At 40.5% G+C, this 288,358-nt stretch overlaps 1 protein-coding gene and 1 pseudogene across 6 annotated transcripts; one reads left to right on the forward strand and one right to left on the reverse strand.

Moving 5' to 3' along the window:
- Positions 1–47,551: 47,551 nt before the first annotated feature.
- Positions 47,552–174,242, reverse strand: LOC118902789 (annotated as a pseudogene).
- A 79,511-nt stretch (positions 174,243–253,753) lies between these two features.
- CPSF6 (cleavage and polyadenylation specific factor 6) lies at positions 253,754–283,027 on the forward strand. Of its 6 annotated transcripts, XR_005021417.1 has the most exons (12): positions 253,754–253,901; positions 261,725–261,934; positions 263,561–263,664; positions 268,060–268,205; positions 269,115–269,288; positions 269,418–269,528; positions 269,998–270,502; positions 272,618–272,733; positions 273,227–273,380; positions 275,773–275,965; positions 276,046–276,121; positions 276,511–280,931. XR_005021417.1 is itself a non-coding variant. In XM_036864819.1 (11 exons), the coding sequence occupies exons 1-10, from the start codon at positions 253,842–253,844 to the stop codon at positions 275,960–275,962; spliced, it is 1,770 nt and encodes a 589-aa protein (XP_036720714.1). In that variant the 5' UTR covers positions 253,754–253,841; the 3' UTR covers positions 275,963–275,965; positions 282,600–283,027. The 6 variants fall into 6 exon arrangements, 5 of the variants coding, with proteins under 5 accessions (XP_036720714.1, XP_036720715.1, XP_036720716.1 ...); XM_036864819.1 differs by lacking the exons at positions 276,046–276,121; positions 276,511–280,931 and adding an exon at positions 282,600–283,027; XM_036864820.1 differs by having other exon boundaries at positions 276,046–280,931.
- The last annotated feature ends 5,331 nt before the right edge of the window (positions 283,028–288,358 follow it).

Below are 288,358 nucleotides of genomic sequence, written 5' to 3' on the forward strand. Positions count from 1 at the left end.
CAACCACTTGTAGAGGATGCATGCATGTGACAATGTACGCCAGACACGTGAACTAACTTACGTGATTGGACACGCGAACGCACGTTCGCATCTTTGAAGGTTCGCAACTTGAACGTTCTTATGTAGGGGACTTACTATGTAGGACATTCTAGAAAAGTCAAAACTATGGAGACAATGAAAAGATCACTGGTTGCCAGGGTAGGGTTGAAAGGGTGGGGGATGACTAGACAGAGCACATAGAATTTTAGGGCAGTGAAAATACTCTGTATATTATAATGATGGATAAATGTCATTACACATTTGTTCAAACCCATAGGATTTACAACACCAAGGGTGAACCCTTAGGTAAACTACAGATGATTGGGCGTTTATGATGTGTCAATGTAAGCTCATCCTTGGTGGAAAATTTACTATTCTTGTGAATGATGTTGATAATGGGGAGGCTATGCACATATAGGGGCAGAGAGTATATGGGAAATCTCTCTACCTCCTTCTCAATTTTGTTGTAAACCTAAAACTGCTCTTAAAAACGTCGCCTTTAAAAAAGACAAGTTTTCTTGAAATTTCACCTGTAGAATATGATGCCTCATACTAATGCCACTCAATGACTCCACTGCCTGCTGCTTCCCATATAGCTGAGAGGGGTATTTACTGTAAGCCTGACTCTCCCCCCTCAGCCCTACACCTACCTCCTGCAAACTAGCTCCCCCAAATCAGATCTCTACCTCCACCAAAACGGAATCTGTTAGTTCTTGATAAAAATAAGAGAAGAAAGTGACTTTACAGTGTTGGAGGATGGAAAGATTACTATTTTTAGTCAGGGGTATGAAAGCTGTTAGTGAAAAGCGAGATGGTTTCCAGTAAGGTCCAAGATTCTGTCCTTCTCCTAGACGACCACAGAGTGATATCTAAACAGTGGGACCCAGAAATTTAAAGAACACAGTTCAACTCAAGCACTCTGTTTGAAACAAGAACTCTGTAGTCTGTCCTGTATCTTTTTTTCTTTTTGGTTGGGCTCCTTTATTTTTTAGAACTGTACATCTCTTTAATAAGCATTTCTCTAGGGATGGTGATTGTGTTTTTTATTTGTTATGCAAGCTTCTATTGAAATCCAAGCAGAATCGTTCTTTTATCTTGGCTGTGCAGCTGGAAATATGTTAGCATTCCTTTGGGAGATTTATAAAGGATTGTGTACACATCTGTGTTCATGATAAACTTCTGAATTCTAGAATTTTTGATAGCATACAGAAAGAAAGAGCTGAAAAATGCTAAGTCATCAAAAAGCACAACGTAGGTCCTGGAAGGGTATAACAATAGAGAGCAGTGACTACAAAAGCATCCACCATTATCACTCTCCCCATGGTCCCTCTTCAGTGCTGCATGCATCACTGTGGGAGTAACACTATTTGTTGCTCTGGCCCACCCTTTCTTCCCTCCTTCCTTTCTTCCTTCCTCCCTCTCTCTCATTCATTCATTCTTTTCGTTATCAATTATTTATTGCTTACCTGTGCCAGGCACTGTGCTATCTCCTAGGGAGTACAACTGTGAACAAGACAGGCCAAATCCCTGCCCTTATGTAGCTTACATTCTAGAATCAAAATTCTCCGCTAAAGAAGCTCACATGTTCGAAGAAACCTGTGATCTTTCTTGGGAGCTGGCTTGACATTACTTTCTGCCTCTTATGTATTATCTTCAGGGGTTTGGACCACATTCTACATTGCAAAGCATGACCTTCTTGGCTCAACATTTTATCTATCTACTGACAGTGGAGCAAAATGAAAGTTTAATCAGATCAAAGCTTAGATCTGACCCTCCAGGGTGTCCTAACACACACCGGTTGAGAACCACTGTCAGGGAAAATCTAAACAAGTGTGGTATGTATTTAATTTAGGTCAGGAAGGTACCCCAACTAGAGTGAGTTGGGTTCCACAGCATCTAGGTCAGTGCTTAGTATATGCTTGCTGATTTATAAATGTTACTCTAGGAAGAAGAGAGCCTCAATATATTTTTACATATTAAGCAATATAGTAAATTGCTCAAAACTAAGTCCGTGGAGCCCGATCACCCAAGTTTAAACCCTGGCTCTGCCACTTACTGTTTGGCTTTGAGCATGTTACTTAACCTCTCTGTGTTTTCATGGCTTTATCTGTAAAATGGGGTTAATCATGGTATCAATCTTATAAGTTTGTAGGGATCTTATAGGGTTGCACATATTAAATGAGTTATTATATGCAAAGACCTTATAACAAACAGCAACTGGCATATTGTAAATTCTTCATAAGCCCCAGACTGGAGCTATTGTTGTTATCATTATTATTACCACCTAGGGAAAATGAGCAAGACAGAAAGGAACAAAAGATATAGTAGATTGCTTCTGTTTCTCTTTTATTTCTACATCCCAGCTTCTTCCAATATATTCCCAATAGTGGAATAGATCTTAATCAATCATGATAATCTACTGTTAGGGAGCAATTGTTAGAAGTGACTTTTTCTCTTAAAAGCTTGGTCTTTGAGTGCAAAAATAATTCTCACTTTTTCTGCTATACTTTATATGATAGATTTGAGAGAAAGCTTCCTGGGCCAAATAAGGCAAATTTCCAAAGCCAAGATGATAACATTTAGCAGCATTTAATTGGGTCACTGGATTATGTAGCTATCAAACCATCTGCCATAAGAGCAGATGATAAATGTACTCATGCCTGTTTAGGAAACAGTATAATCACTGAATTCCATTTTCTTCTCTAGCTTTGTTTTAAATGTTGAGAAATTAATATCTTTTGGCTCATTAAAAAAAAAAAAAACCTGTGTATTTGAGAAATGGTTCTCCAACTTTGTTAATATCCCATACCTGCCACGAAAAGAAAAGGGGTGAGGGCAGGGAGAAAGAAAGAAAAAGATGTATATGTACCAGAATGACAGACTATTTGCATATAGTTGATACTTGTAAGTTCATCTAATTATTTACTTTTCAATGATCCTTTTGAAAATAGCCCAAATCATGTCCATTCAACAATGACCTCCACAAAATCAAATTATAAATATACTTAGACAACATGCAAAACAAATTCTCGTCTCCTCATGATTGCTTGATTGATTCATTCATTCAGCCTGTCAATAATTATTTATTGACCATCTAATAATATACTAAGCACTGTGAATACCATGGTGGAAAGGAGAAACATAGCCTTCATGCTAATAGAGTTCATATTCGATTGGGGAAGTCACAGAGATCAAGAAACACTCAGTGGCCATTTTGATGTGTATCACAAATAAGGAAATTACAGGATATTATGAGACAGACTAACAGAAGGAACTAATCAGGTTGGGGTGGGCATGAGTGGAGGTCAGAGAAGGCTTCTTCAAGATGTGTCTCTTTAAGCTGAAACCTAAAGGATGGAGAAAGGGAGGGTCCAGACAGAGAGAATAGTGTGTTTTATTTTATATGCTCATGTAGTTTTCATTACATTTTTCACACCCATTAGAAACAATATTGAGAAGAGCCATTCCATTTTTTATACATTTATACTGTCATATTTTCTATCCATTTCCAACATCCCGACTTTCCAAACAACTCTAATAGATGTTTCTCATCTAAAAGCATCTGAACACCTGATTTCAATGTGGGGACATGGGGTTCCCCCCCCACCAAAAAGCAGTTCTCTGGACACAAACTGGGTGTCTTACAATTCAACTCAATTCTGACACTACTGAAAACTAATAAACAGAAAACATTTAAAATGAAATGGGAAGGCCAGAAGAAGGAGCTCTCAGGCCCTACCACTCAACTTCATTTGCATTACTAACAGCAAGAGACATATCTTGCATCTCCAACAGGAAGAAAGCTACTACTTTACTACCCAGCAGGAGGAAGGAAGGCTTTCTCCTTGCCCGGCAACTGCCCTGCCAATGAGACTGTCACAACTCAGCCAATAAAAAGCCAGTACACTTCAAACTCCTGTTTCCACCAATGGACTCTTTGTTTATAACAGCTCTTCCAAACTCCCCCTTCTCCTTTATAAAAGAACGGTCCTCTCCTTTGTTCTCTGGACTTGCCTGTGGTTCTCCATAAATTGCAATTGTACTGAATTGCAATTCTTTGCTGTTTCTTGAATAAACTCATTTTGATGGTAAAACAACTGGCTGTTTTATTGTTTTAAGTCAACACTATCTACACAGAGATAGTATCAGATTCCACAGGTTACGCGTTCAGTCCTACAAGACTGGTCCCTCGTCCTCCTATCCGCCCACCCACCTTCAGGTGAGAATCACAAATCCAGGTTATCACCTGAGCTTCTGAGCAACCGGCTATAGGTTGGAGGTTTCCACAACCCCCATCCCCTTGGGGTCAATTAATTTGCTGGAATGGCTCACAAGACTCAGAAAAACATTTTACTTACTAGAGCACCAGTTTCCTATAAAAGGATATAGCTCAGGAACAGCCAGATGGAAGAGATGCACAGAGCAGGGCATGTGGGAAGGACTCTGAGCTTCCATGCTCTCCAGGTGAGCACCAAATCTCCACCAACCCAGAAGCTCTTTGAGCCCCCTCCTTTGGGGCTTTATGGATGCTTCATTACAAAAGCACGATTGATTAAATCATTGGCCATTGGCAATTGATTCTCTCTCCCTCCCTGACCCAGGGGGTAGGACTGAAAGTTCCAACTCTCTAATCATAGTTGGTTCTCCTGGCAACCAGTTCCTATCCTTAGGTGCAAAAGTCATCTCATTTTTATATAGCAAGAAACACCTTTAAGCTCTCATCACTTAGGACATTCTAGGGGTTTTAGGAGCTCTGTGCCAGAAACTTGATGAAGACAAAATATATATTTCTTATTATAAGTCACAATATCACAGTATCTGAAAGCAAATTCTCAAGGCCCCAAATAGAATCTAACAAACAAACAAATAGGACCCAAACATTTAAGGGTTCTGTGCTTTTGCTGGGTTAGGCCTTTATTTAACTCCTATTGGGAGTTATCTTCAGACTATGGAGGAGTCATTTCAGTTTCACCTTTCCAGAATCAACAGAACTATTTTTTTTATAATTTAATTAATTAATTAATTAATTAATTAATTTATGGCTGTGTTGGGTCTTTGTTTCCGTGCGAGGGCTTTCTCTAGTTGTGGTGAGTGGGGGCCCCTCTTCATCGCGGTGCGTGGGCCTCTCACTATCGCGGCCTCTCTTGTTGCGGAACACAGGCTCCAGACGCGCAGGCTCAGTAATTGTGGCTCACGGGCCTAGTTGCTCCGCGGCATGTGGGATCTTCCCAGACCAGGGCTCGAACCCGTGTCCCCTGCACTGGCAGGCAGATTCCCAACCACTGCGCCACCAGGGAAGCCCCTCAACAGAACTATTGAAACTTAAGTTTTATAATTGTCCCCTTGATCTGTTCCCCCAAATAGCCCAGGTTTCATTATTTACCTATAATAGCTGGGATATGGGTATCAGAAAAATACTGCTAACAATTTATTTTCTGGAGTTTTCAGTGGAAGTGTGAAACTACCTGTTTTATGATCTTAAATGGTCGTTCTCTGAGGAAGATGGAAGAGGGGTGGTGAGTGGCCTTGTGCATCTGCTCACTTCTGAAGTGAAGGTGGAGACAGCTGCTCCTAAACCAGATGGACCTAGAGAGTAGAAGAAAGTCTGGCTCCTCAGAGGGAAACTGAGGCACATACACTAGAAGAAAGTGAATAGTGCACGGAAAGACAAGTGCCTGTTACAACCCTCTAGATTTTCACAATTCCAAATTCCTGATTGCAATGCTGTGAGGAGAGGTTCCTCTTTGATTAAATCAAGCGTGAACACATTCCATTCTGGAAAACATATAGAACTACCTTGGGAGAGCCACTCAGCCAGGATAGCCACTCCAAGTACAGTTTAGGGGGGGGTGTCCCAGAAAAACTAGACATGAGATTAGATAGCTGATGTAGGCAAGCCCACTCCCCACTTCAGAATTATGGGAAGCAATTGGCACGAAAATAATTATTGAGGTCATTAACATACTGCATAATATTGTATAGTATATTAATGTTATAAATATTGGATTTCAGGAAAATGGAAATCTTTTTTAACTTGTAACAGAAAAGCAACTAAGAGAGGGAGTGAAGTAGATTTACATTGTGGCAAGTAAACTAAGCTGGAACTGTGTTTCCCAGAATTCCTTTCCCTGCATAGTTCTGGGTTGCTATGGTCACAAGAGATGTTTTGCCAAGATTTGGAAGGTGGGAGTGAAGCATCTATTCTTATTATGCCCAGAAGATCAGGGCAGAGGCTCAGAGCTGTTGCAGCTCAGGCTTCTCTGTTGGCTCACCTGGTGATGGAGAGCAGCTGGGCCCACAGCTCTTCCAGATCCTCCCAGATCTCCTCCTTCAGCTTCCATGATCCCTGGGCCAGGTGTGTGTTTACCTCTGACAAAGGTGCTTACTGTTCATGGAAGTCTTTCTCGCATGGAAGTTGGAGGCTTGAGGCGGGAGGGGTGGAGGGGTACCAGTGTGGGTTCCAGTCTGTCCTGGAGGATTCTAGCTGGTCCCCGCAGGCTCCTGTTTGTCCTTGTTCTCTCCCACTTCATGTCCATCTTTCCTTCCTGACTACTTGCCCTGCAGACTGCAGGCCCCAGCACCAGACGCAGAAGCAGCAGCCTTAGGTGGACCATTTAACAAGCTCCAACAATTGTCCATTTAAGACCAATCCTTAAAACAAATCCCTCACTCTGTATCATTCTTAGTGGTGCTACTTCTCTGATTGAACTCCGACCGACACAGGGCGTTCACAATACAGACTAAAGTCTGACAGTATGATGGCACCACTTCCAACTGTGTGATCTTGGGCAACTTAATCTCTCTGATTAAGAGAGAGATCTTAATTACTTTCCCCATCTGTTAAGTGGGAACACTAATCCTTTCCTTCTAATATTGTCACGAGATAATAAATGAAAATCACTTAACAGTGTCTGGCCGTCAACAATGTTCAACAATGTGTGTGTGTGTGTGTGTGTGTGTGTGTGTGTGTGGTCGAGGGGAGAAGGCTGCCAAGTCTGGGGAACACGATGGAGAACAGGCAAGCTCGTCCCTTTTCTGATCTTGCTTGGTGTTCAGCGGGGATGCAGACAAGCTTGCAAGAATTATTAAGTGCAGTGGGATACATATTGCTATTAAGGGAGGAAAGAGGAGGATGGGAGGACCTGCTTAGTCCTGGTGGTGAGCAGGGGTGGGGTATGTCCCGGAAGGATTCCCAGAGCAGGGGCCATCTAACCTGAGACGTGAAGGCAGTTAGAAGCCCTTGAGCCTTCTAAAAAGAGGGCACTGCATGAGCAGCTCCGAGAGGTAAGAGAGGGCCTGATAATTGTCATCGCTGTCAGAGTTTGTATCGTATGTGCTGAATGTTGGCCCTGCCAGCTCCCACCACCAGTGGATCTTGTGTCCAGAGCAGAGGAGAGGGATGGCCACCTGGAGGTGGGTAGAGCCCAGGAGAGCCGAGCCCCACCAGGAACCAGGAGGCCCACTCAGAAGCCAGCTGGTCTGGCTGTGAGCGTGCCTCTAGACTGGCAAAATACAAAGCAATTTTAGGGCTGTGTTCTAGCAGGTGTATATGACTTTCTTTTTTTTTAATTAAAAAAATTTTAAATTGAAATACAGTTGATGTAAGATATTATATTAGTTTCAGATGTACTACATAGGGATTTGACGTTTGCATACATTACGAAATGATCACCACAAGTCTAGTAAGCATCTGCCCCTCTACAAAGTTATTACAATATTGTTGACCATGTTCCTTATGTTGTATATTAACTCCCTGTGACTTATTTATCATATAACTGGAAGTTTGTATCTCTTAACCCCCTTCACCTACTTTCCCCACTTCCCCAACCCACTCCTTTCTAGCAATCACCATTTGTTCTCTGTATCTATGAGTCTGTTTTAATTTTGTTTTGTCTGCTTCTTTGGTTTTTAAATTTCCATCTATAGGTGAGATCATGCGGTATTTGTCTCTCTCTGTCTGACTTACTTCACCTGGCATAATACCCTCTAGATCCATCCATGCTGTTGCAAATGTGACTTTCTTTATAACAAGAAGAAAAGGAAGAATGGCAGAAAAAAGGAGGCAGACACAATGAGTTCCATAATGTGAAGGCCACGGGGGAGCCACGTGCGGAGAGGGAGGAAGCTGGAGTCCGTGAGTGGGTGCTGACTGAACTGGACCTTTGCTTCTCCTCCCCTAGACACGTGCATCCCCTATTGCCACAGCACTGGAGGTGACTTGGGGGGCCAGAGGCCTTCATATCCAGATCATCAAGAGGGTGTATCTCCTTGAAGTGTCAGTCTTACTTAAAGATTATTTCTGGGGGGAAAGACTGTCTTTTTTTTTTTAATTATTTATTTATTTATTTATTTTTGGCTGCGTTGGGCCTTCGTTGCTGCGCACGGGCTTTTCTCTAGTTGCGGCGAGCGGGGGCTACTCTTCGTTGCAGTGTGCGGGCTTCTCATCGCGGTGGCTTCTCTTGTTGCAGAGCACGGGCTCTAGGCGTGCGGGCTTCAGTAGTTGTGGCTCACGGGCTCAGTAGTTGTGGCTTGTGGGCTCTAGAGCGCAGGCTCAGTAGTTGTGGCGCATGGGCTTAGTTGCTCTGTGGCATGTGGGATCTTCCCAGACCAGGGCTTGAACCTGTGTCCCCTGCATTGGCAGGCAGATTCTTAACCACTGCATCACCAGAGAAGTTCCAAGCCTGTCTTATTTAAAAAATGTATCCAACAGATAGATATGCAACAGAATGCAAATATCACTTTTTTTTTTTTAGGATGAAAATGAGCCTTCAAAGAAATGTCACAGTTGAAGAGAGCTTTTTTCTGCTCTTCCCTCAGACCCAGATCCGTGAGTCCAAGGCCCCTCTGTTCTGACATTGGGAGGACTTGGCAGGAGAAAGAACTTGATCAGAAACTGGTCAAGAAGCACCAGTTTAAGGCCCAGGTGAGAGTCAGGCCTGAGCTTGCTTTTCCCTGAAGGCTGCTTTTTGCCAGCTCCCACCTCCAGGATGGGCTACACAGTCTGTGGGGCTCAGGGCAACATAAAGACGTGAGGTCCCGTGTTCAAAAATTATTAAGAATTTTGAGACAGTGAGAACACGGCGTTAAAACCAAGGGCCCTGAGACACGGTGCAGGTCTCACAGCTGTGCAGCTGGCTCTGCCCCCTTCTCTCCCCTCTTCCAAACACATACCTGGGACATTCTGAGGCAGAGCACCAGCTGAAGAGAGACTTTTCCCCAGTTTGTCCTATTTATAATCTTTTCACAATCCCAGTGTCTTTGCCTTCTCCAAATTGTTGGGAGGAGGACAGACCAGGCAAGATTCCACAGGAGTTGCATCTTGGCAGTACGCCCTGCAGGTGTCCTGATACCTGCCTGTTTCCCCACGAAAGCAAGTAGGGAGGAAACCCACTTGTGGTTGACCCTATACACCTCTGCTGTGCTTACAGGTGGGTCAGAAGAACGTAGGGCTTGAGCTCTGCTATCTGTGTTACATCCTGGCTGAGCTTGGATGGTTGATTATCTTCATCCAAAATTTACAGGTGATCTAACCCAAACTGCTGTTTCTCAAGAAGATATGGTCAGGCTGGGAAGGTAGGTACCAGTTCCTAGAAAACAGCTTTCTCTACCAGTTATCATTGTGGGACCCAGCCCAGGACATTGATGCAAATTGCCTCTCAGAATATTTGGCTCGATATTAGATAATGAGCTCAAAGCAGTACGCTTCTCGTGATTGGGTAATGAAGAGCCTTTGCCACCATGTATATACTTTCTCTTTTCTTTTCTCTTTAAAGGATCTCCATTTGTGGTTAAAAAATCTTACAGAAACAGTTCTTTCTTGTTTCCATGCCTGGAATATCCCTCCTTCTAACTCTACCTGTTAGGATTCTATCTAGCCTTCAAGACCTATTTCAGAAGCCACAATCTTTCCAAGAATTTTTTCTGACAGTTCTAGCCCTATATTCCTTTGTTCTTTTTTCCTACTTATTTTGTAATGTATACTAAGATATCTGTCCAATAAATATTTATTGAACACCTACTATGTATCAGATATACTTTTCTTTCTCTACTCTGAATTCATTTATTTATTCACAAATACTGGCCTGTATTGGCTTGGGCACTGCTCTGGTCTGAATGTTTGTGTCCCTCCAAAATTCATATGTTGAAAACCTAACGTCCAAGGTGATGGTATTAAGCGGTGGAGTTTTTGGGAGGTACTTATGTCATGAGTGTGGAGCCCTCATGAATGGGATTAGGGCTCTTCTGAAAGAGACCCCACAGAGCTCCCCAGCCCCTTCAGCCGCGTGAGGACACAGCAAGGAGATGGCTGTCTATTTACCAGGAAGCCCTTGTCAAACACCAAATCTGCCAGAGCCATAATCCTCAACTTCTCGGTCTCCAGAACTGGGAGAAATAAATTTCTGTTGTTTACAAGCCACCGAGTCCATGGCACTTTGTTACAGCAGCCCAAACAGAGGAAGACAAGTGCCTTTTGCATCTGTGTGTTGGGTTACAGCGGTAATCCAGAGAGACTTAGTCCCTGCCCCTGTGGTGCTGGCGGCCAGGTGGGAGGGAGAGTTCTTGTTAGATTTTGAAGGCAGGGACCACTTGTGACTCATCTTTGTGTCTCCTTCCCCAGCAATACAGTCCCTTCCCTTTACTAGCTGCTCAATAAAAATATTTGCCAAGGGCTTCCCTGGTGGCACAGTGGTTGAGAATCTGCCTGCCAATGCAGGGGACACGGGTTCAAGCCCTGGTCTGGGAAGATCCCACATGCCGCGGAGCAGCTGGGCCCGTGAGCCACAATTACTGAGCCTGCGCGTCTGGAGCCTGTGCTCCGCAACAAGAGAGGCCGCGATAATGAGAGGCCCTCGCACCACGATGAAGAGTGGCCCCCACTTGCCGCAACTAGAGAAAGCCCTCACACAGAAACGAAGACCCAACGCAGCCATAAATAAATAATAAATAAATAAATAAAAATTAAAAAAAAAATTTGCCAAATTAAATGGAGTATGATATGACACTTGACACTTTGTGACAAGTGTAATAAAAGTCTGTCAAAATTCCAGACCAATGTTTTGCTAGTTGTGGGAATTGCTATAATACGAATGCCTTAACCATGGAAGTCAATACTCTAGGTTTATGGTAGCTTCATTGTTAGCATTATAACATAGAAATTCATCAGGCATGAGTGATTCCCAGTCACGTTTTCTATTTTTGTTAGACTTTTTACAAGTGCTTTTATTAGTTATCCCTTCATGATGTCTTAGAGAGCTACCCCATAAAATTATTAATGCTGGTTGCTTAGGAGTTCCTTCATGGATTTCAAGATTTATGGGCTATGTAGGTGGCAATGAAAACGTCACAGCACTTTTTTTTTTTTTGGCTGTGTGTTTTCTGTGTGCCACACAGTTTAGAAAAATAAAAAAACCTTTGAGGAAACATCACGTGCTCCTAGACCAGCACAGCTTTGGTGGTATTGCCCAACCTGAAAGAATATAACATATACTTCTTTGGTTTCCCTCACTCTGTTTCCATCGCTCTGAAACTGCCTTGTCAAGGTTGCCAAAGACCTCCAATGACCACACATCTGTCTGCCTCTTATGCAGCCTCTTATCAGCATCCAGCACATTTCACACTCCCTCTCCATGAAACACACCCTCTCTTGGCTTCTGAGACACACATAGTCCAGATTTTTATCCTTCCCAGTGGCTCCTTGGCTAACTTCTCTGCTTATCCTCTAAGTGGTGGCATTCTCTATGTGTGTGTGTGTTTAATAAGTATAGTTGCTGTACAATATTATATGTTACAGGCATACAATATAGTGATTCGCAATTTTTAAAGGTTATACTCCATTTATAGTTATAAAATATTGGCTATATTCCCTGTATTGTACAATATATACTTGTAGCTTATTTTATACCTAATAGTTTGTACTTCTTACTCTCCTACACCTATCTTTCCCCTATCCTCTTCCCTCTCCCCATGGGTAAACACTAGTTCTCTAGATTTGTGAATCTGCTTCTTTTTGGTTATATTCACTAGTTTGTTGTGTTTTTTTAGGCAGTGGCATTCTTGACTCTTCATCTTCTTCATTTACCCTCCCTCCTTAGATAATCTCATCCTACCCCATGGCTTTGCGTTACATTTATATGCCAATGACTCTCAAATTTAAAATTTTATCCCTGACCTCTCCTCTGTGCTCCAGACTTAACACATCCAAATGCTCACCTGACAATTCTACTTAGATGTTTAATAGACATTGCAAACTCAATATTTTCTAAAAACATAACTCTTGATTTCCCTCTCAGAACCTGTTCCACCAAACTCCCCCCTCCACCCAGGTTTTCCATCTCAGAAAATGACACCACCATACATTCAGTTATTTAATGATGTGCAATACATCATTAAGTTCTCTTGACTCTGTCTCCAAGTTATATACTGACTCTGCTGCTGACACCTCCACTGGTGCCATCCTCCCCAAGCCACCATCAGCTCTGACCTAATTGCCCTCCCTGCTTCCTCTCTGACACCTATAGTCTAGTCACAATGCAAATGCCAGAGGGGTTGTTCGAAAACATAAGCAGAACATATCATCCCCCTGCTTAAAATGCTCCAGTGGCTTCTAATCACACTCAGAATCAAACCCAAAGCCTCTTCCTGGCCTCTAAGACCCCACATGAACTGGCCCCTGCAAAGCTCTCCCCCCGACCCACACTTCCCTTTGTCATCCTACATTCTAGCCACAACAATCTTGAACACACAGAGCTGCCTCTCATCTTAGGGCTTCTGCACTAGCTCCACCCATGTGCCAGATACGTTCTTTTTCTAGACTATCCCATGTGTGGTCCCTTCTTATCATTAGGGTCTCAACATTAATGTCATCTCCCCAGAGAGTCCTTCTTTGACCATTCAGCTATAGCCCTTATCTCATGTCTTTTAGTAGTCTCTTCTTTTCACATCACCAGGTTTTATTTTCATCATAGCACTTATTATTACCAAATATGTTATTATTTGTCCATAGGTTCCCTCCCCACATGCCTAGAATGTAAGCTCCATGAGAGTAGGGACCTGGTCACCATGTTCCATGATGTATGTCCTGGCACAGTCTACGTAAGTCCTCAGTGCATGTTTGATGATCAAATAAAGAAACGAATAAATATCTTTTAGAAAGAGTCAGTCTTGTCTAAAGGCTGCCACCTAATAAATTATGACTCAGAGGTGTTTCAAAATCCCAATTGCCAAGCCAGAATTTCAACCTTTAGAATCATTCCATGAGCCACTGTCTTGAAATATCATTGTTATTATAAAAAATACTACCTAGGGCTTCCCTGGTGGCGCAGTGGTTAAGAATCTGCCTGCCAGTGCGGGGGACATGGGTTCGAGCCCTGGTCCCAGAAGATCCCACATGCCGCGGAGCAACTAAGCCTGTGCGCCACAACTACTGAGCCTGCGCTCTAGAGACAGCGAACCACAACTACTGAAGCCCACACGCCTAGATCCCGTGCTCCGCAACAAGAGAAGCCACCACAATGAGAAGCCTGCGCACTGTAACGAAGAGTAGCACCCGCTCGCCGCAGCTAGAGAAAGCCCACGCGCAGCAACGAAGACACAACACAGCCAAAGATAAAATCAAATAAATTAATTTAAAAAAATACTACCTAAAGGAGAAGTTTCATGCTACCTTGTTAAAACACGAATTCATTGAAACATGAGCCTGAGTTAGTAATCAGATTATGTTCGTTTTGGGAATCAGAGGGAATGGGACCAAAGACAAGTAAATTATACAGGAAGCATGAAAGACAGAATGTGATGTGCTGGCTACCTGGGGACGCTACCCAATCAGGACAGATATGGGTGAAAAATTAGCAGGAGGGAGGAAGTTGATCCCCTAGAGGCCAAAATTGGAAAGAAGGTAAAGAGAAGTTTCGCTCAGTACTTTCCATGTGTGAGCATTGTGTTAAGTGTCTGATGGATAACAAAGAAGTGAAACACAAACTTTGGATCTCATTGCCTTCTGGGAAAGCTGACTCTATGGTGCTTTCTGGTGAGAAAGGATGATCAGGTTTAATGTACTGTAATGCACAAACATTTCATTCTGCAATATCCCTGGTCTTCTCTCCCAACATCAGTTAATATCTCTATAAGCTAAAGTCAGTTAGCCTCAGGATCTATAAAATTCACTAAAACATGCAAATGTAAACATAAATGTTGCTCTGCTGATTTGGAATGGATTCCGGCAATAGGTCTCAGATACAGATACATACATTCTTTGTTCATTTCCATGAACAGCCCTTTTATGGCTTTGGAGACCTAGTCCAAATCAGTAAATGTAAGAATTTGTGTTTCTGATAGGTGTTGGCCTTGTAACACTAGAAAAAAGAAGTCACATTTTCTCTAACATATGAATGCACAAGTGATTCATTCTTGGCTCAGGATGGAAACATTCATTTTTGGCATTCTTGGATACTTCTTTCTGCATTAGCTTCACAGATTTTTCTCAATAAGATGTAGACACCGGATGGATTTCATTCACAAGGAAACAGCAAGATAAATGGAGTGACTAACGTTCATCAGTTTGAAACTTATAACTATTTATGAGAAAATTATATCCGTCTTTGTGAGGATTTCTGTTGGAATCTCGATGTAACTATTATGTGCTCTAGCCTCTCTTTAAATTGTGGATTCTAGCATTAGTATTGCAATGCTACATGGCAAAACTAGTATGAAAATTTTGTATAAAATGGCTACATTGAATCTTGAATAAAAGGGGCATTCTTCTTCTATACTCATATGACCCTTCCCCCAGCTGAGCATCACATTTTGGAATCAGTGACCTAAGTCTTGGACCAGCTAGATAATCTGTGGGACCCAGTGCAAAATAAAAATGCGGGGCCCCTTGCAAAAAAATTATTAAGCGTTTCAAGATGGCAAGAGAAGAGCATTAAACCCAGCATGAGACCTTTCTAAGCATGAGGCCCTATGTGGCTGCAGAGGTCTTGAGCCCAGAAAGCTGGCCCTGCATAAGTTTTTATTTTAGATCCTCTAAGCATGACTTGTTCAAGTGAACTTGCCATTTTGAACCTACATTTCCCTAATTGCACGATAGGTAAGAGGAAGAACACAGTTTCAATTAAGCATGCTGATTGCCTATAATATCTGAGGGAGGAAATCAAGTTGTTTTTGTAATTGTGATCTTTAAGTAAGAAAAAATAAAAATTTAAAACAAATCTTGCAGTATAAGGGTTTCTCCTGGCAAGGGTCTTCTAATTTAAACTTGGAACTCTTTTGTAAGAGCTTCAAAATCCTTGAGAATATTAGTCCCCAATATTTACTAGCCCAGGCAAATATTTTAATGCTTTCCCTACCATCTAGTGGTTACCAGGCCTGGCTGATCATCATAAATATTTGGAGACCATTTAAAAAGTACAGATTCCCACTGCAAACCTATGCAGAATCTCTTGGGCCTAAGTTCCCTGTGAGAAAGCAGATAGAAAAAAATAGTAAATAGAACATCCTTTTGGGCCTATTTATCTTGACTTTTTACTATACTCAGTCAGGCAGATGAAAGGCCATTTGAGGGACTCCACAACTGAGTGTTGGGAACTGCCATCCTCGGTAATAATTAGGAAAGTTTGTTAATTTTAACATACTGGGTTGATACAGTAGAATTAATGGAAAGTTCAGCCAAGAAGGACTTGACTTTGAAGAACATTTTTCTTGCCAATATGACTTCACGGAGAAATGAAGTTCATCAAGTTCGTGTAAACTCAGCTGGAACCTTTATATACATGTGGTAGAGTTAAGGAACTCCACGAACTTTCCATAACATCCAAATATGCTGTTATGGTGCTTGCAGCCTTCCAATCAGCTCCCTTGCTTCCCTTTCCCTCCATCTCCTCCTCTTTGATTAGAGATACATGCAGCTTCCATCTTGTATGAGGCTTATGCTTGCCTTGTATAAAGGAAATAAGTAAGACCTCTTCTGTATGGAACAGGTCCTGCCCTAAATAAGAAGAGCAGGTGGTGGCCAAGAAGCACATGAAAAGCTGCTCAACATCACTAATTATTAGAGAAATGCAAATCAAAACTACAATGGGGTATCACCTCACACTAGTTAGAATGGGCATCATCAGAAAATCTACAAACCACAAATGCTGGAGAGGGTGTGGAGGAAAGGGAACCCTCTTGCACTGTTGGTGGGAATGTAAATTGATACAGCCACTATGGAGAACAGTATGGAGGTTCCTTAAAAAACTAAAAATAGAATTACCATATGACCCAGCAATTCCACTTCTGGGCATATACCCAGAGAAAACCATAATTCCAAAAGACACATACACCCCAATGTTCATTGCAGCACTATTTACAATAGCCAGGTCATGGAAGCAACCTAAATGCCCATCGACAGACGAATGGATAAAAAAAGATGTGGTACATATATACAATAGAATATTACTCAGCCATAAAAAGTCATGAAATTGGGTCATTTGTAGTGGCGTGGATGGACATAGAGACTGTCATACCTAGTGAAGTAAGTCAGAAAGAGAAAAACAAATATTGTATATTAACGCATATATGTGGAATCTAGAAAAATGGTACAGATGAACTGGTTTGCAAGGCAGAAATAGAGACACGGATGTAGAGAACAAATGTGTGGACGCCACGGGGGGCGGGGGTGGTGGTGGTGGGATGAATTGGGCGATTGGGATTGACATGTATACACTAATATGTATAAAATGGATGATTAATATGAACCTGCTGTATTTAAAAAAAAACAAAAAAGAAGAGCAGGTGGGGTTCATTGAGGGTAGAAGGACAAGGAAGAATGAGTGAGGAAGCCTCAGAAGAAAGATCCACACAAAGCATGTCAAAGATTTAAGGTAAGTGAACAGATGTATCTTCATGTTTAAGTTGATAAATTGGACCAAAGAGAGATTACCAAAGGAACTGGCAGAAGTTGAAGGCATAGAATGGGAAGACATGGGACACATAATCAGCTTTCTGCTTCTATTTCTTGAACTTAGCTAACTGGGACATGGATTTGCTCCCATGAGTCTACAGGGCAATGTGGAAAAGTTGATTTAAAATACACTGAATAGAGAAACTCCCTTTCTCTACTCAGCTCCCCGGATCTGATAATTTGCCAGACCTTATCCTCCAGGTAGGAGATAGGAACACTCTCCTCTGGAAAATTTCTGACCAGCTCAAGGGGAAATACTTGAAAATACTAATATGGAGGGTAGAGGGTGAGGAGGAGGAGAGTCAGCAAGTAATCCACCCATATCACCCTGGACCTAGAGTGAAGATCAAAGCCTTCTTTTTGAACTTCCAATTAGTCTTCTCTTGTTAACTGAGGGGGTTAATAAGCAAAATAGACAGAAGTACTGTTCTCTATGAGTTGACATACTAATTGGGGAGGGGAGCAGAAAACAAGTGGGTAAAATATATAGCATTTTAGTGGCAATAAATGCTTTGTATAAAAATTGGGTGGTAGTGGTTATGAAATGGCATTTCCAGAGGGTATTGCAATAGTAGATTCAGTTCGGGTTGAGGAGGAAAATCACAGACTTCTATTCAATCTGCCATCTTCATCTGGAAGCTTCGCTTCTGAACGACTTGAGTTCCTGAATCTTGCCTGTGTTAATGCCCAGGCTTTGCTGTATTCTGTTCCTTCAATCTGGAACGCTGGACTCCTCCGTTCCACTTTGTGTGCTGACTTCGGAGGAAGAATGAGATTTGGGGTTGTGCTTAAAAGTAATTGGTTTAACTTTACCCATTTATTTTTATTTGCATAATCTGCACAGGAGGAAAAAGCTTCAGATGTCTTCCGCCAAGAAAAACCAGTCTTTTATCCTGGTTGAGTTCCTTATAACAGCATCATTGAGATCTTACTAGTAATTATCACAAGGCTGGTGAGCTAGTTTAACCTCCCATGACACTTTACAACCTCAAGTGAAGAAACATGGTTCTCTGCAACAACATCCTAACATGTAGAATGTAGTTCTGCAGTACAAATATCCATAGTCTCCATGTTATGAAGCAACAGTCCCTACAACTAAAGAACATGTCTTAATATTACAGGAACACTCTTTGCCCTTCTCAGTAAACAGAGAGAAGGAAACCTAACTTTACCATTACAAGGTAAAGAATCATTACAGATTGAACTTAAATTTAATGGAAACAGGTGTGTAAACGTTCTCTAACCTCCTTTTGTATTTTTTAAGAGAGGGTAATGACCAATCCAGTGTTATGTGAAGTTAGAAGCACTTCTCAGCACTTCTCACAACTCAAAGTTTCTCATTAAGCACTATTGAAATGCCTATGATCACAAGTACAACTTTAAATGAGGATGAGTCAAAAAAATTTGAACTTGCAATAATTTTATTTCACCCTTGGTAACTCAGTATGGCCATCATTCCTTCCGGAAGCCTTCCCTGATCCTCCAAGAAGGGAATTGCAATCTGTACCCCCCTCCCCTTATATACTTATCACATTCTGATTGCCTTTGCCTATTCCCTTTGCCTGAACACCCCAGTAGACTGGACATTTTTGAGAGCAAGAATGAAGTTTGTCTTTTTCTCAGTTTATACGTATTTCTAACTATATAAATGAAAAGTTAAACATCATAATAGGGCATTAAATAGTTTCTATATTTTTAATCTCAGCAGTTGTCTATTATTTATTAAGATGTTCATTTAGATTTAAAATAACATTTAAAATGCCAGATTAAGAAATTAAATATTGAACTCTGTTCAGATGTTGCCTTCTCAGCGATGCCTTCCCTAACCATCCTATCTAACATTGCACCTGAGTCACTTGCATTCCCTTTAAGCTCCTTCTTGTCACGCTGCTTATAGAACCACTGATGCTATACATCTGTCTTCCGTTCTATGGGAGCTCTATGAGAGTATGGATCTCAGTATTACCACTGTATCCTCAATGCCTAGAACAATACCTAGCATTTGGTAGCAGCAAATGAATAACCTCCTTCAAAACAAATTTAAGTTATTAAGCAGAAATAGAGTTACAGATGTAGAAAATAAATGTATGGTTACCAGGGGGTAAGCGGGGGGAGGGATAAATTGGAAGATTGCGATTAACATATACACACTACTATATATAAAATGGATAACTAATAAGGACCTACAGTATAGCACAGGGAACTCTACTCAGCTCTCTGTAATGGCCTATATGGGAGAAGAATCTAAAAAAGGGTGGATATATGTGTATATATATATATATATATATATATATATATATATATATATATATACACACACACACACATATATATGTATAACAGATTCACTTTGCTGTACAGCTGAAACTAACACAACACTGTAAATCAACTATACTCCAATAAAAATTAAAACACTTAAAAAAATTTAAAAAATTAAGTTATTAAGGGCTATGTTAATGAGCAGTAATTGTTGGGGTAAGGATATAGTTAATTAAGGATTCTTTCTTAATGAGAAGAACACTGGCTATTACCTACAGTCTTGTGCTTTTATACCTATGTGACCACAGCGCATAGTAGGGATACATTTGACATAGTGACCTGGCACATCATATGAAGTTAACACTAACCTTTATTACATGTGTAGTCTTTTCTTGTTTTTTCCTTTCTTTTCCCTGCCATTCCATTTCATTAAAAAAAAAAAAAAAAAAAAGCCAGTCTGACCCACTTAACTGATTTCATTACCTACTCACAGTTTGAAAAACTCTGATCTAAAGTGCTTTTACTTGACAAAATACCCAACTCATGAAAATAAAATAATGAGTGTCTTCACTATGGCTCTACAAGTATGTCCTGAAAGTTCCACCATAGCTCTTTTGATTGCTGAAAACAGACCAAGAATTAGTTCCAGCTCAGTAAGATTATTTAACTTTTTAGGTCTGTTGGACACAATTTTTTTCTAAACAACTTTATTTATTCAGTGTTGTTCATAGGGGAATTTTGTGCTGTGTAAATAAATTTGTTAAAGTAATGGCCCAACATATTAGTTAAAATTACTTTGGGGGGGCACACTTAGAGGGGGAAAAAGGGGAAATTTAAACGCCATTATGTTAGAAGTATCAAGCATAGATGAAAAATAGCTTTGGCAATGGATGATTATAATAAATTTATAGAGCATATAGGTCCCTAGATGTTGTAAAACTTTTCATTTTATGATGAGGTAGAACTTTATTTTTTCTAATTAATTTTTACTGGAGTATAGTTGCTTTATAATGTTGTGTTAGTTTCTACTGTACAGCAAAATGAATCAGCCCTACATATATAAATATCCCCTCCCTTTTGGACTTCCTTCCCATTCAGGTCACCACAGTGCATGAGGTAGGACTTTAGATGGGAGAAGGTTTTAGACCCTGAGTTTTGATATGGAGTTATGTAATAATATATTCTCTAGAAAATGAAGACTTGGGTCACAGTAAACAAGGACATACTGTAAAGCACAGGGAACTCTACTCACTATTCTGTGATAACTTATAAGAGAAAAGAATCCAAAAAAGAATGAATACATGTATATGTACAACTGAATCACTTTGCTGTACACCTGACACTAACACAACATTGTAAATCAACTATACTCCAATAAAATTAAAATTAAAAAAAAAGAGTTGGGTCAAAGTAATCATCGTGGTGTGAATGTTCATTCTTACTCGAAAGGAAATGGTCCAGGCAGAAAGCATTTGCAACACACAAAAGAGGAACTACAAATGACTAACGTGTGGAAAGTGATTAACCTCAATGGAAATAAAAGAAATACAAATTAAAACAACAGTGAAAAAATTTTAGCCTATCAAAATAGCAAATATATTTAAAATATATTTTAAATTTTGTATCTATTAATTTTTTAAATGAGATGCCTAATATGAGTAAGAGTACAAGGACATGGTCATTCATACATTGCTGGTAGGAATGAAAATTGATGCAACCCTTTCAGAAAATAATTTTATGACATGACCTTAAAAATGTGTATTGTGGTAATTCTATTTCTAGGAACCTATCCTAAGAGCATCATTTGAAATTCGGAAAATTTGTTTTTCATAAAGTTAGTAATCATAATATTATTTATAACAGCAAAAAAAAAATGGAAAAACGGTTTAAGCTAAAGACAAATGGGCTATAACCTTTGTTAACATATTGACACTTATCTGTCCATATGTTTTTTTCTCTCCATATATATTCATATATGGTTATTTTGTTCTTTCAAAATGGGATAATTCTGGACTTTCCTGGTGGCGCAGTGGTTAAGAATCTGCCTGCCAATGCAGGGGACACAGGTTCAATCCCTGGTCCAGGAAGATCCCACATGCCAAGGAGCAACTAAGCTCGTGTGCCACAACTACTGAGCCTGCGTTCTAGAGCCCGAGAGAAGTCCATGTGCCCTAGAGCCCACGTGCCACAACTACCGAACCGACGTGCTGCAACCACTGAAGCCCACATGCTCTAGGACCTGCGTGCTGCAACTACTGAAGCCCCCGCACCTAGAGCCCATGCTCCGCAACAAGAGTAGCCACCACAATGAGAAACCCGGGCACCACAACGAAGAGTAGCCCCTGCTCGCCACAACTGGAGAAAGCCCGCATGCAGCAACAAAGACCCAACACAGCCAAAAAAAATAGGGATAATTCTAGTAGGGTTTTTAGTTACCAATATATTGTCAATATCTTCCCATGCCAATAACTATAGTTCTACCACATTATTTTTAATAGCTGCATGTATTCTGCATTATGACTATACTGTATTTAACCAAATTGGTCATTTTTGATATCTGTAAACCAGTGTTTTTCACACTGCAGCTCATGACCCTTAGTAGGCCATGAAATAGATGTTGGAGGTCATGACTAGCAGTCTTATTTATTGCACTTTAAGTATTATACCTTTATAATATGTTTTGTTAAATAATTGATAAGACAAATCCTTCCTTTATAATATTCTCCTGTTTTTCTAAATTATATTGGTTATTCTTATAAGTTTAGTCTAACAAATTGATGTTTAAAATTATCTTGAATAGGTCCAAAGAAAAATACAGTGGAAAGTTTCACATTAAATTTATAAATGAATTTGGGAATTGGTGCCTTTATAATAATGAATCTTCTCATCCATAAATAAAGTGTGTCTCTTCATGTAATGTCTTTTTTTATGCCTCTGAGTAAACTTGTAGAGGATTCTTCATGTAGGCCTTCATGTTTCTGAAGTTTATTCATTGGTGTTTATTATTTAGTTTTGCTATTGCAAAAATATTTCCACTAGTTTTTTCTCAACTGAACACAGCCATCTGTAGGAAAGATTCCAATGTTTATACACTTATTCTGTAACTGAGCATACTGAATTCTAAAAATATTTTCCCACCCACGTGGAAGTGAAATGAGAATGAGGGCTTCGAAATGTAACTGAAAAGTTTTCCTCCCATCCCTCTTCCTCCCTCAATCACATTTTATTTGAGTCACTTTCATTTCATTAAATATTAGTGCCATGAAACCAAGAATAAGAGCATAAGGACATCCGTACGATCAAATCTGTTTCTGGAAAGAGCCGAGTGAATTTCCAAGTAAACACGGTTAAACAGTGCATAAGAGGACCCACCTGCAGTGGTTTATTCACACCCCCCTCCGCCTTTGTCAGCAGCTGCACATCCTGAAACCATGCTCTCTCTGAACAGGAAGAACATAAAGGGCCCCTCGGACGGGTAAACCCTGTTCCTGCATGTTGATGAAGGTTGTTACCTGTGTATATGTCATGTTGTACTACCATTATCCTCATTTTACAACTGAAAAAACTAGGTCCAGAGAAGCTAAACACTTCATTCACTCATTCAATGAATAAGTACTGGCCTGTGAAGAGATTGTATCATTTTGAGGAAGTGATGACTAAACTTTCTCTGAAGATACTGAATGAAGACTTAGCCTAAGAACCTAAATAGGAGCTTGGAATATGTTTCCCACTTTTGGATACTGGTTGTTTTTTTTTTAATTTATCTTTTTTTCTTGTTGAATTTCTTTTTTATTTTATTTTATTTTATTGGCCACGCCGTGCAGCATGTGGGATCTTAGTTCCATGAGCCCCTTGCAGTGGAAGTGTGGAGTCTTAACCACTGGACCACCAGGGAAGTCTCTGGATACTGGTTTTTAATGAAAGCTATGGACTCTTTTGAGTTGGGAATGGCTTACATGGCATTATGGCTCCTCCACCTGGTATGAGACCACCCATGGGCCCACGCATTGGGCTTCCCCCTGCTTGAGGGACACCCATAGGCAGGTCCCCTCCAGGAATGAGACCCCCTCCACCAGGAGTTAGAGGTCCACCTCCCCCAGGAATGCATCCACTGAGACCCTAGGATACTATTGGTCCTTCTTAGTCACTTTTTTCCCTGCCATGCATCTTGTGAAACTGTATAAAGTGTTTGTGAGCTTTTGTCCCCTCTTTGCTGTGTTAATATTAACTAATAGAGGCCTAGAGCAATTAAGCTGTGAAAAAGTAAGTATTGAGCACCTACTATGCGTTAGGTCCTCTTCTATGGCTGTGAGCTAGAGAAAGTTCTCGCCCTCATGAACGTTACTTTTTAAAGGGGCAGACATGCTTAAATGAAAGTGTACCTTGTCTGAGGTCATACAGCTGAATTGTAAGTCTGGCTGCAGAGACTGTGGGCTTGACCTCTACCCTATGCCACACGGAGAGAACATGGGCCTCGGAGGTTATCTGCCATCTCCTGAAAAGCCTCTGAGCATGACATGACTTGGGTGAGTTGACCATAGTCCAGGGTGTGATCTCATTCTACAGGTTGCACCCAAAGAGACGATATCTGCTCCCAGAGACTGTTGTTTTTGTTTTGTTTTTACCATTTTATGTGTTTACCTTTCCTGACCCCTGAAGCCCACTTACCTACCCAGAGTTCTTGCCTTCACATGTTTGCAAGCTCAAATGCCAACTCAGACAACGTATTAATGATCTGTAAGAGCTAACTTATTTTAGCAGAGCCCCATCATGAGGCTGGTACCAGATTTTCACATACATAGTAGACCAGTGTACAGAGAAATTGTTGAGTGGAGTTAGGCAAAAACTTTCAGTATCTTTCATAATTACCCTTAGAAATAGGGCAGTTGGGTTAGAGGGTTATCACCGGAAGCTACATGGATTAACTTATTAATTTTTTTAACATAAGTTAACTTTTATTTAATAAAATTCCATTTACCAGCCCCTGTTGTTCCTTTGTTAATGAAACTAATGCTCTTCTTGCTTTACACACTGAGATATTGGATACATATAGATCTTTTCTAAATATCCAGAGTTAATCTTCATGTACTACAATAGTTTCAGGATTCACTAGATTTTAATTTTTTATAAAAATAGTTATATTTTTTAACTCCTTTGAAATATTTGGAGTTAAGAAGGCTTTTATTTTAATCCAGGGTTTATTTGAGAACCCTAGAAAGTTTATGTAGGATTTAAGTATCTTCTATTAATCACGGTTGGTAGTTTAAGTACAGAAAAAAAATTTTTCTCCTGCTATTAGTTTGGCTTGATGTCAGATATTGTTATTCCCTTGGAAATAAGCTTCAAATTTTCAGATTTAATTTAAAAATAGGGCTTCCCTGGTGGTGCAGTTGTTAAGAATCCGCCTGCCAATGCAGGAGACCTGAGTTCGAGCCCTGGTCCGGGAAGATCTCACATGCTGCAGAGCAACTAAGCCCATGTGCCACAACTGCTGAGCCTGTGCTCTAGAGCCCGCGAGCCACAACTACTGAGCCCACGTGCCACAACTACTGAAGCCCACGTGCCTAGAGCCCGTGCTCTGCCACAAGAGAAGCCACTGCAATGAGAAGCCCGTGCACCACAATGAAGAGTAACCTCCGCTCGCCACAACTAGAGAAAAGCCCGTGCGCAGCAACAAAGACCCAACACAGCCAAAAATAAATAAATAAATAATAATAATTTGCGGGGTTTTTGTTGTTGTTACTGCTTTTGTTGTTTTGGGATCTGTGAAAGCTAGAGAGGAAAGGGGAAACCAAAGGAAAAACAACCTAACATCCTGCACCCTTTCTGTTAACACTGCCCAGAAGTGCAGTTTATCCCTCTGAATTCTCTGCAATTAAGTGGTTCATGAAAACTTGGTAAGCATACTTGCTATGAAAACTTTACACTCTTTTTTTTTTTTAGGACATCATGTGAAATCCTTGCAAACACAAGAACCTTTTATTCATTGACAAAGAGAACAGTGATTCTAGACAAGCAGCTCCCTTGTCTTTCTCAAAAATAAGAAAGAGAATCTGTTCCATATTTCGGGGCAGAGTCACCAGAATGAAAACTGCATATTGTGTGTTATTTCTCCTTTATTTTGTGACTGCTTTCTAGCCAACAGTGAAAATTATTTATGTAAATGAGAAGTCACTCAGGGTCAAGAGTTACAGTACTGAACAAATTGAACGAAGTATTAACTTACCTGTCTTTGGGAATTTGAGATAAAAGACACTGGTGAAATGATCTTCCTTCTTTCATACATTCCTGGGTGGGCAATAATGTATTCAGCTCGCAACATGGATCAAGTGCCTCTGGGGTGTGTGCTGGGCACATAAAAGAAGACAGGGTCCCTGCCCTGGCACAGCTTACTTTTGGAAGAGAGGAAGGCAGGTAAACAAATAATCCCAAGGCTGGGAGACACAGGCCCTAATCAGGAACACCTGGCAGGAGCAAGGGACCCTCCCCCTACCCGTCACCCTTCCCAGAGACCCAGAGCCAGCAAAGGAAGAGAAGATGCAAATCACAGTGAAATAAAGCAACGATTTAAAATCTTTACTGATTCCAACCAACACTGCACAGACAGCTAGACAGCTACCATTCATTGCCTGTATGCTGGGTGGCTGAAAACCGTAAATGGGGTACTGTTAGGGAGAGTCTGACGTGGGCCACTTCTATTTTAAAACAGGCTTTCCTGGGGAAGTGTTATGTTCCTGTCCTTTTGTCATTTGATCTGAGTCTCGGGATACAGCCAAGGGTCCCTGCCTTCAGAGACCACAGTGGATTCACCCCGAGTCTCCAGTTAATAATAATTTATTGGGTGTCAACTAAGTGTTTTCATCTTTTATGGCACCTCTTCCCAGAGGCCCTCACTGACAGGCAGATTTAAGGTGACTTGTTGGGCCCTTTCTAAGTCCTGGGAGAGACTCTAGTGATCTATTCACCTGCTTATATGTTTTTATAAATGTTGCAAGAGTAAAATATTTTAAGCACAATCAGCAGAAATGAAAAGCTACTCTCTCTTTTTACTCCAAATATCCCACCCTCTTGCTACCTCTGGTCAGGTAGCATTGGAGTGGCTATGGGCATTTTGGGGACCTGACTAAAGGGAAGTTGATTTAAAGATTCATTTCATCTGAGTTTAGGGGAGATATTTAAGTGATTTGTGGTCATTTCCGTGTGTAAGTACATTATTGCTAGATGTCCCCCTGCACAGTAAAGATTTCCTGGAATATTATTATCACTTGCTGCTGACTGCTTATCCTTGTCATATGCAGGCATCTCACTATGAATATGCCCCATGAAACCCAGCAACCAAAGAATGAGGAGTACGGGAGGAGGGTGAGCTTGAAATGTGTGGAGTCAGAAGCCAGTCTGCAGTATACCTTCCCAAAGCTCGTAGCTCACTTACGAAAGGAACTTACTAGAGGCTTTCTCAAACTTGAAAATAATCCTCAAAAGTCACATGATTTTACCAAAGTTCTGAAGCTGAAAGAAACTTTAACAAAATATCACTAATAAAATTTTTTTTTCGTCTACCATTTTATCTTTTAGGGGAAAGATAAAAAATGTTTTTATTCTCTTAACAGAGAGTTTATTATCAAATATCAAATGGAGAGGTAGTCAAAAAATATACCATCAAAATATGGAGGAAAAGGTATTATAGAGGTGTGTCAGGGAGTTAATTAATATAAATATCATGGTTTTTTTTCTGGATTTTGTGATGTTTGAGATATTTATTGGCTTTTATTATTTGTAATTTGTTGTGATTTCTCATTCTGAACAAATCTTCATGTTTGTATTAGTTTTGTATTTATGATTTTATATCCTTTTACTTTAGAAGACACCCCTCCCCAAACTTTAAGCCTCAGGTTCTACAAAATCTGAATCTACCCCTTGTTTCATGGCCACCCAATCTAAAGTAATCACACAGTCTCATGTCACTGAATGTCCATTCTCTCCTGGCACTTATCACTCTCTGACATTTTCCCTTTCGAATATATGTAGAGGGCATTGATGCTTCACCCAGAGCCCCTTTACCAGCGGGTGAGCCTGTAGCCCCCCTCCTGTGAATGGCACAGCTGACAGCCTACACCTGTGACCTTCTCTGCGGACTCGTCCTTGACTGAGGAGCCACTTCAGCTGGGGTGGCCAAGGACTGACAGAGACAGGGCTGCAAAGCTTCATCCCCTTGCTTTAAAGTACAACTGGAAGATACGGTTTGCACACCAGAGCCCCCAGTGATCAGGCCAAAGTGGGCTTTGACCTGAGCTCACTCTTGCTCAGCTTCTTCCCCATCTCCAGCTTGGTCCCCTCACCTTTTACAGGTTTCTTCTGAGTACATCACATGCACCCAAATGGTAGTAGTTCTTTTGAATTCATCAGGCCCAATTCTGTGTTATAGAATTGGGGCTTCAGAGAATCCAGATTAATGATGAACAGCTATATCTGTATAAAGGCTGGGAATATAGGTGACCAGGGTGGATATCAAGGGAAGCAACTGAAAGTTGCTTTGGGAAGCTCTTGCCAGCTAAATCTGGGTGCTGGAAGGGTTCGCTGTACGTGACGGGTGCAAATACACGGCTTGACAGTCTCCGGCTGACAGTGGTTTATCTGCTGATGGTCTGTCTCCTCTCCTCTCTAGAGTGTAAAGTCAAGAGAGTGGGAACTTGATCTGTCTTGCTTGCTGCATACTCCTGTTGCCTGGTGGCATGGAGTAATTACAATAACACAGGGTGAGATGAGTAAACATTGAATGAATATGGAAAGTCCAGTCACTCCACACGTATTTTTTCTAATCCTCGTGACAACCCTGAGAGGTAGATATCGTTTCTTTTCCTCTTACAAATGGGGAAGTGAGACAGCACTTTGGTTAAGTGCCTTCCTCAAAGGAACACCCCTAGGGAGTGCCCCAGCTGAGCCCATTTGTTCCCTGCTGGCACCATCCTCTGACCTTGGGAGGGGACCCAGCATTTCCTTGTATCACTCTGACCAAAACGTGGGCGTGGACCTTCCCTGATCCATTGCAGAATAGGCTGTGTGGATGACGAAAGGACACGTGGCACAGAGAATGATTCAGAGACGCTGCAGAGTCAGGACCTAACCTAAGGCCCTTTTCTCTGCCCACTTCGGCCTCCCTCCCAGGTTACCACTCAGTGACGAGGAGCAGACACCCCCTAACAATAGAAGTGATTCAGGTGGGACTTCCCTGGTGGCGCAGTGGTTAAGAATCTGCCTGCCAATGCAGGGGACACGGGTTCGATCCCTGGTCCGGGAAGATCCCACATGCCGCGGAGCAACTAAGCCCGTGCGCCACAACTACTGAGCCTGCGCTCTAGAGCCCGCGAGCCACAACTACTGAAGCCTGCGTGCCTAGAGCCCGTGCTCCACAACAAGAGAAGCCACCGCAATGAGAAGCCCGCGCACCGCAAAGAAGAGTAGCCCCTGTTCGACACAACTAGAGAAAGCCCGTGCGCAGCAACGAGGACCCAACGCAGACAAAAAAAAAAAAAAAAAAAGAATGGGGAAGCAGACAGGGGTCAGATCAAGTCAGGCCTTTAAAAAAGGAAAAAAGTGCTTCAGGCAATTTCACAACCTGAGACTGGGCCTCGTGTTGCCTTCCTACACCTACCATGCCTGCGCCTCCTCCAAAGTCTGCTCCCCACTCCCAAACCGGCCTCTTTCCAGGGTAGCTGAGGAGCGGTCATTCCCTTCAGGACACCCTCTCCTCCCTGGGAGCAACAAGGTAAGTTTATAATATCTGGCAGTATATTTCCAAAATCTATTTTACTTACTCTTAATTATTCTTAAATTTTTAACTTGAGATATAACTGACATATAATACTGTAAGTTTAAGGTGTACTTGTTGGTTTGATACATGTATATATTGCAATATGATTACCACGGTAGCCTTAGCTCACACCTCTATCACATTATATAATTACTATCTCTTTTTTTTTGTGGTGAGAACAAGTAAGATCTAGTCTCTTAGCAACTTTGAACTTTATAATACAGTACTGTTGACTCTAATCTCTATGCTGTGCATTAGATCTACAGAACTTATTGATCTCTTAGTTGCAAATTTGTACTCTTAAATAACATCTCCCCATTCCCCCCATTCCTAGGCCCTGGTAGCCACCATTGTACTCTCTGTTTTTGTGAGTTTGGCTCTTTTAAGTTCCACATGTAAGTGAGATCATATTGTATTTGCCTTTCTGTGTCTGACTTATTTCACCTAGCATAATGCCTTCAAGGTCCATCCATGTTGTTGCAAATGGCAGGAATTCCTTCTTTCTCATGGCTGAATACTATTTCACTGTGTATGTATACACCACATCTTCTTTATCCATTCATCCATTGACAAACACTTAGGTTGTTTCCATATCTTGACTACTGTGAATAAAACTACAATGAACATGGGTGTGCAGATATCTGTTCAAGATACTAATTTCAATTCCTTTGTATCTCCTTTCAATTCTAGATACTGACCTCAATTCAATTGCTGGATATCCAGCAATACCTAGGAGTGGGATTGCTGAATCATGTGATAGTTCAATTTTTAGTATTTTGAGGCATCGCTATGCTTTCCATAATGGCTGTACCATTTTACATACCCACCAACAATGTAAACGTGTTCCCTTTCCTCCATATCCTTGCCAACATTTGTAATCTCCTGTCTTTTTTGATAATGGTCATTTTAACAGGCATGAGGTAATATCTCATTATGATTTTGATATGCATTTTCCCGGATGATTAGTGATGTTGAGCATCTTTTCATATACCTACTGGCCATTTGTATGTCTTCTTTGAAAAAACATCTATTCAAGTCTTTGCTTATTTTTAATTGGATTATTTGCTTTTTTTTTTTTTTGCTATTGAGTTGTATGAGTTCTTTATATACTTTGATATTAACCCCTTATCAGATACATAATTTGTGAATATTTTCTCCCATTCTGTAGGTTGCCTTTTCAATTTATTGACTGTTTCCTTACCTGTGCAGAAGTTCTTTAGTTTAATGTAGTCCCACTTTATTTTTTATTGCCTGTGCTTTTGTTGTCTTATCCAATAAATTATTGACAAGACCAAGGTCAAGGATGTTTTCCCCTATATTTTCTTCTAGGAGTTTTATGGTTTTAGGTCTTACATTTAAGTCTTTGATCCATTTTGAGTTAACTTTCGTGAGTCGCGTAAGATAGGCGTCCAGGTTTTATTCTTTTGCATGTAGATGTCCAGTTTTCCCAGCACCATTTATTGAAGAGACTGTCTTTCCCCCTGTGTATCCTTGGAATACTTGTCAAAAATTACTGTAGCATATATGCATGGGTTTATGTCTGGACTCTCTATGCTGTGCATTTACTCTTAAAAATCTCTCTCTCTACCCAGCTGTAATGTTTTCAGTTCTCCTTAGAAAGCTTTCATGAAATTTAATGTGTTCTCATCATTGACTACCTTCTTACAGAAGGTAAGCCAAAGTACATGCACTGAGTGTTTTATAGTCTGGTGTTGGGGATGAGGTGAACCCACACGAGACAATTATTGGGTAGTACAAAATTAAATTATAAGTAACACAGAGAATTAAGTTTACACAGAAGGCAAAAATACTTCTGTCTGAGCCTCTCAAAGGAGAGGGCAAGATCATTTGTTGTGGCTGCATTTGTTGGTAAGTTCACACATCACGAAGGTGATAAGGGTGAGCTTAGTGGGGGTCTCCACCAGCCACTGTTGTAGATGGGACTGGAGGAACCCCCCTCCCAGCTTCCTACTCCTGCTTTCTTATCCCTCCTTCAACTTCTGATTCTCTTTCCTATCTTCCCCTTTCTATTGTTCTTCCTTTTCTCCTATTATTCAATGTTGCTCTTCTCCCCTCTTCCTTTAAGATATGAGATTTCATCATATATTCTACTATTTATTTATTCATTCATTCATTCATTCATTTTGGCTGCTCTGAGTCCTGGTTTCCGCACGTGGGATCTTCGTTGTGGCATGAGGACTTCTTAGTTGCGGCATGCATGCGAGATCTAGTTCCCCGACCAGAGATCAGACCCGGGTCCCCTGCATTGGGAGTGCAGATTCTTACCCACTGGACCACCGGGGAAGTCCCATATATTCTACTTTTGAGGATGCAATTTATAGAAGAGAAAGGGGTCCCGAGCCTCACAGACCTGCATGCAAACTCAAATCTGTGCCTTTTGGGCAAGTTATATAACCTCCTGTATGGTTGTTAGCATAACCGACACAATCTTGGGCCCTTACAGTTTCTCCTGTCCTCCTGCTGACCCTACCCAGGAATGTACTGTGCAGTAAATCACTTCTCTATCATCCAGGGCTTTGTAGTTAATAGATATTGTTTAATAATCATTAGGGCCAGGTAGCCTCTATGCTTTGTTAGTCCCCAAACAATGATGAAAACTTTTGCTGATGTATTGCTGGCGCCCACAAGACTAGTTACCCATTCATAAATCTTGACTTAGGAATGCATACCCTGTTTCCAAGAACCTACCTCCATTCCACAGATTAACTATAAATTGTCCCAATGGCCCCTTGGTGGTGCTGAGTGCAACTGCAAATGCTTCTGTATCGTTGTCACCCCATCCCACCCTGTGAGTAAGTGACCCTATAATAAACTCATCCATTGATTATATTGAGCTGCCTGCCTCATTTTTCAGTCTCAAGATACCTTCTTAGTACAGTGGGCACTTTTCATTCTCTCTGTCCTCCAACACCTCTCAAAGATCCATCTCCTTGTCCATAGAACTGGGGACACTAATCTCTCTCATTACATTATTTGGAAGAATAAATAAGATAATATATGTAAAGTGCCTGACACATAGATGGCTCTATGTAGCTGGTTATTTATCCCCTACTTCCTTTTTCCTTATTTTCTTTTTGCAGTACTATGCATGCAGTAGTCATTGAATAGATGCTTATTGAATGAGTATTTACAGTTTAATTTGGTAGACCCTTATATGCTTGGAGTGACTGAGATTAGGAGTGATTTGATAATTATTATTATAAACCATTTATTATTTTATGACAGGCACTGAGGTTGGGGAAGTACTTTTTATATAATATCTGACATGACTCTCCCCAAACATGTAAGATAGGCATTATTTTTATTATTAATGATACAGCCTGTATTGCTCAGGATCCACACTTCATTTTACATATTAGGAAGGTGAAGCTTAGAGGAGTTGAGTAATTTACATGAGGTAAATTATATGAGTAACTTACATGAGCAGAATCTTGACTCTAGAACCCAAACCCTGAACCACTAAGTTAGACTGTAGGTTGCTTGTTATTTAATCCCCAGCAGCCCCATAAGGAGGATAGAACCCCACCACTGGAGGATCATTTGTTTCCTGAGCGCAAAGTGAAATCATCCTTCTTAAAGACAGTATTAAGTAATGTGCAGTTATACAAAATGGAAAGATTTGAGACAGGGCCACATTGTTCCATTGGAAAGGATGAATATTCAGGGGTGGGGGAGATGGAAAATTAGTGGTCTGGGAGGAAAACGTGTTGAGAGAGACTTTGTAGGGCAGCCCAGGGATGGTGGATAACAGAAAGTTCTAATGGGAAGTTTTACTAGATTGTTTGCAGCTTAAGATGCAATATATGCCTTCTCTTTGTCTGCCACAGCACCTCTAGTAAGACTGATGTTGTTCCCTGAAGCTTTGTGTAAACCGAGCCCTATTTTCAAAACTGGAGAAGAGTCGGTTCACAAGGAACCATGACACCTAGGCTACAGATCAATGAAATTCAGACCTTATTTTCCTGTTTTCTTTTCCCACCATTTTCCTTCTCTTCTACATCTACAGCCTTGTCTTCCAGGTTTGTGTCCTTATTAACTCAGCTTCTGTCACAAAAACTATAAAAGGCCTTAGAGACCATCTAGATGTGAATATAACAAGGTTCCCTAGGAATTCACTGGGGTCTCATATATCCTTTGGATGAAGCAGAGTCAGAGTCAGATATGTGTGTGTTCTACTACATAAGTATATATATATAAGGATATTGACATTTTGGTCACTGCAACACCACCAAATTGGTGTTGGACTGTCACTGAATGTGTCCAAATATGCTCCTAACCAAACTGTTTTCTAACAAGCAGGTCACAAATGCAAAAATAAGTTGGCAAAATCCTAATAATGTGCTCTCTCATCTTATTGGGTGGGCCAAAATGTTCGTTCCGTTTTTTCCGTAAGATGGGTCTAGTAGCACTTAGTTGTCTTTAACTTCATTTGAAACAATGCTGTTAGATTGTATGTGACAGCTGACATATCAGCATGCATTTAAGAAAAGACTTATCAAAACTGGTGAATTTTTGTGTAGACATTTTAATATTGAAGATGGAAGAAAAAAGCAACATTTTCAGCATATTATGCTTTATTATTTCAAGAAAGGTAAAAACACAACTGAAATGCACAAAAAGATTTGTGCAGTGTATGGAGAAGGTGCTGTGACTGATCAAACGTGTCAAAAGTGGTTTGGGAAGCTTTGCGCTGGAGATTTCTCGCTGGACAATGCTCCACAGTCGGGTAGACCAGTTGAAGTTGATAGCGACCAAATGGAAACAATAAATTGAGAACAATCGTTATACCACGTGGGAGACAGCCGACATACTCAAAATATCCAAATCAAGCGTTTGAAAATCATTTGCACCAGCTTGGTTATGTGAATCGCTTTGATGTTTGGGTTCCACATAAGCGAAAAAAACCTTCTTGACCATATTTCCACATGCGATTCTCTACTGAAACGTAATGAAAATGTTCCGTTTTTAAAACAAATTGTGACGGGCGATGAAAAGTGGATACTGTACAATAATGTGGAAAGGACGAGATCGTGGGGCAAGTGAAATGAACCACCACCAACACCACCAATGGCCAGTCTTCATCCAAAGAAGGTGATGTTGTGTATATGGTGGGATTGGGAGGGAGTCCTCTATTATGACCTCCTTCCGGAAAAGCAAATGATTAATTCCAACAAGTACTGCTCCCAATTAGACCAACTGAAAGTGGCACTCGACAAAAAAGCATCCGGAATTAGTCAACAGAAAACGCATAATCTTCCATCAGGATAATGCAAGACTGCATGTTTCTTTGATGACCAGGCAAAAACTGTTACAGCTTGGCTGGGAAATTCTGATTCAACCGCCATATTCACCAGACATTGCACCTTCGTATTTCTATTTATTTCAGTCTTTACAAAATTTTCTTAATGGAAAAAATTTCAATTCCCTGGAAGACTGTAAAAGGCACCTGGAACAGTTCTTTGCTCAAAAAGATAAAAAGTTTTGGGAAGATGGAATTATGAAGTTGCCTGAAAAATGGCAGAAGGTAGTGGAACAAAAGGGTGAATACGTTGTTCAATAAAGTTCTTGGTGAAAATGAAAAATGTGTCTTTTATTTTTACTTAAAAAACTGAAGCCACTTTTTGACCCACCCAATACATAGAAACTGATAATAGGTCAGATTGCATATTGTTGGTAGCAAAGTGAAATAGCAGTCAGAGCAATGATTCTGAATCATGTTTAAAATGCCAGGGCTGGGGGGAGGGGATATGGGTGAAGGTGATCAAATGGTACAGACGTCATTATAAGTTATGAATAAATTCTGAAGATCTAATGTACAGCATGGTGACTATAGTTAACAATACTGTAGTGTATATTTGAACGTGGCTAAGAGAGTAGATTTTAAAAGTTCTCGCCACATACAAACACACAATATGTAATTATGTGAGGTGATGGATGTGTAAACTAACCTTATTCTGGTAATTGTTTTGCAATATATACATATATCAAATCATTATGTTTTGTACCTTATACAGTGTTATGTCAATCATATCTCAATAAAGCTGGAAAATAAATAATTTTTTAAAATAGCATCACAACAAATAATAATAAAATGACAGTAATTCCTGCAAAATAGAGACCGACTGATAAGAGGCAGGATATCTTGAACTGTTTGGGGAGGTCTGAGGTACATTGCTCTGGAAAGTTTAGTACAGGCCTCTTGAACTTTAATGTGTAAGTGAATGACCTGGAGAGCTTGCTAAAATGCAGATTCTGATTCAGCAGGTCCGAGTTGCAGCCCAAGAGTTTGCATTTCTAACAAGCTCTCAGGTGATGGCAGTGCTGCTGGTCTGCAGATCACACTAAGAGTAGCAAGCATTTGATGGGCGGTAACTGTTTCCTCTCTTGCATATTCTGCTTGATACCAGAAAAACGAGTTACTGAAGAGGGACACGAGCTGAGCCTGTAGGTAAGAGCTCCCGAATTGACACTTTCTACATTTAGTAAGAGTTCGGGGTAGTTGCACTGCCTTTACTTTACAGATATTTGTTTTTCTGATCCCAAGATTGCTCTATGTACCTGTATAGTCCACGCTTTTAGCAACCCTAGGGTTCACACACGATTTTAAAATAAAGTTTGTTTGTTTAGGTGAACCATGATCTTAGCATATCAAACTCAAAGGGGTTAAAGGACATTAGGGTCGCCTCGCTAGCCATGATGGTGTTGTCATCCTGTTCATCAGTTGGATAAGCCAGACATCTATTCCGGGGAGCTGTCAGTTCAAGTGCAAGTTTGAGAAAGATATTTTCTACCTGAGATTTGAAGAAAGCAGAAATAAGGTGCTGGGGACAAAGGCTGTGTCAGAAGTTATACTGGAATAATTCTTCTTTCAAGAAGTTAGATGGAAATAACATCTTATAGTTGTTTAATGTTTACAATTACAGAACAACTTCATCGGAGCTACGTCATTTAATTGTCAAGAAAACCCAAGGAGGCAGCTTTGCCTTTTCTTTTTTAAACAGATGAAGAAACAAGAGCTGAGAGGTAAAGTGATTTGCTCAAAGTCACCTGCTTGAGTGGAGCTGGGACTAGACCAGAGATCTTCCGTTCTGGTCCTCTTCTCATTACAACATTGACAACTACATCATATGTTTGTTCCCACTAACTTTTCCTGGGCAGACACCAACAGTCTGTCCCAGAATTCTTTTCCACTGAGCTCTTAGCTTCACAACCTTCCCAACTCCATGTCCCAGGAAGCTAGAAAGCCACTACCAAGGAATTGGACCTAGTGTGGGATAAGAAACCTATTTCCCCCGTAGAAGTGCTAACTTTTATTATCCACAGGACTGATTATAAAGAGACTCACTTTCCTTGGAGATCTATAAAAGGATAAGCCCTCATTTTTTCAGGTCTAATTAAAGACTCTGGAGGTCCTTTCTAACCCTGGAATTCCATGAAGTTAACTTCCAAGTTATTATTTTTCCATGGATTTGCTCTGAAGTTACAGTGAGGGGATATCTATGCCAAGATAGGAAGAATTCTAAGATGGGTCCCCTGATTCCCTCCCTAATGTTCACGCCCTATATAATCCCCCTCCTTGAGTTTGGGTGGGACTGGTGGCCTGCTTCTAGCCAACCGAATATGGCAAAGGGGAAGGGATTTTGCAGATCTAATTGAGGTCCCAAATCAGTTGATTTTGAGTTAATTGAAAGGGAGATTTTCCTGGATGGACCTGATTTAATCAGTTAAATGTCCTTAACAGAGGACAAGGCTCTCCCTTCGGTCAGAGATTCTCTCTCCATTGCTGGCTTTGAAGTACAGTACCAAGTTGTGAGAGAGCCTATGGAGAGGCAAATGGCAGGGAGCTGCAGGTGCCTTTAGAGCTGAGAGCAGCCCCTGGCCATAACCGGCTAGTGAACAGGCACCTCAGTTGTACAACCACAAGGAGATGAGTTCTGCCAACAACCTGAAGGAGCCTGGAAGCAGATCCTTCCTCAATTGGGCCTCCAGATGAAAATACAGCCCGGCTAACACCTTGGTTGTAGCATTATGAGACCCTAAGCAGAAGACCCAGCTAAGCCATGTTCAGACTCTTGACCAACAGAACTTGTGGGATAATAAAAGTGTGTTGTGTTAAGTTGCTAAGTTTATGATAATTTGTTATGCAGAAATAGAAAACTAACATGCATGCTTTATATTGCACTTGCCTTAATAAATCTTAATCCTGTTCTGTTTCTCCACTGCACGTCTATTCACCTCTTCAAAGTGCCAGTTAAAGCTCACTTAGGCTCAATTTTGTCCTGAGAACAAGGTAGAGCACAATAGGACACTTAAGGTGGCAGAACTCCTCCCTGGAATAGAAGGAAGACCTCACTCCACACCGCTATATTTATGAATGATATTGCAGTCCAGTCCAGTTGACAATTGGCTGTGAAATCAGCACAAACCTTGGAACAATCCTTACACTTTACTCTGATTTTCCAACTTTTGCCAAGAACCACCACAGCAAAAAGCCACTTAATGATATGCATTCTGGGCAGTCCTGCTTGAAAGTCCTGCTTGAAAGTTCTGTTGGAGAAAGCAGTTAAACTTGACTTAGTTTTCATAATAAGAATATATTCTGAGTTTTCTTTAGTGAGATTTTCCAACACAATGTAGGCTTAGAGATACATCCATTCATTTAATCATTTAGCATTGACTCTGGGCCATGCTTAGTCCTGGGCAGTGAGGATATAAGGGTGATAAAGATAGGGCACTTGCCCTCGAGTTGCTAGAGAAGAAGATAGGCAAGAAAACCAATAATTACAATGCAACATGAATGAAAAAGGCAGTGGGTGAGAATCAGGAGTCCAAAAGAAAAAACTACCCCCCCAAATTACTACATTGAAGTTTATTGTTTGTCTCTCCTAAGAGACTGTGAAGGCTATTCTTTCTATTACTATTCTTTAGATTCTAAATACTTAGCAGTGTCTGCAAATAGTAGTTATTCAATTCTTTATATCACTGAAAGAAAGACAGCACAATTAAGATCATATCATTATTTTATGTCCCATCAAAAAGAAAAAAAATGCTGCTAATTAAACTACAACATGCCAGAGATCATAAACAGATTCTGATTTCAGCCATGTTAAAATATGGGGGAAAATTCTCAACTTAGAATTGATTTATAGCAAGTAATCACTGAACTGTTGTGTTGAATATCTAGAGAGATTATGGGAGTAATAGAGATTTCAGAGTGGATTTCAAAGATATAAGGTATGTTCATAGCATGTCATCCAGCAGTGTACACTGTCAACTCAAGCCAAGTTGTCAGAAGAATGACCTCTTGAGTTCTTGACCCCAAGACAGACAGAGCTGCGTGATGATGTATCTTTAAATAGCTCTAAGAGTTGTAAGGTGCCAAAGCTATGAAAGAATGAAAGATCCCATAAAGTTTAAAATTTTTTAAATAGATAGAAAATACATTTTCTTATCTTAGAATCCCATCTAATTTAAAGGTCTTTAGAGTTAGACCAGAAAAAAAAAAAAAAAGCATCTACTATTTTGGGTTGAACTGTGTCTCCCTACAAATTCTCGTGTTGAAGTCCTAACCCCAGTACCTAAGACTGTGACCTTGGAAATAGGGTCATTGCAGATATAATGTTAAGATGAGGTCAAACTAGAGTAGGGGGTCCCTACTTTAATTTGCCTGGTGTCCTTATAAAAATGAAAAATTTGGACACAGGCACATGGGGAGAATACCATTTGAAGATGAAGGAAGAGATAGGGACGATGCATCCACAAGCCAAGGAATGTGAAAGATTGCCAGCAAACCATCAGAAGCTGGGAGAGAGGCCTGGAACAGATTCTCCCTCACAGCTCTCAGAAGGAACCAACCCTACCAACACCTTGATTTCAGACTTATAGCTTCCAGATCTCTGAGATAATAAATTTCTATTGTTTAAGCAATCCAGTTTGTGGTATTTTGTTATGGCGCCTTAGCAAACAAATACATCTCCATATCCTAAGAGCTAAAGAAACACCACATCTGGTCACATGACCAGTCTGGGTAAAAGTTGCAGACCTCTGTGAGTAGGCAGAATTAAACAGTGTGAGTCAGAAGACCAAAACTCTTTCCACATTTTGAAATCTATGACACAACGTCTGTAAAAAGATGGTCTGACAGTGAGAAGAATTGCTTCAGATATCTGCAGCTCCAGGTCCCACCTCTGACCAAAATCTCTGATCATTAGAATCCTCTAATAATTAGGGTGGTTAATTGTCATCCTTAGTAGCTGGGCAACCATAGTCTGGATGGTAGCACTCTTCCCAGTCTTTCCATCCCAGGAAGATTAAGAATCGGGTACAGAAAAATTTAAAAGAGTCAAAACGAAGATATTAGTATGTTTTATATTAGGAAAGGATCTGTGTACATGTGACATGTTTCAGGTGTCCTTCATCCTCTCATAGAACATTCTACCATCTAGGCTGGAGAGGCACAGAGCTTGTGTTGACCCATGAGAGTGGATCATTACATTTTCAGGAACTTTGCAAGCTATTAATAAGCAATGTTCCAAACCTTGCAACTGCACAAAAATCTAAAACCATGGCTAACACTGTTGCAACCAATAGTGCCCAAGCAGAAATTGGTGCCAATTTAGTGAATATAATTTGTATGAGGGTGAGAAATAGTTTAATAGCAGATGACATATCAAATTTAACGACAATACTTCTATTGGGAATGGGATGCAACTCTGTTAAATCATGGTCGAACTGCAACCACAGTTTGGCTACATATGCAAGAGTTTGACAAAAATCTTCAATGACATTCTGAGGGAATCAGTTGACCATATGGCATTTACAATCAACAGTATTGCAGATTTTATTATTATTTGGAAATTGTGTGCTACATGTATTTACTATCATCCCCCCTCCCCCACAGCCAGTTGTTAAACATTTACCACCACTGGGGAGACAGACCATTAACAGATACTCAGATAATACATAAATAAGATGAATCCAGGTGGTGGGAAGAGCTATGAAGGCATTAAAGCAGAGTGATATGGTGGAGAGTGACCAGTGGTTGGGGAAAGCTCACAGAGGGATGAATGACTAAAAGTAGCTGGCTGTGTGAATATAGGGGGCATGTCCTTCTGGAAGGGCAAGTTCAAAGGCCATGAGGAAGGAAAGAATTTGTGTGTTGCTATTATTGTGTTGTTAGCAGTATCTGCACCTGAGATCCCAAATCCGAAGTCTCCACTTATTCCTTTCTTCCCTGATCTATATCTGGGAACCACCCAGGGTCATTGTCCCTTTGGCCCCATGGAAACACCTGTGGTTGCTGGCTTCTTCCATGAGCCCTCAGAGGTCTGTTCAGTTTAGATAATAATTGTACTATACATTCCTTTCTTGGTTCTCTTCTTTGGTGGAATTCAAAGCCCTGGAACCTATATTTTTCCACTTCCCCTGCTCTTAAGTTAACTTTCTTACAAAGTTTAAACTAGACTGCATCTGAAGCCTCAAGACTACCTCCCCACATTCTCTAACGGTGCAGCTGTGATCCTTCCAAGAACCTTGTTGCAGGGCTTGTTTAATGCCGCCCTTGGTTAAGGGCAAGCTATTCCTCGTCTATGCCTTTTAAAAAATGTTTATTCTTCAATTCGGTTTTGGAAATTGACAGCTCCTAAAGTAAAAGGAGACAGTTTAGGGCAGATGTTTTGATTTCCATACCTTCCATAATCCCACTGATTCAGTCATTCACGGTTCCCGAAATCTGGAGGCCTGCCTGGGCTGTGGGCTCAAAGGATGCTTATTTTTAGTGTCACAGCACTACATTCAACTCTTAAATGCCACGGCCCTAATTCATTTCTTAATGATGGTGCAAATGAGTTGAATATTTCACATTGTCGACTTTTAACTTCCCAAATATCATTAAACAAAACCATTACAGTGATATATTCGCTCCAAAAGATAAGTACTTTGGTTGCAGCATGAAATAGCTAATTAGTAATTTAAAATATGGTGCCTTGTCTTTTTTCCCTTTTAGTTTATAACAAGGGAAACTTTTCTCCTCCCGAGGCTGAGGGGCTGGTTCTTCTCACAGACTGTCTGCAGAGTGCTTCCTTTATTGCCAGCGCTTATAAAGCAGCCTGGAGTGTTTAAGTTAGCTTGTGCAATTACTAACATCAAGTCAGTTGCTGACATTACAGCCAGCTGCTTGAAGTGTCAGCACAGCTGCTTTGTGGGATGAGAACGAAACCTTACCACTGCTCCTTGTTCTAAGGCTAGGCTATAAGAAAATGCTGATTATGAACCAAGGGGCTCATAACATATTCATTTGTGCTCTTTTTACCACCAGCTCAGATTTCTAAGATAGCGAAACCTAAGTTCAGGAATCTGGAAGCAAAAGCAAAAATGTGCCCCTGATTCTGAAACAGTGCTCTATTACTCATGGATTGCAGGATCTGTTTTTTTTTCCATTTTTTGATGGTATGACTCACGGAGTTTTTAAGGAACCACCCATGAGGGCCCCATTCTCTTGGGTAATTAAAGTTCCTCCTGGGTAAGAACAATAGTCCCTACTTCCGGAATGACTGAAGACTTAATAGCTCTGACCATCTAAGCAACTCTGAACACAGGCAAAGCCTTCCTGCCGTGAGGCTTTGCTTCAGCATGTTCTGGTCCAGATGGACCCAGTGACTGGTTTACAAAGAAGCCTAAAATGGAACAAAAGAAAGAATTGAATAGACCTGGACAAGGCCGCCTCACCAAGGCTGGGGCAGAATGGGGCAGAGGGAAGCACTGTGCAAGCCCAAAGATTCTTTCATCCTTTTTATCCCAAGCTCTGACCAGGTTTAGTTTCTTTAACATCCTGTATTAATGCATTCGATGCAAACGTGATTGCCTCTAGGCAAGGGAATATAGATGATTATAAAATGAGTGATTAAAAAAAAATTATGTGAGGGGAGCGACAATTTCCTCTACCCTTCCTCTCCTTGTCCTTCTCTCTCTTCCTTGTGCTAAAAACAAAGGTCAACCCAGTAAATTTGAAGATCTCATTTGCTTTATGAGGGGATTTGTGAAAGGACAGCATCCCATCTAGGAGCTAGAAGGGGGCTCAGAGGAGCGGTACAAAATGGAAGACTTTCATAGAAAGGGGTGGGCGGGGGGAAGGAAGTCATTAGCAAAAAAAAAGAAAAGGTTATTCTGGGCCAGGACATCATCTTTTCTGGGGTGGGGAAAGGCAGGGTTCTTCATCATACAGGTCACTTCAGGTGTTGATCAGGAACCTTCAGATAGACTGTTTTAAAGCTCACATTTCTGGGAGGGGTTGAAACAACAATTAAGTCCTGGTTGGCTGTAGTCAGCGGCATATGACTCCATTTGGGGCTTGTTATTTTTTAACACTTGGTTTTTAAAGATTAAGAAAAAACAAAACAACACTACATTTTGCTGTGGAAGTGTAGTTTCACCAACTCCCTTCCATTCCAGTCTATCCCAGCTGTCAATCAAAGCCAAGCAACCAAAGTTGGCCCTAATTCAAGAGAAGAAAATGTCTTTTATGACACACTTTGACATGTGTTGGATGATTTAGTAAGATCATGGTTTCTCATCTCATTTTCCAAGACTTCCTGAGTTCATCTTTTCCCCATTTGTCATCATTTTCACTGACATTTTCTTCTAATGGTCAAAATATTATCTTTTTCTGCTCTTCACACTTCATTAGTTGCGTGACTCTGGCCAATAAGTCTTCAAATAAGAAAACAGAAAAAAAAATTTAAAGAGAAAGCAGAGCTGTCAACTGAAGAAAACCGCACAACCTCAAAGTTGTGAGTTAAATTTTATTCAGGGACCTTACTGAGGACTCCTGCCTGGGAGATAGCCTCTCAGGTAGATCTGAGGAACTGCTCTGAAGAGGTAAGGGAGAAGCCAGGATATATAGTGGGGATTTTTGCTGGGAAAAAAAACATGTAGTCGAACATCAAAAGATTACTGCAAACAACAAAAGATTACTGCTAATCACAAAAAATAGTCACCTAAAGTTAATGATTTTAGTGCTTTTCTATGTATGGGAAGATGAAAAAAATCTGGGTTCACTGAAATTATTCCTTAGATATGCATCTTAACTGTCTAAGCCAGTACCCAAAACACAGAATGCTTCCTGTTTTTCTCCATCCTGAATTCCCCTCAGGGTGCACCATCAGTGGGGAGCTACAGTGGCTAGTGGCTTGATCCTTGTAGAACTGGGATGGCAGGCAACATTCTTTGTTTACTGGAATGGCAGTTCCTCGTCCACAGAGATATTAGTATGAAAAGTGATGAAGTGCCTACCAAGGCCATGGTTCTCAAGCTGTGCTCCAAGGTGCCCTGGGGTGCTACAGCAAACTCACAGGGATGCCACGGGATATTTGAAAACTTGAAGAGAAGCACAGGATCTATTCAGATGCTACACCAACTGTAAGCTCAAGGTAGTTCACAGGACCAGCATTAAACTGTGCAGCATCCCTTACCATGGCCTATAGTTGTGAAATATTGTGCAAAGTAGTGTAGAACAGGGAATGAGGACGATGATGTCCAGTTATTGAAATAAATTTCTAAGCGCAGAGTGGAGCCACTCCTGAAACCGAGCAGGACCCTGTGAGTCTCCTGGGCAAGGAAGTCTTTCCATGTCCCCCATTTCTTGTCTGTTGGAAATAGACTCCAGCATCCATGACCTACCCTGAGTCCCAAAGGGCAGATTTGAACAGCTGCTAATGAGGGAAGGGAGGGGATGCAGAGTCAAGGGAGGAGCAGTCAAGAAACAGTAGTGCAGCCTTGAGGCAGAGTCCTGGTTCCACCACAAGGGATACACATAACAATATCTTTGAGCTCTTTATAGAACTAAAACCCCCAACAAATGGAAAATGTTAGCATTCTTCGTTCTAGAGAAGACTACCTGAGACCAGATTAAAGGAGTGCAGGCCCTGCACACACCCTAATCTTATCAGCAAACCTGCCCTTGAACCATTGCTATAAAACTCCTCACCAGGGAATTCACTGGCAGTCCAGTGGTTAGGACTCCACGCTTCCACTGCAGGGGCCATGGGTTTGATCCCTGGTCAGGGAACTTAGATATTGCAAGCCATGGCCGAAAAAGAAAAGAAAACAAACAAACAAAATCTCCTCACCAAATCCTCCCAGGTTGGGACACACACAGGTTTTCGAGGCACGAGCTTGCTGTGTCCCCCTTTGCCTGGCAAAGCAATAAAGCTACTCTTTTCTACTTCACCCAAAACTCTGTCTCCAAAATTTAATTCATCACTGGTGCCTGGAGGCCGAGTTTTCGGTCTCACTCCTGCCCTGGGTACCACATCAACTAACCAAAACTTAGGTAATTTTCACGTCCCTGTAAATGCTCTGCTTGACCAGAATCACAGGATATCCATTCAGCCAATCCCCAAACACCAAGCCAGCTCTGGGATGTAGTCTTATTTCCTTGTTCCTTATTCCTTTTTAATTTTTCTTTTCCTGTTCCTTATTCTTTATCCTATAAAAGCTTCCTGCCATCTACCTTATTTTGCACTGAATTGTTCAATAAAGTTTGTTTGTATCACCTAAATTGTCTCTTTTAATCGTTTTTAATAAGTCTGATCACAAGGTTTGAGAAGCTCTCCAGTGCCTAACAGACTACATATCCATTAATAAGTAATTTTGGTTATTTAAGAATGAAAAAAAACTATTATTTTTCTTTCAATTTACATGTACAATTTTTTTTTCAAACAGCTACTAAGTTGTTCAGACATAAATATTTATTAAGTTCTTTAGACCTAATTAATAAATGGAACTATTAGGTATTTCTTTTGTCCTAGGGATACTGAAAAAATTACCAAGACACTAAGAATGCCACAAATGGAGAAAGTTTGAGAACCTTTGTATCAAAGTATCAAAGAAATAAATATGAATGAGAGCGTGAGAAAAACTGGAGGATATAATATAAAACTTATACTGGAGATGAATATACAAGGTATTGGAATTCGAGGGGCATGAGGCAGTAGAATGTAGACATTCCAGCTGATCTTTGAGGTGGTCTCTCCATGGTAGCATTACAATAGTGATATAGGACTCTCAGGCCACCCCATACTTCTGTCCACAAATACTGGCAGGTGCCACCGACCTACGTGGACATACTTCCCTGTTGAGTTTAAACACATCTTCAGAATCCTTCTCAACTCAGTGCTCAGACAGCCAATCATCTGTTGGAGCTGACACCTGAGATGAAACCTACCTGCTCTCCCTGTTATAAATCTAATTCACAGCTGCACAGTCTCAAAAACTCAGAATTTCTCATTTTGTCAGAACTTTTTCAACACCTGTGATTAAAACTGGCCTGTGCACACAGACTCACACTTAAATAAGGAGGGGAACCATTGTAGGAGCTTAAATCTGTCTCTAGAATTTGCCCAGAGCCCCTCATCCACCCCCTGCCTACCTTGATGGGTACTTTTTGCTCTTTTTTTCTCCCATGGCTGCTTGAAACCTCCTTCACTAGGAGTTAGTGTTTCAGCTTCTCCTCTCAGCCCAGTGCATCTGATCATCTCCGGACTCACTTGCTGGTTTTGATCTCAGCAGCCCTCCACAACATGGTTCTTGGCATCTGTGCCCCAGTTTCTCTGGGGTCTTGAGTAGGACCCCACCCCCATCAAGCCACCTTAGGTCCTACCCCTCCTGTGATGGTTAATTTTATGTGTCAACTTGATTGGGCTAAGGGATGCCCTGATAGCTGGTGTGTCTGCAAAGGTGTTTCTGAAATATATTAGCATTTGAAGAAGTAACATAGTAAAACAGATTGCCCTCCCCAATGTGGGTGGTCAGCATCCAATCCATTGACAGTGCCAAATAGAACAAAAAAGGTAGAGAACAGATAAATTAGCTCTCTCTGCTTGAGCTGAGACATCCATTTTCTGCCCTTGGACATTGGTGCTCCTGCTTCTTAGGCTTTTGAACTCAGATCAGGACTCACACCACTAACTCCCTAATTCTTAGGTCTTTGGACTCAGACTGAATTACACCACCAGCATTCCTGTTTCTCCAGCTTGCAGATAGCAGATCGTGGGACTTCTCAGCCTTCATCACCTCATGAACCAGTCCTTATAATAAATCTCCTTTTATGTCTATCTTTCTATCTATACTGTTGGTCTGTTTCTCTGGGGAGTCTGGATTAGACTCTGAGATTCTCAGATGTGGGTGTTGGGAAGGAAGACATCTTTCTCTACCCTTTTAGGTTCTTCTGCCTGGCCTAAGAATTAAATGGCATGAGACAGATTAACAGGAGAAAATCAAACAAAGTTTAATAACATGTATACATGGGAGAGACCCAGAAAAAATGAGTAACTCATCAAAATGGCCGACTTTTACATACCATCTTCAGCTAAGGACAAAAGAGGATATTGAGGGTGGGGAGAGTCAGTTTGGGAGGTTACCAGGAAAAGCACAGTAAACAAGGGTGAGATTTAAGTCTTTGCCTTCTCCATTGATAAGTTTCTTGAGTACTGGTCACCCTACTCTTCCTGGTACAGTGAAGAGGACATCCTTACAAATGGAGATTTCCCTTTATATATGTAAATATTTCTTACAAAAGGGTAACTCCTATTCAGTTTTCAGAGTGTTTCCCATGTCTGCTATTTCTCAAAAAATAACCAGCTTAAAATAATTCATATGCCAAAGAGACATATTTTGGGGTGACAAATTCTGCTTCCCTACATGGGAGAATTTACTAACACTAATTGATCCCACTGTGATGGGTTTATGTGCTGTGCTAAAGTGGATGGATTTTATTGGGTAGATAATTGGAAGTTGATATTGTTACTGAATTGAACTTGGATCTGCTCACCCACCACACAGCAAAGCCAATTTACTGACACCAGGTTGTGGTGAAGGAAAGTACAGTGTTTACTGCAGGGTGCCAAACAAGGAGAATGGGCAGTTCATGCTCAAAAGACCCAAACTTCCAGATGGCTTTCAGGGAAGGGTTTCTAAAGGCAATATTTAGGGTGAGGGTTGTAGCTCACAGACTTTCTTCTGATTGGTTGGTTGTGAGGTAACATGGTGATATTTCAGGAATCTTAATCATCAACCTTCTTGTTCCAACCAGTCTGGGGTCAGCATGTAGTCACCATTCTTTACCTGGGTGGGGGGGTCTTAGTTTCTGTATAACAACCCAACGATATGCATCGGATTGTTATGTATATCCCTTGAGGAGGAACTAAAACTGACTGCTGAACTTGCTTCGTGACTGCTTTTCCTTTGTTTCTACATTCCCTCATTTCCCTAATTAGTAACTGCTTGAGTCTGCTCTTTGGAACTCAAGGAAGGCTTAGGGGACCAAAGCCTTTTTCTACAAAGAAGAAACGGGACACAGAGGGGCTTTTGTACCCAGAAGGGTTCCACAGGTTTCTGCTTGTTATATATATATAAATACACACACACACACACACATTTTCCTGGCTATAGATTTATTTAACAAAAAACAATCTCCTCCAACTTTATTGAGGTAGCTGACCATATCCACAACCGAATTCACCTCTAAACTGGAATCTGGTTGCTGACCCCGCCCCAGCCTTGATTTTCTTGTCCACACCAGGGGGCACAGAGCTTCTCTGTAGGTGTCTCTGTAGGCGTCCCCTCAGGTGAGTCTTGCAGGTCACTCTCTCTCCAGACCCTTGGGCCTTGACCTGTCAGTCTCAAGACGGCTGTGGCTCAGGGGGCAGGTGGAAGTTATCACAGAGATACTGGACACCCTCCTTGGTAAGGTACCAATAGAAACGTCTTCAGGCAAACTGTTCTTTCACATAGCCTTGTCATTTGAGAGAGTGAATGGCCTTCATAATGTGAAGATTGGGCACATTCTTATCTGCCAGCTCCAGGCTATAGGGGAGTAGAATTTGCCACCCTAAAATATGTCTCTTTGGCATGTTAATTGTTTTGAGGTGGTTATTTTCTGAGAAACAGCAGACATGGGAAGGGCTCTGAAAACCTAGTAGGAGTTGCCCTTTTGTAAGGGACATCTCCATTTGTAAGGGTGTCTCCCTCCTTGCTGGAAGAGGAGGATGACCATGATCTCTGCAAACACTTATCAATGGAGAAGGCAATGACTTAAATCTGCATCACACTCACCCTTGTTTACTTGCTTTTCCTGATAACCTCCCATCACTGACTCTCCCCACCCTCAACATCTTCTTTCGTCTTTAGCTGACAGTGGTGTTCAAGATGAGGGCTCTGGCCATTTCGGTGAGTTACTCAGTTTTCCTGGGTTTCTCCCATGTATACATGTTACTAAACTTTGATTTTCTCCTGTTAATTTGTTTCATGTCAATTTAATCCCTAGACCAGGCAAGAGAGCCTAGAAGGGTAGAGGAAAATTTCTTCCTCCCCAACAGGGTGTTTAGGCATGGGATATCCTTCTTGGCCACCATCAGTCCCTCCTTAAAAAGGAGTCAATAAGTGGCAATCTGGTTCTTATTGGGCATCAAGATCTTGCTGCTGTAGCATCCAGGGCTGGAGCTGGAAAACACTCAGGTCTATATTTGAGCAATATTATTTGGGTAGTGAAACCTAGCAGGACCCTGGGGCTCCTGGGCACAGAAGTTTTTCCGTGTCCCCTGTCTCTTGTTTGTAGGGAATAGACTCTATCCTCCATGACCTTCCCTGAGTTCCAAAGGGCAGATTTGAAGTTCCTAATCAGGGAAGGGAGAGGATGCAGAGACAAGGGAGGAGCAGCCAAGAAACAATAGTGCAGCCTTGGGGCAAGGTCCTGGTTCCCCTTGAAGGGATACACATAACAATATCTTTGAGCTCTTTACAGAACTAAAACCCCCAACAAATGGAAGATGTTAGCATTCTTCATTCCAGAGAAGATCACAGTCTGATAACCTAGAGAAGTTTATCAGGAGACCACCTGAGGCCAGATTAATGGAACCAGAAAAGCTCATCAGGAGACCACCTGAGACCAGATTAAAGGAGTGCAGGCCCTGCACACACCCTGATTTTTTATCAGCAACTCCTCTGCCCTTGAACCATTGCTATAAAACTCACCAAATCCTCCCAGGTTGGGACAAACAGTTTTTCAGGGCACGAGCCCACTGTGTCCCCCTTTGCCTGCCAAAGCAATAAAGCTATTCTTTTCTACCTCACCCAAAACTCTCTGAGATTTGATTCAGTACTGATGCACAGAGCCCAAGTTTTCAGCATTAGTAGTACGGTGATGGAAAGATTGAAAAGAGAGAATTCTTGTGAGTAAACACCTGATGTTTTAGTTGCCTGCAATCTTAATTATGAGCCAACCATATAATGGGGTTCTGTGGTTACCCAGCAATCTCACATCAACCTTAGACATTAGAGAAATTTAGCATTCATATCAAGAAAGGACAGAACCCTTCTAGACCATGCACTGATCAGATCATGTCTGTGTTACATTATTCAGTTTCAGCACTCACATTTTTTTTTATGTTATTTTATTTTATTTATTTTTGGCCACTGTGCAGCTTGTGGGATCTTAGTTCCCTGACCAGGGATCAAACCCAGACCCTAACCACAGGACCACCAGGGAATTCCTGCAGCACCCACATTTTAAAACAGGCAATATTGTAACAAAGATTCTCTCCTTAACCAAACTTAGGCTCCTCTAAGACATATTTTCAACTAGGCCTTGAACTTGGCCCATGTTTTATCTTCAGCCTACCTAGCCCAGTTGTAGCAAGAATCCTGCTAAGTCAGTTTACTTAGAATCCTTCTACCCTTGATGTTGCCTCCTAGTAATTTTCCATCCACTGACTCCTCACTCAGCTCAAGGCTATAAATCCCCAACTGTCTTGGCTGTATTTGGAGATGAGCTGAATCTTTCTCCCCTATTACAATACTTCGATTGCAATAGTCTTTTTAAAAAAAATTTTTGTCTGCATTGGGTCTTCGTTGCTGTGCGTGGGCTTTCTCTAGTTGCAGCGAGCAGGGGCTACTCTTCGATGTGGTTTGGGGGCTTCTCGTTACGGTGGCTTCTCTTGTTGCGGAGCACGGGCTCTAGGCACGCGGGCTTCAGTAGTTGTGGCGCAGGGGCTTATTTGCTCTGCTGCATGTGGGATCTTCCCAGACTGGGGATCAAACCCGTGTTCCCTGCATTGGCAGGCGGATTCTTAACCACTGCGCCACCAGGGAAGCCCTGCAATAGTCTTGAATAATGTCTTCCTTAACATTTTAACAAATGTCAGAATAATTTTTTTAACAACTGACACATTATAAAGTGTCCTGAGAGGATGACCCAAGAACTGAAGGGTCTTGAAATCACATTACTTGGGGTACAGTTAAAGGGCCTAGGGCTTAGTTACAGAGATGTGATTTTAAAAATAGCATAGTTTTTGCTCTGCCTGTATTTCAGTTACTGTGCAGCAGGGGTTCCATCTTGAGAGTCTAAGGACTCAGGAGTGGGGTGTGTCTAGAGGTTTGGTAGGAACTTCTGTCCGGGAAAGGATCAAAGGAAGAACCAAGGAGGCCTCTGGGGGAAGTGAAGTCAGGCAGAGAGAGCCATGTTATCAGCCCAGAGGAAAGCAGTGTCTGGGAGGAAGAAATATTTCTCTACCCTTCTAGGTTCTTCTGGTTTAAGAACTAAAATTGACATAAAACAGGTTAACAGGAGAAAATGAAACAAAGTTTAATAACATGTATACATGGCAGAAACACAGAAAAACTGAGTAACTTGCCAAAATGAGCCAAGCTTTTACCTTAAATACCATCCTCAGCTAAAGACAAAAGAGGGGTTGATGGTAGGGAGAGTCAGTTATGGGAGATTACCAGGAAAAGCACAGTAACACAAGGGTGATTGTGATGCAGATTTAAGTCTTTGCCTTCTCCACTGATAACTGTTTCTAGATATTTTGTCATCCTCTTCCTCCAGGCACAGAGAGGGAGACACCCTTACAAATGAAGATTTTCTTTACAAATGTAAAAGTTTCCTACAAAAGAGCAACTCCTACTTGGTTTCCAGAGCTCTTCCCAAGTTTGCTCTTTCTCAGAAAATAACAGCTTAAAACAATTAATATGCCAAAGAGACATATTTCACGGTGGTAATTTCTGTTCCCCTACAGTGGGGACTGTGTTGCTCACCATGGTCTCCTCATCAGGACTGTTGAAAGAGTCCTGAGGAGAGGAGAGATGAAAACAAAAACAGTTCTGTTAGCATCTCTATAAGCTGTTGGAGGAGAATGGCTGCTGTACTGTGGTTCCTCCTCACAGATGAAGCCTCACTATATTCACTCCAGTGAGGCATTCATGTGGGGATTCTCATGCTCTTGTCTGGACCTAATCCCAGTAGAAAGATAGATGGTACAGGGAAAGGGTCTAGAAAGCAACTAGACCCAGGAAGAAGGATTGGAGGCCTCACCTGGTGTCAGTGAAACAGGAGGCAAGGGAGCACAGCACAACCTTTAAAAGAATGACATAGCCATAGGACATGACAAAAACTGGTTAGAACCAACTAGGTCCAAAATGACAGAAGATTTGACTTCCAGTAGACCTTGAGCCTCATTATATTCTCATTGTAATACGTTAGCATAGGATAAATGACACACCCACCAGTGCCATGACAGTTCTGAGGCCAACCATAAAAGGTCAAAGAGTGGACGGTGACCCAATTCCTGGAAATCTCTGTCCCTTCCCCCCATATAGTTGGAATAATCCACCCACTCACTAGCCTATGAAATTACCCAGCCCATAAAAACTAACCATGACATATTTCAGGCCTCTCACCTTCTGAGATGGCCCACACTCTGTCTGTGGAGTGTGTGTCTCTCTAAATAAATCCACTTCTTACCTATCACTTTGTCTCTCACTGAATTCTTTCTGCAACAAGACATCAAGAACCTGAGCTTCATTAAGTCCTGAGACCAGGTGTGTGATTTCAATTAAAAGACCGAGGGTTCAAGTCCCAATCTGAGTTGCATGGTTTTGGTTTCATCAGCTCTACTTTTGCCAGCAAGAGCGGTACTACATGCCAGGATGAGAGGACTCATTGGCCAGCAAAGGTGACACACTGACTTTAATGGAATTTGAGAAGAGTTGGGGTCCCTATGATTGGATAGGTTGGGCAGAACCTAAGAAATACAGCTCTAGGACTGTACTTTTGACAATTTTTATCCCCAGGCTGGTGTTGCCAAGGAAAACATGATTACCTTTGTAAAGATATGGATAATGATTTCTAAGAGCATAGTACCCACCTTTATAATCCTAAAAGTTCCTACCTAGGGCAGTGTCTGGCATATACATATAGGGGCTCAGACATTTGTTGATTTCCGAAAACATTATAGGACAGTCATTTATCTTTAAATCCAATTCAACACAATAATAATAATAACAACAACAGCAGCTAATGTTTGCCAAGCATCTAGGTGCTTTCTGAGCACTGTCTCATTTAATGCTCCAGGCAACCCTGCCTGGTAATTACCAGCTTCATTTGACAAAAGAGAAAACAGTACCCCTGAGAACTGCATAACTAGCTGGTAAGCTCCTCTGTAATCCTAGTGTGTTTGTGTGCATAGATATATGCAGATGCTCCATAGATAGCAGACCTCAGTTGAAAGGGGGAAGCTGAGGTTTGGGGCCAAGTCTAACTGACCATGAAGTGTACACAGTTTCCAACACTCTTTTCAAGAATGAAAACATTTTGTGCTTCCTCGGGCATGCCAAGTCCTGCCTGGTAGAGAAAAGAGGGAGAGAGGTTTCCTTCTCTAGAGGCCCACAGAATCGGACCAAAAAGAGAGGAGAATCCATGCACAGTGTCATAGAGGATAACTTCTGCATAATAGAGGCCACGCAGAGTTCTTGTTCATTTACTCAGCACCATCTGTGTGTCAGGTGCTACTTAATGTACTGGGAACACAGCTGCATGGCCTGGCTTTGGGTCCAGATCCTTAGTTCTTTATTTTTGCAGCTCTGATAAGTGTTTTTAGGATTATTTGATGTGCTTCTGGTCCCCAGACAAGTCAATCTGACTTGCATGCTTCTCACTCATGATTTCCTTACAATTTGGTGGATCGTTGAGGAACCATGAAAAAATAAAAAATATGAGAATGTTATGTATGATGTACCTTTTTTAAGAATTATTTTTGTACTAAATTGGAAAATGATGAAAGTGAACCATTAAAATTAGCTGTAATCCTATCACTGGCAATGTCTACCGTAAAAGCCAGTGTCTTCTTATACACACACACACACACACACACACACACACATTTTTTTCTTTTTTTTTTTAAATAAAACTGGGATCGCTGTCTCATAACTTTTTCTTTCTTGTTTTTAAATAAAAATAGCTTCCCCCCACCTATAAACAAAATCCATGCATATTGTATGGAGACCAGAAACCATAGCAATGTATAATAAGGAAGTATTCCTGTTTTGTCTGTCAGTCTAAAAGGACAGTTCTAAAGGACTGCCCTATTTTGTAGGGTTGACGGAGGGAAGAAGGAATGAAAGAGAAAACTTCATTTCTCTTTCTACTCACAACACTTATGACACCAAACCAGTGGGTTTTCCACACCAAGCTATTCTCCAATTCTCTGCAGACACCAACTGGGTGTCTCATAATTCAATTCAATTCTGACACTATCTGCCTGGAGGTAACATCAGAACCCACAGGGTAAGGGCTCAGTCCCAGAAGATGTCCCCACTTCAGATGCCAATCCCAAGCAGTAGATCCATAGGTTACCCACAGCTCATGTCCTACTTGGCAACAAACTGGAGGTGTCCATGACTCTTTCCTCGTGTTCAATAATTTGCTAAAACAGCTTACAGAACTCGGGGAAACATGTTTATTACTTTATTCTAAAAGATACAACTCACATAAAGAACAAAATCTTACGGTATAGCACAGGGAATTCCCCGGTGGTCCAGTGGTTAAGACTCAGCGCTTTCACTGCCGAGGGCAGGGGTTCAATCCCTGGTCGGGGAACTAAGATCCCACAAGCTGCGTGGTGTGCCCCACCCGCCAAAAATGGGGCTGTTGTGAACTGGATGTTCTAAGCAGGACTAAGGAGGACAATTTAGTTGTGTCCCCTGCATTAAGCAGCACACAGTAGGTGCTCAGTAAACAGTGAAGAAAAATGTAGAGGTGGGACATAAAAGTCAAGGTGGTTGGCAAAGTTGCCCTTAACTTTACAAGTCAATATCTTGTAATAAACTATAATGGAAAAGAATCTGTGAAAGAACTGAATCACTTTGCTGTACACCTGAAACTAAAAAAAGCACTGTAAATCAACTATTAAAAAAATAAAAAAGATACAACCCAGGAACAGCCAAATGGAGGAGCTGCACAAGGCAAGGTGTGTAGGAAGGGGCAGAGAGCTTCCAAGCCTTCTCCAGGCATGCCACCCTCCCAGAATGCGGATGTGTTCACCAACCTGGATGCTCTCCAAACCCCTTTGGAGGCACGATTAGGTAGGCACGATTGACTAAGTCATTGGCCTCTAGTGATTAACTCAATCTCCAGCCCCTCTCCCCTCCCTCGAGCTGGGGAGGTGGAGCTGAAAGTTCCAACCCTCTAATCACATGGTTGGTTTCCCTGGCAAAAAGCCCCCATCCTTAGGGACTTTTCAAAAATCACTTCATTCACATAAACTTATTTCTGGTTGGAAGGGGCTTGTTATGAATAACAAAATATACTCCTTCCACCTTTATTGTTCTAGAGCTATTTCAGAAACTGGGGACAAAAACTAAATACTATAACAAAAGGTGTTCCTTTCACCTCTTATCACTTAGGAAATTACAAGGATTTTAGGAGCTCTGTACCAGAAACTGGGGAGGAAGACCAAATATATATTTCTTATTATATCACAATATCACAAGGACACAGTTGGAGGAAGACATCTTTTGGGATGTGCACAGCTGGAGCGCTGGTTCAGGAAAGACTTCCTTCCTCTCAGGTGTGTGCAGCATCCTGGTAATCCTTAGACCAGAAAGAGGAACTTGGTGGGCAGTCCAGTCAGGACGCTACTTATAAACAGAAAAAGTGGAAAAGCCAGCCAGGAGGAGAGGTGAGACTGACAGGCTTCAGATGGCAGTGTGGAAATTAATGAACAGAAACTTCATTTAAAATGGAGTTGGAAGACCAGAAAGGGGAGCTCTCACGCTTTAGCACTTGACCCCAATTGCAGACCCAACAGGAAAAGATATTCCTTGCAACTCCAACAGGAAGAAGGGTACTATTTTACTCCCCAGCAGGAGGAAGGAAGAATTTCTCCTTGCCTGGCAACAGCTCAGTCAATGAGAGATTATCACAACTCAGCAAATGAAAAGCTACTGCATGTCGAACTCTCAGTTTCCTCGGATGGATTCTTTGTTATAACAGTTCCTCCCAAATCTCCTTTCTCCTCACAATTATATCCTGGTGAAAGGAGGACATATTGGTAAAGAATCTGTATTAGTTCCCTCTTGCTGCTGTAACAAACTACCACAAACTTAGTGGCATAAAATAACACATATTTACTATCTTCTGAAAGTCTTAGGTCTGAAAAGGGGTAAAATAAAGGGGCTGCATTCATTCTGGAAGCTCTAGGAGAGAACACACTTATTTGCCTTTTCCAGCTTCTAGAGGCCACCTGTGTTCCTTGGCTTGCAGCCCTTTACCATGTCTCCAAAGCCAGCAGTGTAGCCTCTTCAAATTTCTTTCTCTCTCACCTTTGATTTAGCTCAAAATAGTCAAACAGACATATAAACAAACATAAAAAAATGAACACATGTCTACAGACCTTTATAATCCAATAATCCCTTCACAGAAATTACTAAATAGTCAGACCATAAATCAAATTCCCAGTCATTGCTCTCACCAGTGGGAAAACACTAATTGGCCATAAACAAATCAGAACACAAAAATAGTAGAGATACAATTAAAATTAGAAAAACAGAGAGTAAGCAAAGTTCAACCAGCTCTGTCAGGTGAATCCACTGGGCATCTCATGAAGACCTTCAAAACTGTTAAGAGGGGACTTCCCTGGTGGCGCAGTGGTTAGGAATCCGCCTGCTAATGCAGGGGACACGGGTTCAAGCCCTGGTCCGGGAAGATCCCACATGCTGCAGAGCAACTAAGGTCATGTGCCACAACTACTGAGCCTGCGAGCCACAACTACTGAGCCCACAGGCCACAACTGCTGAAGCCTGTGCGCTTGGAGCCCATGCTCCGCAACAAGAGAAGCCACCGCAATGAGAAGCCCGCGCACTGCAACGAAGAACAGCCCCCGCTCACCGCAACTAGAGAAAGCCTGTGCACAGCAGCGAAGACCCAACGCAGCCAAAAATAAATTTAAAAAAAAAAAAAAAAAACTGTTGAGGATAATTTTCAAAATGGTAAAATCCTGACTTTCACTCAGATATCAAATGAATACATGGTAAAGATTTTATTTAACTCATTATTTACTGATGGAACCGGGTAGATGTTACAACCAGTTCAAAAGGAGAATCCAAAGAATAGACATATGTATAGATCAGGAATACTGAAATGAATTTACAAGTGTATACAAAACTGACTTTTTCACAGTGGGGTAGTGTTGCTCTTCCACCAGACAGAATTTATTTGCATGTCTATAGTCAAGAATTATTTGCATTGCTATTGCTTTGCTACAACATACAGAGTTGTAAAATAGCCCAGTCACATTCTTGGAGACTCCTGCATTCCGCTGAAAAACTATCCAGTAGTCATTTTTGCTTATCTCAAAGTCTTCAATGTTTCCTTATAGTCTTTTTTTTTTTTTAATTAATTAATTTATTCATTTATTTTTGGCTGTGTTGGGTTTTCGTTTCTGTGCGAGGGCTTTCTCTAGTTGCGGCGAGCGGGGGCCACTCTTCATCGCGGTGCGCGGGCCTCTCACTGTCGCGGCCTCTCTTGTTGCGGAGCACAGGCTCCAGACGCGCAGGCTCAGTAGTCGTGGCTCACGGGCCTAGCTGTTCTGTGGCATGTGGGATCTTCCCAGACCAGGGCTCGAACCCGTGTCCCCTGCATTGGCAGGCGGATTCTCAACCACTGCGCCACCAGGGAAGCCCTTCCTTATAGTCTTATTGACTCAATTCTTCAACACTAGTACATTTTTACAAAATGAGAGACATGTTAAATGTGCAGACTACAGAGTCACACCACCTGGATCTAATGCTGGGGTCCACCATTTTAGCTGTGTGGCCTTGGGAAAGTGATGAAGCCAGGCATCAGCAAACAATGGCTTAATGGTCAAATCCAACCAACTGTCTGTTTTTTTTTTTTTATAAATTTATTTATTTATTTTTGGCTGTGTTGGGTCTTCGTTTCTGTGCGCAGGCTTTCTCTAGTTGCGGCAAGCGGGGGCTACTCTTCATCGCGGTGCGCGGGCTTCTCATTGTCGTGGCTTCTCTCCTTGCGGAGCACAGGCTCTAGATGCGCAGGCTCAGAAGTTGTGGCTCACGGGCTTAGTTGCTCCACGGCATGTGGGATCTTCCCAGACCAGGGCTCGAACCCGCGTCCCCTGCATTGGCAGGCAGACTCCCAACCAGTGCGCCACCAGGGAAGCCCCAACTGCCTGTTTTTGTACAGCCCTTGAGCTCAGAATGGCTTTTATATTTTTAAATGATTAAAAAATCCAAAGAAGAATAATATTTCATGACACATGAAAATTATACAAAATTTAAATTTTGGTGCCCATAAAAGAAGTTTTATTAAAATACCACTATATTCATTTGTTTACATATTGTCTACTGCTGCTTTCACATTTTAAAAAGAAAACCACAGGCCCAGAATGCAGTCACTTATGCTAGGCCACACATTAACCCACACTTTAATACCTAATCTAAGTGAAGCTGCGACATCCCCCAGAAATGTAGTCTTAACCAGTCTGTAAGGAATTTTCTGGTCAGCACCAATAAGGTAACCTTTCTCATGGTATCCCTCTCTATCCCCAAAAGGAAGATGAGCTAACTAAACTAATAAGACTCTTTTTTTCCCAAAGGGAAGATAACCTAACCTGAAATAATTCTTTTTTCTGTTTATGACTTCCTTGTCCTGCCTTTAAAAATCCTTCCTTTTCCATAGCCCTTTGGAGGTCCCCTTTACTTGCTAGGTGGAATGCTGCCTGATTCATGAATATTCAACAAAGCCAATTAGATCTTTAAAGTTTACTTGGTTTAGTTTTTAAAACAGATTTGGTGGCAGCAATGGGATTTGAAGTGAACTTCTGATGACATTTGGGGACAAAAAAAACCCACAGGCATGGTACCCATGAACCCCTTTTTGAGTTCACTATCCTTCTCACCATTTCCAAAGGCTGTGGGTAAGTTTCTCTTGATTCTGAACTCTGCTCTCTTTGTGTCGAGCTCCCAATCTAATTGGCTTTCCAGCCCATTCCCTATTTGTCTAGAATCACTAGTTTCACGATGGGAGCTGTTGGTAGTTTGAGCCACAGTTCCCCATTTGATTGGAAACCCCCAGCCCTCGGTTCTGTTCCCAGATTCCACTTTGGGAACTACTGGCAGTTTGGTCTGCTGTTCCCCATTTGTTTAGAATCCTTCCCCAGATTCCACATTGGGAACCGCTGGTGGCAGCTGCGATTCCCCATTTATCTGAAATCAGTCTGCAGCTTCCATTTGAGGTCTGCTTGTTCAATCCTTTCTTCCAGTCCCAAGTTCCACATTGGGAATTGTTGGTGGTGCACAGAGAGCCTTTTTCTTGGCCAAGCTGCAGTAATTTGTTACTGCTGGAGTGTTAAAGTGCGCATATTTGTTTGTCTTGTTTTGTGTAGATAAAGGCCAGCTAAAAGAGATCGGATCTTTAGTTTCTAAAGAACCAAGCGTGACACCTTCCAGCACACCTGCTTATTTTATGTCCAAGAACTATAATCCTGGAAACTGTAAATATCTATAAAAATGGAAAAATATTACTAAAACAACCTAGAATTACAATGGCCGTTATGGGGAATGTTCCAATTAGACAAAATAATTCATTTAGGAAGTGCATTTGAAAGTAAGGCTTCCTGAATTAAACAGAATGGGATACCTATTTCAATTGGGTTGCAGAAACTTCCAAAAGCCTTCAAATTCCAAAATACCTTCATTAAAAGACTCGTTATAACAGGCTAATAAAAAATTAAAAATACAAGAAGCACCTAAAGCAAAAGACAGTAGGACTGACGTGACACTGCTCCCCTCTATCCTTCTTTACCTCATGTTTTACTGATTCTCTGTGTGAAGTGTCTTTCCACTCTGAAAAGACTATTAAACTGTTACTTTTTAACATAAGAATACCTGAGGTTGCAGACAACCTCCTCAGGTATCTTTCACCCCTTTGTCAAAGACTGACATAGTTAAGAAATTTCCTAAACTATGGAGGATCCCCCCTAATTTTTTTGAAGAGTCATTATTGAGGTCTATGATCCCGGGATGCCAGAACCTTATTAACTTGTGCACGTGTTCATAGGACCTGGTGAAGACCAAAAACGGATGCAGGAAGCAAAATAGCAAAGCCCTGTGAATAATATTCGAGATCTGTGACCAGAAAAACCTCGCAAAATAGCAACTGACCTTTTATAAGCCATTCCTAGAGTCTCCCCTGTCTGCACTGATTGGCCAATTATTCAATCATGCAAACAAAAGAAAGTTGAATCTTCGGCAGACTTTAAGGCCCACCTAGAAGCCCTCTTCCTGTGGCATTCTAGGTTCCACATAAGTAGGGTCACCCAACATGCTCTAGCTACCCTATTTGTAAATGGTTATCTCCTGAGATTAGTGGATTGATAAAAAGGCAGAAAATAGGATGGGGGGCGGGGTGAGGCAACAACCTGACTGAGTTCATGACCACAGCTGAGCGTTTTGAAAGGATCTTAGAGTAAGACCACAAACAAAAATCTGCCAACCTGTTGGCCTTACAGCTATAACAGCTCCAAGACCAGAGACCTAAAATAATACCTCTCAGCCTCTCGTATTACACCCTCCTAGGGGTCCACCACCAAAATGCTGGCCTAAGGACCTTTGTCTTATTTGAAATCAACTGAGACACTGGAAAAAAAGATTGTCCTCCAAGGTCTTATGCAAATGCTTCAACTCGAGTGCCCCATGTCTACTCCCAAGGGAGGGCCCATATGGCTTGTTCCCAGAGTTGACAGGACTCCAAGGGATTCTCCAGTAAACTATTATCAGTAATTTCCTTAAATGACCAAGGGGAAACTGAAATTAAAATTAATGAGAAACCTTGTCAAATTCTAGTTGATATCGGAGCTACTCTCTCTACCTTAAACCATTCTACTTTAAACCATTTTCATAGGCCAACAAATCCCTCAGAGGTTTCCATAGTGGGGGTAGCTAATAAAGTTCAGAGAGAATTTCTATCTCAGCCAGTAGAAATGACTCCAGAATCTTTTACTGAAAAGCATTCTTTTTTGCTATTTGACACAACTCCAGTCAATCTATTAGGCAGAGATCTTATTTCTAGATTAAAAGGGCTAATACGTTTTGCTTCCAATGGAGACCTCACTTTAGAATTTCCTGACCAACCTGAACCTTATCTTCTATGTTCATGCAATCTGTTCTTGATACAGAAGAGGAAGAATTCCAACAAAAGTCCCCTAAATTAATCGAGATGTCCAAAAATCTGTGGGCAATTTCTAGTGCTGACATTGGGAGAATAACAAGTGCAGAGCCTATAAAGATACAGGTAGATATTACTAAACCTCTTCCTAAATTACCTCAATACCCACTGAATCCTGAGGCCATACAGGGCCTCACACTCACATCAGAAGATGTAATCACCCAAAGGTTAGTCATTCCCTCTACCAGCCCCTGCTACACACAGATCCTGCCAGTTTAAAAACCAAATGGATTGGGATGGTGATTTGTTTAGGATTTAAGAGCTATTAACAAGATCATTTTCCCAGTTTCTCAGTTGTCTCAAACCCAAATACCCTTTTGTCACAAGTCCCACCAGACTCAAAATGGTTCACTATTGTAGACCTTTGTTCAGCATTTTGCAACATTCTTAGACCCCCAATAACCAACAACTATTTTCCTTTACTTGGAACAATTGTTACCGAACGGAACTCAGGTCCACTTGCTCGTGAGCAGCAAAGCCAAGCTACTAACACCAGGTTGTGGTGAAGGAAACACAGCGCTTACTGCAGGCAACAAGCAAAGAGAACAGGTGGCTCTTTCTCAAAAGACTCAACTCCCCGGTAGCTTTCAGGGGAGGGTTTTTTAAAGGCAACATTTGGAGTAAGGGTTGCAGCTCATGGACTTTCTTCTGATTGGTTAGTGGTGAGGTAACAGGATGATGTTTTGGGAATCTTAATCATCAACCTTCTGTTTCCAACCAGTCTGGGGTCTATGTGCTTGTGGTCAGCATGAGTCACCATCCTCCATCTGGGCGGGGGTCTTAGTTTCTACAGAACAACTCAGAGGTATGCATCTGATTAGTATATAATTGGATATAGTAATCCGATTAGTATATGGATTGAGGAACTAAGACTCTGTTTTATCACTTAACTCTTGCCTAGCCTATCATTATTTTTCTTGTTCAACTGCTTTTCCTTTGTTTCTGCATTTCCTCACTTCCTTAATTAGTAACTGCTTGAGTCTGCTCTTTGGAACTCAGGGAAGGCCTAGGAGACTAAAGCCTTTTTCTACAAATAAGAACCAGGGGACATGAAGGGGCTTTTGTACCTGGAAGTGCCCGACTCATTTTCAATCCCCCATTTTCTCTGATACTCCTCAATCCTGAGGGAAATAGGGGCAGGACAAGAAAGGCAATAAAGTACCATAAAAAAGAATGAAATAATGCCATTTGCAGCAACATGGATGGACCTAGAGATTATCATATTAAGTGAAGTAAGTCACAGAGAAAGACAAACATCATATGATATCACTTATATGTGGAGTCTAAAAAAATGATACAAATGAACTTATGTACAAATCAGAATAGACCCATAAAAATAGAAAACAAACTTATGGTTACCAAAGGGGAAAGGGGAGGAGGAGGGATAAATTAGGAGTTTGGGATTAACATATACACACTTCTCTATATGAAATAGATAATCAACAAGGACCTACTGTATAGCATAGGGAACTATACTCAATATTTTGTAATAACCTAAAGGGAAAAGAATCTGAAAAAGAATAGATATGGATATGGAGGGATATTATGTATCCCTCCATATCCATATCTATTCTTTTTATATATCCATATATATATAACTGAATCACTTTGCTGTATACTTGAAACTAACACAACATTGTAAATTTACTGTACTTCAATTTAAAAAAAAAAAGAAAGGGAACAAAGTAACTCAGCAGGGTAACTCGAAGTCGGGGAACTCTGTTTCACAATCAGTAATATACCTGGACAGTCATGTCTCAAGGGTTCACTGAGGCCCCTTCTTATTTCTCCCAAGTACTCTCCCAAGTTCTCCCCCAAGATGTAAGCTCCCTTCAGTCCCTGGAAATCAATCCTTTTATGATATGTAGATGACCTTTTACTGTGCTCAGTTACCAAAGAGGTATCCATAAAAGATTAGCTGAAAAGGGACATAAAGTCACTAAGGAAAAATTACAATTATTTCTAGATACCACTCATTACCTAGGTCATAACCTAAGCACTGAAGAAATCCAGCTATCTCGAAAAAGGATTAAGCTAATTTAAGAATTTCCTAGATCCGCAACTACGCGAGTTTCATGGATTAATAAGCTTGGTTGGTTATTGCAGGCTATGGGTTTCTAATTTTTCTCTATTAGTTTCCCCACTCTAGGAACTTGCTAAACTTTCAGTCCTTGAACGCCTTCTTTGGGAAGATAAACATGAGCAGGCTTTTATAAGACAAACAAACTCTGCAAGAACCACTGCCCTAGGGCTGCCTAATGATTCAAAACATTTCACCTCGTTTTGTGCATGAGAGAGAACCAGGCTCTGGAAATGCTCATGCAAGGACACGGTAATAAACACAGACCTGTTGCCTATTATAGCAGGCAACTTGATTCAGTTGCTCCTGCCCGTTAGTGGAAGTTTGTGGAAGCCTCAGCAGACCTAACCCTAGGAAATAATGTTTATTTACAACCTCCTCATGTAGTCCAGAGTTGTCTTAACTCTGAACTGACACATTTCTCTGCAAGCAGGCTAACCTCCTATGAGATTCTTCTGCTTCCACCTCCTAATCTCCATCTTAAATGTTGCAACATTCTTAATCATGCTACTTTACTTCTACCTGATGAAGGTGAGCCCCATGACTATGAGATAAGAATATCTCATTTTGTGACACTGCATCCTGATTTACAAGGTACCCCCTTTTAACCAATCCTGAGTTAATCCTGTTTGTTGATGGGTTATACTGTAGAAATGACAATGGAAATTTCCAAGCTGTTTATGCTATTACAACCCAACATGAATGACTTGAAAGAGAAAACCTCCCACAAACTAAATCAGCTCAATAAGCAGATGCCCTTATCCGATCACGGCAGTTATCTGGGGACAAACTGTTAACATTTACACTTACTGGTGGTATGTCTTGAAGTCATCCATGATTTGGGGATATTATGGAAACAGAAGAATTTTCCTACAGCCTCTGGGACCCCAATCCACAGTGGGCAACAAGTAATATAGATGATCTTCTTAATGCTATTTCCTTCCCTTCTGAAATTGCTGTCTTCAAAACTGAGGCTCACACTAAAAGGACTGAACCTGAGTGAGTATCAGGGGAATGCCCTAGCTGACTTTCATGTGAGAGCAGTAGCAACAAAGTCTATAAAAATTATGGCTCTTGTGAATGAAGTCCATTCTGCCTCTCAGAATGACCCCTTGTTGCCAGACTTTTGTCATCCTGATGTCCTTGTAACATGGCAACAGTCTGCCCCTGAATCAGAGAAATTAAGATAGTCAAACAATGGTTGTAGATTAAATGAACAGTCAGGGCTATGGGAAACCCAAGACAGCCACTTGGTTCTTCCCGACTCCCTGGCAAACCCCATTTTTCAGCTTTTGCATTCCTTCACCCATCATAGTGCATTTAAGATGACTCAATCTATGAACAGACATTGGTGGGGAGACTTTGATAAAATGGCAAAAATAGTAATGTCTGACGTGCCAGGTCCATAATCCTGAAAAAACTATTTAGGCCTCAGACCTCCTCCCTCTGGACCATTTGAGCACCTGTAGCTGCACCTGCAGCTCGACTGCCACTTAACATGTGTGATCAATATGTTGTTATTATATAGATGTTTTCCAGATGGGTTGAAGCCTTCCTCTGCCACAAGGCTGATGCCCTCATGGTGGCAAAGAAACTATTAGAAAATGTGTTTCCCACCTGGGGTAGACCTTCCCCTATCTCCAGTGATTGAGGCACCCAGTTCACAGGACAAATCATACAAGCCTTAATGAAAACCTCGTAAACTTCTTGGAGTTACACTGTCTCTATCACATTTAATCATCGGGCAAGGTCAAGAGAAAACTACTGGATTCCCTTGGCCTAAGGTAATGCCTCTGGCTTTGCTGACTCTATGCAGTACCCCCTGTGGAAAACAAAAGTCATATCTCCACCTGAGACAGTCACCGGTAGACCAGTGTCCATTAGTACACAACTTTCTGCTGATCCCTTGAGCTGATCACATGAGACATACAAGCATGTCTCATGCTTGTATGACCAGCTACTGTAAGTCTTATGCTAAAGTTTATCATCAACAGGTTGAAGAAGTTTTCCCAGATCTCAATTCAAAGGATCCTGTTGGTCACAGTCTGGAGCCTGGTGACTGGGTATTCTGGAAACATCATCAGAGCAAGACAGCCCTCAAGCCCCATTAGAAGGGACCTTACCAAGTGCTCTGACCACTGACACTGCTACAGAACTAGAAGGCATGGAGTCTTGGGTACACATTTCTCTCATGGCTAAAAAAGGCTCCACCTGACACCTGGTCCTGAGACCAGACACTGGAGACCTCCAAATTGAATTGACGAGAAAGAGAAGTAGCTCATTTCGAAGTAGACTGCTTCTACCTAAGATGCTGGATTGAGACTTCATACTTTAACTAAACATGAAACCCTTCCTCCTTCTTTTTCTTCTCTTTACTCTGGGGTTGGCCTGGAAAGGTAACCCCCTCATCCGTATCTCCCAGGTTTCATAGTTAAGGGGGGTAAACTTCCAGATTGCTGGATTTGTCATCAAAGATTTTGATCTATCCATGATGCCAGAGATTTCCTGATCCTCCCTGTGACCAATTTCTCTTCTATTCCCAATGTCACTGCAAACTACAGTCAACCCTCCCAGCCCACCCCAAAGTCTCCTACAGAGTTCAACTTTTATGGCCAGGACTTGGGCCTTGTTTTTTCCTGTCTCTGATCATACCTGTATGTACTCAATTAGACACAATTACCTACGTAAATCTTAGTACATTTGCACCTCTATGTTCCCATGATTATCTGGATCAGATTTGGCCCCATCCACTAAGAGATCTCAATCCCTGAGAATGAATCCATTAAAAGTACCTCCTTAATGAAAATGATTGTGCCCCAACAGGGTTTGTCTTTGTCTGTGCTGGTTATCATTCTTCTTGCGCCAAGAATGCCTAGATGGCTGGCACAGAGCCGGGCAATGCCTCAGGTTATCCAACAGTGCCTCTACATTTTCACAAGCAAACTGAGACCTCATTGGTTGATTCCCCTGGATTTACATTATTGAGTTAGAAAGGACCTAGCGGGGTTTACAATAGCCAGGTCATGGAAGCAACCTAAATGCCCATCAACAGACGAATGGATAAAGAAGATGTGGTACATTTATACAATGGAATATTACCCAGCCATAAAAAGGAACGAAATTGGGTCATTTGTAGAGACATGGATGCATCTAGAGACTGTCATACAGAGTGAAGTAAGTCAGAAAGAGAAAAACAAATATCGTATATTAACGCATATATGTGGAACCTAGAGAAATGGTACAGATGAACTGGTTTGCAGGGCAGAAATAGAGACACAGATGTAGAGAACACACATATGAATACCAAGCGGGGAAAGGGGGGCAGGGGTGGTGGTGGGATGAATTAGGAGATTGGGATTGACATATATACACTAATATGTATAAAATGGATAACTAATAAGAACCTGTTGTATAAAATAAATAAATGAATAAAATTCAAAAATTCCAAAAAATAAAAAAAGAAAGATAAAAGAAAGGACCTAGCAGGAAGCACTTATGACTCAGGATCTTCCTCCTTCGGCAGGGCCATACTTACCTAGCTAGGAGTAAATACAAATGAGGACATGATCAGAAGTTTCTCCTTAACTCTTGAAAATATCGCAGATTCCATCAAGACAATAGCTGCCCAACAAAGATCCTTAGACTCTCTGGCCAAAGTTGCTCTTGGCAATAGGATAACCCTTGATTATCTTTTGGCTAAGCGAGGAGTCTATGCTGTGGTCAATGCCACCCGTGCACTTTTGGGAAAGTTGAAACTCAATTACACAAGATCACTGAGCAAGCCACTTGGCTTAAAAAGGTGACTCCTTCAATGGCCTTTTTCTTTGACTTACTTGATTTTGATTGGTTTGTGTGTCCAGACGTTGGGAATTATCGTGCTTATTAGAATCATTATAATCTCCCTGGTGTGTTGTATTTTCTCAAAAGCTTTAAATACAAGTCCGTAGCCACTAACCACCAAGCAAATGATCTCCATAAGATTGGACCATCAGAAAAGAAATGAAGAGGATGACTGACTGAGGATTGTGAGCCTGAAGCTGTGACCTGTGCATGTCACAGGGATTAAGCAAAAATGTTATAATTTATGGATACCACACAAAGGAACAACGAAAACTGAAAATTTCAGAGCAGTAGATGAGCGTAGTGCTAATGTCTTAAATTTTGATCACCTCTTTCAGTTAAGCTGAGGCAGAATTGTTTAAAAAAAAAAAAAAAAGAAAAGTCACAGACCCAATATGGAGTCACTTATGCTAGGCCATGCCACCAAATCAGGGCTTAATACCTAACCTATGAAGCTTCAACCTCCCCTAGAAAGGTAGTCTTAACTGGTCAGCCAGGAATTTTCTGGTCAGCATCAATGAGGTAATCTGTCACATGGGTCCTCTGCATCCTCCAAAGGAAGATGAGGTAACCCACCTAATAAGGCAATTTTTTCCCAAAAGGGAAATGACCTAATCTGAAATAATTCTTTTTTCTATTTATGACTTCCTTGTCTTGTCTTTCAGTAGCCCTTTGGAGCACTTGCTAGATGGGATACTGCCCAAATTGTGAATTGTTCAGTGAAGCCAATTAGACCTGTAGAATGTACTCAGTTGAATTTTGTTTTTTTAACACACACTACAATACAGAGTTGAGTAGTTGGGTTGCCAACCTCTGTGTCCTTCTGTACTAAACTTTTCTAAGCCTTGGTTTGCTTGTCTGTAAAATGAGGATAAAAATGGCAACTACATCATAGCTGTGGTGAAAATTCATTGAGATAATGTATGGAAACACTTACTATGGTGCCTGTCATAGAGTAAACTCTCAATAGGTCTTAGCTAATCAGAATCCTTCCTCGAAATTGTGTATGCTGAGAAGTTGTTATAGACGCTGGGATATAAATGTTCCCTCTTTCATTTGGGGTCACTAAGTTAGGATGTTATAAGCCTAGAATTGTCTACAGTCATACCTCTCTCCCTGCTTTCTCCATTAAAAACAAAAACAAAAACAAACTGATATAGCTTACATTTATTGAGCACATTTTATGTGTCAGACACCGTGGTGAGTTCCTTACATATACTATCTCATTTAATCTTTACAACAACCTGATAAGGTAAGTATTATTATTGTCCCCATTTTACAGATATAGAAACTGAGGCTCAAAATAGTTAAGTAACTTATTTTAGGTTAAGCGGTGGAGTCACATTCAAGCCTTGGCAGTCTTACTGAGAACCATCAGCCTATCCTGCCCTCCTGCAGGAAGGACACCCAACCACGGTAGAGGGAATGAGGCCACTTTACCGAAGAGGGCTGACTCATGAGATAGAGGAAAGGAAGAGAGCCCTGCTGAGAGCCTACCTCTGTTGGCCAGACATTCTGTCCTGTTTTGTTTGACTTAAACTAATTTGAGTTCATTTTCTGCTGTCAGAGATGGAAATAGACTGAGGAAAATAAAAGATGAAAAAGACATGAGCATTTTCTTCCAATAGCCCAGAAGGTGTAGGAAGAGATAGACAAACAAACAAACAAAAACACAAAGCACTGGGGGCTAAGTAAAGACATGTTTTGTATACTATGAGGGCACAAAGGGAGGGGATTTTTAACAGCATCAATTCAGGAAATCCTCGCTGTGTGCCTTCCACATGTCAGGCACTGAGCTGGATGCTCTTTGGTCGATTTCTTTACAGTTCAAGCATGTTGCAAATCATTGGATTCAGCTTTTGGGTCTTTTGTTTGTACCTTTTCTGTGTTGGCTATAGAATACCTATGTGTTCTGGATAACATCCATGACTGGTCCATCTGTGATGTGGCATTTCTTTACAGTTTTATGATGATTGTACTGTGCCAATGATGCTTCAGTGAGGCCCACAAACAGACTAGGGAAAGCACTTGTTAAAATATAAAAGTGTAATTAAAAAAAAAAAGTCACAGGTGTCTTTCCACTAATCAAATTATACGCTTGCTCAGATTTAAAACACAAACTTATTAAAAGAGGGCCCCAATTATATCTCCCTTTCACAATGCAGGTAGCTCTTTAGTCACAATTATCTGTTGTTACAAAATTGCCCACACAAATAATTGCGCTCACAGTTGTCTAATTGTAGGCTGAAAATGCAGGGCAAGCAGTTAATTATTTCTCAGATGTCTGATGCTGCTTTTCACTAGCTGGTTGTGGCACAAGTAATTGCATAGGTTGCTCTTTGCCTAAGTGACACCGTCCACTGGGCGTGAACTTCAAGAGCAAAACCCTCATCTTACCTCTGCCAGAGAACGCTTTTCTCTGAAGAGACCTTTTATTTTCCCTATCGACCTTTCACGTGGCACTAGCTTACTGACTTTCTGTGCCTTGCTTCTTCATCTGTTCTGATTTCTTCAAGAATCATCTTGTCAACTTTTAGGATGTGTGTGTGCTTTTTACTTTAATTCCATTTTAAATTACTTTCTTCATTTCGCTCTCTCAACTTTTCTCATGTGGAGTAGGACTGGAAAATTTTCCTTTTTATGGGAGAGGTGAACATGGAGAGAAGTATTACTGTCTCAATAGGACCAGTGTGTTCAAATTAGGGAGAAAAAGTGGAAATCTCTAATAATAGAGAGACATATCCTGTAGGAAAAAAAGCAGGGGTCTGAAAATCATGCATATTCCTGAAGCAGAGTCTGAGTAAGGAGTTCTGTTTCTGTGGTGATGTCACTATTACTCACCCACATGACTGTGTGGGAAAATGGAGAGCGGGCATAAATAACAATAAAACCAGCATCCTAATTTGAGCACTTTGTTTTTTCAAGAGTGTAATCATCAACGGGAAGAAAAGGCAGCAGCTCTGAATGAGGTGATGTACTCAGCATCTACGTGGAAAAACTGAGATTAAAATTCTGAATTATTACCTCTAGGTCTAGAGCATTCCCTCTTTCCCTATATGCTCACCTCCATCACCTCCAAGATGTAATTTCCATGATAAACAATCACTTCCATGATAAACAATCTTATTCTTCTGAGTTACTCTCAGGATTTCTGCTCTACAAAGTTACAGTCCTGAAACTTAATTTTCTTTCTTCTCAGAAACATCTCTTTTTCTTTCAGTTGCAATGAAATCAAAGTGTCTGGGAGTGAAGTTCCTACAATTAAATGTGCTATTGTAATTATGGTTTCTCACTCAGAGTCTTTATTTTTTGCATCTAAATTTTGCATCTACTCCTTTGATAATCTCTATTCTATCCCCTTATGATTTATAAATTCCATTAAATCAGTTTTAGAGATATTGGAAGGTTATGGGCAATAACAGCTGGTAGAAAAGACATGATTAGAATTAAGATTTTCTCAGAAAACACTACTCTACCTTTTGAGGAAATATTACTGAGTATAATATAATTGTCTTTACTGAATATATCAGTCAGAGTTCTAGGTTGCAGACAACAGACGTTACTCTAACTGTTGAAGTAGGAAGAGATTTATTAAAGGAACATCAGGCAACTCACAGATCCTCCAAAGTGAACAGAGAACTAGGATTTGATGCTACACAGTCAGCAACAAAGAGGCCAGAAAAAGCACAGTTGGAAAAATGCCTCGACATACCACAGAACCTTTCCAGTGGGACAGCACTTGCAGCCACCTTCAGCCATTCAGCACTGATGATATAAACAATCAGATACCAGAACCCTCCAACAACCTGAGTGGAAGAACGGGATGCCCCACTACTTTACTTACCAGAGAATTTGATCTCCCCACATGTGGCTGCCTCTTGTGAGTCATTTCCACATGCAAATCTGTGTGCATAAATCTGATTTGTGGAAACTGGGTCACTTGCCTACCACCTAGCTGTGAGAGAGTCTGAGAAATACATCTTACAGCTCTTTATCCTCTATCTATAGCAGATGTTGGCAAACATTTTCTTTAAAAGACCAGATAGTAAATATTTGCAGGATTTGCAGGAATATGGACTCTGTCACAACTATTCAGCGTTGCTGCTATAATGCAAAAGCAGCCATAGACAATACAGAAACAAATGAGCCAGGATATATTGCAATAAAACATTCTTTATGGACACTGAAATTTGAATCTCATAAAATCTTCACATGTCACAAAATGTTATTTTTCTTTTGATTTTTTTCCAGACATTTAAAAATATGAATCACCCAGAAAGGAACACTTACATATATGATCGACTTTTTCAATAAGGGTACCAAGACCATTTGATGGGGAAAGGATAGTCTTTTCAACAAATTGTGCTGGAAGAAAGATATCCATATGCAAAGGAATGAAGCTGGACCCTTAACTTACATCACATACAAAAATTAACTCAAAATGGATAAAAACTTTAAACATAAGAACTAAAACTATAAAGCTCTTAGAAGAAAACATAAGGGAAAGTCTTCAAGCATTGGGTTTGGCAATGATTTTCTTGGCTATGACACCAAAAGCACAAGCAACAAAAGTAAAAATAGATGAATTGAACTTCATCAAAATTAAGAATTTTTGTGCAAAAGGACATTGTGAATAGAGTAAAAGGGCAACCCACAGAATAGTAGAAAACTTCACAAGTCACATATCTCATAAGAGATTAATATCCAGAATATATAAAGAATTCCTAAAACTCAAGAACAAACAACCCAATTCAAAAATGGACAAAGGTTGTGAAAAGACATTTCTCCAAAGAAAATATATAAATAGCCAATAAGTACATCACTAGCCATTGGGGAAATGCAAATCAAAACCACAATGAACAATCACCTCATACCTATTAGGATGGCTAGTATAAAAAACAAAAACAAAAAACAGAAAATAATAAGTGTTGGTGAGAATGTAGAGAGGTTAGAACACTTGTGCATTGCTGAGAAAGGAAAACAGTACAGCTGCTATGGAAAATGGTATGGCAGTTCCTCAAAAAGTTAAAAATAGAACTAATTTATGACCCAGCAATCCTACTTTTGGGTATATACTCAAAAGAATTAAAAGCAGGGACTAGAACAGATATTTGTACATCCATATCTACAGCAGTATTATTCACAACAGCCAAAAGGTGGAAGCAACCCAAGTGCCCATTGACAGATGAATGGATAAGCAAAATGTGGTATACACAGACAATGAAATATTATTCAACCTTAAAAAGGAAGGAAATTCTGAGAAATGCAACAACATGGATGAACCTCAAGGACTTTATGCTAAGTCAGTCACAAAGAATAAAAACTGTATAATTCCACTTATATGAGATATTGTACTATTGTGATTTATAATAAAAATATATATATATTTGGCCTTCATCTTCATTTCTGGCACAGAGCTCCTAAAACCCTTGGAATTTCCTAAGTGATGAGAATTATCAAGGTATTTTTTGTTATGTTAATGAGGTTACTTTTGGAACACACCTAAGGAGGGGGTAATTGTTGCCAGGAGAACCTATCGTGTAATTAGAGGGTTGGAACTTTCAGTCCTAACTCCCGACCTCTGGGAAAGGGAGAAGGGCTGGAGGTTGAATCAATTACCAGTGGCCAATGATTTAATCAATTGTGTCTATGCAGTGAAGCCTCCATAAAAACCCAAAAGAACTGGATTCAGAGAGCTTCCAGGTTGGTGAACACATGGAGATTCAGGCAGACTGGTGCACTTGGAGAGGGCGTAGAAACTCCTGCCCTTTCCCCAGATCTTGCCCTATGCACCTCTTCCATCAGGCTGTTCCTGAGTTATATATTCTTTTATAATAAACCAGTAATCTACTAAGTCAAGTGTTTCTCTGAGTTCTGAGCCACTCTAGCAAATTAATCGAAACCAAAGAGGAGTCTTTGGAACTTCCCATCTATAGCTGGTCGGTCAGAAGCACAACAGATGATGGCCTGAGCTTGCAATTGGTGTCTGAAGGAGGTTGTCAGACTTGTAGAACTGAACACTTACCCTGTGGGATCTGACGCTATCTCCATGCAGATGGTGTCAGAATTGCGTTGAACTGTAGGACACCCAACTGATGTCTGAGAATTGCTTGGATGTGTGTGGAACAACCACACACACAGTGGAATTGGGGATCAGACCACTTTAGGAACATAGAGTAGTCAAATTCAAAGAGACGGAACATAGAGTGGTGGTTGCCAGGTGTTGGGGGAAGATGAGAATGGGGAGTTATTGTTGAATAGGTACAGCGTTTCCATTTTTTAAGATGAAAAGAGCCCTGAAGATGAAGGACGGTGATGGTTGCACAACATGTGAATGTACTTAATGTCACTGAAATGTATACTTAAAAATGGTTAAAATGGTAAATTTTATGTTATGTAGATTTTACCACAATTTATAAATGTGAAAACCATTCCTAGCTCACAGGCTATAGAAAAACAGGCAGAAGTGAAACTGAGCAGAACCCTACAGGGCCCTCTTGTGTACAAGCCCCTTCATGTCCCCTGCTTCTTGTTTGTAGAAAAAGCTTTAGTGTCCTAGGCCTTCCCTGAGTTCCAAAGAGCAGCACTTGATTAGAGTAGAGAGATAATGCAGAAACAAAGGAAAGCAGCCAAGCAAGAAAAGTAACAGTAGGTTGAACAATAGTTCAGCAATAAAATAGAGTCACAGGACTCCTAGTTCCTCCTCAAGAGCTATAGATAACAATCTGACAAGCATCCTTGAGTCATTTTTCAGAAACCAGGACCCCCACTGAATGGAAACTGCTGACCACTAGCACGCAGACCCCAGACTGGTTGGAACCAGAAGACTGTTGATTTGAGATTCCCCAAACATCACCCTGTGACCTCACCACCAACCAATCAGAACCACAAGCTGAGATGCACCCTGCAACCCTCACCCCTAATGTTGCCTTTAAAAACCCTTGCCCAAAAGCCATCAGGGAGCTTGAGTCTTTTGAGCATGCACTGCCAGTTCTCCTTACTTGGTGCCTAGGAAATAAACGCTGTACTTTCTTTCACCACAATCCAATGTCAGTAGATTGGCTTTGCTGTGCGATGGGTGAATGAATCCGAGTTCAGTTTGGGGACAGTAAGCTAAATTTGACCTGTAGACTGTATGTGGCTTGCCAACTACTCTTCTGTAGTATAGGAAGATCAGCTAGCCAAGCACTCAAATGAGTGTGCAGACTCATCGTATCTACCGCAATGGGTAAAGGAATATGCTTCCTACTAGTCTGTTATATTTATTTGCTCTTCTGGAAATTAAAGTTTCCCTGCACTTTAAACTTTAAGAACTTCAACTTCCCAGCCCTCAACTTTTCTCTATATTCTTATCTATGATCCTGTTTCCTTTCACCCCAGGCAGAATATCCTTTTGTAAGACTCACCCTAGGTCTTTTTCTCTTGATTCCATCTCCTCGCATCCTTCTCTTAGATTCTTGCTTCATTAATCATCTCTTCCTCTCCAATGCCTTCTTTCTCTTAGCAACAAATCTGCCCTACTTCCTTGAACAGAAAAGAACTTTCATTCAACCTTGCACGCCCCTCAAGCTACTATTTATCGCTTTCATTCTCTAACACTAATTTCTAAAAGCATAGCTTCCACTAGAGTTACTAAGCTAAACTAAAAAGAGAAATACCTTCCCTTCATTCTTTAATTTACTGCGGTCTGATTTCCTGTGAACTGAAACATCTTTCTAAGGTATTTCCTGACTATGAATCCAACAGGCTCTCCTTAGTACTCCCCCATTCGACTTTTCTGCTGCATCCAGTGTGTTACATGCTCCTTCTCAGATCCCTTTCAAATCCATCCACATTTACTGGGCACGTACCACCTGTCAGGCTTGGTAGTGGGTGCTGGGACACACTCTCCACCCTCTCTGTATCTCCGTATTTCCAAGGTTCCCCTGAGGCCCGTCTGTTCTTGCTCTCTATTCCTTCCCCAGGTAATTTATGACTCCCTTGGTGTTGAGAGCTTACTCTACACCAAGCCTAGTTCTAAGTGTTTTACATAGATGAGCTCATTTGATCCTCAAAACCATCCCATGAAATAGGGGCTATTAACACCCCCATTTTACAGATGAGAAAATCGAGGTACAGAAAGATAGTGCACAGTTCTACAGCTAGAAGTTTGCTGATAAGGGATTCAAATCAGGAAGTCTGAATGTAGGACTTGCCCTCTTTACCCTTGACTGCCTCTCCCTCAGCTTCAAATATCCCCTCCATGCTGACTGCCAAACCCATAGTTCCAGCTTTGACATGTCTCCTGGCTAGGTCATCCCCTAACATTGGTGGGGCCCTGACAAAAGAACAAAATTGAGGCCCACGTTCCAAACGCCTGAAACTTTTAAAGTTATAAACGAAGCTATCGACTGTTGAATAAATGCATTCTATCAACCTGCTTTGACAAATACACCTTCTTCACAATCTGTCAAATTTTGAATTCTTGGGATCTATGGAGTTCAGGCTAGAACATGGTGGCACTGAGTGAGCTGGCTCTTAACCCCTGGCCTACCCACTTCGTTTCCTTATCATACGGTGCACACACAGCCTACACATGCTAGTTCTGCCCATAACCCCCCAAACACTCAGGGTCTAGGGCTTCACTCACTGGTAGCACCGTTCACCCTCAGCTGTGTTCCCAGGGAAGAAGCTTGTTTGGTTCCTGGACACAGGCTCAGGGCCTGTGGGGCTGGGATTCTTTGGGTCCTAGGACTGTGCGGTCTGGGTAAGCAGGTTCCCTCTGAGCCATGGATCCCTTATGCCAGACTGTCTCTCTAAAGCAGCCTTCCTCAATCTGTTGAGAAGGATCTAACCCCCTTTTTTCCACTTCCAATCTGTTACAGATCAATACTTCTTTTAGTACAATAAAAATAAGTTACTAGAGAATAAAACAAAAAGGAAGCAGACTCACAGATACAGAGAACAAGTTAGTTACCAGTGGGAAAAGGGAAGGGGGAGGAGCAATACCGGGGTAGGAGGAGAAAAAGGGTTATTATGGAATTACATGAAATCATGTGTGTGAAACTGCTGAAAATTGTAAAGCACTAGAATTTAAAGAATCTTTCATTCAATTAAAAAAATGAATTACTAGAAAAGTGAGATTAAAAATACACACTATATTCGAGTGTACATTTTTTGTTAGATTCATTTATTTATAGATTCTTAGACATAAAATTATATTTCAATAAATATAATCAGAACAAATGTAGAAGATGGGAAAAATTACAAAAATTGAGCATATTGTTCTTGAAAGTGTGTGTATAAATGATTGACCTAGGCAATCACTACTACCTTTATAACTCTTGGTTATTCCATGGTCATAAACAAAAATTTATGAATGAAATAAGATTCCCCCTGTTAGATGCTATATGCCCACTTTAAATAGCACCACTAATATAAACAGTTAAGGGTTTTAATAAAACAAGTGAGCTTGCTTACTAACTCTTCAGTCTTTTTGGGTTGATGATCACACACCACTTGTAGGGAACAAGGTACATCTAAAGGGTTTCCATGCTTTGTTTTAATAGTACTCAGAGTAGGGAAACTAGTCTCACAAGGTTATTTTGACAAAACAGAAGAAGATATTCCAGAGTAATTTGAGCAAACTTAGGTTTCTCATTTAAAGTTTTTATACAAAATAGAGCAAAATTCATCCTTAGTCCTCCATCAATAGCCAGTTCTAATGACTTATCCTCTGAAATCATAATGAAATTTAAATTATCTTCCTATGAAAGAGTTTAGATCCACAAATTTTCTACTTAGTTCAGCTGACTTTTGTAGTGAAACTTTTGAAGGAAGCAGTATGTTGATTTACATTCTGGCACCAGTTCCTTTAATTGGGTAAATAACTCAGAATGCTTTCCAGTCATTGCAGCTGTGCCATCAGAATATAATCCTACACAAAAGCCTAACCCAGACACATTTATGGACAATGTAATCCTTTATAGTTTTATATAGTTCACAGTTATGTTTATTAGTCATGAAGTGAGAAAATAGAAGGACTATTTCTTCCTATCATGGTCATGTTTAAATCATACTTACACTAAAGGATGGCCATTTTAATAGTACTTGTGCATTCATCTAGCTTCAATGAAAGATACTTCACTAGTTTCACTTTTTTTTTTTCTGTGAATTAGCCGTCCATATCATTAATCAGTTCCCAAATATGTTGAACTATAGTTTCACTGGAAGATGGCATTTGAGCTGCCTCCTTTGCCCCCATATCACCCAACATTTCTAAGGCAACATCTTTGTTAGACTTGCATTCATGTCTTGGCAGCTGTATGTATGCCTGGTCTTAGCAACCCCAAACACTGCTTTATAAGAAGACTGCAAAGCTGCTTATATGTGAAATAGTTAACATCTTCCTCTATTTTTTAATTTAATACTCTTTCTTTCAAATAATTCTCTTTTCACTTATTGCTTACATTTGATATGCAAAAGCCACTTACGTTTTGATGGTTTCATTGCTTCATTAGTCAGTACATTTCTACAGATAATATACAGTAGTTTTAGCACTTCATCATCAATTATGGCTACAAACTGAACTCAGTAACAAGAGCTCATACTTCTGAATAAAACTGGTATGAATTCTTTTGGTATTCGTTCTTTCAGAATCACTTCTATTGTTATCATTCGGTTTACTACTACTAACATTTTGAAATGTGTCTTTTCTTGAAAAAGAAGTCTGTAAAACTTGTTTCTTACTGACTTCCTTGGTGGTCCAGTGGTTAAGAATCTGCCTTCCAATGCAGGGGATGCAGGTTCAATCCCTGGTTGGGGAACTAAGATCCCACATGTTGCGGGGCAACTGAGCCCTTGTGCCACAACTAGAGAGAAGCCTGCATGGGATGTAGAGCCCACGCACCACAACAAAGACCTGACGCAGCCAAAAATAAATGAATGTAAAAAAAAAAAACCAAAAAAACTTGTTCCCTAATCAGTAAATTAGGGTTAAAAAATAAATGATATAAAGTTTACTTCCTTAGAATTAATATGTTAAAATGGCCATACTACCCCAAGCAATCTACAGATTTAATGTGATTCTTATCAAGTTACCCATGACATTTTCCCCAGAATTAGAACAAATAATCCTAAAATTTATATGGAACATAAAAGACCCAGAAGTGTCAAAGCTATTCTGAAGAAAAACAACAAAGCAGGAGTCATAACCCTCCCAAACTTCAGACAATACTACAAAGCTACAGTAATCAAAACAGCATGGTACTGGCACAAAAACAGACATATGGATCAATGAAGCAGAATAGAGAACCCAGAAATAAACCCACACACCTATGGTCAATTAATCTTTAACAAGGGAGGCAAGAATATACAATGGGAGAAAGACAGTCTCTTCAGCAAGTGGTGTTGGGAAAGTTGGACAGCTGCATGTAAATCAATGAAGTTAGAACATACTCTCTAACCATAAACAAAAATAAACTCAAAATGGCTTAAAGGCTTAAACATAAGACATGACACCATAAAATTCCTAGAAGAGATAATAGTCAAAACATTCTCTAACATAAATCATAGCAATGTTTTCTTAGGTCAGTTTCCAAAGGCAATAGAAATAAAAGCAAAAATAAACAAGTGGGACCTAATCAAACTTACAAGCTTTTGCACAGCAAAGGAAACCAAAACAAACAAACAAACAAACAAACCCAAAATGAAAAGACAACTTACAGATTAGAAGAAAATATTTGCAAACAATGTGACCTACAGGGCTTAATTTCCAAAATATACAAACAGCTCACACAACTCAACAACAAAAAAACAAACAACCCAATCAAAAAATGAGCAGAAGACCTAAATAGACATTTCTCCAAAGAAGACATACAGATGGCCAATAGGCACATGAAAAGATGCTCAGCATTGCTAATTATTAGAGAAATGCAAATCAAAACTGCAGTGAAGTACCACCTCACACCAGTCAGAATGGCCACATTAAAAACTCTACAGATAACAAATGCTGGAGAGGATGTGGAGAAAAGGGAACCGTACTACCCTGTTGGTGGGAATGTAAGTTGGTACAGCCACTGTGGAAAACAGTATGCAGGCTCCTCAGAAAACTAAAAGTAGAATTACCATATGATCCAGCAATCCCATTCGTGGGCATACATCCAAACAAAACTCTAATCCAAAAAGATATATGCACCCCAATGTTCATAGCAGCACTACTTACAATAGCCAAGACATGGAAACAAACTAAATGTCCATCAACAGATGAATGGATAAAGAAGATGTGGTACATATATACAATGGAATACTACTCAGCCATAAAAAGAACAAAATAATGCCAATTGTAGCAACATGGATGCAACTAGAGATTATCATACTAAGTGAAGTAAGTCAGAAAGAGAAAGACAAATACCATATGATATCACTTATATGTGGAATCTAAAATATGACACAAATGAACCTATCTATGAAACAGAAACAGACTCACAGACATAGAGAACAGGCTTGTGGTTGCCAAGGGGCAGGGGGTTAGGAAAGGGATGGAGTGGGAGGTTGGGGTCAGCAGATGTAAGCTATCATATATGGAATGGATAAACAACAAGGTCCTACTCTATAGCACAGAGAACTATTCAGTATCCTATGATAAATCATAATGGAAAAGAATATTAAGAAAAGAATGTATATATATGTATAACTGAATCACTATGCTGTACAGCAGAAATTAACACAACATTGTAAATCAACTATAATTAAATTTAAAAACAGTTCATATCCTTACTTTAGCTATTGGGTTAAAAATATACTTTTTAATTTTAAAATATTTAAATATATTATATGCATATTTATTATATATTATGTATTTATATAGATAAAACTGATTTGATTAAAATGAAAATGATAATAAAAATAACATAAAAATAAAGAAATGCTTTCATTTACTTATATTTTACTCACTTTTGGGTTATAGGTGACTAATCTTAAAATATCATATGTTGAAACTAGTGAATATAACAAAAAAGAAGTAGACTCAACTGATATAGAGAGCAAACTAGTGGTTACCAGTGGGGAGAGGGAAGAGGGGAGGGGCAATAAAGGGGTAGGGAAGTAAGAGGAACAAAGTATTAGGTATAGAAGTGAGAGAGTGGCATGGACATATATACACTACCAAATGTAAAATAGATAGCTAGTGGGAAGAAGCTGCATAGAACAGGGAGATCAGCTCGGTGCTTTGTGACCACCTAGAGGGGTGGGATAGGGAGGGTGGGAGGGAGATGCAAGAGGGAGGGGTTATGGGGATATGTGTATACGTATAGCTGATTCACTTTGTTATACAGCAGAAACTAACACAACATTGTAAAGCAATTATACTCCAATAAAGACGTTAAAAAAATGTATTAGGTATAAAATAAGCTACAAGGATATACTGTACAACATGGGGAATATAGCTAATATTTTATAATGACTATAAATGGAGTATAACCCTTAAAAATTGTAAATCACTATATTGTACACCTGTAACTTATACAAAATTTTACAACTATACTTCAATAAAAAATTTTTTTAAATATATGTTGAAAAGTGGTCCTGCTGTCCTTGATGTCTGCAGTCTACACCACATGTGACTCACCACTCAATTTCAAACTGGTCTCTACCCTGTTTAATGATATGATGTACCAATATCAAATTGGTTCAGAAGTTTCTAAATGCTTCCTCTCAATTTCTGTACTTATCCCATGTGGCCCAGTAGCAGTTTGTGGACTGACTAGTCCCCGGACCACCTCATGAAGAGCCCTGCTCTGAAACCCAGGCCCAGGACACGCCCCCTCTTGCCTGGGTCTCAGGGGTGCACTACTCCTGAATTAAAAGCTTGAATTTTTAGCTGTCTCCTGAATATATTTGTATGGGTAATGATAATAGTAAAGTATTATTAAGCTATCATTAAAACTACGTAGTACTGAAAACTTAGCATGTGCCAGGAATATGATAGTAAGGAAGAGGTTTCTAGCTTCACTGACTTTAAATTCTAGTGAGAGAAATGGATATTTAATTCTCACATCTCTTTGAAAGGTTGTCTTATCCTCATTTTACAGATAAGGAAATTGAAGCTTATAGAGGTTAGTTAATATATCCAAGGTCTCAGAGCTAGTGAGAGGTGCATCAGGGACTCAGAACCAGGTCTTACTGGCCATGGGTTTGACCTGCAGTGTCGCTGGCAGTAGCCTCTATGTCTTTAGTCTCTTACTTCCCGAGGCTTCACCCAGCTAAGAGTTTATTCCTAAAACATGAGTCATGGTAAATTATCTCCCTTCTTAGTAAACTTGTACTTCATAAAGTGGATCATAATATACAGACGAGCTCTCACCAAGTAGTCACTGTGATCTGGTAGCATTTTCTATTTGGAAAGTTGACCATAAATGTCTCCTTTAGAAAAAAAAAACAAAAAAACAAACAAACAAAAAACCCAAGCACTTATTTGACAAGCATCTATCTCAGAGCTGTAGATAGTTTCTACTTGTAGAAAGTTGTGCAAATGTGGTGCATAAGAAATTAAGTTATACAAGAGTATGACCAGCAGTACTTTTCCTGCTGTGGTGTGAGCATGCATGATAAAATTATACCAGTTTTGTTTCATCTTCATCAATTTGTATTCTGATTATAATTTCATCTGATTGATTTAATTACTACTGAATGCAACATTAAACATTAAGCTAGAGCGATGACGTAATGTAGCAGAGACTGGCTAGTTGTTCTCCATGCTCCTTCTGTTTTCCTCCTGGGTCCAGCAGATGCTCTTTCAGGGAGGTGAGGCCGTGCGGCTAAGTTCTAGCCAATAGGAAGCAGGCAGAAATCAGGAAGCCCGCTTCTAGGTGTAGCCCATAATACCTTTCCCAGAATTCTCCACGCTCTCTTCCTGCCCCCTTCTGCTGGCCAGAACACAGAGGATTCAACCGAGGACTCCGGATGTAAGAAACTCGGGTCCTCGAGTGACAGTGAGGAGGAGAAACCCAACCCCTCCCCAGCCTACACTGGACCATGCTGTGACATGATTGCAAATTAAACTTATACTGTATTAAGCTACTGATTGTTCTGGGTAAAAGTAGTAACGAACCTGCATAAAAAAGTAGATGAATAAAATGAATAGGTACATTAAATACATAAAATGTGCACTTTCTAATGAAACCAGTCTGTGGCGAAAAAACAGAACGTTCTGTACTCTAAATAGTGACCTGGATTTTCTAATAACAGCCTAGAGGACTTTCCTGTTTAGATTTAGCCAGGCTCAGGTAACAGGGTTATAAATTTATGTGGCTAAATATTTAGCAGTGTTGACAAAAATGTGTTTCTGGTAATAGATGGTGCATTAGAATTAAACATTGTTTCTTCCTTACTCTTTAGTTCCATGTTTACAGTTCTGCTAGATGATACACCCTGGTTAAGTGGTCTTAATTAGTGACCATTTAACTAGCGTTTCAGTCATTTCCTTTATCTGTAATTGCGTTATGTACCCAAAACTATTTGGGCTTAGACCTTCTCCATAAAATTGTATTTAATTCCACAGTTTCACTGATATGGCTTTTTGTTTCACTATTTTCAGTCCTCTAAAAGTTTTCTTTTTGTCTTTGCTTTTTGTTATTAGCACGATTTTATTTGTGACCAAAAGAACGACCCTCAAGACGAGCCGAATTAAATTAAATGACTTTTATATCTTAGGAGAACCAAAGAAATGCATAGTTAAAATTTTAGTGGAGTTACAGACTTCTGATCATTGAGGGAAGAATTAGGTTAAGATATGATTTAAACTCAGGAACAGGCTCTAACACCTGCTCTTTTTGAAAGTTATGGAACCATGTTACGACCACTATTAGGGTTCAGGCTCCATGTGACCCACAGGTTTAAGAAAAAGAATAAGTCCTGTGACCTGGAAAGAAGTTTTCTTGGTGCAATAGGAAACGTCAGTGCACTAGGACAAAACACCACTGGGGTTTGAGCTGATATAATTATTTCCTCATTGGAAATGATGAAGTAAATAAAACCCAAATTATTTATACTCTAATGTTTAGAATAATCTGTATATATTTGGTATTTTAAGTATTACTTGGAGACTTTAAGAATTTGGTATATTAAGGTATCTGGCAAGTTGTGATTCCAATTTAGAAAAAGTTAATTGACTTAATTGATTTAGACCTCAGAGCGATAAGATAAATTTTCTTGGATTATAAGCAATAATTGGATAATTAAAAGAACTTAATTTTAACCATTTTTGTAAATTTAATTTAGTAGACATATGAGAATTGTATAAGATAGGATAATGTTTGTTTGATAACCAGTTAAAGCACAAAAATTAAATATATTTAAATTATAGATACAATTTTAAATGCTTAAAATGTTATTTAATTAAGTTGTATAAACTCTATTAAAAGTGATTATTGACCTCTTCTGGATTTGTAAATGCAATAATAAGATTTATAAGTTGAAATCTTAAGAAAGAACAAATCTTTTTAGATTGTAATTCAAAATTTAAAGGAAAACAGAAAGGGTCTTGAACAATCTTTTCAGGGCATGAAAGTCACCTCTAAGAATACTGTAAAACTCCCATGATCATTTTTCTTTTTTTCTATTGTCCTGCAGCTGCCCTTGGCACCAATATCTTCTTTTTCTTCTCCTAGTGTGAAAATACTATGCCTTTTAAAATTAAATGCAAAGGTGATACTAAGTAATAATTTGTAAAATGTTTTGTAAATTGAAAATGAAATTTTGCTTTTTTCTAAAAACTCTTGCGTGGTCATTTACTGGTCTTATGGACATTTGCCTGTACACATGCAGAAGCCGCCTTCTCATGCCATAAAGGTAACAGCAGTAACAATGACCCACGAAAATAGCACTAAAACTGTATAGCATTCACTCTTCTGCATGAGAGGGGCAGAAGAACAATAAACATGTGGAAGAATGATTCTTTTTAATCCTTGGATCCTTGAGGTTGTTTTGTCCTTGAGATAATGGTGTTCAATCTCTTTTATAAACTTTGCAAGTGACAGAAGATGATCTTTCCTAATCCAAGCGTCCTTGACATTGAAATGTCTAATGTGAGGTTTCTGAGTCCATCTGGGGAAGTGAGTCTCTAACAGGTCTCTGCAAGCCCTCAAGCTTCTGCAGACCCTCCGAGGGGATAGCCTGGGGCTCCCTTCTTCAGCCGGAGCGGCTTCACTTCTATTTCTTTTATATACTGGGAGTCTGGTCAGACTTCATTTGGAGAGTGACTTCCACAGCTTTGCTGGTTTTGAAAATCGCTGGGCCACAATGTGCTTTTTTCCATAAGCAGTGGCAGCACTGTGTAAGTGAGCACACATTATCCTAAAGATGGCAAGGCCCAGCAGGAAAAATATAAGTTGCCCAAGGAGATGGTTGTGGGACCGTCGATCTGTTTTTCTAAAAAGTGGAGAACTTCACAAACACTGACTTGGGGAGGTTACTGGACCTTTAGCCAAACTGTGGGGCAACCACCTTACCTTTAACTTATTTCATTTGGAAATGGGATAGTTTTTGTTTGCTTGTTTAATTTAAGACTCTCCCATGCTTCTAATTCAGAAATCTCTCATTTTATTTGGCACTGAGGATGCGCTCTATGACCGTGAACCTGTGGGTTAGTAAAGGTTACTAACGTGACAGAACAAGTCTTTTTATGCCTTCTGTTCTAGGACTCAGCTACTACTGAGGCTAAAAGCTTTTAAAAATTTAACTCAAGACTGGGAAGGAGACAGAAACTCAGAATAAGACACTGGCAAACTCCTAGCAGGAGGTTTTTGTTTTGCTTGTGTTTTCTTACAGTGCAAAAGTTCTGATTGCTTTTTAGATACCTTATTCTGTGGCCCTGCAGTCAGATGACTATGGGGGTCTCTGATACTATCCTGCTCTACCCTCAAAGGTATGAAGGACCTCCCGCCCCCCATACCCCGCACTGCACCTTACCCATAGGTGGAGCCTGTAATGGCTGAGAATGACCTGCAGCTCAAGCCAGAGGTTGGGTATAAAAGGAGGCAAGGCAGGGAGTGAAATAGAAAAGGTTAAAGATGACTAAGGGCAGGTGTTTGGTGGGGAAGAAGACATGATGGAGAGGGTCGTGGGGTACTATGTGGTGATCTGAGTCATGGGACGTACCTAGACCTCTAGGACCATGACCCTGTCCTTGTGGCTAAGAATTTCCAGAACCTCCACCTCCTTAACTGGAACAAGGTTGGACCCTTCAGCAAGGAACTGAGTGAACATTCTTCAGGATTCCAAGTGTGTGCCTGACTTACTGCTTAACAGTCAAATGGTATTTTGGGGGAAATTTGAACCATTATCTTAAGATCTGGCAGAAATAAAGGCATGATTCCGCTCTCTGGGCTCTTATTTCATTTTTTTTTTTTAAATCACAGCAGCATGGAAGTTTAGGGACACTAAGAGTCCAGCTGAAAGGATTTTGTGGTCTCTTATTTTCCTTTTGAAATTCGAGGCTTAGAAATATTCAAATCTTACCCCCACTGCTTGCAGCCCTGGCCTGAAAATGGGACTTTTCACTTGACTGAATCCATCTGGGCTTTAAGCTGACACTACCCTCTAGAGCAGCATGCTCCAAGAGAACTTTCTGTAATGATTGCATATTTAGTGGAAATATTGCATATTTGCACTATCCAATATGGTAGCCACTAGACACATATGGTTATTGAACACTAGAAATGTGGCTAGTGCAACTAAGGAACTGAATTTTTAATTTTGTTCAACCAACTTAAATGTAAATGCCTTGTGTTCTAGTAGTCAATGTCTAGATTCCTAGCAGACAAGACAGGGAGGACTCATGCGTTACAGGTGAGCCCAGTGGGCCTGGTGGGCTACAGTTCCTAAGGGGGAGGTATTCTGAACATTTTAATACTTTCTTTAAGAGAATAAATTACAAGCCCTTGGCGACAGTCACACATAATTTTCCTATCTCATTTGGGACACTGAAGGGCAAGTTTCAACACAGCTCTAATAGAAATGTAAAACAGCAAGCAGGCATTATCTCTAACTAAGAAGACTTTGAACAATATGGAGCCTGTCCCTGGGAAGAGGCACCCAGAGAACTTAATGCTTTGCTTAAGAACCGCAACTAATAGTCCAGTCTCTTAATTCTACCTGCTTCCTATGAGAAGGAAACATTGTCACCTGGTGATATCCTATGTCTCAGAACCTGTAGGGGAGAATTTCCTGAGGTCCTCTATCAAAACTGCCTCTCGCTGTAATGTTGAGAACTGGTGCTGGAGAAAATGATAACCTTCTCTGGCTAGGAGAGCACTCCATTAGAATCCAGTTATTGGACGGTATAACTGTGATTTTTGAGCACAAAATTTATCGGGCATCTCTTATGTGTCAAGTACAAGAATTATCTCCTATAATCTTTACAACAACGAGATAAATACCATTATCCTCCAACTATAACTGAGGAAACTGAGGTTTAGAAAGGTTGATTAACTTGCCCAAGGTTAAAGTGAGTGGTACAGCAGGCAGGTAAAGCCATGTACGTCTGAGGTCACTGCCCATGCTCAAATTGCCTGCTAATAATCATCTTCCTGGTATATATATAGTTGGAAAACATGGGCTTTCTGCTGCACTTTTTTCTTTTTTTTTTCTTTTTTTTACATCTTTGAGTATAATTGCTTTACAATGTTATGCTAGTTTCTGCTGTATAACAAAGTGAATCAGCTATATGTATACATATATCCCCATATCCCCTCCCTCTTGCGTCTCCCTCCCACCCTCCCTATCCCACCCCTCTAGGTGGTCACAAAGCACCGAGCTGATCTCCCTGTGCTATGCAGCTGCTTCCCACTAGCTATCTATTTTACATTTGGTAGTGTATATATGTCAATGAGGCACTTATTTCTTACTTTGTTCATGGACTCTTATTTCCTTCCCCTTTTCCTAAGTAAGTGTCATGGGAAATGAAGCATAAAGCGTCTGAACAGCCAGGAAAAGGCAGTATTCAGGGTTCAATTCCAGAATGTCTGCCCCTTCCAGACCCACACACCCTCAAGTCGGCCGTGCTTGCTCGGCTTATGGGCCTCCCCCATCCAGCTTCCCGGACCCTGAAGAAAGCCTCCACTCACTCACTGAGCACCTGTACGGAGCCGACAGTGGGTGGCTGCTGTCAGCACCCATACCCATTGCTTGGTATTCATTCCAAATGGCACCTCACTTCTGGCAAAACCCATACCGCCTGCCCACATGTCTGGGTGTCTTGATGGTAAACATATTTTTTTAAACAAAGACGTGAGCATCGTTTTGTTTTCTTTCATTTGCTGTCTTATGTTGCAGTCATAGCAGGTGGCATAATGGTGGCACCTAGTTCAAAAATAATGCTGTTGTCTTTTTTTCTCTTTGAGGCTGTTATGTATTTACCTTGAAGGTGACTTGCTAAGGAGGGTATTGTTGAAAAACAAAGACTTTCAAGTCAGGCAGACATGGCTCTGAATTCCAGCTTTATCATTCACTCATTCGAAAATACTCATGAAGGCTCCATTATGTGCCAGGAACTGTTTTAAGTGCTGGGATAAAGCAGTGAATAAAACAAGGATCCCTGCCCTCACGGAGCTTATGTTCAAGGGGAATGAGATAGACGTTAAAGAAGATAAATGAGAAAAAAACACAGTGTGTTAGTTGCTAAAAAGTGCTAAGGAGACAAAGCAGGGGAGGGGGTAGAAAATGTTAAAACTAACTAGTGGTTGGGGGGGGAGGGATGGATTGGGAGTTTGGAATTAGCAAATGCAATCTATTATATATATGTATAACTGAATCACTTTGTTGTACACCAGAAACAAACAGTGTAAATCAACTATACGTCAATAAAATAAATTTTTAAAAAGCTGGCTAGTCAGGAAAGGTCTATCTGAGAAAATGTCATTTGAGACGAGATTTGAAGGAGGTGAAGCATTGGACGTGCATGCGTTAGTTTGTGTGATATTAGGTAAAAGTTACCTAAATTTCTAGATACTTGATTTCCTCAACTCTGAAATGGGAACAAAAGCCACCTTGCTGATTTGTTCTGAGGATCTGTCCCAGGCATTAAATAGGAGCATGACAACGGCTATTATTACTGTATTCATCATCACCATCCCCAGTAACAGCAGCACGGCCATTATAAATAGCCGCTTGCTGGAACTGGAGATAGGTTATTTATACATTTATTACCCCCAAATGACCCTGTTAAGGAAACTCAGGTAATAGCTTAATTCTGAAGACTGAATGAAGTACTCTAGCCTTGGAAGAAGGTCATGTGGGTTAAATATTTCTATCAATAGAGGCTTGGCAGGAAACAAAAGCCCCCTTAAAGTGGGTAGAGGGCAAGAGAGCCCGGGAAGCAGTGCATTGGGCCAGCCTCCCAGGGAACACAGCAGGTGGAGAAGGGTGAGGGGGGAGCGGGAGGGGCCTCAGAAGATCCCCAGGATAAGACTGAAGGGAAAGTTAATCCTAATTCCCAGGTTCCACTGGGGGCCGCGTACTCACTCACCTCCTTTGTATTGAGAGAGAGCAACCTGAGTTCTTTCCTTCTTCAGATGTCCCTTTAGTCACATTTGTTGTTCTCCTCCTACTTCTTGTAAAGTCCAAGATTTGGTTGGGGATTTTGAAAGAAAACCAGATTAAATTGAAAATAAAACCCAGTTGTGTGTAAAGCCGGAGACCATAAGGCAACCCAGCCAATCTCTACCCAGGGCGGGGCGCTGCTGACAAGGATGAAACACTCAGCTTGTCACTCACCAACATGAAAAAGGCCAGACCAGAGGGCTACTGACCAAGAGCACAGCAGTGTCACCATTTTATCTTTTAAATGAAGTTTAAGCTATGACATTAAGTAGGAAAGTCAGATATGAAACCATATGCATAATACAATGTCAGCCACGTAAAAAATATGCATATGCATTGAAACAAGACTAAGAAGAAACAAACTATTTCCACTATCTTTGAACTATAGATTATGGTGATTTTTTTCCTTAACCTTTTCCATATTTTTCTAAGTTTCATTAATGAACATGTATTCCTTTTAAAATAAAAAGAAATCAATGAATTACTTTTTTAAATAAAGGAAAAATTGGTTCCTGTGATTCACATCTCTGTTTAAAACTACAGTAATAGTTATAACTTTCATTTTTGGAAAACTTTAATCTGGGACCATTTAAAAAAGACTCACTAGACCGATTATTTTCCATTTTTAAGAAAATTATTTTACAGATAAGTTTTAGAAAGAGAATGCTAGACAATTTAAAGGATATTGGCTTACTTTTGATTCGTGCTTAAATCTAACATTAAAGGTATGCTTTGAGAGCTTCCGTCCATGGGTGTCAAATTCATTCTCATCAACTACGAAAATTCTTAGACTGGAAGTAGATAATTATAAAACATTAAATATAATTTAATTTAATTAATAATCATTTTCTTATATTGCATTAACCACAAAGTGGATCCAGAGAGATCACTGGTTCAATTTTTTTTCTTCATTTCACACTAAGACTAATTCTGTTCAGGTCAACAAACTGTTTCTAAGCACACAGCAATGTACCTGGCACCAGGTTAGGTGCTGGGGATACAGAGAAGAATGAGACAAGCCGCCTGCCCTTAAAGAGACGTAGCAGCAGAGACAGACATGCAAGGAGATGATTTCAATCCAGCATGGTAAGTGCAAATAAAGCTAACTGTAGGGGAATGGGAAAGCCCAAACAAGGGGCTTAAAGGAAGAGCTACTCAATTTGAAACCCCAAAAATGAAAAACCTACCTGCTACTGAGCTGGCTGACTCTTTTCGTAACAGGAACTCTTTGTTTTTGATTTTTTACTGGGCTGATCAGGATGGAGACCACTGCAACCGGGCTTGTGGTGATGAGTGACATCTCAGCAGGCTTGATTCTGCTCAGCTGTCCCCACCTGCCATTACTCTCTGATAAGTGGGGACAGCCACATACCTCAAAAAATGAAAGCAATGACTCACTGAGGCCAGATGTTGTTCAAGACAACATCTGTTATGTGGAGCTGTGCTCTGCCTGCTAAGGGGATCACGTTCTTGTGAGTTGCCAAGAAGTTGCAAGTTGCCTTTGGTAGTGGAATGGAGAAGGTAGACAGCAAACAATAAGACTATCCTAAAGAATTTGGGTTACATTTTGGAAAACGTGGAATACTCTGGATGGTGGACTGTTTTGGTGTGGGCTGAGGAACAACTGCAGGTGATGAGTGAGAGCGGGTGCATGGGATGCAGATGGAGCTGGTACTCAGGCGGGACGTACTGGTTCAGTCACAAGGCAGATCATAGTGGGATGTGCTCTACTTGGTGGGAGCCTGTGCTGCACCAGTTATTAAGTATTTTTACTATCATCCCTTCAGGGAAGATTTATGTACCCTGAATGTGAGGGGACAGATACCTATTTCAGTTTTCTCTTAAAACTGTTTATGTTTAGGCAGTGAGGCATAAATTCTTATCATAATGGAATAATGTCATAATTTTTAGTCCAGATATGACTTACTTTGGGGGCTTAATATGACTCAGTTTAGATTTGGGATATATGATTGTACTAGAATAGTTCAACAAGTAGACCATCTTCTTTCAAATAGTCTTCTGGAAAATTTTGGTAAATTTTACCTGGATTGTATAACTTGATTTTAATGTTTCTGACACAATTAAATCATTCTCCCTAAACCTGTATATTCTTTTAAAAACTTTAATCTTTTATAATTATATGAAGCTTGGCTTAAGAGGCCTTATATCATTGCTTGTAATTAGAGCCCCTAAATATTTTAAAAGCTTCCTTGTCAGGTAAAATGGAAAGTCAGGATTCCAAGCCTATGAAAACTCTGCCACGCTGTCCAGCTGTCCCGGCCACTCTTTTAGCTAAAATCCTAAAAGCTGTCCGCGATCTGGAGGAGATCTAGAACAACGGGGGGCGCAAGTGCCGTGGAAATCACAGATTGGCCACACTTGACTCTGGTTTCATCCTGTCACAATTACTCTAAACCATCTATTTCAGCCCAAGGCTAAAGTCTCAGCTGACTTACCACAGACGCAAACCGTAGTAATGACTTTTTCTGCCAATTCTCCATCCCAAACTAATAAGTGAGAAATTTTCGGGCTCCTGCGGTAGTATTTTCTACTTAGGAGTGAAAACGCCTTTTTATATGTCACCTCTGCCTTGTCTTTCCCCACCCCACCCCCATTCCTCTCTCCCTGGAACAAAGATTTAGACCACCAGGATTGCAATACTAGTTAAACTATCAATACTGATAAGAAATTTAATTAGCAGAAGGAAAAATGTAGTAGCAAAGATGAAAGGAAAGAACTCCAAGCTTTGGAAATGTTTAGGTAATAGCTAATATTTGTAAAATCATCTACAGTTCACTCAGCTGTTTGACATACATAACCACCTTATTTAATCCTTGCACCAGACCTGACAGGTAGTTGCTTGTCTCATCTTTACAGGTGGGGTGAAATGAGCAGTTAAATCCAGCCAATGGCAGCCGTTGTCCTCTCAGACCCAGCTCCCTTGATCATGACACACTTTATGTGGAACCACAACTGCCTCTTGGACCATGGGCACCATGACGAAGCTGACCCAGCTTCAGCCGAAGGAGGAAAGTCTGACCAGACAGGTAGAGCATGGAATGTGCTGTGAAGAGGTGGGAGAGCGTGTGGGCTGATGGGGTCTGGAAATGCTCACCATCACTGAAGTCTGTGTCCTGGCAGCTGACACACAGCACACTCGTTAGCCAGTACCCCTACTAGGGTTAAGCATGGTGATGCATTCTGTGACTAGTATTAGTGGGAAGTCACTGATACTATGGGCCCTGAAGGGACAAGAGAAGGAGCAGTTATCAGACCCTAGTGAGAGCTGTGGCTGGCGGATTGGGGCCACCTAACAGGTCCTCTGATTTGGGTACTGGCATTCATGAAACCATACCCTGTACTTTACACACTCAAGGCCTATAAGGTAGAAACAAAACAGAAACAAAATGATACTTCAAGAACACCAAGCTTGTTTTGCAGAGTTCCATGGAAACCACAGACATGGAAACAACTTGCTGGCAGCCCGACAGTCGCAGGCACATTGAGGGACTAGGAAAACTGATAGTTAACCTTAGACACCACAGGTCGAATATCCAGCCCACGTTACATACGGACCCTCTTCAGATTTGCACATGCCACCCATGAAGAGGCATGAAGAACAATCACACCTCTGCAGAGAACTCTTGAAACTTACAAATTACTTTCCACCAATCACTTTCCAGCCTACCTCTCTCTTCCAACATAAAAATCCCACTCAAGAGCTGATGGGGAGACAAATCTGAGTATTGCCTCCTGTCTCCTTGCTTGGCTACCCTGCAATAAAGCCTTTTTCTCTCTGCAAAACACCTTTGCCTTGGCACTTGGTCTTTCTGTTGTGCAGCAGGCAACGAGCCCACTTGCCCACTTACATTAGATAGAGAAAGTAGTAGCTATAGCTGAACCACAGAAGAAACCTGGGGGACAAATAATCTGACACTCTCTCCTTGCCAAAGCCTAACCAGAAGTCAGAGGGCACAAGAACTCAGGTGGAGCCATCTCTAGAGGTCAGCTTCTCATGGCACAAAGCAGGGTGGCATGAGTGGAAAGTGGACCTGAGGGCAGACAGGAGAAATGGAGAATATCTAAGACAGAGGCAGTTTTAAGACTCACGTCATATCCTGCCCTTGGAGACTCCATTTCCTGGTGGGGACTTGAAAGAGGTGTGTGGGACTTCACGATTCTTCTCTCTTCTTTTCCTCACTAAACCCCCTTCCTTATCTCAAACAATTGACTCCCTGGAAATTGCTAGATGCTTTGGGAGATGGGACAGAAAAGTAGATGCAAATTGCTTGTAGTCTAGTAGAAGAAATACACATTATGATGATATTGTAGACTGGCATTGAAATCCATCCCACTTATTTTCAAGTGTGCCTTTTTATACTACAAAACCTGGAAAGTTAAACAAATAAAAGCAAAAGCAAAAACTGCATTTCCCAGATTCTATTGCCGCTACACTCTGGATGTGAACCTAACATATGTTCTTAGGTTCAACCATGCATATGCACTTGAGGGAAATTAAGAAAACACAAGCAAACTAGAAGCCATAACATCTTCTCCTTATACTCTTTCTGCCCGTGACCAGGGTCACTGAGTTTTTGGTTGTGGTTGTTCAGAGATGGAGTTCATGGCATCTATTCTGCTGGTGCAGATTGCAGCCGAAATGGTGTGGTTCTGGGGTTGGGATAGCCACCAGATTTTGGTGACTTCCTGATCATGGTGGCTTTCCGATCATGGCAGTGGTGATATAATTGAAGAGTCAGTGGTTTTTTGATCACAGAGGGGGCAGCAGCAAACTTAGTGGCTTGGCTCTGCTGTGTGGTTCAGTCTAAATTCTTTTTCTTTCATCCTCCCAACAATTTGGCAAGTCACTTAATATCCTACAAAAGGTTTCTTCCTGCTTAAACTACATTCTGTCTTTGCAATTAACTTTGATTGCTACAGAAATAAACTAAAATGCAAAGTAGAAGGGGGTAAGCACTGCTAGAGATACAGATTAGGTACTATGCAAATCTTGAAAGAACTAGATATTAGGCTTATGTTATAGGAGATATAGAGAAAAATTCCCCTTCATGGAATCTGAGACCTCTTGACAGTCTCATGTAATGAGTTTTCCTTTTCCAGGGAAGCAGATGGGATTAACAGACACTGTGACTATTGTCTATTGTATTTAAGAAAGCACACAAGTCTGTGTATCTATTCCCAGAGATGGGCTCCAAGTCTGTAATGAGGAAAGAGAAATACTACATTTGCAAATCTCCTGGCAATAGTTCCTTTTAATTTTAGAAATCATACTTGCTTGCTTTTTAAGTTTCCGTTAAAAAATTAATTAAAAAATGTGTCTATCAGAAACTTCAGTAATGCTATAGAAATGCAGTTTCTTCCCTGAGGAAAACAATAAAAGGAATCGGGGCATTTCATTGTCTACCTCTGTTGCTGTTACCTATTGTTGCATGACAAACTACCCCCAAACTCAGTGACTTAAAATAACAATCATTCCATTACATATCATGATTATATTGGTCATAAATTTGAACTGGGCTCAGCTAGGTGATTTTTCTGTTCAAATGACATTGATGGAGGTGACCTGGTAATATTCGGCTGGTGGAATGATTGGTTTCGAGGGTACAAAATGGCACCTGGTAGGGATAACTGGAAAGCTGAGCTGTCTACTGGAGCACCTACACTTGGCTCAACGTAGTCAAAATTCCTACATAGTGGCTTAGGGCTCCAAGAGCAGTCTTCCAGTAAATAAGGGGAAGCTGCATGGCCTTTAATGATCTAGCCTCAGAAGTTACACAGCAACAGTTCTGTCATACTTTATCGCTCAGAGTAGTCACATACCCACCCATATTCAAAGACTGGGGACCGAGATGCCACTTTTAGACGGGGGGAATGTCAAAACATTTCCAGCAATGCTTTAGAAACATCCCAGTGCCCCTACATCACTCGCCTTTACCTGTGTCTGGGTAAAGCCCTTATTGCTAAGTGAGCCATGACAAGAACGGTTTAGCCACTTGAAGAAGCTCACCTTTAAGTCAAGGACTAGAAGCAAAACAGGTATGGGTGTTCTTAACATCGTGCTTAATAGGGAATTAAGAGTGAAATTTTTTGGCTAGCTTCTTGATGTCTTGCAATTTTCGTTACATTAAGAAAGAGAAGAATCTCACTTTTCATAGTCCTTGGGACAGCATGTATCAAAACAGAAACTTGGACACACGAGAGTAAAGTGGATATAGTGCTGAGTTGAGGATATGTTCCCAAGATCAAGACCAAAACCCAGGTCCTATAACTAGGCCATAATTTCAAAGCAGATTGAGACTCAATATCCCTTTGATTCTGTGTTACCTGAGTAAGATTATCTTCATACCCTCCTGGGTAACTGTGGTTGGTCTCAGAACCCAACCAGGCTAAGCCTGGTGCTGAGTGCTAAGTTATGGCTCAGGAAAGGGGGTTGTTCAACAAGCTGTTGATTCTCAATAACTAACCTGCAAGAGTTCAAGTCTAATGAAGCAGACAGATGAGTAAACAAATAACCACAATACCATGTGATAAAATAGTATAATTTAATTAAGTGCTGTTTTAGGAGCACAGAGGAGGGAGTGACCGGTTTTAAAGGTGACCTTTGAGATAAGATTTTTTAGGTTGAGAAGGTAGGAAGAGCCCCTTGGATAGAAGAAACACCCTGTCAGCAGTGTGGACTATGTTATAGTACATGTTATTTACAGGGAATTGTGGGTAGTCCTGTGAGATTGGAGTGTAGATCCTAGAGATGGGGAGTGGAGCGGTGGGACATAAAGCTGGAAGGAGAATTCTGGCTGGATTGTCAAGGTCTTTGTGTTTCCGGCTAAGGAGTTGGAAGTTTTACCCATAGAAAATAGTGAAGGATGCAAAAGGGTAAAAAATGTGGAAAGACACAAATGCTATACTAGCTGTTTTTAATCAGGGAAGCCAAAATTTGTTCCACTCCTCAGAGTTTTGTCATCTTTGATATTTTGGCAAATCTCCACTGGAGCCAGACTCCAAATGCAAATTTTAGACTTTCTCTTGTGTTTCTATGTTTTAAGTTTAAAATTTTATATTGCTGCTTTGTTCCATCCATTTAAGACAAGATTACCTACCCAAAATAATCTGAAAGGCAAAGAGCATGGCTTAGCCGGTTTCCCTGGCATGTCCTTCACTGCAAAGTAAAGGGTAGGTCAACAAACATACAAAATGCTTTTTGTTCTGGGCAGAAGAATTAATGGTCAGCTTTGTGTGTGTTGATGGAATTGTTTTTTCTGCATGTAGTACAAACCATCTCCCAGAGGCAAATTATTTAAATCACCTCTTGAAACCACACGTACATATTTCTGCAGCCAGAAGTGGGAGGTGTAAGTGGCAGGGGATTACAGGTGACTCAGTATGTCTGGCGTCTGGATCAGAAATTTCTCTCAACTGATGGCAGAGTTTTTGCCGCCATAATAGGCGTTGCACATGAACTGCCACCAAATCATCATGTGTTCTGTGTGCTGTATGAGGCAATTACAGATCTGTTTTGTGGTTAGTCAACCTGTAAGATGATGCAAGTTTTTAAATTTTTTCCAGCTCATTTAGCTTGGATGGCCTTCAGGACTTGTTCTCCTGCTAGCTTCTTAGATGTCTGACTCCTGGTTAGTTATAGTAAGTCTATCTTGGAGTTTAGATCTTCCCAATATTGACATAAACCACTGCATGCTTTGAAATTTTTAAGTAGTTCAACCACATGCGTAGCAAGATACCCAACGAAGGAGAACATTAATTTTCCTTCCCCACCCCGTTTAAATGAAACTGCCACGCAGATGTAAACAATGGGCACTATTTTAATGAATATTGTGTCTTTCTAGCTGGGGCTATATCCAGTTGCCTTGCACAGGTCTTCTTTTTCTGGGGAAGCTCTACCTGCTTGACCCCTATTAGTAAGGGACTCAGACATTGCTGGGAACAAATGGACAAACTGGTATAAGGGCCAAGGAAATTCAAAGCAGAGGGATAGGAACACCAATCCCCTTTCCTTAATGTTAACATTACACCTCTATAGGATTAAACTGGTCACATTTCAAGGCCACCAAGCAGGAGGGCACTCAACCCTGAAGAGAAGCTTACCAGTGGAGAGGGCAGATGATCTAGTGGTCCAGTTTTTCCCCAGGGCTTGGATTGTCATGGGAGAGAGTTCCACCTGTGGCTGAGGTTGGAGACCCTCCTCTCCCAGCCACTCTGTCACTGTTGGTGGCCTTGGGGAAATGACAGAGAGTGTGTGCAAGCTGAAAGAGTTATGTAACTAAGAGCTATAATATGGAAATCAGGCCCGCTTCTTCATTTTGCATTCATCTCCAGGCTCCCTTCAAAGAAACTACTACCTATGCCTTTATCATCAAAGCAGAGGCTCTGGACAGAGTACTGGACCACTTCTTTTTCTTGGGCGTGGGGGGATGGGGGCTTTATTATTTATTTATCTACCTACCTACCTAGCTATGTATTTAGTTATTTATTTTTCAGTACTCTTACAGAGATCTTTATCATATATGTTCTTAAACACTTCTCTACATGCATTACAGAATGTCCATCACACTGGACCACCTCTTTTTGTAGGAACCTCAGCAATAGTCGTGGAGGATGTGGAATTCCAGTGAGCCAAGCAGATTCTCTGTGAGGCAACAGAATAGGTATTAGATTGAATAACCCCTGGGGGCTTTTGCCTTATAAAGGAAAAATTCTACAAGGAAAGAAATCATTCCTGTAATAGGTGAGGCTTTGAGTTATTAATCTGAAGAGTAGAGTACACTCTTATGATGGTGATAGCAAGATGCATTGGTTATTATATAAAACTACTTAAAACAAACCATAAGAAACATTGTAGGATTCATGTTCCAGAGAGCGCTGTTCTCAGCTCTGAATTCCTCCTTAGTGAGAATCTGCCTGCATAACTTTCACCCTTTCCCTTTCTCCTGCATGAAGTATTGGGTGTGGTGAGGGAGAAAAATGGAAAAGTATATGAATACATGTGTTATTAATATTTTTCCTGTTACATTTATCCAAACTAAAAGAGAATAATAATAAATGACCTTTATGATGTCTTGTGTTAAAAAGAAAAAAAAAGAAAGAAACATTGTAGGATTCAAATGAAAGGAAATGAGATTATTGGAACAAAGATTGTGAAACTCCATGTTCTTGAGGGCAGAGGTCTTAAGCATGGATTCTTTCTAAGATGTTGAACAGTGCAAATTCAGGAGTTGTATGGATGGTCTGTTCTCTAAGGAATGTATATTTTTATATATTATCCTTTACCTCTTAGACTAATCAGTGGATTTTCCCTACTGGTGGCCAAGGGGATAAAGATGGCTTTCAACAGGGTGATTACCTCATATATACTTAACAACCTCATGGAGATCAAAGGGGCTAAATGTATCTCAAATATTTATTAATGTGTTAAATCCAACTGAGATGCTCAAATCCACTTCTTTTTCTTCATGTAAGTGAAAGGACGTCTATTTATTTAGCATTTATTTAGCACTTACTATATGTCCAGCACTATGCTAAGGACTTTTCATGGGCTATCTCACTTAGTCCTTTGTTAGACTTGACTTTCTAGACTTAAAAAGTTAGTCCCCTAATAGATCAATTGTTGCCAATTTTTTAAAAAAGTGAAACAATGACAAAAAAATCCACAAGTCTCCTGAATTATAGAAAGGTCTTTACAAATGCAACAAGATATTAAAATGGAACTATTTCAGACTCATTTTTTGGCTGAGGTCCCATAATTATGGGTACCAAATACTCCCCCATTTTGAAGTGAGACTCCAGCCTAGTTATGCAGGACTTGCAAAGGAGTTGCCCCAGAATTGGGTAAGTGTTGATGTGGCCAGAAACCTGGAAATTAGAAGGATTCTTTCAGAAAGAGGATTTAAGTGTGAGTCCCACAGCCCCCCTCTCCCCTCACTGGGAGGTATTGAGAGAGAGGGGCTTCAAGGAGAGATTGATGTTTGGGGCACATAATGGACCAGGGTCTGTTTCCCACTTGAGGAATATTGAGGGCAATAGGCTCACCCAAGTAGCACCTGGAAGTAGAATAGGGGCTATGGTGTAAGTAGTGATTGTATTCCTGAGACAGAGGGTCCTAGTGGACCAGGAGGTAGAGCCAGAGAGCTGCTATGTTAGATTCTGCCGTGAAGTGCTGAGGAGACACTGCTTAGCAGAGAGATCCTGAAGGTATACCGTCCACAGCCACAGGCCAAGTGAGGAGTCCTATGTAGCCAGCTGGCAAGTACAGTGCCCATAGCTAGAAACCACACATGAGAGATCCCTGGTGATTGGGGGTGGAGGTGGGTCTCTGAAGAACCCATGAAAGTACTCCCAAGAGAGCCAGCTTTAAATACCATTCAAGGCTGACAAAACCCAGCATCGTATGGGTGCCATTCAAGTAAAATATTCCCTGACCCATCTCCTGTTTCCCCACTGGCAGAGTTGACTAATGGGCAAGGTGGAGTCACAGAGAGTAAGGAGGGAAACCACCTACCAGCCCCCTTTCCACGGATGCCTCCTGCCTGCAGCAGGTCTAGCTGGGGGAGAAGAGAGCCTTTAAATTTAAGTGATGCTTGGAGGGTTTTGTTTGTCTGTTGACTTGCTTTAAGCACAGTTTCCTAGTACAGTAATACTAAATTACCAAACAGAGGCTGTTTTTGATGGAAATGAAGAGATCTATTAATTAAGAATAACCAGAAAAGTTATACATCCTGTCCTAGATTTTATCCAAGGGGTAAGGAAGAGCTAACCCACAGGTTTGCAGGGGCAGTAATAATAATCTTTAAAGTTAGTTTATTAGAGTGGGTAAGTCCCCCCTTTTTACCCAATAGTTACACACATAATAGGTATTGATATTTACAACTAAAGTCTATAATGGTTTGTTTCTTTCAGGTTGCAAGGAGGAGGCCTGCTGAGATACCCTTAGGTCACTGGACTTATTGTAACAGTACACATAGAATTAAGGAAGCCCATGGAACTATCTGAGCAGGCATATAGTCATTTAGAACTGCAACATTAGAATGTAGCACAGGCTCAAAGAATCAGAAATAGTGGCTTCTAATTGTTTGGGTCAGAGTGGTAGCTCCAGATATCCCAGACACCATGTCTCACTCTAGGATTGACTGCCTGGCACTCTTCTCTTCTCTGTGGGCATCTTGCATCTGATAGGCTACGTGTGTTACCATTCAATATGGGGCACCCCAGTGGGCATTGTTTCCTAGGCACTTGACCTAACCTTCCCTTGCTCAAGACCTAACCCTTTGTCCAAACATTTGGGACTAGAGTAGAGAATTCTGCGGCACAGGCATGGCAGATACACGAAGACAGAACTGCTTGTAAGTCACTTCATGAGATGCGGTCTGCGGGCACAGCGGGTTTCATGTACTATCTGATGGAGTTTTTCACTAAACACCTTCTCCCCTTAACCAAATTCCCACAAACAGTAGTTGGATGGCAAAACAATTATTCTTTTGTACACTTTCCTAATTGTTTTTTTTTTTAATGCTGCTGTGTGTGCTACCATTTCTGTGCACCAATTTTTATCAATAAACATTTATTGAGCATCAATTATATACGTCATTATTACCCTAGAACCTTTTTCTTTGAGATTCTTTGTTCTTTTTCTCTTGCCTTTCCTTTTTATAAGGTCCTGCAAACAAAACTGGAACTGCAGATGCCTTCAATTTTCCTGGCCACATAATTCCAAAAACCTTTTGCTCTGGTGCATTCAGGGCCGGAGTGTGGCTCTATCTCTTTCCCACAATACTTCCTGGATCTTTTCTGCTGCAGAACTCTTTATGAGCCTTCATCTTTGATTTGCCATGTAAAGTTCTTTATAGGAGGGCTATAATTTTGTTCTAATCCTCATTAGTCACCCTTAGAACCCAGTGTTTTATTTTATTGCTTGATGTTTGAATTCTTTTGAATTACTAAAATAGCTCCTTTCATTTAAGCTGTTTGCATTTACTCAGGCATCTATAGATTCAGACAGTATCTGACATCTTTAGATTCAGAACAATTATGAGTTTTTCTTATTGAAAAGATCCTTCAAATACTTCAGGATAATAATTTCCAAATTCTAATTTAAAAGCATACCTAGTCAACTGCCTTCCTTTTTTTACATGTAGGGAAATTACATGTAAGGAATTGGAAAAGATATCTGATTTTTTTCAACAAACATTTGTAGAAAGCCTTGCATGTGTCAGGCCTCTATCCTGTCCTAGGATTAAGTGATTATAATCATGTCATTGCCTTTCTCAAAAACTTTCAGTGATGAGCCAATATCTAAAAAATTGAACATCCCAACTGGATATTCAAGGCCCAAATATCAGGCTCCAAACTGCTTTTCCAGATTTTTTTCCCCAGCATTATTGAGATATAATTGACATACAACATTGTGTAAGTTTAAGGTGTACAATGTGATACTTGATACACTTATGTATTATGAAATGATACCACAGTAAGCTTAGTTAACACCTTCATTACGTCACATAATTACCATTTCTTTCTTTTTTTTTTTTCTTTTTGGTGAGAACATTTGAGTTCTACTCTTAGCAACATTTATATAATACAATGTTGTTAACTATAGTTACCATGCTATACATTAGATCTCCAGAACTCTGATTGGTGGGGACTGGATCACATGACTGCACCCAGGGTCACATGACAGGCCATGGCTGCAAGGGATGCTGGGAAACCAGTGTGTGGTTTCCACCTTGGGACAGTGAGACTCACAGTGAGACTCATAGTGAGTGGACTCACTATGTCCACATAGTTAGGGAGTACACAAAGACAGTCAGAGAATGCAAGATGTCCAGGGCAGCTTCTTCCGGAGCCTGAACACTGGCCAACCAGACCCACGGGGCCCTCCCTCTGCACCTCATCATGCACAGTTCCCTCCTCAGCCCAGCCACACCGGTGCCTTCTGTCCTCTCACACACCAGACCCACTCCCACCTCAGGATCTTGAACATTCTCCTCCCACTTCTCCAGCCAGGCCTCAGCCTAAATGCAACCCCCTAAGGTGGCACCTCCCACCCCCAGTCTTTCTACCACCCCCAAACCCAAGACCCAAAGCACCGAGAACCCTGCAAAGATGATTCACCACTGCCCTTACCCCGTCTAAATACAATACAAGATTATAAACTTCTTTCCAGGTTCAGCAGGGCAACTATTCACTTACCCAGATGCCGTGACCCCAGCGGATCCCAGCCGTGGCTGTTCCAAGGCATCTTCCAAACAGACACAGGGCTCCTCCCTGAAGGAACATTCTGGGGTACAACTGACCACTTTGTTGAATATATCTGTGGCGTGTAAGCCACTGTGTGGGCTGTGTGTGCAGCTCCTTCAGAGAGTCTTTCTCTCACAGCCTGGCCAGAGTTCTCCTGGACCCCAGCATTTAAAAAGCATCAGGGCTTCCCTGGTGGCGCAGTGGTTAAGAATCCGCCTGCCAATGCAGGAGACACATGCAGGGGACACGGGTTCGATCCCTGGTCTGGGAAGATCCCACATGCTGTGGAGCAACTAAGCCCGTGCACCACAACTACTGAGCCTGCGCTCTAGAGCCCGCGAGCTATAACTACTGAGCCTGTGTGCCTAGAGCCTGTGCTCCGCAACAAGAGAAGCCACCGCAATGACAAGCCCATGCACAACAAAGAGTAGCCCCCGTTCGCCGCAACTGGTGAAAGCCCGCGCACAGCAACGAAGACCCAACGCAGTCAAAAATAAATAAAATTTTAAAAATAAACAAGTAAAAACATCAGATGTCAGCAGTACAACACTGAATTTTACAGGCATTTTTAAAGGGCCTGACCCTCGACCAACTTAGATGCTGGTAGCAATGCCGATGCCAAGTGTGGGGAGGACACCCCAGGACTGCGATGTCTGCCTGTCTCTCTCGGGTTAGACACCTTCTGGGTGAACTCTGGGGAGAGGCCTGCAGAAAGGTGAAGAAAGTGCTGTTTCACATTTTCGCAGTGAATCATTTCCCCACACTCAAGAACTGAGCCCAGCTCTTCAGGGAAGGAAGACAGATACCAGCCCCCTTGAATGTGTACAGCCCCTCAGCTGCAGTGTGTTGTCTGAGTACCCGTGGTGCTTACAGGCTGGGCACTTGGGAGGCCAGTGCCACAGCCTCTCTCAGGAACAGTAAAGCCATCCCCTGAAGTCTCCTGGGTGAACTGGCCATGGTCTAGCCGTTCTGTCCCTAGTAAGGGCACTGTGGCTCTGGCAGGACGTATCCAGTGGGCATGGAGGCCCCCCCTCCCCGTGTGTGAGAGGAGTGGACCAGACGTGAATAGCGTGGAGAATGGAACCTGGGGCACGGGGAACACCTAGGGCAGTGCCCACGGCCAAGGGGCTCCTCAGTACTCCCTGCATTTATCCACTCCACTGCTTGCTCCCTCACTGGGGATGTTTAAAGTGGGCCGTGTCTCAGGAACATGGAGGATGGAACAGGTTGGGGTGGTGAGAGAGAAGAGTGAGCCCACAGCCTTACCCAGGTGAATGGAAAGTAAGATTGGCATCAGGTGGGAGCACAGGCAATGGAAGCCAGGGAGGGAGGAAAAGGAGAAGGTGAGGGCAGAGCTGTCAGGATGATGGAGTCAGAGGTCAACCAGTGTTGAGCTTGAAGGGGGTGAGCATCAAAGCATAAAAGAAAAATCTCGGGCTTCCCTGGTGGCGCAGTGGTTAAGAATCCGCCTGCCAATGCAGGGCACACGGGTTCGAGCCCTGGTCCTGGAAGATCCCACATGCTGCGGAGCAACTAAGCCCGTGCGGCACAACTACTGAGCCTGCGTTCTAGAGCCCGCAAGCCACAACTACTGAAGCCCGTGTGCCTAGAGCCCGTGCTTCACAACAAGAGAAGCCACAGGAATGAGAAGCCTGCTCGCAGCAACGAAGACCCAACGCAGACAAAAAAAAAAAAAAAAAATCTCAGCTCCCAAAAGTGAGGCTTTCTTTCTCTTTTCTGCCTATGAGTTTTGTATTGATTGGTTGATCAACTGAATAAAGTTAGGTAAAGTGGAGAATCATGATAAAAATAAGACCCATAACTTTTGAAAATATTATTTCAACATAAAGCATGTAAATATACAATTGTTTGCTGATACTTTGAATACAGATTTGACAACTGAGATTCACTTACTTCCCATTACATCTACCACAGCCATAGTATAGTTCTTAGGAGTTATAGTTTCAGGGGTTTTGGGTGGTTGTTTTTTGTTTGTTTTTCAATGAAACAACTAAACCTACAATCAATTTCAGTACAAAATCCTTCAGGGTTTTTACCCAGGTCTCTACAGTTGCTTCAGCCACACTTGTTTAGAAAGAATTTTTTTTAACCATCTCTATTAAGTGAACCTCAGGCTTTCAAGTCAAGTTTCATAGAAAGAACAACCCTATTTTGCCCTCATATCACATTGACTTATGACGATTTATTAAAGCAGCAAAATTCAATAACAGGTACAAATAGCATGAGCAGGTTTGGGCACAGACATGCTGATTCCTGGTGAGCCAGCACCCCACTCCCAGCAGAGCAGATGTGGCTGGGATAGGAGAGTGGCCGACCCAGCACGTGGTCAGCACATGCAGAGGGAACAGGAAGCCAATGCGGGGAGTTCACTATGAGGATACTGATCAAAGATCCTTCTTCTAAGTTATGATATGGTACACAGTGGGATCCTGGCTCACACTTATCTAAGTATTAGATCCAGATATGCACACTCAGCAACAGGGAGAGGGAGAAGGAAGGGGGAGAGGGAGAACTATTTAAACCATTTGCATAATTCCTGTTAAGGAGTCCAAGCCCAAATGTAGAGGAGTTGGGGGGGTGGGGAGGATGGGGATCTGCTGTCCCCTCATCTGTCTTCCAGGTGTGACCATCTGGAAAAAAAAAAAAGCAGAGCAGTATTCCCCCACCACCCAGCCCTCCTTGGCAACTACCATTCTACTCTCTCTATGAGCTCAGCTTTTTTAGATTCCACATGGAAGTGATACATTATTTGTCTTATTATTCTCTAACTTATTCCACTTAGCATAATGCCCTCAAGGTCTGTCCATGTTATGACAAACAGCGAGAGGCAGGATTTTCTTCTTTCTCATGCCTGAATAATAATTCCACTATATACATATAGTCTCACATCTTCTCCTCTATCCATTCATCTGTTGACAAATATTTGCTTGTTTCCATCTTTGCTATCGTGAATAATGCTGCAATGAACATGGTGAGTGCAGGTATCTCTTTGAGATCCTGTTCTCATTCCCTGTGGATACATACCCAGAAATGGGAATTGCTGGATCATATGGTGGTTCTATTTTTAGTTTTTTGAAGAACAAGCATACTGTTTTCCATAATGGCTGTACCATTTTACATGCCCATCAACAGTGTATACGTATTCCCTTTTCTCCCCATCTTCCCCAACACTTGTTATCTCGTCTTTTTGACAAGAGTCATTCTAACAGGAATGAGGTGATATCTCATTCCGATTTTGATGAGCATCTTTTCATATACCCATTAGCCATTTGTATGTCCTCTTTGGAAAACTGTCTATTCGGTTCCTCTGCTCATTTATTAATTGGATTGTTTGGGGGTTTTTTTTACTGTTGAGTTGCATGAATCCCTTATATATTTTGGATATTTACTCCTTATCAGATACATGGTTTGCAAATATTTTCTCCAATTCTCTAGGTTCCTTTTTCATTTCGTTGTTTCTTTTGTTGTGCAGAAGACTTTTTCTTTTTTTTACTCACTGTGTGCAGAAACCTTTCAGTTTGACATAGTCCCATTCATTTTTATTTGCTTTTGTTGCTTGGGCTTTTGGTGTCATATCCAAAAAAATTATTTCCAAGACCAATGTCAAGGAGGTTTTTCCCCATGTTTTCTTCCAGGAATTTTATGTTTTCAGGCCTTTTGTTTAAGTCTTTAATCCATTTTTAGTTAATTTTTGTGAATGGCATAAGATAGGGGTACAATTTTGTCCTTCTTGTGGTTATCTAGATTTCCCAACATTTATTGAAGAGACTATCCTTTTCCCATGAGTATTCTTGGACCCTTTGTCAAATACTAGTTGACTATCCATGGGAGGGTTTATTTCTGAGCTCTAAATTCTGCTGCATCTGTCTACATGTCAGTACTTTACTGTTTTATTATAGTTTTGTACAGTCTAAAATCAGAAAGTGTGATGCCTCCAGCTTTACTCTTTTTTTCTCAAGATTACTTTGGCTATTTGGCATCTCTTGTAGTTCCATATGAATTTTAAGATTGTTTCTCCTATTTCTGTGAAAAAATGCCATAGAAATTTTGATAGGGATTGCATTGAATCTATACGTGGCTTTAGGTAGTAGGGACATTTTAACAATATTAATTTTTCTGACGAATGAACATGGAATATATTTTCTTTTATTTGTTTTCTTCAATTTCTTTCATCAGAGTCTTAAAGTTTTCAATGTACAGATTTTTCACCTCCTTGGTTAAATTTATTCCTAAGTATTTTATTGTTTTGGTGCAATATGAGTGGGATCGTTTTCTTGATTTCTTTGTCAAATATTTCATTTTTAGCATATAGAAAAAACTTATTTCTGTCTGTTGATTTTGTGTTCTGTAGCTTTATTGAATTTGTTGATTAGTTCTAACAGTTTTTTTTCTGGAGTCTATAGGAATATATATATATTCATATACATACACATACATATGTGATAACATCATCTGCAAAGAGAGACAATTTTACTTTATCCTCTTCAATTTATTTATTATTATTATTATTTTTTACTTACATTCACCAGTTTGTTGTAAAAAGGTGATAAAGGATACAGATGAACCTCCTGATAGAAGAGATGTGTAGGGCAAGGTATGTGAGAAGAGGTGGGGAGCTTCCATGCCCTCTCCGGGTGCACCGCTCTCCTCAGATGTCCATGTGTTTAACAACCCAGAAGCTCTCAGAAGTCTATCCTCTTGGGCTTCTATGGAGGTTTCATTACATAGGCATGATTGATTAAATCATTGGCCATTGGTGACGGATTCAATCTCTAGTCCCTCTTCCCCCGTGAGGGTGGGTGTTGGAACTGAACGTTCCAACCCTCCAATCACATGGTTGGTTCTCCTGGCAACCAGCCCCCATCCTTAGGTGCAGTCCAAAGGTCACCTCATTAACATAACAAGAGACTCCTTTGTCTCTTCAGCACCTAGGAAATTCCAAGGGTTTTATTTCTATTTTTTTTTAAATTTATTTATTTTTTCACTATCAAAAATTTTTTTTCTTATTAGTCATCCATTTTATACACATCAGTGTATACATGTCAATCCCAATCTCCCAGTTCATCACACCACAACGCCACCCCCCGCCGCTTTCCCCCCTTGGTGTCCATATGTTTTTTCTCTACTTCTGTGTCTCAATTTCTGCTCAGCAAACCGGTTCATCTGTACAATTTCTAGGTTCCACATATATGCGTTAATATATGATATTTGTTTTTCTTTTCCTGACTTACTTCACTCTGTATGACAGTCTCTAGATCCATCCACGTCTCTACAAATGACCCAATTTCGTTCCTTTTTATGGCTGAGTAATATTCCATTGTATATATGTAACACATCTTCTTTATCCATTTGTCTGTCGATGGGCATTTAGGTTGCTTCCATGACCTGGTTATTGTAAATAGTGCTGCAATGAACATTGGGGTGCATGTGTCTTTTTGAATTATGGTTTTCTCTGGATATATGCCCAGTAGTGGGATTGCTGGGTCATATGTTAATTCTGTTTTTAGTTCTTTAAGGAACCTCCGTACTGTTCTCCATAGTGGCTGTATCAATTTACATTCCCACCAACAGTGCAAGAGGGTTCCCTTTCCTCCACACCCTCTCCAGCATTTGTGGTTTGTAGATTTTCTGATGATACCCATTCTAACCGGTGATACCTCATTGTAGTTTTGATTTGCATTTCTCTAATAATTAGTGATGTTGAGCAGCTTTTCATGTGCTTCTTGGCCATCTCTATGTCTTCTTTGGAGAAATGTCTATTTAGGTCTTCTGCCCAGTTTTGGATTGGGTTGTTTCTTTTTTTAATATTGAGCTGCATGAGCTGTTTATATATTTTGGAGATTAATCCTTTGTCCATTGATTCATTTGCAAATATTTTCTCCCATTCTGAGGGTTGTCTTTTTGTCTTATTTATGGTTTCCTTTGCTGTGCAAAAGCTTTGAAGTTTCATTAGGTCCCATTTGTTGATTTTTGTTTTTATTTCCATTACTCTAGGAGGTGGATCAAAAAAGATCTTGCTGTGATTTATGTCAAAGAGTGTTCTTCCTATGTTTTCCTCTAAGAGTTTTATAGTGTCTGGCCTTACATTTAGGTCTCTAATCCATTTTGAGTTTATTTTTGTGTATGGTGTTAGGGAGTGTTCTAATTTCATTCTTTTACATGTAGCTGTCCAGTTTTCCCATCACCACTTATTGAAGAGACTGTCTTTTCTCCATTGTATATCCTTGCTTCCTTTGTCAAAGATTAGTTGACCATAGGTGTGTGGGTTTGTCTCTGGGCTTTCTATCCTGTTCCATTGATCTATATTTCTGTTTTTGTGCCAGTACCATATTATCTTGATTACTGTAGCTTTATAGTATAGTCTGAAGTCAGGGAGTCTGATTCCTCCAGCTCCGTTTTTCTCCCTCAAGACTGCTTTGGCTATTCAGGGTCTTTTGTGTTTCCATACAAATTTTAAGACATTTTGTTCTAGTTCTGTAAAAAATGTCATTGGTAATTTGATAGGGATTGCATTGAATCTGTAGATTGCTTTGGGTAGTATAGTCATTTTCACAATACTGATTCTTCCAATCCAAGAACATGGTATATCTCTCCATCTGTTGGTGTCATCTTTAATTTCTTTCATTAGTGTCATAGTTTTCTGCGTACAGGTCTTTTGTCTCCCTAGGTAGGTTTATTCATAGGTATTTTATTCCTTTTGTTGCAATGGTAAATGGGAGAGTTTCCTTAATTTCTCTTTCTGATTTTTCATCATTAGTGTATAGGAATTCAAGAGATTTCTGTGCATTAATTCTGTATCCTGCAACATGACCAAATTCATTGATTAGCTCTAGTAGTTTTCTGGTAGCATCTTTAGGATTCTCTATGTATAGTATCATGTCATCTGCAAACAGTGACAGTTTTACTTCTTCTTTTCCAATTTGGATTCCTTTTATTTCTTTTTCTTCTCTGATTGCCCTGGCTAGGACTTCCAAAACTATGTTGAATACTAGTGGTGAGAGTGGACATCCTTGTCTTGTTCCTGATCTTAGAGGAAATGCTTTCAGTTTTTCACCATTGAGAATGATGTTTGCTGTGGGTTTGTCATATATGGCCTTTATTTTGTTGAAGTAGGTTCCCTCTATGCCCACTTTCTGGAGAGTTTTTATCATAAATGGATGTTGAATTTGTCAAAATTTAAATGCCTTTTATTTTTCTTACCTAATTGCTCTGGCTAAAATTTCCAGTACTGTGTTGAATAGGAGTGGTAGGAGTGGGCACCCTTGTCTTGTTCCTGATCTTAGAGGAAAAGCTTTCAATCTTGCTCTGTTGAGTATGATTTTAGCTGTGGGCTTGTAATATATGGACTCTATTATGTTGAGGTAGTTTCCTTCTCTGCCCAATTGTTTGAGCATTTTTATCATGAAAGGATCTTGTATTTTCTCAAATGCTTTTTCAGCAACAATTGAGATGAGTATGTGATTTTTATCTTTTATTCTATTAATGTGGTATATCACAGTTATTGATTTGCATGTTTACCATCCTTGAATCCCAGGGACAAACTCCACTTGATCATGCTATATGATCCTTATAATATGCTGTTGAATTCAGTTTGCTAATATTGTTTGAGAATTTTTACATCTATATTCATCAGGGATATTGGCCTGTAGTTTTCTTTTCTTGTAGTGTTCTTCTCTGGCTTTGGTATCAGGGTAATGCTGGCCTCATAATATGACTTTGAGAGTATTCCCTCCTCTTCAGATTTTTGGAAGAGTTTGTCTACTTCCCTCTTCGGATGTGTTAGTAGTTGCTTAATATATTTAGGTGCTCTGATGTTGGTTCCTTATATATATATTTATGATTTTTTTAATGAATTGACCTCTTCATCATTATATAATGACCTTGTCTCTTGTTACAGAGTTTGAGTAAATGTTTATTTTGTTTGATATAAGTAGAGCTATTTCTGCTCTCTTTGGTTTCTACTTGCATGGAATACATTTTTCCATTCCTTCACTTTGCGCCTATGTGTTGAAGAGAGTCTTAGTAGGCAGCATTTAACTGGGTCTTGTTTTTTATTCATTCATCTACTCTATGCCTTTTGACTGGAGAATTTAATCCATTTACATTTAGAGTGATTATTGATAGGTAAGAATTTACTAATTTCATCTTATTGTTTTCTGGCTTTTTTGTAGTTCCTTTGTTCCTTTCCTCTTCTCTTTTTTCTGCCTCCCTTTGTGAATTAATGAGTTTCTGTACTGGTTGCTTTGATCCTTTTATCTTTTGTGTATCTATGGTAACAACTAGTACTTGTAGCAACTCTGTCATTGCTCTACCCAGATCCTTTTGGATCCCTTTTATGGGTTCTGTATACCTCTAGTTCGGCTTCTGCATATCTTTACTTCTAAATGACCTGCATCTGTAACTCACTTTGAGAACTGCCCTTGGCTACCAGAGCTGTTTACCCATACACAGTAAAGTGTCCAAGTGCCTAGGAGTTTATATCTGCCTGGGTGACCAATGGATGATTGATATGGGCTTATGAAAGACCAACTACTGGCCTCCAGTTAGGATGAACTCTGGAGTTAAGCTGCTTTCCTGCAGGATCAAGCAGAACTTTACCTGAAATTGCACTTTTGCTTAGATTCTTCCCTTCCCCGTCCTGCTTCTCTTATCCACTTCATGGCCTTCTTGTGGTGACACTTTCTCAGTACATCACTTGCACATGAATCATCACCTCAGAGTCTATTTCTGGGGAAACTGAACTAAAACCTGTGTTATGTGGAAGGCAATAGAAGGCTAAGCAAGATTTAATCATTGGTCACAAAGACCAGAATCACATGGAAAGTCTCATCTATGGAGAGTTTGCTTTCCTAGGAGGTTCTTTTTGGCTCACAATCAGAAACATCCAAAGTTCAAAATGCACGGTCTATATAACTGTACATGCTAAGGACTAAGGTTTTTTTAAGTCTAACATTAATGTAGTATTACATTTCGTTTCATCTGCTGGCTTATTGATTGTCCAAATCCTCAGGTATGAAAGGTGTTTGAGAATACCTGTCACCATGGAGAGTGCCTATCACTTGTTTACTGAATAACATTTGATTCTGTTTAGTTTCCCAAAGTGAAAAACTCTATCACTGCAGCAAAGGCAGTGTTTGAAGAGCAAAATGTGTATTGAAAACTTTGGAGACAATTGGTCATTATTTCCTATTTGCCAGCTTCCATGTTCAGAGGCTGGGTGACTAACATTGCCCAGTCATAAAGAGATGGGGAAAGGGGGCAGAGAGGGCTGCACTCAAAGGTGCAATGCTCTTTCTGAGTGGTCCCTCTTATGTGATCCTTTGGCACTTAACACTCACACAATTGCTGTTTAAGTACCCACTTCCCTCTCTTAAACTATGAGACCTCTGAGGGCAAAAATGTGTATGTTTTATTCATGGCTATTTTCCCAGAACCTAGCATTAAGTAAGTGCTCAATAAATATATCCTGACCATACATGGGAGCCCTGTGAATATGAGGTTAGGTCTCTGGAGGGTGATTATGTTAGGTTCAACTTCTCGGGGCTAAATACAGATTAAAGGATTCTGGAGTTTAGGCTGTTCCCACTTCCGGCACAATGGTCACATACCACAGAAACTGGCTGCTCCAGTTCACTCTTGTGCTGTTTTCACCTGTTTTTCCAGATAAGTGCTGGTAAGAAGCCTCAGGGAGAACCTGAGGGAGGTACAATTTCTTCAGACCTGAGAAGTCCAGTGGAAAACTCATCAGTCAGCCTTAGAGTTTCTTAGCTTAAAAAAAAAAAAAAAGGTCTGAAATCACTGTTCTGAAAACTACAGGATTTTGAATGGTAGGCTAGTTTAGCAGTCTTGTTTTAATAGAGATTAGCCCCTGGTCAGGAGAAAGGAGACCAGACTTTGGAAGGAGAAGAGAGAGTTCTAGGAAGTTGTCTCTTCCTTTGATTCATCTTTGCCCTCCAACTGTCCATAAAGTAATTTTATCAAATGTCACTTGAGTTAGATGCCTCTGAGAGCCAGATTTTCTTCTCCCTATGCCCATGACCATGTTTGTGATTCAACCACATTGTTGTGGGGTAGACCAGAAGGACCTGTTTCTTTCTCTGGTACCCAAGGAGGGTTCACAGAACCCTAATGGCAGCTGTCAAAAATAACAATTCTCCATCAGAGTCAAGTATTCGGAAAATGATGCCAAGAGCAAAAGAAGAAAACTAGAGCTGTCTGTTTTCATTTATGTTTCAAGATAATGGTCTGTGAAAACTATTTACTATTTTTAATATTCTCCCTTACTCCATCTCATACCTTGAAAGTTTAAGCAATCTTTGGCTGACACAGAGTAATTAGAAGCAGTCTGTTTCCTCCACTGCCCAGTTTTCCCAGATGTTGGGAGAGTGGAATGTTGGCTAAAGTGAAGACTGGGCAGTATTTTATATTTTAATTTATTGCTACAGAATTGATACATTATTTAACAGGTTCTATAAGTGAATTCTATTCTCTGATTTCCCTTCCAAATGCCTTGAACGGAGCCATAAAATTTAAATCATTCTGTGTTTCTTAGAACTGCTGCCCACCAAACTTCCTTAATATGCTTAATCATTTGTCCAATAACATACAGAGTAAAGCCTATACTCCTGAGCCAAATTTTGGAGAGAAGCCTGCTTTTAGATTTAGTTTTAGTTTTTCAGTTTGTTTACATTTGGCACCAGAATCACAAAAAATTTACATGAGCCAGTGCTCAAAAAACACTGCCATAAGCTTGTCACTAGAAACTGCTTTTAGCCCTAGATTGCCAAGAGGAAAGAAGCCAAACATAGATTTCCTGTTGAGGTCGTTGAGCAATATTAATTTCTGCTAAATGTACATTTTGGGGATTAACTTTTTTTAAAAAATAGCCATCAGCTAGAGAATGTTGGGTGTATTTTAAAACAACTCTGAATATAACAAAGTTATCAATGAGCTTGTCTGTTACCACACTTCATCAGTCCTTGATCCAATAAATATTTATTGAGCACCTATTATCTGCCAGGAACTACATGCTGATTTAAGATAAATTTGAGTTTACTGTTACCTTCCAAACAGTAATTACAGAAACATAAACAAACACTAGGTTTCAAGATAATCACCTCTTTATATTTTTATTCCAATAGTTCTCAAGTTGACTGGTTCTATTAGGAAAAAAAAAGATTTTGATTTAGAATTATGCAAAGTCAAGCCTTTTGTTTTTAATATTTATATTCTTAAATTTTCTTCCTCAATAATCAATGAAATAGACAAGAGATGAAAATAAGGAAGTAAGAAGATCTGATAACATACAGCTCTCTGCATTATACACACATTCTAAAGAAATTTTACTCAGTAGGATATTTTCTGACAGGCAAATAACAAAAATTCTATAACATAGCAGGGTAGCCTCAAGGGTGGTGGCCATTTAAGAATTGTGAACATCAGTATCAATCTCACTTTATATTCTCAAAAGTATTCACATCACTCAAGAAGGCATTTCATTTTTGGATAAGGACTTAATGTCCATAAAAACATACATGGGGGCTTCCCTGGTGGCTCAGTGGTTGAGAATCTGCCTGCCAATGCAGGGGACACGGGTTCGAGCCCTGGTCTGGGAGGATCCCACATGCCGCAGAGCAACTAGGCCCGTGAGCCACAACTACTGAGCCTGCACGTCTGGAGCCTGTGCTCTGCAACAAGAGAGGCTGCGATAGTGAGAGGCCCACGCACCGCGATGAAGAGTGGCCCCCGCTTGCCGCAACTAGAGGAAGCCCTCGCACAGAAACGAAGACCCAACACAGCCAAAAATAAATAAATAAATAAATAAAATAAAATAAAATAAAATAAAATAAGCAAGGAACATGACTTTAAAAAACAAAAAACAAAAAACACACAAACAAAAAAAAAAACATACATGGGCTCTTATCCCCTCTGTGTTGTAATTCAGAGTTTGTGGTGCCATGAATACAAGTTTTTTTTTCCCTCTAAAATATCTATTAAGCATCACAAATATGCCCTGTTGTCATCTCATTCAGGAATAGAGTTAACCCCATCTTTCGCTTTCAGTTTGTTTTTTAGAAGCACAAATGAAGTCATTTAAACTAGGTGTAAAGTAAGAATTTACATAAAAACACTTAAAATTTGTCCACTAACAGTTGAGTAGCTCTGTATTAAAGCACTGTTTGGTGCTGCATTTAATAAAGGTGAATAGGACATTGATTCTGCCTTCCAGGAACTTGCTGTCCAGTGAAGCTGACAAACTCATACAAGAATAACAGTGTACTAAGCAAGTTTGTACAGGGAAGAGAGAATTACCCATGTTTGGGATAGAGGAAAGGAAGGAGGTTAACACACAAGAAGTGACTTCTGGTTCTGGGAAGTTGAGTAAGTCTTAGAAAGATTAGATGAGAGGGAGGTAAAGAAGAAAATCAAGAAGTCATCATAGAAAATATAGATGTGTTTATGTAAAATTAACTCATATCATAAAGGAAATAATGAACAGAATTAATAAGAAACTTTTATATCTAGACTAATGTTTTGATGCAAGTAATGGTTAAAAAATTAATGTTAGCAGTATTTTATACAAATATTTATTTTAAATTTGCTAGCAAAAGATCTTTTCTAGAGTAATCAAGTAACAGCCACTAAAAATGTCTACATACTTTGATGTATAATCTTATTCTTGGGAATCTAGCCTATGGAAATAAAAAATTAAAAATGCATAAAATTATAAATTCAAAGATATTTATTACACTATCTTTCTTGGTAGCAGAACTCTGGAAACAATGTGAATATCCATCAACAGGGGAATGGCCAAGTAAATTACAGGACAACTCATACCACGGAATAGTATGAAGCTATTAAAAACACTGAATTACAGCTGTACAAGTTGACTTAAAGGGAGTTCTACCAGAAAAATGCTGGGTGAGGGAAGCATGATATAGAAAAGTGCATGCAGTATGATCCCATCTTTGTTTAAAAAAAAAAGACAAAAAAAAAAAAAGACATGCAAGCTGTATAAAACATATGTGCATAGACATGTGTGTGTGTATATATTTATTTAAATAGGCTTATATGAGCATTGATAAAACTATAGAAGGATACAGTCATGAAACAACATGGTTTCTTTTAGAGGGTGGCTCACGTGAGAAGAAGAGGAGGGGAGAAGGGTGATCCAAGAAAAAAGAGAAAAAAAAATATAGTAAAAAAGACATGATTACATTTATGCATATGTGTGTGTGCATATATATGTACAATATATATATGTGTACACAGTGTTTATATTATTTATAAATCAGTGTGTCTTACGACAATTTATAAATCTATCTTATGATGTCTATATGGAGAGAGAAAGAGAAAGAGAGAGGGGGAGATAATGTTTTATAAGAAAAAAAAAAAAGGGAAGTACAAATTGAGGGGCATTCCAGGCAGATTGTGTACCTTATGTGAAACCACCAGCAGCTGGGGGATTACAAAGAGTTGCAGCATAGGGTGCGTTGAGACCCATCTTTTACTTCTTTGGTACCTGATACTCCTATTAAATATCACTGATAAATGTAGGTGAAATAGATGATTTTTCTTTTCAAGCTGACTGACGTTTCTTTTTTTTTTTTTAATTTATTTATTAATTTATTTATTTTTGGCTGTGTTGGGTCTTTGTTGCTGCGCGCGGGCTTTCTCTGGTTGCGGTGAGTGGGGGCTACTCTTCATTGCGGTGCGCGGGCTTCTCATTGCAGTGGCTTCTCTTGTTGCGGAGCACAGGCTCTAGGCGTGCGCGCTTCAGTAGTTGTAGCATGCGGGCTCAGTAGTTGTGGCTCACGGGCTCTAGAGCACAGGCTCAGTAGCTGTGGCAGAGGCTTGGTAGTTGTGGTACATGGGCTTAGTTGCTCTGCAGCATGTGAGATCTTCCTGGACCAGGGCTTGAACCCGTGTCCCCTGAATTGGCAGGCGGATTCTTAACCACTGTGCCACCAGGGAAGCCCGTTAAAGTCTTTTCTTGTCTACTTGAGTAATGGAAATACCTTTCATGGGTGTTGAGATATGTTTATTAAATCAGTTCTATTTATTTTCTTCTGAATGTCACACCTGCCATCGTCACAATAATTAAATATAACTGCAATTAAAATATAGACTAAGCATTGTCAGCCTGAAAATTGGGCTGAGAGGCAGGAAAGATGACTGGGCCGCTCTGAGCCACCTTGATTTCACAGGGCAAGAGGACCTAAAACCACATCCAGACAAGGGCGGAAGACAAATGCTTTAAACAGATGAAAATGGATAAAGAAGAAAAGAGAATAGGGAGTAGGAAGGAAAGATTTGTACAAAGCTGTAGACATAACCCAGAAGCCACCTCAGTAATTGGGGTTGACCCTTTCTACTAAGTCTGCTTTGCTGTTAATGAAAATTAAGGGGCCTGTTATGGGAGATCTCAGTCAGGACTGCGGGAGGAGGTGGGAAATGATGATGTAACGCTTTAGGACATGGTCTCTAGAGCCAGGCTATGCTTTCAGTTCTGCCATGTACTTGTCATAAATTACTTAACTTCTCTGTACCTCAGTTTCTTCATCTGCATAGTGGAGATAACGATGATGCTTAAGATGATGACATGATCTACAACAGCAGCTATTACGAAGATAAAGTGAATAAACAGGCATAAAGCATTTACTACACTGCTAGCCCCACAGTAAATGCTATATAACTGCTAGCCATCATTAGTCCCTTTCTTTCAGAAGAAGAGAGAAGTAAGCAGTTTACACTAGGATCTGTGAATCCTTTCCCCTAAAGGTAGATAAAATATTTAAACATTTGGGGACTTCCCTGGTGGTCCAGTGGTTAAGAATCCATCTTGCAATGCAGGGGATGCTGGTTCAATCCCTGGTCAGGGAACTAAGATCCCACATGCTGCAGGGCAACTAAGCCTGCGTGCTGCAACTACTGAGCCCACGTGTTCTGGAGCCCAAGTTCCACAACTAGAGAGAAGCCCACGCGCCACAACGAAAGATCCTGCGTGCAACAACTAAGACCCAACACATCCAAAAGATAAATAAATAAATAAATATTTTTTAAAAAAAGTATTTGGAACAATAAGGTAAAAACATGTCATGTCTGCCAAATTTCTCTGAAAAGTCCCTTCTTGTCCAGAAGGTTTGTTTGTTTGCCATTTAATGTTTTTATTAGAGAACAGTGAGTGTCTTGAACACGAAAAGAAAATTGGTACTGATCCTGCCTGAAAAAAAGAAAAAAAGAAAGGGGCTATGCTTGGATATCTGCTCAGTCTACTGTTTCTGACCCAGGCGAGGTCACGAAAGGTCTCAGGATCACTCTTTGTCCAAGTGAACTGCATAAGCTCAGAAGACCTGGGCTGCTCAGATATTTAAAGTAATGTCACGTTGGCAGCGAGCTGCGAGAATGGCAATGTTGTTTCGCTCTGTCTTGAGGAGGAAATAAAGGGACAAGAAAAACCCTTTGACTAGATTCTTTCTCTTCCTATCTGAAACTCCCATCTGCTGGTATCTGAACTCTCTGTCTCCTTATGATTAAAGTAATCAAGTTGAGGCACAGATCAAAGAAGGAGGTGAGTTTTAAATGGTGAACCTAAAACAGGGCCAACACTTATAAGTAGAATTGAACATTAAAACCACCTTTCTGGAGTGAATTACATAATATGTAACAAATCCCTTTCAAATATTTATACTCTTCCATCCAGCAATTCTTTTTCTAAGAATTTATCCTAAAGAAACAGATATCCCAATTATTTAAGTACTATTCACAGATGTTCATTCTGGTATTATTTTTAATGGTAAAAACTTGGAAGCAATTCACATGTCCAAAAATAGGAGGATAGCAAGGGGGGGAAGGAAGGGTGGGATGAATTGGGAAATTGGGATTGACATATATATGCTACTATGTATAAAATAGGTAACTACTGTATAGCACAGGGAACTCTACTCAATGCTCTGTGGTGACCTAAATGGGAAGGAAATCTAAAAAGGAGAGGATATATGTATACGTAAAACGGATTCACTTTGCTGTACAGCAGAAACTAACACAACATTGTAAAGCAACTATACTCCAATAAAAATTTTTTTTAATTTTTAAATTAAAAAAACAAAAATAGGAGGATAATTAAATAAATTCTGACTCGTATTTGTGAGCGCTTATGGAAGGACTAAAAATCAAGCTGTAGAAGAATGTTTAGCGATGTGGGAAAATGTTCACAATTTATTGGCAAGTAAATTTTGCAGAAAGTCTCAGTGATAGCTAGTGGTATCCAAGACTAACTAATTCCTCCCCAACCCATGCATTTAAGCCTATAGAAAGGAGTGCTTTTAATGCTGAAAAGCAAAGAAGCCTATTTACTAGGTGTAGTGGATTGGACAGAAAAGGGACAGCTTGAATCCCAAACTGGATGCTGTCATATTTCAGGCATTCTCTCCCAGCACAGATATGGCTAGAGATGCCCATGTTGCAATTTCCCTCTTATAGACTACCCTGGGCTCCACGTGCCAAGGTCGCCCCATGGGAGAAGCAGAATCATATAGCACAACAATCCTACCCTTGACCAGAGCTCAATCATGCCTCGTGTCCCCCACCCCCTGCACACTTGTTGCCTCACTGCTCTCCATCTGAAGTAGTGCCCAAAGGACCAGAAATATATATATACAATGTGTTAATAGTGGTTATCCCTGGGTGGTGGAATTTTGGGTAACGTTTATATTCTTCTTTAAACATCTGATCTATTTTTCATATTTTGTATAGCAAGTGTATATTGCTCTTGTAATCAAGGGGAAACCCTGTGAATGTAAATCTATGCCATGAGCTGGAAGATCTTAGAGCAAGATAATTGCCCAAAGAAAAGAAAGGATCCTGATTTTGCTTCTAACCTTTTGTATGACCTTGGGCAAGTCATTCATTTTACGTTCTGTGTCATTCATTTTATGTTCCGAGCTCATCCGTAAAATTTTATGTTCTGAGCTCATCTGTAAGCCATTTGAACCAAATAATTCATGAGTACCTTCTAGCTTTGGCAGACTATGCCTCAAAAGTTTGCTTTTGAAGGGTGAAGAACAGGAGGGTGGTTATAAGAGATCCAGAGAAGATCCAAGGCTCCCAGGTGGTATGTAGGGGAAAAAAAATTTTAAGGCAATCACATAAAAAGCTAGTTGCAGTGTCTAAAACTTCTATTGTTATTTTTCCTTTAGGTTACAGCACAAATTACATTTACAGGAAAAATCTTGTCTCTTATTTGGGAAATGGGAATGACATAAGTAGGAGCTCTATATCTAGCAGGTACTTGTGAGTGCTCATCCAGAAATTCCTGCAAAGGTGGTGATTAAAAGAGATTTTAGATTCATTTGCACATTGCTGTGAAGGAATCCACTTGTCTATTCGGTGAAGCACATACCTGTGATTTGTTCTAAGTCAAAGTTCTGAGGTGGGAAGGTGCCCATATTGTTTTGTCCTCAGAGACATCACGGGGTTATTATATAGTATTTAACCAGGTTCTCTCTTTTAAATAGAATTCCCCAAATTCTTGTACAAACATAACATCTCAACATAAAGATTCTCAGTCATTGGATTGATGATAGTGTGTTTATATTATCAAAAACAATACTTAAGAGATTTACAGAAATGTCAAGTCTTAAAAACATCTTGTACCAAGTGAAACAAATCATCAGCCTGAAATTACGACAATAGAGAATTCAGTTTACCTATGTGGTCATTTTTCTGCAGATGTTTTTAAAAGGATGAAATTTCCTCTTTGTTAGTATTTCTAAATATACTTCACATTGTTATAATAACGTTCACTAAAAATTTAAAAACCACTCATTATCCCACCACTTCAACCAATTATTTATTTTTCTGTATTACTTTCCAGGCTCCCTCTGTATATGTATATAATTTTTATGTAGTTGTATCTCACATATATGTTTTGGGCTCCTGCTTTTTACATATCACATTATATCTGGGAGTTTTCCCTGATGTTGCCTCAAAGTCTTCCTGAATGAACATTCATAATGACTGCATAATATTCCATTAAGTAGATACATTCATGTGATTTTTAAAAATGTACTTTACAATACTTTCCCAGGACAGCCTAATCCTCAGTTACTGACCTTTGTGATTTACAGGCTCTGAGAAAACCCCAAACCTTCATCTGCTACTAAAATTCACCCAACAGTGATTCAATCCTTTGTGCAAAGCCTTCCTTGCCTCTTCTTTAGGATAAAGATAGTTTGGGGAAAGTTGATATTATGAAAGAAGGGAATGCTACAGGGAAAGAGAAATGGGAGAAAAAGAACTTCACAGATGACTGTAAGCACCAAAGAAAAATTCTGCCTGCTTTAAAAGGTTTTTGGTGTTACTTCTGAGTACCTGTGATAATTGTCTGCATTTTTGGATGAGAAATGGGAGTCACTGAGGTTAAGTGACCAGCCAAAGGTCAAAATGCCAGCCTCTGGTGGAGTCAGCCCAAGAATTCCCATCTGTTGGCACATTGCACTGAAGTGATGTTTCTCATCAGGACACTCACAGCCATTCAGGCAGAGCCACCTCGACTGCCACGGTTGGGTAACCTCCATAAAGCAGGCCAAGAAAATTTCCAAGGGGTCAGGCCACTGGCAGTTTCCAAGACTGTACTTTGCTGCTGTTCCCAATCACTACCCATGCCACCACACCTGAAAACCAGGCTACTCCAAAGGTATTAGGGCATCTGTCGACTCATCCTTCCCCTTACACCCATCCCCAAGTCCAGCCAGTGGGAAAGAATGAATATTTGTGACCATTATGGGACCCTTTGAGGTAGGAAAATGTGCTTGGCAAGGCAGTATAGCATGAAGCACGTAGGATCTGGAATCAGCTTAATGGGTTTGATTGTAGGTTCTATTTTCAGGGCAGTAGCTAGCCCATACTATGCCTTTGTTTATATTAGGAAAGGGTGTGCCCTCTGGGTAGGCGCTGCCCTGCTGGTGTGTGGCTTACCAAGTGGATCACAAGGTTAGGTGCAGTGAATGACTTACTCAACTGTATGTGGGTGCCCTATCCTCCTTTACTATTGGGTGACTTGAGCAAGTTACTTGGCCTTTCAGAGCCTTGGTTTCCCCACCTATAAAATAGGCAAAATAATAGTACCTACATCAAAAGTTGTTAGGAGGTTAAATGAGATACAACTTGTAAACCACCTGGTGTGGTGCCTGTCCCGTAGTCCGCAGGCATTAAATAAAATGGTAGTTGTTATTACTAGCTGTTTAAGTTGTGACTTGGCTTTATAAAACAAGAAAAGCCTACCATTTTTCCTACTCTCTTGAGAAGCTTGATTTGCCTAGAAACGTATTTGGTAAATGGAGGACAATTATGAAAAAGGGAGGCAAGATTCATAATAGATTATCATTTTAATATAAATATTATTGTTATCATTCTTTCTGGGCACCGCCTGCAGTTGGCAGATCTGATATGGATTGTCTAATTAAACATTTAGTTCAAGAGAGGGTAATTTATAAGTCCACACCCTGACACACCTACGCCTCTGGAGAATACTTCTCATTTTGTTGGATATCTTGGGCATTGGGACAGACAACCTCATTCAAGTTGTTATTCAGTGAATTCTTGTTCTATGCCTGTGTGGTAGAGTGAGCGATACAAGTGAGTAATTCAGGGGCCAGCACTGAGGAATGTCTCATTTACATAGGCGCGGAAATCAGCTTCCTAGGCTAGGCTGAAGAAAGAAAAAGGAGCTGTCGAGCAGTTCCTAGGACAGGTAAGGTCCCAGTATGCTCAGTCAGCAGCTCTGATGTCCACCCCTAGGACAAGATATACATACCATCTTCCTTTATTTAATCACATTTGTTGGAAGAGGACATTTGTAATTTAGCTCTGGGAGCTTTAAAAAAATTCCTGGCAACTAATAAATATAGTAGTGGTGCTTGTGTGTATGTTACAGCCACCGGAGGGCAGGGATGAATTCTCAGCTTACCTACAAGTAGAACACTTGCCTTTTCTAGATGAACTCGCATTACCTTGCAGGGAGTACATCTTTCATAATTTAGCATAACTGCTTTGAAAGAAAGTCTATAATCCTTAAATAACTCAGTGGTTCTCTTTGCCTGGAGTCTTCCTTTCAACTTTTTTAAAGGTATATTTAAAATCAAGTATTTACATTGATTTTAAAACAAGCAACTAGAAAAATATCACTCAAGGACGCACTTAAGGTTTTGAAATGGGGAGCCCATTTCACTCACAAAACAAAGCAACAATAACAACAAAACCAGCACGATAAAACCTTAACAGAAAGAGGACAATTAAAGACTCAGTGACTCAGTGTTCAAGTGATGGAAAATCAGGTTGTTTCTAATCATTATGGCCCCTTGCTTCCTGTTTCTCGAATCGAGTGAGATGGGAATGAGTCAGGGGATGAGGGTGATAACCTGCACGTATTTGTTTGTGGCAGGACACCCTACCTGAGTCTAGAATCTATTCAGGCTTAACTGTCCGCAGGCTGCTGACTTCTACTTGGGGAAGTGAGTGCTTGAGAGCATTTATTTCTTTGAGAGGAAGAAGAGACGAATTTTGTGTCTGGCTTGGGAGGGAGGTCGGGGAGGGTTGGTGACAAAAATAAAGAAAGAAGGCATAATATCCTCTGTCTCTTTTGGTTCCTCCCACCCCTCACCCAACACCCACACAGGTTCCACGGGCCACAGGGGTTGGTCTAGAGCCAGAAACCAAAGGATGTGATTTCCAAGCATGTGGCTCTAGGAGCCCAGATGACAAGCACAGCATGGCACTGGTGACACAGTCAATCTTCCACCTTCACTTTGCTTCAAATCTCAACCCAGCTTTTGCATCCAGACTCAGGGCAGCCTTATGCTAAGGGCATTATGCTTAAGAAGCATGTGCACTAAACAGGCATTATGCTAAGTGAAACAAATCAGACAGAGAAAGACAAAGACTGTATGCTATCGCCTATATGTAGAGTCTTAAAAAGCTGAACTCATAGAAACAGTAGAATATTGGTTACCAGAGGCTGGGGGTGAGGGAAATGGGGAGATGTTGGTCAATGGTTACAAACTTCCAGTTATAATATGGATAAGTTCTGGGGATCTAATATGTAACATGGTTATTATAATTAATAACACTTTATTATATACTTGAAAGTTACTAAGGGAGTAGATCTTAAATGTTCTCACCACAAGAAAGAAATGGTTTCTGCTTCAGAGGCGAGGAGCCTGACCAGCAACAGCAGTGTTTGTTCGGCCAAGAGTGGGTTTCCAGGACTCGTCGGGAGCCAAGATGCCGTTCCTCACCATGGACCCCTGTGACAGCAGCTGCCCTTTCCACATAACTGTTCACTTCAGACAGTGAAGTTTAGACACCTCCTCATCCCCACTGTGTGCCTCCGCCACACTTTTAAAGTTTTTTTTGACAAACCAGCTGCTTGCGGGATCTTGGTTCCCAGGCTGGAGGTCGGGCCCAAGCTCCTGTGGTGGGAGCTCCGAGTCCAAATTGCTGGACTAATAGAGAACCTCAGATGCCAGGGAATACCAATCAGAGTGAGGCCTCCTGGAGGTCCTCATCTCAGCACCAAGACCCAGCTCTATCCAACTGCCTGCAAACTTCAGTGCTGGACGTCTCAGGCCAAACAACCAGTAAGACAGGAATACAGCACCACCCATCAGAAACAAACAAAAAGAGACGACAAAAAAATATGTTACAGACGAAGGAGTAAGGTAAAAACCTACCAGACCAAATAAATGAAGATGAAATAGGCAACCTACCTGAAAAAGAATTCATAGTAATGATAGTAAAGATGATCCAAAATCTTAGAAATAGAATGGAGAAAATACAAGGAACGTTTAACAAGGAACTAGAAGAACTGAAGAGCAAACAAACAATGATGAACAACACAATGAATGAAATTTAAAATTCTCTACAAGGAATCAATAGCAGAATAACTGAGGCAGAAGAACAGATAAGTGACCTGGAAAATAAAATAGTGGAAATAACTATCACAGAGCAGAATAAAGAAAAAAGAATGAAAATAATTGAGGATAGTTTCAGAGATTTCTGGGACAATATTAAAAGCACCAAAATTCAAATTATAGGGGTCCCAGAAGAAGAAGAGAAAAAGAAAGGGTCTGAGAAAATATTTGAAGAGATTATAGTTGAAAACTTCCCTAACATGGGGAAGGAAATAGTCAATCAAGTCCAGGAAGCACAGAGAGTACCATACAGGATAAACCCAAAGAGAAAAACGTGAAGACACATATTAATCGAACTATCAAAAATTAAATACAAAGGGAAAATATTAAAAGCATGAAGGGAAAAGCAACAAATAACATACCATGGACTCCCCATAAGGTTAACAGCTGATCTTTCAGCAGAAACTCTGCAAGGCAGACGGAAAGATTACTACAAACAAAGATTACTCTACCCAGCAAGGATCTCATTCAGATTCGATGGAGAAATTAAAACCTTTACAGATAAGCAAAAGTTAAGAGGATTCAGCACCATGAAATCAGCTTTACAACAAATGCTAAAGGAACTTCTCTAGGCAGGAAACACAAGAGAAGGAAAAGATCTACAATAACAAACCCAAAACAATTAAGAAAATGGTAATAGGAACCTACATATCAATAATTACCTTAAATGTAAATGGATTAAATGCTCCAAACAAAAGATGTAGACTGGCTGAATGGATACAAGAACGAAACCAGTACATATGCTGTCTACAAGAGACCCACTTCAGACCTAGGGACACATACAGACTGAAAGTGAGGGGATGGAAAAAGATATTCCATGCAAATGGAAATCAAAAGAAAGCTGGAGTAGCAATTCTCATATCAGACAAAATAGTCTTTAAAATAAAGACTATTACAAGAGACAAAGAAGGACACTATATAATGATCAAGGGATCAATCCAGGAAGAAGAAATAATAATTGTAAGTATTTATGCACCCAACATAGGAGCACCTCAATACATAAGGCAAATGCTAACAGCCATAAAAGGGGAAATCAACAATAACACAATCATAGTAGGGGACTTTAAAACCCCACTTTCACCAATGGACAGATCATCCAAAATGAAAATAAATAAGGAAACACAAGCTTTAAATGATACATTAAACAAGATGGACTTATTGTTATTTATAGGACATTCCATCCAAAAACAACAGAATACACTTTCTTCTCCAGTGCTCATGGAACATTCTCCAGGAGAGACCATATCTTTGGTCACAAATCAAGCCTTGGTAAATTTAAGAAAATTGAAATAATATCAAGTATCTTTTCTGACCACAACACTATGAGACTAGATATCAATTACAGGAAAAAAAAACCGTAAAAAAAAAAAAAAAACACAAACAAACACATGGAGACTAAACAATATGCTACTAAATAACCAAGAGATCACTGAGGAAATCAAAGATGAAATCAAAAAATAGCTAGAAACAAATGAAAACACGATGACCCAAAACCGATGGGATGCACCAAAAGCAGTTCTAAGAGGGAAGTTTATACCAATACAATCCTACCGCAAGAAACAAGAAAAATCTCAAATAAACAACCTAACCTTACACCTAAAGCAATTAGAGAAAGAAGAACAAAGAAAACCATTAGCAGAAGGAAAGAAAGTTAGCAGAAGGAAAGAAATTAGCAGAAGGAAAGAAATCATAAAGATCAGATCAGAAATAAATGAAAAAGAAATGAAGGAAACGATAGCAAACATCAATATAACTAAGAGCTGGTTCTTTGAGAAGATAAACAAAATTGATAAACCATTAGCCAGACTCATCAAGAAGAATAGGGAGAAGACTCAAATCAATAGAATTAGAAATGAAAAAGGAGAAGTAACAACTGACACTGCAGAAATACACAGGATCATGAGAGATTACTACAGGCAACTATATGCCAATAAAATGGACAACCTGGAAGAAATGGACAAATTCTTAGAAATGCACAACCTTCCAAGACTGAACCAGGAAGAAATAGAAAATATGAACAGACCAATCACAAGCACTGAAATTGAAACTGTGATTTAAAATCTTCCAACAAACAAAAGCCCAGGACCAGATGGCTTCACAGGCAAATTCTATCAAACATTTAGAGAAGAGCTAACACCTAGCCTTCTCAAACTCTTCCAAAATATAGCAGAGGGAGGAACACTCCCAAACTCATTCTATGAGGCCACCATCACCCTGATGCCAAAACCAGACAAAGATATCACAAAAAAAGAAAACTACAGACCAATATCACTGATGAACATAGATGCAAAAATCCTCAACAAAATACTAGCAAACAGAATCCAACAACACATTAACAGGATCATACACCATGGTCAAGTGGGATTTATCCCAGGGATGCAAGGATTCTTCAATATACACAAATCAATCAATGTGATACACCATATTAACAAACTGAAGGAGAAAAACCATATGATCATCTCAATAGATGCAGAAAAAGCTTTTGACAAAACTCAACACCCATTTATGATAAAACTCTCCAGAAAGCAGGCACAGAGGGAACTTTCCTCAACATAATAAAGGCCATATATGACAAACCCACAGCAAACATCATCCTCAATGGTGAAAAACTGAAAGCATTTCCACTAAGATCAGGAACAAGACAAGGTTGCCCACTCTCACCACTATTATTCAACATAGTTTTGGAAGTGTTAGCCACAGCAATCAGAGAAGAAAAAGAAATAAAAGGAATCCAAATCGGAAAAGAAGAAGTAAAGCTGTCACTGTTTGCATATGACATGATACTATATATAGAGAATCCTAAAGATGCTACCAGAAAACTACTAGAGCTAACCAATGAATCTGGTAGAGTAGCAGGATACAAAATTAATGCACAGAAATCTCTTGCATTCCTATACACTAATGATGAAAAATCTGAAAGAGAAATTAAGGAAACACTCCCATTTACCACTGCAACAATAAGAATAAAATACCTAGGAATAAACCTACCTAAGGAGACAAAAGACCTGTATGCAGAAAACTATAAGACACTGATGAAAGAAATTAAAGATGATACCAACAGATGGAGAGATATACCATGTTCTTAGATTGGAAGAATCAACATTGTGAAAATGACTGTACTACCCAAAGCAATCTACAAATGCAATACAATCCCTATCAAACTACCAATGGCATTTTTCACAGAACTAGAACAAATAATTGCACAATTTGTATGGAAACACAAAAGACCCCGAATAGCAAAAGCAATCTTGAGAAAGAAAAACGGAGCTAGAGGAATCAGGCTCCCAGACTTCAGACTATACTACAAAGCTACAGTAATCAGGACAGTATGGTACTGGCACAAAAACAGAAATATAGATCAATGGAACAGGATAGAAAGCCCAGAGAGAAACCCATGCACATATCGTCACCTTATCTTTGATAAAGGAGGCAGAATATACAATGGAGAAAAGACAGCCTCTTTAATAAGTGGTGCTGGGAAAACTGGATAGCTACATGTAAAAGAATGAAATTAGAACACTTCCTAACACCATACACAAAAATAAACTCAAAATGGATTAAAGACCTAAATGTAAGGCCAGACACTATCAAACTCTTAGAGGAAAACACAGGCAGAACACTCTATGACATAAATCACAGCAAGATCCTTTTTGACCCACCTCCTAGAGAAATGGAAATAAAAACAAAAATAAACAAACAGTACCTAATGAAACTTAAAAGCTTTTGCACAGCAAAGGAAACCATAAAAAAGACGAAAGGACAACACTCAGAATGGGAGAAAATAGTTGCAAATGAAGCAACTGACAAAGGACTAATCTCCAAAGCATACAAGCAGCTCATGCAGCTCAATATCAAAAAAACAAACAACCCAATACAAAAATGGGCAGAAGAACTAAACAGACATTTCTCCAAAGAGGATATACAGATTGCCAACAAACACATGAAAAGATGCTCAACATCACTAATCATTAGAGAAATGCAAATCAAAACTACAATGAGGTATCACCTCACACCGGCCAGAATGGCCATCATCAAAAAATCTACAAACAATAAACGCTGGAGAGGGTGTGGAGAAAAGGGAACCCTCTTGCAGTGTTGGTGGGAATGTAAATTGATACAGCCACTATGCAGAACAGTATGGAGGTTCCTTGAAAAACTAAAAAAGAACTATCGTATGGCCCAGCAATCCCACTACTGGGCATATATCCTGAGAAAACCTGAATTCAAAAAGAGTCATGTACCACAATGTTCATTGCAGCACTATTTACAATAGCCAGGACATGGAAGCAGCCTAAGTGTCCATCAACAGATGAATGGATAAAGAAGATGTGCCACATATATACAATGGAATATTACTCTGCCATAAAAAGAAACGAAATTGAGTTATTCGTAGTGAGATGGATGGACCTAGAGTCTGTCATAAGGAGTGAAGTAAGTCAGAAAATGAAAAACAAATACCGTATGCTAACACATATATATGGAATCTATAAAAAAAAAATGGTTCTGATGAACCTAGGGACAGGACAGGAATAAAGACACAGACGTAGAGAATGGACTTGAGGATATGGGGAGGGGGAAGGGAAAGCTGGGACGAAGTGGAGAGCAACATTGACATTTATACACTACCAAATGTAAAATAGATAGCTAGTGGGAAGCAGCCACATAGCACAGGGAGATCAGCTCGGTGTTCTGCGACCACCTAGAGGGGTGGGATAGGGAGGGTGGGAGGGAGACGCAAGAGGGAGGAGATATGGCGATATATGTATACATATAGCTGATTCACCTTGTTATACAGCAGAAACTAACACCACATTGTACAGCAATTATACTCCAATAAAGATGTTAAAAAAAAAAAAAGAAAAAGAAATGGTAATTATGTGAGGTGATAGAGGTGTAATGGCAGTAATCACTTTATAAGTATATCAAATCAACATGTTGTACATCTTACACAACGTTATATGTCAATTATATCTCAATAAAGCTAGAAAAGAAATAAAACGGGAACCCCTGAAAATCAGAATGTAGGCTATCTCACTGAACTGTTTGGTGGTTCATCTCTGCTCATCTATCAAAATCGTTTGGGAAACATGTTCAAATGACAGAAGCCCAAGCTCAATCTTATTCTTATAGAATCAGAATCTTTGGGGGTAGACCTCTGTTTAAAGTTTTTTCCCAGGTGACTCTGATGTGTACCAACCTTAAGAATCAATCAGTGCACAAAACTCGCCATTGTAGTTAAACCTCAGGGAAACAGAGGCCTATGAAGAAAGCAGGAAATGCCCTCTAGTGGCCAAAGGAGCCATTCTCTATTCCGTTGGGCCCTGGGCCCATGGCAGAATTAGAGAGATGGAAAGACAATTATAGTCCACTAATTCCACCAATATGTCTCTGCAACTTAAACCATAAGACCCATAAGGGCAGGAACCTCTTATTCTTATCTTGCACATGAGGGTGCCTAGTATAGAACTTGGTGTAAGCCCTAAAATCGAGGCTTAACATCATATACTGCCTTGACATGGGTGGTAAAATCAGGAGGGCCTCAAATGGCCTAATTACAATTTCCTACCCTATTCTGCTCTCGTGGATAAGGTCTCCTAGCCAGACAATCCTCCTTATCAAATGCACCAGGCGCAGTTCCGGCTTATCCCTGACTAGGGTGTTCCCTGCCAGCCCATGGAATCATTCAGATGAGTCAATCACAGTACCCTTCAGGAACCAGAGGGCATCTCACCCTCTTGAGACTACAGAGCCTGCCTTCACAGCACCTGGTTGTTTACTCTATTCCTAAGTGAGACCCCTGCGTGGCCCTGCCTGGTCTGTGGTGTCCTTCTTGCCTGGGCTGTGACTATATGTGAATAATAACCTGCTCTCAAGCTCTTGTGTCCAGTGGCGGGTATTGTGTGTTTGGCCATCCCCATAATCCTAAGGCGAGAATCCCTCCCTCACCAATGGAGTAAAGAAGAGGCAATCAAAACATCCATAAATGATATTCAGTAAATATTTGTAAAATGAATAAAGGAATGAGATCAAAGGGCTCTTGATGGGTTTAGATATCTTCATTTTATTGATTTATTGCCTATTTGCATAAACTCTGAAAGTGAACATAGGCACAGATGAACAATTCAGTGAATGTATTTATAGAATGTTAGGGCTGGAAGAGAATTTAGAAGTCCTCAGGATTAATCCTCTCATTTTATGTCTGAATGAACTATTGCCCAGGCAAGATTATGAATTCCTCAAGGAAAGGGACTATGTTTTATTTATATTTATATCCCCTCAGCTTGGAACAGAATTGGTGTATAGTTCATGTTTGATCAATAGGTAAATGAATATACAGAGATTAAGGGAATTTCCTTGGGGCACATGCTAGTTAATGGCACTGAAAGGACTCAATTCCGAGGATTCGATTTAACAGATATTTATCAAATGTCTTGTATGAGATACAGTATCTGGTCAGGTGCCCTGGGGATGAAGGCAGGACTTGCTTGAGGTGGGGCTATAAAGATGAGAAAGACACAGTCCCTGCCCTCAAAGGGCATAAACTCTTATAATGGTGCTGTCCAATATGGTAGCTGCTAGCCACATGTGGTTATTTAAATTTAAATTAATTAAAATTGAAAATTCAGTTCCCCTGTCATACTAGCTATGTTTCAAGTGTTTAATAGCTACATAGTGGTTAATGGCTACCATATTGGATTGCACAGATATAGAATATTTTGATCAATGCAGAAAGTTCTATTGGATAGCACTACTATAGAAAGAAAGATGTAATTAAAACTGAAACCATATGGCGCAGTGGTTGAGAATCTGCCTGCCAATGCAGGGGACACGGGTTCAAGCCCTGGTCTGGGAAGATCCCACATGCCGCGGAGCAACTAGGCCCGTGAGCCACAACTACTGAGCCTGCGCGTCTGGAGCCTACGCTCCGCAACAAGAGAGGCCGTGATAGTGAGACGCCCGCGCACCGCGATGAAGAGTGGCCCCCGCTTGCCACACCTAGAGAAAGCCCTCGCACAGAAACGAAGACCCAACACAGCCAAAAATAAAAATAAAATAAATTAATTTAAAAAAAAAAAAACAAAAAACCTGAAACCATAATATGAAGCAGAAGGTGATAAGAGAGGTAAAAATTGTCATGGGACCAGAGTGAGTGCATTCAGGATCATCTTCCACTAGATTCTAAATCCTCTGAGGACAGGGACTCTTTGACTCCTAGCAGCTAAAATAGTGCCTGACTCATAGAAGAGGCTCAACCCTTGTTTACTGAATGAAGATAAACTACCCACAAAGATAATGGCTTTTTTCCCCTAACATTTCAAAAATAAGAAAGTATACAAAATGTCAATGTATCCACAGCCCAACACTGTAAAATTTTAACATTTTGATATATTTGTTTTAGAGCTTGTATTTGTTTTAGGAAATGAAGTACAGATTTATTTCAGGCTCCTGTATTCTCTACCCAATTTCTCTGTGTACCCTGAATTTGGTGTTTGCCAATCCCATTCATGTTCTTATACTATATATTGATATATATGATTATAAACAGCACAGATGATTGTTTTGCATGCTATTACAAGTTATATAAATAGTATCATACTGTACACATCCTTCTGCAACTTGCTTTTTATAACATTATATTTTAAAGCTGTATCCATGTTGAAACATGCAGAGCTAATGAGTTCATTCATTGCTATATCCTATTGTGTTAAATACCCCACAATTTATTCTACTTTCGATGGAAATTTATCCTGTTTCCAATTTTTACAATTACCAATAAGGCTGTAATGAACATTCTTATAAGTGTTTTCTTACATAAAAATTCATTATTCCTAGAAGTAATTTTGCTAGGTCTGAGGTTATGTATATCTTTAACTATTCTAAATATTGACAAGTTGATTTCCAAGGGGATTGACCAATTTATATTTCCATCAGCATTGTATGAATGTTCTCATTGTTCTACATCCTTGTCAACACTCAGTAGTGTCAGGCTTTTATTCTTTGCCAACCTGATAAGGTGAAATCCTGCAGTGTAGTGTTTCCTAGGAAGACATAAGAACAAGGTAAAAATGCCTACCCTATTATAATCCTGGCAGTGGGGTATGAGAACACCAGAGTTATTGGCTTTTCATGTTGTGATGAGAAAATTGGCACTAAGACCAAGCCATGACTGAACTTCAGGATAAGCATAGTCCTGCAGGAAGATTATAAGACAGTTTTACCATCCTATACCTTTTGCCACTGCTAGGCATAAGGCCAGGAAACTTTTAAATAGGATTTGGAAATCAGTACGTGTGCAACATGTTTTCAGTATGTTATATTTTCTTCCTAACATAAACAGAATTTATTTTGTCATGTGTCTCATTAAATGCATCCCAGGCTTCCTCGATTGCCACTTCTCTTAAGCCAATTTCTGGTAGAAGAAATTACTGGAAAGTGAGGAGCTGTGTAAATTGGATATCTATTGGTGGGAAATCTTAGCAATCAGAAGGACTGTCATTTTAACAAGAGGTAAGGTAATGAGTGTAGATCTTATCTGGAAATATTTGCTCATGGCTAATTCATATAGATCCTTTAAATGCATAAAGCACAGAAAATAATCCCATAATTTAGCAACACATTACTATTTCATTTTGTAGAGATTTTCCAGTATGATTCTAGCTAATACCTAAGGAACTAAAATGAACCTGTTTAGAAGGGCTTTAGAGCCGGGGGCAATGGGAAACACCCATGGCTCCATTTCCCCAAAGTGGTTGTTTGATGGAAATAAAATATTTCTCAGCAACCTTTCATTATGGTTGGCATACTCATGGGAAATTTGAGATAATGCTGATTCTACCTCTGTGAAAACCCTCCCAGCATAATAACTTGAATTTTTTTAAGTGATACAAGATCTGAGAATTTTTTCTTACTTCATAATGTGACCTAAAGAGTTGTGACAGAGAAAGGGGATCAGTTAGACTCTGAGCAGCTAACTTAGATCGGCAGAAAAATATGATGTGAAAGCTTGGATGAACCAATTGTGTTCCATTTACTAACTGGAATCCAACACTTGGTTTTCCTTTTCAAAAAGGAAGATTTGTGTCACCTATGGTGTTCTTTCCTAAAACCTATTCGTGGACGGCAGCATCTAGAAAAATTTTATCTTCTTAAAATAATCCACCTTGCTCATTCAAAAAAGCTGGCTGTCAATTCCCTCCATGACTTTTAGAAGTTGCAATGAAAAATCTGCTCCACAATAGAACAGATGACTGGGAAAAGCTAATGGACATTTTTCTTAGGAGATAAAGAGAAAAATGTATCTAAACTATAGTTTCTTTGGAGGAGCATACAATCTAGGTGTTACACGTACAAATTAAAGGCTAAAATGTAGTCTTAAAATTAAGAGTTTAAACTGTATTTAGACTTATATAGGTTAAATTTTTTGGTGGTCCTGCCATGGGGTAATTTTATTTATCCTCTCTGTACCCTTATCTCATCATCTGTATAACAGGGGAAAATTGTTCTGAGAACTAAATGAAATTCATAATTTAACAAACATTTATTAAGTTCCTTCTACTTGCCAGGCATTTGTCCTAGCTGCTGAGGATAGAGGGAGAAATAGAGCAATGCCCCTGTCCTCTCAAGCTTTCATTCCTTTGGGGAGAAGGGCCCACTGTAACAAATAAATGAACGAGATCACTGTAATTGCCCCGAAAGGGCACTACTTTAAAGGAGAAGCTCTCTCTGAGAAGGGGATACTTGAGCTGAGGTGTGAATGATAAGGAGCCAGTTCTGTGAAGAGTGTGGGGGGGCGGGGGAGTGGGGGAGGTTCAGGCAGAGAGAAGAGCAAGAGCAAGGCCTGAGGTTGGATCCAGCTTGGCAGGTTCAAAAAAGAAAGAAGGCCAGTGTGGCTAGAGTGATAGAAGACCAAGAGAGAGGCAACCCAGACCACGGTGAGGAGTTTGGGTTTATTCTACATGCAGCTACTAGAGTGTTTATGTTTGAAAAGACCATTTAGGTTGCTGTGAGAAGATACATTTCAGGAAGCCAGGAGTCAGAAATACCAGGATGACCGCTGCACTCATCTACCCTTGACAATGGTAGTTTGGGTTAAAGGGTGGCAGTGTCTGGATGGAGAGAAGCAAGCAGATTTAGGAGATATTTTGGAGGTAGAACTTTCAGGATGTGGTGAGGCATTGGATACAAGGAACAGAAAGAGGAAACAGTGATCACTCCTAGGCTTTTGTCTTGATCAACCAGGCAGACGGCTGTGATACTCATGAGATTATTTCTTGTCTTTCGCTCCAAACTTCCCCTTCTCTACTCTGCTTTAAACACTGGGGGCTGGAACTCTGCAAATCACTTTTCTGCTTGGCCAGTTGGCTCTCCACTGGGCCCTGACAGTTGCAGGTGCTCGGAGAGATGCAAGGCTGAGGAGGAAGAAAGGACTTGCTCCTCCCCTCTGCTTCCTGTTTCTGAATGAGTCATCCTAACAAAGCTTCTTCCACTGGCCACAGCTCTTCCTTCCAGTAGCAGCAGTTGAATCCAGTTCACAGTTTTCCAGCGCTTGCAGAACTAACTTCATTGTACCCTCCGTGGAGAGACAGCAATGCCAGCCAAGTAGAGCCCCTTCTCAGAAGTCAGACTTTCCGTTCTGCAGGGGTCCCCCTCCTTTACATTTATAAATGTTAATAATTCCCGTCTCTTCCCTCTGTTTTCAGCCCTCAGGGCCATAGCTGTTTCCACCATAGTGGCTATCTCCACCATACCTTAGAGTCCTCTTTTTATCCTTTCAGTTAGCAACTTTATACTAACTTTCTAGTTAACAATTTTATACCTAGTTAATTCTCTGTTCAAATAGCTGATGTGATTTTTGTCTTCTGATGGGACTTTGAGTGATCATTTGGGGTGTCACTTACTGAGATTAGGAAGACTGGGGAAGGAAGAGTTGGGAGAGTGAGGGGGAGGAATCCAAAATTCTGCCTTGGTCATAACGCTTTGAGATGTCTGCTAGGTGTCACAGCAGGCATGCGGACATGGAGGGCCATTAGACAATCTGAAGCTGAGGAAAAATGTTCCATCTGGAGATATAACTTTGGGAAGTATCAGCAAATAGATGATAGATAAATTCACCTAGGGAGAGACCATAGATAGACAGAGAAAAGGGCCTAGGATCAAGCCCTGAGATGCAACAACAAGCCCTGAGATGAAGCTGAGACAGTGCAGCCAGTGAACAGGAGAAAAATCAGAAGTGTGTGGGATCTTGAAAGATGCAAGAGTTCAGTTTTGCAGGAAAGAGTAGATTGCTGAATTCTACTCAAAGATGGAGGAGAACAGGGACAGAGCAGTGACCACTGGATTTAGCAATGTGGAGCCTGACCTTGTCAAACACCGCACTGTAGAATTGTGGGGCTGGAGGCTAGCCTGGAGTGAGCTGAAGTGTTCAAGGGACTTGAGGATTGAAGTCAGGATTTGGGAAGTAAGGAAGTTACTGACAATAATGTACGCAGTGTTGCTGGCATAATGCCTGGCAAATAGTAAATGCTCATAAGATATTAGCCACTATTACTGTTTAAAAAATTATTTATTTTTTAATATGCACTATAGTCCTGCATCTATTAGGTTCCATGAAATAGTGAGATAATTGGTCAGATGCCAATTAAATACTGAATAAACAAATAATGCAGTTATTTCAAGCCACAATTTAGAAGGAAAATTGAAAATGTTCGTAAGATATTATTAAGAAAAGTGGGTGACAAAGTAGGATTAAAAAATAACCTGAGTGCCATCGAGAAGGCCTGTAGTGACTCCTCCACATCCAGCCCCCTCTTGCTGCTAGTCTGAGCTGGTCGTGGTATCCAGACCCCACACGCCACTGGTTGTTCAAGGATAGACAGACCTCAGCCAATTCGGGCTCATGAGACATGAGGAGAGCCTTCTTGGAATCTTCTGGAAAGAAGCTACGTATAATCAATCTCTCTGACCATGGCTGGATATGAACAGAGGAGCATAGCAAATTGCTGCTGCAGCCATGAGCAAGGGAAAAACCACTCAAAGAATGAAGCCAACTTTGTGTCGAGTAGCGTATAAAAACAGAGGGGACCTGGCGCCTCCATGACATCATCAACCATCTGGACTATAGTGTAGGGGAGTCAAAATTCAGTCATTTCAAATTGAGATTCTATAACATACACACTTACACAGGGTAGTGGTAGACGCAAATATTCAATGAATATTTGCTATTATTATTTAGTAAAGAATTACAAATAATATGTTATTTTTTAATAGGAGCAATCCTTGTACATTATGAGTGCCTTTAAACATCTATACATCCATATAGAAAAAACTGGAAGGCTATATCAAAATATTAACTATGGTAACCTCTGATACCTCTGGCTTGAGAGGAGGGGAGAGGCTGTCTGGGACAAGAGGAGAAGGTAGGAAAGAGTCCTCTCAGAGAAAAGGAGGGGAAATAGGATAGCCATGCACAACTGAGGGCCCCTTTGAAGTCAAACTTATGGAATTCTAGTAGTTCCCCTCTGGATTTAAAATCACTGTGGGAATTCCCTGGTGGTCCAGTAGTTAGGACACTGCTACCGAGGGCCCGGGTTCAGTCCCTGGTCGGGGAACAAAGATCCCACAAGCCACGTGGCGTGGCCATAAATAAATAAATAAATGACCAAGATCACTGGGCTTTCCAATTTCTTGGGTTTACTTTAAAAAAAAATTATTGTGGAAACAAACCCTAAAAAGTAGTGTGAGCTAGAATTTTTGGGTAAAATTCTTCTGCTGAACTAAAAACAAGACAAAGGGAAACATCTGAATTTAGGTGTTAAGGAATCAAATGCAAAAGAATATGCAGGAAAATGTGGGAAATGGCCAAATTTACAGTTCTCTTCTAATATGTAGATAACTCCATGAAGTTCAGTGTCAAACCACCTGGCCACTCAAGAGTGTCAGCAATAGCACCAGTGGTAGGTTCTTAGAGCGTTATTTGTTAGACTTGGGTTTTTTTGTTAGTTTTTGTTTTTTTGTTTTTACTTTTGGCTGTATTGGGTCTTCGTTGCTCTGCGCGGGCTTTCTCTAGTTACAGAGAGCGAGAGCTACTCTTTCTTGCAGTGCGTGGGCTTCTCATTGCGGTGGCTTCTCGTTGCAAAGCATGGGCCCTAAGCGCATGGGCTTCAGTAGTTGTGGCACGCAGGCTCAGTAGTTGTGGTGCATGGGCCCAGTTGCTCGGCGGCATGTGGGATCTTCCTGGACCAGGGATCGAACCCGTGTCCCCTGCATTGGCAGGTAGATTCTTAACCACTGTACCACCAGGGAAGTCCCTGTCAGACTTGTGTTTTGTGGTTTTTTTAAATAAATTTATTTATTTTATTTATTTATCTTTGGCTGTTTTGGGTCTTCATTGCTGTGCACGGGCTTTCTCTAGTTGCGGTGAGCAGGGGCTACTCTTCGTTGCAGTGTGTGGGCTTCTCTTTGCGGCAGCTTCTCTTGTTGCAGAGCATGGGCTCTAGACGCATGGGCTTCAGTAGTTGTGGCACGCAGGCTCAGTAGTTGTGGTGCACAGGCCCAGTTGCTCCACAGCATGTGGGATTTTCCCAGAACAGGGGTCAAACCCATATCCCCTGCAATGGCAGGCGGATTCTTAACCACAGCGCCACCAGGGAAGCCCCAGACTTGTTTTTAACTACAACTGCCAGTGGTGTGCTGGAGCCAGTTTATGTGGGCTCAAGAGAGTTGATTATTATATTTTCAGAAATTTTGTAAGCTGGTTATTAAATAGAGTCATTATTTAAAATTAAATTAGAGAGGAGCTTCAAGATGGTGGAAGAGTAAGATGCAGAGATCACCTTCCTCCCCACAAATACATCAGAAATGCATCTACATGTGGAAAAACTCCTACAGAACACCTACTGAACGCTGGCAGAAGACCTCAGACCTCCCAAAAGGCAAGAAACTCCCCACGTACCTGGGTAGAGCAAAAGAAAAAAGGAAAAACAGAGACAAAAGAATAGGGACAGGACCTGCACCAGTGGGAGGGAGCTGTGAAGGAGGAAAGGTTTCCACACACTAGGAAGCCCCTTCGCGGGCGGAGACTGCGGGGGGCAGAGAGGGGAAGCTTCGGAGCCATGGAGGAGAGCGCAGCCACAGGGGTGCAGAGGGTAAAGCGGAGAGATTCCCGCCCAGAGGATCGGTGCCAACCAGCACTCGCCAGCCCGAGAGGCTTGTCTGCTCACCCGCCGGGGCAGGCGGGGGCTGGGAGCTGAGGCTCAGGCTTCAGAGGTCGGATCCCAGGGAGTGGACTGGGGTTGGCGGCGTGAACACAGCCTGAAAGGGGCTAGTGCGCCACAGCTGGCTGGGAGGGAGTCCGGGAAAAAGTCTGGAGCTGCCAAAGAGGCAAGAGACTTTTTCTTGCCTCTTTGTCTCCTGGTGGGCGAGGAGAGGGGATTAACAGCACCGCTTAAACGAGCTCCAGAGACGGGCGCAAGCTGTGGGCTATCAGCGCAGACCCCAGAGACGGGCATGAGATGCTAAGGCTGCTGCTTCAGCCACCAAGAAGCCTGTGTGCGAGCACAGGTCACTATCCACACCTCCCCTCCCAGGAGCCTGTGCAGCCCGCCACTGCCAGGCTCCCATGATCCAGGGACAACTTCCCTGGAAGAACGCACAGCGCGCCTCAGGCTGCTGCAACGTCACGCCGGCCTCTGCCGCCGCAGGCTCACCCTGCATCTGTACCCCTCCCTCCCTCCAGCCTGAGTGAGCCCGAGCCCCCAAATCAGCTGCTCCTTTAACCCCGTCCTGTCTGAGCGAAGAACAGACACCCTCAGGCAACCTACACGCACAGGCGGGGCCAAATCCAAAGCTGAACCCCAGGAGCTATGCGAACAAGGAAGAAAAAGGGAAATTTCTCCCAGCAGCCTCAGGAGTTCATTGTCCGTTTTTTTGTTTTTTTGGTATAGGTTTTAGCACTTGTTATCATTGGTGGATTTGTTTTTTGGTTTGGTTGCTCTCTTCTTTTTTTCTTTCTTTTTTTTTTATTACTTAAAAAAATTTTTTAATAATTATTTTTATCTTTTATTTTAATAACTTTATTGTATTTTATTTTACTTTATTTTATTTTATCTTCTTTCTTTCTTTCTTTTCTCCCTTTTATTCTGAGCCATGTGGATGACAGGCTCTTGGTGCTCCAGCCAGGCATCAGGGCTGTGCCTCTGAGGTGGGAGAACCAAGTTCAGGACACTAGTCCACAAGAGATCTCCCAGCTCCATGTAATATCAAATGGCAAAAATCTCCCAGAGATCTCCATCTCAATGCCAAGACCCAGCTCCACTCAACGACCAGCAAGCTACAGTGCTGGACACCCTATGCCAAACAACCAGCAAGACAGGAACACAACCCCATCCATTAGCAGAGAGGCTGCCTAAAATCATAATAAGGCCACAGACACCCCAAAACACACCACCAGATGTGGACCTGCCCACCAGAAAGACAAGATCCAGCCTCATCCACCAGAACACAGGCACCAGTCCCCTCCAACAGGAAGCCTACACAACCCGCTGAACTAACCTTAGCCACTGGGGACAGACACCAAAAACAACAGGAACTATGAACCTGCAGCCTGCGAAAAGGAGACCCCAAACACAGTAAGTTAAGCAAAATGAGAACACGGAGAAACACAGAGCAGATGAAGGAGCAAGGCAAAAACCCACCAGACCTAACAAATGAAGAGGAAACAGGCAGTCTACATGAAAAACAATTCAGAATAATGATAGTAAAGATGATCCAAAATCTTGGAAATAGAATGGAGAAAATACAAGAAACGTTTAACAAGGACCTAGAAGAACTAAAGAGCAAACAGTGATGAACAACACAATAAATGAAATTAAAAATTCTCTAGAAGGGATCAATAGCAGAATAACTGAGGCAGAAGAACGGATAAGTGACCTGGAAGATAAAATAGTGGAAATAACTACTGCAGAGCAGAATAAAGAAAAAAGAATGAAAAGAATTGAGGACAGTCTCAGAGACCTCTGGGACAACATTAAATGCACCAACATTCGAATTATAGGGGTCCCAGAAGAAGAAGAGAAAAAGAAAGGGACTGAGAAAATATTTGAAGAGATTATAGTTGAAAACTTCCCTAATATGGGAAAGGAAATAGTTAATCGAGCCCAGGAAGCACAGAGAGTCCCATACAGGATAAATCCAAGGAGAAACACGCCAAGACACATATTAATCAAACTACCAAAAATTAAATACAAAGACAAAATATTAAAAGCATCAAGGGAAAAGCAACAAATAACATACCAGGGACTCCCCATAAGGTTAACAGCTAATCTTTCAGCAGAAACTCTGCAAGCCAGAAGGGAGTGGCAGGACATATTTAAAGTGATGAAGGAGGGCTTCCCTGATGGCGCAGTGGTTGGGAGTCTGCCTGCTAATGCAGGGGACGTGGGCTCGAGCCCTGGTCTGGGAGGATCCCACATGCCGTGGAGCGACTGGGCCCGTGAGCCATGACTGCTGAGCCTGCGCGTCTGGAGCCTGTGCCCCGCAGTGGGAGGGGCCGCGATAGTGAGGGGCCCGCGTGCCGCGATGAAGAGCGGCCCCCGCACCACGATGAAGAGTGGCCCCCACTTGCCGCAACTGGAGAAAGCCCTCACACGAAAACTAAGAGACCCAACACAGTCATAAATAAATAAATTAAATAAATAAATAAAATATTAAAGTGATGAAGGAGAAAAACCTACAACCAAGATTACTCTACCCAGCAAGGATCTCATTCAGATTTGACGGAGAAATTAAAATCTTTACAGACAAGCAAAAGCTAGGAGAATTCAGCACCACCAAACCAGCTTTACAACAAATGTTAAAGGAACTTCTCTAGGCAGGAAAAACACAAGAGAAGGAAAAGACCTACAATAACAAACCCAAAACAATTAAGAAAATGGTAACAGGAACCTACATATCGATAATTACCTTCAATGTAAATAGATTAAATGCTCCAACCAAAAGACATAGACTGGCTGAATGGATACAAAAACAAGACCCATATATATGCTGTCTACAAGAGACCCACTTCAGACCTAGGGACACATACAGACTGAAAGTGAGGGGATGGAAAAAGATATTCCATGCAAATGGAAATCAAAAGAAAGCTGGAGTAGCAATTCTCATATCAGACAAAATAGTCTTTAAAACAAAGACTATTACAAGAGACAAAGAAAGACACTATATAATGATCAAGGGATCAATCCAAGAATAAGATATAACAATTGTAAATACTTATGCACCCAACATAGGAACACCTCAATACATAAGGCAAATACCAACAGCCATAAAAGGGGAAATCGACAGTAACACAATCATAGTAGGGGACTCTAAAACCCCACTTTCATCAATGGACAGATCATCCAAATTGAAAATAAATAAGGAAACACAAGCTTTAAATGATACATTAAACAAGATGGACTTAATTAGTATTTATAGGACATTCCATTCAAAAACAACAGAATACACATACTTCTCAAGTGCTCATGGAACATTCTCCAGGATAGATCACATCTTGGGTCACAAATCAAGCCTTGGTAAATTTAAGAAAATTGAAATTGTATCAAGTATCTTCCGACCACAACTCTATGAGACTAGATATCAATTACAGGAAAATATCTGTGAAAAATACAAACACATGGAGGCTAAACAATACACTACTTAAGAACCAAGAGATCACTGAAGAAATCAAAGAGGAAATCAAAAAATACCTGGAAACAAATGACAATGAAAACATGACGACCCAAAACCGATGGGATGCAGCAAAAGCAGTTCTAAGAGGGAAGTTTATAACAATCCTAACTTAAGAAACAAGAAACATCTCAAATAAACAACCTAACCTTAAACCTAAAGCAATTAGAGAAAGAAGAACAAAAAACCCCAAAGTTAGCAGAAGAAAAGAAATCATAAAGATAAGATCAGAAATAAATGAAAAAGAAATGAAGGAAACGATAGCAAACATCAATAAAACTAAAAGCTGATTCTTTGAGAAGATAAACAAAATTGATAAACCATTAGCCAGACTCATCAAGAAGAAAAGGGAGAAGACTCAAATTAATAGAATTAGAAATGAAAAAGGAGAAGTAACAACTGACACTGCAGAAATACAAAGAATCATGAGAGATTACTACAGGCAACTATATGCCAATAAAATGGACAACCTGGAGGAAATGGACAAATTCTTAGAAATGCACAACCTCCTGAGACTGAACCAGGAAGAAATAGAAAATATGAACAGACCAGTCACAAGCACTGAAATTGAAACTGTGATTTAAAATCTTCCAACAAACAAAAGCCCAGGACCAGATGGCTTCACAAGTGAATTCTATCAAACATTAAGAGAAGAGCTAACACCTACCCTTCTCAAACTCTTCCAAACTATAGCAGAAGGAGGAACACTCCCAAACTCATTCTACGAGGCCACCATCACCCTGATGCCAAAACGAGACAAAGATGTTACAAAGAAAGAAAACTATAGGCCAATATCACTGATAAACACAGATGCAAAAATCCTCAACAAAATACTAGCAAACAGAATCGAACAGCACATTAAAAGGATCATACACCATGATTAAGTGGAGTTTATCCCAGGAATGCAAGGATCCTTCAATATACGCAAATTAATCAATGTGATACACCATATTAACAAATTGAAGGAGAAAAACCATAGATCATCTCAATAGATGCAGAGAAAGCTCTTGACAAAATTCAACACCCATTTACGATAAACACCCTCCAGAAAGCAGGCACAGAGGGAACTTTCCTCAACATAATAAAGGCCATATATGACAAACCCACAGCCAACATCATCCTCAATGGTGAAAAACTGAAACCATTTCCACTAAGATCAGGAACAAGACAAGGTTGCCCACTCTTACCACTATTATTCAACATAGTTTTGGAAGTTTTAACCACAGCAATCAGAGAAGAAAAAGAAATAAAAGGAATCCAAATCGGAAAAGAAGAAGTAAAGCTGTCACTGTTTGCAGATGACATGATACAATATATAGAGAATCTTAAAGATGCTACCAGAAAACTACTAGAGCTAACCAATGAATCTGGTAGAGTAGCAGGATACAAAATTAATGCACAGAAATCTCTTGCATTCCTCTACACTAATGATGAAAAATCTGAAAGAGAAATTAAGGAAACACTCCCATTTACCACTGCAACAATAAGAATAAAATACCTAGGAATAAACCTACCTAAGGAGACAAAAGACCTGTATGCAGAAAACTATAAGACACTGATGAAAGAAATTAAAGATGATACCAACAGATGGAGAGATATACCATGTTCTTGGATTGGAAGAATCAACATTGTGAAAATGACTATACTACCCAAAGCAATGTACAGATTCAATACAATCCCTATCAAACTACCAATGGCATTTTTCACAGAACAAGAACAATAATTTTCACAATTTGTATGGAAACACAAAAGACCCCGAATAGCCAAAGCAATCTTGAGAAAGAAAAATGGAGCTGGAGGAATCAGGCTCCCTGACTTCAGACTATACTACAAAGCTACAGTGATCAAGACAGTATGGTACTGGCACAAAAACAGAAATATAGATCAATGGAGCAGGATAGAAAACCCAGAGATAAACCCATGCACATATGGTCACCTTATCTTTGATAAAGGAGGCAAGAATATACAATGGAGAAAAGACAGCCTCTTCAACAAGTGGTGCTGGGAAAATGGGACAGCTACATGTAAAAGAATGAAATTAGAACACTCCCTAACACCATACACAAAAATAAACTCAAAATGGATTAAAGACCTAAATGTAAGGCCAGACACTATCAAACTCTTAGAGGAAAACATAGGCAGAACACTCTATGACATAAGTCACAGCAAGATCCTTTTTGACCCACCTCCTAGAGAAATGGAAATAAAAACAAAAATACACAAATGGGACCTAATGAAACTTAAAAACTTTCGCACAACAAAGGAAACCATAAAGAAGATTAATGGACAACCCTCAGAATGGGAGAAGATATCTGCAAATGAAGCAACTGACAAAGGCTTAATCTCCAAAATTTACAAGCAGCTCATGCAGCTCAATATTAAAAAAACAAACAACCCAATCCAAAAATGGGCAGAAGAACTAAACAGACATTTCTCCAAAGAAGATGTACAGATTGCCAACAGACACATGAAAGAATGCTCAACATCATTAATCATTAGAGAAATGCAAATCAAAACTACAATGAGATATCATCTCACACTGGTCAGAATGGCCATCATCAAAAAATCTACAAACAATAAATGCTGGAGAGGGTGTGGAGAAAAGGGAACCCTCTTGCACTGTTAGTGGGAATGTAAATTGATACAGCCACTATGCAGAACAGTATGGAAGTTCCTTAAAAAACTAAAAATAAAACTACCATATGACCCAGCAGTCCCACTACTGGGCATATACCCTGAGAAAACCATAATTTAAAAAGAGTCATGTACCAAAATGTTCATTGCAGCTCTATTTACAATAGCCAGCACATGGAAGCAACCTAAGTGTCTATCAACAGATGAATGGATAAAGAAGACGTGGCACATATATACAATGGAATATTACTCAGCCATAAAAAGAAATGAAATGGAGGTATTTGTAGTGAGGTGGATGGACCTAGAGTCTGTCATACAGAGTGAAGTAAGTCAGAAAGAGAAAAACAAATACTGTATACTAACACATATATATGGAATCTAAAAAAAAAAAAAAAACAGTCATGAAGAACATAGGGGCAAGACGGGAATAAAGACACAGACCTACTAGAGAATGGACTTGAGGATATGGGGAGGGGGAAGGGTAAGCTGGGACGAAGTGAGAGAGTGGCATGGACATATATACACTACCAAATGTAAAATACATAGCTAGTGGGAAGCAGCTGCATAGCACAGGGAGATCAGCTCGGTGCTTTTTGACCACCTAGAGGGGTGGGATAGGGAGGGTGGGAGGGAAGGAGACGCAAGAGGGAAGAGACATGGGGACATATGTATATGTATAGCTGATTCACTTTGTTATAAATCAGAAACTAACACACCATTGTAAAGCAATTATACTCCAATAAAGATGTTTAAAAAAAAAAGATTAAAAAGTGTGATACCAGCCAGTGTCGTGGGCGTGTGAGAAGCAGGCTTTCTCATACCTGGTGGGTGGGAAAGTCAACTGGAAAATATCCATCAGAACATTAGATGCATCCAATCATCGATTTCACTTGTAGGAATTTACCGTGCAAACGTGCCCAGACAATTGCACAAAAATGTATAGATTTTGTATCATTGTCTAAGATTGCAAAAAACTTGGAAATTACCTTCATGCCCATTCATGGGGACCAGTTAAATACATGATGGATGGGCCACCCACACAGCATCATCCCAGGCAACCTTAAAATCAGTGACGTGAGTCCTTGCATGCAAATAGAGAAATATGCCAGCACTAAATAATTAAATTTAAAAAGCTATGTGCAAAATTTAAAAAAATTAAATTATATAAATATGTAGTTAAATAAATTCTATTAAAAACAAAGACAATAAATACTCAAGACTCATCACTTTCTAATTGTTTTACTACATTTTACTATTCTCTCTGCCCATGAGGTTATGTCTCCAGCATGTGTATGGTAGAAATACCATGTAATGATGTGCTAAGTACTTCTTTCCAACTCTGTGTCTTGTGATGTCACTGTGGTGGCTTGAGATAGCCATGGTGGGAATACTTACACCACAGAAATTGGCAAACACTCTAAATCATGGCTTGATTTATTGTTTTGTTGATAGTCTACTTATGAAAGTGATAGAGAAAACATTCATTAGGCAGATTAAATTTTGAAGTGTCTGCAGCTGCTACATTGTGAGTAGCACCAAAAAAATTGAAGAAATATTTTACAAGTATTTGAAAGTTATGATCTGATTTAATAAAGATTTACTCATGTGATCAATGAACTAGTGAAGTTCTGACATACCTTCCTAGTTTCAGTTTCATCTTATTAATGTAAATGAAAATATCAATTAACATTCATAGTAGAAGACACTCATTCATCAGTAATGTGAGTGACTTCTTTGCTGAATCAGATAGAAATCAAGCATTTATTCATAGCTGATTTTGTCTAATTAGAGTTAAATTGCAACAGCAGGTTGACTATGGATACAAAAGTTAGGCAAAACTCAATGAAAGCATTCTGTGAAAATCAGTTGGCTACATGAAATTCACAACAAAGAGTATGTATATTATTATTTGTAAATTGCAAGTGATACAAACTTTATATCAGTAATTTATAATAGATTTATGAACATACACACACACACAGGTTTTCCCAGAGAGCCAGCTGTTAAACATATATCACACCACCACCAAAACACAGACACATAAATAACTTAAACGAAAATTTCATAAAATAATACTTATACTTACTATATATGATGCCCTCTGATATTTTGTATTCTACTATTTCATTAAAAAATAAATCCATGTTGCAACACTGTAAATTGATTTCATGACCCACTAAAGGTTTGTGAACAGCAGTTTTCCAAGGTTTTAGAGGTTTTTGATTGCAAGTGCTGAAGTTACTTTTTGAAAAGATGTTCATAAGGATGGCAATCAAGTGTCCTTTTTATATTCAGAGTTCAACAACAACAAAAACAAAAAATATGAAGCAGAAAATTAAAAAACAAAAACACATCAAGGCAGAATTGGAAATCTGAAAGCCTAGGTTTTACTATACCTACTCTAAAGACAAATTATATAACTTTGTAATGGCACTAATAGCATATCTCTGTATTTCATCTTTTCAGATGAAAGGCCTTTTCTATAGTTAAAAGTTGTCATCTCTAATAATACTTACTTCTCCATTATTTATATCCATGGAGGTGAACATTATCGTGGATAATTTTTAAAACGCTGTCCTTCTGCCCAAGTAGGTCAAGGACATTGCTGGCATACTCACTATGTCTGTATTTGGTAAAAGAGAATTCAACATTTACAGAAAATGACAGTTGGAATGAGTTCGCCTGACCATACTGATAAAAATACAACATGTTTGTTTTCCATGGATCATAAAAGGGATGAAGTGAACCAACTTTTGAAGTTCACCTACATCAAGTAGACATTCTGTCATTAAATTCAAGTGCAGTGCCTCTAAAAGTGGGCTCACCGAGAGTTTTTGACAAGACCTTGGGAGAGAATCAAATTCAGCTTTTCACAGCTGGTACGTGGCTTTTCTGATAAAGTTAACAAGAAGGACCTTTTAGGACTCCTATCACTCTAACAACCAAATGGAAAAGCTGGGTTCGAACACGGGTGACTCACTTTTCAGATTGTCCAGGGTAATGGGACAATGCTGACTAAATAGTGAAGACCCATACTGAAGGAAGAGAAGGCAGAATTTCTGAGTTTTTCCTAAATTCCACCTAGAAACCTTGATAACAAAGAGCAAAACCTAACCTTTTGGTGGGATGGAATCATTTGAGAATCTAATGAAAAAACAAAATGTGAATTCTCCTGAAATACTCCTTACCCAATAAATTCTGCCTGCAGTTTCAGGAGATCCACAGACCCTCCTGATGCCCATTCTCAGGATAAAAACCTCTGCTTTCAGATGATGACCTCCCTGGTAGAGAATCTAGAAAGAAGAATGGCAAATAAGATAGACCCTTCTGATCCTTCAAAGAACCCTAAATCAAAGAAAATACATCTTGTGAGTGCTGAGTGATCTTGAATTAGCTCTATCAATGACACCTATGCACATAGATTACAATTCAATGTCCAGAGCATCAGCTGAGGACAACTGGCTATTCTGGGCTGCCTCAAACTATTGGAAATAAGCAGTATACATGTAAATTAAAAGTAATGGTAATAGTGGTCATCCCTCTCTATGGCTTCACTCATAGGCAAAGCTCATCTAAGACTTCTGGGAGAGAACAACTGGGAGAAAGTTTGAAACCCAGGTAGAAAGAAGAGATGATGGGATTCCCCTCACATGTAGACAGGAAGCAGGAAGCCTTCAAGCTCTCCACTCCCCCCAGAAATCTATCTGTGCCCCAGTCTCTGATATGAACAGCTGACACTTCCAACACTTTACATAAAGCACTAGACCAACACAATTTTGAGACAAACCCTCAGATGACTGGCTTTGAAGCCCCTCCCATATATGCGTATTGGGACTGCCATTGTTACATATTGTAAGCCGAATCCACAACCCTCCGCCATTGGCCTGAGACTTCTTATGAATAAGGGTCATTCTCTACTACCCCTGCCTCAAAGGAAGAGCTGTAATGAGGCAAGCCAGTGCCCAACTCCCAGCTTCCAGCTAACAAATTCATTCCAAGAGGAAAGAATTCACACAGAGTAAAACATTTTTTTCCAGTAGAAACCTTAGAGACCTCTCTGGCTCTCTTCACAGAACTCAGAAGAATCTAAGCTAACAAGGCTTTCATTCTGGGACCCCAGACCTGCTTAATAAACAAGTCACCTCAATTGGAAAAGGAAGCACAGAAGAGCTGAGAAATGAGAAAATACCCTACAGAAAAGCTACCATCATTATTCTTTGTTTCTGACCTACTGATGCATGGTGCCTCCCATTGTCTCTGGTTTGTTTGAATGCAGTAACATCAAATAACCATTTGGCACTGGGTGAGCTTGACGTTTCAAAAACGAAGATATTTTAGACTTCTAAATAAGTTGCCCTACTGGTTGTAAACCACAGACTACAGCGTGTGATGGCCATTTCCCTCCCACTTATTATTTGAAGTGTCAATTTTTGGTTCCCGTCCATGGGCCTCAAGAAAGGTAGGAACATGTGGTAAGTGGATATATCTGGGAAACACTAAGAATAAATGCTAGTTGAAAAATAGATGCCTTTTATCATGAATTCCTATCTCTGAGACTCTGCAAGAGTATGAAACTCAATGAAACTTTGTTATCCTATAAATAAATCAGCTCTTTACATTTCCAAACAAACTTACCAATAAAAATGGACAGTTTTATGAACATTTTTAATGGTTTTCTTATACCTTCTATCTTTGGGTTTCGTTGTAAATGTTAAAGTTCATTGAAATATGGACAAGGAAATGAAATGGTATCTGGGATTTGCTTTAAAATGCTGCAGAAAAGGAAAATGTGGATAAATAAAACAAGATTGACAAATTATAGATAATTGTTAAAGTTGGATGATGGGTCCATGGGAGTTCATCATACTGTTGTATTTGTTTGAAATTTCCAAATTAAAAAAAAAGTCAATGACATGGAAATTTTCCAGTGATAAAGAACTGACATAAAAACACTCCTTAGAGAGTGTGGAGAGAAGGGAACCCTCCTACATTGTTGGTGGGAATGTAAATTGGTGCTGCCACTATGGAAAACAGTATGGATGTTCCTTTAAAAACTAAAAATAGAATTACTATATTATCCAGCAATCCCACTCCTTGGCATATATCTGGAAAAGACAAAAAATTCTAATTCAAAAACATACATGCACCCCAATGGTCATAGCAGCACTAGTTACAACAGCCAAGATATGGAAGCAATCGAAGTGCCCATCAATGGGCAATTGGCTTAAGGAGATGTGGCATATATATAGACAGAGAGAATGGAATATTACTTGGCCATAAAAAAAGAATGATATATTGCCATTTGCAGCAATATGGATGGACCTAGAGAATATTATACTTAGTGAAGTAAGTCAAAGACAAATATTATATGATATCACTTATATATTATGTCTAAAAAGTAATACAAATGAATCTATATACAAAACAGAAACAGACTCACAGATATAGAAAACAAACTTATGATTACCAAAGGGGGAAGGGAGAGGGGAGAGATAAATTAGGGGTATGGGATTAACAGATACAAACTACTATATATAAAATAGATAAGCAACAAGGATTTACTATATAGCACAAGAATATATACAAGATATTCAATATCTTGTAACAACCTACAATGGAAAATAATCTGAAATATATATATATATAATCTGAAGTATATATATATAAAACTGAATCACTTTGCCATACACCTGAAACTAACTCAACTATACTTCAATATAAGTAAATAAACAAACAAACAATCAAACACTCAAACAAACTGGAAGGCACACAAAGGTCATCTAACAAATCTTGCTGGTGAATTTTGGTTAAAATGAAAAACAGATTGTGTGTTTCTCACAAAACATGTCTTGATTTAAATAAATGAAGGTGTCAATGTAAATGGCTCTCAAAACTCTCTGTAGTCAAACTGTGAAAAGGACGCAGAGTAGAGGAGGGGAAATAAAAGAGGTTTGCCGAGTATGGGGTGGTCTGGTCTAGCTCTCCTATGAGAAAAGTGATGCCACAGGAAAGGGTGTTAGGAGATACAACTGATGGGAGAGAATCATTAGCAAAGTTCAGCTTAAAAGTAGGAAGTGTGCCTCAGAGAAAGGACACAGAGGAAATGAGTGAGAAGGCAGAGAGGGTGCAGGGAGTGGCAAACACAAGGCTATCAAAAACAGAGAGGCGAAAATCTTCAACTTCCTCTCAGAGATATTTCACACAAGCTTCTGCTTGACCCCATTTCAGAAATTAAAACAATCCCCCACTCTGTGGTGACTTCCAGTCCTGGGAATGGAACCCAGCACCTTGTCAACTCATATAAGGAAGATATTATGGAGTTGAGACAAATCCCTCAGAAAGCAGTTCACTCTTTCATTCCCATGGAGCTTAGATAGAGGGGCTCAAGAAGCTTAGTTATTTAACCTGTGTTGAGAAACAGGATCCAGATGCTTTGGAGATTAATTAAAAGGGCCCACCCTAAGGTTCACAAAGAAAAGCTAAATCTTGCCAGGGCCTGGAAACTCATAACAAGCGCCTGTCCAGGACATGACATGGCACGGAGGAAGGACCCAGCAGAGATGGAATGTGAGGGGAGATTATGTACCTCTGGGTGCACTTAGCTATTGCACAAACTTAGCTCCTTAGGGAAAGGCACTGAAGATGAAGAAGAGTCCTACTGGCCTCCAGGACCCCTTGATTACCTCCTTGCACAAAGCATTCTCCTGTCAAAAACCAGAGGAAGAGAAATGTAGAGATGCCAGTATAGTTCTAGCCAAGACAGACTCTGAGCTAACTAACACGCCAACTAACTAACGCGCCTGCATGCCATGTTGCCAAACACCAAAATACTACTCCCTGCCCAGTCCACCGCTCCAGACAAGACTCAAGGGACAGTCCTACTATTATCTGTTCATTTGATTTCATCAAGCCAAAATGTTTAGAAGCAGTATTCAGAAGAGAGTTGTGGTGTCAGATTGGTATATTTGAGTACTGCAAGGGAAAGGACCAAAATGGTTCTGGTAGCATTCTCTATGGCCCTGGAGAAATCCTACCAAGGTCTTTCTGTATGAAGAGAACAAAATGGATACTTTTTAAAATTTAAGTATAACTTACATACAGTAAAAAACAAAAAACATTTTTAAAGTGTTCAGTCCAATTAATTTTTACAGAAGTCTACACTCAGATCGAGATATAGAATATTTCTGTCACCCCATGAGGTTCCCTCATGCCCTCATTAGTCAACAATCCCTCAAAAGTTACTATTAATCTGACATCTATAATCAATTCTTGAACCTCATATAAATGGAATCATGCACTATGTACTTATAGCATGTACTCTTTTGTCTTAGGCTTCTTTTAATCAAGGCTATAACTATGGGCTTCATCCATGTTGCATGCAGCAGAATTTCATTCCTTTTTATTGCTGTGTAGTATTCCATTATATAAAATTTGCAGTTTATTTATCCATTGTACTGTGGTTGAACAGTTGGATTGTTTTATAGTTAGGGGTTATTAAAAATAAAGCTTCTATGGGGAAGCGACTCTCCAAGGTCACAGCTGGAAAGTGGGTCACTGTGTGAGACACTTCTGCGCTTCCCTAGTTCCCTTGCTGGTCCTTGAGCCCACAGGTCACCCACCCCAGCCAACAGCAAATTCTCCCCAGCTTGCAGTGGGAGAAATTTCATCAAAGTCTTAGTTGAGTCAGTGGGTGAGTAGAGGTGCCATCAGTCAGCTTATGTGGGGTCTGAGGCTTATACAATTGGGAGAGTCTTCTTTAGTAAAAAGAATATAAAATTTCAAATATATAATTAGGTATAAAAGAGAATATATATTTGTGAGAAAGAATGAGAAGGGAAATTATAATAAATTACAAATATTATAAAGACAAGTAACAAACATCACAAAATCCAGAATAATGGTGTTAACATTTTAATTAATTAATTGCCTGACACACCTCTATAATATTTTTGATTGTCTCCTTGTGGGAGACAGAATAATGGCCTCCGAAGATATTCACATCCTAATCCCTGGAATATGTGAATATGTTTCCTTAAATGGCAAAAGGGTCTTTGCAGATATGATTAAGGGTACAGACCTTGAGATGGGGAGATTACCCAGAATTACCCAGGTGAGCTCAATCTAATCACAGGAATCCTTAAAAATCAGAGAAACTTTCCTGGGTTTGGTCAGAGAAACAGATGTGATGATGGAAAAAAGTCAGATGTTACATTGTTGGTTTTGAAGCTGGAAGAAGTTGGTCCCATGAGCAAAAGAATGCAAGTGGCAGCTAGAAGCTGGAAAAAGTAAGGAAGCTGAATTTCCCCTAGAGCCTACTGGAGGAACTAGCCTGGCAACACTTTGATTTTAATGCAGTGATACTGATTTTGGACTCTGGACATCCAAAGCTGTAAGATAATAAATTTTGTATTGTTTAAGCCACCAAGTTTATGGTATTATTACTGTAGCAATAGAAAATGTACTATACTCCTCATATAACAATGATTTTGTAATGTCATTTTTCATATAAAGAACAGAAAGATAGAAGGAGAAGGAGAGGGAGTGGGTGGGGAGGGGTGGGGAAGGGAAATGAAATTTTTTTCCCATTGGTTGTCAAATAACCCTTTATTAAAAAAATTTTTTTGGTAGTTCTTAACTAGCTGGGCATTCCACCACACCACTGTTGATGTCATCTATTGATATGATGTCATGAGGGTGCTGGCCATCAACATTTCAGCCGACAGACTGGGCAGTCCCCAAGAGGAGGAGGAGGATGGAGAGGAGGGGGATGGGGGGAGGGAGAGGAGGGGGTAGGGAGAAGAGGAGGAGAAGGGGTAGGAGGAGAAGAAAGCTTCTATGAACATTCTTACACATGTCTTTCAGCAGATATAGGCACTCATTTTTCTTGGGTATATACCTAGGAATGAAATTGCTGGATCATAGGGTAGGTTTATATGTAACCAAAGAGTTTCTCAAAGTTGTACCATTCTACACTCCCACCAACAACGTATGAGAGTTCCCACACTCTCACCCTCACTTAGAATTGTCAATCCTTTTCATTTTAGCCATTCTACTGGGTGTGAAATTATATTCAAGGTGGCTTTAATATGCATTTCCCCGAAGTCTAATAATGTTGAGTATGTATACATTTGTGTATGGGTACAGCAGTCACTTTGGAGTCATTTCCAAATGAGAATAATTTTAAAAGACCATTGCAAGAAAGTGACTATGAAATTAAATACTATCATCCATGCTTACCACCCTTCTGCTTTTCCTCTCCTACATTACATTGTCACCTTTCTATTTTGTTCAATAAATATTTGCTAGTGTCTGGATACTTTGTGTCAGAATTTCAGTGGACAAGCCAGGACTTCCTCACTTCCTCTCTCCCCTCTAGAGTTCTCAGAGCTGAAACAGTCAGTGAAAATTAAGGCATGAGAGTGTAATGGACAGCTTTTGGAAATTCTGCTTCACCAAATCCCTCTTCTCTGAGAAGGATTCCCAATGGTAAAGTCAAGTTTGTATAATGTAACCCTGCCCCTTCCACTGGCTTCAGTTGATTGGATAAGAGGGGACACCTGATCCAGAGGGAGGCCATTCATTGGTTGGCATGAGCCTAAAAGCTTTTCTATCCCCAGCATTTTTAGTTTGGGTATTGTGTTGCTAATCAGTTTACCAGGGACCTTGGAACTGAGAGAACAGACAAAGAAAGAGAGGGGCCCAGTGCACAGAGAAGCAGAGAAAGCTAGTCTACAGAGAGAGTAAGAGGAATAAAACTGAGATGTGCAGAAACTAGAAAAAACCCACACGGATCCCAATATAGAGCAACTGCTGTGGTCCTTGATTTCTGGTTCCATCCCTGTGAACCCTCAGCAGACTTCCTGCCTTGGGTGCTGGGAGATACCTTAATCGTTATTCAGGTGAATTTCCCATTTTTGGTGAAGCTAGTTTGAATATATTTTTGTTACGTGTCCACAGAAGTCATGGAATAAAGGAATTCATGTCCAGTTCCTGAAAGGAGGCTAACCCCATGTGGCCTGTACCTGCTCCATCCAAGCACTCTCCATCCAGGCTGTTTCTGCAAATGCTAAAACTTTTTATACCAAATCCAGCAAATATTGGGAAGAAAACCAAATTGGGGAAGTTCTAAAAATAAGAGACCATGGGATCTCCTGTTTAATTTTAGTCTCAGTTGCCTTTTTCCTTTTCCTGCTTTCTTCTCTGATCATGGCCGATGTTATCTTCTTTCTACTTTTCTACTTTACTTTGTGCCTTCTTTTATTCCTTTGCTTCAACCTCATGCCTTTTGAAAACATGCTGTTTTCAGAACAAGGACAGTCATAAAGTAAAAGCATTCTGGTTTGGGGATATGTTCTCTAAACCCTGAGGTGCTGTACTTTTGTATGAGATTTAGGGACACACACACACACACACACAAACTACTGACTAAAGAAAAACAGTGTCTGGGATGAGGTTTATAAATTGTGGTGATCAAGGACAAAGCAGGCCCTGTGTGGGTCCAGACCAGTTTTCAGAGCTGTGTGCATTCCAACTTGATAGAGATTCCATAGACTTGCAAACTCAAAAAGACTGGAGGATCAAATCTCTTTGCTAAATAAAAGGAAGAATCTATTGATTAAAAGAGCAGGAAATGAAAGCAAAAAAAAAAAAAAAAATAGAATAATAACTTCAAATGTTAAGAAAAGTGTCCTTTCAAACTATATAACTAGTTTTGCAATCTAGCTGTGATGCAGGTATTTATTTAGAAGACATCATAGTACTGTATTATATGAAGTCATTAATATTTTCTGCAATGGTCCCCCTCAACATTTATAAAATGTAAAAACATCAAATACAAAATTGCTCTGAGAAACAGCATGAAAGATTAATGAAGAGACAGCTTCCCAAAAGGTTTGTGATGTGCTCAAAGACAGATGAGAAGAAAACACGAATTAAAGAAAAAAAAAAAAGCAAGATGAAAATATAGCTGATAAACAGAAGCAGCATGGTCTGTTTTTCTCACATGTATCATATTTGCTTCCATAATTCATTTTTAATCCCTGCATGTACATACTGCTTTATGATTAGAACATTCTTTTATGCAAGGTGTAAAAAGGAGGAGAGGAAAAAGATAGCTAGAGGGCATAGCCTCACGGTTAGCCTGAGGAAAGCCTTGGAAAGTTCTAGCAACCACTAGAAGCACCCTTTTAATGGTTGAACTCAGTGAGCTCCTACTAAGGCATATTGTTTACCATGACAATTACATAGCAACCTGGTCCTGTGGTTTCTACTGGGAAAGTCCATCCTGTCTTTCTAAGCTTTATTTTCTTTTAAAATTACAAAAGTGAAACAAGAAAAATTGCTTTTCTCACGTACTCCTTTTAATCCTTAACCTACTTAGCTTTGTGTCCTTCAAATGGCAAAGAGAATTAATAACATTGTAGGGTGTAAAAACCCAGGGCTGGGTTTTATATAAAGGGGAGGTATTAGCTCCAGGCCCAAGTCTCTTGCCTGATGCCAAAAGTGTGCGCTATTCTCCCCAGGTAGGATGGCGCTGGATGCTGTGTTAGCCAGGTTCTAAACACAGAGGTCTCCACTGAGATTATCCCAAAGATATGCCCAAGTATGTGACTGAGGAGGACAACTTTGTAATTGTGTAAACGGGCCTTAAACTTTGTGTGTGCCTTTGCAATATTTTTCCAAGTAATTTTCAAACTCAGGTTTTTAATATTAAGTAAGGCAACTTTATGTACCCAGGGGGTGAACAACCTCCACAGAGTGATTTGAAATACCCTACCAGGCTTCACTTGCAGAAAAGGACGCGGTTGCCTAGCATCCTGCATCTGGCACAGCCCTTGCTTCCTCTTTCCCAGAAGTTCCATGTCAGAGTCTCTTCACTGGGCCAGCTAGCAGAGGACATCAGTCACTGCTGATAAGAATTTACTGAACATCCCACGACTTGGCCAGTCTTTAGATCTTAACTTAAATATCACTTTCTTAGAAACACATTCCCTGACACTCCAGATTAGTTTATGCGTTATCATGTTGGTGATTGTACTGTTAGGATTATTTGATTAAAGTCAGTTTCCAACCTCCCCCCCACCCCAGCTTTAAGCCCCCAGAACAGTGTTTATTTTGATTATCAAAGTATTCTCAATAACCAGCACATAACCCAATCCTTTCTAGGTGTTTAATAAATACCTAATGAGTGACTGGATCAATGAATGAATGAAATATATACATACTATTTAATGGCCTGCAATTAAAATTTTTTTTCTGTTGGCATGGCTCCAGGCCCAATCCCTGAACACTCTGCCTTTGGAATCTCATCCATAAATCATAATTTTGAATACCATCTTCTGCATATAGGTGTTGACTCCAAAGTTCACATCTCTCACTCCAATTTCTCCCCCAACTCTAAATTCATATCATCACCTCCTTAGTAGACAACATATCTTTTTAGTTTTCCAATAAGCATCTTAAAATATGCCTAAAGCAGAACTTTTGATTCCCATGAATTATCAAAACTACTTTTCTGAATTTCAACATTAAATGAATATGTGATAATATTAGGAAATTATTGTTCACTTCTTATGGATAATAACAGCATTATGGTTAAAAAATGACGTGAAGTAGGGACTTCCCTGGTGGTGCAATGGTTAAGAATCTGCCTGCCAATGCAGGGGACACAGGTTCGAGCCCTGGTCTGGGAAGATCCCACATGCCGTGGAGTAACTAAGCCCATGTGCCACAACTACTGAGCCTGCGCTCTAAAGCCCGCGAGCCACAACTACTGAAGCCTGCACGCCTAGAGCCAGTGCTCTGCAACAAGAGAAGTCACTGCAGTAAGAAGCCAGTGCACCACAACTAAGAGTAGCCCCCGCTCGCTGCAACTAGAGAAAGCCCGTGCGCAGCAACAAAGACCCAACGCAGCCAAAAATAAAAATTAAATAAATAAATTTAAAAAAATGATGTGAAGTAAATAAGAGGAATTTTAAAAAATGTTTATCAAGTACTTACTACACTGTAGGCACTGAGCTAGGCTCTAGGAAATCTCATAAATGATTCGACTGCGCTGGTGTTGGCCTAGGCTCTGCCCTCTGTCCTCTTCTCTTCGCCTCACTCTTTCTGGGCACTTTACAGAGGCTTTAATTACCACCTTTGAATGTGAGGATCACAAAAATCCTATTTCTGATCCCAAAGACACCTCTTCTCAGATTATAGCCAGCCACTTTATTAACCCAGAATAAGACCAATAGGGAATGTCACAATTTAGTAAACCCAATATCTGGAGGCAATCCAGTGGACTCCAGCTATGTCCTGGGAGCGTCTGCCTTGGGAATTTCAAGACCAGGATTTAAGGGAAATCTTCCAGCTGCCTGGGGACCAGTTTATGGGGAATCTTATAGCCTAGAAAAAAGAGTATGTTAACACCCCAATTATATCTCATATTTATATAGGAGCTTATAGTATTTTTTAAAAAGTGCTCTTACATTATCACCATGGTACAGATAAGAAAACTAGGGTTCAAGGAAGCTAGCTAACTTGCCCAACTTCTAGGGCTAATATTAATATATGGTAGAATTCTAACTATATCCCAACTCAGCATCATCCCTCCTCTGCAACAGGGCATCAAGTAGAGACATGAGGCTCTAGGAAACAATGAGCCCTGAAGTCTTTAGAGTAAGTGGATAGCAGGATGGAAGAGGTATTTAAGGAAGATTAATATGGCTGTGATATGCAGGATGGATGGGGGAAGAACTGAGGTTGGGAGACCGTGTAGAAACCACTGTGTGAGTGGTGATGAGGCCCTGGTTTAGAGAGATGAAGTAGAAATACAGAGTCATCAGGGTTTGATGCTAAATGAAATTAGAGCATGAAAGAAAAGGCTGATTTTAAAATGTCTTTAAAGCTTCAAACCATGGCAGTTAGAAGCAGAGAACTGGGAATGGGAGGAGTACCGGAGGGAGCAGATGACTTTGATTTTGACATTGGGAAACGAGAATGTGAGACCTATGAGTATATCTGAACTTCTTACCTTTGTGGGGAGACTGGGTAAGAAATAACCCCAACTAGAGAGGTGGTCCAGGGAGAAAGATGAGAATGTCTTTTATGGAGGCTGTGGTGATGGCGCCAGGAGGGCAGGAACCATAATTTAACCCATGGGATGTATATCTAAAATTTGAGTTGTGGTTAAAAAGTAAGAAGAGGCAGGAGCAGAGGAGGATATGGAAGAGTGGAGCAAAATAGGGGTCAGTGAAGGTAGACAGCAGTGGTTTGGAGGCAGGAAACAGAAGGTGATTTATGCAATCTTTGAAAGCAGGTCCAACAGCTAGCATTTTGCATCCATTTGGAGTGAGACAAGCTAGGACCACAGAAAGGAGCCAGTTTGGAATGGATCAAAGGTGGATGCCCTTTAGGGAGCAGGAGCAAGGGGACTAGAATTAGAGTGAGAAGTGGAGCTGGGACTTTCCTGGTGGTCCAGTGGCTAAGACTCCATGCTCCCAATGCAGGGGGCCCAGGTTTGGTCCCTGGTCAGGGAACTAGATCCTGCATGCTGCAACTAAAGATACTGCATGCCACAACTAAAGATTCCTCGTGCTGCAACAAAGATCCCACATGCCGCAACTAAGACCCGGAGCAGCCAAATAAATAGATTTAAAAAAATAATAGGGCTTCCCTCGTGGCGCAGTGGTTGAGAATCTGCCTGCCAATGCAGGGGACACGGGTTCGAGCCCTGGTCTGGGAAGATCCCACATGCCGCGGAGCAACTGGGCCCGTGAGCCACAACTACTGAGCCTGCGCGTCTGGAGCCTGTGCTCCGCAACAAGAGAGGCCGCGATAGTGAGAGGCCCGCGCACCGCGATGAAGAGTGGCCCCCGCTCGCCGCAACTGGAGAAAGCCCTCACACAGAAACGAAGACCCAACACAGCCATAAATAAATAAATAAATAAATAAATAAAATATTAAAAAAAAAAATAATAATAATAATAAAGTGTATTTAAAATTTTTTATTTATTTATTTTTAATAAATTTTATTTATTTATTTATTTTTGGCTGCATTGGGTCTCCATTGCTGCATGCAGGTTTTCTCTAGTTGCATCGAGTGGGGGCTACTCTTCATTGTGGTGAGCAGGCTTCTCATTGCGGTGGCTTCTCTTGTTGCAGAGCATGGGCTCTAGGCTCACAGGCTTCAGTAATTGTGGCTCATGGGCTCTAGAGCACAGGCTCAGTAGTTGTGGCGCACAGGCTTAGTTGCTCCACAGCATGTGGGATCTTCCCAGATCAGGGCTCGAACCCGTGTCCCCTGCATTGGCAGGCAGATTCTTAACCACTGTGCCGCCAGGGAAATCCTCAAAAACTAATTTTAATTTTGCTTTCTTTGTAGTACGGTCCGGGGCCCGATAACAGTCTGTGGCCCGGGGGTTGGAGACTCCTGCCTCAGGCAACATTTTCAGTGTTTTTCTTTCCTTCCTTTCCTTCCTTCAACTCCTTCTCAGGAAGAGCCATATATCGTATTGTGGGCCCTAGTCAAGACAAAAGTGACTTCTACAAGTTACATTAGGATCCCTGCTGTTCTTCAGCTCAATCCTCATTCTGGGTTCTTGCACACACATGGGATGAGAGAAGCCTTGAGAAATGGGATCTTTTTGAGAAGATATTCCAAACTTCCGGATGCACATTTTTCCAGAGTCCTATCCTCAGAATATGTGGTAGGGAAGGGGCCATTATGGTTCACTTCTTTAAAAAGCTTTGTGGCTTATCTCTCTCCTTGGGCAGTATCTGGTGTGTGTACAGACACAGCTTACATCCAGTCCCAGACTGACATGGTGATAGGAATGTTAAAAGAATCCTATGGGAAGGAAGTGGCTTGCTCTTTGGTGTACTAGTTAGTGTTCACCAGAAAAATGAAACCAATGTGATCAATAGCTAGATAGATACACAGGAAAATAGGGAGATTGAGAGGGATTTATTTTAAAGAATCCCTTCATGCGGTTGTGAGGCTGACAAGTCCAAAGTGTGTCAGGCAGACGAGCAGGCTGGGAGCTCAGGCAAGGTGTCTATGCTGCCTGAGGCACAATTTCTTCTTCAGTAAACCTCAGCCTTTGCTCTTAAGGTGTTCGATGGATCACATGAGGCCCATCCACATTATGGAGGGTAATCTGCTTTACTTAAAGTCTACTGACTGTTAAATGTTAATCACATCTACAAAAATACCTTCACAGCAACACATAGACTAATGTTTGACTAAATGACTAGGTATTGTAGCCTAGCGAAATCAACACATGTAATTATCCATCACACTGCGTTCTCAGTAACGATCCCTCCAGAAGCTGTGACTTCTCTTCCTGAGTCAAGGAGAATGAGATATTGCCCTTTCCAGAATGCACAGAGGAAAAAACCAGCCATGACAACCTCTAGCCAGCAAAGAGGCATAGAAGGAGACAGTAGAAGATCTCAAGGAAGACTTCGTTTGGCCTAGGCTTGGAGCTTACCCATCACTTCCTCCCACATTCCATTGGCCATACCTCATAGCACTGAACCTGGGGAACGTAGCTTAGCAGTGCTATGGAAAAATGAGAAATAAGTTTGTGTCCAGTGTCTGCCACAGAGTCAAAATTTCCAGTTTCAGGAACTCATTGGATGGTAGTTCTGTTAACCAAGATAAGCACACAGAAGAGAAGATGTGATGGAAAGATACTAATCCCCGTTTTTAGCATGTAGAGTCTTCAATGCCTGTGGAATATTCAAGTGAAGATGTTCTGTTGGCAGCCTGAAAGGAAGGTCTGGAGATCAGGGAAGAGGTTGGCACTGAAGATCAAGATTTGGAGAGTCTTTGGCTTGTGGGTATTATAAAAAGAAAGTGAGAGAGAAGAAAGAGGATGAATCTTTAAAGAAAGAGACAAGTAAAGAAAAAGGGGCTGGTTAAAGAGTGTTTTAGGTTGAGAAGAAAGCAAAAAGGACAGGATCTCAAATGTTAAGGGAGGAGAGGGTTTCAAAAAAGGGAGTGGTCAATAGTGTCATATGCATAGAAAGATGAAGAGAATTTGGAAAATATTATTTGCATTTAGTTATTATTTTTTGTCTTCTACATTCAAAAATCCTCTCTCAGATTGTTCTCCTTTTGGAAAAGGAGATCAAACAGTTTACTGTAAGATATGAACATCTGGGTTCAAGATGGTAGATTAAGCACAAGTATTTATCTTCTTTCTCACCTAAGATACCATTAAAATGGCAGCAAAGGAATAAACAAAAGCATATAAACCCACAACAGAGAGAATAAGAGAGTCTTCAAAACTATTTCTAGAAAACAGAGAGTGGAGAGAGGACTGTTGATACAGAGCAAAGGAAGCCAAAACTAATACAGCCTGCCTGAATCCAGAAGAGGCTCCCAGCTGGGTGAAGCAAAGGAAAGGAAGAGTGGGAGAGAAGACAGGGGCCTAAAACAGGAAGTGTGAATAAAAGACAGACAGTGGAAGAGGAAAATGTGAGTATGAAAGGTGAGTCTAAAGGAGGAGGAGGTGAGGGAGGAGGAGGAGAATTCATTTCTATTTCTTTTTATTTATTTATTTATTCATTTTTGGCTGCATTGGGTGTTTGTTGCTGCACGCAGGCTTTCTCTAGTTGCGGTGAGTGGGGGCTTCTCCTTGCAGTGGCTTCTCTTGTTGCAGAGCACGGGCTCTAGGTGCTCAGGCTTCAGTAGTTGTGGCACGCGGGCTCAGTAGTTGTGGCTCACGTGCTCTAGAGTGCAGGCTCAGTAGTTGTGGCGCAAGGGCTTAGTTGTTCCGCGGCATGTGGGATCTTCCCAGGTCAGGGCTTGAACCCGTGTCCCCTGCGTTGGCAGGCAGATTCTTAACCACTACGCCACCAGGGAAGCCCCAAGAGAATTCATTTCTAATTGAAGCTCCTGAGTGTCTCCTGAATGTACAGGAGCTCTGACCACAGATCTCAAGAACAGAAATACAATGGGCAGCACTGCTGAGTTGGGCCAGGAGCACTGCTTCCCTGGGTTTTATAATGCACATGCTGTTGGTTGTTTTTCAGCTTAAAACCAACCCATAGATCAATCATGGAAAATTGAATATGGTGACACAATAAAATGCAACGATACCAGTCTTGGCAAGAAAAAATTTGATGGAGGTCTGCTGTGGAAGAGGGGACACACTCAATTACCTTATCACTGTCTTTCAAAACAGAAATTTGAGAGGCACAGTCTACGTTGACGGAAAAAAGAGTGTAGGTTGAGTTGGTGGTTTGAAGGTACCGGTGTGAGCGGTGGAGGTAGTGGTACTATAGCTGTGTCTGGAGGGGAAGCAGGTACGCAGGGTAGTGAGAGGAAGTTAAATCCTCACCCATCATAACAGGAAGTTAATGCACAATGTTACAAGTTGTTAAATCAAGAAATATTTTTTACGGAAATAAAAGTAACTGTTAGGAGAATTTAAAGCGCAAGTTTTCCACGTGGTTTTCAAGACATGGGACCAAGAAAAAAGAGTATTAAGAAGGACGAAAGCTGCTTTTATGTTTTCTGTGTTATTTGATCTTTTCAACCACGTGTGAAATTGGTTGAATGTTTTCATAATAAAAATATCTACACTGATATGGGAAGATCTCCAAGTAAAGTTTTAAAAAGTACGTCTCTGAATGATATATTCATTACGTTATCATTTAAGTAACAAGGAACACAACACAAAATAGTTCCTTGTGTTCTGTGGGTACATATCCTTGTATGCAAATGCACAGAAAAAGGTCTAGAGGATTTCTACTGAACTAATAGAAATGTTTCCCTCTAGCAGGAGGATAGAGTTGGGATAAGGGAGCGGGTGGTCCCAGAGGGGCAGGATCTCAGGGGCTGCCCTGCATAACTGGGGCTCCCCTAGTGGCACAGTGGTTAAGAATCTGCCTGCCAATGCAGGGGACATGGGTTCGAGCCCTGGTCCGGGAAGATCCCACATGCCACAGAGCAACCAAGCCCGCACACCACAATTACTGAGCCTGTTGCCGCAACTACTGAAGCCCGCGTGCCTAGAGCCCATGCTCCACAACAAGAGAGGCCACCGCAAGGAGAAGCCCGCGCACCGCAACAAAGAGTAGCCCCTGCTCGCCACAACTAGAGAAAGCCCCCGCACAGCGAGGAAGACCCAACACAGCCAAAAATAAAATAAATAAATAAAAAACGCTGCATAACCCATGTGTGAAAAGTCAGTGTGTATATCATTGTATAGCACAGGGAATGCTACTCAATACTCTGTAATGGCCTATATGGGAAAAGAATCTAAAAAAGAGTGGCTATATGTATATGTATAACAGATTCACTTTGCTGTACACCTGCAACTAACACAACATTGTAAATCAACTATACCCCAATAAAAATTTTAAAAAAAAAGTCAATGTGAATTTGTGCAACACTGTGGTCCTGGTCAAGGGATGCTTAGCCTTCTCTGTACTGTTTTTTTTTTTTTTTTTTTAACAACAAAAGCATATTGCTTTTGCAATAAAAATAAACTTTAAAAAGTGATGGCTGACTGTCATTCAATGTGTTCTCTCTCCCCTGAGCATTTTATTTTTATTAGGGGACAAGACTGTAACTCCAAAGAACGAATCTTTAATGAAGCTGTTCAGAGATCAAAGTAGGTTAAAGGAGAAACCATGTGGATCAGGAGGGATTCCCAGGGTTCTGGAAGCTTCCCCATAAGGGCAGTTGTCAGTTCTGCACGTGAACAACTGTGTGGTCAATAAGCTTTCCTGATGTCTGATGCTTTCCATAAATTAAGTTAGACAATTCCTCTGATGCAGGAGGACCAGCTCCATAATAGAATCCTTGCGACTTCCTGATTCCTTAATGATTCAAAATAAACAAACAAAATAATGGCAAATCCATCATATCCCAGTTCCCCCCAGATACCCTCTCTGGTTATCTGACTTTGTGGGTCATCTTCTAAAGAAGTTCCCTGGGCAGCCTCTTTTGAAGTTAGGAGGGAGAATATTGTTTGGATATGAGTTGAGGGGAGGTGCTGGGAAGACGAAAGAGAAAACTGTAGTAAGCAATTAATTATATTCTTGGTTTGGCCCCCTCTATAGAAGCCATAGTCAAAAGCAAATGTCTCTGTTTCCAGTTTTTACTGTGAAGAGTCCCAAATCTCTGGAGAGGACGTACATCTCTTAGATTTACAAAACATTAAAGAAACAAGGTTGTGAGTTTGGGTCGTTAAGTCACAGTGGTCACTTCAAGATGAAATTCTTAAAATCCCCATCTCTCAGCATTAGCCACAGTCGAGACTTGCCTCAATCCAGATTCAAAAGAAATGTATTCTGACGATTCTATGACAAATATACTATATATTTTGCTGCACTGGAAATTAAGGCAGAAAAAAATTGTGATTATATTTTTAAAAAGGAATCCTTATCTTTTGAAGCATTATACTGAAATTTTAATGTATTAAATGATCTGCTATCTAGAGTTTGCTTTTAAGGAATGCAGTTTGTGGGAGAGGGTGGCAATGGAAGTAAAAATGAAACAAGCTTGTCCATGAGAAGATAATTGTTGAAGTTGAAAGATGGGTACATGGAGGTTAATTGTTCTATTCTTTTTACTTGTGTATGTGTGTGTGTATATATATATATATATATATATATATATATATATATTTATTTATTTATTTATTTATTTATATACACATATATATGTATGTACATATATACATATATGTATATATATATGAAATTTTCTATAATAAATGTTTTTTTTTAAAAAAAACTAAAAAAAGAAAAAAAAGAAAGAAAAAAGAAATTACGACAGGCTCCCACAGCAGGGCTTTAAAGAAATGGAGCCTTAAGCATACACAGACAAAATGGAGTTGGAGGGGGATATTGTCTAACACAAGCTGTCTTCATTTTACAAAGAGACTGATATGATTACAGGATACTACAGAATAAGAGGACTAGAAGATATTTCAAGTCTTTTTCACAGCTAAGGAAACTGAAGCTCAGGCTGAAGAACTCGTTAAAATTACCTAGTTATTTCCAAGGACAGACTCAGAGCATTGACGATATCAAGGGAGGAAAAACGTCCTTCTACCCTCTTAGGTTTTGCAGCAGGGACTAAGAATTAAACCAACATAAGACAGATTAACAGGAGAAAAGCATACAGATTTTGTTGAACATTTTTACGTGTATGCAGTCGTCTTCAGAACAAAAATAAAGACACGAAGAAGGCCAAAAACTCATTAGGCCAAAAAGCTTATATACCATTTTATGTGAAGAACTATAAATTTTGCGAATCTGACAAGACAAAGTGTGAGACAGTGACTAGGAAACATATGGGGGAAACTAATGGAAGATCAGGGTTATTTTAGTAGGTTTGTTTGTGCAGGTCCTTTTAGGCACTGACTCCCAGTCTCTGGCGATAAGAGTGTTCTTCTCTTCCTAGTGCATGGAGGGCATCTTTCTCATGGGAAATTTTATGACCGGCTTTTAGGTAGAAAGGGGGAGGTCACAGAGGCCTTCCTGCATCTGCCGTTTCTCAGATGCCTTCGGCTCAGAACAGTAATCAATACGCCAACGGGCATATTTTGGGTGACATGTTCTGAAGCACCCCTTCAATGGCAAATCTTCATCGATTTATTTATTCAGTCAATAAATGCACATGGAGCATTTACCGTGTATCCAATACTGTGCTAGACTCTCAATAAATGCAAGCGTAAGTGCCCATGCAGGCATTCCTAATTCATCCCCACACTTTTTTGTCTTAAAACTCTATTCAACACAGTGTTCCAGGCTGTCTTTGGAAATGAATCCTATTTGTGGTCCCCAGACATAGGTGTTTGTTTTAAATCGTTCTCCTCTAGGGCTTCCCTGGTGGCGCAGTGGTTAAGAATCCTCCTGCCAATGCAGGGGACATGGGTTTGAGCCCTGGTCTGGGAAGATAAGATCCCACATGCTGTGGAGCAACTAAGCCTGTGCGCCACAACTACTGAGCCTGCGCTCTAGAGCCTGTGAGCCACAGCTACTGAGCCCATGTGCCACAACTACTGAAGCCTGTGAGCCTAGAGCCCCTGCTCCGCAACAAGGGAAGCCACCGCAATGAGAAGCACACACACCGCAACGAGGAGTAGCCCTCACTTGCCACAACTAAAGAAAGCCCGAGCACAGCAACAAAGACCCAACACAGCTAAAAATAAAATAAATAAATTAATTTAAAAAACTAAAAAAAATTGTTCTCATCTAATTTGTTTAAAATGAAATAAAAATTGTTGGACCGGGCACCTTAAATATTCCAAGGGAAGTACCTCCACAATGACCCACAGCACAGATGTAGCTCTTATGGGGCTGCCGGTGCTCACATCCATGGTCCGACTGCCATGAGTGGGCAGGATGGCACCTCTTTATATAACCATCTTAGAAGCCACGATGTTTGCTCTCACATTTACTTCTCTAAGACCCCACAGCTCAGTTGGCCAGGGTGAAGGTGTGCCCACACCCCAGGTCAAAACTCTGTCCCCCTGAACCCAGACGACAGCAACTCAGCTTGCCCATTAACACGGTTGTCTGGGTCATTACAATGTTCCCTGCTCAGCTTATGGAATCAGAAATCAGGTGAACAAAGAATCAGTGTGGGCAATCAAGCATTAAAGCAGCTTACAACTCAGACAGAGAAAAGTGGCTCAGGAGGAGGTAGGGAAGGAGTGTCCAGAATTAATGACCATTTTATGGTGAGCTTGCTACTAAATGTGACACTATCCCAATAGTCTGCTTGTTACCTTGGCTATGGGAATATCCCTGAGGCCTCTTTCAAGCATTCAGTCATTCAACAAACACTGTCTGACTACTTATGATATGTCAGGCCCTCTTCTAAGCCCTGGAGAAAAAGATATAAGAAAGTTCATGCCCTTGGGAAACCTGCAGTCTGAAATCTGGATAGAGACACAATAAATAAAAGCACACAGAATAGGGTTTCAGACTATTAGAGAAGTAACTCTGAAACTAGAAATTTTCAACCAAAGAAACCGTATTGGAGACCAGGATAGGCTACATCATTTGCAGAGCTCAGTGCAAAATAAAAATGCTGAGTTCCTTATTTAAAAGTTGTTAAGAATTTCAAGACAGCAGCAACCAAGTATGGGGCCTTTCTAAGTGAAGGATCCTGTGTAACTATACAGATTGCATGTTCATCCGATTGGCCCTGTTGCAGTTTCTGGTCTCAGAAAGATAAGGACCAGCCCTGAGAATACCCAGCTCAATATTTATGAAAGGAGAAGTGGTCAGATAATTCAGAATAACCCTTTTGCTTTTCCTGCACTGAGAATAACTATTACCATGGGACTGAGCATCATGGTGATCCGGCAGGCAGACTGCAGAGACTCTGTGTGTCTCAATCCTATTGCTATAGCACATTTCTATAGCACATCTATAGATGTGGTGGGTCCTCACCCACATCTGCCTGCACAGCTCCTCAGGATGCACAGACAAGCATTTCCAAGACAGCTGATTCTGTGTCTGGCTTTGGAGACTGTTAGCTAGCTGAGATCGGTCTTTAGTGATAATTGAGTGCAGACACCCCGGGTTCCGGTGCAGGTGCGCCCATTTGGAGGGGGAGAAATAAGTATTTGAGAGGCAGTAAATTATCCTTCTCGCACCTGATACACACTGTACAAATAAACAATACCAGCTGGTTCCTGAAAATGCATGACTTGGTCTACTGGGAAACCAAGAGCAGAAAATGTTCTTGAATATGCTAACACCTCTAATAAGAGTGAAGAGTGCTTAATTAAAGAAGCAATTAGCTTTGTACACAAGAAGGAACAAACGGATGAAAGTATACACAACACACATAGATATCAGTAACTTTTAACTTAGGAACTTGGAGTTTGAAAGGGAATGGTATTTGCTGGTTTGTAGGGAGAAACTCAATGTTCCCCACCTTCTTACCCACCCCAAGAGGGATAGAGAGTTTGCTGTGGGTGAAAGTCAAGGATATAATTGGGCCATGGTGCAAAGGGGTGGAACTTTTGATATAATCAACAAAGGTTAAAAACTCTGCCTTGCCCCATCATTAAAAAGTCTAGGGATGGGACTTCCCTGGTGGTCCAGTGGTTAAGACTCTGCACTCCCAATGCATGGGGCCCAGGCTCGATCCCTGGTCAGGGAATTAGATCCCGCATGCCGCAACTAAAGATCTTGCATGCCACAACTAAAAATCCCGTATGCTGCAACAAAGATCCCGCACACAGCAACGAAGATCCTGCATGCCGCAACTGAGACCCAGCACAGCCAAATAAATAAATACATTTTTTAAAAAATTTTTTATTTATTTATGGCTGTGTTGGGTCTTCGTTTCTGTGCAAGGGCTTTCTCTAGTTGTGGCAAGTGGGGGCCACTCTTCATCGCGGTGCGAGGGCCTCTCACTATCGCGACCTCTCTTATTGCGGAGCACAGGCTCCAGACGCGCAGGCTCAGTAATTGTGGCTCACGGGCCTAGTTGCTCCGCGGCATGTGGGATCTTCCCAGACCAGGGCTCGAACCCGTGTCCCCTGCATTAGCAGGCAGACTCTCAACCACTGCGCCACCAGGGAAGCCCTATATATATTTTTTAAGTCTAGAAATAATAAATGCTACAGAGGGTGTGAAGAAAAGGGAACCCTCCTACACTGTTGGTGGGAATGTAAATTGGTACAGCCACTGTGGAAAACAGTATGGAGGTTCCTTAAAAAACTAAAAATAGAGCTACCATATGATCCAGCAATCCCTGGGCATGCATCCAGAGAAAATTCTAATTAGAAAAGATACATGCACAGCAATGGTCATAGCAGCACTATTTACATTTGGGAAGCAACCCAAATGTCCATCAAGAGATGAATGGATAAACAAGATGCAATACAGAAACTTCCCTCGTGGTCCAGTGGTTGAGAATCCGCCTTCCAATGCAGGGAACGTGAGTTCGATCCCTGGTCAGGGAACTAAGATCCCACACGTTATGGGGCAACTAAGCCCACGCGCCACAACTAGAGAGAAGCCCGCGCGCCACAACTAAGACCCAACGCAGCCAAATAAATAAATAAGTATTTTGCAGCAACATGGATGGACCTAAAGATTATCAAACTAAGTGAAGTAAGTCAGACAAAGACAAATATCATATGATATCACTTATATGTGAAATCTAAAATATGATATAAATGAACTTATTTACAAAACAGACTCACAGACAGAAAACAAACTTATGGTTACGAAAGGGAAAAGGGGGTGGGGGAGAGATAAATTAGGAGTTTGGGATCAGCAGAGACAAACTACTATATATATATAAACAACAAGGTTCTACTGTGTAGCACAGGGAACTATATTCAATATCTTGTAATAAACCATAATAGAAAAGGATATGGAAAACAAAACAAAAAACTCTGCCTTGCCAATGGCTGGTCTCTTGGATTTCTATCTCTTTTTATTGTTGTCTCTCTTGGATTCTCCTTCTTATCTTTGCTGCCGGTGTGGTAAAAGAGACTTGGGAGCGACCATTTGCTTGGGAGGGATGCCCATCCTGGTGAGGACCAGAGGGTGGGTGGCCAAGGTCAGCTCTGCTCCACTTCCCCTAGAGAAATGCTCTCTTTCCTTTGTTCTTTCCTTTAGGGGTGCCCTTCCGGCCTCTCCTCCTGATGGATGTGGTAATATCTAAAAGCCAGGATGCAGGGGGTAGGCCTAGTGGAAAGACACTAAACCTGCTTTTGTTCTAGGTCTTTGCCAGAGGTATAGAAGGACAGCCTTGACCCACATGTGGTTGAGCCCAGCTAACAGGGCTAAAGGGTTGGAGGTCGTAAATCTGACATTTGCATAGAAGGTCCCTTCCACATAGCTCCTTCATGATTCTCTGATTTAGCTCTCACATGGAGCAAATCCAAGATTTCTAGCACTTTATGACTTATCTTAATTCAATTAAATCCAATGAGCACTTACGAGCCTAATATGGGCAAGACTCTCTCAAAATCAGAAACAAATTTTTATTATAGCTTGTGAAGAAACGAGTTTATTTTGACATGTTTATGACAGTTATTGATGACTTGGCATTGCACGTGATGTGGTCCTCACAAAGTTGGTCCCAGTCCTTTAAAAAGTAAATGTTTAGGGCTTCCCTGATGGCGCAGTGGTTAAGAATCTGCCTGCCAATGCAGGGGACACGGGTTCAATCCCTGGTCTGGGAAGATCCCACATGCCGTGGAGCAACTAAGCCCGTGCACCACAACTACTGAGCCTGTGCTTTAGGGCCCGCAAGCCACAACTACTGAGCCCACATGCCACAGCTACTGAAGCCCATGTGCCTAGAGCCTGTGCTCTGCAACAAGGGAAGCCACCGCAATGAGAAGCCCTCGCACCGCAGATGAAGAGTAGCCCCCGCTCGCCGCAACTAGAGAAAGCCTGTGTGCAGCAACGAAGACCCAATGCAGCCAAAACAAATAAATAAATACATTTTTAAAAAGCAAACGTTTAATTTTGGAATTTGACTAAGACCACCAGAGGCAGGCAGTCTGCATCAAAACTGGCCAGCTAAGTTGAAGGGGGAGTCAAAAAGCTTTTGATTAAAACTGCTGAACAAAGTTCCCTCTCTGGCCTTCCTAGCCCTCACTCAAGGCCCTGCCTTCCTCTTCCCTGTGATTCTCAGCAACGGCCCGTGGTATGTGCACAGCGTGCTACCCATGGAGGCCACAGATCCTGTTAAGCATTTTTATTCCTATTCAGTTCAGTCTTCTCCCAGGACCTGACCCCTAACTATTTACATCGTACACTTTGAAAGTCTTGATCTATTGCCAAAACTTAAAATAATCCTCTACACTCTTAACCTTTTCACTCACTACCTCCTCTCCTTCCTGGCTGCAACTGAAAACTTGGATTTCCCTGGAGGACTCTTGTGTCTTGCAGCCCTCGCAAGTGGAGACAGCTCACCTGTGCACACATGCTCTATCTGATGGCCAGAGGTAGCTTCTCCTGGCTTTAGGCTTCTGCCACATTGCTCTTGCACACTTTTTCAAAAGCCCTCCCTTTGAAAAAATTCATATCAATCAGCTTCCCAGCTCTATTGGTTTCCTATGACTGCTGTAACAAACTACCACAAACTAAGGGGCATAAAACATCACAAATTTATTGTCTTAGCATAAACAGAGCTCCAAAATGGATTTCACCAGGCTGAATCAAGGTGTCAGCAGGTCTGCATTCCCTCTGGAGGCTCCAGGAGAGAATCTATTCCCTTGCCTTTTCCAACTTCTATTGGCTGCTTGCATTTCTTGGTTTGTGACCCCCTTCCTCCATCCTCAAAGCTGGCAACCGCATCACTCAAACCTCTGCTTCCACAGTCTTCACATCTCTTCTGCTGACCCCGGCCTCCTTTTTCTCTTTTAAGGACACTTGCAATTACACTGATCCTATCTGGATAATTCACGATGCTCTCCCCATCTCAAAATCCTTAACTTAATCACATCTGCAAAATCCCTTTTGCTATGTAAGGTAACAGATTTATACGTTCTGAGGATGAAGACATAGACATGTTATTCCCCTTCTCTCCACCCCTATAATTCCCATCCCCAGAAAGCCCAGGCATTCCCCTATTCCCCTTATATCAGCTCCTCTAATGCAGAGATCTCTGTCTTCAGCCCTCCCATCGTCCTCAATGATGTCTAGCCTTGATCTCTTGGTTCCTTGATCTCTTTGTGCCCTTCACCTTATCCCTCTAGGTTTCTTTTTTTTGGCAACCCTGGGCCTTGTCATCACTCATATTTGTACCTCCTCAAGCGCTTCAGAAATCCTACTTAGGGGCTTCCCTGGTGGCTCAGTGGTTGAGAATCTGCCTGCCAATGCAGGGGACACGGTTTCGATCCCTGGTCTGGGAAGATCCCACTTGCTGTGGAGCAACTAAGCCCGTGCGCCACAACTACTGAGCCTGTGCTCTAGAGCCCGTGAGCCACAACTACCAAAGCCCGCGTGCTACAAATACTGAAGCCGGCACGCCTAGAGCCCCTGCTCCACAACAAGAGAAGCCACCGCAATGAGAAGCCCGCGCACCGCAACGAAGAGTAGCCCCCGCTCGCCGCAACTACAGAGAGCCTGCACGCAGCAAAGAAGACCCAACACAGCCAAAAATAAATAAATAAAATAAATTTTTTTTTTAAAAAGAAAGAAATCCTACTCAGACCAAGGTCTCCACTTCTTCCCTCTAAACGTGCTCTTTGACTTCACTAAGACCTGAGTCCCCAAATTCTGATCTGTAAACAACCCACTCTCTAGTTAATCCCTTCCGTGACATGTTCTTCAGCAACTCCATTTCCTGTGCCTCTTTGGCGGCCTTTCCATCCTTCCTTAGTGACCCAGGCCCTGGCAGAATCTGACCACGAGGGTTTCAGAGTCATGTGGGAAAGAATCCTATCGTTGCACTGCCCGGTGTCCCTACAAGCTGGTCCATCCAAGATGCTCCACAGGGCTTTCTCCTGCCTCTGGTGAGCTCCCTCTCACAGGCTCCATGTTGAAAACTCCAAACACAGACTTCTCCTCAAACCTCCCACACAACCTCCACATCCCTCACCCTTGGCATGGGATGCGTTCTCAGAATCCAAAGAGAAAATAGAGGCCACACGAGTCAGAGCCTCTTGTCTTTGTTGATCCACCTAAAATGCATCTCTTCTCATCTCTTTCAGTTAGAGGGAAAGGGGTCCTTCTTCTTTCAAAGGCCAAGCCCTCTCCTGTGTGCTAAATCCCCTCTCCATCAATTTCCTCCTCTGTTAGACACACTTAGTCTTCCTCCAATCACTCTTCTTCTTCATAAACACATTCACATTTTTCTTCCCATCATCCTTCCCTTCACACTCGCCTACCCTCAAGCGACTCATCAAATCTCTCTTTCCCTACAAAGTTGGTACAGGGATAAACTGCAGGACATCACCGAGCCTGAAAAAACCTTACCCCTTCAGTATGGAATGAGGTGAACTCAGCCACCTCTAGAATGATCCAAAAGTAGGAGAGGATATAGGGTTGGGGCCTAAACCTTATACAGGATAGTAGTGGGGTTGTCCTTGCAAAAAGAACACAAAATTAGGTACAAACATACAAGGCCTTGGAAGGGACAGGTAAAAGTAATGGGTCTTGAAGCTCAAATCTTATAAGTTTCACAGCAGATCTGCCCCCGCCCAGGGGACAGTGTGGAGCCACTCCAGTAATTGAGAATGTCGCTGAGAAAGCACACATCTAGCAACTGCATTATGCTCTTTGAGAAAAGTGCTTCCCAGAGGTTAGAAAGCATATCATTGCTAGTATTCAAGATTTGGGGGGATAACAGATAATCAATTTTTTTTTCAAAGCTATGTCTTTAGCTTTACAGTTGCCTTCTATTTGTGGCAAGGGATACTGGCTTTCCATTTATGCTCATAACATAACATTTTCTTTTAAAATAAATATTCTTGGGCTTCCCTGGTGGCGCAGTGGTTGAGAATCTGCCTGCTAATGCAGGGGACACAGGTTCGAGCCCTGGTCTGAGAAAATCCCACATGCTGCGGAGCAACTAGGTCCGTGAGCCACAACTACTGAGCCTGCGCGTCTGGAGCCTGTGCTCTGCAACAAAAGAGGCCGTGAGAGTGAGGGGCCCGCGCACCACGATGAAGAGTGGCCCCCACTTGCCACAACTAGAGAAAGCCCTCGCACAGAAACGAAGACCCAACACAGCCAAAAATAAATAAAATGTTTAAAAAAATTAAAAAAAAATAAATAAAATAAAATAAATATTCTTAATTTTTAAGTAAGTTAATTTTTTGAAATTAAGCTAAAGATAGTACACACTGGAGGCACATGGATATGGCAAATATTATGAAAATAGTATGAGAATGATCATGTTTGGGAAACACTGAAGCAAAAGGAATGGGATGGTTTCTCTAAGAGAAAAATCCAGAGAAATAAAATCTGTCCATGATTCTGCTGCTGCTCAAAGGAGACAGAACCACAACCAGTAAACACGAGCACCTGTTGGTACATCCCTGGTGGAGATGGATGCACCAGGTATCACAGATTGAGGACATCTATCATATTATCTAGATGAGTCCTCTCACTCTGAGTTCACGCTTCCTGGTAACATTTTGATTATAATTAGGCTTTGCCAGCAAGCTATGGCGCTCTCATCTGTAAACTATGAACATCTGGATTTCTCAGTAGTCTATTACTCAGTACCAATTAATCAATCAACATTCGGTTTTCAAACATAAGCTCTCATGGACTTGGAGCCCTGTGTTGGCAAACTCTGCTTCTGAGCCTGCCAGACTGAGGACTGGTCAAGGTGATGTCACCTGTATACTTGTCTAGATGGCCAGCCCCCCCAGCTCCTTCCTCCAGTGTCAACTGACCTGCTGCACGGCTTTTATATCAAACTGCTGCCTCATTTGCTCCTCAGCATTTACAGTCAGCCTCTGGCCCTGCTGTTCACCTAGTCTGCCCTCAGGAAGTACATCCATGGCCTTCTTACCTGACTTGGGCTTCAATTTAGAGCGCATCTTCATTGGCCTCCCTTTGAATGCTTTTGAGCCTTCACTGTCCATCATCTAGTTTCATGGTTCACTGTCAAATTTTTTAAAAACTATTTCCTTAGAGTCACAGATGTAGAAAACAAACTTATGGTCACCAGGGGGGAAAAGTGGGGGAGGGATAAATTGGGAGACTGGGATTGACATATACACACTACTATACATAAAATAGATAACTAATAAGGCCCTACTGTATAGCACAGGGAACTCTACTCAATACTCTGCAATGACCTATATGGGAAAAGAATCTAAAATGAGTGGATATATGTATATGTGTAACAGATTCATTTTGCTATGCACCTGAAACTAATACAATATTGTAAACCAACTATACTCCAATAAAAATTTTTTTAAATAAAATAAATTAAAAAAATAAAAACTATTTCCCGCCCAGACCCCACTTTTGCTTGCCCCTTAAACGTGGATATCTCCAAGGCAATGAGCAGGGGACTGGGGTCAGACCACTTGAGCCACTTGAGTTCTAATCTACTTATCAATTATGTGAATTTAAGCAAATCACTCTAAATCTCTCTAAACTCAGATTATTCATCTGAAAAACAATAATAACAATAGTATCTTCTAAATAAAATTTGCTGTCAGCTTTTTTTTTTTTTTCTTTTGGTTGCACCAGTTGGCTGGTGGGATCTTAGTTCCCCAACCAGGGATTGAACCCAGGCCCATGGCAGTGAAAGCACCGAGTCCTAATACTGGACCACCAGGGAACTCCCTGCTGTCAGCTTCAAATGAGATAATCCATGTAAAGTGTAGTGCTTGGTGTGTGAAGAACACTCAGGAAGTGATAGACACCTTTTTCTCAGCCACGTCCATGGCTTCCAGCCTTGAGCTTTCTCCCAAGCACCAAACTGATATTTTAACTGCCTGCTAAGTTCTTTTCCATTCTAATTTATCTTCCACAATGCTATAGAGTTTTATCTTTCTTTTAAAAATAATCTATGTCGGGCTTCCCTGGTGGCACAGTGGTTGAGAATCTGCCTGCCAATGCAGGGGACACGGGTTCGAGCCCTGGTCTGCGAACATCCCACATGCCGCGGAGCAACTGGGCCCGTTAGCCACAATTACTGAGCCTGCGCGTCTGGAGCCTGTGCTCCGCAACAAGAGAGGCCGCGACAGTGAGAGGCCCGTGCACCGCGATGAAGAGTGGCCCCTGCTCGCCGCATCTAGAGAAAGCCCTCGCACAGAAACGAAGACCCAACACAGCCAAAAATAAATAAATGAATTTATTTAAAAAATAATAATAATAATCTATGTCATCACTTGTCCAGTTATCATGTGATCAACTCCAGGCCTTTCACATCCTGGCTACAGCTCACCTCCTCACTCCCCTGCCACCACAGGGAGGGACATCGTACCTCCTGCACTGAGGCTGCGATAAATGCTTTGCTCTCTCTCAAGTGTCCTGCACTCATCTGAGCCTTCTGTTCCCTTGGCCTACACACTCTCCTGGCAAACTCCTACCCAGCTTCAGGACTCAGCTCAAACTTCCCTTCAGCTGTGACATCTCCTCTGGATGAGAACACTATCAATTTCTTATGACAGTGCTGATCATATTGTACTGACACTATCTGTGTCTGTCTCCTTCACTTGACTGTGAGCCCCCTGAGGGCGAGCATCTTACTGCTTGCATATTGTGTTCCTAGTTCCATACCTGTCATAGTAGGAACAGAAGGTAGGCGGGCACTGAGAAGGCGGCCAGAAGCAGCTGCCACTGGTGGAGGAATTGCCAAGCTCCACACACTAGGCTGAGCATCCTACAGCTATTGCTTCATTCAGTCCACCTTTATAATCATTCCTTGTTCCATCTTCTGTAACATTTGCCTGAGAAATCTCCATCTCTGGTAGAATTAGCTTGCTGGGGCTGCCGCAACAAAATTCCGCAGACTTGGGGGCTTGAGCACCAGAAATTTTATTTTCCTCAGAGTTCTGGAGACCAGACGTCCATGATCAAAGTGCCGTCAGGGTTGGTGTCTGGTGAGAGCTCTCCTTCTGGTTTGCAGACAGCCACCTTCTCCCTGTATCCTCACAGGGCCTTTCTTCTGTGCACATGTGGAAACTGAGAGCTTTCTGGTCTCTCTTTCTCCTCTTATGAGGACACCAGCTCTATGGGATTAAGGCCCCACCCTTATGACCTTATTTAATGTGTATTACCTCCTTATAGGTTCTGTCTCCAAATACGGTTACCTTGGGGGTAAGGGCTTCAACATATAAACTTGAGAGGGACACAGTTCAGTCCATAACACTGGTTAAATCGAACTTACTCCCTACTCATGCTTGCAGCCAAGCAGTCACACAGGTGAAGAAAAACCATACAACAATGCCAGTTAGGGACTGCCCTGGTGGCACAGTGGTTAAGAATCCACCTGCCAATGCAGGGGACACGGGTTCAAGCCCTGGTCCAGGAAGATCCCACATGCCGCGGAGCAACTAAGCCTGTGTGTCACAACTACTGAGCCTGCACTCTAGGGCCCGTGAGCCACAACTACTGAACCCACGTGCCACAACTACTGAAGCCCGCATGCCTAGAGCCCGTGCTCCGCAACAAAAGAAGCCACCGCAATGAGAAGCCCGCCCACTGCAACGAAGAGTAGCCCCTGCTCACCGCAACTAGAGAAAGCCCGCATGCAGCAACGAAGACCCAACACAGCCAAAAATAAATAAATTAATTTTTTTAAAAATGCCAGTTAGTCTCACTTTCAATTCAGACTCTCATACCTAGAGTGAGCCCATCTGACAAGTCTACACACATTCTTTGTCCATCCACTCACCCACTCCCTAAGAGGACTATTTCATACCTTCTCCTCTGTCTTCAAATCCAACATGTCCTCCTGTGTCCTCACCCTCCTAACCCTGCTTCCCATTTCACTGAGAAACTCAAGCATTCATCTCCCCACCTTTCTGCATCTGTTCCTGTAGGCCTGCCTTTCTTCCTACAACACTGGGTGAATCATCCTGAATGTGAAGGACCAGGATGCCACACTGAGACCAACCTCTCAGTTGTGCATGGATTTCATCTCCCTCAGCAGCTCTGCAAGAATCCTGTTTCCTACCACATCAATGTCTCCCTTTCCATTTGATAACTTCCTTCAGCAGAAAATTTGAAGCATATGACAAAGACACAATATCCCCCAGCTGAAGACAACAGTAAGGACAACAACAGAAACCTTCCTAGAGCCCACCTGTTCTGGCTGCTGCTTCATTTTGCTTTGTAGAAAAATTCCTTGAAAGAATGATGATGGGACTTTCTGTCTCCCCTTCTTCACCACCCATTCTCTCTGGAACCCACACCAATGAGGTGGCCATCTCCCCACTTTCCCAGAAACATTTTCCTTGAGGTCACCAATGGCCTCCCAGTTGTTAAACCAAAGAGCAGTTCTCAGTCCTCATCTTACTCAACCCATGAGCAGCCATTGACAGGGTTTATCACTCCCTCCTTCTTGAAATGCTGTCACCCTTGATTTCCAGGACAACTTGCTCCTCTGCTCTTAGTGGACCCCATTCTCAGACTCATTTGCTGGATCTCCCCTCTTTCATTCCTCTATTGTATGAAGCCTCAGGGCTCTGGCCTCAGACATCTTTCTTCTCTACAGTCACTCTCTAGATGCCAGGATCTTGGCATTAACTATCATCTTTATCCTAAAGACTCACCAGTTTCCAGCTCTAGCCCAGACACCTCTCTCCTAAACTCCTCTTGCATGTTCAACAGACCCCTCCAAATCAACATATCCAGAACAGAACTCTTAGTTTTCTTTCCCAAAATTGTCCTTCCTTTAGTGCTCCACATTGTAATAAATTGCATCATGATTCACGTAGTTTTTCAGGCCCCAAAACTTGACATCATTCTTGACTCTTTAACGTCTCATATCCAATCTACCAGCAAATCATGTAGAGTCGAACTAGGAAAGAGATCAAAGATTTACCAGTTCCTATCCTCTCTCCTGCTGCCAACTGGGTCCTTGCCATGAGGACTTCTCTCTTGAATTATTGCAACAGACTCTTACTATACAACTTGTCTCCCTACTTCCATTCTTGCATTATTACCTTCTATTCTTCACACAGCAGCCAGAGTGAGCCTTTAAAAAGTAATCAGATCTTATCTTTCCCCTGCTTAACACATTCTGATGGCTCTCATCACACAGAATAAGACCTAAAGCCCTTACAAGGCCTGGTTCTTTAGCATCTGACAGTGCCCTTCTTCTCTGACCCTATTGTCTGTCACTCCTCCTCCTCTCTTGCTGTGCTCCAAAACACTGACATGTTCAAGGAAGAGCAAAAAGGTCAAATACATGTTTGCTTCAGGGACTTTGCACTTGCTGTTTCCTCTGCCAGGAACCCTCTTTCCCCAGATAACCACATACTTTTCCCTTCATCAGGTCTCTGCTCAAATATTACCTCCTTAGAGAAATTTTCTTTGAACAGCCTCCCTCCGGTCTAAATAACATACTCCATCACTCTCTGTCTCTTTAACTTGCTTTATACTTCCTCACAGCACAGATCTTGATTTGACATGTTATTTTATACCTATTTATGTTCTAGATTATTGTTTCTCATGTCAGAATGTGAGTTCCAGAAAGGCAGACACTGTCGGTTTTGTTCACTGCCATATTCCTGGCACCTAGGACAGGCTGGCACGTAGTGAGTGCTTATATTAGTTTACAAGGGCTGCCTTAACAAAGGACCACACACTGGTGGTTTAAACAACAGAAAATGACTTTTCTCCCAGTTCTGGAGACCAGAAGTCCAAAATCAAGGTATCTACAGGGTTGGTTCCTCCTGAAGGCCGTGTGGCAGGAACCTGTTCCAGGCTCTCTCCTTGGCTTGTAGATGGCCATCTTCCCCCTATGTCTCTTCACATTGTCTTCCCTCAATAGGTATCTCTGTGTCCAAATTTCCCCTTTTTATAAGGACACCAGTTGTATTAGGTTCGTTCCCACCCTAATGACTTCACTTTAACTTGATTACCTCTCTAAAGATCCTATCTCAAAATAAGGTCACATTCTGAGACACTGAGGAATGTATTTCATAGCATTTCAATGTATGAATTTGGGGAGGACATAATTCGATACATAAAGTGCTTAATAAATTTTTGTTGAATTAATGAATGCATGAAGACTGACTGACTGGATAAATGAATCCTCAAAAACAGTTCTTTATGTACTAAGGATATTAATCCTTGCCACTCAGTACAACATTTAATTCTTTTCCCCAATTTATTGTTCATCTTTTAACTTTTGATGTCCCACTAGAGCATGGTTTATTATACAAATCCAATCACATTCTCAAAAGCATACTAACTCCACATATTCCAAGGGTGATATAACTCATTCATCCTAAGAGATGGCTAGTGTCAGCTTTATCAAGGGGTTCCATGCTGCATATTGTTGACAAGAGCCCTTGGATCCCTGTGTGAATTAATCAGAAGTGAGTTTTTATCCTGCAGCAACACAAATATACACTAGGGGATAAAGCATAGAGAGAAAAGATAAAGAAGCAAGTTGAAAAATGCAGATCGGTCTTTGTTTATTAATCCTTGGATATAATGGTGAAAAGGCTACTAGATGTGTGAACTAAATTAGTTAGAAAATAATCAAATACCATCAACTTTCTCCTGCTGAACGTTCCTCCTCCCTTTATTAGATTCTAAAGCATATGCAGGGCTTCCCTGGCGGTCCAGTGGTTAAGACTCTGCACTTCCACTGCAGGGGGCATGGGTTCGATCCCTGGTTGGGGAATTAAGATCCTGCATGCCGCAGGACAGTGGCAAAAAAAATAAATAAGTAAGTAAGTAAATAAATAAATTAAATAAAGCATAAGAACAAACAAGGTGAAAGTAAATCATTTAAGATGCTCCTGGGGAAAAACGCAAATAACAAGCATATGGATTAGATATGGATTGAAGAAGCATCAATCTGCATTTTAGGGAACTTTTGATTACATAAAGAATTACTTAAACTTGTAAGTAGACAAGACAGTGAGTAGCTGAATACAGGTCTCATGATGTTTAACCAATGCTCGCAACGTAGCAAAACATCACCTTGCTACGTGAACAACCCACTGGAAAGAAGAACTTACATAAATGGAGTTCAGTGCTGCAGTAAATTAAACTTTAGAGCCAAGCTAATCTGACACATTTAATAATGTGCATCATTATGGTGGTGCTTGAAAATTAAGAGTAAATGAGAAGTGCTTCACTTAGTGATTTTAATTAGCACCTTACAATCTAATCAAAATGTCTAGGTTTGGCTGGGAAGGAGGTGAGATGAAACATGGGTGACCAGTATCCTGAGCTGGGATCCTTCTGAGGAGGCTTTGAATTTCAGGACCCTGATATCCACAGTGATAGACACCTTCCTTGGTCCAGTGGGGCACCCAGCGGCCTCCTGGCAGTGTGGACACTGGTGTCTGGGCTTTACTTGGCTGTTCCCTCAGTCGGAATGTCTCCATTCCTCCTCTACATCTAGGTAAGCCCTCAGATTTCATAGGTAATGCTTCAGATTTCATCTAAGTTGTCATCTAGAGGCATATACTCATTTAATCCTCATGACACCCTCATGAGAAAGATGTACTGATACTCTGGATCAGGATTGAACTTCTAACACATATAGTCAGGATGGGAACCTGGTGACAGTGGAATCAGCCAGAGCAGGAGGAGCTGAGACACAGGTGTAATAGAGGAAGTCCAGACAGAGTGTTATCTGGAGATTTAGGTGGCAGGAGGTGGTCTAAGATGGCAGAGTGTTGGCTGGAGAGGTCCAGGATAAGAAGTCCTGACAGGTGGACAGAAGAGTGATGGAGATCTGCATCGTATGTAGATCTAGGCAGCCTGAGTCCCAAAGGCCTCCCCCCAAGACTGTTAGGACACCAGCCTCTGGAAGGGTGTGGGAGGACCTGGGGTCTCAAGTTAGAAACCAAGGTAGGGATCCAGTTATTGGAAAATGAAGTACAAGCTCAGTGAAGCCTCAAGCAAGTCTGACCAGATGCTATACAGCCTGGTCTGAAAACTTGGAGCTCCTTAATTCTCCCTTGACAAAGAGGACTTCCTGCACTTGAGACAAGGTTAAGGTAGCACCTGTGTGAGTACTGGGGGCTACAAAAGTACTAGAGGCTTACATTTCATTTGTCCAACTCCTTGTTCTTGTCATTTTGATAAAGGATAGAATAGATTTCCATATCATGGAGATGCATTACATGTGTTTGACCTTCCACTTTAAATAACATTCTTTTTCTTTTATCCCAATCTTAGACCTTTCACTAAGCTTAATAATTTACTGTGAGAGAGACCTTGAGAGTCAACGCTCAGGAAATAAGTTACCCCAGGGAAGTCGCCTAGATATACTGAGTTTGTTTGGCAGTATTTGCACTAATTCTCCAGCCACCCCTTTGAATTTTGCCTTCAGTGCATTGCCTTCTCTGTTTTAGAGGAGACTAGATTTGTAGAAATCCCAAAGAATAGGCAAAACTGTTTTCTCCAGCCTAAAATGGTTTGGCCTGTTTCATCCCTCTTCAATATTTTAAGTTTTGCTACTTGTTTTATTTTATGAAAGTAGGGTATGTGGTGTGGTTATTAACAGTAACAAAGTACAGGCCAAACAACATCAGAATACGATGGCCTAAAAAAGGACCAAAGCAATGAGTGTTTCAGGCAGCCATACCACAAAGTAAAAGCCTAATTTTTGGTGTGATTAAACTTAAGTTAAAGTGAAAGAATAGGGACTTCCCTGGTGGTCCAGTGGTTAAGACTCTGTTCTCCCAATGCAGGGGGCCCGGGTTCAATCCCTGGTCAGGGAACTAGCTCCCACATACATGCCTCAACCAAGAGTCCGCATGCCACAATTAAGACCCGGCGCAGCCAAATAAATAAATTTTTTTTTAAATGGAAGAATAATTTGAAAATTAAAAAAACAAAATACAAAAAAACTATCAGAAAAGAAAAGTGTTTCTTGGGAATGAACCAAGGGGTATGGGAAGAGCCATCCTTACTCATTTTTGAAGCAGCCTCTGGCCTTGAAGGTGATATTAACAGTCTTAATAAAGTTGTTGAATGCACAAGGCGGAAGAGACCAAGTTCATACTTTGGGTTCCTGAAGGAGGGAGCCCCACGTAGCTGGGTTGACAGGTGTTTAGGGATAGCAATGGATCTTGCACTTCATACGCCCTATCATTTTCCGAGTAGCAGAGACTCTCCTACTCATGACCCTCCCCTACTCCACAACACACAGACACCACTTTCTAAGCCAACATTTGAGTGCTTACTCTGTGCCAGACACTGCTCTAAGCACCTTACAGTAACGCATGTAACACTCTCTACAACCCTGTGAGGTAGATACGTTTTGAAGATGGGGAATTCAAAGCAGAGAGAATTTAATTTGCCTAAGGTCCCAGAGAGAAGCATGCCACTGAGTTGGGAATCAACTCCAGACACTCTGGCTCCAGAGCAGAGAGCTTAACTGCATTTAAGTCTCTTTCCATTTAAAAAAAAAAAAAATGAGATATAGAAAAGGGTCAGAGACTGCTAGACAAAACTTAGAGCAGGGCTTTGGGAAAGAGGGAAAGAGGGGAGTGCTTTTCCCCTACGGTGCCAAATGGGGAGAATTGAAAACCCATCCCTCCAAGCCCCCCACTCCTAATTCCCCTCTTCTTGTTCTTTTGTCCAATCGCACTTCTCACCTTCTAACCATACAATATATTTGTTTACCTTGCTTATGAATGCTGTCTATCTCTGCCCCGCCCACTAAGATGTAAGCACATAAAGAGTGTATATCTTGGTCTGTTTTGTATCTTAGGTATCCAAAGTGTCTAGAACAGTGCCTGACCCATGGTAGGCACTCAGTATTTGTTAAATAAATGAATATAATACCTGCCACCCACCCACCCAGTGAGATATCTGGGAAGATTAAAATCTTCAGATTTATAACACTTCAAAATTATGTTTCATGATTGGTTAAAGTATTGAGGTAAAGAAGACTCCGTCGGATGTAACCCAGTGCAATGCGATTGCTATTGCTGTTTTTAACATCCAAGGAATCGCTCAGTGTGTTAGAGCTGCACTGAAACCGAGGTGATACCCTTCTTGCCCAAGGGGATTATCATGTAAGTAAGACAAATAAGACTAGACAAAAAGGCACCACAGGAATGAGACAGCAGGAAGTGGGAAAAGGGAGGTTATTGGTTTCAATTTTCTTTTTCTTCCCAGGCTTATTGTTTCACTCTTTCCCCCTACTTTCTGTCTTCCTTTCTTTTCTTTTTTTTTTAATATCCCTTTTGATCCACTTTGTTAAATCATGCACTCAGACACTTCATTCTAGTGAAGTCTTTACTTGCATAATTTTAGAAGATTGCTCCAGGATTAGCTAAAGCACCCTGTGGTGTAACTGAGTCATCCTCTGTGTGTGTGGAATAAGGGATCCCTCCATGAAATCCGACCTTAATGATATCAGAGGATGTGAGGTAACCCCATGGAGCCCAGGCTCCCGGTCCTGCAGCAGGAGGCCCTGCTCTTCACCGCTGCTCACTCCCCCACCCCCCCACCCCACCCCTGGCTCCTTCTGTTGTTCGCCTGATTCGGGACCCTCCCTGCAAGGTGAGGTCTCCACCTTTTCACCTGGTCCTACCTGTGGATGGGGCTGACAGGGAAGCAGAGGATTCTGCAGGGAGGATGTGAGGGCTGCTACCGAAGAATGTTTCTTGTGATTCTGCAACCTGCCCAAGGACCTGTGCTCGCTCACAATGACACTTGGGATCGGGCACCCTCAGGGCACATGGTGTCACACACAGGCTTAGCCACCGTAGATAAATGGCTCCATGAAGATTCAGAATTACCCCGAAGGTGGACGAGAGAGAGAGAGGGCCTCACACTATTTTTATAAATAATACTAAGAGCAAAATGTCAAGGGAGCTCATTAGGTGACCAGAATGTAATAACTACTTTACATCTATAAACTCACATGTATATCAATTCCATCCTCACAACAAGCCTACGAGGAAAGTGCTATTATCCTTACTTATAGGCGAGGAAAACTGAGGGGTTAAAAACTTGTCCAGGGTCACAGAGCCAGACAGCAGCAGCGGCAGCAGGACCTGGACCCAGGCTGTAGGCTGCAGAGTCTCCTTTCTCCACCACAACTCAACTTTGCACTAAAAAATGCACATTGGGGCTTCCCTGGTGGCGCAGTGGTTGAGAATCTGCCTGCCAATGCAGGGGACATGGGTTCGAGCCCTGGTCTGGGAAGATCCCACATGCCGCGGAGCAACTGGGCCCGTGAGCCACAACTACTGAGCCTGCGCGTCTGGAGTCTGTGCTCCGCAACAAGAGAGGCCACGATAGTGAGAGGCCCGCGCACCGTGATGAAGAGTGGCCCCCACTTGCCGCAACTAGAGAAAGCCTTCGCACAGAAACGAAGACCCAACACAGCCAAAAATAAATGAATAAATAAATTTTAAAAATAATCTGTTAAAAAAAAATGCACATTGATAATGAAAAATACCTACCAAATAGCGTCCTGAGTACTTACAGATTCTCTTGTTAAATCCCCACAAAAACCCTATGAGGCAATCCCAGTCCAACCCTGAAAGAAACATCAGATAAACCTAGACTGGGGAACATTCTACAGTATACCCTACTCCTTAAGACTGTCAAGGTCATGGAAAATAAGGGAAGACCGAGAAACTGTCACAGACCAGAGGAGACTGGGGGCAAGACAACAAAATGCAACGTGGCTTCCTGGATTGGATCCTGGAACGTGATGAGGTCATCAATGGAAAAACTGGGCAAATCAAAGTAAAGCCTGGAGTTTAATTAATAGCAACTTACCAACATCCATTTGTTAGTTTTGACAGATGTTCCATGATAATGCAAGAAGTAAACAATGGAGAAAACTGGGCAAGAAGTCTAAGGGAAAACTCCATACTGTCTTTGCAACTTTTCTGTAAATCTAAAATTCCTCTAAAATAAAAAGTTTATTAAGGAAAAATCCCTATGAGGTAGATGCTATGACTCTATTTTATGGAGAACTTCAACTTAGAGAAGATACCTTGCCCATAGTATCACAGCTGTAGGAGGATTCATCCCAATAGGCCCCTAGAATGATTTAAACAGGATTCCATGCGATTCACTTAATCTCTTAGAACTTTTTTGTGGTATCCTAGGGGCACCGTAGTCTGATGATCCCTGAGAGGGCCTGGCCTGGCTGTGTCCCTTTTCTCTTTCCCTTAACCCAATAGTTGCATCGTACATTTATCGAATGCTTACATGCTTTATTTTCTTTAATCCTCAAAACAACCCTATGAAGTATTACTACATTTTATAGACAAGGAAAATAAAGCTTAGGGAGGTTCAGGAACTTGCCCAAGGTCACACAGCAACTAATCAGAACTGCTTGAACCCAAGTCTGTCTAAAACCAAAGTGTTGGCATAATCACTAACTACTCATTTACTCCACCCTGCCTCTCCATATGGCTTTCTTTCTTTTTTTTTGGCCTTAACTAGAGCAATAATTAATATGAAATACAGATAAGAAATGTCTGTTACATTGATAGAAACTTTCTTAAGCCACTTCACATAAGCTATGGCTGTCATCAGGAAACTAGTAACATTATACTCAAACTATTCCTAGCATGTCTACAAGTTATATTTGCCACTACTAACAGAGCTGAGGTTTTGTTTCACTATCTTACTGTAAGAGTCAATATAGCAGGCTTCCCTGGTGGCGCAGTGGTTGAGAATCTGCCTGCCAATGCAGGGGACACGGGTTCGAGCCCTGGTCTGGGAAGATCCCATGTGCCGCGGAGCAACTGGGCCCGTGAGCCACAACTACTGAGCCTGCGCATCTGGAGCCTGTGCTCCGCAACAAGAGAGGCCGCGACAGTGAGAGGCCCGCGCACCGCGATGAAGAGTGGCACCCGCTCGCCACAACTAGAGAAAAGCCCTCGCACAGAAACGAAGACCCAACACAGCCAAAATTTATTTAATTAATTAATTAATTAAAAAAAAAAAAAAGAGTCAATATAGCTGTGGTGCAATGAGCTGGAGGCTCTTCTACCCTATGCATCATAAACACCAATCGTCAAAGAAATCAAAGAAAATATATTGTTTTCATTTGTTGTTGAAACAAGCAGAAAGTATATAACTTCGTTTCCAAGTTCCAGGATGATTTTATAAAATATACAGTTGAAATACAATCTTGTAACTTTATTAGCCCCGTGTTTTGAGAAGGAAAATTATTTGTTGTTCCTCACCGCTTTTTAAAGTCATGGTGCTCAGTCCCCATATAAACTTAGGCTTTTTTTCCTTTCCTTAAACACATTTGTGTTCTCTCCTCTATTAAGTTATTTCTAGGCAAAATGAGCCTTCTAGAAAGTAACTTCTTTTGCTTTTCAGATTCTAATTTCTAAGGAAACTACTGAGAGAACTGTGTCTGCTTCCACATAACAGGAAATTGCAAGGTTGCAGCCATGACATTTCTTTGCCCTTGAAGTGAAGGAAGACCTAATGTTTACTTTCTCCAGCCACCAGGGGAGACAAACCAGTTATGTTCTTCGTCAAGAGGCAGTAAAGAGAACAAAGCAGTAACCTTCGACCTTCTCTCCCTCAGGTCTGATAGCTTGTCCCAGTACTGGGCCCACAAAGACATCTTACATTTGGGAGCTCAGCTGGGGCCGAGGATAAGGGAGCTGTTTCACCTGGCTACCAGGTGAGCAGCAAAAGGAAAGAGGCAGAAATATGCCTTGAGTTCACTGTCAAACACCAGGCCTTATACCCAAATATTTCAAGTTCTCCTTTCTTTGCAAGAAAGGTTATTTTCCAGTTGTTCTTACTGATAATAATACTAGAAGTTGCTAACAGGTATAAAATTCCCACAAATGTGCCAGACGTTGCACTACACGGTTTTCCTCAGGTAACCTAATTTAATCCCGAGTCACGTACTACTATCTTCATTTTACAAGTGAAGAAATAAAAGGCAATGATTTTGAAACCATGTCCCTTAAAGCTCCCTCGGGGGAGGAGGCAGGAACTGGGAAGGGACAGGAGCCTGATGAGTGAGAGGCCAGCCTCCAGATTCCCATTCCTAATTGAACCAAGCCGTTCTGCTTTATCTATTTTGCCTATCAGGCATAAATGGAAACCGTCCTTTAAAGAGTTTCAAGGTATGACAGTCAGTTTTATGGGCCAACTTGGCTAGGCTGTAGTTACTTAATCAAATACTAATCTAGGTGTGGCTGTGAAGGTATTTTGTAGATGTGATTAACATCTATAATTGGGTAGCCTTAAGTGGATTACCTTCAGTAATGTGGGTGGGTCTCATACAACCAGTCGAAAGGCCTTAAGAGCAAAAACTGAGGTTCCCTGGAGAAGAAATTCTGCCTCAAGGCTGCAGCATTAATTCCTGCCTGAGTTCCCAGCCTGCCTGTCCTACAGACTTTGGGCTTGCTGGCCCCCGCAATCGCATGGGCCAATTCCTTAAAATAAATATCACTCTCTAAATACACGTGTATACAAGCATACCTCAGGGGTACCGCGGTTTCCATTCCAGACCACTGCAGTCAAGTGAATATCGCAAGAAAGCAAGTCACGCAAATTTTTTGGTTTCCCAGTGCATATAAAAGTTATGTTTACATTATACTGTAGTCTATTAAGTGTGCAATAGCATTATGTCTAAGAATATGTAACATACCTAATCTAAAAATACTTTATTGCTAAAAAAATGCTAACCATCATCTGAGCCTTCAATGAGTGTTAATCTTTTTGTGGGCGGAGGGCTTAAAATATCGTGAGAAATACCAGAATGCAACAGAGACACGAAGTGAGCAAATCCTGTGCTGGAAAAATGGTGCCAACAGACTTGCTCAACGCAGGGTTGCCACAAACCTTCAATTTGTAAAAAAGGCAGTATCTGTGAAGCGCAATAAAGCAAACTGTAATAAAACCAGGTATGGCTGGATATGTGTACATATCTCAATCTTGTTGGTTCTGAAAACGAGTAAGGTCCTGTGGGGCTCCCGGGCACAGAGGCCCTTCTGTCATCGTTCCCCCGGCCCCGGTTCTTGTAGGCAAGACTCCAGTCTCCATGACCTTCCCTGAGTTCCAAAGGGCGGATTAGAACAGTTGCTAAGCAAGGGAGCAGCAGTCAAGAAACCACCTGAGGCGAGATTCAAGGGGCCAGAGAAGCTCATCAACATTAGGAGACTGACCACCTGAGACGTGATTAAGGTAGTGCGAGCCCTGCTCCCAAGACCCTAAACTCGTCAGAGACCTCATTTTGAACCATTGTTATGAAGCCCCTCATCAGATCCTCCCGGGTTGGGACACATAGTTTTTTGGAGGCAGGAGCCTGCCGTGTCCCCCTTTGCCTGGCAAAGTAATAAAGCTCTCCTTTTCTACTTCACTCAAAACCCTGTCTCCGAGATTCGATTCGGCACCAGTGCACAGAGAGGCCAAGCTTTCAGCACCAGTTCTGTCTCTGGAAAACCCTGACACACACGGCTTAAACAGAAGTTCTCTAGCCTTGCTACTCACAGGGTGGTCCGCAGGCCCCAGCATCAACCTCAGCTGGGAGCTTGTTAGAAATGCACACTCTCAGGCCACACACCAGATTTACTCAGTCAGAAACTGCATTTTAGTAAGATCCCCAGCTGATCCCTAAGCACATTAAAACCGGAGGGTTTAGTAGAATGCAAAGATAGTGAACCACAATGCATTTTACCTGAATAAAGTTCTCCAACATTTCAGCCTTGAGGGAGATCCACTCTGGAACTTCTGAAAAAGAATAAAAACATCAGCTTGCCTCCTTTGAACCGGATGCCCATTCGCTGCCTTGTGTCAATGTCATCAACCCAATGAACTTGCCTTTAAGCCTCCAGGCCCCCAAAGTGGTCATAAGCCCAGAAGTAGGTCTATTTGTTTCTATCAGATACCTTCTCAGCTCTTACTGCATTTACACCCCATTTCTCATCCTTCTTCAAGAAAAATCAAGCATTTCTTTATTTTTAAACCAGTAGGAAAATAAATCCAAGGCTGAGAAAAATGTTAATTGATATTCAATTTCTTCTAAAAGAAGCTGCAAAATAACCATCTAAAAGACAAAGACCTCTTGCAGGCTCAACTTCAGATGAAATGCATAAGGTTCAATAAGATTTGGAGATTTCTTTTCTTTGACTAAATTTCTGCGTGCCTCTTATCAAGCTTTGCACTCATTTACCATGTGCTGCTGAAGAGAGAGAAGACTGAGATTTCGTTAACTGTTCCTGCTTAGCCTATTTGTCAACCCAGGGATCCAACACACCTGACAATCACTTTGTCATTCTCTGCAGCTGTGTTTTACATTATCTGCAGACAAACAAATCACTGCCTGCCCTGGATAGTATGACTCAGAATTATTTAAATCATTCCCCACTTCTGCTAGAACCATTTTCATACTTCATTTAGTATTCTAAACAGATTTGTGGGATGCCATTCCACATCCCAAGAGTCAAAATGAATGACTTAATCCGGCAGGAGACAGTGAACACCTTCATCCTCAGGCATCACAGCAATTCTTCGTAGAAATTAGAACACCCATGATGTTCCCTCTGGTGGGCAAAGGGCATCCTGCCTTGTCTTTTGTGTCCTCCCACTTGCGGTTCTGCGGGTTCCAGGAGAATAGGGGGAAAACCAAACCTAACCTAAGTTGAGTGCTGAGTTCCCGTGGTTGGACCATCTTCCCTCAGTATCCTAGTGGCCAGATAGCAGCCCTATAACTCCACTTTAGGGTGCCCTAAACATGAATGGTTCTCAACTGCAGAGAGGGTATACAGCAACATTGCACCAGATGCTTTTTGAAGTTGCAGCCACACCTGGAGATTTTGGTTCACTTGACCTGGGTTGGGCACAGAAATGGTGGGAAACTCTCCACAGGTGGTTCCTGATAAAGCCCTCACCTTGGTTGGGTCCCCAACTTTCTATAAAGGTGCTGCCTTGACTACTAAAGTTTCCACACCTAATGCCCATGGAGGGGGCGGGAAGACTCCTCACGCCAATGAGTAATTCTTCGACACCAGTTGGGGGTGTCTTACAAGTCAACTCAATTCTGACACTATCTACCTGGAGAGAGCGTCAGGTCCCACAGGGTAAGGGCTCCGCCCTACAAGACTGCACTCCACCCCCAAGGCCAGATGCCAGTCGAAAGTCCTGATTGTTACCTGCATTACTAACTCACTGGCTATAAATTACAGTCCTACAACCCCCTTCCCATGTTCAATTAATTTGCTAGAGCAGCTCACAGAACTCAGAGAAACATTTTACTTACCATATTACCAGTTTATTATAAAAGAATATAACTCAGGAACAGCCAGATGGAAGAGAAGCCCAGGGCAAAGTATGTGGGAAGGGGCTCAAAGCTCACACTCTCTGAGCAATGCCACTCTCCCCACATCTCCACACATTCACCAACCCAGCAGCTCTACAAACCTTCTCCTTTTGGGTTTTCATGGAGGCTTCATTACATAGGCATAATTGATTAAATCTTTGACCACTGGAGATTGATTCAACCTCCAGCGCCCCTCCCCTTCCTGTGGAAGTCAGGGAAGTCAGAGGAGGGACTGAAATTTCCAACCCTCTAATCAAATGGTTGGTTCTCCTGGCAAACAGCCCCCATCCTCAGATGGGTTCCAAAAGTCACCACATTAACATAAGCCCAATTGTGGTGGAACGGGGCTTGTTACAAATAACACCCAAGCCACTTTATGGCTCTGAAGCAATTTCAGGAACTGAGGCCAGGAGGCCAAATAGTAAAACAAAAGATGCTCCCATTGCTCAGGAGATTCTAGGAGTTTTGGGAGCTTTGAGCCAGGAACCATGGACAAGGACCAAATATATATTTCTTATAAATCACAGTATTGCAGCTACACATTAGAATCATTTGAGGTGGAGGTAAGGGGTTGTTAAAAAATATTAATGTCTGTAGAAAACAAACTGATGGTAACCAAAGGCGAAAGGGGGTGGGGGAGGGATAAATTAGGAGTTTGGGATTAGCAGAGACAAACTACTATATATAAAATAGATAAACAACAAGGTCCTACTGTATAGCACAGAGAACTGTATTCAACACCCTGTGATAAACCATAATGGAAAAGAATATAAAAAAGAATACATTTATAACTGAATCACTTTGTGGTACACCAGAAACTAACACAACATTGTAAATCAAGTATACTTCAATAAAATATTAATGTCTGGATTGTGCCTCAGACCAACTAAATCGATGCTCTGGGAGTGAGCCCTGGCAGACATATTTTTTAAAGCTTCCAGGTGATTCCAGTGTGCAACCACAGTTGAAAACCATCAAGTCAGGAATTCTTTACATCAGGACTTCTCAAACTTTAACATGTGAACATATCACCTGGAGATCTTGATACAAGGCAGACTCTGACTCAGCAGGTCTGCAGGTGGAGCCCAAGATTCTGCACTTCTAGCAAACTTCCAGGTGATGTTAATGGTTCATGGGTCACACTGAGTAGAAAGGCATTTCTCATAGTGCGTTCCACAGCCCCAGTGTTAATAAATTTTAGTTAACTAAGGCTGCGAGATAAAATACAGGATGCCCAGTTTATTTTAATTTCAGATAAGCAAAAAATAACTTTAACATTAGGATGTCCCAGATACTGCATCCTTGTACTAAAAAACTGTCCACTGTTGATCTCAAATTACTAAAATTTAACTGGACATCCTATTTGTTTTGTTTTTGCTAAATATGGCAACAGATTTCTTGCTCTTTCTGCTTTGTTTTGATGGCAAAGTGTGGCTTAGGCAAAAGTGATGGATGTTGAGAAGCTGATTTTACTTTATGTCTGTGGTCCTTTATCTTTTCAGGATGTGGATGCCTGAGAATATAATGAGTATGGACCCTCTCTCCAGGAAGAAAGCACAAATATGTACACATACTCAATATTGTGCATATAGTTTCCAGGGTTTGTGGTCCCTGCCTGAAGCCCATCCTTGGACCCTCAAGTGATCCATGGACCCTGGATGAGAAAGCCACGTCTTCCTCTTGCTCAGCAAAAGAAAATCTTTCCCAATCACCTATGTTTCCCAGAAAGATATTCTGTGGGTCACTAGCTTCACAAAATATTTATAGATTTTGCATGAAAAACATGATTTATGGGAAAATATGGAAAAATGCTGGATTAAACAAAGTTAAGCAGGTTTCTCCATTGCAGGATCTTGCAAGCGTTCAATATACTATGTGTTTGGGACTCTCCCAAAAAGAGATAGTGTCTAGTATTTCCCAAAAGTATTTGGTCAGGTACCTTATTTCTTGCAGGATATCTCCTAGGATTAGTATTATCTAAAATGAAATACTCTTGGGAATTCCCTCATGGCACAGTGGTTACGAACTTGCCTGCCAATGCAGGGGACACGCGTTCAAGCCCTGGTCCAGGAAGCTCCCACATGCCGCAGAGCAACTAAGCCTGTGTGCCACAGCTACTGAGCCAGCGCTCTAGAGCCCACAAGCCACAACTACTGAGCCCACACACCACAACTACTAAAGCCAGCACACCACAACTACTGAGCCCACGTGCTGCAACTACTGAAGCCCACGCACCTCGAGCCCGTGGTCCGCAACAAGAGAAACCACTGCAGTGAGAAGCCTCTGCTCACCGCAACTAGAGAAAGCCTGCACACAGCAACAAAGACCCAACACAGCCAAAAAATAAATAAATGAAATAAAATACTCTTTGAGTAATGCTGCCTAAATCAATCTGCTTCCTTGTTTTTCTTCTTAGTATGAAAAAAATAAATGCTCATTATGGATAATTTGGTAGGTACAGAAAAATATAATGAGAAAATATTACAATCTTATGCTCCAGAGATAACCACTGTTAACATTTTAGCCTATTTCCTTCTAAACCATGAAGCTGATGGCTCAGGAAATAAGTTTTCATGAGGAAAATAGGATTTTTTTTTTTTTTTAATTTTTTAATTTATTATTTATTTATTATTTTTATTTTTGGCTGTGTTGGGTCTTCGTTTCTGTGTGAGGGCTTTCTCCAGTTGCGGCGAGTGGGGGCCACTCTTCATCGCGGTGCGCGGGCCTCTCGCGGCCTCTCTTGTTGCGGAGCACAGGCTCCAGACGCTCAGGCTCAGTAGTTGTGGCTCACGGGCCCAGTTGCTCCGCGGCATGTGGGATCTTCCCAGACCAGGGCTCGAACCCGTGTCCCCTGCCTTGGCAGGCAGGTTCTCAACCACTGCGCCACCAGGGAAGCCCAGAAAATAGGATTTTTGAATGTGAGAAGGAAGTCTTAATGGGCTGGAAGAGAAAGAGTGGAGTAGGAAAAGATTTAACTATTTGAATGGTAATGGAATAAGTAGGAGGGATCAGGAGATAATTTTCCAATTTAGCTCTCTTACTGTAGCTAAGAGACCTTATAATTAGATTTCTAGGTATCTATTCCAGTTGCTACATTTCTGATAAACACACTGCTGAGATCTGGCCCAGTGAGCACAGCAATGACTCCATAACTTCAGCTTCTACTCTGTCATTATTTCTTGCATTTACCACTTCATTTGGTCTTGAGGGCAAACAGTATTGCTAGTTCTGGCAGTTGAATGTTTTGCTATAACCACTGAAAAAGAATTATATTCTCCACCAGTCACAAAGTCATAATATCACATCTGTGAAAGGATCTCGATCTAAAACGGAACTGGAGGATACGAAATGGAGAATCTCATGCATTCGCCCTCAGAAGAACTGAACTTAAGAACCGAAAGCCTGATCTACAGAAGGCTGAGACTCACTTCCTGACCAATGAACACCTGCCAAGAATCTATCCCCATCCTCAAGCCAGTCAACTTACGACTGTAGCTGGACCTCCCCTCTTTGTATTCCTTTCCCTTAAGTACAGCCCACCCCAAACTCTCAACAGATTCACCTGAGCTTCCTACAACATGCATTTCCCATTGCCATTTTTTCTGCTATTCCCGAATAAACACAATTTCTGGTCATTTGAGCTTGCCTCAGTTTACCTCTTTATTTAGGTTGACACATCCTTTCATCATCAATGTAAAAAAATAGCTACTATCCTTACAACCCTTAATATTTAGCACTAAAACTCAGCCCTTTCACATAGCTTATATCCCTGGAATGTAACAGCCACCCTGGGAAGGGCAAGAATGTTGGTGGGTGTTATTGCCTTTTTAATTTTGAACAGATATTAAGTGACTTACTCAAGCTAGTGAGTGGCAGAGTTTGAATCAGAACTAACATCTTTGACTGCACCTTCTATGCTGTTGCATAAAGCAGCCAAGAGGACAAATTATGTGCAATGTTTGATTTTAAAGATCTTTAATAGCTTTATGTTTTCATGGGAGACAGAAGAAAATATTTTTTGAGGTTAGTAAGTATAGGCATTCTTTAAGCACGGAATTTATTTTTTTAAAAATCTCATCTCTCATTCTTCCGCTGCATTCTGGGCCCCACTGCCTGAGTGTTTCAAAATAAATAGTGTGTTCTTAATGCTGTGAGCACAAACTTGAACTAAATCCTGAAACATTCACTCCATAGATCTTTAGTGGGTGCTTTTCCGGCTTCTACAAGAGACAGATTCAGGTATTCTGACTGTTCTGTGCTGTTAACCATTCTGCTATGGAGACTCTCCAGTCATTCTTTTGAGGCAAATCCTGAACAGACTGAATTTTTTTTCTGACAGTTTTTCCATCTTGAAAAATGGTTTTAAGGAACTCTCTCCAATGAGCCATGCAAAATATTCATCCCGTTAGTCAATAAATATTGACTGAACATCTCCTGCTGCCAAGGAGCTGGGGCACAGTGGGAAATAAGACAGAGAGGATGCCCGTGCTTGAGGACATGCTACAGAAAACAAATAAATAAACAAGATAATTTCAGATGATATGTGCTGTGAAAAAAATAAAACAGGGCAATATGATGAGATAGAGTGACTGAGAACCAGGAGGCTGCTTTATTTCAGGTGGTCGGGGAAAGCCCTCAGAGGAGCGGTCTTTGAGCTGAAGATCTTAAACTTCCATAAAGCTCATGATTGCCCCGGCTTGTTTCCAATTAACACTCAATCCAAATGTTTCTACTTCATGCAGTTTCATTGCTTTGGTTGAATATTTCCAAAGATTTGATATTTTCTCCTTTCGGCAAGGTTGCTTTGTGAACAGTTCCATATTAATCTGATGCCTGAAAGACAGGTTGCTAAGATTTATTTTGATATGAACTAGTTGTCTTCTCCCTTTTTTCTTCTCAGTGTGTCTGTATCAGCTGCATCAACAAGTTGGCCTTAAAAACATGCTTATTCTTAGTGCATGAGACTTTGGGTGTGTATGGTTTCCTTGCCTGGTGAGAAGGAGAGCAGGCATTCAGAGAAGGGCATGTTATTCTTCCTCTCTCTGCCCCTTTGCAGGCTTGCACAGTGGGAAAAAAAATCTGTCTTCGGACTTCCCTGGTGGCACAGTGGTTAAGAATCCGCCCGCCAATGCAAGGGACACGGGTTCAAGCCCTGGTCCGGGAAGATCCCATATGCCGCGGAGCAACTAAGCCCGTGAGCCACAACTACTGAGCCCACACACCACAACTACTAAAGCCAGCACACCACAACTACTGAGCCCACGTGCTGCAACTACTGAAGCTCGCGCACCTAGAGCCTGTGCTCCACAACAAGAGAAGCCACCATTGCCACAACTAGAGAAAACCCACACACAGCAACAAAGACCCAACGCAGCCAAAAATAAATAAAATTTTAAAAAAAAATCTGTCTCCACTCCAACCCAACTTATTGTGCTGCCTTGAGTGTCCCCTCCAGCAGCCTAGGAAATACACAGCCCAGAGCCCGCCGTAGGAGGCTGGGAAATGTGCAACTTTTGAGTGTGTTTTTCTTTTTTCCCTCCGGAAGATAGGAAACATGTATATTATAATCATCTGGGAAGCCTTTTTGAACTACATCCCTTCCATCACCACTAGGCGTGTGAACGGGGAGGGGGGAGGACACTGAGAAAACTTCCAGGTGAACCTCATGAATCCCAGACCACTGTGCTCTTCTTAACACAACGCATGAAGAAGGTATGAATCAAGTCTGAAGTGTAACTATGGATGGACGGTGACGAGTTAATTATCTTTTATTCAAAAGACAATTATTGAGTCAGAATACTATACTCAGCAGTAGGGAATAGAAAGATAAATAAAATATGATTTCTACCTACAAGGGGCTCACAATTTAGTAGGCAGGGCAGATTTAAAAACAGAGAAGTTATAATGAAATGAAATAGGTGATTATATAAAGACTTAGGTTCCACTGAGTATCATATTTCCTTAAAATGCAGTAAGATCTAAATGATTATCTAAGGTTATGAGACTATTTAATAAATGCTGCATTTAAAGTTATAATGAATTACTTTAAGGATCCTCCAAAAATGTTTCAAATCCTCAGGAGTTCTCCACAAATGTTTCTTTTAAGGAGCTAGGTATATATTTGTCAAGGCTCAGTTTAGCACATGTAGAAACATCTTCATTGCTAGACAAGGTGAAATGACATGGGGAAATCTTCCAAACAGAAATCATCCATTGTAGACACATGTTTGCCACCATAACTGAATTTCCATCCTTTACCAAGTTTCATGAATGGCCATTGAAGTACGACATATGAACAGGCACAGAAAACCCCAAATGAATTTTATAGGAAAGTCAGCCCTGTAAATTTCAGCATTGACAAGGACCTTAGAAATCATTCTTTGATCAATCCGCTCCTTTTACCGACAACACATCTGAAGCCCAGAGAGTTTAAGTGACTTACTCAGGGTCACACAGCTAGTTAGTGGCAGAGGCAGAAAGTCTGTTGTCTCCTGATTTCTCTAGTGCTATTTTGCAGCTGCATCTCTGAATTAGCTGGAGATATTTCTGTAGGAGGAAATAGATATCAAAAAATCCTTATCAGCCCACCCATAGAATAAGATCTAATCAAGAACAACAGACTGTTTAAAAAGAGAAAAGTGACAGGCTAAAAGAGACGTAATAGAAGTCTTTGGCACCATGCCCTATTCTCCCTGCATCACCCCTCACCCCGCCAACACACACACATTCCATGACCCTTGGGTTCAAGGGTACCCTTACAGGCTGGGTATGCTTCCTCAGGATGGATGTGCTATTAGTGACCCTTTCAGACCAGCCTGGACTGATATTGAGTCCTTATTCATGGTTGCTTTTTCTATGTGGGAAATTGTAACTTGAACTTGATAGATGTCACTACAAAAAAACCTCCAACTGCCTCCAACTTGTTTAAGCCTTAACACACCAACAAACACACACACACACACTCTCCTGTGTGGGCCAGTTTCTCATGAATCCCCCTCCCCTAACTGGTATTGGCCCAACAGTGCATGTGGCCAGGTCTTGCTCACCAATGCCAAATTATCCCCGATTGATCCCACGTTCCAAACTAAACATTAAGTATCTCTTTTCCTTCTCCTTCTACTCAGGATAACATAATCATAAACGATTCTCTGTAAAATACCCCACAGGCTGACATCTGCTTTCCTTTCCTCACCTCCCCAAAGGAGGTGATCATAAACAGAGCTTCAAGAAATTTCTTCTACAGCTGTTTCCATTACACCCCTACTTCTCCAGTTTCAGTCCTTCAGGTGTTTCCTACCATCTGTTTATATTTGTGTTACCTAAGAAATAAATCCTCTTAATTGAAAAACAAACAATGTGTGATGGCAAAGTCCTAGGCAGGACAAAAAATCTCACCAAATTAATCCTGTTCACAAAGATCTTCGAAAAATGGCTTCAACCTCGACCATTCTGCTTATATTATAGAGCCATCTGGAAACAGCCACTAACATTAAAGGATTTGCATTCCCTTTTTTCAAGCGTCCATGTTGAAAACAGAATTCTCTGCATTTGCTCAATAAAAGGGGTCTTTCTAAGGAAAGCTTCTTTAAAAATCCAGACAAAGGAAATCCTTTCTACTCATGAAAGGGATTTGTGATTCTGGAGATGTGCCTGATAGTTCCACAAACCATAGCTCAGTTACTGAGAAAGAAAAAAGAAAGTCAACCTGTCACATGCAACTCAGGCCGCTGGGAAATGCTGACCAACGGGAGGCAATAATGCAAGTTGTTCAGAGAGCAATGCATCAACGTCATAACATCATGACTGCATTGTTGCCTATGGGGCAAGCTCATAAACTGGTGAAAACACTGGTTCTGGATTCACACCGATCTGGATCCCAATCCAGGTCCACCAATTATAGTCTTGTGAGCAAGAAATTTTTTTTCTAACGATAAAATAGGGTTAATTATATTTCCTTCTTCATAGGGTCACAGTTAGGATTAACTGAGATGATTCAGGTAAAATGCCTAGTCCTGACCCTGACAAATAGCTGGTGTGCCATAAACATTGGTTAATAAGTAAATGAGTTGACCCGGCAGCAGAAGTAGTGGTGAAGCAGGCCACTGGGCTACCTTTGGAGATGAATGAAAGTAATCCCTCTGCTAGGGGAACCTAAGCCAGAATTCATGCCCCAGACATGTAAAAAAGCAGGACATGCCTCACTCATCCAATATGGCCAAAAAGGTTCATGACTAATTTTGAGTTGCTCAGTCAGTTACAGACTTAAGGGATAGTTGAGCATCCTTTGTTTCTCTTGGCAAAATCATGATTTGCAAAATCCTATTTGGTAAGAGAAATGTTCCAAAGCTCTTTATTTTTAAAGAAAATTATTTTAATAGCAAAAAGTGGATTACATGGATAACTTCCAAGGTGCGTTTCAGGTCAAAGCCTTCCGTGTCTCTAACAGCCTAGAGTACGTGGTAAAAGGAACGTACTTGGGCTTTGGTGCCAGGTAGACCTGAAGGTAAGCCTGGGCTCCACCTCCTACAGCATGTAACCTGGTCAAGGTCCATCATCTCTCTTTCATCTGTGCACAGAGGGATAGTGAAACCTACCTTACAGTGTGGTTGTGAGAACTAAATGAGAGTATTATATGTGAAAGTGTCACATGGTAGATAATGAATAAATGGGAGTACCTCTACCTTCCTTTTCCAAATCACCCAGAGAGCGACCTGAGTCTCTCTGAATCCCCCCAGGAGAGCTCTTTCTTAGGGAATTGTAGCTGTGGATGAGGTTTTGCCATGTATGTATGTTCTCTATGAGACCTATTACTTAAACAGCCCCTTGAGAATTTTTTTTTAGGAGGAAGGGAGACGAGAGAAGGAGTCAATGGCAGAAACCTATAGGTTGGAATCTTGGCACTGCTTAACTGGCTGCTCAGAGGACATCATCCTACCCTACATCCGTCCAGCCACCTGCTGATTCCACAAACTTACTGAGCACCATTTCTGTGTGAGCACTGCACTTAGGGTTAGGGAGATAACAGTGAGGAATCAACGACCCCTGCCCTTAAGAGTTCACAGTCCAGGGAATTCCTCGGAGGTCCAGCGGTTAGGACTCCACACTTTCAATCCCCAGGACTCGGGTTCAATCCCTGGTTGGGGAACCAAGATCCCACGAGCCGTGTGGCATGGCCAAAAATAAAACAAACAAGCAAAGAGTTCACAGCCCACTGGGAGAGACAGAGAAAGAGAAGCGCACTTCTCAATCAAAACACAGTCTAATGTGATCAGCATCAAGAGGGGGGAAGTACAAGATGCCGTGGGCATGGCAAAAGCAAGACACAGGCTTCCTGGGGAGGCTGTTAACTGGAGACTACTTTCAACTTATTCAGTGAGGAGTAGGGAAAAATGGATTTTATTTTTTTTATTTTTATTTTTAAAAAAAATTTTTTTTTTTATAGCTACTTTATTTATTTATTTTTGGCTGTGTTGGGTCTTCGGTTCGTGCGAGGGCCTTCTCTAGTTGCGGCAAGCGGGGGCCACTCTTCATCGCGGTGCGGGGACCGCTCTTCATTGCGGTGCGCGGGCCTCTCACCATCGCGGCCCCTCCCGCTGCGGGGCACAGGCTCCAGACGCGCAGGCTCAGCAGCTGTGGCTCACGGGCCCAGCTGCTCCGTGGCATGTGGGATCCTCCCAGACCAGGGCTCGAACCCGTGTCCCCTGCATTAGCAGGCAGACTCTCAACCACTGCGCCACCAGGGAAGCCCGGAAAAATGGATTTTAAATCCATTTTTTTAAAGAATAATATAATAAACACTGGTTCGTCCATTACACCACCTAAGAAATAAAACACTACAGAGAAATAGGGAAATGGGTGAAGGTGGTCAAAAGGTACAAACTTCCAGTTACAAGATGAGTAAGTCCTGGGGATGTAATGTACAGCATGGTGACAATAGTTAACAATACTGTCTTGAAAATTGCTGAGAGTAGAGCTTAAAAGTTCTCTCATTATAAGAAAAGAAAATGTAACTCTGTGAGGTGATAGATGTTAACTAAACTTACTGTGGTGATCATTTCACAATATATACATATATCAAATCGTTATGCTGTACACCTTAAACTATACAATGTTATGCGTCAGCCATATCTCAGTAAAACTAGGAAAAAACCCACTACAAATACAGTCGAAACCTCCCATGTTTTCCTTCCTCTCCCATTCATATCTTTACACTTCTACCACATAGGTGTGTATGTATGCCATGTAAGTTATAGAATTTTTTAGAGAAATAAATATTCTACTAAAAAAACATTGTTTAAAGACATTTAATTCACTTCTACTAGCTGAACATCAAAGCAAATCAAAGTTCTGAAAATTTTTGTAAAGATTTTTATTTTTCATTTTTTTATAATGATTCCCCAAGTTTGCCTTTGGGTTTCTGAACCCCACACATTCTTGGGAGCAATATTGACATTTTTTAAAATTTAGAAAATAGAAAAAAAAATCACCCATTCACTGTAAATATCACTATACTCTAATAATTCAGTTTCAGAATTTCTGCTGCCTTGACAGCATATGCATACTGTAAAAATACTCAACAATGATAGGTCTGCGCTAAAGAGGACAGTTACTTAACTTTTTTAAAATGTTCCACTCAAGAGTACTGGTTGCTACAGTGAGCATGGGACCAATCTCCTCAGGTATGTAAGGCGTTGGGTTTGCAGTGGCATTTGAGCACACTCAGGGGTGGGCACCCTGGGAAGCTTGACAAGCAGAGCACATAAGGAGGGCACCCTACCTGGACGTAGGTTTAGGGATATTTTCCCATACTGTTGGATAAAAATGTAATGGATTGGTAGAAATTACTCCTCCCCACTTCTGTTGGTCTGGTAAAGACACTATTTCGGCATAATGAGAGGAGAATCAGAGTGAAAAAGAGCATGGCATATTTGAGACAATAAATGGCACTTACTGTTGCTGGGGCATAGAATTTGAGGTGGGAAGTGACAACATATAAGCTAGAGAAGCCAAGAAACACAAGAGAACCTCTATCAGAATGTCCTACACTACAGAATACATTTATGGAAAATAAATTAAATGGAGTATGCAAAAGTGCTCAGTGGATAGACGTAATAAATTAATGGAGAATTTAAATGTATTAAAACTCTCAGCATAATTTTCCTCTACAATGCCAAAAATGCATCATATTCTTCATTCACCCTGTTCATCACTTACCTTGTTCATCATTTATTCAGTAATGGAGCAAAATTATTCAACTAAAGAATAAATTGAGTGCATTACATCTAATGACTCATGCAAGAATGGCACTCTCGTGTCCCATTTTATTGTGACAGGAAAATGCACGTGACCTTCTCCGTGACACTGGAGAACCATCCATGCTGTGAGCTGAGGTTGCATCTGTACAGGGGTCCTAGGTCAGACTGCCTTAAAGGACAATTTTTTTTTCCTGGGACTGTACAGAGTTTGCCCCAGCAAGCATTTGGAGTGCTCCACTTGGAATATCAGCCCAATAGCACGTCTGGAGAAGTGGGGAAAGGGAATTGGAGAGGAATAAGAAGGGACAGGGGGAGAAGGTCAGAGCTGGGCACTCTTCCCAGGACAGATGATCAAAGGCCAAACACGGGCCAAGAGGTTCAGTCCAGTTTTCAACCTGCCACCCAAGGTCTGAACAGAAACTGGATCCCCAAGTGCAGGGCATGTGGACATGCAGCAGGTAGCTAGGCACCTGTTGAGAAATCATGATGAGGATGAGCCAGGTAATTCAACTATTCCATATGAAGCAAGGAAAACAAGAACTGGAGACATCCTCTAGAGAGGAGCAGGTCTCTGGCAACCCCTGGGTTAGTTGGGTGTGGGGCTGGAAGATGACAGAGCAGAACCACATAGATGATTCAAGAGACCCAGGAAGAAGCAGGCTTGGCATGGTACAGCCTCCAATAGCATCACAAGAGTGCTGGCCTGGCCCTACTTCCTGGACTCTTGTAACAGCAGGAAGCCACATGGCCTGTACACAAGAGACATGGTAAATTGTCCCCCGAGCACTTGGGAATAAATGTTCACCTGGAAATGTAAACACATTACATTAACTGCTCAGAGGTATGCAGTCAGCTCAGAGAGACAAAATGCTTCTGAGGCCAGCAAGACTTGACCCAAGGGAGAACATTAAGAGATCTAAACAATTGTGAACACAATGCAAAAAGTAGAGGCAGTCCTTGACTTTCCTGTGTCTGTTACACAAATGACACTTTTACATTTCACAAAGACACTCAAGCCACCATTTCACTCACCGAATGTGCCCTTTCCCACCTCTGCTGACCAGTGGACACTTGGAACTGCCACAAGGTGGCACTGCCTGCCAGCCAATAGTTCAGTTCATCAATGTCACCCTTGCTCTACCCATTACAGAAAATCATTTATGTATTTTATAACCTTTGTCCTTAACACCTTATAAAATGAGCAAAAGTTGGAAGTTGCCATAAAGGAGAGAATATGCTGACAAGAAGGATCAAGTGTCTAGTCCCTCTCATAGTTACACTTCCTCTGTAAAATAATAGATTGTCATTCTTATGCATAATTTTCAATCTCTTGCAGAGTTTCAGCAGGATCAGTCAACATCCCTAGCTACAACCAACTGACAAGATCACATGCGGTTGCCTGCAAGGTCAGACTCTGGACCGTGGGAAGCCCATCAGGCAGCTATTACTTTGTGAGTCTCTTGGCAGATTTCTGGTTTCTCCTATTTGCATGACTCTCATTTTTATTCACTGTATGCTTTTCCATTTGAATTTCTTCCAAAGAATCGAAACCACATGGATGTACAGAGTGCAGCATTTTGAGGTCATTTGTGCCTCACTCATGGGGGATCAAGCAGGAGAGTGGCTGTCAAGTTAGTGAGGACCACAGGGTTGACTAGGACAGGTGTGGGCAATGAATCCAAGAGAGGGCTGTTGACTAGGAGCCAAAAGTCAGGATCAGAAAGAGTCAAAGCAAACAGCAAGGTCAAGGAACTAGAGGATCTCAAATGAAAGATGAAGACAAAACTGGGGAATGGAACAGAGACAAGCATGGAGAGGAAGCAGAGGATAATATTCCACTAATGCAGTGGGATTTTGCACCTTACCTGGCTGAGTTGGCAGGTGTTTGGAGTATGTATCAAGAGGGGTTGAAGCTCTAGGATCAAGACAGACTATTAAGTTTCTGACTCATCAAGTTCTCATTGGTTGATTGGGGAGAGGGGGGGACATTGTGCAAAAGCTGGGAACTAATGTAGAGCCCCTATCATGAGGCTAGGTTGAGGTCAGAAATTGATGGATGTCACTGCTCCTTTATTCTTGCAAGCTTGGAAGGGCCAGCTGACTTTTATTCGCCCCAAGTATATAGCCATGTGCCCTTCTCAGGTTTCCAGCCATGTAAAGGGTACAGCTGACAGTATCATTGAGGAGCAGGTCAAAGTTGAAAGGCTGACTGAGAAACAATGAAAGGAAAACTGTTGTGAGAGTTATTGTTTTAGTCGGAATAATACACTCCCTCCCTCTTCTTGGGATTACAGCACCACCCCCCGTTTCGTTGGGGAAATGCTCTTCCCAGACTCTATAGGGTTTTGTGGGGCTGCCAACCCCAGTCCTCTGCGGAGCACCCAGCTGCTTACAAGGGTGGGCATGACCAAGAATGCACCTATCATAGTTCTCACCCCCTGGCTAAATCACTAGCCCAAGGAATGGGCATGTGATTCAAGATAGACCAGAGTCCTTCCCTGGAATTTGTTGGAGTTCAAGGAAGATCTTTCTTTTTCCTTAGATGGAAAATTATAAGAATGTGACCCTAGAATGGCTGTCAGTCACATCCCCCAGGGGATGCAGGGCCAAGATCCCGCTTCAGTCGAGGACTTGGCCCAGCAGCTGGGAGTATTGTTGGCCCACGGCTTTTGGCTGTCAGCCTTCAGGGACTGCCTCAGCTACAGAGAGCTTCCTCACCCAAAGTCACCCCTGCCCTGAGCAGCCCACATGCAAAGACTGATGGATGCAGTGGCCAGGCCATCTCCATCCAACTTGGGACAACTCTGAACGGCTATTCTAACTCCGCAGTTCCTGATGGGGTCAGCCTAGGCCAGCGCTGGGCCTGCATCACAGCTCAGCTTTTCCCTCTGCCCATTCCTGCAGCCGGCTTTTCCCTTCCACAGGTGTTAATCCTGAGGGTACTCCTCAATAAACATCCTGAGGGGCTTCCCTGGTGGCACAGTGGTTAAGAATCTGCCTGCCAATGCAGGGGACACAGGTTCAAGCCCTGGCCCAGGAAGATCCCACATGCCGCGGAGCAACTAAGCCCGTGCGTCACAACTACTGAGGCTGCGCTCTAGAGCCTGCGAGCCACAGCTACTGAGCCCGCGTGCCACAACTACTGAAACCTGCGTGCCTAAAGCCCGAGCCCCGCAACAAGAGAAACCACCGCAATGAGAAGCCTGCGCACCGCAATGAAGAGTAACCCCCGCTTGCCGCAACTAGAGACAGCCCGCACACAGCAACAAAGACCCAACGCAGCCAAAAATAAAAATAAATAAATTAAATAAATTTTAAAAAAAAACAAAACAAACCATCCTGAGCATTAAATTCTATGTCAGGGTCTTCTTTCCAGCCTGCAACACCCACCGCAAAGAGGAACCTGAAAGAATGAAGTCAACACACGAAGAGACTATGAATTAGAGAGGGAGAGACAGAGAACAAGAGAACCGGCTGTGTGCAATCACCCAGGGGCCTGCTCCAATCTTGGCATCCTGTGGTTTGATTGTGTGAGCCAATTAATCCACATTTGAGACGTTTTGTTTTAGAGCTGGTTTGAGCTGGCTTTCTGATATTTGTGTCCTAGTGAATACAGTAACCACCTGAACAAACTGCATGGAATGTTTGTTTTTTATTTTTAAACATTTGTTAAACATAGATGATGTGTGGAGGGTATTTGTGTGATATTGTGTCATTTATTAACCTCTCTGTGCCTTGATTTTTTGCATCTGTAAAATGGATACCATGACTTATTTCATTGTACTGTTGTGAGGATTAACTGAATTAATTCAGTTAGAACAGTACTGTACCGGGCACATAACTTATCATAAGTTGGTACAAGAGGAGTCATTCTCTTACTTCATTTAAAAATCAATGGGGTAGGGCTTCCCTGGTGGCGCAGTGGTTGAGAATCTGCCTGCTAATGCAGGGGACACGGGTTCGAGCCCTGGTCTGGGAAGATCCCACATGCCGAGGAGCAACTAGGCCCGTGAGCCACAACTACTGAGCCTGCACGTCTGGAGCCTGTGCTTCGCAACAAGAGAGGCCACGATAGTGAGAGGCCCACGCACCACAATGAAGAGTGGCCCCCGCTTGCCGCAACTAGAGGAAGCCCTCGCACAGAAACGAAGACCCAACACAGCCAAAAATAAATAAATAAATAAATAAATAAATAATAATTAAAGGTGCTAATAATTTAAAAAAAAAATCAATGGGGTACTTCCCCAGTGGTCCAGTGGTTAAGACTCCAACGCTTCCAATGCAGGGGGCCCAGGTTTGAACCCTAGTTGGGGAACTAAGGTCCCGCATGCCGCAGCACAGCCAAAAAAAAAAATATATATATATCAATATTACCAGGCTTGTGCCAATCTTGATCAGTGACTCTTATGTAAATTCCTTTTGTTGCTTTGCATGTTGATGGCACCACGGTATAAGACACTAAAGATTATTTAATCTGGCTTGCAAACTCCAATACATATGGGAGCAAGCCAGTAGCCCAAATGAAGGAAGCAGGGAGTGGTGAGGACCGTGGCAAAATGGAAAGTATACTTTGTCGAAAGTGGGCAGCGGCTCAAGCACAGCTGACGGTTACCATGTGCAAATGAAGGCTTGTCACTGCCAAATTTTTAATTTTGGGGGGAAATTTTTTAAAACTGTACTTTTATGTAAATTCTTATATTTTTGCAATATTGGCCATTTAAACAATACAGTGAAGGCCAAACAAAACATATCTGTCAGCCACTGGCTTGAGGCTTCCGTTGTATAATATTTATTGAGTGGTACATATGTAGTGGATTTTTTTCTTACTTTTTAAAAAAATTTTATTATTTTTGGCTGCGTTGGGTCTTCCTTGCTGCGCGCGGGCTTTCTCTAGTTGCAGCGAGCAGGGGCTACTCTTCGTTGCAGTGCGTGCGCTTTTCATTGCGGTAGCTTCTCTTGTTGCGGAGCATGGGCTCTAGGCATGTGGGCTTCAGTAATTGTGGCACGTGGGCTCAGTAGTTGTGGCTCGCAGGATCTAGAGCGCAGGCTCAGTAGTTGTGGAGCACGGGCTTAGTTGCTCCGCAGTATGCGGGATCTTCCCAGACCAGGGATCAAACCTGTGTCCCCTGCATTGGCAGGCGGATTCTTAACCACCGCGCCACCAGGGAAGTCCCTTAAAATTTTTAATCAAAATAATACCTGAGCGTGAGTTTTACAAAATAGTACAGAAGCGCTTAAAATTAAAATCAGCAATCCTCTGCCCCCGTTCTCTCAGGCCCCACTCCAAGAGAAAAGTTATCTTTTCCTAAATAATATCACTGCCTCTTGATTTATAATCCCTTTTAGACTTTATATTTTTAATTCATATCATGATACATGAAGAATGAACTCATTTACAATTAATCATATTTAGATTCAACCATGGATATCTTCAGCTTTCCCCTAAGTCATCCAATTTCTTTTAACACTATTGAGAGCTGAATCAGTCAGGATTCAGCCAAAAACCATGACAATTATTTGATCAGAAAGAATTCACTGTAAGGAATTGTTTATGTATAAAATTAACTGAAAAGGGCAAAGAGAAAACTCAGTTTCTGAAGCACGACACGGTTGACATTTTGGACCGAATAATTTTTTGCAGAGGGGGCTGTCGGTGAATTGCAGGATGTTTAGCAGCATCTCTGGCCTCTCTTCATTAGATGCCAATAGCACCCCCCGACATACATCCTCTGAACTGTGAAAATCAGAAATCTCCCCAGACCTCTGCTGGTGCTGCTCTGAGGGAGCACTAGGAAGCTGGGGCTGCAGGTGTTTGTTAGAAAAACGGAAAACTGGATTCCACTGCTTCCAGAAGAGGACCTGCAGCTGCGGCGGTGAACTTTGTGGGAATGAGGCTCTCTGGAACAGGAGGGACCCTGGGAGGAGCGAGTCGCTTTTCCTCCTCCAGCCTTTCAGCCTCCCTCTAGCGCCCCCTGAAGGCAGAGCCTAGCAGCGAGCCAGCCGGCAAAGCAGAAACGTGGTTTGCAGAGTCCCAGCCCCAGGGTCACAGAAGGTCTATCACCTTGACAGAGAAGGTGGTTTGGAGCTGAAAGAGCTGGCACAAGCGCCAAGCTCTGTACTAAATCTCTCATGTGTTATCCCGTGTGATTCTCCAACTTCTTGTGTTTACTAATCACTGGGGATCTGAGATGAAATTGGAAAAGCAAGGAATAAAGAAAGGTCATGGTAAGTGGTTTGAATTTATTCCTAAGGAAAATAGAGAGCCATTGAAGGGTTTAAGCAAAGGAAGTACACACTTATAGACAATATATTGGATAATTTTTCCTGATGGCTAATCTTATCCATTATGAATCGATTCTTCCGGTTTTGCTCTCAGTATAACCTGATTTCCAATCCAGGGGACATTTCCCTTAAACCCCTCCAGGACTATTATCCCAGTCGGAGTTAGTGGTTCCCTCCAGTGGGTGCTCAGAGCTTCCTTATGGGCCTTTTTGTCTTTGTCGTTGTTGTTTGAATGTCTGTTTCTCCCACTAGACTGTTAATGCCTCGACAGGAATTGTGTTTCATTGATTTTTGGCTGCCCGCAGTCTAATGTAATGTGTTTCTTAAAGGCTTACTGGAAGGGTAAATGAGCAGGAAGGCAAGAAGAAATCAAAATATCAATGTACTTGTTAACCTACACCTCCTAGACTCACAATAATTTCTCAGGTGACAAATATATACATAAATGACAAATATACATAAAAATTATGGGATGTGGCCAATGTTACACTTAATTTAGCTCCTTGAAAGATGTGTCCACCCCACTGACATACTCCAGGACCCACACAGTAGTAATTCTGGGTTACAGAGTAAGACTCTTAACTGCTCTACTTGTTCAATTCCTGAACTCATTCCTCCTTCTCTCCTTTATTTCTGACTCTTCCCACCTGCAGAATCTCAATCTAGGGCTCCCTAGTCAAGTGGAAGAGTTGATTTCTCCAGCCTCCCACCTTGACTTTCTTTCATTTCTTCCTCACAGCTCAGCAATTCTTAACACCCTTAGGACTTGAACCCTAGCACCTCCCTTTCCCCTGCTTCCACCAGAAATGGCCAGTAGGTTGAGGTGTCACAGCGAAAACAGTGTAGTTTTGAAATTAAACAGACTAGAGTCAATCACACCTTAGCTCTGTGACTTTGGGAAAGTTATTCAACTTTACTAGTTTTCGGTATCCTCTTCTCTAAAGTGGTTAATAATGTCTACCTTTTGGGGTTGTTAAGAAAATTAGATTACGTTACATGTAAACTTCCAAGCATCATGCCTGGTGTCTTAGGTGGGTTCCTAGAAACTGACTCTGAGAGGGAGATTTGCATGCAGAGGTTTTATTAGGGAATGCCCTTAGGGTCAACATCATGGGGAAGGAAGAAATGGGAATGAGCAGAGAGGAAATGACTGTAAAGCAGTCACAATAAGACCTAAAGCTAGGAAGTTCCTTCAGACTAGCTCTGCCCTGCCCCCATCCCCCCCTGTAAGCCAAGGCATTGAATGCTGACTTTCCCCAGGGAGAGAACCTTCTGTAACCTTGGAAGAGCTGAGGGTCCTCAACTGAGAGCAATTCCCAGAGAGCAGCTCAGCTGAGAGCTGTCAGCTGCCGACACTTCCCAGCAGTTGCGAGAACAAGGCTCAGATCCTAGGCCGGCATCTCGGCAGTACATCAGAGACACTGACAAATGGTGTGGTAGGATACAAAAATATACTTGGTTCTTTGTCCCTGGTTTGGGGCACAGAGCTCCTTTAGCAGCTTTTAAGCCTTGGAATTTCCTGAGTGATAAGAGTATCTTTTATTATTCCTAACAAGCCCCTTTGATCACACCTGAGTTTATGTTAATCTGGTGACTTAGGGCGGGGCCCCTAGATGGCTTAGATTGGACTGGTTCCAGGAAGACCAAGTAGAGCTGGAACTTTGAGCCCCACCCACCAACTCCGGGAAGGAAGAGCAAGGTGAGGGGCTGGGGGAAGGTGAGGGAGATTGAGTTCTGTAAAAACTCTTGCATGATATTCAGAGAGCTTCTGGGTTTGGAACAACATTGAAGTGCTGGGAGGCTGGCATGCCTAGAGAGGGCATAGAAGCTCTGTGTCCTCACAGCACCCCCTGGCCACCCCCCCCCCAATATGCATCTCTTCCACTTGGCTGTTCCTGAGCTGTATCCTCCATAATAAAGTGGTAAACGTAAACAAAGAGTGTTCCTGAGTTCTGCAAGCCATCCAGTAAATTATGGAATCTAGGAAGAAGGTCCTGAGAACCTCTGATTTATAGCCAGTTGGTCAGATGTACAGACGGCTCAGGACTTAAACCTGGAGTTTGAAGTGGGTGTAGTCTTGTGCGACTGAGCCCTTAACCTGTGGGGTCTGCGCTAACTCTTGAGTACTTAGTATCAGTATTGAATTGAATTGTAGGACACCCCATTGGGGTAGGAGAATTCATTGTGTCAAAATCACCCCAGGTGGGTACTTGATATATGTAGTAATTCTATAAATTGAAAGAAAAATAAAAACAATACTAACATGTAGTGGACATTTGGTAAGTATTTACTGAATGATATAATAAATGCTCACTCTGGGCACAAAAATCTCGACTACACTTGTTAGTTGCCTCTACCCAGTTGGGTTTTTGTTTTGTTTTTTGTTTTTTTTTAAGTTGGGTTTTTTTTTGTTTGTTTTTGTTTTTGCCGCAGCATGCAGGATCTTAGTTCTGGGACAAGGGATCAAACACCTCGCCCCCTACAGTGGAAGCACGGAGTCTTAACCCCTGGAGTTCCAGGGAAGTCCAATTCTACCCACTTTTGATATACCTTTAACTGTACCTGAGTGGGATTAACTCACGACCTGATGAAAATATCAAAATGATGTGAAAGCATTCCAATCTAAAATGGAACCAGAGGCTACAAAATGGAGAATCTCACACACACGCCCTCAGAAGAACCAAACTTAAAGAACTTAGTGACTGATTTCCCCATAAATGCCTGCTTTACAGACGACCAAGACTTACCTCTTGACCAATGAACACCTTCCAAGAGTTTCTCCCCAACTTCAAGCCAGTCAACTTATTGCTTGGACTCTGGCTGGACCTCCCCTCTGCAGTCCTTGCCCTTAAATACAGCCCACTCCAAACTGTCATCAGACTCACCTGCAGCTTGCTACAGTGAGCGTTTCCTGAATTGCAATTCCTCTGCTATTGCAGAATAAATGCAGTTTCTGGTAAGTTGAGCTTGCCTCTTTATGTAGGTAGACAAGATTAAAGACTGAACCCTCACAATGGAATAAGAGCTATATTCTGGCAGTTTTACAAATATGAGCTAACTTTAAAATGTGTGTGTGTTTTGTTGCAACTGTAAATAACCTGACTCAGGAGGCATTGGGGAGATGGTTCCGTGGGGCTGGGAAGGGAGATAGCAAGCAAACCAAGGAGCATGATTAACTCAGCTCTATACCTGAGGCCTATAAGCAGCAAAGGGAAAATTTCTCAGTCCCTATGTAGTGTGGATCCTCTTCTCTGTTCAGCTCAGCTGGGTGCCATATATTCACACCCCTGGGCCTCACTCCCTCCTTGTCGGCTTCTGAACAGCCATCTCCAGCAACAGGGATTTTATACAGAGAGAAGGGGATTGTCAGTGTCTGCCTGTGATTTCTCAGAGCTCACCCCTCAAGGGCATCGTCCCACTATATTTCTAAAGAGATTTGCATTGCTCCCCTGGGTCTTCCTGCAAAAGCCAGCTGCTGCTGCTGTTATACAAAAGACACAACCCCTCTTGCTTGCCTGTGAGCTCTGCCTATGCTGGGCTGCAGAGATGCTGCAGGGCTTTACAGCCATCCGGCCCTTTGGCCAGCAGGGTAGACGTTACAGGCGGCACATGACCTGCAAATGCTCCTATTTAACCTAAACTCAGTCAGTGGGATCAATTCAATAGGTAAGGAACAAGGGATACAGGAAATACAGCACAGTGCCAAGGGCCTGGATCAGGCAGGATATTATGGGTGAGTGGCAGATTACATCTGCATGTTCTGCATGTTTCTCCAGCATCACTGTGGAACCTGAGACTAGGAACAGAGACCAAGAATGCTATGGATGAACTAGTGTTGGTGTGGCTCATTGGGCATGTCAAAAGGGCAAGGGACATTCAGAATCCATGTGAGTGAGAAATTCCAAGTTGAAAGACTGACCACGTTATCCAACTGAATAAAGACATTAATGTAGCCAGGAAAGTGTCAATATCCCAGGTGAAAGATGAAGGTTTGACTAATTGGAGGTCCTAGGGAATAAGGAATATAGTATCTGGAAGATAAATTTCAATATAAAATAATCAAATATAAAATAGTAATAATTTCATATATATATAGCATAAAAACATGCTATTAAATCTCCTCTCTAAAGAAAAACCTTCTCTACCCCACTTTCGCTCTAGCTGACACCCCAAAAGAACAGGCCTCAAAAGATCTGTCTACAGGCTGTCTCCAACTCCTCACCTGATATTTTCTGACAACCACTCCAATCAACCTCCACTCTCATCACTCTGATGAGTGTCAAGGGCACCAATGACCTCCACGTGGCTTAAATCAATGGCAGTTACCCCATCAGCAGCCTTTAACATCTTTGATCATTCCCTCCTCCTGGAAATGCTTTCCTCATTTGGTTTCTAAGACTCCATGCTTACTTGGTTTCGCTTTTATCTCTCTGGCTCCTTAGTCTTTTGCTGGTCCCATCTTTTCTTCTCAACATCTTACTATTACAGTGTCCTAGAGCTCAGTCTGGCCTCTTCTCTGTCCCCTGGTTGTCTCACCTATTCTTGTGGCTCTAAATACCATCCATTTGCCCTATGACCCCCGACTTTATACCTCCAGCCTAAACTCCTCGCAAGCTCTGGACTTGTATCTCCAACTGTCTTTTCTTTCCCTATGTATTTCTTTTTTTCTTTTTCTTTTTGGCCACACCACATGGTATGCGGGATCTTAGTTCCCTGACCAGGGATCGAACCCGTGCCCCCTGCAGTGGAAGCTCGGAGTTTTAACCACTGAACCACCAGGAAATTCCCCTATGTATTTCTTTCTTTTTTTTTTTTTCGTTAACTAAAACAGTTTAATTTCAAACATATGCCCTTCTTAAAGAATTCATCTTCAAATATTTTACCACGTATATATGAAACACACACACATATATTTTTCTTCTACACTGATTCTTTTTTTTTAACATCTTTATTGGAGTATAATTGCTTTACAATGTTGTGTTAGTTTCTGCTGTATAACAAAGTGAATCAGCTATATGTATACATATATCCCCATATCCCCTCCTTCTTGCATCTCCCTCCCACCCTCCCTATCTCACCCCTCTAGGTGGTCACGAAGCACGGAGCTATTCTCCCCGTGTGATGCTTTCTTTTTAATTAATTTATTTATTTATTATTTTTGGCTGCGTTGGGTCTTCGTTGCTGTGCACGGGCTTTCTCTAGTTGCACTGAGCGGTGGCTTCTCTTGTTGCGGAGCACGGGCTCTAGGTGCTCAGGCTTCAGTAGTTGTGGCATGCGGGCTCAGTAGTTGTGGCTCGGGGGCTCCAGAGTGCAGGCTCAGTAGTTGTGGCACACCGGCTTCGTTGCTCTGCGGCATGTGGGATCTTCCCGGACCAGGGCTTGAACCCGTGTCCCCTAGCATTGGCAGGCAGATTCTTAACCACTGTGCCACCAGGGAAGTCCCCCCACCATGTATTTCTAATAGATAACTCAAACTTTATTCTGCTCTCTCATTCCATCCCATCTCCACCACCAAACCCCCTCCATCCAGTTTTCCCCTTCCCAAATGATGGTAATTACATTATTCCAGTTGCTTAGGCCCCAAACCTTGTAGTCATCTTTAACCCCTCTCTTTCTTTCATACTCCATATCCAATCCATCAGGAAATCCCATTGTATCTATGTACTTTCAAAATATATCCAGAATCTGAACACTTCTCCCCACTTCCATTACTAACCCCCAGTGACCATAATTTTCCCCCGTAGTAACAATTAAGGAGGCTATTGCCTCCTAACTGGTCATGTCACCCTTCTGCTCAAAATCTTTTAGTAGCTGCCTATTTCTCCCAGAATAAAGGCCAAAAATACTTTCAGTGACCTACAAAGCCCTATATGGTCCTGCCTTCTGTTTCTACTCTGATCTCTTCTGTTACTATTCTCCCCTTTACTCCAGTTCTCTTGCTGTTCCTTGAACATGACAAGCATGCCTCTACCTCAGGGCCTTTGCACTGGCATTTCCTCTGCCTGGAATGTTCTTCCCCAAATGCCTGCATGGCTCACCCCTCAACTTTTCTGAGTCTGTTCAAATGTCATCTTCTCTATGAGACCTTCTCTGACAACCCAATTTAAAACTGCCATACCACACTCCCACTGTCCCACACACCCCCAAACCCCCTGCCCTACTTTATTTTGTCTTTATAGTCCTTATCATATTTGAACACACCAGATACCATAAGTTATTTATATTGTTTGTCTACCCTATTTTGTTCACTGAATCCCATACCTACAGCAAGGTCTGGCACATACTAGGGTTTAATCAGTATTGTTGAATGAATGAAAACTAATTATACAATTATACTTAACTATTAAATTTTAATGCAATTATTTTTACAGAGCCCATAATTCTAATATGTTTATGACATAGCTTAAAACTAATCATCGTTATTAGCTACAACTAATTATTTCCATTAACTGATCATCACTTCACTGAAGATTATATAATGCTCTTCAGCAGACTCCAAACTACCTGTTCTTTCTAAAGTTGCACAGGGGAAACTCACTATCTGTACCCAAACATTGCCTGGATTTTAAATCACAATAACCAGCCTCTGTGACTCAAACACTGAAACAATATGGTCGCACACAGGGTCCTGGGATCAGGTTGCCATGGTAACCTCTGCTCTCATCTTCTCTGAGTTTAATTGTTCAATTCTAAAATTGCATGCTCTTGAGTTCAGCATGCTTCAACTCTGCCAGGCCTCAGCCAGCAGGAAATTAAGTGACACTGTTATTATTCATCATAATTATTTGCTAATGATAATTTATATTTAGATTTTAAGAGAATATAGAAAAAGTAAGGTATTTAAAAGGGCTTTTCAATCCACCTAATGCTGTTTTAAGTATTGGTACTGGCTTTGCATGTTGTGGGAACACTATCTTTACTTTCTCAGCCCCCCAAATGCACTCTCCTGCCCCACAATATACCTCTACCTTTCAGTCATGTTCGTGTTCCAATGTAAGATAACTGAACTTGCTTCCTTGGTCTCAAGTCCCTTAGGAGACTCAACCAAAGAAAAAAGGTGTTGGAGAATATACGATTGATATAGTTTAAGTTGTGGGAAGAAAAGGCCTAGTCATTAAAAAGAAAATGAGTTAACAAAACATTCTCCGATTTCCTGATTATTTGAGAAAAGTAAGATAATCATCACTTAAAAAATAATAAATCTGTAGTAGCTCAGGTAATTAAAATAAATGGTGACTCTCCTTGTATAACCCTTTCTATTTTCAGAAACATAATTACCTTTATAACTAGGTTAATTTTCTTAATAATGGAATAAATTTATCTCATTTTCTGGTTGTATCTGTATTTTTCAGATCAAAGAGGGCTACTGGCTCCACACTTAAGCCTTAACTCTAAGGCTTAACAGATCCTGGACGCCTGGATCAAGCCAGTGATAGTGGACATTAGCAGGGAAGGAATGCAGACTTGAAAGGTATTGATGAGATGGAATCCATTCATGACTGAATACAAGGGTGGAGAGGAAAGAAAAATTAGGTTGATTCTCAGATTTCCAACATGAGTGAGTGGGCAGAGTAGTGGCTTGGAGAGGCCAACCATTGAGTTAGGGATCTAACCCAGGAAGGATGGCGCAAGAAGATGGAGATCTCCCTTGGGGCATGTGGCCCAGTTGGGCAGAGGTCAGTATTGTATGAGCAGGTCACATGAGAGGCTTGAATTGCAACTAGAGATTTGGCAGTGAGCTAGGCCCGCCACAGAGGCTGGTCCAGGTTCAAGGATTGGTGAGAATGATGACTGGGGACTCAGCAAAGACTACTTTTTACTCTGTTTTACTTCCAAACAAAGGTTGCAAAAGATATACACCAACTGATGTTACCTGGACCTGTGAATGGACATGGGCCCCTAGGTCCAAGTTCTGGTCTCAACAGTCCCTAGATATGAGGAATCTGTAGATCAGGAGAAGCAGAATAGTGGGGCTCAGTCTGCTGTCTTTTATTCTATTTTAGGCAGGGCTTGGGGTTGGGGATGGTGAAGAGAGGGGAAAACAGGTCAGCATTCAAATGTCCAACTTGTCCCCATACAAGGAATCTCCTGCTGCGCTCTAGCAACAGACTTCTGCATTTTATTTCTTGCCGTACCATTGGCCTATTGGAGGTTTCAGTATATCAGGCTTCCCCCAGGGAGTTATTAGCATACAGATAGTAATTCAGGCTTTGGGCTTGGATGAAATCCCATAGGAAGAGTAGGTAGAGTGAGCAAAGAAAGGGCCAGAGGTGGAACCCTGGGAAACCCCACCATCTAAGACCAGAAAGAGGAAATGAAAAGGGAACTAGGAAGAGTTTTCAGAGAAATAAGAAGAAAAATATGGGGAGGAAATGGTGTTCTAGAAGTCGAGGAACAAAGGTTTCAAGTAGGGAAGAGTGTTCCACTGGGCCAAATGCTACAGAGAGCATAAGGGCTGAGGAGTCTGGTGAGCCTGGCAGTTAGAAGGTGACCTTGGCCAAGCCAAGTTTTATTCCTTTAAGCCAGAGAGCAATGCTTGACTGAGAGGTGAGAATAGGAATCTGTGTTGAGCTGCCTGGGGGTGGATAGGGGATTGCGGGTTGTGGGGCAGTGGTCACAGAATTCAAGAATTTTTCTCAGTTCAAAAATACAATTTATGGGCTTCCCTGGTGGCACAGTGGTTAAGAATCCGCCTGCCAATGCAGGGGACACAGGTTTGATCCCTGGTCTGGGAAGATCCCGCATACTGCGGAGCAACTAAGCCCGTGCTCCACAACTACTGAGCCTGTGCTCTAAAGCCCGCGAGCCACAACTACTGAAACCCGCGCGTCCAGAGCCCATGCTCCGCAACAAAAGAAGCCACCGCAATGAGAAACCTGTGCACCGCTACAAAGAGTACACCCCCGGGGCTTTCCTGGTGGCGCAGTGGTTAAGAATCTGCCTGCCAACGCAGGGAACACGGGTTCGAGCCCTGGTCCGGGAAGATCCCACGTGCCGTGGAGCAACTAAGCCCATGCGCTACCACTACTGAGCCTGCGCTCTAGAGCCCGCGAGCCACAACTACTGAGCCCGTGTGCCACAACTACTGAAGCCCACGTGCCTAGAGCCTGTGCTCCGCAACGAGAGAAGCCACCGCAATGAGAAGCCCACGCATTGCAACGAAAAGTAGCACCCGCTCTCCGCAACTAGAGAAAGCCCGCGCGAAGCAACAAAGACCCAACACAGCCAAAAATAAATAAATTTTAAAAAAAAAAGAGTACGCCCCGCTTACCGCAAACAGAGAAAGCCCGTGTGCAGCAACAAAGACCCAACGCAGCCAAATAAATAATTTTTTTAAAAAAAGGAAAAAAAAGAAGAACTCACTAAAGAATGCCAAGGACACATGAAGAACATTCCACGGCCTGTAGATTAAGGGACAGTTTGTCTTTATCTTCCTATAGCCACTTACTTTTTTCATTTAAGGCATTTGTCTGAGTTGCGTCATTTGGTACTAAACCTTATAAATTAAAAAAGAAATTAGCAAAGACGTTTGAAATAAAGCTTTTAGAATTGTTCGAGAAGGGACAAAAGTATAAAAATTCATTTTTTGCATACACATCTAGACATGAGAATTCTAAAGTACATTTTTAAAAGGCAAAAAGTATTTTCTGAGACCCTAATTGCATAGAGTGTATTTTTAATGTGGAATTGAAGCAGGAAGAGGATTTTATAATTTCTAACTGGCTCAAGAGAAATTACTTCCAAAATGAAAGGTTTTCTCATTAGGTACAAATTCTGGTTTCTTGACTTAAAATCAAGGATGTGGATCAATGAAGCAAACCAAATAGGATACCGGGGCAATTCCTTTAATCAATAGAACACAATAATAGAACAAAGGGTGGGTAGGCACTAAGTTACCAATTCCTTAAAACACCGTTAGTAGGATACAGTACACACAGGAAAGCGTTCCCCCAATACCACAGATGTCCTCACTCACAAAAAGCTTTCATACTGAAGCAAGTGACAAAATGGAGTGTCTTTCTTCTGCTACAGTCCGCAGTCTGGGTGAGAACGTGGCTGATGTTTTGCACCTGGCACGCGGGATGTCATTTGACCTGTAGTTGCACATCCCGCCACTGGCACTTCCTTCTGAGCCTGCTTCTTTGCTCTGTCCAAAGCCTTTCCCAAGACAGGAACCTCCAGATTGCTTGCTTGCTGCCTGCTCTGCCACTGTGTCTGCCACCAGCCTCTCTGCAGTGTGCCTGAGCTCCCGCCTGGCTTCCCGATCAGCTCCATCAGCATGCTGGCCGTGACAAGAGCCCACAGGGACCGGCAGAAGACAATCGCAACAGCAAAGCTTGGAACGCAGATGTTCAGCATGCACCTCTAGGTGACATCCATCATAATCCAGTCCCCAAGCTGGATACGACTTAAGAATGCATGAGTAACACAAATGCTGCTGTTACTTAGAGTGAGCCAGGCAGAAGCAGGACAGGAGAAGTCCCAGGCAAACACCTCAGTAATTATTTATCTGTTACCTGATTGTTCTTACACAGAAGAAAAGTAGCTCCTTGGTGTGAAAGGGGACACCTGGATGTAATGCTAGTTTGAATCTTGGGTCTTCCATTGACCAACTGTGTGATCTTGGGCAAGGTATAATTTCTTCATTTGTACCTAATTTCAGGGTTGCTGGAAGAGTTTGATGAGGCCCCTCCAGAGCTGAGGCAAGAGGTGCTTACGCCCTCCCAGACCACCTTTCAGGAGCTATGGGTCAAACTGCTCTAATCCCACCCTTCCCCAGTTCTCATAACTGGCCTCTTGCCCAATTCACAAGCCTCAAGTCTCCAATTCTCACAACTGAACCTAGTAACTGGAATATTCCTGAGCTAACTCAACACATATTTAGGCTCCTGTTATGTTGCAGGCACTGAGCAAAATGGGTACATTTCCTGCATATATAGAATTTACAAGTCAGATTAGAGAAACAAACATTAATCAAATAATGATACTAATGAAGGAATAACAAGCTGGGGAAAGTGTTGTGAAAAAGCAGCACAGGATGTTCTCAGAGTCAATATCAGGGAGACCAGGGTTTCAGGGAAGGATTTCCCACGGAAATGACCCACAAGCAGAGAGCTGAAGGATGAGAAGGAATTAGCTGGATGAAGGGAAGGCTGGGGAGGAAGCGGCAAAGAGTGTGGCATGAGGAACTGAAAGAAGCCCAAGTAGCTGGCTTGGCTTGAAGTCCATGTTTGGAAATTGGGCTATTTCCTAAGAACAATGGGAAATCACTGAAGGGCTATAAGCAGGATGAGATTTGCATTTTAAAAACTCCACTGGATACTATGTGCATAATATATTGGACAGATGAAAGAGTAGAAGTGGGGAGACTAGTCTGGAGGCTCTCGCCATGATCTAGGTAAGAGTTGCTTATGGCCCGGCCTAGAGTGTGACAGTACACAGCACAGGGCTGAACAAGGCAGTCTGGGCCTCTGCCTTCATGGAGCTTCTGGAGAAGATGTTAAACTAGTGTTCACAGCTGAGCACTGAGTCCTATGAGTGCACGGAGCAGAGGTTCTAGAATACCCTGCTGCTACTCTCTCCTTTCCTGAGCCTGGAGCCTGGCCTTGAGACAGCCTTTCCAAGAATAAGCCCTGCTCCTTGAACCCCAAGTTGACGGCTCATTTATAAGTCAGTTAGATGGTGACTTCTTGCCTGGATTTCTGACTCTTTTTTAATCTTATCTATTTGAAAAAGTGGATACCTGCTAAGCATCAACCAGGTTCCAATCTCTGTATCTTAGTTCTCTCTTTTCCAACCCCAGGCCCAGACTAGAGCCCTCTGAACACCCAAGCTTGTCAATCAGGACATCAACCATCAGTGAGTTCATCCCCAGCACCTGACCCACCCCAGTGAGGGTTTCTGTGCCAAATGCTAGACCTTCTCCAGGTTAGACCCTTACTGAGTCCCACTGGTTCCCAAGATACAAGAGCAACTCTCCTCTAGCTATTATTGAAGAGACACTTTCATTGAAAGCCCTTAGTTCCAGCACTAGAAACTTCTGGAAAATAGGGGAATTATACATCCTCATCTTGATATATTAATGACCAGTTTTGCTGAATTATTTTTATCATGGTGAAACTGTTATAAGAGCTTTGTTAATGTACATAAAGGCAGAGAAGAGATATTGCTTTTGAAAAGCACTCATGCAAAATATTTGATATTCTTTTTTGAAATAGGTCACTTTCTGAAAAGACAAACCATTGTGGCTTTCATTTTAGGTTTCAGAATGTGAAAAGAGGACTTCCCTGGTGGCACAATGGTTTGGAATCCACCTGCCATAGTAGGGGACACAGGTTTGAGCCCTGGCCCGGGACAATCCCACATGCCACGGAACAACTGAGTCCGTGCACCACAACTACTGAGCCTGCATTCTAGAGCCCGTGAGCCACAACTACTGAGCCCAAGTGCCAAAACCACTAAAGCCCACAATCCTAGAGCCCATGCTCCACAACAAGAGAAGCCACCACAATGAGAAGCCCACGCACCGCAATGAAGAGTAGCCCCCCTCGCCTCAACTAGAGAAAGCCCGCGTGCAACAAAGACCCAACGCAGCCAAAAATAATTAATTTAACAAAATAGAAAAAATATTTTTAAAAAAAGAATGTGAAAAGAAAAGGAGATCCTGACAAAAACCCTGAACTCACGAAAATTAACTATCAAGGAATGAAAACAGAATTTTAGAATAAGTGGTTAATTATGACTTTTCCACACATACCATTCCATGCAGTAGAGTGCATAATGAAAACAACTGTGCATGTTTAGTAGTGTATTGCTGAATGATAATTTGCATCGACGGTGTCCTCAAATCAACCAATTCAAGCAAACTTAATAATGAGAAGCTTCAAGAGGAAAATAAGAGTCTGGCTCAGTTAGAATAATGATTAATTCACAACTGCAATACACACCTTGGAAGGTTTCAGTAGAGAAGCTGGCTGGATGTGCAGCATGATGTAATCAGCCTGTTTAGGTCTGAGTTGAACTGCATCAGTGATGTGGGGCGTGGGGTACTGCCTCTATTCTTTTTCTTTTTTTTAACATCTTTATTGGAGTATAATTGCTTCACAATGGTGTGTTAGTTTCTGCTTTATAACAAAGTGAATCAGCTATGCATATACATATATCCCCATATCTCTTCCCTCTTGCATCTCCCTCCCTCCCACCCTCCCTATCCCACCCCTCTAGGTGGTCACAAAGCACCGAGCTGATCTCCCTGTGCTATGCGGCTGCTTCCCACTAGCTATCGGTTGAGTGGCATGGACATGTATACAGTACCGCCTCTATTCTTAAAGAAAGAAAAGACTTAGGTCTTCCAGAACTGAGGTTTATAATAATTGGTTTTTATAACAGAATATAAAAGAAATTCTTCTCCAGAAATAGGATCCCTTCCTCCCCCCTCAAATACACACTTGACCATCCCTCTTTTGATTTCTTTAGGAAACTGACACAAGGTACATGGGAATTAAAAACTATAACTTCTGTTGTACTTCTGGCTCTCCTTCTGATCTTCGGTATGATTGCAGAGCAGCTCAACATCTGAATTAAAATTTGGCTTTTATTTGATGCTCAAAAGCCACGAACGTGCAGGTGTTACTGAAACGACTGGTGTGTGACCCACGGTTTTCCACATTAGGCACGAATACAGGACTGTCCTTCGGTGTGTGATTACAGCAGCTATTCATAGGACTCCCCTGCAGTTTGCCTCTAGGAGTCAATAAGGAGAGCAGCTACCAGTCTGATTGCCTTCTGTCCTCGGTCACATTGCCTGCCACACACTGGATTGGAATCTGTCCTCAAGACAGACATCAAAGTGGCTGACAGTTACTTAGACATTCACAGCAACTAAATTAAATCACTGCCAGGCAAGGTAATCAACTTCTCAGTAACCAACTGCCGCAGTGGCAAAATCCAGCAAATGATCAGCTTAGGGTTGGTTTGGGGGAATGGCATTGGCAGCAGCCTCCTGGTTCTGGGAGGGACACTGTGGGCTGGTGGAATAAAGAGTTACTATGGAATCAGACCGAACTGGGTTGCAATTTTTACTGAGCCTCCTATCAGCTGGATGGTCTTGGACTGTTTCTTAATCTTCTTGAGCTTGAATTTCCTTATCTGCAAAATGGAGAGACAGTTAAACCTACTTTGTAGATTGCTGCAATAATCTGAGATAATATGTATAAAATCCTATCCTAGAGCCTGGCACATACCAGGCACTTGGTAAAAGGTAGCTAGTTTCTGAGACTCCCCCTCCAATCCATCCTCCTGTTGCTGTCAGATGATTCCTTCCTCAAATACAATTTTTACTTTGTCTCCTTTTGGTAGTCTCACCTATCCAAACATATCTGCCTGGTCCAGTCACTCTCATGCAAATGATTCTTGCTTATCCTAGCTTGGGTTTCCTCCCTGGCCTGGAAAGTCCTCCTTTTTTACCTCTGTCCATCCAAATTCTTCCCATGTTTGCATTTGGTTGGTTGGTTGGTTGTTTGGTTGGGTTTTTTAAACCCAGCTCAAGCCCACTTCCTTCTTTAGAGGAAGACTTACTCATTGATCTCCCTCTCTGATTGTAAGGGCACCTACAGGTAGTTTGCACCTCACATGCCATACCAGAATTTCTTATGTGCTAATCTCCTCACCAACAGATGGTAAGTTCCCTGATACAAGGAGAGTATCACAAACTATATCTGCGTCTACCATGGTTCTCAGTAAAATTTTGACCATGTTATAGACTCTCACATTTCTCTTTATGGACTCACTCATATAGCATTCTTTTTTTTTTTAAATTTATTTATTTTATTTATTTATTTTTGGCTGCGTTGGATTTTCATTGCTGTGCGTGGGCTTTCTCTAGTCGTGGCGAGCGGGGGCTACTCTTCTTTGTGGTGTGCGGGCTTCTCCTTGTGGTGGCTTCTCTTGTTGAGGAGCATGGGCTCTAGGCACGCGGGCTTCAGTAGTTGTGGCACGCAGGCTCAGTAGTTGCGACGCACAGGCTTAGTTGCTCCGCCGCGTGTGGGATCTTCCTGGACCAGGGCTTGAACCCATGTCCCCTGCATTGGCAGAAGGATCCTTAACCACTGCACCACCAGGGAAGCCCCCTCATGTAGCATTCTTATCTTCATGTTGATTTTACTTAATTAGTAAGTACCTGTAATAGTCATGCATTCGTTGGAGCCAAAATACAGCTTTCAATGAAACAGAAGTAGAATCACTTTTAAAATCAACTGCAACCGCAGTTTCTATCTGTTCCTGAAAAAAATCAGATTTGTGAGGCTAAAAGTATTCCGATAGCTTTTTTGTTCCATCTTTTTCCCTCCAGCAGAAGCACCATAAAGCCATCCAAGGCCTAAAATAAATGAATGAATGGATGTACGTATGAATGAAAGAAGTGGAGGGAATTCCAAGAAAGAATTCAGAGCTTCTTGCCTACAAATGCTTGGGACATGTGCTTAACCGCACAGATAAGCTTTTAGAAAGGGCTGGCAGTAAATCTTCTGCTAGGGTTCCCTTATTGTTTTAAAGGGATAAGATATTTCTATAGCAATTATTTTCAATCTAGTTTATGGCATTCTAAAGCATCTCCAAAATCTCCAAAGCAAATTAATTCTCATTTACTTTATGGTTTAAGCATAAGTGTAGCCCATAGAGTACTTTTAGAAAAAAAAGGGAATGATTGAAGGGTCTCAAAGTCAAACAGCCCCTTTGTTTGATTCCAAGAACACTGAGGATTATAGCTGTGTATTGACTGAATAAAGGTGTGCTATATGGTGCAGAAGAGGGCCCTGGGCAAGAGAGAGCGCCAGACTGAAGTCAGAGTTTTCAGAGGGGTGAGCTAAGAGCTACAACATCTGTGGCTGACCGAAGTAAAGAGTAGGTGAGGGTTCCTCAGTTGCAGAGAAGAGATTTGGCTGGAGAGCACAGTTATCTGTGGTCAATAATTATCAAGTGGAATCCCAGGAACCCAAGAGTGCAAGAAAGAGTGCCATCACTGGAGAAGTGGATGATGGGACTCTGACTCTGTGGTGAGGGACACCTAGAGCAGTGACTCTCAGTTCTGGCTGTACTTCGAACCGCCTGGGGAGAGTTGAAAAAAAAAAATCATATCAGGCCATCACCCCCATAGATTCTGATTTGATTGGTCTGCGGTGGAGCCTGAGCACTGTATGTGTGTGTGTGTGTGTGTGTGTGTGTGTGTGTGTGTATGTTTCGCTCTGTCTTAAAGTTTCTCAGGGGAACAGACTTGAGGACACAGGAGGGGAAGGGGAAGCTGGGATGAAGTGAGGGAGTAGCACTGACATATATACACTACCAAATGTAAAATAGATAGCTAGTGGGAAGCTGCTGCATAGCACAGGGAAATCAGCTCGGTGCTCTGTGACCACCTAGAGGGGTGGGATAGGGAGGGGGGGAGGGAGTCTCAAGAGGGAGGGGCTACGGGGATATATGTATACGTATAGCTGATTCACTTTGTTGTATAGCAGAAACTAACACAACATTGGAAAGCAATTATACTCCAATAAAGATATTAAAAACAACAACAACATAAAGTTTCTCAGGGGATTTTACTTGGTAACCAGCACTGAGAACCAGTGGTCTAGGTTAGTTGCAACGTGCTTAGTTTTCACGGCTAGGTGCGTTTAACTGCCATAAGTAGGGTCATCCCTTCTCTGGACCAATCCCATTCCCATACAGTTACTTTAGCTAAATAAGTTAATATGTAAGTGCTGTTGATTCCACTCTGACCTAAGCTGAGTACCACCCGTGGACCTGGGCAAGCAGGGCTCTGAAGCTGGGTCCCACATTTCCTCTTTCTCTGAAGCACCTTCTTCAAAATTTTCTAGTCCCCTTCTGGTGTTTGGGATCCACAACTGGACCAGGACCTGCATGGGTCCTGGTCCCCATTTCTCTTCTTTGGGGCACTTTCCAACACTGTAGCCCACAATACTCCCTTCTCAAGTGGAGGGGTCAACCAGATCCCCAAAGACCTCTGGGCTCTGTGCCTTTAGAAGAGTTATCCCAGGAGCCTGTGGATGGCTCCAGTTCCAGGAGGATGGACTGGTGAACAGATTGCTCCACTGGCCATCAGGCACCTTTCTTCCCTTGCAATCATGTGAAACTGAGCCACTGGATGACATTGACACACTGATTTGGGGTGACCCAAATTGTGTATATAGACAGGAACCATGTACCCAGGGCTAGTCCTGCCCAAAAGAATCTTAACTCATTCCCTTGAAATAAATCCTTGCATCTGCCCAGGTTCCCTATACTTTCTCCTTTCCCCAACTTCCCCCAAACCAAATCTCTTCTGGTACCTCATTCTCCACAGAGTCTGGATTTCTTGCCTCTAAATCCCAGTGTTCTCATGATTGAGGTGCTAATATCAGCTGATGACTCTCTTGAATGCCTCCCATATATAAAGATCTTCCAGGTACTGGTGATTTAAGTCCCATTGATTACCTGTGTCAAGGCCTAGGTACCCAGGATCCTAGATTCAGTATAAATAATTGGTTAATGATATCTCCATACTTCTTTCTCCCCTCACCCCTTCCACCTCCATCTCCCATGTAAGCTGATGTCCCAAATTCAGTCTTAAATACATGTCCCCTGCTGTTGTTCCCATGCTCAGACTTGCAGGCTTAACCATGAATCTGACATTCCAGTCCCGGGATCTGCTTACATTCTTCAGTCTGCACTGATTGTCCCTGTCAAGGACGAGTAATCATGATAGGTGCTGTAAAATTCTTGTTACAGTAGAAACACACATCAGAGTGTAGACTGTCCTAGGTTTGCAGATGTAGGTAGTAGAGGAACTAAGGCTGGTTTAAAAATTAAATAACTGATATTCACTGAAGTTATGGCTCAATATAATGACAATTGCAGCTAACATTTATCAGGCATTTACTCAAAAATTATTTCCAACACTAAAAAACTTAGTATTTACTGAATGTTTACCATATTCCAAGTACAGCAACCCTATGAGTTGAGCATTTTATCATTATCCCTATTTTTCAGATAGGAAACTAAGACACAGAGAGGCTAAGTAACTTGCCCATGGTCACACAACTAGTCAATAGTAGAGCTGACAAAAGAAATCAGGTCTGTCTGAATCAAACCCTGTCTGTTAGCCATCTCACGATACTGCCTTCTGATGAGTTTTATCTAAAAAGGCAACTTTCTTTTCTAATGTTCATGCCAACTAAATTCTGAGTATTTGATGGATGGTGTTATCCTTTTGTATTTAAATATGCAAACCCATAGGGTCAACAAGGATTCTCAATCAAAAGTCTAGCAATGCATGCAGAAAAAGTGAGAATGAATTGTGCATTGAACTAAGAAAATTTCTGATGGGCACTATTCCTTTTATTATTACAGAGAGACATTTAAAATATATATTAATCATCTATTATTTATTTTAAATATTAAATTCATTTGTGTGTCAGATGTTTTATTCCTCTAAACTAATACCTTTTCAAAATGAGGCTCCCAGCTTCTATCCAAGCAGGCTTAGTTCTGGTAAAGAAGTCCAAGAATGATGTTCAAGAAGAGGCATATTCACACCTTCCTGCTCCCCTTACACTCACTCCCCTACATTACCCTCCCACCTCAGCTTGGAATTAATCAAAATGTATCTAAATTCTAAGATCAAGCAGCAGTGGGAAAAGTGACTTACTTTCCACGTCTGAAAGCCTGACATCTATTTTTTAATCCACGTTAGCCCTGTGGTCTAAGGCCGACTCCCTCCATGATTTATTTATGTAATTTAAGGATTCATGAGAATTCCCATTACTGAGTAGTCAGTTAGGAGTTTGTTTGTTTGTTTCAATCTAAAAAATTCCATAGTGGAACCTTTAATTAGACTGAAGGAGAAGAGTTTCACTAAAAAAGAACACACTGTGGTAGATGATATCACTTGTTTAGTAACATGAATCAGCACAAGAATTGCTTTGGGCATAATTCAGATAACAAGCAAATGAGCTGTTTTCCTCATATGGGAGCTGAATATCCACAAAACCATAATCTTCTCATGGCTGATACCTGATGGTTAAGCAAAGTGTTACTATGCAGCTTGATTATTTCTAAATAAGAAATATGCTGGGGTTTTTTTTCAAGTCATTTTTGATTGATCTATCATTTGAGAAGTACGATTTTATATACTTTTGGGCTTCTGGCCAGCCCTTTGATAGGCTGACAATAATTCAAATCTGACTTTGGTATGGTTTCTAAGCAAGACTTTCCGTGCTCTGAAAGCCAGTACACTGTGTATGTTACTGCCCTCTACTGGTTGGAGCAAGAAGTGCTGGAATTGGGCAGAATTGCTCATGTGCGAGGCACTTCATACAGGTTACCTTCCAGAGCAGTCTGATTGTAAGATTGGACAATAGGATTAATTGACACCAGCCACACAGTCTGGCGATGTGTGAAGACCCCGCAAATACTTCGAGGAATGAACCCATAGCAAAATACCTGCAGATGCATTTTTTCATCTCACAAAAACCTCCTAACCGTGCAAATAAGTAGTAGAAGCTAAACTCCACAGATCACCACACAGCTTCTCCTTCATATAAAGCAGGTGTGAGGTTTTTCTACCACCGTATTATTTCACCTGCCTACTACTCTTCCTCACTTTCCGAGGTTAAAAGAAATGTTTGGTAACGATTCATCTTTCATAGTGCAATGCCACTAAATTTTTTTTTTTAATATTTATTTATTTATTTATGGCTGTGTTGGGTCTTCGTTTCTGTGCGAGGGCTTTCTCTCTAGTTGCGGCAAGTGGGGGCCACTCTTCATCGCGGTGCGCGGGCCTCTCACTATCACGGCCTCTCTTGCTGCGGAGCACAGGCTCCAGATGCGCAGGCTCAGTAATTGTGGCTCACGGGCCTAGTCGCTCCGCAGCATGTGAGATCTTCCCAGACCAGGGCTCGAACCCGTGTCCCCTGCATTGGCAGGCAGATTCTCAACCACTGCGCCACCAGGGAAGCCCCGCCACTAAATATTTTTTAATGATGATAGAAACAGAGGAGATAATATAGAGGTAACAATCAGGAAAATACAGGCAAGAAATAGTTTATAAGTGGTTACCCAGTGGGAGTGGGCTGAAATGAGGTGAGAAGGGAGACAGGAGACTTTTACTTTGACTTTATTTTTATTTACATTTTTTAGTGATTTAATTTCTTTACTTTGATTTTAGACTCTCTTGTATTGTTTAATTTTTTTTACCTGTGTATGTATTAATTTTATCATATCTTTCTAAGCTTTGAAGTCTTTCATAAATAGTGTAGTTCAGAGGACATCGGAAGAGTCATTCTGTGCCTAGGGAGTGATAAGATGTTGTGGTGGGTAAATAGTTAGGGTAGAATAGCTGCTATAAAAAATTAATCCCCAAGTGTATATTGACCCAAACACCATAGAAGTTTACTTCTGTCTTTCAGAGCAAGGTAGTTCCAGGTGGGTGAGGTGGGGCTGCAGGAATGGAGGAGGGGGAGGAAGAGAGCTGGGTTACACACAGTCATTCGAGGACCAGGTTGGCAGAGGCTCCCTGTCTTCAGCATGTGGTTTCCAAGGTCACCTGAGAATCAACATGGAGCCAGCAGAAGGGAAAAGGACATGGAGAAGTACGCATGTGAGGATTTTTAGCCATTACTTCTGCTCACATTCCATTGGTTGGAACTCTGTCAGTTGGCCATCCCCAACTGCAAGGGAGGCTGGGAAATATGGACCGGCAGAATACCCAGCAAGAAGAGAAGCACCTGGTTAGCAGGTAGCAGTCTGTCACAGAGGATTACCATATACACTTCTAGGGTCCCTGCCTTTGGGGACTCGTAATCAGGTCTAAGGATACTAGAATAAAACCCAAAGACAGGATGTAGAAGGTGGTTTGTGGCACATCCCCTCAGCCCACCTCTGAACTCACCTCAATCTGAATGGTTCCCATGCTCACTGCCTACGTCCCACATAGAGTGCCCCTGTGACTCTCAGCTGTTCTGCCTCTGGGGTTTTTCTGAAACCACAAGAGTTCCCTCAGCCTGTGCAGGACAGTCCAAAAGGATAGGGGAATTAATACCCTGGGGACAAACCTTACCAATGGTGGACACAGCAGGTGGATTCTAAGGCACCTCCTACTTGGGTTTTCATAACATTTCCAGTGGAGCTGAGCCCTAGCCACCTGCAGTGGTAAGCAGCCCAATAATGTACCGCTTACTGACTTTTTCCTCCTGCCCTGTGTCACCCTCTGCTTGCTCTCTCCTGCTTCCTCAGGTCACCTTCCAAATGAACCACCTGAACTCAAGTCAACTCGGAGTCCCAGGCTCTGCTTTGGGGAAGAACGACCCAAATTAAGACAGGAGAGGAGTTAAATGCTTGCCCTCAGCTTCTCAAGAAAGCGAACTCCCGGAATTTAGGAAACCCACTCTGAGGAAGGGATTTGTTCCCTATTTTGGAATCCTAGGCTAGAATCTGCAGAAGTTATTGCTGGTGCAACTTGGAAGTGTACTAAACCGATACCTGGCTTAACTCCCACACAGTTGATAAACATTCTCTCAACGGAGGGGATTGTACACTTGAAAGAATAGGGCCCTTGGGGGACTACAAGAGCCACGTAGTCTAGGTGATTTGTTTGCAAGGAACAGAAAGCTCTTCAGGGTGGCTTAAGGAAAGAGTTTTAGTATGAGATACAAGGGATTTCCAAGGCAATCAAGTGCAATAAGCATAGTCAGGCCGTTATGGTAACCGGGACTCATTGGACAGCTATTCTCTGTCTTTCTCTGTCTATCTAGGACAACGTGTTCTCTCAAACTCTGCTCTAGGTCCACTTTGGTCTTGAAGTCTGGCTTCTGGGCAAGGCTCTTAGTTTCGGCTCCTCATTAGAATTATACTTCATGTGGCTTTCCATCAAAAAATGCACCCACTGTGGCTCAAACACTATGTAACCATAATTTAGTGCCTACCTCTTCAACTGGAGCTTAGGTATGTGGGGTTGGGGAGATGGAAGACAAACTAGGAAAGGGAAGATGGATGTGGCAGGAAAAATTGAGGTGGATATTTTTTTATGTAGACACTTCGGGTAGAGTGACCTCAGCAGAAGAGATCACTTAGTTCATTAAAGGCCAAAGCAAGTTAGAATGGTAGCTGGAGAAGTCTAAGTGTCTAAGACTTAAGGATTTAGATTAAGGCAGAATTAAGCCTGGAGCTGGATGATGAAAGGAACAGAGGCGAGTTATGGCACATGTGCTAGAGAGCAGCGGTGGCATGCTACAAAATCTATGTATCTGTGGCTACAAGTAATAGAAAGCCCAAGTCTGGCTTAAACAATAAGAATATCCAATTATGTCACATAAGAAACCTGGAGATAGGCTGTTCCAGAATTGGTTAATAAAGGAGCTCAAAGATGTCAGGACTCTGGGTTGGCTTCTCTGTCATTCTGTGGGTATTACCCTAAGGGTCAGAACATGACTGCTGCAACACAAATATCATGTTCTCCTATATTGCAAGGCAGGAGTTTTTTCTTCGTAACTGTCCCTTTTATCAAAAATCAACATCTTCCCCAGATGTTCACAGCATACTTCCCATCAGGTTCCATTGCTCAGAACAGGGTCACATACCTAATCTTTAACCAATTACTTGCAAAGGGAAATTCCACTATAGCAGGCACTTTATCTGTCTTATTCATTGTTGTATTCTCAGAACTGAGAATATGTTTGGCAAATATGTAAGCACTTAATAGATATTTGCTGAATGACCTGAAAAGGACATAGAATTACAATGATTGGCTTAGATCAATCTGTGACTCATTCCCTGAGGCAGGACCAGAGCTCATCTCCCTAAGCATATGTTTCCCTATAACCATATCCCATTCAGCCTTGACCATGCATACCATGCATGAAAATTATTCCAAGGGGGGGGTCATCAAGCTAAATGAAAAAGGTAAAACAATAAAACTTTTAGAAGAAAACATGGAAAATATGTTAATAGCTATGATTATGTTTTCTAATTGAGGTATAGTTGATGTACAATATTATATAAGTTTCAGGTGTACAACACAGTGATTCACAATTTTTAAAGGTTATACTCCATTTACAGTTATTATAAAATATTGACTATGTTCCCTGTGCTGTATAATATATCCTTGTAGCTTATTTATTTTATACACAGTAGCTTGTATCTCTTAATCCTCTACCACTATCTTGTCCCTCCCTTCTTTCCTCTGCCCACTGTTATCCACTAGTTTGTTCTCTATGTCCGTGAGTCTGTGTCTTTTTTGCTATATTTACAAGTTTCTTTTATATTTTAGATTACACATATAAGTAATAGCATACAGTATTTGTCTTTCTCTGTCTGACTTATTTTGCTTAGCATAATACGCTCCAAGTCTATCCATGTTGTTGCAAATGGCAAAATTTCATTCTTTTTTATGGCTGAGTAGTATTCCATTGTAAATATATATATACCACATCTTCTTTATCCATTCTTCTATTGATGGAAACATGCTTCCATATTTTGGCAACTGTAAATAATGCTGCTATGAACATTGGGGTGCATGCATCTTTTCGAATTAGTGTTTTTGTTTTTTTAGGATATATACCCAGGAGAGGAATTGCTGGATCATACGGTAGTTCTATTTTTAGTTTTCTGAGAAATCTCCATGCTGTTTTGCATGTGATGATCTTTTAATGTCTCATCTTGACTACAGTCCCCAGTCATTCAATCAGATACTAACCTAGGTGTTACAGTAAAGGCATTTTGTAGATGTGATTACAGTTCATAATCAGTTGATTTTAAGTAAGGGAGATGTCCTAGATGATCTGGGTGGACCTGATTCAATCAGTGGAAGGCCTTAAGAGCAGAGCTGAGGCTTCCCAGATGAAGAAGAAATTCTGCCTGTGGACATCAGCTCCAGCCCATGCCAGGAGTTCCATCCTATGCTTCCTGATAGCCTGCCCTATGGACTTTGAATTTGCCTAGTAGGCTCCCATTTCACATAAGAAAATTTCTTGCAATAAATCTCTTAATATATAAATCTACTGGTTCTACTTCTCTGGTTGAAACTTGACTGATACCATTGCATTGGGGGCAAACAAAGATTTTTTAACCAAGACTCAAAAAGCACTACTATAAAAGAAAAAACTTGATAATTTGGACTTCATTAATATTCTTTCAGGAATTCCCCAAAAAGGTACCATTAACAGAATAAAAAGACAAATCACACTGGGAAAAGATATTTACAATACATATTTCTGTCAAAATATTCATGTTCAGAATATGTAAATAACTCCTACAAATCAATAAGGAAAAAATAAACAACCCAACTAAAAGTGGACATGAGATTTGAACAGGCTTTTGCAAAATAAGATATCCAAACATCCAATAAGTGTATGAAAAGATGCTCAGCATCATTACTCGTTAGGGAAATGCAATTTAAAACCACAGTGAAATACCAGTAGATGCCAACCATAATGGCTAAAATTAAACGGATCAATAGTGCTAAATGATGGCAAGGATGTGGAAGAACTGGGATTCTTATACATTGCTGATGTAAAACAGTATAACCACTTTGTAAACCAGAAATCTGGCAGTTTCTGCTAAAACTAAATATATCCAACCACTTGACAGCAATTCCAGTTCTAGGAATTTACTGAAGAGAAGTGAGTATATATGTCCACAAAGGACATGCATAAGGATGTTCATCCCAGCTTTATTCGTATTAGCCAAAGCAGAAACAACTCAATGCCCATCCACAGAAGAATAGGTAAATAAACTGAGATATATTCATAAAATAGAATATATTTTATTTAGCAATAAAAAGGAACAAATCATTGGTACATACAAGAACATGATGAATCGCATAGATACTGAGTGAGAGAAGCCAAGTTTAAAAGGTACATAACATATGAGTCCACTTATACAAAGTTCAAGAATTGGCAAAACTAATCAATGATGACAGAAGTTAGAATAGTGACTACCCACCCTTCCTCTCCATGGAATTGGGATGCAGACTTGGAAGAAGCAAGAGGGAATCTTTTGAGGTGCTGGAAATTGTCTAGATCTTGATCTGTGTGGTAATGATACAAGTATATACAGATACAACAATTCATTGAGCTATACTCTTAGAATTGGTGTCTTTGGTGTTTAGGTATTATCCCTCTCTAAAAGTAAAAAAAACAACAACAACAATAACCACAAAAACACTGGGGGGTTCTATTCCCAAGGACTGTTGGATACAATGAACAGTATCTGTCACAGCCACTCCAGGGGGTCTGAGAACAGAGGGTCCTGCTCTCTCTACACTACCTGAGTGCATTTCCCACTGGGTCTCTGAAGGAGGAGGATCTGAGGAGAACCTTCTCAGGACATCCACCTGAGAGGCTGGTGGAATTTGGAGTCCTGGGAGTTAAGAATTCTAGTTAATACTCCTCTAAACATTACTTGGGTTGTTGCAATGGTGTATAAAATGAACATGAAGGATCAGACAGGATCTCCTTCAATTTAAATCTTTTGCCTAAAATTTGATTTAGTGAATGTTGTAGGGAGGCCTGGGTTTTTACTGCCTGAACCAATAATGAAGATAGATCTGGAGATGTAATTATTTACAGTAAGCATAAATAAGCACAAATCTCAGTTGACAACTGGGAGGTCACCTTTTCTTCCTGTTAGTATCATTTTAAAACTACATTGAAATTTGCTGTTCCTGAAGTCTTCACTGGTACCTGGGAATATCGCCTCATGTATTTCATTTGGTTAGAAGGCTTACGTTAAATAAAGCAGCAGGTGAAGACCTTCTGCTATCAAAGTTATTCAAAGCCTGTTCAAATGACATGCTCTAAAATATAGACCCATCTGTTTATTAAATGGTCCATTTAAACCTGATGCTTATTTCTTCCTTAAGATACGTCAGACTGAGGATTTCTGGATCAATGTTTTATACAAGTTTCAAGCATAGATACTCCACTATTACCTAACAGAAAAAATTACCAAGAATAATATAATAGACTGTTAGTAGCCTCACATTCTTGGAATTAAATGGGCACAACTTAAAAACTTAAATACAGTAAATGAATTATAGAGTTAGTTTTTCCTGTTTGCTTTTTGACTTACCTTTCCTCTGCCTTTAATCCTGAACTAGAATGATTCTACTACGTTAAGCTTCCTAAGCACAGTACTAACTCCCAGCTCTTGGTTCTTATACAAAAGCTGCGTTTTAACATCTTAGCAAGAGTCAGTATCTGTTTTCTGACAGATCTGTCTCCTGGCAAACCAGATAACTACATTGAAGGATCTAAAGCAGGACTGTGTTCTTCTACCTCCCACACCTTCTTATCAACTGCTCTTTGAATGACAGAAAACCCTTGGATGACCTGGGTACATTCCCCTCTGCTGAAGACATGAATTAGAAATGGCTTCAAAGTTGCTCAGAACTGGACTTTTCATGGGCACATTATACCCTTTTTTTCTATGTCTGTGGTGAGTGATTAGTAAAAGCCTCTTTGAAAATCTTCCATGCTAAGTCACCTCGTCCATACTCCCTGATGAAAAAAAAAAAAAGAAAAGGAACTTCAGGGACTTGAATTTGTTCATTTATTGAAGGACCAGAATAGGTTCTTAAGAATGTTCTTGTTATAGCTACTCATTTGGTGGACCTTTGAAATGAGGAGGGTGTGACAGATTGTATTTTACAAAAATGGCTACAACAATATTTTAGGTCCCACATGCTCTTCTAAACTCTACCACTTCCCCATTAATATCTCCTGGAGTCTATATCCCTTCCTCTTGAAAGTGGGCAGACCTTGTACATGCCTCAATGGATGGAATGTGGTAGAAGTGACAGTATATAACTTCCAAGGCTAAGTCAAAAAAGGTAATATGACTTCTACCTGACTTTCTCTCTCTCTCTCCCTCTCAATCTGAGCCACCATGTAGAAGTCCAGTTATCCTAAAGCCTTGCTGCTGGACAGACTACATGCAGAGACTACATAGAGATAGACTTGCCCAAGGAGCCCAGCTGTTCCAGCTCCCAGCTGACTGAGTCTTCTCAACCTGGTACCGGACTTGTGAGTGAGCAGACCTTCAGGTGATTCCAGCCCCAGTCACTGTCTGCAACTGCATGAGAAAAGCAGAGCAAGAACTGCCTAGTTAAACCCATTCAACCCCTATAACTATGACAGTACTAATAATAACCATTGTTGTTTTAAGCCACTAAGTTTTGGGGTAGTTTGCTAGGCAGTGATAGATAACAAAAAAAGAGAACTAGGCATCTATTCTGAAGAATGGTTTGGTTAGGTGTCTCAATTTTCATAAAAGTTGGTAAAAATCTCTTTGGATAACTATAGTATGTGTTGCCATCCTAAATGAACAACATAGAACAATCACCCTTCAGGCTCTGAGAGAAGATATAAACTCCAACGATCTGCTCCCAACCCTTGTAAGAGATCTAGTTCAGAGAGGTGATCTTAACGGAGAATTGTTTGAAGGACTTGCACTCCTCTGGATTTTCTAGATGTATTCTTTGATTTAGCTAAAATTTTAGAAAGTTTTGATCTCAAACCATATTCCTCTGGTCTTCCATAAAACTGCTTTCAATGAGTTACACTATGGATCATGTACCAGGTTTAGAAGCACCCTATTAAGACACAGCTTTAGAAACACCTTATTGAGGGAATTCCCTGGCAGTACAGTGGTTAGGACGCTGCGCTTCCAATGCAGGGGGCACGGGTTTGATCCCTGGTGGAACTAGATCCCCCATGCTGCGCGGCACGGCCAAAAAACAAAAAACAAAAACAAAAAACCCTTATTGAATTTCTTGTAAGAATATCATTAAGGACACTGTTTACCACATTACTCAATGTCCTAGATATAAAACTCCATACCCGAAATTTATTTTGGAGCTAAGTTCCAATAAAAGCTTGAACAACTAGAACATTTTGCCTTTGTAGTCAAGAAAAATCACAACTGGCCTTCATTTTTCAGCAGAAAACTCAAATCCTTATCTGTGGCTGAGCTTAGATAATTATATGAAATCCTATTGCTTATATAACTCATTCCACTCCACTGACTTGTTTTTGCTTAATATATGTTTCTAATGATCCTGACTTTATTTATTATTTATATTTTCTAATGGATCATACGTATTCTTGTAAGCTTTTGGAATCCCTTGTGGAAGAGGACAGAACAGAAATAAAGTGAGAGGAAAATGAATATATAAGTAAATTATTCTTCTGAGACCTCACCAAATTATAGGCCTCCCACAGGTCTGGTTTAATGATTTATTCATTTACCTCACAAATATGGATTAAACATCTACTATGAGCCAGGCATTGTATTAGGGAGGGTAGGGGCTGAAAACATTAAAACACACACACACACACACACACACACACACACACACACACACACACACACACACACACACAGTCCTTGCCTTCAGGGGAATAGAATGCCCGAGGGTGGCCCAGAAGTTTGGGGCCTAAGAGTAGCAGGCAGCAAATTCAAATAGTGACCTCTTTGAGGTCCCGCAGTCGACGTAAAGGCAGATCTCCTAATCTTTTCCACAAATAAGCCCAGGGGTGGGGGTGGGAGTGGGGGGTGAAGGTAGATCTTAGATGAATATGCACTTTAGGTTCCTGGCCAGGAGCATCCAGAGGCTACCATCTCAAAAACTCTTTCTAGTTCTGGAGAAGTTTTCTGCTAAACTGCCCTCAGACCTGGATTGCCATGTCTATGCTGACCAATTCCTTTATCCCCTGCAAGACTAACTCTTGTAACTCTGGTTTGTCACACCACTGCCACTTCTACTTCTTTACTGATTTTTTGACTCCCACTCTGGTCCTCTGCCATTTTCATTTGTACTGGTTGGGTCAACTTTTACACCTGTCTCTCAGGATACACTTGTATACTCTCAGCTTTTCCTGCCAAGGGTGACAACAATCTTAATCTTCCTTATCAACCTTAAAACGTCACGCTCTGATCCACTTCATTATCTCTTTTTTTCTTTCTTTTTTTAATTTTGCTTATGAGTAGAAGCCCCTTTCTTTCTTTCTCTCTCTCTTTCCTTCCTCCCTTCCTTCCTTCCTTTCTTTCTTTCTTTCTTTCCCTTTCTTTTTTTCTTTCTTTCTTTCTTCTTTCTTTCTTTCTTTCTTCCTTTCTTCCTTTCTTCCCTTCTTTCTTTCTTCCCTTCTTTCTTTCTTTCTTTCTTTCTTTCTTTCTTTCTTTCTTTCTTTCTTTCTTTCTTTCTTTCTTCCTTCCTTCCTTCCTTCCTTCCTTCCTTCCTTCCTTCCTTTTTTCCGTTATGGTTTATCCCAGGATATTGAATATAGTTCCCTGTGCTATACAGTAGGACTTTGTTGTTTATCCATTTTATATATAATAGTTTGCATCTGCTAATCCCAAACTCCCAATCCTTCCCTCCCCCACCCACCTCCCCCTTGGCAACCACAAGCCTGTTCTCTATGTCTCCCACTTCATTATTTCTGACAGCATTTCCAATGAATGTTTCTACTCTGTTTTCTGGTCTCTGTCTTTCTTTGGTCTTTGTCTTTGCCAGCAGGGGGCTCTGTACTCTTGTCTCCAAGAGTTCCCTCTACTAACTGAGATATTTTGCTCTCTTCTAAGAGAGCTGACTCTCCCTACTCTAATATTGTCAAATGTGGTTACTAATCCAGTTATCCTAGTATCTACATTCCAAAGAAGATGCTTGATTGGCTAATGCAAATGTTCATAAATACTTTATAATTAAATTATAAATCCCTTTTGGCTTCTCCAAATGCTGGGTTCTAGGTACTTAAAACAAAAATGAAAATAAGCCTGTCCTCTGTAGGCCCTTGTCTATGGAGTTTTAACAAACTTTAGTACTCTGAGCTAAATTTAAATAGATATGAATTGCTTTTTTGAAATATTCATATGCTGTCTTCCATTTACCTAATAAGAGATATGTGACCTCAGCTAATTTCCCTGACAAATCACTGTCAAAAAGTGTGAGTACTCTTCCTGGCAAATAGTCCTCATGGCTACCATTTTTTTCTCAATGGTGCATAAAAAGGAATAGAAATTCCCCTTTCTGCATATAGGAAAATCATTGAGGGGGTGACTTTAGTAATTGTCCACATCACTGAGCACTCTTTGCTTAATGATTACTTGAAGTGTCAGTGCTGCAGAATGAAACCACATTCAGGTAATGATGGCCCCATGAATTCAATGCAGCCTTGAAGGTTGAGGTCATCCTGCATCAATATGGTACATTTCATCTCCTGTTCTAGCCCTCCATTAATACCATCCATCCTCCCTCCCCCCAACATTTTGTCAAAGAAATATCTGCCTCTAAGAACTGCTGTGTTGACTGCTGTTTTGAAGGATATGGTTCAAAAAGATATAGTTTTGTATCCTCCTGTCCACTTGATTGGGTGTATTAGGTAAGTCTTAGAGCAATACTCCATGCTGTGCTTCTATAGAGAAGAGCTAGGTCTATTCCATAACCAAAGCAGATTTTATACAAAACTCACTGCATTTCACTACCCAGAACACTTTCTTTCACAGCAACTGGTTCCACATTTGCTATTTACCCATACCTTTAAGTACCACCATTACCCCCATCAACTGGCCAGTATCTGCAGAAGGTATAAGCTACTAGAGAAAGCCTGCAGGAAATCCTCCTATCTGCCAGAAAGCAATCCATGTTTATTGATACTGAACATCAAGGAAATATATTGAGTGGAGGCCATTGAATAGTTATTTTTCTTATGCAAACATATTACCGACCCATGCTAAAACTGAGATGACCAGCACTGCTGTCCCTCCAGGTCTTGAAAAACATTAACCTCATGGCCTATTCTATCAGTCAGAACACTTTGCATTACAAGTGACAGAAAATCCAATTTAAAACGATTTAAACCACAAAGCAAATTGGTAGATCATAACTCAAAAGAACCAGAGTGAGGGTTGGCTTTAAGAAGCTTAAACCTGCAGCACAAATTGTATCATTAAGGACTGGGTTTCTCTCTCTCTCTCCACTCAGTGTTGACTTCATCCTCAGTCTCTACAACAAGGCCCTCAGTAGTTCTAGAATCCTCTCGAGATAACAAAATGGCTGCAGCACATTCCATCACACCACACCATCCAGGCAGATGCAAGTAGTTCTTCAAGGACTGAGAGGGTTTCTTAGAAGTCCCAGCAAACATTCCTTGGGTCTCATCAGCTGGGACTAAGATATATGACCATCCCTGAACAATTAACTAGTACCTAGGTAATAAGATTGGAACTTTCTACCCTGAAGAAAATCAGGATATGGAATGGATTTGGGGTAGTGAAAATAATGTCTGTGCAAGTTTCCTACCCATGTGCATTTATCTTTCACAACTCCCCATGCTACCTGACACCAGGTAAAGAAATCTTTGCTCATCTAAACTGATATAATTTTTCTCTTTTCAAATCAATGGGCCACCTTCCCTGGGTTATCTCATCTACTGCCAAGGCTTTAAATACCATCCATGAGGATGCCTCTCAAAGCAGTACCTTCAGGCCAGACCTTTCTCCCGAATGTTAAAGAGATATGCCCAAATGCCTACTAGATAACTACATATTTTTTTTTACTTAAAAGCATTTGAAACTCTTCTTAAAAAAAAAAATCCTTGTCTTTTAGAGATACATGCTAAAATATCTATAGAAGACATGATATGATATTTGGAATTTGCTTCAAAATATGTCAGTGGAAAGAGGGGGAGCTGTGGGTTTAGCTTAAATCAGATAGATGAAGTGGTAGCTGTTGAAGTTAAAGTTGAGTATGCATGAAATTATCATACTATCCTTTCTACTTTGTGTATGTTTGACACTTTTCATAAGAAATTTTAAAGGTACCTCAAACTCAACATGTATATGAAAGTTAAGATATGGTTTCAGCCACACACATAAAGACTAAAAATAATAGTGTCTTTACAGGAGAAAAGGTATTTCTCTTTCATGTAAGTCTGGTAAATCACTCCACAGCGTCAGGGGCCCAAGTTCCTTCTATCTTATTGCATCCCTATCCCTATGGTGTTCTCTTGGCCTTCATGGTCCCAGATGTGATATCATATCACATTTCAACCAACAAGAAAGAAAAGAGGAAGGGAATATGCCGCTCCTTTTATGAGTGCAACCCAGAAGTCACAAACATCACTCTCACTCAGACCCCATTTCCCTGGACTTTATTATGTGAATAATTTAGCTGTAAGCATGGCAGGGAAATATTCTGTCTTCCGGGGTAGCCGTGTGCCAAACTCAAGACTTCTGATACTAAGAAAGAAGAGAAGACACGTGGAAGGACAACTAACAGTCTCCAGCCCATTCTGCCCCTCTAGTCACCCAAATATCCATGTGCACCCTTCTTCCTACACATTTATTTCCTCCCTGGGGGAAGAAACCACCAAAGTCCCATCCAGTTTCTGCATCCAGCTCAAAGTTCACAATCTCTGTTTAATTCTCAGTCCTATTTAGAGCATCCATGTATAATTCCTCATGGTCTGGTAGCCTATAAACTAAAAGAAAGTCACCTGCCTCCAATCATCCTCTTATAAACTGTAGAGCACGAATAAGATTGCTCCATATATATTTTTTTCCCTCCCTTTTAAACCATCTATTTGAAAAGAGGTGAATGGGAAAGACCCAGCAGCCTCTGGTTCATCGCAATCATCAAATCCTGCAGATCAGTAACTGCAAAGACTCCCTTCCCTGGTATTGGAGTGAGTCCCTAGGTTATCCCATATGGCAGTTGCTATTATTGCTGCTTGGGGGTAGACAGGTGGGGTAAGTGGGAACCTCTCTCCTGAATCCTTGCCCTTTTCTCTCCGTGACCCCAAATTTTGTCCTATGGGAGGTTCTTCCTGTCCATTCTTCTCGGTGGCCACATCTGAAGTAGGCTTTGTAGAGTGTGCTCTACTTGGGGCTGGCTGCTTAGTTTTCAAAAGGGATTTCTGTGCTGCAGGCTTGGGAGATGTTGTGCAAGTAACCACACAGCAAATGTTTCCGCTAGGTATTTTTTAAGGCTGAAGACTGATCTTTTATCAAAAAGGCATGGAAACAGATTATCTCCTAAAGCCTCCAAAAAGGAACACAGTCCTGCCAACCCTTTGATTTTAGCCCAGTAAGACCCATTTCAGTCTTCTGACCTCCAGAACTCTAATTTTGGAGGTTACCTTTAATTTTTTGAGTAACATATTTAACATATATAACAATTTAACATATAATTTTTTCAACCTATGTCTGAAGTTATTCGATAGTTCTATCATAGTCCAGAACAGAACCTTAGCACAAGCTATTTCTATCTATTCTAGCATCATTATCACGTTGGCTTTTACATACATGTTTACTGCCTCATGGTTGCCTTACGGTTGCCATAACTCCATTTGGTACCAAGTTTACATTCAAGGCAGAAAAAAGGAGGGGGGGAGGTGAAGAGAAAGTTTATATCTATCCTATTTATTAAGAAAGCAAAACTTGTCTCATATGCTACTAGCAGAATTCCAACTAGCTTGCATTGGCCAGAACCAAGTCCCTAGTTGCAAAGGAAGCTAGAAAAACTAAGGCAACACAGTATTTGCTAGTAGATCAGGATTCCATTCCCAACTTTACAAAAACTTGATAATGGTTTATAAAGAGGGAACCAAATGCATCCCTTCTATTTATTATCTGGAGCAAGTCACTTTCCTCTGTTGTAAAACTAGCACATTATTTTAGATCATCTTTCTTGGTGATGAAGACCTGAGGCAAAATAATAATAGCAGAATGGAAAGTATTTGAGAACTAGTTAAAGAAAAATTTAACAGGTTTGAGACTGAATGAGCTCAGGCTTTTCAACAGTTTGCTTTTTTTCATTTCTTTCAACATTACCTAGTAAACACCTATATCTCAGTTCTAATTTCTTTTACTTGGTTATTCAAAGATTTATGTGGGTTCATCACTGCTCTGCCACCAACCTGTTTAGAATTAGGTTTTCTCTTCTATTAAAAAAAAGGGGAACTTGGATTCATAGGTCCTTCTTAGCTCTGAAATTTATTGATTCTTTTTTAACAAGTCAATTCAGCCAACATTCATTTAATACCTTTTATAACTAAGGCATTCTTCAAGATGCTGTGGGAATATAGAGATGAGTAAAATGTGTTCCTTGACCCCAGGGAATTCACAGTATAATAGGTGTGACATTAGGGTTTATCATCATCATTATCATCACCATCAGGCCTGCTTTTCTTCAGGCCTGCTTGCTTCCAAACATTGTTGTAGCCTAGTGCGGAGATAGTTTGTAATTTTACCCTAGGTATTTCCTTTCCTGGTTCCATGTAATTGGGATTGTTTCTTTTCTTTTTTTTTCTTTTATTTATTTTATTTTTGGCTGCGTTGGGTCTTCATTGCTGCACACGGGCTTTTCTCTAGTTGCGGGGAGCGGGGGCTACTCTTCGTTGTGGTGCGCAGGCTTCTCATTGCGGTGGCTTCTCTTGTTGTGGAGCACAGGCTCTAGGCGCACGGGCTTCAGTAGTTGTGGCGCACGGCATGTGGGATCTTCCCAGACCAGGGCTCGAACCCATGTCCCCTGCATTGGCAGGAGGATTCTTAACCACTGCGCCACCAGGGAAGCCCTGGGATTGTTTCTTGAAGAAGGGAGACAGCATACAGAAAAAAGAGTGCATGGCAGGATTAGCTTCCTTTTGGAAGGATCCATGAAAATGAGGTGGAGCTGGAGACACACTAGCTTGCTAGTCAGAACTCGTGCTCCATAATAGCTTCCCTAGCTCCTGAGATCAAACATTTCTTCTTGACTTGAGTGAAGAAGAGACATTAAAAACAAAAAAACAAAAAACTAGTACAAGTGCTCACTATTGAAGAATTAAATCACTGAACTGGCCATGTGGAAGGCTTAACCAGATTTGACTAATACACTTTAATCTCATTACTCTTGGGCTAGAATTTAGAACAATGCAGGTTGTAAAGTAAGCTTGGCCTGGAAAGATCCCTTCTAGCTTTTTGATCCCACAAGTGAACATACGTGGGAGGTAACATTTACTCATTTCTTTTTTTTTTTTTTTTTTTTAATTTTATTTATTTATTTATTTATTTATGGCTGTGTTGGGTCCTCGTCTCTGTGCGAGGGCTTTCTCTAGTTGCGGCAAGTGGGGACCACTCTTCACCGCGGTGCGCCGGCCCCTCACCATCGCGGCCTCTCCCGTTTCGGAGCACAGGCTCCAGACGCGCAAGCTCAGCAATCGTGGCGCACGGGCCCAGCCGCTCCGCGGCACGTGGGATCCTCCCAGACCAGGGCTCGAACCCGCGTCCCCTGCATTGGCAGGCAGACTCTCAACCACTGCGCCACCAGGGAAGCCCCATTTACTCATTTCTATACTTTCTATGCTACATATTCTTCTTTGCCCCTCCAGATCCACTTTCTACCCTTTTCCGCCCTGCTCTCTACCTCAGTGGGTGACCTTTATGGACCATATCAGTGGTACCTCTTCCACCTTTCCAGTTGGCTTCATCCGACAGGAGGCCCTACCAGGAGATCTAAGGTCAAGAGAGGAGAAATAACAGGTATTTACTTTCCAGGCTCTCTCCACTGTGTGCCTCTACTGAACGCTACAGCCTAGGCAAGGGATCTTCTCTTACAGTTACAGATTTCTCTGAGTTTTAGTAACTGATTGCTCTCTTTGTCCCTTCAACCTTGCCCTACAGTGCTTCATCACCCTTTATTAGTTTCTCTTAACCCTGCCCACACGCTCGTAAATCATTGCTCTATTAAATTCTCTCTTTTCATATACAAATCAATGATCACTGCAAAGTAAAGGAGCTGTTACAGTGGAGGATTACTGGACTGAATATCAATATTATGACATAGTATGAGTGTGTTTCGTGTTTGGTAATTGCAATCATTGTTGCTTTTGTTGTGGTCATCCATTTACAATGCTTGGTGTCAGTTTATTTATCTCTTGTAAAAATAAAATACAGTGTGTGCGTGTGAAAAAAAAAAAAATCTCTCTTTTCCGCATTGAGTGTGGCATCTCTTTCTTGCTGTGTTCTGACTGGCACATCTTCCCAGAGAATTCCAAAAGAGTATCACTGCTTCTAAGGACTACCAGCTCCCTCACATCCCACACACCACACTGTACATATACTATATTTTTTGTTATAAATTTATTTATTTTTGGCTGTGTTGGGTCTTTGTTGCTGTGTGGGCTTTCTCTAGTTGCAGCGCGCGGGGGCTATTCTTCGTTGCAGTGCATGGGCTTCTCATTGCAGTGGCTTCTCTTGTTGCGGAGCATGGGCTCTAGGTGCGCGAGCTTCAGTAGTTGTGGCTCGCGGGTCAGTAGTTGTGGCTCGTGGGCTCTAGAGCGCAGGCCCAGTAGTTGTGGCGCACGGGCTTAGTTGCTCTGAGGCATGTGGGATCTTCCTGGACCAAGGCTTGAACCCATGTCCCCTGCATTGGCAGGCGGATTCTTAACCACTGCGACACCAGGGAAGCCCATACTTTCTAATTTGAGCTGATGCTTATAAAGCATTCATCTCAGGGGCGGGCACATATTACTATATGCTCAATAATTGTTGGCTCGTTCCCATTTCTCTTGTCCTCATCCTAACACTCTATTTGAGGTAGACAGTATTATCCCTATTTTTTTCAACAGGTCTTAATGAGTTTAAGTAACTGTTGCCCAAAATATCACACTTGGGTCTCAGATGACAGTGTTGAGTCTCAAACGACAGTGCTGAGTCTCAAACCTAGATCTGTCACATTGCATGTTACCATGCCACTTCTTACTACATCATGATGGAATTTTATTTACATTTGTAACACTCATTACTACCTACTACAGTGGCCCCCACATAGTAGTTGCATTAAAAATATGTGTTAAAGGAATTCCCTGGTGGTCCAGTGGTTAGGACTCTGTGCTTTCACTGCTGAGGGCCCAGGTTCAATCCCTGGTCAGATCCCGCAAGCCGCGCAGCTAAAAAAATTATATATATGCGTGTTGATTAATGGAATGAATAAATTATGTCATCACTTATACATTTATTTAGTTGCTGTATAAGTTGTAGGAAAAAATAAACTGTATGATTGTTAATTTTGAGCCCCATTAGCTCCATAAAAATTGATTTTTGATATTAAAAAATATACTTCCACTCATATTAATGTTATTGTGTTTTGCTGAAGTCCAGTCCTTCACATGGACTTTATATTTCCATTTCACCTCCAGTAATTTCCAGAAACAAATCGCAAAGATCTGTTTGCAAAGACAAATACATTTTAAAAAGCACAAAATAAGGCCACTTGTAACAAACAACACACTTTAAAGTCATGGCGAGAACTGTTTATTTTTTAAAATATATTCTCACACAAATGTTGAAAAATAGTCTATGGCAAACTACAGTGTAGCCTTCAGATGTTTTTATTTTTTAATCAGGTGTGTCTCATTAGCATTATAATTTTCTAAATTCCAAGCTCCATCCTGAGTCCAAATGAATAGCTATACTGCACAATAAAGTCTTAATTCTATGGTTTTTTATTTTTAAAACTAAAGTTTAAATTTTTCTTGATTATACAGTTAATAAATATATATTATAGCAACAATGAAAACAGAAGTGTGTAAATAAATAAGAAACTAAAAATACTCAGATCTCCACTGCCCAAAAACGATAATAACATTTGGATGTGTTTGTAGCCAGTATTTTGTCTATACATACTTGAGATGAACTTTTTATTTTGGCAAGTATCTGATCATCCTGGCAGTGTGTACATGATCCTTTGCTTAATGTTCCAGCCCTGGACTTCGAATCTTGAGGGAATGTACAAAAAAACAACACTTAGAGTAGGTACAAGGTGGCTTCAGCTCAGTAAAAAGTGTGTCAGTCTAGCAAGGATCAACCGTTAAGGGTGGAGTTCAGCGGAGTGACAGCAATTATCTAGTGGCAACAATGCTGGTGAAAGCTTCCTAGGCAGTTTCTCTCTGCAACATGATCCTGACTCTACTTTGCCTCCTTTGGTTTTTCTGCCTGTTTTCCAAACTCAGTTCTCAAGCCTTTTAGTCAATTTTGTGTGTTCACTGATACCTCACAATATATTTTCCTACTTTTAGTGTCAACTTGAGTCCTCTTTCTTTTACTCGCAGCTGAGTACATCCTAAATGATATATTAGGGTGAATGCACCAATGTTAGACCATTGTTGACGTATAAAAACTGCGATTTTAGGAGGTTCAGTCTAACAGAATTTGGTTAACAGGAAGTGCAGTGCTTGAAATATGAAACTGATTGATTCAAGGAGGGAATGCCCCATTTTTCTGGATTTTAATAGGTCTTTCTTATTTAGCCATCACAAAATAGTTGGTTTAACCATTATCTCTGAAGTGGAGTATACAAATCTGTTCATTGGGATATAGAAAGATATTAGATCATGTACTGTTATAATTTTTATTTTAAAAATTGAAAACTTCAGCTGAACTAATATTTAATATGTGAATTGACACTAGTGTCCTCACTCAATTCATATGTCAAATGGTTTTATGTCACTAAGGTATGTAGAAGGTATGAATCGAGGTTTTCTGGGGCCCAATATGTCTATATTTGGGGAGCTTTCTATTTATTTATTTATTTATTTATTTTATGGCTGTGTTGGGTCTTCGTTTCTACGCGAGGGCTTTTCTCCAGCCGCGGCAAGCGGGGGCCACTCCTCATCGCGGTGCGCGGGCCTCTCACCGTCGCGGCCTCTCCCGTTGCGGAGCACCAGCTCCAGACGCGCAGGCTCAGCAATTGTGGCCCACGGGCCTAGCCACTCCGCGGCATGCTGTATCCTCCCAGACCAGGGCTCGAACCCGCGTCCCCCGCACTGGCAGGCAGACCCCCAACCACTGCGCCACCAGGGAAGCCCTGGGGAGCTCTCTTAAAGAAAAAGAACAAAAAGATTATGAATACAAAATAAGGTATGAAAGCAAATTGTTATTTAAAATAAATTTATTTATTTATTTATTTTTGGCTGTGTTGGGTCTTCGTTTCTGTGCGAGGGCTTTCTCTAGTTGCGGCGAGCGGGGGGGCCACTCTTCATCGCGGTGCGCGGGCCTCTCACTATCGCGGCCTCTCTTGTTGCGGAGCACAGGCTCCAGACGCGCAGGCTCAGTAGCTGTGGCTCACGGGCCTAGTTGCTCCGCGGCATGTGGGATCTTCCCAGACCAGGGCTCGAACCCGTGTGTCCTGCATTGGCAGGCAGATTCTCAACCACTGCGCCACCAGGGAAGCCCGCAAATTGTTATTTAGAAGAAGAAAAGAAAAAGGAATTTCAAGTTCATGTGATTTTCTCAAAAAGAGAAAAAAATGTATGGTGAGTTGATAATTTTATATGCCTCATTATTTAGTGTATTCCTGTCAGTAGAGACTTTCATTTTGACTAGGCATTAATGAGAACCAAATCTTCCACTTATAATTTTGCATGTCTCTTTAGATTAATTTTCTAAAGAATAGTATATAATTCCATACCTTTCAAACTTTGTTTCTCCTCCACTACCCACATACCTCCAGAGCCTAGCACGGTTGGACACTCCCAGATCACAGTATGACATCTGGCCTTGTGTCTTCGTACCACAGAAGTTGGGTGAGTCGGCACAGTAGCAATAAAAATATTTCTAGAAAGCATTCCTATATCAGGATGGCTAGCAATAACTTACACATAAATATTTTCTTTTAACCCCAAACTAAATGTACCCCATCATTCAATTTCCACTTGGATTCAAAAAGATGCCCGCTACCATTCCAACCCCCATCCAGCATGAGGGGGCATTGTATGACAGAGGAAAGTGGGGTGGAAAGGAATAGTGGTCTCAAATTGTGGAAAGGGCCCATGAAAGTGAGGAGCTTTGAATCATTAACTTCTTTTGCTTCCTACATAATCCCTCCTACTGGGGGCAATTCTGAGGAAAGAGGGGAATTTCCTCCTCAACACAGAGGATTCTAAAAAGATTCCCTCACACAGGCACTTAATACACTTCACTTGCAGTGTATTTCGATACGTGGCAGTTTATGAGAGCCCAGTTATACAGACTTACAGATTATATTCTCTAGCTTTAACTAAACTAACCATAATGAAATGCCCAATCGTCTTAAAAACAATCCTAAGAAACCATGGTTCACAGTTAATACTAATAATGAAAGTACAAGTGAAAGCAGGAAAATGGCAGAACCAACATTATCTACTTCTAATATGAACCCTTGTCAGGTACATAATAGATAAAAACAATGATGATGCAATCAGATTTGACAAGAGTAAACCCCAAAATTTCAAGAAGATTTGAAATACGGATTAACATCCTCTAATGATAATACTAGGCCATTATGATTAGCAAGACATTTTAAAATCTTATTTATTTCATCCTCTAAAATTGTATATTTGTATATTGGTTCATGGTATAAAAATGTTAATATAAAATGTCTCAATGAAATAATATTTACATTTTCATATACTATGGCTGTATGTTTTTAAATGTTATACTGATAGGGGTAAGTATTTTAAAAAGTTTGGGGACCATAGGGCTAAACTATGGCCTGTAGTATGTTAGAACCAAAATCATGTTCCTGCAGAGGTTATGGCATTGACTTACTTGGAGTAAGTCAGAATGATAGCATGTGTTAAATATTTATGGATTTGGATTTGCCTTCCCCAACCATCAGGCTTTTGTCTATGTGTTGTCATTCAATAGGTGGAATGGGTTAGACAACCTTTGGGGTGTCCGCTTAGTTCAAAACAACCATCTTTCACTGACAATTCTCCATGCTTTCCTAACTCACACGAGTAGAATTTGTAAGCCAAGTTGTTACTCTGTGACCCTACTGCCGTAGACAAACTTGATTGGACTAGGAGTAGACTTCTATTAAAACTGAGCTAATCAGTTGCTTTCTCCTTAGATTTTGTAATTGAAACTAAGACAGGTGGCCATGTTCTTGAATAGCGGTTATTTGAACTCTGGAGCTGAGGTTGCCATTGTTGCAAGGCCATGTGCATGGAAAAAGAGAGCAAGTTCCTCTATACAGAGAAAAAGCAAATGTACAATAGGGAACCTTAGAACGTTACTTATCTCCCTTCCAATCTCTTTGCTACTCTTCTTAAATATTTTAATTTATATTATTTATACTATTGGAGTGATGTGATTGTGGAAAGGGGGCCATAGCCAAAGCATGTAGGCAGCCTATAGGAGATGGATAAAACAAGAAAATGGATTCTCCTCTAGAGCCTCCTAGAATCCAGCCCTGCCAACACCTTGACTTTAGCCCAGTGAGATACATTTTAGACTTCTGATCTCCAAAACTGTAAGATAATAAATTTGTATTGCTTCAAGTCACTCAATTTGTGGTAGTTTGTTACAGCAGCAATAGGAAACTAATGCAGGTGGGCTAGAAGGAAACTCCTCTGCAATATTTCATATACTATTGTCAAATTTCTCCCAAGGCACCTTGAACTTTCAATTGTATGTAGATCTGAACAAGAGAATTTCAGGACTGAGAGGGACCTTCATGGAGGACTTGAGGGAAAGGACTTGTCTAAGGTTACTTGACTAGTCAGTTGTAAAGCCAGGACAAGAACCCAAGTCTCCTGTCTTTCATCTATGTACATTAACAACTGTAAGATGTCTAACAAAGAGACTGTTATGCAGAAGGTACTCAATAAGCGAAAAAGTTTGTCATTGTTGTCATAATTATTATGCATTTTCCTTTGTAACCCACTACAGTGTTTCATTTTGTGGCCAAATAAAGAAGTACCCTGCAACAACATTTTAAAATCATCAGAAAGTTGGGGAAGTGCGAGATACAAACTATTGGGTGTAAGATAGGCTCATCCTTGAGCACAGGGAATATAGCCAATATTTTGTAATAACTGTAAATGGAAAGTTACCTTTAAAAACTGTATATGGGAATTCCCTGGTGGTCCAGTGTGTAGGACTCATGCTTTCACTGCCAAGGGCATGGGTTCAATCCCTGGTCTGGGAACTAAGATCCCACAAGTCGTGTGGCATGGTCATAAAAATTAAAATTAAAATTAAAAGCTATAAAAATTACTTTTAAAAATAAAATAATCAAAAAGCTAACCAGGAAGTGAGTGAGGAATTACCTGGCCAAGAAGCAGAAGGGGATAGTGTCTATACATTCCGAGTGCTTTTGTCCTGGGGGGCATTTTTAGATTCAAAAGAGATGGCTGAGAGGTTTAACTCCACTTTTGACATCTAGGGGAACAAAATATGGAGTCTAGGACCTGTCAAAAGTATAATTCTGAACCTGTCAAAAGTGGTGATTTTGGTAAACCATATTTTGCACTGGTCTTCACAAGGACAGTACCCTGGGAAGTAAGGGCCAACCAAACTAAAGCAGTCTCCCCAAGATTCCCAATCATCTGGGTTTGTTGGTATCACCAGGTGCCTGCCAGAAGAAAATGAAAATCCTCTATGGAAAAAAATCATCATATGTCCCACATTATTTCTTCAAGTGATTCAATTATGATATCCAGAGAGATAAAAGCTAAGATCGACAGTTTTGGCAAAAAAAAAAAAAAAAAAAAAAATGATGTCATTAAAATGAACCTAACAGATTTTAAAAAGAATCAAATAGAAATTTTAGAACCTAAAATTAAAAAAAAAAAACTGAAAAACAAAATTAACAGCCCAACAGATGAATCTAACACTATAGGAGAGAGAATTAGTAATCCAGAAAATAAACCAGAGAAAAAGCTATTCAAAATGAAGCATGGGGGAGATAAAGGCATGGAAAATTAAAAAGAGAAGGTAAGAGAAATAGTGGATAGAAAAGATCTAACAAACATTTCATTGGAATTATAGGAGAGAAGAAAGAGTTGGGCAGAAGCAATATTTGAAGAGATAGTGTCTGAGAATTTACCAGAACTCATGAAAGGCACCAATCAATATATTCAAAAGGCCCAGTGAATTCCAAGCATCATAAATAGAAAGAAATACACTTCCAATAACTTTAAATCTCACATTTAAAGCATTTGTTATAATAAATCCCACTTATTCATTCATTAAAAAAAAAAAGAAAGAAAGAAATACACTTCCAGACATACACAGTAAAAGAGCAGAAAACCAAAGTCTAAGAGAAAAAAATCTTAAAAGTAGCCAGAGGGGGAAATCTCCAATGACCTTCAAGAAAACAGTCATGCTAACAGCTGACTTTTCATAGGTAGCAATAGAAGTCAGAATCTTGGAGTGATTTTTAAGCGTACTGAAAGAACAAAAACTGCTTTTACCCCACTTCTCCTCTGACTCTTGCCTTGCTCTTTCACATATAGGACTCTTGTGATTCCTTTGGACCCACCAGGAAATCCAGGATAATCTCCCTATCTCAAGATCCCTAACTTAATCACATCTGCAAAGTCTGTTTTAGAATGTAAGGTAACATATTCACAGATTCCAGGGATTGGGATGTGGAACTCTGATGGGCCATTATTGTACCTACCACGTTACCAATCTAAAAAATGCTCTTGCCCTTTATCATGAGTGGCTCTTTTTTTCTACGAAGCCCCATAGAAAAAAGGAAATCAGTGTTTCCAAGAAGCAGAAGCAGATAGGCATTTTTCATGCTATGTCATTTAAACCACTATCAACCTTCAACCTTGGTGAGGTAAATATTATGACCCCAATTTTAAAGATTCTGAAATTGAACATGAGAGAGGATAGGTAACTTGAAGGAGGTCATCTAGCTGGTAAAGTGTCTGACTAGAAATTTGTATCCAGATCACCAGACTGGTCTTTAAGACTCCAACCAAGCTTTTCTACCATATCAAGTACAGTTATCACTTGACTTATCATTGTATGAATAATTTCTGGGCAGTATGTATCTTATGAAACACACTCTAACTTGGTGGGTTTTAAAAATGGTGAAAAAGGGGCTTCCCTGGTGGCGCAGTGGTTGAGAGTCTGCCTGCCAATGCAGGGGACACGGGTTCGAGCCCTGGTCTGGGAAGATCCCACATGCCGCGGAGCAACTAGGCCCGTGAGCCACAATAACTGAGCCTGCGCGTCTGGAGCTTGTGCTCCGCAACAAGAGAGGCCGCGATAGTGAGAGGCCTGCGCACCGTGATGAAGAGTGGCCCCCACTTGCTGCAACTAGAGAAAGCCCTCGCACAGAAACGAAGACCCAACACAGCCATAAATAAATAAATAAATAATTTTTAAAAAATGGTGAAAAAGAAATAAAGAATGGGAGAAGGTTTCAAACTGGAGAGACACCTTTGAATAAAGTGTGGTAGTCCCCACTTACCTGAGGGGATATGTTCCAAGACCCCAGGTAACTGAAAACCTCTTTAAGGGAGGACTGCTATATTGGTGGCAAAAGCTTTCTTTATTAACTACATGACTCCGGTTAAACCACTTTGATTATATTGGTGGCAAAAACTTTCTTTATTAACCACGTGACTCTGGTTAAACCACTTTGGTTCTTTTTAAAAAAAACAAATTTATTTATTTGAATTATTTATTTTTGGCTGTGTTGGGTCTTCGTTGCTGTGCACGAGCTTTCTCTAGTTGCGGAGAGCAGGGACTACTCTTTGTCGCGGTACCCGGGCTTCTTGTGGTGGCGGAGCACAGACTCTAGGCACACGGGCCTCAGTAGTTGTGGCACACGGGCTCAGTAGTTGCAGCTCACAGGCTCTAGAGCGCAGGCTCAGTAATTGTGGCGCACGGGCGTAGTTGCTCCGCAGCATGTGGAATCTTCCCGGACCAGGGCTCCAACCCAGCTCCCCTGCACTGGCAGGCGGATTCCCAACCACCGTGCCACCAGGGAAATCTGATTCTTTAGGCCTCAGTTCCCTTTCTCATCTGTAAAAGATGTTTGGATCCAATGACACCTTTTCCAGTTCTCTGACATTCTATTAGTCTAAGAGTGAAGCCCTTGCCTCAAGATACCTCCACCTTATAGGGTGGGTCCGAGGGGGACCGCATTCAAGTTAGAGGCATTTAAACTATCCCAGAGAAAACCAACTGCAGCTCAAAGGAGGAAACAAATGAAGAGAGATGAAAGGTTGGGGGGGGAGGTGGGACGCGGAGGAGATGAAAGAAGACGATGCCGATGATACAGATGGAAAGATAAACAGCATGCAAATGACACAAGTAGCATGCAAATAACTCAAGATAATCATCAACAGGTAACTAGCCTTTACAAGGCAAACGAAATTCTGCTGGTCTCTGAGGTGGCAGGGGTGAGACATCCTCTCTGGGCGCTCATAGAAAGCGGAGCTACACTTTGTATTTCATCGTGACATAAAACTTCCACCTCTCTAAAAGCCCTGGCTGTGAGAAATGTAAGTAAAACTGAGAAATGAAAATATCACAAAACGCTTGAGTCTGCCAGGGACAACGTGAAACCACAGTCTCTGGAAATGACTGGGACCACCCCCGCCCCGCCCCGCCCCGCCCCGCCCCGCCCCGCCCCCCAAGCCTAATCCAGACACACAAAAGAAACCGCTTGTGCCCTCCGAGGTGCAGTGTTTCTTCTCCGCCTGCGGAACGGGCGGCAGCGGAGCGGACGCACGCCCCCGGCCGCCCCCGCCTCGGCCCTCGGAAGTGACGCAGCGCGCCCCGCCCCCGCCGCTAGATCCGCTGCTGCTGCCGCGGCGGGCGGACTTGCAGGAGGTAGCGGCGGCGGCGGCCGAGGCCGAGGGAAGATGGCGGACGGTGTGGACCACATAGACATTTACGCGGATGTGGGCGAAGAGTTCAACCAGGTACGTGAGGGCCCTGGGCCCACGCCGCCGAAGTAGGCGGTGCTGCGGCCGGGATGCGGACCCGGGGCCCACCGTGGGCCGCGAGCCGCCGCGGCTGCAGCCCGTGCGCCCTTGGCGCCTGTGGGCCGCGCCGCCCGACCCAGGCGCGGCGCCCCCCTCACCCCTCGTTCTACCGCGTCGTTTTGCGGGCGGCGGGCGCCGCCACCCGCCGCGGGTCCCCGAGCGCGGACGCGGGCCGCCGTGCAGCCGCCGCCGACCCCTCCCTCGCCGCTGCCTCGCTCCCCATTGTTGGCGGCGGCCGGCGGGCGCTTCCCGCCGTGTTAGGCCTGGGCGGAGGGGCGGCTTGTGCGCGGGGGGGAAGAATGGGCCGCCCCTGCGCCCCCTCCCCGGCCGCCGGGGCGAGGAGAAAACCTGGCGGGGCGCGCGCCGGCCGCCGTCTCGCCCCCGGCCCTGCCTCTCGGGCTTCGATTCTTCCGGTCGCTCCATTTTGTCTCTTGTCGGCGCACGGTCGCCTCATGGAAGGCCGCATTCACGGCCCTTTGTATCCCGCGCGCTCTGCTTCCTGCGCTCCCCTGCTCGTGTTTGCGACAGGTTTCGGCGTGGCGCCTTCTCCCTCCTCCCCTCACACTCTGGGAAGGCGGCTTCGTGGCGGGCACGTTTGCAACAAGTCCTTTGACTTTCGGACCCATGGATCGTGTTTAAAAAGTCGGTGAGCTGCCTCCCTGCCTCGGTGGCCCAGGGCTTGTAGTGCCTTTGAGGCCCAGTCGTTCGTGCTTGGCCTTTGTGATGAAAATACCTGTGAAGATAGGTGGCCCGGGCGAAAAGGAAGACTTGGACGCCCGAGGGTTGGATGGAACAAAAAAGGCGGTAGCTCACCAAGAGATAAGAGGTGTGATGAAACAGTCTCACCCGAAATTCACATGGTGTTAGTTTTAAAATAAAGGATTGTAGCTATGACCCGATTTCCGAAAGTAAAATGTTTACTGCCCTCCGAGGGGTTTTGAAAGGCTGGAGAAAGTGAGAATGCAAGGTTTTTCCGGTGTCTCACTGGCCACAGTAGCCTAGAAGGACTAGCTGCGGAGCTGTGATGTCTGATGTTGGGCATCCTTGCGAAAGATTGTTACTGGAGTAGTGAAGTTTAAGCTGTAAGCCTACTGCTTACATCTCTACTCCCTTTTATGTAGTAACACATTAAAAAAATCAGATTGTGCCTAATTGCAGTGCACCTAATCGCTTTATCTCTTATATTTTCCAGGTCCATATGAGAAGCTTAGTAAAATTCTGGTTAATGTGTTTTTGTGGGTTTTTCCCCCCTCCATTAAGGATCTTATTTGTGACTAGGGACTAAAGATTTTTTTTAAATAGGGAAAGCTAGAAATCCTTTCTGGTTTTTTTGAGGGATGATTGTGCCCCTGGTTTAAATATTAGGAAAAAAAAATCCAATTAGCTTTAAATATTTCCTACTCCGTTAAAGACTGAATGTATTTAAACGTAACCCACTGTAATCAAACATTAAGTTTTAAAAATTTTTCTTCTTTTTGTTGTGCTTGTATTTTGGATATGTGATGCCTGAGTTGTGTCAGTGACAGTTTAGAAAATTACCTTGAGTGCTAAACACAGTCAGATTCTAATCCTTTTTTAAGGTCAGTAGACAAAGACTTCTCAGAAATTTCTTTTCCTTTTATTTATCAAATGAGTGTAACGTTCCATCGAAAAGAGGTCCGTATCTGGAAGTAAAGGAAGAGTTAAATGTTCAAGATAGTCTTCATTAGCTTTCTTACAAGAAAATATATTTGCTTTGTCTTTCTACCCACAATAAAGGAAGAATTGAGCTACAATTTTAGAAGTTGAGCTTTCTTCAGAACCTTTTAATGAAATATTTTTTAGGCTTTTGCCTATTTAATTTGGGATGGGCATTTCTCTAACCTGTATAGCTGGATGTAGTGATACTTGCTTATCCCTGTGCAGTAACTAGTGCTGACTGAGCAGGAGGTAAGAAGAGATTAAAATTCTGTGGCCCTGATGAGGAACTGCTTTATAGGATTCTTTTAAAAATGTAACTTTTTGTTGATTTGTACATATAGTATTATGTTTCACACATAGTTGGATGATTTTTACTAGAAAGATATTTATACTTTTCAGTCGGTTAATGGGATTAAATAGAGACTTTGTTTATGTTATTATTTTGCATATCACTGGCCTTTGTAATCTTCTGCTTGATGTGGTAATTCCTGTTCAAAATATGGCCACATAAAGATAGTTGGTGGTTTTTAAGGTTCATCCTTCATTTTTAATAATGTTACTATCATTGAAATATTTATCTGAAATTTTATCAGAATTAGAGGCAACTACAAAATTATTGTTGATTGTTTTATTTTGCACTCTTATTAGCTGGTGACATTACTTCTGCTGGTTGCTACAGTAAACTATGACTCTTTTTTTGGCTGTGTAGGGTCTTCGTTGCTGCACACAGGCTTTCTCTAGTTGCAGCCAGCGGTGACTTCTCTTGTTGCGGAGCACAGGCTCTAGAGCGCAGGCTCAGTAGTTGTGGCGCACGGGCTTAGTTGCTCCACGGCATGTGGGATCTTCCTGGACCAGGGCTCGATCCCATGTCCCCTGCACTGGCAGGAGGATTCTTAACCACTGCGCCAGCAGGGAAGTCCCAACTATGACTCTTTATTTTGTTGTAGTTGAGTAAAATGTTTTGCTAAGTATAACGGGTCTTGACTTTGGCTTCTAAACTGCTGTAAACATTTGAAAAAAATCTTTGTTCTTCAATGTGAGCTGTAGTTTTAATTGCACAGTATGCTTTGAAATTCTTTGTAATTCATGTATTTTTAATTTTTTTTAATTTTAAATGGTCATACTTTTATGATGCTTTTTTTTCATGTGTGTTTTGGTAAAGAACAGTAAAACCTATTTCAAAATGTTAGATATTCAGCTGTCTTAGAAGAAACTTTAATTTGGAGATGGTGTGAGAAAAAGTTAGTGAAACTATAGTATAGTTCCTTTCTTCACCAGATGAATTAAGAATGGAGAATGAAATTGGAGAAGGGGAGAAGGCACAAGGGACTCAGCTATTCTTTATAGCTGTTCTTTTAGTTCTTAAGTTGAAGGTCTTTGCATGTAACCAACCAAATTGAGAACAGTTGCTCCAGTGGAAGAATTTGAACTTCCAAATCTCTACCTTGGATTTGGAGTTGAGAAGAAAGTGGTTGGTTTCAGCCTCTATAGTGTGTATCAATTCAGTTTGAACTGGGATTTGTACTTGAAGGTAGTAGTTACTAGCCTAATATTTAATAATTATAGATTTTTATTTTGACCAAAACTAAATTAAAAAAATTTTTAACCCAATTGTTTAATATACATTTCTTGAGTATTTGTTATATGCCAACAAGGAAGGATACAGAGTTTTAGATAGTCTGTCCTTAGAGTGCACTGTAGTGGGATTGAGAGACACATACATAAATATAACACTCTGACAGGTCATGTGTTATAGAAACTACTCCTTTATGTGTATCTTTATCTGTAGAATTTTTGTTGGCAGAGGAGAGGAAAGTCAGATTCTGTGAACTTCAGGAAAGCTTATACTGGGTGCGTCAAAATAGTGTGTATTTTGCTTGTTTGGGGAGCAAAAGCTCTTAATGTGGAATTTAGTTACTGATGTACCTGGTGGTAGGTCACTGATAGCAGTGCTCACTTAGTAATCTTGACTATCCAACTTTAAAATGAAAATGTATATAGGTAGTGGGAAAAAATTCATTTGGAAGCTAGAGACCTAGACATGCTTATAACTCTACTTGCCTTTATGAGTCGTTATAGTTTATATTTAGTTATTGTGTATCTACTATAGCCAATGTCTAGCTAATTTTGGAAAATAAGTTTATTAGGCAAATATCAGTGAAATCTTATTTCTAATAAATTTATGTTGAATAGAGAACCCTCTAAGATAAGGCTTGTAAGGTGGAAACTGAGGTAGGTAGAGATTGATTCAGACACTTGGATAGAAATGTTTAGGGGAGCTGGAACTCTTCTTACTCAGTTTTGTTATTTATGAGTAGTTCATTCAGTTGCCCACTTTGTGGTTTATGTGGCATATTTTTAGTACAAAGTTGGCTTCCTTACCATTAGTTGAGCTTTTTACAGGGATTACAAACTAATTTTAATATCTACTTGAAACATAGACAAAATCAGAAAGTGAAGTATTTTCTAAAAAGATAAATATGTATTAGATTATCTGCTGTTGGATTTTATGTGCTGGTATATTATATTCTCTTCCATGGTATAGAGTACATTTTGTAAATGCAAAATAAAACCTTTCCCCCTGCTATATTTCTCAAAATGGAAATGACTATTAAATTTCCTTTTTTTTTTTTTTACTACGGGGACTTTGAACAAGTGGCCTTTGCTGTGCCATTAGTGGTAGTATCATATAATGCAGGAGTGGTATTAATACAATTTTAGGACCACCAAAAGCAGTCTTGGGCCTATCAGGGAGAGTGAAGATATAGTACAACTATACCACAGTCATCCCAATAATGGTATACAGTATATCTGTGACATTAAAATTTTATGGGAGGTGATTAGGGAAAGTATGTCTAAAAAATAACTCTTTGGAGGGAGGGGTTAATGATAATGAAAAAAAGGTTGAGAAACACTGCTTTTAAAAGGAGCTAATTGAATTTTGGTTATTTTACTATCCATCTTAAGTGTTTTCTCTGACTCGGCAACAGCTACTCATATATCATGAGGAACATAATCTTGAAGTGTACAATCTTGAAAGGATACCTTGCCTTTAAAATGATTATAGTAATTAGAATGTAGGGAATGAAATAGTGGATTTTTTAACAAACCCTAAGAGCTGTTGCCTACTGGAATTTATATATAATGTACAGCTCTATTGGTGATTAGCTGCTATGAAAAGTAGATAGTTACAATTGGGCAGTATTTGGTATCTAAAATAATTAGAGGGGTAATGTTGATTATTTTTTGTTGTTGTTGTTTTTGAATGCCATTAAAATTTCCTAATGGTAATAATCGAAAAGACTACATAGTAGAACTTGACACTGTGGACTGTCTCTCTTTGACAAAGTTTGTCCAATAGACTTTCAGAGCTCACCTTCTTTATATGTGACCTGTGATATACATTTTCCATAATTTCAGAATGTGCATGTTTTCCCCCTTTTTAGAGTGGGAACAGAAAGTAGGATGTGTTCTGTGTGTGCATATATATATATATATTTTTTTCCTTAATCTGGAGGATAGGTGTGATATGCTAAAGCTGAAAAGGAAGATTACTGATACTACAGAAGAGTATGTGTTTTGAGTTGCATTTTAGTAATGGTGGCAAATGTATTCAGATTCATTAATATTTTTTCACCAAGTCCAAATGCATACCATTGGGGCTAGAAGTACAGGCTGTGGCCTTGGAACTGAGCGAAGCTAACTAGTCCACATGGAGATCAAACCCCAGGACCATGGTCTCAATTAGCATCATACTTCAACCAACTGGAAGCAGTCCAGCTACCAGACAAAATGGCTGATCCTAAATATTGGTAGGATCATATCAGTATGGAAAATTGGTTGGTGTCAACATAGGAATTCGTGGATGGACAAAAATAGTAAGTCATGGTGATTCACCAGGTTAGTGTAGCTGCAATTATGCTTGTAAATGATTGTCTACTTATGTGAACATTTTCCTAGATTTACAACTAATGGAAAATCATAATGTGTTAACCTGTTTCATGAAAGTGTAAATCTAAATACTTTTGTTTTAGTGCTGCTATTAATAACCCTTGCATTCTCTTTTACTCTCCCTCAGACCATATAGTGTGATTATAGTCTCTGCTGAGGAGGATGGAAACACAACTGTTTTTGAATAATAGTAATAATAATTCTACTTGATGTACAGAACTGGATTGCCAAAGAGTCTAAAGTGCCCACTGCCCCTTGCGGGAAGGTTTTTAGTATCTTAAGTGTGTGGAATCACTGCTGCAGCCATGCCACCCAAGGCTTCAGCTACACTGAAACTTCATAACAAAACTCACCCTTCTTTTTTCTAATTTTTGCTATCACTGCGATTTGATCATGTTGCTTGGTTTTTAAAAACTCATTTCTCAAAGGTTATTTTGGTATTGTTGTACAAACAAAATTATGGCATTATTCAGTGACTTGTGGTCTTAGTTTCTGCCCATTGCTAATGATAGTTTTGTTCTCTGACTTACCTTGAGATTTTTGTTCCTTATTAAATGTTACAGACATTCAACCTGGTTAACAATGTTGTTATGTAGAGATTCTGTTACATAATCAGTAAAATGGATAACTTCGTTATGCAGGTTACCTGAAATGACTTTACAAATTTCAGGTCCCTTTGGCTATGTGTTATAAGTGGTATTTCCCCTTCTAGATTTTTCTCTTCTTTTTCTGTTTCTTTTTTAAAAAATCTTTTTCTGGCTCCCTTCTGAATAACAAAACAACAGCCATGTTCCCTTGGGGCCTATAATAAAAATATTTTGTTGATCTGTTCACAGTCATCACAAATACCTTCTCTGTGTCATTCTTTATCCATATAATAGTTAGTCCCTAAAACTATTAGCTTTTCCTTATGTGCCATTTGTATTCATCCTTAGTGAATTGTATTAATGGAGAGGATATGAGTTGTGTCTGAACTCTTTAAGTTTATTGTTTTCTAAGTGTAATTGCCTCTCTTCTCTTACTATCTCAAATATTCTATCTCATAAGAATAAAATAGTTCACATCCATCTAGGTACTTAGCGGTGGAAAGGGAAGAAGATAAAAATAGAACTTTTCCTCTGATACTGGCTAGTCAAGCCTATGGCCCAGTAACTGTTACCAAAGGCAATTTAAATGGTGTTCAGTGTTCTACCAGTACCTGCATTTCATTTTTCTTGTGCTTATTTACAGATTGAACCCTATTTTTCCATTTTTCTCCTGTTCACATATTTGCTTCTTTTTCGTTTACCTCTTACTTGCGTATCACTTGGGCATGTAAGTGGCATCTACTAGCATTGCTTTAATTCTGCTGGTGACAGTGGCAAAGCTTTACTAGATCCTTGTTCGTATCCCTTTTCTCTTGGGTATGTAGATATCTTTTGCCAATTGACTAATATCTAAGAAGTCAGGTAAGCATTAACTCTTTGTTGACTGAGAATAATGAAACTATTAATAGATACTAATTTGGATAGTTTAACCTGTGTTTTATTTATTGTTTCTCTTTCCCCTGTTCATTTGTTGTGACATATGGAATCGTTTACATACCCACATTTCTTTATCCCTTTCCTATGGCTTAGCTCACTATGCTTTTTCTAAAACTAATAGCTTTCACAGAGTTGGGAAGCAAGATACTGAATACCAAAGAAAACAGTAGTTGTATTTTTCTGTTAAATATTAAAGATTTGTAATGGCTCTGATTTTTGTGATATTTTTGTGTCAAAAAAAAATTTTAAGCCCATCTATTTGTATTCATGTGTTGTTACTTTTAGAGTATTTTATTTCCATGGAAAGTTTTTTATTATTACTTTATTTTGTCTACATGTTATTCTATTCCTAGAGGAATGTTATTTCCTGTATTATAATAAATATCGGTGGGAAAATAGGATTGATTGTATAGAAATTCGCTTTATAGGCACTGTTGCAGAAGAATACGTCTGTGGCATAAAGTGAAAAGATTTGTACTGAGATCTTTGGCTGTTTCTATCTTCTACCAAATGTTTAAAACAAAATAGTTGAATGAATTTGCATTCAAATCTGTTTAGTAGTAGTCTGACTATTGTATAATCTAGAGCATTATTTCTGTATCTCAGGAAGCTGAATATGGTGGGCATGATCAGATAGATTTGTATGATGATGTCATCTCTCCATCTGCAAATAATGGAGATGCCCCAGAAGATCGGGATTACATGGATACTCTCCCACCAACTGTTGGTGATGATGTGGGTAAAGGAGCAGCACCAAATGTTGTCTATACGTATACTGGAAAGAGAATTGCATTATATATTGGAAATCTAACATGGGTAAGTGACTTAACATATGAATTAAATCATAGGTGGTTGATTTCAAACTGTTCAGTAGTTGTTTTTCTCCAGTTTTATAAAGTAAGAATTTGAAGTTACTAGACTGGTTCTGCATGCTTGCTTATGCAACGAGGAGGGAAATGAAATACAAGTACCTTTAAAATATCGTAAATTCCAAATCTTCTAGTTCTGAATTTTGTAGACATTCACCTTGTTTTGGTAGAGATTCCAATTAATTATAGTTCGATTTTATCTTCAAATCAATTCTTTTTATTTTACTACTCCAACACTTCAGCTATCCCAGTTTTATAAAGAAAAATGTTCACATAAAGTCTCAAACCGGGATTCAGAAGTGCAGGAGAGAAACACAGTACAACTCCTGGTTTTAAGAGTTTTCATTATCTAAATCATACTGCAGACATGTTGAGTTTCATTTTCACTCATAATTTGAAATCTGATTTATGGAAATGCTGCCATATACATTGTATTTTAATTTGGGTTACTTATGAGACTGTAGGATTATTATTGGTTGGGAGTTTCATTAGCTGGATGTTCAGTGTTATCTATTTTATTAGTATTAAATCTTAAATATTTACTAAAATAGTCCTATAGAATTTTTGCATCTCTACTTAGAAACATTTGTTACACATACTTGAAAATTTTTAAATTGTCTAGAAATCAAAACTTGTTACTGTTCCATTTCCTTAATAGCATTTCATTTTTAAATGTTTACATTTTTAAAAAACTAATTGATCTATCTCCCACTACCCAGTCTGAGGAAATTTTTTTTTTTTTTTTTTAAGTTTTTTTGGGTTTTTTTGATGTGGACCATTTTTAAAGTCTTTATTGAATTTGTTACAATATTGCTTCTGCTTTATGTTTTGGTTTTTTGGCTACGAGGCATGTGGGATCTCAGTTCCCCGACCAGGGATCGAACCCACACCCCCCTGCATTGGAAGGCAAAGTCTTAACCACTGGACCACCAGGGAAGTCCCTGAGCAATTTTTATAATATTGGAGACAGTAACAATGTAGTTATGAAGAGTATGGTTGCTAAGTAAGCCTCTGAATCTTAGCTTTTACATATGTTAATTTTATAACCTTGGAAAAGGTTATAATTATCTCTATCCGATGTGTAAAATGGGAGTGATACAGGACTTTTATGTTTTAAGAATTAAATACTTGATATAAAGTACATGTTAGGTGTTTTGTTTTGTTTTGTTTTTTTCCATCTTACATTGAAACAGAAGATGGAGTTTATTTCCCCAAATAACTTCCTTTAAGGAAAGGAAGTGACAAGTGAGGTTGGTTTTATTGAAAATTTAAAGTTGTAGCAGTTGAAAGCTGTAAGAGACCAAAAACTCATTAAGAGTTTAAAAAAAAAAAAATCTATGTTCTCTCTAAGGGTATGTACCTTCTAATTTCCAAAACGCTTATCAAGGGATAAAATTATGTCCTCAGGTGCTTTTGTGCTATTTAAAAATAGAAGGTTGACTGGCAGTAATTGTACTTAATTTGCACTGACCATTTTCTCCTGTTTATCCTGAGTTTACCCTTAAAAAATAAATGGAAACAGTAAAAATCTTGGATATGTTTTGATGGTTAATGAGGGGGAAATATCTTGCAGTGGACAACAGATGAAGACTTAACTGAAGCAGTTCATTCTTTGGGAGTAAATGATATTTTGGAGATAAAATTTTTTGAAAATCGGGCAAATGGCCAGTCAAAGGGGTAAGAATTTTGTTTTAATTCTTTTTTTTCCCTAATGGAAGTTAGTAGCTAGTGATTACAATTTTGGGGGTAACTTTCCTTGAAGTTAATGCTAACTACGCATGTGTAGGATGTTTTATTTCTACATTGTCAGGAGGTTCTTGGACAAAGATTCATACTCATTTCATGTATCCTGTGATCTACCTCACTAAAACTAGTGGAGCTGGGAGTGTAGATAGATAAGGTCTCTTTTCCAGTTTTCCTGAATTTTCTCCATCTATGGTTGAAATGATTTTTGAAATGACAGTTAGAAGAAGCATTGCTATCCCTGTAATTAAGGTATAGTGGAAGATGGGCAACTGAAGAATAATGTAACATGGATGTTTTGCTTTATTTTTTTAAACTATTAAACTACACAAATGAGGTAGGATCATTACGGGATCATTATAAAATACAGATGTCCAAACGTAAGAAAATAAAAAGCCACAATCCCACCATCCATAGATAATCGCTCTTGACATTTTAGTGAATATACTTTCAGGTTTTTAAATTTTTACTGCAAAAACAATAGGATTACAGCTCACGTTTTTTAATGTATTTGATACACGGAGTAAAACGAATATTTAACAATAAACATATATCTTCCCTAATGTATTAGTTCTTTCCATCATACCTTGTATGCTACTGTAATTTATTTTACCATTCTTTTTTTTGGTTATTTGGGTTTCCAGTTTTTGCCTATTATAAATAATGTTGTGGCAGGCTTCATTTTATATAAATCTTTAGGTGCAGATTTTGGGCTTTTTAAAAGGTAATTTGCTGGATGCAGAATGATAAAGTAAAAAATATGCTTAATGTACTTATTTTATATTGTTTAATGTGCCAGTTTTCAATAACTAGGAATATTTTCAAAATACGTACAGAGTCTGGCTGCTTTTCATGAACTTCACTTCTACTACCTCATCCGAGCCACTGTTATCTCTTACTTGAACTTCTGCAGTAGCCTCCTACGTGGTGTTCCTGCCTTCACTCTGATTCTCTACAGTCTATATACATGACACATAGCAGAAGTTGAAAAAAAGTGACATCAATATTTGCCTGCTCAGAATCTTCTAATGGTTATCTATTTTATTCAGAGTAAAACCCAGAATCTTCACTGTGGTCTACAAGGCACTAAGACCGGTTTCCCCACTACCTCTCTGACCTCATCTCTTACTACTCTTTACCTTCCCTATGCTGCTTCAGCCACATTAGTCTCTGATGTTCCTCAAACACATTGCTACTTAAGACCTTTACACTATTTCTTCTTTTTGGTTTATTTTTTCCCAAAATGTCCGCATTTGGGATCTTTCACTTCATTCAGGGTTTTGCTTGAGTTCCCTTCCCTGGCCACCCTGTGCAAGACCTTCTGCTCCCATCACTGTTTTCTTTTTTTAGTTTTTCTTATGGTGTATTTTACTCATTTATTGTCTTGTCTCCTAGTAGGTTTAGATTGTAAGCTCCATAAGAACTTTGCTCACTGTTGTATCCCTAACCCTAGAATGGTGCCTGGGATATAGGAGGTGATGCTCAATAAATGTTTGTTAAATTAGTGAATTAATTAAATTATTTCTAAATGTTGTGAGCCAAGATAATCTTGAATCAGACAGCAGACTTTGTTGACCAAGGATCTAGTTTTTTAAAAAATATTTATTTATTTATTTTGGCTGTGCTGGGTCTTAGTTGTGGCATGCGGGATCTTCGTTGTAGCATGCGGACTCTTAGTTGCGGTAGGCAGGCTTCTTAGTTGTGGCGTGCGTGTGGGATCTAGTTCCCCCACTAGGGATTGAACCCGAGCCCCCTGCATTGGGAGCACGGAGTCTTAGTGGGCCACCGGGGAAGTCCCAAAGGACCATTTTGAATACCAGAGAGAAAAGGCTCCTAAGAGTCCTTCTGAGAATAGTTTAGAATATCATATAACTGTGAATTGACACTCGTTCATTTTTTTTTCTATTTCAAATTTATTTTTCCTAGTGAGATATAATTCACATACTATAAAATTCATCATTTTAAAGTCTTCAAATCAGTGGTTTTTAGTTTATTTATAAAGTTATACAACCATTACCACTGTGTAATTCCAGAATATTTAATCACCCCCAAAAGAAATCCCATATGCATTAGCAATCTGTCTCTGTGGATTTGCCTATTCTGAAATGGTATCATAAAGAACGTGGTCCCATGTGACTAGCATCTTACACTTAGCATAATATTTTCAGGGGTCATCATGTTGTAGCATGTGTCAGTACTTAATTTCTTTTTATAGCTAAATAATATTCCACCATGTGGATACACCACATTTTAAAAATCCCATCCATCATTTGGTGGACATTTGGGTTGTTTCCATTTTTGCTATTATGAATAAGACCCCTATGAATATTCATATACCAGTTTTTGCATGAGCATGCATTTTCTTTTTTTTTTTTAAGGAAATTGTTTCTTTCATCTAAATAGGTTACACTGTTATTGTATCTTCTACCACTGCTACTACTCGATTAAATAGCTTGAATTTGGGGCAGTTTTATAAAATGTTAATTTTGAAAAATAATTTTGTATTTTTAAACACTAGATAGATTCTCATAAGCAAAGTGAGCTACTCATACTGTGAGAAGCACATGGAGATGAGATCTGACTGGAAACTGTGTACTAAGCATCCCATTTCTTCTTCATTCTAAGGTGCAAATTCTCTGAGAGCCAACAATAGGTTAAATTGCACTATTAACTTTTTTTGTCTTGTTTGGGGGGAAGTTTATTATTGGTCCAACACATTATACCTGATTTATGTATGTTAATTGTGTAAACAGGGAACTCTGTAATAATACTGATAAAAAATAAACAGCATCAGCATAGCATGTGAAAAAAAAAGATAGGTTACACTGTAGTCCCCATATGATTTGGCACTGTTCCAGAACCACCCTTTCATATAGACAGACAAATATTTAGTGAAAGAAGTTAAATTTATAAATATTTATAAAAATTTCCATTTTTGTTCTTATGAATAATGCCCCTGTGAATATTCATGTACCAATTTGTGTGAACATATATTTTTAATTCTGTTAGGTACACGTATACACTAGATTTATTTTTCTGCCATGAGGCTTGCAGGATCTCAGTTCTCCAACCAGGGATCGAACCTGGGCCATGGTAATGAAAGCGCCAAGCCCTAACCACTAGACAGACCACCAGGGAACTCCCAGGAGAGAAGATTTATTGGATTGTATTTTTAACTCTGTATTTAACCTTTTAAGGAGCTGCTGGGATATTTGTCAAAGTGGCTGCACCACTTTACATTTCCCTTCAAACAGTGTATGTGGGTTCTAGTTTTCTCCACATCCTCACCAGCACTTGTTAATTGTCTTTTTGGTTAGTGAATGTGAAATGGTATCATTGTGGTTTTAATTTACATTTCCCTGTTGGCTAATGATATTGAGCATCTTTTCATAGTGACATTATTCATAATAATGAAAAAAGTGGAAACAACCCAAATGTCTTACCGATTTTTGGAAAATGTGGTATATCCATATAATGAAATATTCAGCCATGAAAAGGAATTAAGCACTGACACATGCTACAACATGCATAAACCTTGAAAACATAATGCTAAGTGGAAGAGGCCAATCACAAAGGACCACATACTGTATAATTCCATTTATATGAAGTGTCCAGAATAGGCAAATCTGTAGGGACAGAATGTGGATTAGTGATTCATTAGGGTTGGAGGATGGGAAGAAATGGAGTGACAGCTAACAGTTATGGGGGGTTTTTTGAGTGATGAAAATTGTTCTTAAAATTGATTGTGGTGATGTTTGTAAAATTCTGAATATGCTAAAAAAAAAGAAACCACTGGGGCTTCCCTGGTGGCGCAGTGGTTGAGAGTGCCTGCTAATGCAGGGGACACGGGTTCAAGCCCTGGTCTGGGAAGATCCCACATGCCGCGGAGCGACTAGGCCCATGAGCCACAACTACTGAGCTTGCGCGTCTGGAGCCTGTGCTCCGCAACAAGAGAGGCCGCGATGGTGAGGGGCCCGCGCACCGCGATGAAGAGTGGCCCCCGCTTGCCGCAACTAGAGAAAGCCCTAGCACAGAAACGAAGACCCAACATAGCAATCAATCAATCAGTCAATCTTTAAAAAAAAAAAAAAGCCTTTATTAAAAAAAAAAAAAAGAAACCACTGAATTCTATACACTTTAAATGAGTAGGTAGTATGATGTGTTGTTATAAAAAAAAGTTAAAGATCAAAGTGTGAGCTTTGTATATTTCTAAGAAATATTTTCCATTTTCTTAGGTAAAATTAAATTCAGACCATTTCCTTTTTAATAAGAGTAGTAACAGTTAATCCCTCCTCACTTTCTACCCACACCCCTTTAAACATCTTTTAGGTTTGCCCTTGTTGGTGTTGGATCTGAAGCATCCTCAAAAAAGTTAATGGATCTGTTGCCTAAAAGAGAACTTCATGGTCAGAATCCTGTTGTAACTCCATGCAATAAACAGTTCCTGAGTCAATTTGAAATGCAGTCCAGGAAAAGTAAGCAACCCCTCAAAGGCTTTTATTAAAAGTTGTACATTTTAACTAATCTTGCTAGCATTTGTTAGATGTTATATTGGAGAAGTCATCTTAATATTTATATTTAGTATTTAGTTCATTGTAGAATCCATTTTAGGAAGTCCATGCTTTGAATTTGATTTAAATTACCGATTATGACTGGTCCCATGTACTGGGAACCTACTCCCGTTTTTCTCTAGATGTCACAGACCCAGCATTATACAACAGTGTGCAAGTTCTATAGCCCTGCCATTCTTGTCCTGTCATTCCCATCGTAAAGAAAGGAAGAAACTACATTCTAATCCTTAGATTGAAGGAAAGTTATGTGGATGTCTATTATGGTGGGGGAGGAACCACTGATAATCAGAAAGTATTTGTTGATTTTCTGCTTAGCACCAAGACCTTTCACCACTTGGTAAAGTGGCTATAGAGAAGATTTGCCATATACACTTACAAATGTTATCACTTAAAGAGATAAATGGATGATCAGGCAATTAACAGAAATTCAAGTGGTTGTTTTAATGTTCTAGCACTTAAAACTCAACTGACGAATGTTACAAAATTTAAATGATTTATACTTACTGACATTTAGATTTCTGTTGGAGAATTTTGGTCTTGGCAGCTGCAGAGTACTGGTTTTTTGAAAGTAACTCATGTTTGCTTATTGGAAATACATTTAAGCCTGGATCTTTTGAGGCTTCAAAAGAACTTAAATAGATATGAATGTTTTCCTAAACCAGTACTTCTCATGTAGTTTGGACAGGCCCACGGCATCTGCAAGTTAGTATATAGTGTAAATGAACTTTGAAATAGAGTTGTTTCAATATCTAACAGTGGTTATGGATCAGCTATTTTAATAAATGCTATTTATGAGTATTTGGATATTTGCAGCTACACAGTCAGGACAAATGTCTGGGGAAGGTAAAGCTGGTCCTCCGGGAGGCAGTTCACGTGCAGCCTTTCCACAAGGTGGTAGAGGACGGGCCCGTTTTCCAGGGGCTGTTCCTGGTGGGGACAGATTTCCTGGGCCAGCAGGACCAGGAGGGCCACCTCCACCTTTTCCAGGTAAAATTTTTCTTAAATTACCATGGATAAAATGTGTCTACCTAATACCTCTTTTCCTTTTCTCTCTTTTTCAAGTAATGCATTATTAATGTGACTTACTCTCCTTGTTATACTATTTTTGGAATCCAGGAAATTTGATCAAGCATCTTGTTAAAGGAACTCGGCCTTTGTTCCTGGAAACTAGGATTCCATGGCATATGGGGCACAGCATAGAGGAAATACCCATTTTTGGCCTAAAAGGTCTTTATTTTTCTCCAAACTTGCTTGACTTATATATAGAATATTTACATCCGTCTTATTTTCTTACCTCTTAAAAAATCCTTTCAAGACCATTTTTCCTTGTTTCACTTTCTAGCTTGGCATCAGAGTAGACTATAAGGTGGGTGATTTCACTGTAAGAAGTGTGTGTACGCTGAAAGATGGAAACTATCTCTAAGCAATGTAATCTATTAAAGTTTTTGTTTCAGTAATTTTTCTTAAGCATAAATTGAGCTAGTTAAATGTGTAAGGATAAACTTCACCTTTGTAACTGTTAGTGTAGCATTTACCATATGGGTTTCATTTAAAGAGAAAGAGTCTTGGTCTATGAGTTACGCTTTAAAGTATAATTTTGGCGTGAAGATTAAACTACCTTATTGAAGTGGTTTTTTTTTTTTTTTTTTTTTTTTTTTCCCTCTCTCTCTCTCTCTCTCCCCCCTTTATTCTATAGCTGGACAGACTCCACCACGTCCACCCTTAGGTCCTCCAGGACCACCCGGTCCACCAGGTCCTCCACCTCCTGGTCAGGTTCTGCCTCCTCCTTTAGCTGGGCCTCCTAATCGAGGAGATCGCCCTCCACCACCAGTTCTTTTTCCTGGACAACCTTTTGGGCAGCCTCCATTGGGTCCGCTTCCTCCTGGTCCTCCACCTCCAGTTCCAGGCTACGGCCCCCCTCCTGGTCCACCACCTCCACAACAAGGACCACCTCCACCTCCAGGCCCCTTTCCACCTCGCCCACCTGGCCCTCTTGGGCCACCCCTTACACTCGCTCCTCCGCCGCATCTTCCTGGACCACCTCCAGGTGCCCCACCACCAGCTCCACATGTGAACCCCGCTTTCTTTCCTCCACCAACTAACAGCGGCATGCCTACATCAGATAGCCGGGGTCCACCACCAACGGACCCATATGGCCGGCCTCCACCATATGATAGGGGTGACTATGGGCCTCCTGGAAGGTAAGTTAGTATGTATCTATAAAAGTAGACTTGGTGTATTTGATCTGCAAAAGGTATTTTTCTCTGTCAGTGAAGTTTTTAAAAAATCATGACTTTTCCCCAGGTACATAATTTTCTGTATTGTTTTCTCTTAGAAGAAGCAGTGTGATATGGTGAAAAACATACTGAACGGGGTTGGGAATAATCCAGCTCTGCCACTTATACAGCCATGTGATTTTAGGGCAAGTCACTTTGTTTTCATCATTTTTAAGTTAAAAGAGGTTAATAAAGATAATTGAAGCTAGCAAATGGGATCCTTAAGCTATTTTTAAGGTTTTAAAGTCAATCTCATTTACCATTGATGACACTACATAGAATGTTAAAGTTTCTTCATTGGTTTAGGAATTAGGTCAGTTTATTAGATAGGTACTATTGATTATTTCATGCTTATCAGGAGTCCTGAGTAGCAGAATTACTAACTTTTAATTAAAATGGGAACATTAAATAATTTACACGCATATTTGGGTAGACAAAGACTTATAAAACACAGACTTTATGGAAATTAAAATGGTTAATGGCAATCCTTAGAAAAAAGCTGCATGGAAATCACGGTGGAACTAAGTGATCCCTAAGCCCCCTTTCAAAGTACTTTTAAAGCTATCCATACTCAAATCATAATCTGGAGGTTAATCTCTAAGAACTACTTGAATTTGCCCCGTTTAGTTTCTTTTGAGTTTATCATTTGATTTTATATTCTTTAACTATCACTGTTGAATGACTTTGTATTTCGGTTTGTCTGACAGTGTTCTGCAGGGATGGATTTGAGCATCTGCCTAATTCCATACAGTTGCACAGGGCCAGGGAAATAAATTTGATGTTGTAAACAAAGTCTCCTGACAGTTATTTATCCATAGAGGTTGTGTCTTTATGTGACTGCCAAAATTGCTTCGTTTTCTTTTGAAAAACGTTATAACTAGGAAGCTAGCACAACTTTTCTCCTGTTCAGCTTAATTCCAGTGAGCAACTACCTATTAAGTGTCCACTCGTGTATAGGGGCGGGTTAGGTGGCTTGGTTTGACAGTTTAAAATTTGAATCTCATGTCCTTTTTCTAACATAATAGAATTTCTATAGTGCCAGTTTTTCTAAAAATACATTTGTGTATATGTTTTTGGTTATTATTGAGTAATTTTTAATTGAAAATTGGAGAAAACTGATTATCTTGCGTGGGTTTTTTTTTTTTTTTTTTTAGGGGATCAGATGGGTATGAGTCACAGAAATTAATTGAAATCATACATGGATTTTGAACAACTTGTGATTTGGTTGGGCTGTTTATAAAGTTTTGGGAATAACGGTAATACCTTATAAACATGAAGAAGGTTATATTAGCTGTTTCCTCATTTCATTGGAATGAACTGCTACTGCTTGCCTCAATTCAACATCCTACCTAGTAACTAATAACTAAGATGGCAAAAAGTTTACCTTTTCCTATACTACACATGTAGTCACAATTTTTAAAGTTGTCCAGCAGCTTTAGAAAATCTTGGGATTTTACTGGTTTTTTCCAACAAATATTTACAGGTACTGAGTGCCTTTTATTTGCCAGATAGCCTTCTAGGGATTCAGTGGCAAACAAGATAAGTCTAAAATCTTCTCCCTCCTGAAATTTTATTAGTCCAACAGACATTTATTATCCTCCTCTTGTGAATTGGGCCTTGCGCCTAGAGGATCCAAATATAAATGAAACCAAATTCCATCCCTTGATTGTGTAGGGTTGTATTTTTTGCAGTCAGGATTTTTTGTTTAGATATACATACGTGTCAGGGGGACATCAGAACAATTTATTATATCTGTTTTTGTATGACTCTGAAAAATAGTATATTATAGTTACATAAATACATAATTTCTGGCCTCCAGAAAGATGAGGTTTCTAAGTTGCTACTTTATTTCAGCTGAAAGATATGGGAATTTTGCTTAGACCTTCTCTCTTTGTAGGAAAAAGATCACATTTCAATCTGAAAAAGTAACTATTAGCTCTAAGGCACTTGTCAAAAGCAATTATTTGAATTGCTTTACACTATTGTGACTAATTTAGAAAATCTTTTGAATATGATTTAAGGTTTATTTCGATTTTACAGGGAAATGGATACTGCAAGAACACCATTGAGTGAAGCTGAGTTTGAAGAAATCATGAATAGAAACAGGGCAATCTCAAGCAGTGCTATTTCAAGAGCTGTGTCTGATGCCAGTGCTGGTTTGTATATTTCTTTCTGTATTAACATTTCTTACTTATGCTATTAGGAATGACCTAAAAAGTACAGTCTTGAAGATGGGTCATCTACATGTAGTAGTTATTTTTATATTTCCAAATCATTACCTATACTTTATTTAAAAGGCATTGAAGGGAACTGCATGTCACAGTGTAGTGGAAAAACCCCTAATTTAAAAATTTTAGGTGTAAATTTAAATATTAGCCCTGACATTTAATGGCTCAGGGACCTTAAGGCAGCTCATTTATTCTCATATTTACTAAATGATTGTGTTTCACACAGCTATAATAGTAACAAATGGTGTTAACTTCATGTACATTAAAGCTTTTCAGAATGGTGAAACTCTGAAAAAAATTAAGACATCTTCTGTAGTGATTTTAAAGTGCATTCCTTTTGTAAAATGGTTGCCCCAAATGGTTTGGTGGTATTTTGAAAACAAAATTTATTTGACTTTGGCCCATCTCCTTCCACTCACAGGTGATTATGGGAGTGCTATTGAGACATTGGTAACTGCAATTTCTTTAATTAAACAATCCAAAGTATCTGCTGATGATCGTTGCAAAGTTCTTATTAGCTCTTTGCAAGATTGCCTTCATGGAATTGAATCCAAGTCTTACGGTTCTGGATCAAGGTAAAACTTTCCTGTCTAATGTCTATTTAAAACTGCTGCTTTGCAAATAGAAAAAATACTGTGTTTGGGACTTTATAGGACTTTGATTTTACTTATTACTGTTTACTTAGCAGCTAGTGTGATTTTGTTGTTGTTTTTGTTTAATCCCTAAATCAAATGTTAGGTGTTTGCTTGCTTAAAACCCTTCAATGGCTTTCAGTTATTCTTAGAATAAGACTGTAAATATTGAAGTGCTGTGTGATATAGTTCTGCCTATCTTTTCAGCCTCACTGTGGACCTCTCCTCTGGCTCACTGTTCTCTAGCCACATTGGTCTCCCTTCTCTTCTTCTTGACACATCAAGCATTTGCTCACCTCTCTGTTTTTGTACTTGGTATTTCTGCCCACCTTGCTGTTTTTGTACTTGGTATTTCTTCTGCTGGGAGTCCTTTTCCCTGGCTCTAATAGCTGGCTCCTTATCCTTCATGCCTCAACTCAATCTAACTTGCTGGGCTTCCCTGCTGGTGCAGTGGTTGAGAGTCTGCCTGCCAATGCAGGGGACACGGGTTCGAGCCCTGGTCTGGGAAGATCCCACATGCCGCGGAGCAGCTGGGCCCGTGAGCCACAGTTACTGAGCCTGCGCGTCTGGAGCCTGTGCTCCGCAGCAAGAGAGGCCGCGATAGTGAGAGGCCCGCACACCGTGATGAAGAGTGGACCCCGCTAGCTACAACTAGAGAAAGCCCTCACACAGAAATGAAGACCCAACACAGCCATAAATAAAATAAATAAATAAAATTAAAATGGTTCCTTTTAAAAAAAAAAAAATCTAACTTGCTAAGAGGGGTCTTCTCCCAGGTTATTCTGTCATGTTCATTCTGTTTATTTCTTTCATAATACTTACTATAGTCTATTCTTATTTATTACTAATGCACGTTTTTTTTTACTAGAACACATGGAAAGGACCTTACCTGTCTTGTTCACTACAATATTTGTAATGATCAAACAGTGCTTGGTACAGAATGGGTGCTAAATAAATATTTCATGAACAAAGGAGTTAATGAATAATCTGTTTCTTAGTATTTTTATTTTAATTAGGCAGTTCTTTTTTTTGGCATTACTGCTGACCTTGAAATTTTACATATTTTCAAAAGGTAGATCTTTAACCTTGACATGATACTTTTAGGTCTTTAGTGTACTTTATCTAGTGGTAGAGTTGTCTTCATTAAGTTAGGAAAAGAGAGTTTGTCTTTGTCATAGTCCCCAGCTTTATAATTATTACCTTTTTGACCCAGTATAAAGATGTTTGGATCTGAACACATTTGTCATACCTAAAGACCGTATCTTATATAGTCTTCTTTTAACTATTTAAGTCCAGAATAATAACTTCTACTTTGATCACAGGCTTAGCACTTAATAATGTTTGCTAAGTTGAGCTGTCTGGTGCAGAAATACAAAATAGAGATTAAACTAATAGCCAGTTGTTATTTCCTTGTTGTGAATTTCAGAATTTAGAATAGTAGGATTTCTAAGATACATACTTTGGTTAAAGTACCTGTTTTTTGTTGTTGTTTTTAAAGGCAGTTCATGAAACATTTCTCTTTATTAAATAAAAATGAGAAGAGTATCTCAGTCTTTTCTAGTGGTCATGTGTACTAAGTTTCTTCTCTGCTTCCCACCATGCCCCTCAGCACCACCACCCCCCAAGCATACCTATGTATATATTTCATTAGAAAGTTTCTTAGTGGGGTAACACTCATGATGAACCATATTTTGGCTAGTTTTAAATGTAAAATTGATATTTACACATAGGTTTAGGTAACCTGTATTAATGGGTGGTAGTTTTATGTATTTAAGTCTCATTATGAGTGATTTCATGAATTTTATGTCTAAAAAACTACCTTCTATATGTTCTTTAGCTTGAAACACAAGTCCTTTGAAATTTTCTCTCCTTTACCTTTCTGCTTTTCATTCAGTAAATACTGCATGTCTGTTTTAGGCTGCTAGTTATAATAGATGTAATAGACGATATGGTGTATTGCCATGGTGTGTCTGGTTCCCAATTTTTATTTATTTATTTGGCTGCGCCGGGTCTTAGTTGCGGCACATGCAATTTTTAGTTGTGGCATTCGGGATCTAGTTCCCTGACCAGGGATTGAACCCAGGACCCCCCTGTATTGGGAGCAAGGAGTCTTAACCGCTGGACCACCAGGGAAGTCCCGGGTGAATGTTTTTAAAAATGGGATTTCTAGTTCATGCTTGTATGTGAGTAAATCATTATTGGCAGTTCAGGATATTTTAGTTTAAATTAGATTTATAAGTTATTTTTTGCCTTAGGTATTTTTAAACACCAAAACATTGAATATCTTTTTAAGCTATCTAATTATGGAGAGCATTAATCCAGTAATTTCTTTTAGAAGACGTGAACGATCAAGAGAAAGGGATCATAGTAGATCACGAGAAAAGAGTCGGCGTCATAAATCCCGCAGTAGAGATCGTCATGATGATTATTACAGAGAGAGAAGCAGAGAACGAGAGAGACACCGGGACCGGGACCGGGACCGTGATCGAGAGCGCGACCGAGAGCGCGAGTATCGTCATCGTTAGAAGGTGGGTATTCCTTGTTCCTGTTGTATTTAACATGTGTATTATTAATAGTAATTATAACTCCGAGGCTATTGTTTATACAGTATATACCCACATTTTACATGGTTCAACTACTTGTTCTGAATTTAATCTTCTGGAAACATCTGAGATAAATGACAGGTGAGTAATAACAGGTAAACATTTTGACCTCTTATCCTTGAATATTGTGTTGCTTGCTTGAGTTACAGCTTTTAGGTTTCAGGTTAATGGTCCTAAGAAATAATCAAGAGGACTCATTGTCTACTTCTAAAAATCTAAAAATTGGAATTCTCTTAATCACATACATAGTTTGCATGTGATTTAAAATATAAAATATAGGGAGTTAATTCATACTATATATAATATGCTTGGACTTTAAAAAATAAAGTTTTTTACTAACTAACTGAACTAACTTTATTTATCCCTAAAAATTTTAAAGAAAATCTGACAGTAAATTAGTTTATAATACAGGAAGAATATAGGAGGGTGGTTTCTCAGCATTGAGAAAAACTTTTTTTTTTTTTTTTTAGAAAAGACACTTTTCCTGCCATCTGGGTTTTGTTTTTAAAAGAAAAGAAACAGTATTCTTTAATTTGCAAAGAAGATAAGAAAGTTACTCAATTAAAATGGATTCAGGGTATTCCATATAGAGAATTTTAAATTGTATCAAATCATACATCCCAGGTTAGAATAACCTTGAAATAATTTTCTTTGATGTTTCATTCATAAACCATAATCATTGTCTTTTATTTCTGTATTTTAAAACTATTGTGTACATTTTTCATAAAGCGGGAAGAGTTGTCTGTTTATACTTCATTTTCACGTGTAATTTTATTTTTATATTTGTGAACAGCGTTTATTCATGTGAAAAGTGGGGAGAGGGCACTATAAGGCTTGTGCATGTGACACAAAGGTTATTCTGTAAACAGATTTTTTTTTCTTCATATGTTGGTGGCATATCCAAAATAAATTAGGCTAAAACAAACCCCTTATTGGTAATTACTCTTTACATGATTATTTTCCATAAATAAAATTGGGAAATATTGAAAATTCAGTTATGGTAATTGTTAGTATTTAAATTGTTATGGGCAAAATCAAAGGCTTGTATGTAATTCTGTGACAAAATAACAGTTTCTTTAAAGTAGATATATTTTAGCAAACAAGATCCTTTTTAAGTAATATTACTTAGAAAATAAGCATGTACGTCCTATTTTTATGGTACACAAATAACCTATTACATTATTTACAGTTTTAAGGGCTTTTTGAAGTAAAAAGGCAAGTTTTAATACTTTTCCTTGCATTTTGAATATGCATCTTGAATATATATCAAAACCTTAATTTTAAAATAGTTCTCCATGTACTGTATTATAGAACTTAATATAAATAATTCTCAAACATTATTTTAATATGAGGCAAAACTTTTTATTTTTAAAACTAAGCTTATTGAAATTGATACTGTTTTTGGATGTAAGAACTGAATGTTGTATCATGTAAGACTAAATACTAAATTTTAAAGATGTAGCCCTCCGCCTCTCCCACTCCCGCCCACCCCACCCCCCAGTTGAATAGATCTGATCCCATCTTATGAAAAAAGTCTGTGTCCATCAGTGCTTAAGGTGAATTGTGGCCAACTTAGGGAAATGCTTAACGTATATCAGCCATTTCATTTAAAGTAAGATACAGGTCCTTCAAGTTATATTTTTATTTAGACTTTGTCAGTTATCAGCAAGCTTCTAGTTACTGAAGTCATGATAATGGAACTTGCATACATTTTCAGTCATCTCCAAGATTGGATATGCCCATCAAGGGCATTCTGAACCAGTTTATACCCAAAGTTAATTAACAAGTCTTCTTAACGGTTTTAGCATAGTTAAGTAAACTTCTGAAAGGTCCATTGTTAATTTTAAATACTTTGAATTAACATTACATTCCGGTAATGGGTACACCTAACTATATCATGGTTTGAGTTTCATTACATTCAGACATTAACTATGAATTCCTAACTTGCAAACTATTGTTGACATTTTTTCTTAATCACTGATGTGTACCATACCAAAATTCCCATGTTTTGTTTGTGCATTAATCAGAATTGAGTTGTAATATTGTTATGTGCCTTCATCCAAGCAAAATTTTACTTAAGCATTTCCAGTGCAAAAAATTCTGTTATCCTGGAATATTGTACCTTTGCTATACCAAACAGTATTTATTGTGAACATAGACGTGAATAAATGGGTAGGGACTGGGATTAAATATATCTGAGTGAAAAACTTTTTTGAGCAAATAAAAAATATCTGCACATTTAATCACCATCATAATGAGGTCTATTGACCTTTTTTAGAAGTTTTAAAATATGAGTCCTTTTGAACTTTCATGTAAATCTTAAATGGACTGAATGGAATAAGAGTAACTTGGAAGCTAAAGTGAATGTCAGTAGTAAGTCTGTATACAAATAAAACAATAATGTAATCTATTATTAAAGTGATGATGAATGGCTAAAAGGGCGAGTTCTTAATTTAACTGGAAACTTAAATGATGTTGGCAAGCTGTTAATGTCTGTCCCATCTTAATTTTTTTGTGTGTTTGAACTGTTGGTAATGTTAATTACATTCTCTCATTTAAAAAATGTATTAGTTTTTCTAAAAGCATTTAATATCTAAGTTCAAATATATAATATTTTAATGGGAATATCGGTATTGTAAATTTCAGCATGTAAATATATTGTGCTTCATATTCTGTAATTTCTGCCTCTATTCTCAGACCACTCTGAGCAAAACAAAAGTAGTTCAGTGTTTTAAGATTATATGCTTTTTACAGAAATAATTTTGTTTTCATAGTTGTTTTCTTTTGTGTTCCTGTTATTATTTGCTGGGAACAACCCTACTCAGCAGATTTCTGTTAACAGTTCCACTTTTCTTTGTATACTGAAGAGTAATGAAATGAAATTATTTTTTTAAATACTCTTTATTCATGCTTTTTCTCTCTCTGACACATGATGTTTTACACATTCTCAAATCATTATCCATTCCTTTGATAGATTTTAAGCATCATGTACGGGGTATAGGTTAAGTAACTATACTTTCCTTTGCTGTATGATTACTTTTCTCCTATCACAAATACCATGATCTTAGATTTTGTTGTCATTGCACAGAATTTAGGGTGTTTTGCATTCCTTATTCAGTTTATAGCTTTGCATTAATTTTGGGGGGAAAAAAAGCCAAAAGAATCAAAAGTTCTTGCATAAGTGTTAAGATGTTTTTATCTCCTCAAGAGTTAGTGTTACTTTGAGTCTTATGTGAAAATTAAATTCTTCTAATTATCTGATGAATGATACTGGTGGTAATGAGATTTAAAAATTATTTCTGCAACTCTTAAGTCATCTGAGATCTGACTAATACTGTCCAGCCCTGTGTTTATGGTTTCCCCATATATCCTAACTGCTTCATCTGGATATGCCAGCTCTCACTTTTTTCGCTCTAATTTTCCTTGCTTTTAGTGTTATTTGCAAAACCTGCCTGACTACACAATTGTGTTAATTAAAGTGAGAAGAGGGTAAGAAGTGATCCTAGAATGGATGTATAGTGTGTGTTTTGCTCACTGTGGTTTAAGAATACGGTTTTGTTTACAAATGATTAATGTTCCCTGTTTAAAAAAAAAAAATCAGTGCCAATGTGAGTCACCTTGATCTCTCACCTTCATCTCAGTGTGAAATTTATTACCATTGTTTTAGCTTGTAAATTAGATTGTTTGAATAAATAATGATATGAATGAATAGTTAGCATTGTTTAAAGGAAATCTAATAACCAAAAAAGGAGTAAGGGTGTCACATATGCTGTCCAAATTTAATAATTTGCCTTGGTGGTAGCATGTTTTAACTCTCACAGTGAAATCTAAATCACACAGCAGCTTATTTTGAAATGTCCATTTTGTCAAAGTTTGGGGGCAAAGCTGGGTATTCTTTAACTGTGAAGTTTATTTCTACTATTTAGTGAACTGCCTAGAGCAACAATCCTGTATATGTTTTATAGTGTAATGAAATGCGTTAGTTAAAATGAGGTAAGTACTATCTCCAGAGGTGCAAAGATGAAAGTACGAAATGTTTTGGTAGTAAGGGAGTTTTTTGTAAACATCTACAACAAACAGGATTTTGTGTAGTATGTTCTAGTCAATGCAAGAAGGGATTTTGATTTTGAAGAGTTCACTTGTATTTAGATACTTCTAGTTCTTTTGCCCACTTCATCTCCTTTCCTCTCATTAAGAAAAAAGTGAATTTTATTATACTGCGTTAATAAAAGTATATCTCTAAAATTATATTAGAATCCTTCTAATTCAGTGTATTAATGTGAAAACCTGTAAAAGATCCATATCTAATATATATTTGAATCTTGAAAGGTGAATTAACTGATACCAATAAATTTGCTTGGATAAGTTTTCTAACAGAAACACTCGTAATTTGAGTTGTTAGTATTGACTGGATCTTGCATTATCTCAAAATGCAGGTGCTTCTCTGTATTGAAATTTTAACTTAGTGCTCGCTTTACATACTTCATTAAAGAGCCATAGATTGTCTGTCTTAGTTTTTTTAACAACTGCTTACATAGATCTTCCTTCTATAACTGATAGCTAAAGCAAGAAATTGTGTGGCTTTGACATTATAGATTTGACCACATGGTATTCTGAAAACATGACCGTTGAATGTATTTGTCACTTTAAGCTTCTTTTTGATATCTTTGTTCATGTAGATTTCTACTTAGAAACTTGAGACTATAATATGGAATTGGGTTATTGGAAATGGGTTGTATTGCCTTCAAATTTGCTTTTTCTTTTTTTTTTTTTAAGATTGTAAAATTTTGTATTTCCAAATGGATAAATGTAAAGTGTTTAGAAATAGAAATAAAAACTGTCAGATTATCCCCCAGATTTTGTCTGTATGGTGAAAATTAGAGACTTATTAGTAGTAAAGATCTATCTATAAGGCAAAAGATAAGTGCATTCATCCTAAAGATATGTGTTGTAATTTCACAAGCAGGATTCTTTACCTAAAATGTAGTAAAAATTCTCCATTGGAGTGATATAAAATTGCAGTGTATGCTATGTTTTTTGGAAGGGTTGGGTATTTTTGTTTTGCTCACTGTGACTTAACTTTTCCCTCTTATTTAAATCCCTTCCAGCATGACAAAATAATTTAGGGAGATAACATCCTTTTGCAATAAGATTTATGAATTTCCCATTAATCTATTTTTTCAGATTAGAACATATGCCTTGTCTCTCTTTAATACTTCAATGCCAGTTTTTTTAAGTATATTGCAAAGTAGTAAAGATAAAATGTGTGAAAACTACCTTTCTAGATTTTTTTCCATGAAATAATTCCACCAAAAGCTTTATCAGCATAAGATAGAATACAATGAAAGGTAACATTAGAAATGGCTTAAGTGTCTATTTGAAAAATATGGGCAAATTAAAAACTATTTAAAAGTCCAGGATTATAACATCTGCTTTTTCCTTTTGTAGTTGTAAAATTTAATTTTTTCTGCTAGGCATTGTGAATGCATATGTGTACTGTTGCTCTTAAGATGCTTATACCCTAATTGAGGAGGAAAGGACATAGAAGAAAATTTATAGTTGTGACAATATTAATTACTCTTAATTGTAGAGCAAAAAGTATTTTTCAGTTACTTTTATGGAAGACTATCACTAAACATTGTGCCCTTTTGCCTCTTACATCATATTATTGAAACACTCTCTTGGAATTTATATTTTAAATATCTGGTGTTTCAAGTGATCACTTATATCCACGTTAATTGAATGTTTCTTTTGTGAACCTCTACCTGAAGTTTGCATATTTATGTATTCCTGAAATTTTGGGTTATCTCATTTATTGGGGTTTTTTTTCTTTATGTGAGTTTTCAATGAAATTTATCATCGTAGGTTCCCATTTAGCTTGTTTTGGCTTAGTTTATATACTTACATTAGATATTTCAGTGTAGGTGGAATAGAGGGACGGTAATGTTATAAATTTGTATATGTCTAAAGATTTGTACGTGGATGTCATTATATTTATTTAAATGTGCATACTGAGCTTATATTTATAAATTTTGTAACATGGAGGACCGTTTGATTTATAACATTTGCAGAAGTTCCTGTATGTCAAATAAATACAACTAATTTGTAAAATAATTTATTGCATTTATATTCAGTTCTCATTTAATTGTTTATGAGTTATATAGAATTTATGTGGATGAATGAAAATATTTACATTAAAATCATCCAAGCGGTTTTCCATTTATTTTTGTAGTACGCACACTTTAGAAAATGACTTATAAATGTTTCCATCTTCACAGAAACAGTAGCTGCTACATTTTCATTTCTGTTTCAGTCATTAAATTTATAAGGCAATACTATTTAAGAAGAATGAAATCAGAATGTCTCAGTTTTAATCATCACATAAATTTGGGAGCGTTTCTCCATCGCAAAGGCAGCTACTGTTTCAGTTAATTCTTATTTTGTGTTAGAATACATAACAGTGTAGATGCACGACTTGTGTATGTATAGTTAAGCCAGCATTTTTCTGTGTATTATGGGGAATAGCAAAATCTACATCATAAATTTTGACACATTACAGCTGAAGGAAGAGGAACACCTTCCAAGACAAAACAGTCTTCATGGGGGAAAAATGACGCTTGTCCAGCAGTTTGCTTCTTGTGATTGAACTGAACCTGTAAGGATTCATGGATAAAATGAACAGGAATAGATCTGAATAAAGCAAATCTGCATAAATGGTAACCAGTAGCTCTACTTTTATTTTTTATGTTGCTTACCTGTTTTATTTGAAGGAAACCTGTGTGATTTAAAAAGTTATAGCTTTTGCAACTTTATTACTGGTTATATACATTTAGCCATTATAATGTGCAAGCAATTGGAGAAAAACGTCAAGTAAATGCTTGTTTTATAGTAGTTTGTTCTTGTTAAAAATGTTCATATGATAATGTCTGTAAACAGCACCACTTTGATTACAATAGATGTAGTGTTGTAATAAACTGTTTAATGGGGCTGATGTGTAAAGCTGTTCAAGTTATTTGATGTTTACACCTCAGGGAAAGTCTTGTGTTCAGCAATATCTAAAGATAATGTTACTATGACATTTATACTGTCCTTTAAAAAAACATTGCAATAGCATTTTTGGATATGCATCAATCTAATCTTGCATTCAGTGAATTAAACATACTAATTAAGTGTCTCTTGCCCTTGATTTTGATATTAGAATAGGTGATTACATGGGTATTTAATATTTCTATATTCTGCTTTTCTAGCTGTTTTTACCTAGTTAAGCTTGTGACTTTGCTGAATGGTATGTAAACTTGTAAAAACTGAAATTTCACAACATAGCAATCCAGTCATTGTGTTAGGGGTCAACAAAGATTTTGTGGTTTTAACATTTTAGTAAAAACCCACACGTGATTTGCTACAGTAATGAAGCTTAATTACAACACAGATGTACTGAAACGCTTAATTGTAAACTGCTAGCATTGAAGAAATATTTTGACAGTTCTGATTTGATGCGGCAGTTATTTGCTATTTTCTATTGATAGTGCTTATGGTTTATTTTTGAAGCCATGGGCAACGTAAATATAGGCAGCCGTGCAGCAGACAAATGTGAGTAAAGAAAGCCTTAGTTTTATTTTCCAGTTACAGGAAATAGATTTCTGAAGGTTGTGATGTTTATTAACATTGGGTTGTATTCTCCTATATGTGTAATAGGAGATTATAGGTGTACCTATCTCCACAGTTTAAGGAGTTCTGTGTATTCATGCAACCTATTAATTCATGCTGAAGTTACCTAATCAAAGATTTTTTTCAAACCTGCCTTGCATATAAGCCCACATTAAAAGCACCTGGCTAGCATGTGTTCTTAATTGTAAAATTAGCATAGGCAGAGTGTCAATTTGATTAGACATTTTTATAGAAAGTTCATTTGAATCATTACTTCAGGAATTTGAGTTAAAATCCTTAAGCAAGTTAATTTGTTTTTAATGTTTTAAAAATCTGATTATCTTTGAGAGCTCTTCTGACAATACACTTTTTTTTTTTTTTTTTTTTAACGTATAGCCAAATTTTAGGACGTTGCTTATTTAGGCACCCTAAATATTATGTAAGTGCAACCTTAGAAGCCCTTCAGAGAACTGCAGTTCTTTACTTTCATGTTGTCCACCATCATACCAGTTCCTGCAGAATTAGCTGTTTTAAATTATCCATATTATTGCCAGCTTTATTTTAAAACATTTTGTGGTTAGAGTATTTGTGCATGGAATCATTGGTGTTTATCAGAACTGTTTGCTCTCAGAAATGATTTTTTAAGTGTTCTATCTTGTTGAAAATGCAGTTGCCTTTTTAACATTTGGGAGTTGTATCAAAATCCGTTTTCTTTGTGTATAGATGTTGTTAGTTTTTGTTATTTCTTAGATTTTTTTATATTACAATGCTGTAATGCGAAGAAGTATGGACATAAATATATTACAAGGGAATTAGTTAATAGTAAGCTTAAAAGGTAAGTAAATGTCCATGAGGATACAATTTTCTCTGAACAATTTAAAAATGGAATCATAAAAATCTTAACCGTGCTTGAACTTGAAATGAAAGCTGGAAATTTTGTACTAATTAAATCCTTCATTTACCTTTTTTTTTTTTTTTTTTCTTTTTTTTTTTTTTAATCAGTGGAACCCTTTAATTGCTCATACTATATCATTCTTCTCCCTACTTGGCTGATCTCATTACATGACTTTTGTTGCAGACAATGTGAGTGTACTAGAATTGTTTGCTGTTAGTCTATTATAAGTTATCAGAAGGGAATAACTTTTTGATTTGATCAATTTTTGCAAAGTCTTTCTCTATCTGATACATGAATATATGGCAGTGAAGGTGAAAATGCAAGCTATGTTTTATTCTTCATATCCCTTTTTTTTTTAATGGGCTGATGTTATTTGAAAAAAAATTTTTTAAATGTTTAAAAACAATCCAAAGAGATAAATCTCTACATAGACACCAAAAAAAAAAAAGAGTCCCAGAGATTTTTTCATTTCTTCTTAATAATAATTATAGTGGATATGAAAACAAAACTGAATTTAATTTTAAGCCATAGCACTTGTTAGTGCTATGCCATCACATTCCTTTCAGCCGGTGAAGTTATGAATGAGTGATGCAGCACCTGAATGGTATTGCTTTTGAAGCAGTACTTTGAATTGAATGTGCTTCTTTTGGTTAATGGACATAGGTTTTGGAAAGGATATTCCAGTATAAATTTATAAGTGTTTATTTTGTCAATTTTTATAAGCAAGATTTGGAGTAAGTTACAGTGGCTAGTGATCATAGTTTAGCCATTTACCTAGACTATTCTTAAGCAGTTAACTACAGTTTGGAGTTCACAAAAAACTTATGGATTGTAGCTTAAGGTATTACTTTCAGTTAATTCTCCTGTGGAGAATATTGCTTTGTTTTCTACTAGTTTAAGGTCAGTTCTTAAAATAAACATGGAGATTTTAATGAATGTTGTATAACATTTTATAGTGAGGGGGAAAAATTGTTGGAAGGGTAAAGACTTTCTTTCCCTTATGTATTTAAATGTGCCAATAACCTAAATACATACTGTTTTATACAATGAGATGCTACTACAAGACTTTCTGTTGGCGTGCTCTTGACATTTTGGTTTTCATACCTGAATAATCATTGCGTTTTCTGTATCTTGTAAAATGGCTTCACTTTTGTGTTTTAAGCTTCAGCTTGTTATTTTAAGAGGAAGTTTATGTTCTATTTCTTTACTGAGAATACAGTATTGAGATCCTAGCTGTTTTACAGATAACTGCCTTTTAAATTTTATTCATTAAGTTCATTTGCATCCCATAGCCATCTGTAATATTTCCCGTAGTTGTATGTACTTTAAGTGCACGCTTACCCATTGTACACATTAGACATTTTTGTGCTAAAATATATTAAGTGGGATTTTTGTAGCAAAGCATTTTTCTGTTTTTACAGTGTGTGTGTGTTGTTTTTTATGTTAACCTTCAGTTTAAACACTGGTGTATTTTATTTTTTAGCAACTTGACTCTTAGAAGCCTTAGACTAATTTTTTAATAAATATTCAACCAAAAATTATAAATTTATTAAGATGTGGCCTTACATATAGCATTCCCTGTGTTTGTAATATGAGATTTTTGATTTAGAGAACTCAAAAGATTGAGGATTAAAGTATCTTATTGTAAGTTGAAATAGAAAATGTGTTAAAATGTCTAGGCTTCTGGGAGGAAGTTCTTATACTCTTCTTTCTTGGTATTAGAAAGAAGCAGTATGAATTTCTATGAATATTCAAAATATTCAGGCAGTTGTATCTTGTTCAGATTGATTTAGGTTTGTCTTAACCAATTTCTTTAAAATTTCAGGTCGTTGGCATTCACTCTGAGTATGCAGCTACTATGGTTTTTGTATGGGACATATAAACACTTCGTTAGGTATAGACAGATTTTAATGTTTTAAAGACTTCCTGCTATATTAATTAGCATATTGTATGGGAGTTTTTTAAAATATTAGGTGGAGTTTAATTGAAGTCACACAAATCTTGAAGTGGTATCTGCAGATAATAAATACTATGGAGAGTTTTTCCTGTGGGAGTATCCTAAAACTCCGCCATGGGTGTAAATGTTTTACATTAATTTCATAATTGGACAGACCCTGCATTTAGTGAAAACATTTCATTTTGAAGATGTGTTCTTTTTGTCTCATTGTTACTGCGTAACACTTCTCAGCATTCTGTAAGTTAAATTATTTTAAAATGGTGAATTCATGTTTATTTTTTTACTTTGAAAATTGTAGTACTCAGGTGGTATTTAATGGGAAAGGATCCTTTGGGGTAAATCATAATGTATTCTAAGGAATGCATCTATAACATTGACTTTAGCCTTAAAGAAAGGTCTATTATTCCTTCTTCCTCTTCATTCCATGGTATATTAGCAAAGTAGTTTACAGCCTTACAAAGTTGTTTTACAATTGTTGTACAGCCTTACAAAGTTGTTTTACAATTTTTAATCGAAAGCCCTTAACAAAAAACTGTATCATATTACCGGTATACATGCATTACTGAACCATGGTTTGTAAATAATTTGACTAATACCAGAAGACCAAAGAAAGTCTTAAAATTTTAGCTATTGACTCTATGGTGACTTCACAATAAGATTTCTGTGCAAAAGGTAAGGTGATATTTGATCAAATAAACATCTTTTTGGTGTCCCTGAGAACTAGACTTCCATATTAGCTTCTATTAAAAAGCTCATCCCATTTTATTAAAATGTTTGTAATTGCAATTTTGTGTTTAATGTTTACTTTCTGTCTTTTCTTTCTTTAGCATTTAGGTGACTGTTCAGCAGTTTGCTATATGGCCATTGTTGGCCTTTAAACTGCACTAGTAATGAGCATGGTATTTATCTTGTATTGAAAATAAAACACAGTTTTTATAATAATTTGCAGTTTGTCTTGTTTGTTTGATTTATAATTTGTTAACCATTGTGTATGGTGTGAATAATTCATATCTAATTGCAATATGCAGTATAACAGAAATAGTACTGTTTGTATTTTATCTTTAAGCCAGCCTCCTAGATACCGGTCATTTTCTTTTGTATTGGCATTTTGGTGGTCTTTAAAGCAGATGATATCTGACTAAAATTAGGATTTAGAAACCTAAAAGATTTCTAGGCTGCTTTATTTTTAAGTCTAAGATTCAGAAAACGTTTGTCTAATTTTAGAGGATTATTAACCTTACTAGACTTTAATCAAGTAAAAATGTTTCTAGGTTGCAGCAAAAATATTTCATACTGGCTTTGAAGTAATATAGAGTACTTTTTTAAACAGTAACAAATTATGATTTCAATAAAGATTTGTGTGCCAGGTGTTAAATCAGGCCCCAGATTTCTCATCTGTATGATTCAGTGTATGTTGAAGGTAGCAATTCTGAACAGTTGAAATAACGATATAAGAAATAAATGACCATTACTAGGATCTCTTTCCGCGACCCCATTAAAATTGTGCTTGAGGTTTTATTAGTTTCGCTAATACTCTTTGTTATATGTTTACATTTTAAAGAGGATTGTGTTCATTGATCCTCACTTGCATTGAGTTAATTGAGTCTCTTGAAGAGTATTTGAAAGAAAAGATTATTGGGAACATCTTTTAATCAGGTGCTACACAAAACTTAATAGGAGTCAGTCAAGGCCTGATTTGGTGAAAGAGGGAGCTTTTTAACAAAGGATTTGTAAGGGAATTCCCTGGCGGTCCAATACTTAAAACTCCGCACTTCCACTGCAGGGGCACAGGTTCGATCCCTGGTCAGGGAACTAAGAT

The sequence above is a fragment of the Balaenoptera musculus genome, chromosome 10 (genome assembly GCF_009873245.2).
Source record: "Balaenoptera musculus isolate JJ_BM4_2016_0621 chromosome 10, mBalMus1.pri.v3, whole genome shotgun sequence".
Taxonomy (NCBI): domain Eukaryota; kingdom Metazoa; phylum Chordata; class Mammalia; order Artiodactyla; family Balaenopteridae; genus Balaenoptera; species Balaenoptera musculus.

What these genes read in the sequence shown, in the direction of transcription:
- CPSF6 (XM_036864819.1), top strand. Translation starts at nt 253,842, where the DNA reads ATGGCGGACGGTGTGGACCACATAGACATTTACGCGGATGTGGGCGAA. An exon ending in ATATTGGAAATCTAACATGG is followed by an intron (nt 261,935 to 263,560) that starts GTAAGTGACTTA and finishes AATATCTTGCAG; the next exon opens with TGGACAACAGATGAAGACTT. An exon ending in GCCACCTCCACCTTTTCCAG is followed by an intron (nt 269,289 to 269,417) that starts GTAAAATTTTTC and finishes TTTGGAATCCAG; the next exon opens with GAAATTTGATCAAGCATCTT.